Genomic DNA, 288,358 nt, shown 5'->3' with positions numbered 1-288,358 from the left:
ACCTCAGTCCGTGCGATTATTGGCTTTGGGGTTACCTGAAGTCGCAGGTGTATCGTGATCGGCCGACATCTCTAGGGATGCTGAAAGACAACACCCCACGCCAATGCCTCACCGTAACTCTGCTCATGCTTTACAGTGCTGCTCATAACATTATTCCTCGACTACAGCTATTGTTGAGCAATGATGGTGGACATATTGAGCATTTCCTGTAAATAACATCATATTTGCTTTGTCTTACTGTTTTATGCTAATTATTGGTATTCTGATCGGATGAAGCGCCATCTGTCAGGCATTTTTTGAACATTTGTATCTTTTTGGTTCTAATAAAACCTCATGTCATTACAAGCATGTGTGTCAATTTGTCCGGACTGCTACGGTCGCAGGTTCGAATCCTGCCTCGGGCATGCATGTGTGTGATGTCCTTAAGTTAGTTAGGTTTAAGTAGTTCCAAGTTCTAGGGGACTGATGACCTAAGATGTTAAGTTCCATAGTGCTCAGAGCCATTTGAACATTTTTTTGTGTCAATTCGTACCTCTCTATCTACATTATTCCGTGATTTATTCAGTTTTCAAATTTATACTGACTTTTTTATCACCCGGTAGTTACAGAACAAAACCGAAAAGAATCCAACAACTCCAATCTTCTTAAATTGAATCATTTGAGGAGGATTATTTTTAATTTGATATTAACTCTACGAATTACATTTTTTAAGGAGAGACATTTCACATGAATCTGATTGATGATAGGCTCGTTTCAATTGCAAATGTCCAGTTCATTTCTCAGTTCATTTTTCTCCAATGAAGCATCGTCTGCTCAGCTACAAGCGACTTTATAATTTGCGGGAAAAAAAAGCGATTTCTGGACCTGATCAGTGCCGTAACTAGCGTGGCTGTCGGTAGATTTGATTGTAAACAAGCGGTTCGCCCCTCAACCACTTTAAATAAAGCGCTGCCGCTCGCCCACCAGGTGGGAGAACCCTCCCCACTCCTCGGGCAGAAACTACTTGCTGGCGTCTCACGGCCCGTTTGACACTGCCTGTCTAGTAGAGAAGCGCCGTACTTCGGTTCTACTCGGATCTGTGGCGCCGAAGTGGAAACACTGTACGAGGGCGCCGCTGCTTCCCAGTGCTTAGTCTGCTTCATGAATCTATTAACAGCTCCGAAGTACCGACCCGATTATAATGTATTAATGTAAGAAGAATAGATGCTGAATGAATGAATGCAGCTTGCCGCTAACTTTGTGTAATGTCTTGTCTGTATAGACGTGTATCTGTTGCCTTTAAGATCCCTTCACTTTCACACATAAATCTATACAGTAAAGTAAGGGCCTCCTGTTTTGTCTTTAGGCTGATCCGTGATAAGACAGGCGAAAAATTAGACTAATGGAGGATTATTGGTATTTTCTCTAATTTTCATTCGCTCTCTCTCTCTCTCTCTCTCCTTTATCTACGTACAGTTTTTGATATAATATTTCATTACGTGAAATCAGCCAAATAGAATCTCTGGTGGAGCCCTTCGTCTTAGTATTCAGCGGCTGGCTTGCTGTAAGAGATCTTTACATTTAATTATTACTGCTAAGCGCTGCATTCAGTTGGGAAAATCAATCGTTTGAACAATTCGTTCCTTTCACGAAAGATTTCGCATTCCAGATGTGTACGAAGCCTTTTTGGACGATTTAACATAGACTCGTTGATTGCAGGCTCTCTTCGACAGAGCTGAAACTTCCCCACTAATTACAGGGCCAACGCGATCATCAATGATTCAGACAAAGAACTCATTCGTTCATCCACTCCAGAATAAAAGGGGTCACAAACCTTATTTATGAAGGAAATTGTATATTCAATCCATCTCCATTACATGTCCAGATTTCTGTTGGTTCCAAGTCTTATTTATTTTCCGTTTACAGTCTCTCTCTCTCTCTCTCTCTCCAAACAACCCGCTAGTGGCACAAATGTTAATAGCTCGCTTTAGCGAGAAGAAAAGCAAATATGTCTCTTTTAGAAACCCGTCAATCTTTCAACAGATACTTCCGAAGCTGTACTAGTTACCAGTCTCTAACAACCATGGAGAATACATATATGTATCTCTGTTATTCCAAAGAATAAACGTACTAGAAAATACTTTGGCGTCGACGAGCTGTCGGCGCATATATTACTAGAAAATCAGATCAGATACTTTTCCAAAGTAAATAAATGTGGATGGTTTGATTGACAATGATTAATTGTTGCGTGGTAGAGGGTATTTTTCTGTGGGGACATTACACGACGTTTCTCTGTAATTACTCTGTCACAGTACGCAGCTACTGACGTATTGACAGGCTCCCCAAAGCTGCATAATTATCATCTAAATCGCCTGGCAGAGGTTGCTTCCCACTGTACGTCGTTGTGAGGTTTACTCCAGTTCCATAGACGGATGAATGGAATGCTCGTTTATATACACTCAAGGCGTAACACCTATTTTATTTCCTGAACGGCGTTTTCACCAGTTGATAGTACGCGTGGGACACATAATTTTATTACTTAGCTAATATACCTAACCCGTGTTACATTCGAGATACTGGAACACGTATAGTTTTTGTAGCTTTGTAACTTTGACAAGCAATTGAAAAGACGAATACTGCGATGAAACGCTCGTTAATGTTCACGTTGAACCCTGTCGCGAAAGCATCTGAGTAGTCTCCTCAAATTACGAGGCAAGTATTAAAGTGAAAACACCGCTGAGCGGGTCTCTCATTCCATGCTGCGTCATCACCTATCCTCACAGAACTTCTCAATTAATGCAGTGCAATCAATCTGACAACATAAGGTAACGAAATGTAAACCGTTTGCTTAGAGAGCCACTCGTTTAAGCTGTCTCTCGATAGACCACCGCTTACTTTCAACACATATTCTTTGTAAGAGGCCGGTACGATTACTGCAGAGAAACAGAATTCAAGCGTGGGCTCCAATACCCAATTAAGCTCTAGGTCAAATGCGCGTATGAAAATATAAGTTCCAAGAAATGTTAATCTGTCAATTTTGACCACAGTTATTATCGTATTTCGTGATCACAGAAGCTACAATTTGGTGTTTCAATCGCGACTTTCACAACATCTCACATGTGGGTGCTATTACGTAAATGAAAATGTGCGTAATGTGGACATTCATCTCATCAAGATACCTTCAATGTGAAAATGAGGTTTTGTAACTCAGAATGGACAAAGTAATACAGTGCCTGTAATACTTCCATAGCATTTATCGTCAAATAAGTTTTATTTTAAGTAATAATATTAATTAATTATTGTTTCACTCTCACTGACAACTTCGATCATGAACTAACTGCCATGAAATTTATTAATTAGGTTTTGACACACGTACTAACATGTATTGCAGAACCAACTCCAAAAACTTTCATTTGCGTCAGTGGGTAAACATGAAATAAAATCATCATGTCTAATTAACATGTTTACACTTCTATATATTCGAGAGAGAGGGAGAGAGAGACAGAGGGAGAGAGAGTGATTAACAAGATTAAAGAATGTGAAATTTTCTGGGCCGTCCAATAGCATACTGTTTTTAAGTCATATATTCACTTTGTTTTTCATGTCACCCTCTTTCAAGTCAACACACTTTCACCAAGGTTTTTCCAGTTTGAAAATACCATCCTTGCATTGTGATTATGGAAGCTCTATAAAACATTCGTCCACAGCCACCATAATCTCTTCATAATTCGATTTAAAACTTTTTCAAGCAAAAAATTTCATTAAATTTAGGCATGGTTGGAAGTGAGAGGCTGCCAGATCCGGTAAACACTGCGGAAGCTCCAGCTTCGAATCGCCACTTTTTCAACGGGAAAAGTGTTTTTGTGGGGAGCTGCATTATCCTTACGTAGGAGGTCTCTTTTTTTATCTATGGATCCCCCCCCCCCTTTCTCAAGTTTTTTTTATTCTTTCTACTTGGTCGAGGAGGCTTGATAATATTCACCAGCTATTATTTTACCTTTCGAAAGAAAGTTAGAAAACTCTTTTACTTCTCAGGAAACGTTGTACATTTGGTTTCCGGCGATTGAAAGACTTCACCTTTATTGATTACAGTCACTGGTTTCCACCGACTACATGACTGCTGTTTCGTCTCTGGCGTGAACCGATGTGGACTTGTGTCTTACCTAAAGAAACTGGCGAAGAAAATCATTTGAATACTTTCGAAAGCATTTAGTACTTGCAGTACTGACTAATTCATTTTCACATTTGCGTTTGGTCGCATATAAAATGTGTGATACCCATCTTGCACAATGGTTTTAGGAAGTCTATCACTTTCATCACCCACAAGAAAAGTATGACCAAAATTGAATTTAGTTGGTCCATAACATACCTAATGGAGATTAAGGCGAAAATTCATTTTAAGCTTTCAACAACTTTGATTAATTTCCAGTGGTGATTGACCATTCAAAACAAAGAATTACAGTTTATCTATCTGAACCAAACATACACCATGCGACTACTTTGAAAACCATATGAACAAAACTGTTCCGTAGAGAAAGTTGACGCTTGACATACGTTATTGTGCAACACGTACCAACGAAACAATGTAAAACTTTTGTTTATTTAAATCGATCTCTGTGTCAGCGTGAGAGCTCGACTACAACCCCGAGAGCGTCCGACAGCAGAAACTGGTTCGATGACAAAAGTTTTCACTTTGATCTTAGAAATCTGTTATTTACAACTGTCCTCGTTTGTGCTTCTTCTAATTTTCGTTTCCTGGTAGATTGTAATTGTCTGAAGTAATATAAGATGCGGCAAAATATCCTGTCTGATTTAAAGTTCAAATAAAAACTGGCGGATCAAAATAAAGAAAATGTATTAAAATGAATGATATCGCTGGAGGGACGAGTTTTGCCTACTCGTTTTGCTTAGCAATAGATAAATAAAAACACGAAGGACTGAATAGGGCAATGAATACAAGCAACCGACATTAAATTGTTGAAAATTGTAATCTGTAACGAATTCCAAACATGTCGTGGACGGGTGAAGAACGTGCTTACGCTGATAAAACGGTTATTCCGTTGTCGCTGTGCAGCGTGCTTTCCGTAGACGCTTCCGTTTTCCTGCATGTGGAGCAGCTGCAGATTGGATATCAAAGTTAAGAGCAAGCGACGACATGGTTAAAAAAGGAGGAGAAAGAAACTCCTGAAAACATTACGACAGTGAGGCGTTCATTTCAACAGTCTCCAAAGAGATCCGCTATAAAATACGCAGGAGCTTTTCAGGTATCTGATCGGAGAGGAGTCGAAATTTGCAACACGACTTGCGATTTTATCCGTACATGATGGTCGTTATACAACAATTGTTTGAACGTGGTTGTGATAGCCCTGTGACGTCATGTGGAAACGTCATTGAAAATATCCCTGAAGATGTTTCAAGCCTTTTCAGTCGTGAAGCACATTTTCACTAATCAGAGTGCATTCATTGTCTTGAACTTCATGAGAAACCACTGCATAACGGCTGTGTTACTGTACGGTGCGCGGTTCTAGGTTCAAATGGCTCTGAGCACTATGGGACTTAACGTCTGAGGTCATCAGTCCCCTAGAACTTAGGACTACTTAAACCTAACTAACCTAAGGACATCACACACATCCACGCCCGAGGCAGGATTCGAACCTGCGACCGTAGCGCTCGCGCGGTTCTAGGAATCTGCGTAAATAGTCCTACTTGAAGAGGGACCTGTCGAAGAGCTCTCACGGGATCAACATTTCTTACACCAACACTGACTGCGCTGCAGACTGAGCTGGTATGGTTTCAGCAGCCACCGCTCCCAGAGGTCAGATTTCTGCCCAAGTGCCGAGACAGATGTCTCCTGGACGCTTGCTTTCGTCATGCGGCGACGTCCAGCGGCCAGCTCAATCACCCTGAGATTTTTGCCTGTGGCGGCATCTTAAGGCTGAGGTGTTTAAACATCGGCAGAAGCCTTGTCCAGCCCTAAGAAATGCAGTATAGGAAGAAATTGGTCTCATTCATCAAGAAATGGTCGATGCAATGATGCAGAATTTTCTAACTCACATCAACAAAGCACAGTTAGTAAAGGACACCACTTAAGAGACACATTGTTTAATAAATGAAAAAAAAATGCCTCTGCACAGTTATCATTCATGTTAATACAGTTTATTTATTTTGATCCATCTCTTTTTTATTTGAACTTTTAACTAGGGAGGATGGTTTACCGCACCCTGTGCACTTCCTAGTAGAGAAGTAGCGATTGAAAAGATCATCATTTTATAATGACTGAACTGAAGTGTACTCGTTCAAATTCTCTTTACACGTACACGTTCAATATCCTGTTTCTTATACAGTTAATTTATATTGTCGTAATTAGCTATAACAGATTTCCTTTTGAACTTTCATTACATGTACACACCAGTAGCAACTGTTTCTTCTGGAATCAAAGAATGTTCACTGAAGGTTATATTTGTCTGCATTGGCTACTTTCATCACTCATATCAACTTACGGATTTATGTGATAATACTGTGTTTATAATAATTCAAATAATATGAACCAAAGCGATCTCTTGTCGGAGTCATTCATTTCATTGGCTACTGGGAGGTTTGTATTTCTTACGATCACCTTGTAAATTAAGATTCAGCTTCTAATATCTTTGATACAACCTGATTTGAGGCAATACTTTAGCTGAAATAAGAAGTCCGGGTCTTTGCCATTATACTCAACACGTTAAACAGTTGGAAAGAGTGGTTTCGTATCTATTCATTAAATTGTTGAACTCTAGGACGACTCTAGTATTTCATTCACTCACTAATAACTCTTGTTGCAAAGACCAGAAGAGTAAAAGGACATGAATTTTTATTAATTCGTCTCTGGTAAGTAGACATTGGGTGAAAGCTTGCTACGTGGTATCTATGTTACAATCATAGGAGTCATTATGAAGTGTTTCTAAATTGCCCCTCAAATTTAAACAGGCAATCGATAACTGGAATTATGTATTAAAGAACAAGTTTAATTACAGCGTGAGTAACAAGACAGAAACGTGAGTGGTGTAATTATTCGAAAAGCTGCCAGATGGCAAAATGAGCCAGTCTACGGCAGAAGAATAGCCTAACATAAAAATTCACGGTTATTAGATTCGCAAGTGCTTCGGTACTCCCAGTGAGATATCTTTCTCCGTGTCATATTTGGCACTTACTAGGGATATGCAATATTCGCGAGAGCATATCAATACAGCGAAGGGTGATCATGGTATGCCAGATGTAGCAGTCTTGTTTAGTTCAAACAACGGCACAGTATTTAAATAGTACGTCAGATTGAGGCACGTGGATAAATGTCCGTGCGATTGCATGAACTTAGTAATTCGAAATTATCTACACTACCGTATCTTGTCACAGCTGTGATGCAGTCACGTATTTATAAGCGTGGTTGATGTCTGAGTCTGTCGATGTTTCTCCATTTCGGATAATATGCTCAGAAGCTCTAATTCAAAATATTTAACTTCCCCATGCATGTGTTCTGATGTTTTCGCCAAAGTAACAGCAGCCAGAAGCGACAACTCCACAACTGCAGGTGGCTGCTTTTACCAACTATTAGTGAATATAAAGAAACTGTAGCAGTGACTCGTAGACGTGAACGCCATTCTAAAATAATTTTGCCGAAGCTACAACCTACTTTGTAATGAAATACATGAACTTTTATTTTGTGCTTTTTGTATTGGTGCATTTCCGGCCAACTCGACTGCGACGTCTGCAGTGTTCCCAAAGATAATCAATTCCACTTCCTCAAAACAAAACGAGAGGTTTCTCATATATAGCATGAAAAGGAGTGGATCTAGTATATAATCGAGTTGTAGACCATTCATGATTTGGTCCAAAACAGAAAATGATACCTTGTCTTAACTGAGGGAACTGCGCGTAACGTAACTCTGCTTCCTCTCACTCAAGTATGAGTAAACCAGTTGGTATTTGTGTATCAAATTTAAATACTATATTTATTGTATCGCCCTACCAGATACAATTGATAGCGAAAACGCCTGCGAGCTACAGCGATCTTGGATCGATGCCTGTGGTACGAGGACAGTTCAATAAGTAATGCAACACATTTTTTTTTTCTGAAACAGGGGTTGTTTTACTTAGCATTGAAATACACCAGGTTATTCCCCAATCTTTTAGCTACACAACACTATTTTTCAATGTAATCTCCATTCAATGCTACGGCCTTACGCCACCTTGAAATGAGGGCCTGTATGCCTGCACGGTACCATTCCACTGGTCGATGTCGGAGCCAACGTCGTACTGCATCAATAACTTCTTCATCATCCGCGTAGTGCCTCCCACGGATTGCGTCCTTCATTGGGCCAAACACATGGAAATCCGACGGTGCGAGATCGGGGCTGTAGGGTGTATGAGGAAGAACAGTCCACTGAAGTTTTGTGAGCTCCTCTCGGGTGCGAAGACTTGTGTGAGGTCTTGCGTTGTCATGAAGAAGGAGAAGTTCGTTCAGATTTTTGTGAACAATTGTGACAGCACTACCAACAGAGATGTCAAGTTGAGCACTGAGTTGTTTGATGGTGATTCGTCGATCATCTCGAACGAGTGTGTTCGCACGCTCCGCCATTGCAGGAGTCGCAGCTGTGCACGGCCGGCGCGCACGCGGGAGATCAGACAGTCTTGCTTGACCTTGCGGCGATGATGACACACGCTTTGCCCAACGACTCACCGTGCTTTTGTCCACTGCCAGATCACCGTAGACATTCTGCAAGCGCCTATGAATATCTGAGATGCCCTGGTTTTCCGCCAAAAGAAACTCGATCACTGCCCGTTGTTTGCAACGCACATCCATTACAGAAGCCATTTTAACAGCTCCGTACAGCGCTGCCACCTGTCGGAAGTCAATGAAACTATGCGAGACGAAGCGGGAATGTTTGAAAATATTCCACAAGAAATTTCCGGGTTTTTCAACCAAAATTGGCCGAGAAAAAAAATGTGTTGCATTACTTATTGAACTGCCCTCGTACATGGAGGCGCAAGAAGGCTTTCAGTACCGATGCATTCTGCTGGAGACCAGGCTATACACACTGGTGCCCAAAATTAAAGCAGCGGCTATTTGGCCGACCCGCATCTAATTCACGATATAATCATACAGAATGTCAACAGATATCGTTACGATCGTGTTATGCACGGAAGATGGCATTCCGATCAACTGACAACCATGCCAGCAATGACGTCAGAGCACTTATCAAGCTGGGTGGTGATTGCAGGGTAGTCCTGTGTACACAGTCACAGACGGTGCAGAATGTCACGGAGAAGAGGCCTACAGACTCTCTGCTGTGGAGGGCCATAGGAAGAATGGAAGCAGGAGAATCGCGAACTGACGTGGTCCGGTGGCTTCATCTACATCTACATCTATACTCCGCGAGCCACCTTACGGTGTGTGGCGGAGGGTACTTATTGTACCACTATCTGATCCCCCCTTCCCTGTTCCATTCACGAATTGTGCGTGGGAAGAACGACTGCTTGTAAGTCTCCGTATTTGCTCTAATTTCTCGGATCTTTTCGTTGTGATCATTACGCGAGATATATGTGGGCGGTAGTAATATGTTGCCCATCTCTTCCCGGAATGTGCTCTCTCGTAATTTCGATAATAAACCTCTCCGTATTGCGTAACGCCTTTCTTGAAGTGTCCGCCACTGGAGCTTGTTCAGCATCTCCGTAATGCTCTCGCGCTGACTAAATGTCCCCATGACGAATCGCGCTGCTTTTCGCTGGATCATGTCTATCTCTTCTATTAATCCAACCTGGTAAGGGTCCCATACTGATGAGCAATACTCAAGAATCGGACGAACAAGCGTTTTGTAAGCTACTTCTTTCGTCGATGAGTCACATTTTCTTAGAATTCTTCCTATGAATCTCAACCTGGCGCCTGCTTTTCCCACTATTTGTTTTATGTGATCATTCCACTTCAGATCGCTCCGGATAGTAACTCCTAAGTATTTTACGGTCGTTACCGCTTCCAATGATTTACCACCTATGGCATAATCGTACTGGAATGGATTTCTGCCCCTATGTATGCGCATTATATTACATTTATCTACGTTTAGGGAAAGCTGCCAGCTGTCGCACCATGCATTAATCCTCTGCAGGTCTTCCTGGAGTACGTACGAGTCTTCTGATGTTGCTACTTTCTTGTAGACAACCGTGTCATCTGCAAATAGCCTCACGGAGCTACCGATGTTGTCAACTAAGTCATTTATGTATATTGTAAACAATAAAGGTCCTATCACGCTTCCCTGCGGTACTCCCGAAATTACCTCTACATCTGCAGATTTTGAACCGTTAAGAATGACATGTTGTGTTCTTTCTTCTAGGAAATCCTGAATCCAATCACAAACCTGATCCGATATTCCGTAAGCTCGTATTTTTTTCACTAAACGTAAGTGCGGAACCGTATCAAATGCCTTCCTGAAGTCCAGGAATACGGCATTAATCTGCTCGCGAGTGTCTACGGCACTGTGAATTTCTTGGGCAAATAGGGCGAGCTAAGTTTCACATGATCTCTGTTTGCGGAATCCATGTTGGTTATGATGAAGGAGATTTGTATTATCTAAGAACGTCATAATACGAGAACACAAAACATGTTCCATTATTCTACAACAGATTGACGTAAGCGAAATAGGCCTATAATTATTCGCATCTGATTTATGACCCTTCTTGAAAATGGGAACGACCTGCGCTTTCTTCCAGTCGCTAGGTACTTTACGTTCTTCCAGCGATCTACGATAAATTGCTGATAGAAAGGGGGCAAGTTCTTTAGCATAATCACTGTAGAATCTTAAGGGTATCTCGTCTGGTCCGGATGCTTTTCCGCTACTAAGTGATAGCAGTTGTTTTTCAATTCCGATATCGTTTATTTCAATATTTTCCATTTTGGCGTCCGTGCGACGGCTGAAGTCAGGGACCGTGTTACGATTTTCCGCAGTGAAACAGTTTCGGAACACTGAATTCAGTATTTCTGCCTTTCTTCGGTCGTCCTCTGTTTCGGTGCCATCGTGGTCAACGAGTGACTGAATAGGGGATTTAGATCCGCTTACCGATTTTACATATGACCAAAACTTTTTAGGGTTCTTGTTTAGATTGTTTGCCAATGTTTTATGTTCGAATTCGTTGAATGCTTCTCTCATTGCTCTCTTTACGCTCTTTTTCGCTTCGTTCAGCTTTTCCTTATCAGCTATGATTCGACTACTCTTAAACCTATGATGAAGCTTTCTTTGTTTCCGTAGTACCTTTCGTACATGATTGTTATACCACGGTGGATCTTTCCCCTCGCTTTGGACCTTAGTCGGTACGAACTTATCTAAGGCGTACTGGATTCATGTGAATCCTTCTGTCGTCTCTCGGACGAGGCGGCGGTTTATAGAGACTGAAACACCATCCCATAGACCAGCACAGGACTGACTATGTATGTGTGACGTCAGAAAGAATGGACCACTACTTGTCTGTAAGGGCACGACGCTACCGCCTTACTACTGCACTGCAACTGGTATCTGAGCTCGCAGCATCCACTGGACGTGATGTATCGAGGCAAACGGTTTACAGAAGGCTTCAGCAGTGGCCTTTATTGTTGGGGACCTGCTGTCTGTTTACCTCTGGCGTGTCTTCACGGAAGGGAACGTCTAGGGTGAATGGTCAACATGCCACCAGGACGGTCGAACAGTGGGACAACGTTCTTTACACAGATGAGTCCAGATTTGGTCTGGAGAGTGATTCCCGACAGCCGGCCGGAGTGGCCGTGCGGTTCTAGGCGCTACAGTCTGGAGCCGAGCGACCGCTACTGTCGCAGGTTCGAATCCTGCCTCGGGCATGGATGTGTGTGATGTCCTTAGGTTAGTTAGGTTTAAGTAGTTCTAAGTTCTAGGCGACTGATGACCTCAGAAGTTAAGTCGCATAGTGCTCAGAGCCGTTTGAACCATTTTGATTACCGACAGATTCAGATCTGCAGGGCACTTGAAACACGCTATCGGGACCCTAACATTGTGGAAAGAGACCGATATCGAGGAGCATCCCCAATGGCGTGGGCAGGGATTATGTTGACCATTCGAACGCATTTTCATGAAGTTGTACGTGCCAATCAGCAAGATTTAACTGTGTCAGGTATCGTGAGGAGATCTTCAGATCTCATGCGCGGTCGTTGCGAGGTGCTGTGGGCCCAGACTTGGTATTGATGGACGATTTATTTTTATTTATTTATTTATTGTTCCGTGGGACCACATTAAGGAGAAGTCTCCATGGTCATATAAGAAACATATTCAGGCGACACGTCATTAGTTTAAATAAAGAAAATCAAGAATATAACACTGGAATTTGCTTAATTTTTTAGCTCTTCCAGGAGCTCCTCGACAGAATAGAAGGAGTGAGCCATGAGGAAACTCTTCAGTTTAGACTTAAAAGCGTTTGGGCTACTGCTAAGATTTTTGAGTTCTTGTGGTAGCTTATTGAAAATGGATGCAGCAGAATACTGCACTTCTTTCTGCACAAGAGTCAAGGAAGTGCATTCCACATGCAGATTTGATTTCTGCCTAGTATTAACTGAGTGAAAGCTGCTAACTCTTGGGAATAAGCTAATATTGCTAACAGCAAACGACATTAAAGAAAATATATACTGTGAGGGCAATGTCAGAATTCCCAGAATATTGAATAGGGGTCGACAAGAGGTTCTAGAACTTACACCACACATAGCTCGAACAGCCCGTTTTTGAGCCAGAAATACCCTTTTTGAATCAGAAGAAGAAGAAGAAGAAGAAGATAGTGCTCGAGACCACAGAGCACGGGCGGTCGATGTTTTTTTTAGAAACTGAAGATACTGCATGCATGGCACGGCCTTCTCACTTTCCCTATTTGAATGCAATAGAGCATGTCTGGGATGCACTAAGGAGACGAGTTGCATCACGTCAACATACACCAACCATTCTCCAAGTCTTGTGAGCAGCTCTGCAGGAAGAATGGGCGTTATTGCCTCAACATGAGATTGATGACGTCATTCACAGCGTGTCCCGTCGTTGTCAGGCCCGTAGTAGTGCCAGAGGGTGTCACACCCCATACTGCACACATTCGCCAGTTGTCACAATCTGTGTGCAAATCCTTTAAGTTGGAAAAAAACAAAGAACGTTTCTGCATAACGTATGGAAGTTGCAGTTGATCGCGTTCTGTATTCTGTACATTGTTTCTACACTCATGCTCATATATTAAGGATAATGCTCATACATGGTGAAACAACGCTGTGTTGGGCGGTTTGCGGCTTAAATCACCTCGGGGTATGACCATGCGGTGCATTTGACCTGCGGTCGTCGCACGGTGGCGCTGGCAGCAGTCCACATACGCAGAGGTGTGTAGGTGCATGTCAGAGTACGGTGCAGCGAGTAGGTGTGCAGACGTTTTCAAACACGTTAATGGTGACTGTGTTTTGAAAATGGCTCAAAGAACGCAAATTGATGACGTTATGAGGGGTAGAATACCAGGGCGACTGGAGGCTGGTCAAACACAGCAGGTCGTAGTACGGCCCCTCCGTGTGCCACAAAGTGTGATCCCAAGATTATGGCAACGATTCCAGCAGACAGGAAACATGTCCAGGCGCTACACTACGGGACGTCCACAGCGTACAACACCGCAAGAAGACCGATATCTCCCCATCAGTGCCCGCAGACGACCACGGAGAACTGCAGGTAGCCTTGCTCTGGATCTAACAGCAGCCACTGGAACAATTGTCTCCAGACACACAGTCTACAGACGACTAAACAGGCATGGTTTATTCACCTGGAGATCTTCAAGGTGCGTTCCACTGACGCCTGGTCAGAGGAGAGCCCGTAAAGCCTGGTGTCAAGGACACAGTACATGGTCACTGGAACAGTGGTCCCAGATTATGTTCACGGACGAGTCCAAGTATAGTCTGAACAGTGATTCTCGCCTGGTTTTATCTGCCATGAACCAGGAACCAGATACCAACTCGTGAATGTCCTTGAAAGGGACATGTATGGAGATTGTGGTTTGATAGTGTGGGGTGGGATTATGATTGGTGCACGTATACCCTTCCATGTCTTTGACAGAGGAACTGTAACAGGTGAGGTGTATCGGGACTTCATTTTGCGCCAGTATGTCCGTCTCTTCAGGGGTGCAGTGGGTCCCGCCTTCCTCTTGATGGATAACAACGCCCCACCGAGCTACCATCGTGGAGCAGTACCTTGAAACAGAAGATATCAGGCGAATGGAGTGGCCTGCCTGTTCTCCAGACCTAAACTCCATCGAGCACGTCTGGGGTGCTCTCGGTGACAAACAATCTCAGTAATGTTTCCTTGTAGACACAATGCGAGTAGTGATACTAAGTCCTCCTTTCTTCTTTGTGCATTTGTAACAAAATGTATCATTTGCATTTCAAGGTATGTTGTACATTTCTTGCCAATTTGACGTGTGTTGTTTATACGCGTTGTTCATGCTGCATCGTTCCGAGAACGCTAAAGCCGTCGGCACACGGACCGTGCTGTCGAACGTTAACGTTGAGCGTGCCAAGTTCAACGTGCTGCTGAACGCTTAGGAACGATGCAACTTGTGCATACGGTACGTGGGCCGCAACGTGGTATACGCGACCGCAACGCACTCCAGCGGCAGTTGAGGGATGTTTCTAGTTCGTAAATCACACTGTTTACTCAACGGACGAGCGTAAAATTCCCACGTTAGCTCTGTTAAAACGCACATTTCTTCCATCGTCCACGAAAAGGAAAGTACCATGTCCAATCAATAAGGACACAGGCTTATAAAAGTTCCATTACAAACAATGCGTTACAAATATGGAGTACTTCTCCGCATAAGATAAACATTATTTCATCATTCCACATTTTAGTAAAGCCCCAAGGTCAGTCTTACTTGATCACTGTTCCTACCCAGTAGCAGAATCTTTGCAACATGTGAATTACGAAGCGTAAAAGAAGAAGGAGCAAAATATCTTTATATAAGTAGCGCAAGCTGTCCTTTAGTTTAAGCCAATCGAACAATCACCCCGCAAAAAAAGGTGAAATTGTATTTACATAACATCAAATATTATAGTCTATACTTATATTAAACTAATAATAAAGTATCAGAACCTAATAAAAACGCGAATGTTAGGAAAAAAAATTGGTTGTGTCAGGACGCGAACCACCGCCGCAACAATAGAACTCACAATGAGACAGGGACTCTATTCATTACGCTAAACCAAGATGACCCCTTTCGTATCTAATCATAGTATCTTACCGCTTTCTAAAAACCTTAATCGTAGATATGTTGCTAACTGAAATTTAACTATAAGAAATTGTACCAAGAACAGTGCGTTTTGGGTGGATCTTGAGTATGTAGCTCCCTTCAAATAGCCTACTCTCATCATACGCAAGTTACAATAATTCTTTTGCCACGAATATGACGTTCCTCATTATTTTATTGGAACGAATCACACAGTTAACAACGGGTTTAGCAGTGATTCTCAATTTTCTGGTGCTCGGAACCAGCAGCCGAGTCTCCTGGAGCGTCGGCCAGATTGCCGATAGACGCGCCGCCTGCGGGACCGCCGCTGCCCAGGAGGTGACGCTGTCGGTGTCGGCTTACCGCCCGGGGCAGCCGCTGACACGTCCCAGCCCCGCACACCGGATGCCTCGCGTGGCCGGATTCTCTACGAAAACAGGCTCGCAATAAGCCGGGGGGACTGCAACTCCTTCATTTCCCAGCCAGTAAGTCGCTCTCACGGGAAGGAAAGCGTCCCGGGACGAGATTCCTGTATAAAATATTCTTGTCATGCTAGCCGCGCTGTATCAGGTTAAGCATTCGAGATTTCGACGATAATCCTGTCGTATTCCTCACGCTGGACGGAGTGTAGACGTCTTAATTACTACAGTATGCAGACCTGTACTTTTTCTGGCGTGGACGTCTTGCTCTCCGACATTAAACAAATGAAACATGTGAACGAATGTTGGGATTGAGAGCCGGCCGCAGTGGCCGAGCGGTTAAAGGCGCTACAGTCTGGAACCGCACGACCGCTACGGTCGCAGGTTCGAATCCTGCCTCGGGCATGGCTGTGTGTGATGTCCTTAGGTTAGTTAGGTTTAAGTAGTTCTAAGTTCTAGGGGACTTATGACCACAGCAGTTGAGTCGCATAGTGCTCAGAGCCATTTTTTTTTTTTTTGGGATTGAGATATAGTTAGCATTCTTCAAGAAACAGAAAGGTTAGAAAGTTCAACAATCGCAAGGCGATCGGGTTATTGCGCTCCTTTCTCTCTGTCAGGCTACATGTAGCAAAGGAGGTACGGTCTTGGGCGGCGAAGGCATAATACCTACTTTCGGAATGCTCAAACCGATAACAAGAGATAATGCGTCCCGATAATGACTGTTTTGTTTGCAGAATGAGATTTTCACTCTGCAGCGGAGTGTGCGCTGATGTGAAACTTCCTGACAGATTAAAACTGTGTGCCGGACCGAGACTAGAACTCGGGACCTTTGCCTTTCGCGGGAAAGTGCTCTACCCAAGCAAGACTCACGCCCCGTCCTCACAGCTTTACTTCTGCCAGTACCTCGTCTCCTACGTTCCAAGCTTTACAGAAGGTCTCCTGCGAACCTTGCAGAACTAGCACTCCTGAAAGAAAGGATATGCGGAGACATGGCTTAGCCACAGCCTGGAGGATGTTTCCAGAATGAGATTTTCACTCCGCAGCGGAGTGTGCGCTGATATGAAACTTCCTTGCCCACGAAAGGCAAAGTTCCCGAGTTCGAGTCTCGGTACGACACACAGTTTTAATCTGCCAGGAAGTTTCGACTGTTTCGTTATCAGAACCCTTGGAATTTGCTACATTTCTCGTCAGTGAGGAAGCAGGTACATCGGCCAATAAATCTGAACTGTTTCTGAACGTTCTGAGCAGCACCAGCGGCACATTCAGAATTGTGATGTATAAAAATCGGTGACTGCTAAGAACAGCTTCACGATTAGCTATAAACTAGAATCTTGTCCCATTCATCAGAATACTGAGACTCCCCAATCAAGGAGGCTACCGAGTTAAAAATGTGTAACAATAACTTTTATCAATACAGCCGCCTCAGTCACAATACAGTTCAGTAGTAACTAGATAATTGATTTAGTTGACCGGAAAACATTTTCAGGTCATCTGAGGATAATTATTAGCCAAACGAAACAATTGGACTGTATTGCATTCATCACCATTAAAATTCGTAATGAAACTGAGAAATCAAAGGCAAACCGTTGTCATTCAAAAAGTTCCACGCGTCTATCAGCCAAGTTCAAGAAAAGATAATTTACCCGAGTCGTTATGATTTCCCTGTGTGATGAAAAGCAATCAACTGTGCTGCGCTGCTCACACGGTACTCCATGGAGGTAAACGTGTATATTACGAGGTGCATTCAAGTTCTAAGGCCTCCGATTTTTTTTCTCTGGACTGGAAAGAAATAGAAACATGCGCATTGTTTTAAAATGAGGCCGCGTTCATTGTCAATACGTCCCAGAGATGGCAGCACCGTATGGCAGATGGAATTTTACCGCCAGCGGCGACAATGAGAACTGTTTTAAATACTTGAAATGGCGACGTTTTCCTTACTTGAACAGTGTGCAATCATTCGTTTTCTGAATTTGCGTGGTGTGAAAGCAACTGAAATTCATCGACAGTTGAAGGAGACATGTAGTGATGGAATTATGAATGTGTCGAAAGTGCGTTCGTGGGTGCGACAGTTTAATGAAGGCAGAACATCGTGTGACAACAAACCGAAACAACCTCGGGCTCGCACAAGCCGGTCTGACGACATGATCGAGAAAGTGAAGAGAATTGTTTTGGGGGATCGCCGAATGACTGTTGAACAGATCGCCTCCAGAGTTGGCATTTCTGTGGGTTCTGTGCACACAATCCTGCATGACGACCTGAAAATGCGAAAAGTGTCATCCAGGTGGGTGCCACGAATGCTGACGGACGACCACATGGCTGCCTGTGTGGCATGTTGCCGAACAATGTTGACGCGCAACGAGAGCACGAATGGGACTTTCTTTTCGTCGGTTGTGACAATGGATGAGACGTGGATGCCATTTTTCAATCCAGAAACAAAGCGCCAGTCAGCTCAATGGAAGCACACAGATTCACCGCCACCAAAAAAATTTCAGGTAACCGCCAGTGCTGAAAAAATGATGGTGTCCATGTTCTGGGACAGTGAGGGCGTAATCCTTACCCATTGCGTTCCAAAGGGCACTACGGTAACAGGTGCATCCTACGAAAATGTTTTGAAGAACGAATTCCTTCCCGCACTGCAACAAAAACGTCCGGGAAGGGCTGCGCGTGTGCTGTTTCACCAAGACAACGCACCCGCACATCGAGCTAACGTTACGCAACAGTTTCTTCGTGATAACAACTTTGAAGTGATTCCTCATGCTCCCTACTCACCTGACCTGGCTCCTAGTGACTTTCGGCTTTTTCCAACAATGAAAGACACTCTCTGTAGCCGCACATTCACCAGCCGTGCTGCTATTGCCTCAGCGATTTTCCAGTGGTCAAAACAGACTCCTAAAGAAGCCTTCGCCGCTGCCGTGGAATCATGGCGTCAGCGTTGTGAAAAATGTGTACGTCTGCAGGGCGGTTACGTCGAGAAGTAACGCCAGTTTCATCGATTTCGGGTGAGTAGTTAATTAGAAAAAAAATCGGAGGCCTTAGAACTTGAATGCACCTCGTATTTCATTAGCGGCTCACCACATCAAAAAGACGTTGTCATCAGATTATATTACTCGAATGGATAATTTAGTATGATTAACATAGCATCTACTGGGATAGAGAAGGAAATATGTCAGTGTTTTGTGGAATTAGTTACTTTTCAGGGTTTCTTATCTCAGTCGATGAAAACGGAACCTTTTTAGGATCTCTTACTTGCCCGTTTGTTTGTTCGCCTATTAAGACACCTTTCGTAAACTATCAAGTTGAAATTTATATCAGTTCCTAAGGTCTACTGTCCCTTTGCGGTGTAAAATTTTAAGCTTCTAAGTCGGTGCAATCAAAAGTTATGACCATTTATGTCACATATTTTGATACAAACTCATCAAAACCTACGGAGTACAGATGAACTACTAACATACGGGTTGGTCAGAAACAGTCTGAAAAGCTTTTAAGGATGTTGCAGGGCAGATCGTGCTCAGAAATAATTGTGAAGAAAGCAATTCGATACGTTGCGCCTTTTCCGAGTTAATTAGCATTGAAGTCAGCCAATCAGGCCGTTGCAAGCGCACATTCAAGTGGCCCGACAGATACAGTTAGTGTCAGTTGTTCTCACAATGTAGACGACAGTGCACAAGACTTATGAACCTTGGGTTCCGATTCGATCCTTACTACCGTCTCATGTCCAACTTCTGTATCGCCCTCTTGTTCGGTTGTGTGAAACCAAACGAAGACACCGTCTGTTGAGGGCAGCGTGAATTAGACGCGCAACGGCCAGATTGGCTAACTTCAATGCTAGTCAACTCGTAAACGGTTCATCTTATAGAATTTTTTTCGGAACAATTATTTCTCAGCACAATCTACCGTCAAACAGCCTTACAGACTTTACAGACTGTTTGCTGGCGCCCTGTGTACACTTTTTTTTTTCACTAGCTGCTTATATTTTATGACCCACCGTCTAATTTCTTATGGTGGGTCGTATATTGCCACTTAGCCGCTGTGACTGGGTCCGGGGTCCGCAGTGACTGAAAGTAACACCATACCGGCTCCCGTCCCCACTCACACCGTTGCCCGTGTCCCGCCACGTGGAGGCGGGCTCTGTTTAGATCCATTTGATATCTTTTTTTTTTGTGCAGCATTAGAAAAACGTATAACTAATACAAAATCAAGTAAGATATTAATAAACAAAACGAAATTAAATATTTAGAAAGAAGGAAGGAAGAGAACTGAATAGAGAAGTTATAGGTATAATATTGCCCGTCACCTGGTTGTGGGCGGCGGCCCGGGTCTTGGAATGAACCTCAAGACACTGGCCATTGCTCACCATGCCTTTAACATCTACCATCCTAAAAACTACCTTAACTAGAAGAGATTAGGGTACGTTAAAGCTAGAAACTAAGACTAAGACCTCCATGTCCAGCCTACTAAACTATTTACGATATACAGTAGAGAGGTAACTGATTTTGTGCTTGGCTCAAAGTTGCTAATGAAAGGGTACTCGTAGTAAAAGTAATAAGGTAATGACGCTAACGGTTTGTGTTGAGCCTACAAGGCTCCTAGTAGAGTACATCAGGCGCAAGCACCTCCCGGCCCCGCCGACAACACGACCTGAACGGTGGTTTTCCCCGATCTACCATAGGTATCCGTCGGGTTGGGCTCAAAAGAGAGGAACCACAATTAAGATCCTTCCATCCAGGACGTGCGCCGCCTCTTACCAGGGGGGCGTGGGTCCCTTGAAGAGGTGCCCAACTTTAAGCTTCAGATGAGAAGTTCTTAGTATAGTGGAGGTTGAGGTACAGGCTGTGTAGGTTGGTTGTACAAACAGTTCACACTGAGCCAATGAGACTTACAATGATACGTGGTGTGGCAGTTAGCACCTTCCGGCCCCGCCAGTAACACAGCCTGAGCGGTGGTTTTCCCCGATCTACCATAGGTATCCGTCGGGTTGGGCTCAAAAGAGAGGGACCACAATTAAGATCCTTCCATACAGACTGTGCGCTGCCTCTTAACGGAAGGCGTAGGTCCCTTGAAGAGGTACCTAGCTTTAAGCTCTTATTGAACATGGAGATGCTGTTAACTGTTTATATATAAGGTGCAATCTGTTTTTAGGATTGTGTGTGACTTGTGCACCTCTTGTCGGTTGTTCCACTTTGTTCTTTGAATTTAACTTGGTTGACACTATGGATCATCCGCGCTGGACGCTTCAATATCTGTGTTGGTGTCCTGGTCTATATCTGTTTCTTCTTCATCACTCGTGGTGCTAATCATATCTGTATCCCCCTGGGCATCGTGACGTCTGTTTGGACCGACTTGCCTTCGGTAGGGTCTGTTGCGCAAGTATTCTATTTGTTGGATCTTCGAGATTTCGTCCGTTAGTTTGTTGAGTTCAGTCCACCTTTCCGGGTCGCGTATTATGGCATGTAGTTCGTTCTGTGTGTTCAGGCGATTTATGTGTACTGTGTATCTTATGTTCGTGCGTTGTCCGCAGAAGAAGACAGTATGTTCAGGGGAACCTTCTTCCCCGCATGTGCATCTATTAGTCTGCTGCAGACTCACGCGGTACAGGTGCGTGGGATAAGGGCCATGTCCTGTGATGAAATGTACCATACCGCGGCTGGGATCAATATGTTTTAGTTTTAGTCTTTCCCGGATGTCAGGGAAGAAGTTGTATACACGGCGGCCCTTATCGCTGTTGGCCCACTCGCTCTGCCAGGTATCCACTCGCCATGCTCTGAGTTGGCGTGTTGTCTCAATTGGTACACCAGTGATCTGCCGAACGTACAACCAGTGTAATATATACAGTCGCGACACTCACTGCTGTGAAAGTTGTTATCATTTGACAGTTCAAGTGACACTAGCGCCCCTAGCGGCCGGAAAGCTCGCCTTCCTCTGACGGCAGATGCGACGTAAAAATAATGTTTGTTTTTAATTCGTTTTGTACGTAATTTACAAAATAGTTAGTATATTTTTGCGTCACAAGTGTTAGGAGAACAGCGAGAGACATAAATGATCGTGAAATATAAGTAAACAGAGCACGAACTGTTGAATGAAGTGACATAAGCTGCAACATATTCTTGAAGAAATACTTAAGAAGTAGCATACAATCGCACTTATTCCACTGTAAGTAAGAGAATACACACTGTATATCCCACGTATGAAGTATATAGGTGCTCTTCCTTGTGTAAAAATGAAGCGACACGTCACTTTTCATTACGTTCTGCTTTACAGGAATCCTGCTTCCAAAATTACAATTTCCATCTTATTCTTTGTGCTATCAGGTTATCTCAATAAAAAGTATGACTGTTTTAAAACTTTATTATATCCCATTGATACATTTAACGAAAATAAAATTAAATGGATGAATCAGTCTTAACACTTCAACAACCCAAATGAGCCAGCTTCGTCACTTTTTTTATTTATTTTCTTGCTCCTACAGACTAAGTCTTGATTCCTGAATTTAATAATGTAAAAGACCCTCACTTTCACAGTCTTATTAACAGCAGCTTGGTTTCAGCACAGCACCCAAATGGAAAATCAACATGTTCACAAAGAAAGCACCACAATTACTTGTGTGAGCATATTCAGCAAAAGTCTCAAAATGAGTTAAAAATTCTTTGACATCTTCCGTACAAATAAATAGGCTTCCAAAGTTGCCTTCATAACTTTTAAAATGACAATAAACTTTGTCATTTGCATCTAAGTCTTGGCTGCCATCTACAAGTACTGTCCTACATTTATAACAGTCATGAACTGTAAGCAGTTTCTTTAATACAAAACCAAACACATATGCTGTTGCACTCCGAGGTCTGTTTGGACTTCCACATTTGGTAGTCTGATCACTGAACTCGTGTCACTGATGTCCAACAGTGGCAAAACAAGTAATTTTGACGCTGCTTTCAAAGCTACTATTGTCTGGCCCCAGTTGATCCCCTCACAATTGGAGGTAGCTACACTGTGTGAGTTCATTAATTTGCTTAAAGCACAATTATTAAATGCAGCACAAAACTGTCGTGGTGATGGGTTGCTACAAAAACCACCTTTATGCCTCATCACAGAGAAAACGTTTTCCAGTGGATCTTGATTAATTTTACGTGTTAATATATATAACTTGGTTCCATCCAAAACATCATCAACAAACATGTTCAAAGCGCTTTTGTTACCCAGAAGTCCTTTAACATGCTTAATCCTAGATGAAAAATCTTTCCCATCAACATCTACAAATTTCCATGACTGTATCCATGGCTTCAGTATCGAAAATATCGTTTACTTTTTGGCAAAAATCTACAGCAGCATTCGCAGATGATGATATGGTGCCACAAGTAACAAGTGTCTCAATGCCTGCTGATACTGCATGACTCAACACACGAACTGCAGAGCTTACCTTCATTTTTGAAAGTCTGGCAGTTGGACAGCTCTTTTAATGAGCTTGGGGGCCAACTTGTACTTCCTTTCACAATCATTTGAATACAACTGACAAATGTCCTTCCATGAAGCAGTGCCAATCCATCCTTCATCTGTTGTGTGGATAATGTTATACCTGAATAAATTATTATTTATGCTTTTTATCAAGTGTAGGGAGCCATAAAGAAAAGTAGATCTTATCCCTTCGTGTACTAAGCATGGATTAACTGGTGTGATACCCAGTCTCTGCCTCCTCTCCACAAAATTCGTGCCTTGGTCAGTCACGCATGTTTTTACAACCAAACCAATCTGTGTGAGTTTTTTGAAAACTTAAAAAAATATGTGCGTCAGATGGGTGACTCCTACTGGTCCTTTGGAGAAATAATATACTAATGGCTGCTTAAAATTTGAGAAGATGCCGTTAATCATTATAACTAATGCAGTATTGGCAACCACAGATGTACGTATGAAACCGATGTCTTCTAATCCAATAACACGATCCCTAGAGCTGTCATATATCAAATTTTCCATTAGTGACATCTCATCCATAGACAAATTAACAATTATATCAGTTTCTGGTAACTGCTGCACTTTCTGCTTTAAAAGATGAAATATGTTATTATTTATCCCACAGTTTAATTATATATCTTCCACATATCTTTGTAAGGTGCATACTGATGGAAGGCCAAAACAGTGTGATAAAAAACTGTGTGCCTGAGTACTATGATACAACAAATTATGTGCAAATAATTTAGTTTCATCTTCCCATCTCGCACCACGTTTTCCATTCAATAGTATACTGATTTGGCTTATCAAAAAATCGAGAGCATCTTTTTTCAAGTACCTCGAACCAATACTTTTTGAAATGAGCTTGTCCTTTTGTACTTGCGTCCTATGACGTTGTGGTTGCAGTTTTTCCTTACGATGGGCACTTTACTTGTCACGTAGTAATTTTATACGAAGTCTAATGATTTGCACGTTTTTACATTTCACACGATTTTCCAACACGCGAATAATTTCACGTAATCTAAGCATTTCATCTTCAAAAGATGTCTGTGTTGCAGATTCCGTCGTTAGTGATTTTATATATGTCTCTCGTGTAGGAACACTTGTGGTAGCAGCTTCTTGTGTCAGGAGACAGTTTTATTGTTTTTGCAGTAATACTTTCACGTTTGTATGGCATTTTTCTCTCCATCGTCACTAGTTGTGGCTTATTCGGCACGTCAAATAACGTACGACCTGCACTCCATACCAATCTCTTCTTTTCCGCGATCATGAACTGGTTTGACTCGAAATGTAACGCACAAAACTTCACATTATTGTGCAAATAAAGGACATCTTTTTGCAGCAGGTCCCGTCTTCTACCATTTATTAAACATTTCTTGCTCCTAAAAAAGAAAAACAAATTCAGTAATTCAATACAGTTTAGAAAAAAATCGTAAATAAAGAGCGCTCTAATGTGAAGTTTCATACCTCTCAGGGTCCTTAGGAAACCTGAAGAACGCCAAATGTGGTGTCTTCTTCCTATTATTACTGCAATTGATTGCGCTACATACGCTGCCTTTCGTAAAAACCATCTTAAAAATTAATATAAACGATACTGTTTACATTTACTGAATACCGTATTGAGCAGCGTGGCTTCTCCACCGCTTGGGGCGCTGTTGTCGCGGTGTATAACAAAAATCAGCGAGAGTGTCGCGACTGTATATACTAGACTGTGGTATAACTCCGTTTGTATGGAATCCTCAGAGCGCGAATACTGCTCGCACCTGTCAGGTTTTTTATTTATGTGAATCTGTCACACTCAAAGACATGCATATCCTAAACAATTATGTTACAGAATTTACCCTGTCTATTGTGGACCATCTCTGCAAAGTGTAAGTGACTCATAAAACGTTCTCACCCAATTTTGTAGCTTAAAATACTGGATAATGCCGTTCTCCTCCATTCCCACTCTATGTAAGTTTTACGGAATATTGTTACTGCTGCCTGCAAGAACAAGCCAACTTAATGCGTACAAATTGGCAAAGGACCTTCCTGCCAGATTAAAACTGTGTTCTGGAATGGGACTCGATTCTGGGATCTTTGCCTATCAGGTGAAAAGACCTTTCGGTAGTTCCAAAACCCATAAACCAATTTTGATATTCCTCGCATCTCTTTGGAATTTGGAGGTTAAAAGGAATAAAATTCAGGGAGCGAAAGGTTATCTACAACTTATACGAAAATCAGAATGCAGTTATAAAAATTGAAACGTTAGTTACTTTCATGTTCGATCAATTATTTCTACGATAAATTGTAATGGTGCGAATCGACTTATTTCACATACACATCACAAATTTGTAAATATGTTTACATGCTAAGCACAACATTTTTTAATATACAGATGTGAGTTGGTAATTCCTACACATTACTACAATAACATAAATTCTGCTACAGAATAGAAGGAGTTGTCAAGGAAAAGCTTGTTTTCAAATTTTTCTTTGCTGTCTTTAGACATTTTATATGACTGGGCAAGTTATCAAAAATTTAAGTTGCAGCATTCTACACTCGTTTTTGTGCTAAAGACAGATAATGTGGAGTAATGAACGCCATTTTTCCCTTCTGGTGTTGTAATATGTAAATCATTGTTCCTTTTGAACTGCAATGCATTACTTACAACTTCATGAGGGAATAAATAAAGCAGTAGTCAATATGCCCAACTCCTTAAACAGATATCTGCAACACGTTTTTGAGCAATGAAGACGTTCTTTTCTTAAAGACGAATTACTTCAGAAGAGAGGGGAGGTAGTAACCGAGGAAGTCAGAGAGGGCTGCAGCCAATCCCTCGCGTTATTCCATCTGTACATACGTAGAACAAGGAGTAAAGGAAGCCATGGAACTGAATACAAATTCCAAGAGATAAACAAAATTAAGTGTTGCCATGCTGGTTAGGTTACGGGACTGTCACTGCGAGGAATAATTAATTATTTATATTTTTCTGCTACCTGTCACATTAAAAAGAAATATAGGAATAAAAATTGTAAGTTTTGCAGATGACACTGTAATTCTGCCAGGAACGGCAAAGAAATTGCAAGGTAAGTTGAATGGAATTCTCAGTGTCTGGAAAAGCGGGTGTACAATGAAAATCAATAAAAATAGAACCCGAGGAAAGGGATGCGGTCGATTTAAACCAGGTGATGCTCGAAATTCCCTCACACCCTAAGCCCTTGAATTACAACGACGGTGTGATCGTAAGCCGAACAAATGGAAAATAAGAAAATTTGTTACAAAACACAAAAGAAACGTGATGGGGAAACGTACGTCTACTGTCTACTTCCCTCTTGTACTCAATTTTAACTGAAATATTGTGCGGCATTTTTGATAATGTAGCGTAAATCTAAAACAGCTGAAGTGCAGATCATTTGATAAAATCAAAAAGAAAATAGGAATAATTACTGCAAAATAACACGTTAGACAGTCCACTTGGCATAATTCAGTTGTGTAGCTACACTGAAGCGCCAAAGGATTTTCACTTTAAAGTTATTTATAATACCTTTCCTTCACTTAAAACTTTCTCGGCGTTAAAGTTAGGGCTGAAAAGAATAGAAGTACACTTCTTTTTCAGTTTACACATGAGAGTGAAACGCGTTTCTTTTTATTTACTTTCTTCAAATTAGATACAGGAAGCGTCGCTTGTAAGCAACTGCCCGTTGACCCATTAAAGAAAATTACAAAGAAATCTGCACTGGAAAAAAATGCCTGCTTTGCCACCGCCACTTTAGGCCTTGGCCTTAACAAATTGTGCAAAGCTATACCTCTTCAGGCGTTGGCGCTGCTCAAAAATCCCCCTTTCACTAACATCAAGTAGATGTGGGGCATTCTTCGCATTTTTTCCTAGTGTACGAATTGCCAATCTTGGTTGTAATGAATGGTTCCAGCAGGCATAACGTTACCCAAAACAGAAAATTAGGCGTCTTTGCAAACTGTAAACAGTTTGGTAGTGGTATTGTAAACTTTATTTCTGCAAAATTAGCCACGCTGTGGCCCGCATTCAATGGAACCAATAACGCATTCACAGCGTACTGCAAATCCACACCAATAAACAGCTACTGAGACAGTATCTTGCCCAATACAATTCTCCACAAACCAACATATAATGAGATAACCCCTTCCATAGCAGATCTTTACCCACACAGAAACACTAGTTAGTCAGCTGAAGCCTGCTGAACTATGCCGATCAAAAATCATGACCTCAATGCACTAACTCTTCGCACAATACTAGTCATCATACCCACTACCAGGAAACAACCCGAAACGATTTTCGCAATAAAATATTTTCTTACAGTAACCAAGATCTCCGCAGTATTCCACAGTTTATCGGGAATATCTCTTCATTCATTGCTCTTCTCCGGGGAACTTAAATTTATTCCTGCAATCGGAACATACTTCGAACAATTAAGCACCAATGCGTTAACGGCAAATTACCGTCCAATGATCACGATTTCAGGTTGGAAACTCCACAACAACTAGACGCGAACGCGACCCTAACCTGTTGAGAACAGGGCTATTAAGTGTACGTAGAACCCTTTGGAATCATTAAAACATGTAAACGAACGGCGACATCGTCACTTTTAACAATTTCGTTATTATTGTTTTCGGCGTTCGTTGACGCTTCTTGCGGCCAACTGTTCCGTGTTGGGTACTCTTTGTCGCTTCCGAAACTAGTTGTTGGACATAACTTCTTTGCCACTACCAACGCAGATTAGTTAGCAGCTATGCCGTCTCTCCGTTTAAACATATACAGGGTTGTTACAAATGAGTGAAGCGATTTCACAGCTTTACAATAACTTTATTATTTGAGATATTTTCACATTGCTTTGCACACACATACAAAAACTCAAAAAGTTTTTTTAGGCATTCACAAATGTTCGATATGTGCCCCTTTAGTGATTCGGCAGACATCAAGCCGATAATCAAGTTCCTCCCACACTCGGCGCAGCATGTCCCCATCAATGAGTTCGAAAGCATCGTTGATGCGAGCTCGCAGTTCTGGCACGTTTCTTGGTAGAGGAGGTTTAAACACTGAATCTTTCACATAACCCCACAGAAAGAAATCGCATGGGGTTAAGTCGGGAGAGCGTGGAGGCCATGACATGAATTGCTGATCGTGATCTCCACCACGACCGATCCATCGGTTTTCCAATCTCCTGTTTAAGAAATGCCGAACATCATGATGGAAGTGCGGTGGAGCACCATCCTGTTGAAAGATGAAGTCGGCGCTGTCGGTCTCCAGTTGTGGCATGAGCCAATTTTCCAGCATGTCCAGATACACGTGTCCTGTAACGTTTTTTTCGCAGAAGAAAAAGGGGCCGTAAACTTTAAACCGTGAGATTGCACAAAACACGTTAACTTTTGGTGAATTTCGAATTTGCTGCACGAATGCGTGAGGATTCTCTACCGCCCAGATTCGCACATTGTGTCTGTTCACTTCACCATTAAGAAAAATGTTGCTTCATCACTGAAAACAAGTTTCGCACTGAACGCATCCTCTTCCATGAGCTGTTGCAACCGCGCCGGAAATTCAAAGCGTTTGACTTTGTCATCGGGTGTCAGGGCTTGTAGCAATTGTAAACGGTAAGGCTTCTGCTTTAGCCTTTTCCGTAAGATTTCCCAAACCGTCGGCTGTGGTACGTTTAGCTCCCTGCTTGCTTTATTCGTCGACTTCCGCGGGCTACGCGTGAAACTTGCCCGCACGCGTTCAACCGTTTCTTCGCTCACTGCAGGCCGACCCGTTGATTTCCCCTTACAGAGGCATCCAGAAACTTTAAACTGCGCATACCATCGCCGAATGGAGTTAGCAGTTGGTGGATCTTTGTTGAATTTCCTCCTGAAGTGTCGTTGCACTGTTATGACTAACTGATGTTAGTGCATTTAAAGCACGACATACGCTTTTTCGGCTCCTGTCGCCATTTTGTCTCACTGCGCTCTCGAGCGCTCTGGCGGCAGAAACCTGAAGTGCGGCTTCAACCGAACAAAACTTTGAGTTTTTCTACGTATCTGTAGTGTGTCGCTACCATATGTCAATGAATGGAGCTACAGTGAATTTATCAAATCGCTTCAATCATTTGTAATAGCCCTGTACTTTTTCTATAAAGTGAGATGTCAAAACCTTTGTTTGTTAATGTCTATAAAAATTGTAATGAAGCGACCTCTGTCCTTTCATCTTTGCCTACAGTAATTCAGTTTATAGCGAGTGCCACTATTTGCAGGCTAAAGTCAGTTATACTGCATTTAGAATATTACATATTACACGTTTCACAGACATTAATTTGCAGTGGCCTGAGTAGAACTTATTTAGCATCTGTAGTAATACTGACTGTGAGAGGAATACTTTACTGTTACATTAGTTAATGCTTTGATTGAGTTTATACAGCAAAACTCTTTACTGTTCTCAAAAGTATTAAAAGTAGCCAGCCGCGCGGAGAGGCCGCGCGGTTTGAGGCGCCATGTCACGGATTGCGAGGCCACTCCCGCCGGCGTTTCGAGTCCTCCCTCGGGCTTGGATGTGTGTTTTGTTCTTAGCATAAGTTAGTTTAGGTAGTGTGTAAGTCCAGGGACCGATGACCTCAGCAGTTTGGTTCCTTAGGAATTCACACACATTTGAACATTTTTTTACAAGTACCGACGTTGGTCCAGGCTTTAAGTCAAATTCAGTAAGAAAATGTTTACAAATTGTGCTGCTGAGCTCCTCTGCTGTTCTGGAAATGAAACAACTTAATTTAAATCGTTACAGATCGTGTGCCATTTGCGCGGTTAGTTTCAATTAATATTTTCCGCGTAACAGCGGCGGCTGCAGCTCGTCAGCGATTATGCTCGAGCAGCTAAAAGTGCTGAATGCTGGAAAATATTAATGGAATTGACATGGAAGGGTACTTACAGTACTTAAATAATTCCAATAAATGTTCCATAATCGTATATCGAAATATTTAACAGATTTATACACACACACACACACACACACACACACACACACACACACACACACACACACCTGATTAGTCAAACGCATACAGTTCGATTATTAACATCGAAGGCAAACAGAAGAGAGAGCGAAATATGTAATGGCGCTAATTTGTTAATAACGAAAAATTAGCATGATCTCGGATATTATTATAACGTAACTGTAAGATACATCTTTTTAACACATAGTAATTCTTTCGTGATCACATTAATTACAGAAAATAATTTTTGATACATAAAATATATTACATTTTCAACACAGTGATTCATAGCATTTTGTGGGGCATTTTGTGTGTGTTTGTTAGAGAAAGGTTTACGTTATCTTTTATTATTCATCGTCCGTCAGGGCCTGTTATACGGTGGTCATTATGCCGAATGACAGTATCGCGCACACTACTTCTTACTTCTAGAACATTTAACAACAAAATATTAGGCACACATTAATAAAAAGTACACATCCCATTCATTACCGTGGAAAGATCAATTCGGGAATGAGCTGAGGCGACGTCTTGTCCTACTGATAATAACGGTAAATCCTTTTGACATGTTACACTACTCACAATGATAATTATGAAAATAACTTTTATATTGCATTATTAATACATGAAAAACGGCTGGTTTGCAAAAGAAGTCATGGATGTTTTCTTACACTACTCAACTTTTGTTTTCGTTTAACACCACAAACTAATTATTTATGTAACTGGAAAAGTTGGAACTTATTTAATATGAAAATTAGTGTTAATCGGAATTTACAGCCCTGGAGTCCAAACATTTTGATAAATTGTACATGGAGTTGCTAATAAGGTAGTTTTTTGCTCTGCTTTGGAATGCCTCGTGATTTCCAGTTTTTTCCCGATGTGCGATGGAACATCGCGCATGAACATGTAACTCCTTTCTAATTTTAGACAGGGATGAATGTATGGAAATCATTTTTACTTCTAGTGCTGATTTTACGAATTGCAAAATTCATCTTAAATTCACCGTTATTATTCACCACAAATACAGTTAAAGACTACGTATATCGGCAAAAAAGCGCAAGAATTCCTAGATCTCTGAAAAGGCTTGTGCTAATGTTTTGTTATCACCTTTATATGGTGTTCTTTGGACCTTCACTACTTTGCCGGAGAAGGTTATGCCATGCGACAGTGAGTGAAAAATGCAAAGTATGCGAACAATTACGCACCATCACTCGATGTAAAGCTTGTCTCCATATCTTGAACCGATTATGAAATATTAGAGGTACTGCTTTACGTGGTACAGCCACGCAGAGCATTTAAAATAGTGGTGCTAGAACGCACCCCTGGGGGACTCCAGACACTAGCTTTGTATCTGGTGAGTACACGCTCCTCAGGATGACATAACAGTAGTGACTCGTGCAGCTCTTCGGTAATATTAATTTTTGTTCTTTCACTAGTAGTCTTATCCGAATTTTTCTTTAACGGCTGCGCTACGGTAGAACATTGGCAGCGTACCTAGACAAAGCTATTCTGTAGACTGGCTCCATCCCTGTGGGCGTTGATGAGAATTTACAGCCAAGAATGCATTACCCGGCGCGGAAACTTTGCTCTCGCGTACAGTGCTTGTTTGTGTGTACGTGTGTGTGTGTGTGTGTGTGTGTGTGTGTGTGTGTGTGTTGGAGAGGAGGACGAGTTCCCCGAGTGCGGGGCCGTGTTTCCCCGTTACAAGCGTCCGCATTCCACCCGCCGAGTAAACAGAAAGCGGCCCCAGCACAATTCACTCTTAATTACACTCTCCGCGCTGGGACGCGTTTCTCTTTGCAAATGTTTTTCTCTACGAAAAAAGGACGAGAAACGACAATGTGCAGCCAAAGGCTAAAACCAAAATTATGTTAATAGGATTTTCCGCTGATACTCTCTAAAATGGAGCCACAGCAGAGCACGTAAAAAAATGTTATTTCGCAGCATGTTATCTGAAATTAAAAGCGACCACACAGTGGTGATCAAGAGATATTGATTTTAAATCGTGGTTATTCGCTGTATCCATTTGGTAGATTAAAAATGGAAGGACCGTATTAAACTAGCCGTAGCGAAGAATGAGATTCTTTGGAAGACTCCTAGGTAGAATAGTCCACCCAAGGAAATATCTAACAAAATTATCGCTCGACCGGTCTTGGACTACTGGTCGTCAGTATAGGAACTTAAGCAGATGCAGCTGATAGAGAAGAGCAGTACATTCCGTCATAAATTCCTTGCTGAGGTCGAAAGCATCACGGAGATAGTGCCAATGCCGGACCTTATAAGAGAGACACTGGGCATTACGGTGTGGTTTACTGTTAAAATTACAAGAGCTCACATTCTTAGAGTCTGCTAATATACTGCTTCTTCCTACAAGATATCTGTCTGTGGTGATTGGCTCTAAGTGATGAAACATGTGAGGTCATCATCCATACGTGTACCTAAAAGCACGCCATTAAATTTCGGTTACCCGATAAATCGCACAAATTTAAAGGTGTGAATGCAACTAAATACCTTGGGATTACAATTACGAACAACTTAAACTGGAACGATCACACAGAATAATGTCGCGTGGAAGGCGAACTAAAGAGTGCGTTATTATTACGAGAACCCTTATAAGACGTAACAGGTCTGTTAAAGAGACTGCCTAAACTATTCCTGTTCGAGCTCTTCTGAAGAACTGCTGCGCGGTGTGGGATCTTTACCGGACAGGATTGATGGAGGACATCGCAAAAGTTCACAGAAATGCAGCTGAGCCGGCCGGTGTGGCCGAGCTGTTCTAGGCGCTTCAGTCTGGAACCGCGCGACCGCTACGGTCGCAGGTTCGAATCCTGCCTCGGGCATGTATGTGTGTGATGCCCTAAGGTTAGTTAGGTTCAAGTAGTTCTAAGTTCTAGGGGACTGATGACCTCAGAAGTTAAGTCCCATTGTGTTCAGAGCCATTTGAAAGGCACCTGATTTTGTTCAAAAAATGGTTCAAATGGCTCTGAGCACTATGGGACTTAACATCTGTGGTCATCAGTCCCCTATAACTTAGAACTACTTAAACCTAACTAACCTAAGGACATCACACACATCCATGCCCAAGGCAGGATTCGAACCTGCGACCGTAGCGGTCACGCGGTTCCAGACTGAAGCACCTAGAACCGCACTGTCACAGCGGCCGGCTCTGATTTTGTACTATCGCGAAATAGGGGAGAGAGTGTGACAGATATGATAAACGAGTGGGGGTAGCAACCACTGAAGCAAAGACTTCTCCATTGCGGCGAGATATTTTCACAAAATTTAAATCATCTGCTTTCAATTCCGAGAGCGGAAATATTTTGTTGACAGTCACGGACAGAAGGCGAAATGATCATCTTGATAAAATAAGAGAAATCAGAGCACGCACGGAAAGATTTAATTGTTTGTTTTTCCTGTGCACTGTTCATAAGTGAAAAGGTAGAGAAAACAGTACGAAGATGGTTCGTATTCTCTGCGAGGCACTTAAGGAGGGTAGGACATCAAACGGGCCGCCTTGGAGCAGGAGAGTCACCACAGAACATTTTAATTTCTACTGTCTACACTTTCACAAATAAATTCATAAAACTTTGTCAGCATGTCCAGGAAGGATTCAAGATTCACATCCATAGAAGTGGAAGTTCAAAAACATAAAAAAATATATATATATTTTTTTACATTTGAAATTTCGTTTTTTCACTTACTATTGGCTGCATTTGTTGCCATAGGTACACTTTTCTTCATAAGTAAGAAACTCTTCCATGAATTTTGCACAGCTTACAAAACATACTTACAGGTGTATGAAGCTCTAGAACTTTTTTAATTTATGAAAAAATGAATAAGCTGTTACATTTTAAACTCCATCTTTAGAAAAAATATCAAATTTTATGGTTATTTATTTCAATTCTTACCACAGTTTTTAATAGATTTGGAAAATTCTAGAGTTTCATTCACTTGTAAGTATGGTTTGTATGCTGTGCAAAACTAATCGAAGAATCTCTCTTTCTTATGAAGGAAAGTGTATCTATACCAACAAATGCAGCCAATAGTAAATTAAAAAAATAATGAAATTTCAAATGTAAAAAAAATTATTTTGTGATGTTTTTGAACTTCCGCTGCTATGAGTGTGAATTCTGAATCCCTTCCTTGTCATTCTGACAAAGTTTTATGAATTTATTTGTAAAAGTTTAGACAGTGGAAATTAAAATGTCCCATGGTGCCTCTCCTGCTCCAAGTCGGCTCGTTTACCGTCTTAACCCCGTAAGTGCTAACTGCGCAGTAGATGTAGATGCATGTATAGATGCGTATATCTCTCGGACTCTCGGAAAGAGCGTTAAGGTAAAATTAGAGAGATTCGAGCTCATATGGAGGACTATCAACCATTTTTTTTTCGCGCACCGTTATCAGCTGGTACAACAAAGGGAGTGACAGTAGTACCCAAAGTACCTTCCGCCACAGAACAGTAAGATGACGTGCAGAATATAAGTCTAGATGTTGATGTAGATGAATCCAGCGACGTTCCGCACTTTCTAGCAGCTAAATAAGAGACGCCGCACCAGTCTGTAAACCGTCATGGCGGTGGAGACGCACAGCAGTATGGACGCTGTGAGCCACTGAAATCATTAGGTGGCCCAGCACTCACACAGATTCGCCGGAGCTCAGCCCAAAGCGCGCACATACCACTGAGCCGCGTGCGGCTCGCGGTCATGCCGTTTATTGCTCGTCATCTTGTTTTGTGGTTCTGTCGCCTCGTTTTTCTTTTAATTCGATTTACTGGTGTCACTAGGTTGCTGGTTTGCTTACCCGTGAGTGGCAGCAGCAGCGCCTATCGATAAGTGCACTATCTCTGGAGCGAACGTTAGTATTTCCGGGTTGTCGTCTATCGGTTAGAGTGGTATTACACTATCAAATTTCTTTGTCAAAGATTTGATCAAAGATGTGATCAAATATTCCGTCAAATATATTTGACAAAGATCTTTGACGTAGCGCTAGAAGGGGTATTTCACTGTCATCAAATTTTTCGTCAAAGTTCAAGATGGCTGACAACAACTTGTTATTAACCGCAGCAGTTGTACGTACCCCAATTGCATTGTCTGCACATGCGGAAAAGAAGTGGGGGAAAAATGGAACCATACATACGAGGTTGACAGTCTTAAAAGTCCTGGGATTACAACTTGATAATAAATTCAGTTGGGAGGAGCACATCCCAGAACTGCAGAAACGCCTTAACAAATCTGTTTGCAATTCGAGTGTTAGCAGACAGAGGCAACATAAAAATGAAAAAGCTTGCATACTTTCATTCCATAATGTCATATGGTATAATATTTTGGGGTAAATCTTCAAGTCAAACAAAAGTTTTCAGAGTCCAAAAGCGTGTAATACGTATTATTTGTGGAGTAAATTCACGGACGTCCTGTAGAAACCTCTTCAAAGAACTGGGTATACTAACTACTGCCTCTCAGTATATTTACTCCTTAATGAAATTTGTCGTAAATAATATATCTCTTTTTCCAACAAACAACTCAGTTCATATATACAATACCAGGAACAAAAATGATCTACACAAGGATTTAAAAGCACTTACTTTAGTTCAAAAAGAGGTCCACTACTCAGGAACACTCATCTTCAATAATTTGCCAGCAAACATAAATAATTTAGTTACAAATAAAGATCAATTTAAAAGGAGCCTGAAAGACTTACTAGTGGCCAACTCCTACTCCACTGACGAAATTTTTAATAGAAACAAATGATGTATTGTATTTATTCATACTATTAGTATTGTTATTTCAGCTTAAAAAAATTGACATGTTCCATATCCACGAGGATCTCCTCAGCACGGATCTATGGAACGAAAAACTAATCTAATCTGGGTGAATGCGTGGGTTTTACGACGACACGATAAAAGCATTTAACAAAACTTCTTACGTGAGCTTACAGTGGAAGACGTCAAGTGGTACATCAATTACTTAAGAATGGATGAGCATACATTCCTGTATGTGCTCAGTCAAGTGTATCCTCATATCACAAAGCACAATATTCACTTAAGAACTGCTACATCTTTAGAAGACAAGCTCACTGTAACACTCCGATTCCTTGCTACAGGAGAGGGTTATGTTAGGTTAGGTTAGGTCAGGTCTGGTATCGTCTCCAATCTTCTTATTTTATTTTTGTATTCAGGGTGCCTCACTTTGTAAAGCGCCTCATCAGCATCATACATCTCTATTAATTTTGTAGTTGTCGGCGCACACCAATTGTATTTACCGGCAATGTTTATAAAAACACTACAGACGACAGTACGCTGCAGCGATGCTAGCGCTCCATGTGGTAACATGTCACATTGCAGTGAACAGAAGACAAGCCATTTCTTTGATCAAATCTTCAGCGAGGCCCTAGATTTGATCAAATATTGGACGACATTTGACAAAGTTCCTATTACACCATCAAATATCTTTGACAAAGATTTTGGACAAAGATATTTGACAAAGAAATTTGATAGTGTAATACCGGCCTTACGGGAGTCGGGGACGGAGCGCCAGTGAGGCGCTGACAGCCAGTACCTGCCGACCGCTCGCCACACACATTAACTGTCCGACGGAAGGAGATTGGAGCGGGAACGAGCGCCGGTTGGTCGTCTCATTTGGCGACGTGTATTTGGTCCTTTGACCGTTTCTGGGCCTTGTCAGTTATCTCGCCGGACGTGGGTCGGTTCCTTCCTCGTGCAGAGATGTCGTCGCCGATGGCCAAGTGTTACGTACTTCTACACGGTTGGGTCCGAGCCAGTGTGCCCGGCCCGCCGTGTCTCCGAGTTCCGAACGGACACCTAGTTGAGTCGGGGTGGAGCTGCAGTGAGCTCCGGACAGCCAAGACTCGCCCGACCGTTGCCTACACTACCAACTTGAGTGGGGACGACCTCGGTTGGTCGTTCGGCCGGTCGTCTCATCGGACGACGTGTGTTGGGTCGCCGACCGCTTGTGGAAACACTCTGTTTCTCCTTGTTGTTCCATCGGCGTTTGCTAAAGTTATCGAGAAGGATGTATATACAAGGTTACTGCAGCATTTAAATTCACATAATTTGCTGTCAAATGTTCAGTTTGGTTTTAGAAATGGTTTAACAACTGAAAATGCTATATTCTCTTTTCTCTGTGAGGATTTGGACGGATTAAATAAAAGGTTGCGAACGCTAGGTGTTTTCTTTGATTTAACGAAGGCTTTTGACTGTGTTGACCACAAAAATATTACTGCAGAAGTTGGACCATTATGGAGTAAGGGGAGTAGCTTACAATTGGTTCGCCTCTTACTTTAAGAACAGAAATCAGAGGGTAATTCTCCGCAATATTGAGAGTGGTAGTGATGTTCAGTCCCAATGGGGCACTGTTAAGTGGGGCGTTCCCCAAGGGTCGGTGCTGGGGCCACTGCTGTTTCTTATTTATATAAATGATATGCCTTCTAGTATTACAGGTGATTCAAAAATATTTCTGTTTGCTGATGACACCAGCTTGATAGTGAAGGATCTTGTGTGTAATATTGAAACAGTAACAAATAATGTAGTTCATGAAATAAGTTCGTGGCTTGTGGAAAATAATTTGATGCTAAATCACAGTAAGACTCAGTTTTTACAGTTTCTAACTCACAATTCAACAAGAACCGATATTTTGATCAGACAGAATGGGCATATTATAAGCGAGACGGAACAGTTCAAATTCCTAGGCGTTCGGATAGATAGTAAGCTGTTGTGGAAAGCCCATGTCCAGGATCTTGTTCAGAAGCTAAATGCTGCTTTATTTACCATTAGAACAGTATCTGAAATAAGTGACACTTCAACACGAAAAGTAGTCTACTTCGCATATTTTCATACGCTTATGTCGTATGGTATTGTTTTTTGGGGTAATTCTTCTGATTCAAAAAGGGTATTTTTGGCTCAAAAACGGGCTGTTCGAGCTGTATGTGGTGTAAGTTCGAGAACCTCTTGTCGACCCCTATTCAAAAATCTGGGAGTTCTGACATTGCCCTCACAGTATATATTTTCTTTAATGTCGTTTGTTGTTAGCAATATTAGCCTATTCCCAAGAGTTAGCAGCTTTCACTCAGTTAATACTAGGCAGAAATCAAATCTGCATGTAGAATGCACTTCGTTGACTCTTGTGCAGAAAGGAGTGCAGTATTCTGCTGCATCCATTTTCAATAAGCTACCACAAGAACTCAAAAATCTTAGCAGTAGCCCAAACTCTTTTAAGTCTAAACTGAAGAGTTTCCTCATGGCTCACTCCTTCTATTCTGTCGAGGAGCTCCTGGAAGAGCAAAAAAATTAAGCAAATTCCAGTGTTACATTGTTGATTGTCTTCATTTAAACTTACGAATTGTCACCTGAATATGTTTTTTTTATATTTCATTTTATCTGTTTCTACAATCGTGTTATAATTTCATGTATTGACTCGTTCCATGACCATGGAGACTTCTCCTTAATTTGGTCCCACGGAACAATAAATAAATAAATAAAATAAAAATAAAAAGTGTTTACGTGGAACTGTGAGTAGCTTCTGAGACTTCCGCTGAGCAGATGAATGCTGTCTGCGTACTGGAGTAGCCAGTCGGTCGGTTGCGACAGAGCAGCGAGGAAGTCTCCGCGGCGTGACGTCAGGGAATTGATTAGATTGTTCGTTGGTTCGTCAGCCGTCCCTGGGTCGTGCTGCCACCCCAATATTTAGTGTTAGGCTTGGCTGCCTGTTTCATCTAAACTGTTGTTAGTTTTCTCCCCAGGCCGACCCTTGGAACACTTCTGAGCACCACTGTTCTGTTGATTGCAATTTTCTTTGGTCGCAAGTACTGTGCCAGGCCTTCAGCCATGTTTTAATTATGTCTGCTCTATGTTCAGAATATGGCCTTCAGGCGAACCTTATGTGAAGTATTTTAAGATTAGGCCTTCGGCCGTGTTTTATTTAAAATCTTGTTTGCTCTGTATTTAGGCCTTCAGCCACGTTTGTTTCAAAATCTGTCTGTTAAGGTTTCTGTTTAATTATCTTGACTTCTTAAAATGGCCTTGAGCCGTACTGTGTAAATGCTTATCTTACGGTTTGTCCTCAATTATTTTGAATAACTGTTTGGGCCTTCAGGCGTCAAGATAAATTTTGTTAAGATGGTTTTCTGTTGTACTGTGTACATGCTTGTCGTTAAAGGTCCTCTTTTATTATGTTGAAATATTATTGGGCTTTCAGCCGTTGATGATGATCATGATGATGATTTCAGCCGAATAATTTATTTAAATATTCCTTAATATGGCTTTTAGCCGAAATTTTTAAATGTTTGCCTTTAAAGAAATTCCTTTGCAGATCTTAAATATTATTTGGGCTTTCAGCAGAGAAGATATTTTAATTTTACTTAAGTAAGGCCTTCAGCCGTTTGTTTACACTCTTGTGCCTTAAGAAGAATTATTTAAGGGTATTTTAATTTTACTTAAGTAAAGCCTTCAGCCGTTCCTCTAAATCGTTGTGTATTAAAAGGAATTATTTAAACTTTATTATTGATAAGTTACTTGGGCCCTCAGCCTTGAATTGATCCTTGTTGTTTTAAAGAGAAAACTGTGCATTGGTTTTCGAGGAATAAAGTTCTGTGTGTTCTCGTATAAGTAACAGTAACTGATCTTGGCCCCTTTCCAACAACCTGATCCGCTCCGTCCTGCGAAAAAAATCCAGATTTCAGTCACTCGGCGCATTGTTAAGTTCTGCTGAACTTGCATGAGGTGACGCGCGAGACTAGAGAAGCACCCTCATGACGGTGGCACGCTCCTCAACTTGCTGCATCATTGTCGCACAGTTAGAGAACGATGGGTTCGTGCATTGTCGTGTTGAAAGTACAGGGCACATGCCGGGTGCTGCAGGCAAACAAACTGACTAGCAACATTGCATATTACGAGGCTCTATCACTCGCCGATTAGAAAAGGTGGCAGATGTCTCAACGGCTCCAACTCACCCCATGTAAACATACCCCACATGAGAAAACCTCCACCAGTACCGTGAATTGTGTCCGATTAACAGTGCTTCAGTATCCAGACACCGATTTACACGAAGCTGTACGACCTGAGCGTTTGGAATGCGTTGTGATGGCTCAGCCGCTCCCGTAGCTCATGGGAATTGGCCAGAGCTGGGACAAATCGGTAATCCGGAATGTCTCACTTGAAGTGTTTCTTAATCTATTTTGATGCAGCTTTGGACTAAAGGCGTGGTGCATTGCCTTGCAGAAGGTACAGGCCACGTATGGGGATTCTAGATCAGGGTCTAGCGTCCACCCAACAGTAGTACAGTTATCCGTGAAACCAACAGCGCAGAACACGGAATCAAAACCATGAATAACAATAGATCTTTAAAAACGCTTTAAGTCACTCACTTTGGTCCAGAAACACCTATTTTCAATTAACTTCCTGACAACCATAAAAAGTGTAGCTGCTATCGAAGTAGAGGTTAAGAAGTGGCAGCCGACTCCTCTACCCCACTGATGAACTGATTTCTGCTAGCCGTAACTATCACTGATTTTACGTGCTAGACGTATTCCTTACCCCTATGTGATTTAGACGGGACAGCGTAAAAAATGGCAACTGACTCAAATAAAATAGCTGAGCTCCTCCACATGAGTACAAGAAAGTTCCGCTAACTTTGAAGGTTGTAGATCCGATTAAATGCCTAGGTATTATGATTACGAACAACTTAAATTAAAACCAGCACATCGAAAAATTTTGGGAGATACCGAAACGACGACTTTGTTTTATTGGCAGAATACTTAGAAGATGCGTTAAATTTACTGTCTACATTACTCTTGTCCGTCCTCTTCTGGAGTGTTGTTGCGCGCTGTGCGGTGCTTAGTTGATAGTACTGTAGAATGACATCGAAAAAGTTCAAAGATCGGTATATTCGCAAAATGGCGGTGGGGGAGGGTTTTTTGGTTTGGTTTGTTTTGGGTGAGGAGAGCAGACAGCGAGGTCATCGGTCTCATAGGATTAGGGAAGGAAGTCGTCCGTGTCCTTTCGAAGGAACGATCACGGCATTTCCCTGGAGCGATTTAGGGGAATCGCGCAAAACCTAAATCAGGATGGTCGGACGCGGGATTGAACCGTCGTCCTCCCGAATGTGAGTCCAGTGTGCTAACCACTGCACCACCTCGCTCGGTGTGTCTGTGTGTGGGAGAGAGAGAGAGAGAGAGAGAGAGAGAGAGAGAGAGAGAGGGGGAGGGAGAGGGACAGGGAGAGGGAGTGTGTGTGTGTGTGTGTGTGTGTGTGTGTGTGTGTGTGTGTGTGTGTGTCACTAATACGGTATGTGAGTTGGAATGGCAATCATTAAAACAAAGACTTTTTCGTTGCGGCGAAATCTTTTTACGAAATATCATTTACCGATTTTCTCCCCTCTAATGTCAAAATGTTACGAGGTCCATTCAAGTTCTAAGGCCTCCGATTTTTTTTCTCAGGACTGGAAAGAGATAGAAACATGCGCATTGTTTTAAAATGAGGCCGCGTTCATTATCAATACGTCCAAGAGATGGCAGCACCGTACGGCAGATGGAATTTTACCGCCAGCGGCGAGAATGAGAACTCTTTTAAATACTTAAAATGGCGACGTTTTCCTTACTTGAACAGCGTGCAATCATTCGTTTTCTGAATTTGCGTAGTGTGAAACCAATTGAAATTCATCGACAGTTGAAGGAGACATGTGGTGATGGAGTTATGGATGTGTCGAAAGTGCGTTCGTGGGTGCGACAGTTTAATGAAGGCAGAACATCGTGTGACAAAAACTGAAACAACCTCGGGCTCGCACAAGCCGGTCTGACGACATGATCGAGAAAGTGGAGACAATTGTTTTGGGGGATCGCAGAATGACTGTTGAACAGATCTCCTCTAGAGTTGGCATTTCTGTGGATTCTGTGCACACAATCCCGCATGACGACTTGAAAATGCGAAAAGTGTCATCCAGGTGGGTGCCACGAATGCTGACGGACGACCACACGGCTGCCCGTGTGGCATGTTGCCAAGCAATGTTGACGTGCAACGACAGCATGAATGGGCCTTTCTTTTCGTCGGTTGTGACAATGGATGAGGCGTGGATGCCATTTTTCAATCCAGAAACAAGGCGCCAGTCAGCACAATGGAGGCACACAGATTCACCGCCACCAAAAAAATTTCGGGTAACCGCCAGTGCTGAAAAAATGATGGTGTCCATGTTCTGGGACAGCGAGGGCGTAATCCTTACCCATTGCGTTCCAAAGGGCACTACGGTAACAGGTGCAACCTACGAAAATGTTTTGAAGAACAAATTCCTTCCTGAACTGCAACGAAAACGTCTGGGAAGGGCTGCGCGTGTGCTGTTTCACCAAGACAACGCACCCGCACATCGAGCTAACGTTACTCAACAGTTTCTTCGTGATAACAACTTTGAAGTGATTCCTCATGCTCCCTACTCACCTGACCTGGCTCCAAGTGACTTTTGGCTTTTTCCAACAATGAAAGACACTCTCCGTGGCCGCACATTCACCAGCTGTGCTGCTATTGCCTCAGTGATTTTCCAGTGGTCAAAAGAGACTCCTAAAGAAGCCTTCGCCGCTGCGATGGAATCATGGCGTCAGCGTTGTGAAAAATGTGTACGTCTGCAGGGCGATTACGTCGAGAAGTAACGCCAGTTTCATTGATTTCGGGTGAGTAGTTAATTAGAAAAAAAATCGGAGGCCTTAGAACTTGACGCACTCGTATATTTGCGGCCACCAAGGTGATCGTCGTAATAAAGTAAGAGAAATCAGAGCTCTAGTGTAAAGAATTAGATGTTAATTTTTCCCGTGTGCTATTCGAGAGTGGGAGGGTCTCTGAAGCTGGTCAGCGTTTCGCCTGGCGCAGGCTCGTCGCACCGCCCTCTCTGTTGGCAGCCGCCTCAGCTTGCGCCTTGGGGTTAGGCAGCCCATCGCAACGAGTGGCGTTATTGCGTTCCAACACGAAGTCCATCCAGATACTGGCGCTAGTGGAAGCTTACTCTTAGAGTCAGTACTACGTTTTGAATGCGACGCGCTCGTGTCAGTCTAAATGTTGCGACTTTTGGGGACACCGTCTTACGAGAAATTTCGCAATTTGCGTTCAAATAAGGAAAAACATCCGAATTCAGTCACAAATCGTATTTTGTTTAATATGAAGTACGATGCAATTGGCGCTCTGGAGTCCAAACTCCAGGTTATTAGCATTATTACATCATCAGTTGTAAATAGCAGTTCCCTCAGAGCCTGAGAACCGGCGCACAGACCTGAAGTATGAGCAGTTTACTCTGTAAGACAAACACTTGGCTCATTACATTGGTTTTTCCTACCCATATAATCATTCGGAATACCAGTGTCGTTTACAGAAATATAAATTCTTCGTAATCCTTATAATTATAACATACACTGATATTCAAAATGCTGCATACAGAACAAATCAGTTTATTAGACTTGCATTGTGCAAAAACGAGCCGGCCGGAGTGGCCGTGCGGTTCTAGGCGCTACAGTCTGGACCCGGGCGACCGCTACGGTCGCAGGTTCGAATCCTGCCTCGGGCATGGATGTGTGTGATGTCCTTAGGTTAGTTAGGTTTAATTAGTTCTAAGTTCTAGGCGACTGATGACCTCAAAAGTTAAGTCGCATAGTGCTCAGAGCCATTTGAACCATTTTTTGCAAAAACGATTCACAATCCACTGGCAGACTTACCCCAGAACACGTCTGGCTACGTAGCTTTAGCTTCGGTCGAATGCAGAAGAGTGTTCCGTATACCAAACCGATACAATGAACCTTGTCGATCATGTCGGGAAGTCTTTAGCTTCTTCAGTGAAGCTCCGAAATACTCAGTGTGAACCAGACTCCACGGACAAAATTTCAGAGGCTGTTCAGGAATACTTTTTTATGTTGCTATATCTCATAGTCTCCGTTGGCTCGCCACATAGTAACAATGTGATTATGTTTTATTCTGTTTGTTACCCTAGTTATTTGTTTCTGTGAAAATACACTCCTGGAAATGGAAAAAAGAACACATTGACACCGGAGTGTCAGACCCACCATACTTGCTCCGGACACTGCGAGAGGGCTGTACAAGCAATGATCACACGCACGGCACAGCGGACACACCAGGAACCGCGGTGTTGGCCGTCGAATGGCGCTAGCTGCGCAGCATTTGTGCACCGCCGCCGTCAGTGTCAGCCAGTTTGCCGTGGCATACGGAGCTCCATCGCAGTCTTTAACACTGGTAGCATGCCGCGACAGCGTGGACGTGAACCGTATGTGCAATTGACGGACTTTGAGCGAGGGCGTATAGTGGGCATGCGGGAGGCCGGGTGGACGTACCGCCGAATTGCTCAACACGTGGGGCGTGAGGTCTCCACAGTACATCGATGTTGTCGCCAGTGGTCGGCGGAAGGTGCACGTGCCCGTCGACCTGGGACCGGACCGCAGCGACGCACGGATGCACGCCAAGACCGTAGGATCCTACGCAGTGCCGTAGGGGACCGCACCGCCACTTCCCAGCAAATTAGGGACACTGTTGCTCCTGGGGTATCGGCGAGGACCATTCGCAACCGTCTCCATGAAGCTGGGCTACGGTCCCGCACACCGTTAGGCCGTCTTCCGCTCACGCCCCAACATCGTGCAGCCCGCCTCCAGTGGTGTCGCGACAGCCGTGAATGGAGGGACGAATGGAGACGTGTCGTCTTCAGCGATGAGAGTCGCTTCTGCCTTGGTGCCAATGATGGTCGTATGCGTGTTTGGCGCCGTGCAGGTGAGCGCCACAATCAGGACTGCATACGACCGAGGCACACAGGGCCAACACCCGGCATCATGGTGTGGGGAGCGATCTCCTACACTGGCCGTACACCACTGGTGATCGTCGAGGGGACACTGAATAGTGCACAGTACATCTAAACCGTCATCGAACCCATCGTTCTACCATTCCTAGACCGGCAAGGGAACTTGCTGTTCCAACAGGACAATGCACGTCCGCATGTATCCCGTGCCACCCAACGTGCTCTAGAAGGTGTAAGTCAACTACCCTGGCCAGCAAGATCTCCGGATCTGTCCCCCATTGAGCATGTTTGGGACTGGATGAAGCGTCGTCTCACGCGGTCTGCACGTCCAGCACGAACGCTGGTCCAACTGAGGCGCCAGGTGGAAATGGCATGGCAAGCCGTTCCACAGGACTACATCCAGCATATCTACGATCGTCTCCATGGGAGAATAGCAGCCTGCATTGCTGCGAAAGGTGGATATGCACTGTACTAGTGCCGACATTGTGCATGCTCTGTTGCCTGTGTCTATGTGCCTGTGGTTCTGTCAGTGTGATCACGTGATGTATCTGACCCCAGGAATGTGTCAATAAAGTTTCCCCTTCCTGGGACAATGAATTCACGGTGTTCTTATTTCAATTTCCAGGAGTGTACCTTTACAACAGTGAAGAGGACTGTAATATGCAAACTGAGTGAGTTGGCGCAGTGATCAGCACTGTGGGGTTGCATTCAGGAGGACGACGGTGCAAATCCGAGTCCCGCCATTTTTCTTTTCTTTTCCGGTATTTCCCTGAATCGCTTAAGACAAATTCCATGATGGTATCTTTCAAAGGGCTCGGCCGATTTCCTTCCCCATTTTTCCGTAATCAGAGCTTGTGCTCTGTCTCTAGTGAGCTCGTTGTCGACGGGATGTCAAAGACTAATCTTACGTCAAAACGTGCAACACAAACACCGAGTAATGCAACAGCCCTCCGATGTACACTACTGGCCATTAAAATTGCTACACCAAGAAGAAATGCACATGATAAACGGGCATTCATTGGACAAATATATTATACTAGAACTGACATGTGATTACATTTTCACGCAATTTGGGTGCGTAGATTCTGAGAAATCAGTACCCAGAACAACCACCTCTGGCCGTAATAACGGCCTTGATACGCCTGGGCATTGAGTCAAACAGAGCTTGGATGGCGTGTACAGGTGCAGCTGCCCATGCAACTTCAACACGATACCACAGTTCATCACGATTAGTGACTGGTGTATTGTGACGAGCCAGTTGCTCGGTCACCAATGACCAGACGTTTTCAGTTGGTGTGACATCTGGAGAAAGTGCTGGCCACGGCAGCAGTCGAGCATTTTCTGTATCCATAAAGGCCCGTACAGGACCTGAAACATGCGGTCGTGCATTATCCTGCTGAAATGTAGGGTTTCGCAGGGATCGAATGAAGGGTAGAGCCAAGGGTCGTAACACATCTGAAATGTAACGTCCACTGTTCAAAGTGCCGTCAATGCGAACAAGAGGTGACCGAGACGTGTAACCAATGGCACCCCATACCATCACGCCAGGTAATACGGCAGTATGGCGATGACGAATACACGCTTCCAATGTGTGTTCACCGCGATGTCGCCAAACACAGATGCGACCATCATGATGTTGTAAACAGAACCTCGATTCATCCGAAAAAATGACGTTTTGCCATTCGAGAACCCAGGTTCGTCGTTGAGTACACCATCGCAAGCGATCGTGTCTGTGATGCAGCGCCAAGGGTAACCGCAGCCATGGTCCATGCTGCTGCAAACGTCGTCGAACTGTTCGTGCAGATGGTTGTCGTCTTGCAAACGTCCCTATCTGTTGACTCAGGGATCGAGACGTGGCTGCACGATCCGTTACAGCCATGCGGATAAGATGCCTGTCATCTCGACTGCTAGTGATGCGAGGCCTCTGGGATCCAGCACGGCGTTCCGTATTACTCTCCTGAATCCACCGATTCCATATTCTGTTAACAGTCATTGGATCTCGACCAACGCACCGAGCGAGGTGGCGCAGTGGTTAGCACACTGGACTCGCATTCGGGAGGACGACGGTTCAATCCCGTCTCCGGCCATCCTGATTTAGGTTTTCCGTGATTTCCCTAAATCGTTTCAGGCAAATACCGAGATGGTTCCTTTGAAAGGGCACGGCCGATTTCCTTCCCAATCCTTCCCTAACCCGAGCTTGCGCTCCGTCTCTCATGACCCCGTTGTCGACGGGACGTTAAACACTAACCACCACCACCACCATCGACCAACGCGAGCAGCAATGTCGTGATACGATAAACCGCAATCGCGTTGGGCTACAATCCGACCTTTATCAAAGTCTGAAACGTGATGGTACGCATTTCTCTTCCTTACACGAGGCATCACAACAACGTTTCACCAGGCAACGCCGGTCAATTGCTGCTTGTGTATGAGAAATCGGTTGGAAACTTTCCTCATGTCAGCACGTCGTAGGTCTCGCCACCGGCGCCAACCATGTGTGAATGCTCTGAAAAGCTAATCATTTGCATGTCACAGCATCTTCTTCCTGTCGGTTAAATTTCGCTTCTATAGCACGTCATCTCCATGATGTAGCAATTTTAATGGCTAGTAGTTTAGAATTACGGTGATATGCAGTGTCTGCAGCAACAGCTCAGCTCCCCCGTTGCCTTCAGTGAACGTATACACGAGATGCATATCGGCGAACTCTTCATCATTTAACCAATGTGTACTGCTGTGTCCTGAACGGATACGGGCAGCGCAGAATGCAAGCTTGAAGATGAAGTGCCTATTGCTGTTGTCAACAATGTGTACCATGCATTGTTTCAAACGAGATACACAACACATTCCGTTGACATTTGCACTGATCGAATATTTTCAGTGCAATACAGATACAAAGATAAGTGCAATACAGATACAAAGATAAATGAGTGTGAGAAAAAAATGTTAACAGGAAAACACAGGTCCCTTTTACCAAAACACTCCGAAAACAGCCCTGAAGAATCTCCAAAATTTTGTTTTTGGAGACAGAGTTTCCCCTGTGTCACCTCACTCTGTAATTGTCTTAATTGCTGTAATCTTTCTAATCCTTGACGTAGAAACTGCATTAATTCTACCAATAGTAATTATTATAGTTAAACACCCTCTTCCATATATTCTGTTCGGCAGTCCTGTACACACGTGTGTAAATGGGCACGAAATGCTTTATTGTCCCCTCAAGCTGGGACACGGCGATTCTCAATTACGGCCAGAAGCGTACGCCATCTTATGATGAGCTCCGATGCGTGAAACCAGTGATGACGTAAATAAATGTTGCTCAAAGTGACTCGTGCCCATACGTACACCTTTGGTCGTTTCAAGCAGAATGAAATACAAACGAGTTGGTGACATGTGAGATGTCGACGTGAGCGCTGGGATGCTTCTCTGCGAGCAGAGGAGTTGAGAAAGCAGACCAGACTAGTCGCTGTGACGGCAGCGGCTGCGGTAATCCGTGTAATGGCTGCGCTACGCGCTTAACTGCGTGATTTCCCCGGGGGCGGCGCCAGCGGCGGCGGTTGACGAAAATCTGAGCGAGCGCACGCGTGCGTGCGGTGCGGCGCGCACGACGCCATTCAGGCGCACGCGAGCCAGCCACAAGCGGCCGTCTTACGGCACACGACGGCCGGGCCGCCATTCTGCCGCCACTTCCCGCCTGCGGAACGTCTCCAATTACTTACCGTCTCTAGGTTTGCATCTGTACTCTGCGAGGTCCCTACCGGAGGATGCTCCTTATCTATTTGCGTCATTTTCTGGGTGAACCCGACCTTCACGACGAAATTTCGGAGGTTCTTCACAAATGTTTTACGAGTATTTTGGTAAAAAATAGACTTTGGTCGGTGCCGGCTCTCTGCAGAGGAAATCCATTTCATTTGATTCCTTGCCTCCGTGTATCAATGCAAATGCCGACGACATGCACCGTGTTGCTTGTTTGGCAATAAATTTGTTCCATCCACTCATGGTACAACTATAATACCCATTTTGGTCCTCGCTCAGGTTTGCATTTAGTAATGTTTGGTTCTGCCGTGGAGTTATTTTTCCAGGAGTAATAGGTATTCGTTAACAATTGCGAGGAGTCGATCGAGCTGTTTACTATACCCCTCATATGCTACAAGTCCAATCCCCAGTGGCCTACAGGGAAAACAAGCTCCCCATTCTTGTTCTTGTGGTCTTCAGTCCTGAGACTGGTTTGATGCAGCTCTCCATGCTACTCTATCCTGTGCAAGCTGCTTCATCTCCCAGTACCTACTGCAGCCTACATTCTTCTGAATCTCCTTAGTGTGTTCATCTCTTGGTCTCCCTCTACGATTTTTACCCTCCACGCTGCCCTCCAGTACTAAACTGGTGATCCATTGATGCCTCAGAACATATCCTACCAACCGATCCCTTCTTCTAGTCAAGTTGTGCCACAAACTACTCTTCTCCCAAATTCTATTCAATACCTCCTCATTAGTTATGTGATCTACCCATCTAATCTTCAGCATCCTTCTGTAGCACCACATTTCGAAAGCTTCTATTCTCTTCCTGTCTAAACTATTGATCGTCCATATTTCACTTCCATACATGGCTACACTCCATACAAATACTTTCAGAAGCGACTTTCTGACACTTAAATCTGTACTCGATGTTAACAAATTCCTCTTCTTCAGAAACGCTTTCCATGCGATTGCCAGTCTACATCCTCTCTACTTCGACAATCATCAGGTATTTTGCTCCCCAAATAGCAAAACTGCATTACTACTTTAAGTGTCTCATTTCCTAATCTAATTCCCTCAGCATCACCCGACTTAATTCGACTACATTCCATTATCCTTATTTTGCTTTTGTTGATGTTCATCTTATACCCTCCTTTCAAGACACTATCCACTCCGTTTAACTGCTCTTCCAAGTCCTTTGCTGTCTCTGGCAGAATTACAATGTCATCGGCGAACCTCAAAGTTTTTATTTCTTCTCCATGGATTTTAATACCTACTCCGAACTTTTCTTTTGTTTCCTTTACTGCTTGCTCGATATACAGATTGAATAGCATCGGGGAGAGGCTACAACCCTGTCTCACTCCCTTCCCAACCACTGCTTCTCTTTCATGTCCCTCGACTCTTGTAACTGTCATCTGGTTTCTGTACAAATTGTAAAAAGCCTTTCGCTCCCTGTATTTTACTCCTGCCATCTTCAGAATTTGAAAGAGAGTCTTCCAGTCAACATTGTCAAAAGATTTCTCTAAGTCTACAAATGCTAGAAACGTAGATTTGCCTTTCCTTAATCTTTCTTCTAAGATAAGTCGTAAAGTCAGTATTGCCTCACGTGTTCCAGTATTTCTACGGAATCCAAACTGATCTTCCCCGCGGTCGGCTTCTACCAGTTTTTCCATTCGTCTGTAAAGAATTCGTGTTAGTATTTTGCACCAGTGGCTTATTAAACTTATTGTTCGGTAATTTTCACATCTGTCAACACCTGCTTTCTTTGGGATTGGAATTATTATATTCGTCTTGAAGTCTGAGGGAATTTTGCCTGTCTCATATATCTTGCTCACCAGATGGTAGAGTTTTGTGAGGACTGGCTCTCCCAAGGCTTCAGTAGTTCTAATGGAACTTGTGTAGACGTAGGTCTTTCAGTGCTCTGTCAAACTCTTCACGCAGTATCATATCTCCCATTGTCCGCCCCAGTAGCTGAGTGGTCAGCGTGACGGATTGCCGTCCTCCGGGCCCGGGTTCGATTCCCGGCTGGGTCGGAGATTTTCTCCGCTCAGGGACTGGGTGTTGTGTTGTGTTCATCATCATTTCATCCCCATCCGGCGTGCAGGTCGCCCAATGTGGCGCCGAATGTAATAAGACCTGCGCCAAGGCGGCCGGACCTGCCCCGCGAGGGGCCTCCCGGCCAATGACGCCAAACGCTCATTTCCATTTTCCATCTCCCATTCATATTCATCTACATCCTCTTCCATTTCCATAATATTGTCCTCAAGAACATCGCCCCTGTATAGACCCTTAATATACTCCTTCCACCTTTCTGCTTTCCCTTCTTTGCTTAGAACTGGGTTTCCATCTGAGCTCTTGATATTCATGCAAGTGGTTCTCTTTTATCCAAAGGTCTCTTTAATTTTCCTGTAGGCAGTGTCTATCTTACTCCTCGTGAGATAAGCCTCTACATCCTTACATTTGTCCTCTAGCCATCCCTGTTTAGCCATTTTGCACTTCCTGTCGATCTCATTTTTGAGACGTTTGTATCCTTTCTGCCTCCTTCACTTAATGCATTTTTGTATTTTCTCCTTTCATCAATTAAATTCAGTATCTCTTCTGTTACCGAAGGATTTCTACTAGCCCTCGTCTTTTTACCTACTTGATCCTCTGCTGCCTTCACTATTTCATTCCTCAAAGCTACCCATTCTTCTTCTACTGTATTTCTTTCCCCCATTCCTGTCAATTGTTCCCTTATGCTCTCCCTGAAACTCTGTACAACCTCTGGTTCTTTCAGTTTATCCAGGTCCCATCTCCTTCAATTCCCATCTTTTTGCAGTTTCTTCAGTTTTAATCTGCAGTTCATAACGAATCGATTGTGGTCAGGGTCCACATCTGCCCCTGGAAATGTCTTACAATTTAAAATCTGGTTCCTAAATCTCTGTCTTACCATTATATAATCTATCTGGAACCTTCTAGTATCTCTAGGGTTCTTCCATGTATGCAACCTTCTTTCATGATTCTTGAACCAAGTGTTAGCTATGATTAAGTTATGCTCTGTGCAGAATTCTACCTGGTGACTTCCTCTTGCATTTTTTAGCCCCAATCCATATTCACCTACTACGTTTCCTTCTCTTCCTCTCCCTACTGTCGAATTCCAGTCACCCATGACAATTAAATTTTAGTCTCCCTTCACTACCTGAATAATTTTTTTTATCTCATCATACATTTCATCAATTTCTTCATCATCTTCAGAGCTAGTTGGCATATAAACTTGCACTACTGTAGTAGGCGTGGGCTTCGTGTCTATCTTGGCCACAATAAAGCGTTCAATATGCTGTTTGTAGTAGCTTATCCGCACTCCTATTTTTTTATTCATTATTAAACCTTCTCCTGCATTACCCTATTTGATTTTGTATTTATAACCCTGTATTCACCTGACCAAAAGTCTTATACCTCCTGCCACCGAACTTCACTAATTCCCACTATATCTAACTTTAACCTATCCATTTCCGTTTTTAAATTTTCTAACCTACCTGCCAGATTAAGGAATCTGACATTCCACGCTCCGATCCGTAGAGCGCCAGTTTTCTTTCTCCTGATAACGACGTCCTCTTGAGTAGTCCCCGCCCGGAGATCCGAATGGGGGACTATTTTATCTCCGGAATATTTTATGCAAGAGGACGCCATCATCATTTAACCATACAGTAAAGCTGCATGCTCTCGGGAAAAATTACGGCTGTAGTTTCCCCTTGCTTACATCCGTTCGCAGTACCAGCACAGCAAGCTCCCCAGAAGATCATGCAAATTTAAGAGAAACAATATTACGCAATTGATAATGTCTTTATGGGAAAATTAGTAGAGATGTCCCACTTAAGCAATAAAGTTCGGGAACCTATTACTATGGATGTATTAATGAAGGGACCAATCTAACTACAAGAGGTAACTAGCGGTCACTATAACAGTTTGGTTCATTGCCATAAGGCATCAAGTAAACTATTTACCCTCGAAATCAAGCATGTAAACGTTTAATAAATGAACGAAAGGTTGCAATTATGAACTAGTGCCTTGGCACATGTTAGTGAAAACACGAAAGCGTAATATGAAACTATTTACTGCGTAAATGGTTAGTGATTTGATGAAAGATCCCCGGAAAAGCAAAAAGGATACAAATAGATTCGGCAAAGCGCATGGTGGGTGCAACTAACCGGCTGAGAATTTTAAAAGTGCACAATTAAAGCCTGAGGTAATTTAACTAGTTTTGCATTAGCTTGCTTCGATGATTTGAATCGATGACTCATGCACGCCACTCCTGAACAGTGCGCGTGTGGAAGATGACTCTGGTAATGGCTGATGGAGATTCTGAGTACATCTCGATCTCTTGAACTTCACTCTAAGTCGGAGAGATCCCTGTCTGCAGCTGCCTAAAGCGAAGTGCGTTCTCGATGGCGCCCCTGACGCAAGAGTTCTCTGTGACGCCTCTATTGCAGGTGTGTTCTGACTTTACTCTCCGAAACCGTGCTGCTTCTGCCTGTGTAGGAATATCGCCGGCCCGTGGCAGCAGTCCTTGCAAGTTCCGACCAACAACAATTTTATAAACAAGTTTGACAAATTCCTTCTCTCATGGATTTTGTCATGGTCAACCAACAATCGTATGAAGTGGATATGAAGACAGATAATCTCTCCCACTATGACAGATTTCCAGCATAACCAATAAAAAGCCTTGCACAAAGACACATGTCGTAAAATTCATATTCTATCAAAATAATTACTGTGAACCAATGATACACTCTCTTACTCGAATTTAAACGAACGTTCCTGCGCAGCATAGTCGTGACCAACGGCCGGTCCCACGGTCTCGAGCTCCTCTCTTTTCACCTGTTTTTCAGATCTTATCGCACCAAAAAGGATTTCTTCCAATGTCTCGCACAGTGCAGTTTTTATGGAAAGCAGGCCGCCCTCCTACACGCCTGCTGTGCGGACACCAGACAAGCCGGCTGTTGTGGCCGAGCGGTTCTAGGCGCTTCAATCCGGAACAGCGCGACCGCTACGGTCGCAGGTTCGAATCCTGCCTCGGGCATGGATGTGTGTGATGTCCTTAGATATGTTTAAGTAGTCCTAAGTTCTAGGGGACTGATGACCTCAGAAGTTAAGTCCCATAGTGCTCAGAGCCATTTGAACCACTTGACACCAGACACTGCGACTTCCCCGTTCTATATCTCCTCGACGTTGGCTTGCAACGCCAGGCTTCTGACGCTACAGTCCTGAGTTTACCTCTCTGTCACGAGACAGCTAAAGACAGTACCGAAGGCTGAAGAAAATAATAAGTGACCTTCGCCGCAATAAAAGGAAAGGAGAAGAAGAAATACTGAGGTCTGAAGTCATTGGCAGTAGTGAACATTAAACTTCCTGACAGATTAAAACTGATAAATTAAAACTGTGGTTGAGCATTTGCCCGCGAAAGGCGAAGGTCCCGAGTTCGAGTCTCGGTCCGCACACGGTTTTAATCTGTCAGGAAAGTTTCAAATCAGCGCACACTCCGCTGCAGAGTGAAGAACTCATTCTAGTAATGAACATTGTTTGCAGTTTTCACGCGGCGTTAAAGAATCGAATATATTGGTTATTTGACTGTGCATATTACGTTGTAAAATGAGTTACGTGACAATTTGGGCATAAACTGCCACGTAGTAAAGTGATACACAGCAGTATCGAAAATTTTGCTAACGAACAGCTGGTCGATATGCACCTTGTGGGCGAGCTCACTGAATACAATGGAGGAGCGGAACTACAATCCTATGTTGAACTGTTTGCACAGGACGACAACCACACCACATTTGTTTACCCATGTATTATTTTAGTTTTCAGTGCAATTGATTTTTTCGGCCTACAACATCAAAGTCGCCCTTACTAAGGCGTAGGCCTACCTGTTGCTGCTGAAATTAGTCTGTGCTAGTGGAAAATGGTGTAATGTCATCCATAAAGCAAGATAATCCAGCTAAGTTCGATTAACGTGAATTTCTTCTTCTTTTCCCTAGTTTTGGCTAGGGTTCGTAAGAATATGTTTTGACGATGCAGATTCTCTTCAACTTACTCCTCTTTCCCACTACCTCGCAGAGCAGGCGTTTTTGGATGGGCAAACACAATCGACATTGTGAGGGGTGGGGGAAGGAAACTCCACCAGTGCACATTCTTGAATGGTACCCCCCTTCATATTATATGAATATTTCTGGTTCCAAGCTGTTGGAGCCCATGCTCGCTTGGTCCATCTCAATAGTGAATGCTTGCATTCGACTTTCGCTCAGAGGTGGATAGGAGGAGGAGGACCTGTTTCGTGCCAGGCCGCTCACTTGATTTCTTATTGTGGGGTTATCTCACAATTATCATGTTCCACACGCTCTTGGCGATTAAAGAGGATCTTCTGGTAAGAATCTTGATTCCTTAAAGTTTGTTCTATGTGCGACGATACCATATCTGCATAGAAACATCAGGCACAAGACGGAAAAACTATGGAGAATGTAGCACTTGCGTAAAATTTACAGGTAAATAGAATTATTACAAAATTGTGTCCACTTGTATTTTTATCATCAGCAGAGCAATAATTGGAACTTTTCACATTTTAGAATTTTCGACGTAGTCGTTACACACTAGGACGCAGCATGTCATTCTCAACGGAGAGAAGTCTTCCGAAGTAAGAGTGATTTCAGGTGTGCCGCAGGGGAGTGTCATAGGACCGTTGCTATTCACAATATACATAAATGACCTGGTGGATGACATCGGAAGTTCACTGAGGCTTTTTGCAGATGATGCTGTGTTGTATCGTGAGGTTGTAACAATGGAAAATTGTACTGAAATGCAGGAGGATCTGCAGCGAATTGACGCATGGTGCAGGGAATGGCAGTTGAATCTCAATGTAGACAAGTGTAATGTGCTGAGAATACACAGAAAGATAGATCCCTTATCATTTAGCTACAAAATAGCAGGTCAGCAACTGGAAGCAGTTAATACCATAAATTATCTGGGAGTACGCATTAGGAGTGATTTAAAATGGAATGATCATATAATGTTGATCGTCGGTAAAGCAGATGCCAGACTGAGATTCATTGGAAGAATCCTAAGGAAATGCAATCCGAAAACAAAGGAAGTAGGTTACAGTACGCTTGTTCGCCCACTGCTTGAATACTGCTCAGCAGTGTGGGATCCGTACCAGATAGGGTTGATAGAAGATATGGAGAAGGTCCAACGGAGAGCAGCGCGCTTCGTTACAGGATCATTTAGTAATCGCGAAAGCGTTACGGAGATGGTAGATAAACTCCAGTGGAAGACTCTGCAGGAGAGACGCTCAGTAGCTCGGTACGGGCTTTTGTCAAAGTTTCGAGAACATACCTTCACCGAAGAGTCAAGCAGTATATTGCTCCCTCCTACGTATATCTCGCGAAGAGACCATGAGGATAAAATCAGAGAGATTAGAGCCCACACAGAGGCATACCGACAATCCTTCTTTCCACGAACAATACGAGACTGGAATAGAAGGGAGAACCGATAGAGGTACTCAAGGTACCCTCCGCCACACACCGTGAGGTGGCTTGCGGAGTATGGATGTAGATGTAGATGTAGATAATTTACCTGAAATCGATACATTTGCTCTTCTCCATTAACCGTTAAAAGTTTGTAACATCAACGCGAAGATACGTGATAGGTGTAATTCATAGCTTTGTTCGTAATGTTGTATTCCACTTATTTAGCACATACACTATATCGCGAATGGTCTGTGGCCGCACCACTGAATGCGCTATCGATCTGAGTGTATTCAAACGAAGTCAAAATGCGTCACCAACATAGATTTGTCTTAACTTGGTAATGTTTCCTCGCGTTCTGTACACGCATGGAACGTGAGAAGAACGTCTGGTTGTACAGCTCGGTGCGAGTTATCATCTGCCTGATTTTATCTGCAGGAAAGACACGTAGCAGGCTGAAGAGCGTATCTTCAAATTTTCAAATGAGATACTCGGGAAACATGGGGTGTCTTCTTTCGAGTGTTTACCAGGTAAGAGTTTTCGACTTTTCTGTTTCACTGTCTCCCCACTGAATCAAGTTTAAGCCAATCGCACCACACTTCATTGTATAAGTTCTATGTCTCCTTGAGTACTGCCTGAAATGTGTGCCGTACATTGCAGCTGTATTCAAATATGGGGCACACAAACGTTTTCTGTACAACCTCTCGTACGTACAAGGTGTGTTATTTCTACGAATGCCTGAGACTAGTGTACTGAACAACATTACTTCACTATTTACTTCGTTTGCAGATTAATAATTGTAGCTGTTATGAGTAGTACGTTTTTAGGTTGGTTAGTACCTTGAACTACGAGTAGCACAAGCAAACCGTTAATGTTTATTTTTCTTGGGGCAGCGCATCAGCTATTGAAGAGTGGGACACGTGGAAGCGAAATAGATAATCTATAGGCGTAGTCCACTTCATGGCATATTTACGACCATGCAGAAAACATCAGGTATCAAGTAGTAAACTGAGTAGTTGTGGGAAGATTGGTAGACGCAGAGGAAAAACAACTAACACATTGAAGTGGGTACATATCAAGGTACCAATTATCGCACTATCTGTACCTACACCCCTACACAGTTTATTTGCTTTACCTGCAATTGAGCGTCGTCCCATTTCATATCTCTACCACTTATTAATGTTATCCCTCTCAGAGACCCAGGTAATGACTGCTAAGTCACCGTTATGCTTGTTTAGCATCCAACATACAATAACACTTCTTAACATACAGCTCTCATCGTCATACATACATACAATACATACATAATTCAGAACGAGTATAAATATTGTTTGAAAATTGCGCTTAACAAAAGCCAGAGCGTCGTTACTAAACATAGTGTGCAGTTTTTAGTGTCTTCATTTTTACGTGAAGCAAATGATCGTGACGAGAGCCCCAGAACAAATGGTCAGAATCCACAAAATATCTTTCCGCAAGAAATTACGACGAAAAATAATGATTTGTTAACTTTCTAACGACCTTCATAAACAAAAAATTTTCTAGCAGATGAGAAGATGTACAAACACGTGTTGAAGGGTCTAAAAAATCTAAATGATAAACAAGGTAGAAAAATCGGAGTGGACGGAATAAGTGTTTGGACTCAGTTTTCATTCGCAAATGCTGTGATGCAAGATCTTGTATTTTATGCCGTTTCCAATCAAATGAAAACCCAAAGTTAATGGAACAGATGTCCTGGAACATGTTTTGTTAAAACACGTGGAGCCCGCATTGTATTCACAACTAACAGAATCGTCTAAGAAAGGAAAATGTGGGAAATACAAATAGTTGAAGGGACAAGAGTTATGGCATCGGAAAATAACTTGAGTATACTGAAGGCAGCCACAGAAGGCCACAATTGCAGGGGAAAACAGAGATTGGAACGTATCCAGCAAATCGCTGAGGACTTTTCAAGTGAAGTGGTACTCCTAAGGTGAAGAGAAGCCGCAGGTGAGGAAATGGCATCGAGCTGCATCAAACCTTTCAGAAGACTGAGGACCTACAAGGGAGAAAAAAGAATCAAAATATGTGATATAAGTCGTCTTCCGTCTTCTCTTTACAGCTCCTATTCTGAAAAAAGCTGCACAAATATTGAATCAAATATTAATAAGTTTTCAAAGTGGTGTTAAGTCTGGCAACTACTATTTAAGGTTTAGAAATGTGAAATTGTGTATTTTACGAAATGGAAAAGACATACTATGCTGTGAATCAGTGACAGAATCACAATTGTACTCAGTCACTTCTGGCACACTTCCTGATAACGAAGGTTGTATAACATCTCGTCTAACTATAAAACGTTAAAGCCGAAATTCATCTGTGCACACAATTCCTTGGCCATAATCTGCTGATCATCATGGATAAGCTGATGGAGTCGCTATTCACTATTAGGGACGACATTATTTCGTTTTATTGTTGCTTACGGGTCCGTTAATTGATATCCGACACCAAGCCCGCCCACAAGTTACATAAGCTTGCATACAATAGAGGTCAGACTTCCGTAGGCAATCCAATGAAACTGGAATATGTAAAGAGAATAAAATTCTGGGTTCGCATTTACTTTTTGTTGGTGGGTTCACTTTTATGATACAAGACGCCTAAACAATTTATATATTATATGATTCCCTCATTCGTAGCTGCTATATCTATCTTCGATCTAAAGTATTGGAAATATTGACACTGTAATTAAATAAAGTCTTTGCTTTGCAAGCTATTATTAAATCAAATTATTTCAACTGTTTTATGGCTGGTGCTGTGGAAAAAGATATGAAATATTTTGTAATATTTGACATTGCAGCATAATGGCAGGCGAATCCTGCCTCGGACATGGATGTGTGTGATGTCCTTAGGTTAGTTAGGTTTAAGTAGTTCTAAGTCTAGGGGACTGATGAGCTGAGATGTTAAGTCCCTTGGTGCTTAGAGCCATTTGAACCATTTGAGCTTTGGGTCTGCGGAATGCACTGTGCAAGACATTTGGCTCGGAGCTGTCCTTGAAGTAACCGATTAGCAACAGTTCAGTGTGTCTCTGTGGTGCCAGCTGCTGCTCACGTTGCTACTGCAGATGCAGTGCGATGCTCCAGAACTCCACGCCGAACACGATGGTCGTTCCCGTCGGCAGTACGAGGTGCATTCAAGTTCTAAGGCCACCGATGTTTTTTTCCTCCGGACTGGAAAGAGATAGAAACATGCGCATTGTTTTAAAATGAGGCCGCGTTCATTGTCAATACGTCTCAGAGATGGCAGCACCGTACGGCAGATCGAATTTTACCGCCAGCGGCGAGAATGAGAACTGTTTTAAATACTTAAAATGGCGACGTCTTCCTTACTTGAACAGCATGCAATAATTCGTTTCCTGAATTTGCGTGGTGTGAAACCAATTGAAATTCATCGACAGTTGAAGGCGACATGTGGTGATGGAGTTATGGATGTGTCGAAAGTGCGTTCGTGGGTGCGAGAATTTAATGAAGGCAGAACACCGTGTGACAACAACCTCGGGCTCGCACAAGCCGGTCTGACGACATGATCGAGAAAGTGGAGAGAATTGTTTTGGGGGATCGCCGAATGACTGTTGAACAGATCGCCTCCAGAGTTGGCATTTCTGTGGGTTCTGTGCACACAATCCTGCATGACGACCTGAAAATGCGAAAAGTGTCATCCAGGTGGGTGCCACGAATGCTGACGGACGACCACATGGCTGCCCGTGTGGCATGTTGCCAACCAATGTTGACGTCCAACTACAGCACGAATGGGACTTTCTTTTCGTCGGTTGTGACAATGGATGAGACGTGGATGCCATTTTTCAATCCAGAAACAAAGCGCCAGTTAGCTCAATGGAAGCACACAGATTCACCGCCACCAAAAAAAATTCGGGTAACCGCCAGTGCTGAAAAAATGATTGTGTCCACGTTCTGGGACAGCGAGGGCGTAATCCTTACCCAATCCGTTCCAAAGGGCACTACAGTAACAGGTGTATCCTACGAAAATGTTTTGAAGAACAAATTCCTTCCTGCACTGCAACAAAAACGTCCGGGAAGGGCTGCGCGTGTGCTGTTTCACCAAGACAACGCACCCGCACATCGAGCTAACGTTACGCAACAGTTTCTTCGTGATAACAGCTTTGAAGTGATTCCTCATGCTCCTTACTCACCTGACCTGGCTCCTAGTGACTTTTGGCTTTTTCCAACAATGAAAGACACTCTCCATGGCCGCACATTCACCAGCCGTGCTGCTATTGCCTCAGCGATTTTCCAGTGGTCAAAACAGACTCCTAAAGAAGCCTTCGCCGCTGCCATGAAATGATGGTGTCAGCGTTGTGAAAAATGTGTACGTCTGCAGGGCGATTACATCGAGAAGTAACGCCAGTTTCATCGATTTCGGGCCTTAGAACTTGAATGCATCTCGTAACACGTGGCCGTCCGGAACCCGTCTTCGTCGACCGTACATTCCGTGACCACCACTGTCAGCAGCTACGCGTAGTGGCTACATTCCTGACAAGCCTTTCTGCAGTATCAGAGAAGAAACATCCACCTTCTCGTAGTCCTATTACACCACCTCGTTCAGACTCTGTGAGGCGTTTATAATGTCGCCTTTGTCGCGTTAAAGGCGGTCTTGACTAACATCAACGTCCAGTCTCAAAGTTAATTAACGCTGACGTCTTTTACAGGGTATATTTGAAACAAACGTGACTTGCAGCTTCATAGTGGCGCTGCTAGCGTCACTCTTATGCGACTGGTGCAGAATCTGAATAGAGATCATCTTGCAGATCGTAGAAACAACCTGTAAGCATGTATCGAGTAGCACTGATACCGATTATGATAACATCGCTATGGTCGCTTCTTTTGTTTTTTCGTGCCAGAACGAGCGAGGAGTCACGTGGAGGTGTTTAACCGTGAAGACGTTAAGTTGGTTGGTTGGTTTGTTTCGGGAAGGAGACCAGACATCGTGGTCATCGGTCTCATCGGATTAGGGAAGGATTGGGAAGGAAGTCGGCCGTGCCCTTTCAGAGGAACCATCCCGGCATGTGCGTGGAGTGATTTAGGGAAATCACGGAAAACCTAAATCAGGATGGCCGGACGCGGGATTGAACCGTCGTCCTCCCGAATGCGAGTCCAGTGTCTAACCACTGCGCCACCCCGCTCGGTGAAGACGTTAAGGAACCAGGCTAAGAGAACAAGTAAATTTTGTGACTATAAAGGTGTTTGATGCTGTGTAGTCATTCGTGTATCTCACGAGACGTAATCCGCGGTTCGCGAAGTCATAAACCACGAGATCAAGGTTAGATGCCCGCGAGCATCTCATCCGCGCCGGTAAATGAAACTTGGATTACCTATATTGCCACGAACGCCCCATCTGCATTGCAGTGTTTCATAATGTATTGTGGTGTACTGTTATTGTATGTATCAGTGTATCAACATATTTATTTTGTGAAGAGTGTAACAGTGCAGCTCTGTGTAGCGCAAGTGTTAAAGAATACATCAGTGGATTATACTAGGCTAAAACTCGAATTTTGGTGATGGACACGCCTTTGTTCCCCTTGTTAGTTATCGTTTATTACAGCAATGCTGCTCCTAGAGTGCAAGGGAAGAAGCGAAAGACGATTGGATTTACGAGGTGAATGGGTACAATTATCAAACTCAGACGGAACAATAACCCCACCCTCCCCCCATTCGCTTACAAACCCGACCATTTTCGTTTGTATCGCACAACTCCTCCTTGGTGTTGCTACTTCTTCCGTCATTGTATATGGGAAATTATTGGTATGACAAAAGACAGGAAATTCCAAGCAATTTTATGTTGTAGTCAGAAGCGTGTGGTTGTTCTATTAGAAACAACTACGAACATGAGAAAATTTAGGATAAAGAATTCAAGATCTTTCAGTTGAAAGCAACCGATGTATCCTCGAGCTTTGATATCGATCTTTGAATGAGCGGCGAATTAAAGAGAATTAAATCACACCAGCTTGGCGTCTCGACGAGTTGAACCACCGTCAGAGCACTGAAAGCGGACCCAGGCGTGGGCGCGTCCGCCTGCTCGTGTCGACTCCTGTCCTCGCCAGCGGGGGCGGCCGGCAGCTCGCGGCAAATCCCCCGGGGCTTATCTCCTCTCCTCTCCTCTCCTCGGCGCTGCCGCCACACCCTCTCCCCTGATCCCACTCACTGCTGCTCTGGAACCTTCTGCTTACGCCCATTGTTGCCTCATCTCAAGTTCCAGAAAGTGCTCTCTTCCACATTATCCAAAGGCTCTCTGGTGAAGGTAGTTTACGATCACCATCTATCGTGAATAATGGCTGCTCTGTTTAAAGTAGTTAGCATTACGTTTAGCTTAATTTATAAGTCGGTGATGGTGACGAAGATGTGTTTGTACGCGTACTAGGCAATTACAGTACTTAACGTTCGCATCTTTTAAGACAAATGTGGCTGAAAGCGGTGTGGCAGTAAAAAGTCAACAATAAATAAAACATAAACTCACACACCACATGCGCGCGCTCACCCACCCACCCACCCTCCCACACACACACACACACACACACACACACACACACACACACACACACACAGACTAAAATAAAAATAATCTTATTTGTAATCAGTTCTGCAGCTTACAAAGAAAAAAGATAAACTCAGCAATACATTAAAACCATGCGTGCATCAAAGGTTCCAGGCAACACACAAAATTTAAAAGGTTCCTCCACACTCCGTAACGCCAAGTGCTGGGACACGTGCGTGCGCACTCAAACAAAGATAAAAACACTAATTAATAACTAAGCTATCTGCTTACAGATTCAGTGTATCTTGATAGTGAACAACTCACCGGTGTATTCATTTCCTTGCCATCAGTTTTATTCCTAGTTCTTTTAATTTTCAATCTCAGCTTAATCCATTAACAAATATTGTAAGAGAATGGAGAGATGTAATTTTATAATCACTCTAAAGTACTCAAGAACTGATATCTGGGTACTGATTTCGCCTGTGGTCATTTTGAGAGAAGTTGCTAGTTTACTCAGTATCATAGCAACAGTTAAAAGCTCCTGAACTTTTGAACGTTCCTCTTCCTCCTGGAGGCGTAGGAGTGCAGTAAGGACCACCTCTCCGACATTTGGGACTAAATCGGAATGTGAAACCTCCGTCGGCAAAAGACGTGGTTGTCTCACAGCAAGTGGGCTTCGGCTGCCCTCCACCCCTAACCCTCTCTCTCGACCCCCACGTAGTTTGCAACGGCTCTACCTTTTGTGGCCATGAGCTCACTGGAGTATAGCACCTCCACAGCCGTAAAAAGGTGAGAGTGCCATCGCCTCCGCGCCATTTAGTTTTAGCTTCGATAGGGACCAACAAGAGCATTTGCAGCCTTGCAGTTAGTAACACTTTAAGAATACGCTACTTCGAACAGAATACAGTAGTGTCTCTTGTGTTTGCGTACCGCTTCGTTCACTCGGACCGACCGAGGTGGCACAGTAGCCAGTACACTGGAATCGCATACGGGAGGAGAACAGTTCAAATTCGCGTCCACTCATCTACATTTAGGTTTTCCGTGCTTTCCCCGGGTCTACAGACTACTGAGCAATTCACGCTTCACCGCTCGCTGTGACCGCCTGGTTTGAGGCGTCATGTCACGGACTGCGCAACCCCTCCCGCCGGAGGTTCGATTCCTCCCTCGGGCTTGGGTGTGTGTGTTGTTCTTAGCATAAGTTAGTTTTGAAACGTCCCCTTTGAACAATTATTCATGACTGCTTAAACTGACACACAATATTTTTAGCGCAACGCAATCTGACTTTCAAAAATCCCTACAAAAGAATGGCCCTGACTAACATTAACCTATACCTTTCACAAATCACTTACCTCACAAAAATCTTCGTTACTCGAACTACTGCAATACAGCGAGCGCCACTACTGCCAGCTAAATAAAAGATTCAAACTACAGAAGGCACTAACTACTGATAGGGATAGTTAGCAAATGAAAGATTTTAATAGAGAACAAACAATGTATTTACCTTAATAGTCATAATATATATAGCAGTTCATAACATCCAGTCTAACAAATTTCAAAACTCCGCCATCTCTCTCCCCACATCCACCACTGCTGGCGGCTCACCTCCAACTGCGCAACGCTACGCGCTGTTCACATCCAGCTGCCGCTGCCCAACACTACAATGGCAGACAACAATGCAAACTAGCCACAGACTGCACACAGCACAGCCAGTGATTTTCGTACAGAGCGCTACGTAACGTTGCCAATAAGAAAACATAAACAGCCTACTTACAGTTTAAGCAGTGTGTAAGTCTAGGGACCGATGACTTAAGCAGTTTGGTCCCTTAGGAATTCAGACACATTTGAACTATTCACACTGAAGTGCCTGGCAAAGAATTTATTGAGCCACCTTCGACTATTTTTCTACCGATCCACTCTCAGAGAGCGTTAAGAGCGAACACTTAACTCTTGCCGTGCGAGCTCTGATTTCTGTTATTTTATTATGATAATGATTCCTCCTTATGCAGGTTGGCAACAATAAAATATTTCCACATTCAGAGGAAAAAGTTGGTGATCGAAATTTCTTGAAAAGAACTCACCGCAATAAAAACGCCTTTGTTTTAATGATTACCATCCCAAATAGCGTTTCATCTCCGTTACACTCTCTCCCCTATTTCGCGATAACACAAAACAAGCTGCGCTTCTGTTAACATTTTCGATGTCCTCCGTCAATGGGTAAGGATTTCATACCTCACAGCAATACCCTAACAGAGGACGGACAAGTGTTGTTCAGACGTTTGCATTTCCTAAGTGATCTGCCTCCCCCACAATGTTATCTGTGTGATCGTTCCAATTAAGTTATTCCTAATTTATTTCCTTGGTGTTGAGCTCAATTGTCAGTCAAGAGATTTGTGTGGTTTGTCGTGTAACCGAAATTCAATGCCCTCATACTTCTCCTTTTTAGGGTCACTTGCCACTTTTCGCACCACACAAATGTCTAAAGGATTTTGCAATTGGTTATGACCTTCTGATGGTTCACTAGGCGGTAAATGACATAATCATTTGTAAATTTAAGAGAACTGCTTAGATTCTCTCCTGAATCATTTAATAAATTACAAATAGCAGAATGCCTGTAACACGTCCCTGGGGAGCGCCAGATATCGCTTGTCTTTTACTCGATGACTTTCCGTCAATTACTACGTACTGTGGTATTTCTGACAGAAAATCAAAAATCTAGTCGCAGAACTGAGCAGATACTCCAAATGCACGCTATTTTATTAAAAGCCTCTTGAAAATCTAGACATATGGAATCATTTTCAGATTCCCTGTCAATCGCACTCATTACTTTCTGAGAACAAAGACTTAGTTGTGTCTGACAATACAATATTTTCTCAATCCGTGGCGACTGTGTGTCAACAGATCTTTTCACCGACGTAATTAATAATGTTCGAACACAGTATATGTTCGAAAAATCATATTGCAAGTCAGTGATACAGGTCTGTAATTCATCGAATTAATCCTCCTTACTTTCCTGAGAATTGGTGTGACTTGAGCAATTTTCCAGTGTTTAGGCACACTCTGTCTCGAGTGAGCTGTTTATATGATTAAGTACGGAGCTGTTATATCAGGGTGGTTGTAATGAATCTAACTGCCATACAACGTGGACCGGAGGACTTGTCTTTTTTAAGTGATTGAGCTGCTTTGCTACACCGAGGGTATCTGCACTACTGGCCATTAAAATAGCTGCACAACGAAGATGACGTGCTACAGTCGCGAAATTTAACCGACAGGAAGAAGGTGCTGTGATATGTAAATGATTAGCTTTTCAGAGCATTCACACAACGTTGGCGCCGGTGGCGACACCTACAACGTGCTGACATGATGAAAGTTTCCTACCGATTTCTCATACACAAACAGCAGCTGACCGGCGTTGCCTGGTGAAACGTTGTTGTGATACCTCGTGTGAGGAGGAGAAATGCGTACCATCACGTTTCCGACTTTGATAAAGGTCGGATTGTAGCCTATCGCGATTGCGGTTTATCGTATCGCGACATTGCTGCTCGCGTTGGTCGAGAGCCAATGCCTCTTAGCAGAATATGGAATCGGTGGGTTCAGAAGGGTAATAGGGAACGCCGTGCTGGATCCCAACGGCCTCGTATCACTAGCAGTCGAGATGACAGGCATCTTAGTCAGAAAGGTGACGCCAGCATTGTGACCGGTTGGACCGCCGAGTTTTTAGGTGGCTGTTCAATGTTGCTAGTTTACCGGCGCCAGTATTGGGATATCATTTTGTGCGTGCCAGCTATGGGTGGTGATTTGCAGGTGTGTGTCCGTCGGCTTGGCAATGAGACGCAGAAGCTCAGGACTGGGTCACCAAGTAGGCTGTGGTAGTCTGAGGGCATGGGGCGTGAAGCTTCCATTTGAGGACCTCATTCTTGAGCCAGTTTGCGCTGTGGTGTCATGGTGCCTGTTGTTTAAACAAAGTTACTGGTGAAAACAATAAAATGATACATTCGTTGTAGATGTGCAAGTGACGCAATTGCCCGGCCTGTAGTCTAGATCGATAACGCAAATCTGTGGCGTGGCACTCAACTCCAGCATAAAGGGTTTGGGAATTTGTGCTTTAAAAAATAGCAGCGCTAGTACTAGGGCGTGCTGCAAAGTAACCCCCCCCCCCCCCGAACTTTTTATTGTGTTCTCATTATCGTTTGGGGTGTGACGTGTCGTTCATATTACTGGTTCAACTTTACTGCTTCGGTGACAAGTTGGAACCCTCTGCCTCTCGAGAGCTCCGAATTGTAGCCAGTAACGTGACGGTTTTAATGAAAAAATGGAATATTTATATTTATTATGTAAAAATGAATGAAAATGGAGTTGAATATTTCTGTTAATTACTCTTTCAGTACGAGTACGAACTTTGTTGTAGAACCCCTTATTTACGTGTGGTAATAAAAATTCATTTAGACAGAATCAAGCACATTTAAAATTACGTGAACCTTAGCAACCCTCTCATGCTGATAAATTCATACTAACTGATTAATAACATTTATTTGAAAATTGTATAAATTAAATTTTTTTACGCATTTCGGCCTTGGCACACATTTTCTAAATGCAGTGGTTTTTTAAATAGTTACTGAATTCTTTCCCGGCGTTAGCTATGGAACACAAGACTGTCTCTGTTAGCATAAAATGGTTAAATATTGCCAAGCCGACCTGAACGTTTAATTATCATTGACAAAACACACTTCACTATACGTTTAAGTTATTTGCTTTAGAAATTGAAAGAACCAACAGATTAACAACTTCAACGTTATTTATCCGCCTATGAATTCACAAATGTAAAACCAGTAATAAATTCCGTCAGCCTCAGGATCGCTGTAAAAGAAAAATATTTCGTAGTTCACTGCTAATTTTATCTGCTCCCGATTTACGGGTTTGGTTAATTTTTTAGCGGAACAATTTTTTAAATGTGCCGCCGCTGCAAATCGTTCGGTCGCGGCACAGCCCAGCAACACCAACGATAAACGCTAAAAATGCTGAAAATTCTTTAAAGGAATATTATAGATGACATGGGCAAGCTAATTTACATTAGTAATACACAATTTTGATAAATTATAATGTGTTTAGAGCACAACAACAATTAAACTTACACTACTTTGTAATTTCTCCTCTAATGGCGGCTAAAGATAGATATAGACAAAAGAAGTCTACTCATTCATAAAATGCTACGTCACAGGTTCCTCTCTCTCTCTCAGCTCTCGAGGAAGACGACAAAGAACTCAGACCATGCAGTGCTGTTTATATTATTGCTGACCATTAACATCTCTTTGTAATCCTACAACATTATTTTCCTCTGTGGCTGTATTTTACATTTTTTTATCGCAGATATTAACATATTTCGTAATTAGATTATGAGTATAGAAATATTACAATCATAAATACATCGAGAATATTATTACAGAAAATATTACAATAATAACGAATGTCCTTTATACAAAATTAAATAATATCTTTTTTGTTAAACAATTACAGTACATACGAATTGCTTCATAGCGGCGTATATAGCACAATTAAATGTCATTTCATTTTATTAATAGTGTGTGTGCTGCCAGGGACCGTTACACGGTGTGTAACATAACTGTGTCGGTGCGCGAGAGGCGGTCATGAAACAGGGAACACCATTTCGGAGAATTCGTCCTCACATGCCGCAGCCCCTCTTTCAGCACCTATTACACGTTCCATTTACCCCACCTTAACTGAGCCACAGGGAAAGCACATCCTTATAAGCGATCTGACTATTCAATTATCACATATCTGGATACAGATATTCCATATGTACTGGATTATTCACGCAATCTGACGGTATATATCCAAATTAAAGCTACGCCAACAGGTAACGCAATACGAATTCAATGAACCATTACAAGAAACGTATTAACTGTTATTGTGAATCAGGTTATACCATCATCTCAAGAGATTTAATCAGGCCCTGGTTCGACTGATATGAGCACGGCTTTCTTCCTAAATACTCACTCTTGGATTGTCACATTCAAATGGTCATAGAATGTTAATTACGCGTTGAGCAGAAGTTCTAATCACTGATTTAACTTGAAAGATTTAATCTCTCCAATCATTTTCGAACAAATTCATTTCTCTATTTCGTTAAAAATATCTCACTCATTCTAGGATCCTCTCCAGCAAGTTGTGCTAAACATCAAGAAAATTAATTACCAGATAATGAGGGAAACGAAACTAAATCGTGGATAAGTGGGGTCTCAAATAGCGTACTCCAGCCTCCTCAAAGTTAATTAATTTGCAAAACCGTTTATAGGAGGCAGAACATTAATGTATCGCAAAATGAATCGTGCTTATCGCAACATACCACAACAGGCGAACTGAAACGTGGTTTGCAGTATGCTGGAGCAATATTACGTAATTCAGCAACGATCTCCGCAAGCCAGATCTGGTCAGCCCGACTGCAGCGGCAGAAATGCCTCTGCACGCTACCGTCCCGCAAACCATCCGTTTATCGCAATTCTTCCTAACCGAACCCTGTACTGAGCACGAGCGTGCAATACCGACTCCCGAAATTTTCAGACAAAAAACTAGCTTGCTGAGGGTGGCGGCTAAAGGCACGGTTGTGTCGCTGGCCTCGGCCCACCAGCGCCAACTTGGGGGATATCGCAGTCTGGCGGGTAAACTAACGAGGCCTGTTCTGAAAGTAGGGTTCGGTCGGTCGCGAAATGGCAATCACTGTGAAAATAAAAAAATGTTTTATTTGCAACAATTAGCTACACATTCCAGCTAATTCTCTACATAGTCGCCACCTGACTGAGACATTCGTGGTAGCGTTGTACCAACTTTCCAATATCATTGTAGCCGCCTGTGGTTTCTTTGCTGGTCTACAACTCGTTGTCTGAGCCAAAATGTTCTCTTCATTGCCAGCGGTTCAAGTGAGCAGCGGTGAAAGTCGAGGGGAACCAGTTACCGACTGTATTGTGGGTAACCAAACACTTCCTATCGAAAACGCTGCCGGAGCATCTTTTTTGCCCCTGCAGAGTGCGGCCGAGTATTGGCATGAAGAAGGAAACGCATGACAGCTGTGTTATGTGGGATGCGTGACATCAGGTGAAATCTCTCGCCAGGCCCTCATACTCGAAGGGAGACATTATCCAGGCATCTTTACGTGCTCTCTGTGCGCTCAGAACTGATGCGATCTTCGGGCTTGCTACTGACAATGCCCAACGCATGATTAGGTTAGATTAGTACTTGTTCCATAGATCATGAATACGACACTTCATAATGATGTGGAATGTTTCAGGTTAATAAAAGGCGTCTATGCAAGATATTACATAACTCTTAATTCTTTTTTTTTTTTTTTTTTTGGCTGGGAGGTGGGGAAATTACCCACCTACTATATCCAAAAATTCATCTAATGAGTAGAAGGAGTTGCCATTCAGAAATTATTTTAATTTCCTTTTAAATGCTATATAGCTATCTGTCAGACTTTTGATGCTATTAGGTAAGTGACCAAAGACTTTCGTGGCAGCATAATTTACCCTCTTCTGAGCCAAAGTTAGATTTAACCTTGAGTAGTGAAGATCATCCTCTCTCCTAATGTTGTAGCAATGTACACTGCTGTTACTTTTAAATTCGTTCGGATTGTTAATAACAAATTTCACAAGTGAATATACATATTGTGAGGCTACAGTGAAGATCCCTAGCTGTTTAAATAGGTGCCTGCAGGATGATCTTGGATGAGCTCCAGCAATTATTCTGATTACACGCTTTTGTGCAATGAACACTCTTCTACTCAATGATGAGTTACCCCAGAATATGATGCCATACGAAACCAGAGAATGAAAATAGGCGTGGTAAGCTAATTTACTGAGATGTATATCGCCAAAATTTGCAAAGACCCTAATAGCATAAGTAGCTGAAATCAAACGTTTCAGCAGATCTTCAGTGTGTTTTTTTCCAGTTCAACCCCTCATCAATGTATACACCTAGAAATTTTGATTATTCTACATTAGCTACCTATTTCTGAACGAAGTCTCTATTCATTAATGGTGTCATTCCATTTACTGTGTGGAACTGTATATACTGTGTTTTGTCAAAGTTTAATGATAGCCCATTTGCAGAGAACCACTTAATGACTTTCTGAAAAACATCGTTTACAATTTCATCAGTTAATTCTTGTCTGTTGGGTGTGATAGCTATACTTGTATCATCGGCAAAAAGTACCAGCTTTGCATCTTCGTGAATATAGAATGGCTAGTCATTAATATATATTAAGAACAGCAGAGGACCCAAGACCGAACCTTGCGGCATCCCATTCTTGATTGTTCCCCAGTTTGAGAAATCGCCAGTTTTTTGCACAGCTTCATCTTAATCTTTCTGTGGTTTCCATTTGGCGCCCGATCCGACAATATTTTTCCGAATAGCCCTCTTATGATAGTGAACTGACAACGGCAAAAAAATTCTCAATATACTTCATTAAAAAAAGATGAGACGTCCCTTATGGGGGTGTCTCAGGGTTTAGTGCTTGATGTCCTGCAAGCTATAGTCGAGTGATACGCATAGACCCAGATAATACCATTTGCCAGAAATGAATTATATGACCTTTATAAGTGCAGCTGCAGGTTGCAACGGAACCTATTAAAGGCTTTACTTTACGGAAGTATGCGATACCCTCAAAATTCAACCAGTTTAACGAGTATTTATGATTATAGAAAAGTTATTGTGTATGCTAACAATGATTGCATAAAATTTCTCCATAAACAGTCAACCCATTAAATTATACTGAATAACTGACCCACACAAAAGTTAATATCACTTGATCACTGATACAGCAAATGTCATCATGTAAAAACACTAAGCTCATCTTAAATAATTAATATGACGTACGAAAAATAGTGACCAACTTACGTATTTTGGATATCCTTAAATAAAAATCACCCGGTGAAACCTATTTGTTCACTAGGACCGTTTTCACTCAGTATTCACGTAAACACTCCTATTTTAGACGAAAACCAATGTAATTCTTAATAATTCATGTCATTTACTTATTTATGCAAATTAGAAAAGTCAATTGACAAACTTCTAAAAAACGGCCTTTTTGTAACAAAGAATTATTCTGTCAAGTCAACAAATCTGTCTGTCATTTTAATAACCTGTTAAATTATGTCACTCGATATAAATTAATAACTTTTCTGCACAAATTACAATAAAAGATGTACATGTGACTTATAAACTATATCTCTTTTTAGTAGTTCTTTGACAAGGTTATAAATACAAGCAGCAAGAAGGATCGGGGGTGGAGTCTGAATGTCACTTTGGTAAAGTGTATGTGTGTTATTGTTCGAGGTGTATAAACATTGCAAAGAACATGTAAAAGAAGTGCTACTTTGTGTTGTGTCATTGTCTTTGGTGGACGGTGGAATTAAGATGGCCACAAGAGTAATAAATATTTGAAGTTTAAATATTTGTTGGTTTCGCTCATTATTTATCATCAAAAGCACATCAAAAACACGGGACCTCATCTTTTTACCCCTAGACAACCAGATTTAGAGCCAGCTTTAGCATCGAGACACAGCAGCGATCCAGCAAGCAGCAGCGATTACCACAATGCAATTTAATGGCGCCAACCTAACATCAAGAGCTAACAAGCTCCGTAAATGGGAGTTAAATAGTGCGATTATAGCAATATCTACGACTAGGCGACCATTATAAGGTCAAGTGTCGAATGCTCGACGAGTAACTTGTTAGTAGTGCTGGCTGGTGCCTGTTTCGTTTCGTAGGGTGGAATGTAGGTGAGCGGTTCACCGTAGTTCGCTGTATGGTGATATACAGAAAGACTTAGCTGATGGCGTTAGCAGATGAAATACGTGTGCGGAGGTGAGGTCCCGCTGCCACGGCTCGAGAGCGGCCGCGCGTGACGAGATGGGAGGTGAGGGGCTGTGAAAAGGCGGCCGCTGCTAACAAGGGGACTTCATTCAGCGGCGCCACCTGGACCGGGCGCCGCATTCAGCGCGCGCCTTTCAGGGGGCGCGTGGCGCGCGCGCGCCCAAAGGACCATTTGTCTAAACTCTGCCACCTGTCGCCAAAAGAAGGCCGTGAATGTGCTGCAGGTGGCTCTGGACTGCTCCTAATGGACACGCGTCCACTGCAGCCCGTCTGCAGAGGGGATCTTATTTAGTAAACTACGCACTCCGCAAGCGTGCCGTATCTGCCGGGGAGCCACGTTCTTGGGAGATGGGGCCCCTCCACGCCCGCACCAACGTGGTGACCAAACCAAAAGTTCTACTGTCACCTCCGTCAACGTGTTAGTTACCTAGTAAATGGAACACAGGAAGCTGGGCTGTGATGTTATCCGTGCGTCTGGGTAAGACTACGCATTAACACGGTCCATCAGATGATAAATAGTGGACGAAACGTGAGTGAGAATAGTGTAGTGTTGGCAGAAGAGCCAACACTGTGTTGCAAGAGGAGGCCGAAATGCACGCGTCAACTCACGCAGGTGGCGCTAGGTCTGAAACAGGATACGTAATGAATGCTATAAAGAAAAGTACGTTGCTGCTGGAATACTTAACTTTAATCCATCATTTGTATACAGCATTCTTGATGATACAAGTGAGACTCTCTCTAGAAATGGTGAATGGCGCCTTGCTAGTTCGTAGCCATGGACTTAGCTGAAGGCTATTCTAACTATCTCTCGGCAAATGAGAGAAAGGCTTCGTCAGTGTAGTCGCTAGCAAAGTCGTCCGTACAACTGGGGCGAGTCCTAGTACGTCTCTCTAGACCTGCCGTGTGGTGGCGCTCGGTCTGCAATTACTGACAGTGGCGACACGCGGGTCCGACATGTACTAATGGACCGCGGCCGATTTAAAGCTACCACCTAGCAAGTGTGGTGTCTGGCGGTGACACCACAAGTAGCGATTTCAAGAGCAGAGGGAAAAAAGTGCCAAGGCTCGTGCCGTGGGAAAAAAACCTCTGCGACAGTGGGATGGGTAGTAAGAGAAGTAGTGGCTTACTAGCTGCGATAGTTCATGCAAGGTTGGAATGTTAGTATGGGTATCACACATCATTACCGTGGCAAGCGATGGCGATGTATCCCAGTTGCTGCAGCCGCTACATTCCTGGAACAATCAAGATCGTTGTACAGTACTGGGAGATCGGCCATAGATCATCTCGCTGTGTGGGGGATGTGTGGAGCTAGTCTGCATGCAGTGTACGGTACGGCTTCCCTGCGTGGTGCCAGTTATTCGGCAGTGTATTCCAGCTGGATATCCAGTAATGGCGTCTGCTTAACAGGGGCTCACCTTTACCGTTGTGTTTGCGTGTGCTTGGCCATGGATGTTAGGTCATTACAAGTATGTCTTTTGTTCTTTTATGTTTCCATCTATGGTTGTGGTCGTAGTTCCCAAGATTCAGAATAAACGGGTTCCTAGTCTTGTGGTGAGTTTGTGGATTACCTCCTTGAGAGTCTCAAGTCGGTATTCCCGGTGAAGGTCCGCGACGCGTGTGTAACGAGGAGCATTGCTTATGATTTTGAGTACTTTGTTTTGTATGAGCTGCAGACGGCGCAGGCGTGTAGGCGCAGCATATCCCCAGACAGGAGCTGCGTACGTCATCAGGGGTCGAATAAGTGTCATGTACATGGACCTCGACACCGTTCTGTTCAGTGTGCCACGCCTGTTGAGCATAGGGTAGAGCTGTTCGGGAGGCGGAAATTCGTTGGGTATTGTCATGCCGATGCTCGTGTTCTTCAGGTCGACTGTGAATTGAGTGAGCCAGTAGATCGCGCCGCAGGTGGAGATAGGCGGAATCTGGAGTGAAACAGTAACATTGATCATTACTGAAGATTTGAGTGAAATAAATGCCTGCTATAGGTTAGACGTGAAAATATGTTGAGAAGGCGGTAACCGTGCGGTTCTAGGCGCTTCAGTCCGGAACCGCGAGACTGCTACGGTCACAGGTTCGAATCCTGCCTTCGGTGTGATGTCCTTAGGTTAGTTAGGTTTAAGTAGTTCTAAGTTCTAGGGGACTGATGACCTCAGATGTTAAGTCCCATAGTACTCAGAGCCATTTGATTTTTTTTTTTTTTTTAGAAGAAGAACATTAGTTAAAGAATTCAGAGGAAAATACGTGAATAAGAAATTAGAAACGAAGCTGCCTCCAGATTCAAGTGGCTGAAGTTATTTATTTATTTAATCGTATGGTGATTTTACACAATCTACCGTTGATAACGAGCTTTGTCCGGAAAATACGTGTAAAAGTTGAATAATAACTTTATTTTAGAATTATTCAGGTATTACAATATGGTCTCCTTCAAAGTACTCACCCTGAGACGCGATACACTTCTGCCAACGCCGTTTCCACTGTTGATAACATTGCTGAAAGACTTCAGTTGTGATGTTGTTCAGTTGCCGTGTCGTTTCCGCCATGATGGCTTCCACATCTCCCAAGCGCCTCCACCGAAGCACCATTTTGCATTTAGGGAATATGAAGAAGTCACACGGGGCTAAATCGGGTGACAAGGCCGCTCTGGCCGAGCGGTTCTAGGCGCTTCAGTCTGGAACCGCGCGACCTCTACGGTCGCAGGTTCGAATTCTGCCTCGGGCGTGGATGTGTGTGATGTCCTTAGGTTAGTTAGGTTTAAGTAGTTCTAAGTTTTAGGGGACTGATGACCTCAGATGTTAAGTCCCATAGTGCTCAGAGCCATTTGAACCATTTAAATCGGGTGAATAAGGCGGGTGGTTTGTCACGGTGATTGAGCTTCGGGCCAAAAACTCGCGCACAACGAGCGACGTGTGAGCGGGCGCATTGTCGTGATGAAGGATCCACCTGCCCCCTTTTGCCAACTCCGGTCGAAATCGGGCCACACGAGCTCTGAGACGTGTCAGAACTTCAACGTAAAAATTTCCGTTCACTCTCTGGCCGGGAGGAACAAATTCCTTGTGAACAATACCCCTAGAATCAAAGAAAACAATCAACATTGTCTTCACATTGGGCCTTGATTTTCGCGACTTTTTTGTTCTCGGTTCTCCTGCTAGTTCCCATTCCTTGCTTTGAGATTTGAGCTCCACATCGAATTCGTAAAACCAGGACTTGTCTCCAATGATGACTCGGTTGAGAAAGTCCCCTCGTTCCTCTGCTTCCAACCAATCTCACAGCACTCAACCCTCTTTGCTTTCTGTTCTGGCGTCAAGAGCTTCGGTTCGATTTTCGCACACAATTTCTTCACTTAAGTTTTTGTGTCAGGATTTCGTGAACGATTGTTTTGGGGATTGACAGCTCGTCAGCAATCATTCTGACTGTCAATCTACGGTCTTTAAGAACACAAGCCCGAATTCGTTCAACATTTGCATCGGAACTCGATGTCGACGGGCGTCCTGGGCGAGGGTCATCGTTCACTTCTTCTCGGTCATCCTGGAACCTTTTTAACCACTTGTTGACGGTTGGTTCCTTCAGAGAATTGTCTCCGTAAACCTGTTTCAAACAATCAAAAACCTCACGGCCATTCTTGCCCAGCATTGCAAGAAACTTGATGTTGACGCGCTGTTCCTCAATCAGAGAGAGCTACATGCCGACGGTAGGTGAAAAAGAGTAACTATCAACAAGCTGCCGCACACTCCCACCTTCAGAATGCTCTGAGCGTTGATGGTATTTATTACAGCAGTAGTCCCACCTGGCGGTGACTGCAACTTGTAACATAAAGACATTATTCAACTTTTATACGCGTACATATGATATTAGACAATTAGACAAGATTAAACCTTAAAGTCCGTGTTTTTCAACCAATTAATTAAGCTGGGTGTCAGAGTGAACAAGTCATCGGGAATTCCAGGGTATGGATGAAGTGGACAGCGTTGGACTAAATGTTCAATTGTCTGCTCTTCTTGATTACATTCACACATTGGTGAACTGATCCAGCCCCATTTGTACCTGAAGTAGCTACAACAGCCATGTCCAGTCCTTGACCAGTTGAGGCGGCACCAAAGGTTCCTCGGTAGGTCAAAACCTTTTGGCTTTTTTTGTGGGATCAAGGTGATGGGCTCTTGTTCCCAATGTTTTTGTTGACCATTCATGCTTCCAGCTTTCATTTAGATCAAAACCATCGGCGATGAGTTGTCCTGCAGTAGCACTTGCTGGTCTCCTTGATCGCAATCGTTGTTGTGGCGGATGACGGAATTCCTGGTGACGTGGTAGAGAGAGTGAGCTTATGCAGTATGTTGTTCCTTGCAGCAACTTTATGAGAAAGCTTGGTGATGCGCTCTTTGTAGCTCAGGGTTCTATCTAGAGTGATTCCGAGATATTTTGGGAAAGGATTGTACCTCAACGTTTGTTCATTGAGCAGAACTCTTGGTTTGTAGTTCGCAGCACGATTCGCTAGATGGAAACAAGAGACTTCAGTTTCTGATCTGTTTGGGATCAATCTCCAGGTCTTAAAGAAAGTTGACATCTTCTCCATATCCTCCGTAAGAATTCGTTCACCATCTACGAAAGTGTTGAAGGCTAACAATTGCGCTTGCGCGATAACAAACAGTGACTATGCTATACTATGTTTGGTTTAATCTTCAATAATTTTTGCGTTATAGAAACAGCCACAAAGTTGCGAGATTCAGTGTTGTTTGCAGGTCCATGTGTGCAGTGCTTGTATCCGTGTTCCACAGTACCGTAGCATGCCACTAGGTGAGCCGAAACGAAAAAGCGTAGCCCGTTGATAAATTGGATTATCGAGCAATAATCTGTTTTCTAAATTCAAAGGAGAGCAACGCTGCAACAGTCCGCGCTGAGACAGTAGAAGTGTGCGGCGCCAGTGTACCATTGTGTGGCCCAGTGGACAGCTACCGAAGACGTTTACAATGTCGTCGAACAAATCTGAATAACGAAGAGCCAAGTGGCAGACCATCTCTCTGCGAAGACCTAGGAATCGCAACAGAAGTATCGCTTGAAGTCCGGCTTAAGATTAGTCACAGATCAGGTATTACCATCTTGCACAACATTCTGGATATGACAAATGTGTTCAGAGACTGCTCAAACTCATTCGTAGCGGAAAATGTACCTGTGTCGGGCCCATTCAGTTGCATTATCCGATGCCTAATCATCATCGACAAATTCTGTGTGTATGTTTATACACTACTGGCCATTAACATTGCTATACCAAGACGAAATGCAGATGATAAACGGGTATTCATTGGACAAATATATTATACTAGAACTGACATGTGTGATTACATTTTCACGCTGTTTGGGTGCATAGATCCTGAGAAATCAGTACCCAGAACAACCACCTCTGGCTGTAATAACGGCCTTGATACGCCTGGGCATTGAATCAAACAGAGCTTAGATGGCGTGTACAAGTACAGCTACCCATGCAGCTTCAACGCGATACCACAGTTCATCAAGAGTAGTGACTAGCGTATTGTGACGAGCCAGTTGCTCGACCACCATTGATCAGACGTTTTCAATTGGTGAGAGATCTGGAGAATGTGCTGGCCAGGGCAGCAGTTTAACGTTTTCTGTATCCAGAAAGGCTCTACAGAACCTGCAAAACACGGTCGTGCATTATCCTGCTGAAATGTAGGGTTTAGCACGGATCGAATAAAGGGTAGGGCCACGGGTCGTAACACATCTGAAATGTAACGTCTACTGTTCAAAGTGCCATCAATGCGAACAAGAGGTGACCGAGACGTGTAGCCAATGGCACCCCATACCATCACGCCGGGTGATACGCCAGTATGGCGATGACGAATACACGCTTCCAATGTGCGTTCACCGCGATGTGGCCAAACACGGATGCGACCATCATGATGCTGTAAACAGAAGCTTGATTCATCCGCAAAAATGACGTTTTGCCATTCGTGCACCCAGGGACGTCGTTGAGTGCACCATCGCAGGCGCTCCTGTCTGTGATTCGGCGTCAAGGGTAACCGCAACCAAGGTCTCCGAGCTGATAGTCCATGCTGCTGCAAACGTCGTCGTACTGTTCGTGCAGGTGGTTGTTGTCTTGCAAACGTCCCCTTCTGTTTACTCAGGGATCGAGACGTGGCTGCACGATCCGTTACAGCCATGCGGATGAGATGCCTGTCATCTCGACTGCTAGTGATACGAGGCCGTTGGGATTCAACACGGCGTTCCGTATTACCCTCCTGAACCCACCGATTTCATATTCTGCTAACAGTCACTGGATCTCGACCAACGCGAGCAGCAATGTCGCGATACGATAAACCGCAATCACGATAGGCTACAATTCGACCTTTATCAAAGTCGGAAACGTGATGGTACGCATTTCTCCTTCTTACACGAGGCATCATAACAACGTTTCACCAGGCAACGCCGGTCAACTGCTGTTAGTGTATGAGAAATCGGTTGGAAACTTTCCTGATGTCAGCACGTTGTAGGTATCGCCACCGGTGCCACCCTTGTGTGAATGCTCTGAATAGCTAATCATTTGCATATCACAGCATCTTCTTCCTTTCGGTTAAATTTCGCGTCTGTAGCACGCCATCTTCGTGGTGTAGCAATTTTAATGGCCAGTAGTGTACTTGAACATTTCCAGTGCTAGGACGCTCCATTACGAAATGCTAAAATAACTCTGTTACCGACTTTATGAGCATCTTTGCAGGGGTCCTCTTCAGGGAGACTGAAAGAGCAGCCGGTGGTAGCGACCTAACACCGAAACTGCTTTTGCTCGAGTTTGCACTGACAGTGGAAATCTACAGACATTCCGCTGTCTCTACTGCTGCATTTCATACAACACGCAACACCTTGAGTAACGACTCCCTAGATTTTCAAATTCTCTCTCTCGCTACGTGTAAACTATTAGTCCTTCAGTAAAAACTCGGCAGGAACTCTTTGTAATAAATTAAAAGGAGTTTCACTATAATATTTAACTATATTAAATTTCCTACAAAACGTCCTGTTCATTTTTCTGTAGGACAAGTAATTTTTGTGTAGCGAGCGAGAGAATATGCTAATATTGTGTGCAGAATCTGAAGATGTTGTGGGTTCCATAAAACCCAGAGGTAGGGGCAGTTGAATCATCCTGTTTCACTTTAAAAAAACTGAAAACTGAAAACTGTAGTGGGATCGTGTGGGATTATGTTTTGTGTTCTTGAAAATAGTAACCTCTCGAAAGCGAACAACTGAATACAGTTTCTATGTTAAAGAAGCCGCCTTCAGAGCGCGAGCAGGAAGAGGGCAGAGGCGGCGGCTGTGTTGTGCCCCCGGTGGAGGTGAGGGCGCGCCGTTAGGTGCTCGGGCGCCGCCCCACTCCCCACTCCCCCTCCCTGGCACTCCCCCACACTTGTGGCTCGCGCCTTTGTCGGCGCCGCAGGGCGCCCGCTGTGGCCCGCAATTACTGCGCCGCCTCTCGCGGGTGTCGACCCACGACCCGCAACTGCAGCACGCGAACGTAGGCTGGCCTGCGTGCGGTGCGTGTCCCCACACTCGCCACGTAGTATTCATTCTGCGAGGTGTGATTTATACAGGCTGGTCCATTGATAGTGACCGGGCCAAATATCTCACGAAATAAGCGTCAAACGAAAAAACTAAAGAACTACACTCGTCTAACTTGAAGGGGAAACCTGATGGCGCTATGGTTGGCCCGCTAGATGGCGCTGCCATATATCAAACGGATATCAACCGCGTTTTTTAAATAGGAACCCCCATTTTTATTACATATTCTTGTACTACGTAAAGAAATATGAATGTTGTAGTTGGACCACTTTTTTCGCTTTGTGGTAGATGGCGCTGTAATAGTCGCAAACGTATAAATGCGTGGTATCACGTAAGATTCCGCCAGTGAGGACGGTATTTGCTTCGTGATACATTACCCGTGTTAAAATCGACCTTTTACCAATTGCGGAAAAGGTCGATATCGTGTTGATGTATGGCTATTGTGATCAAAATACCCAACGGGCGTGTGCTATGTATGCTGCTCGGTATCCTGGACATCATCCAAGTGTCCGGACCGTTCGCCAGATAGTTACGTTATTTAAGGAAACAGGAAGTGTTCAGCCACATGTGAACCGTCAACCACGACCTGCAACAAATGATGATGCCCAAGTAGGTCTTTTAGCTGCTGTCGCGGCTAATCCGCACATCCGTAGCAGACAAATTGCACGAGAATAGGGAATCTCAAAAACGTCGGTGTTGCGAATGCTACAACATCGATTGCACCCGTACCATATTTCTATGCACCAGGAATTGCATGGCGACGACTTTGAACGTCGTGTTCGGTTCTGCCACTGGGCACAAGAGAAATTACAAGACGATGACAGATTTTTTGCACGCGTTCTATTTAGCGACGAAGCGTCATTCACCAACAGCGGTAACGTAAACCGGCATAATATGCACTATTGGGCAACGGAAAATCCACGATGGTTGCGACAAGTGGAACATCAGCGACCTTGGCGGGTTAATGTATGGTGCGGCATTATGGGAGGAAGGATAATTGGCCCCCATTTTATCGATGGCAATCTAAATGGTGCAATGTATGCTGATTTGCTACGTAATGTTCTACCGATGTTACTACAAGATGTTTCACTGCATGACAGAATGGCGATGTACTTCCAACATGATGGATGTCCAGCACATAGCTCGCCTGTGGTTGAAGCGGTATTGAATGGCATATTTCATGACAGTTGAATTGGTCGTCGAAGCACCATACCACGGCCCGCACGTTCCACAGATCTGACATCCCCGGATTTCTTTCTGTGGGGAAAGTTGAAGGATATTTGCTATCGTGATCCACCGACAACGCCTGACAACATACGTGAGCGCATTCTCAATACATGTGCGAACATTACGGGAGGCGAACTACTCACTGTTGAAAGGAATTTCGTTACACGTATTGCCAAATGCATTGAGGTTTACGGACATCATTTTGAGCATTTATTGCATTAATGTGGTATTTACAGGGGATCACGCTGTAACAGCATGCGTTCTCAGAAATGAAAGTTCACGAAGGTACGTGTATCACATTGGAACAACCGAAATAAAATGTTCAAACGTACCTATGTTCTGTATTTTAATTTAAAAAACCTACCTGTTACCAACTGTTCGTCTAAAATTGTGAGCCATATGTTTGTGACTATAACAGCGCCATCTATGACAAACCGATAAAAGTGGTCCAACTAAAACATTCATATTTCTTTACGTAGTACAAGAATATGTAATAAAAATGGGGGTTCCTATTTTAAAAAACGCAGTTGATATCTGTTTGACCTATCGAGCGCCATCTAGCGGGTCAACGATAGTGCCATCTGGTTTCCCCCTTCAAGCTAGACGAGTTTCGTTCTTTGTAGTTTTTTCGTTTGACGCTTATTTCGTGAGATATTTGGCCCGGTCACAATTGAAAGTCGCGAGCCCTATCTTCATATCTCGTTTTTTCTACTGAAAATCCCGTGCTTGTACTCTTGTCAACTTTACTATTACAGAGATCGCCTGAACTTTATTATTTTTTTAATTGGTCCTGTGCGCAACAGGTAACTTACTTGGTCTTTCTGCAGCCACTGCTTGATCTGCTGCATTCCATCATTTAAAAGAAACATAAAATACCTGTTATTCATGCTGAGTGCAATGCATGCTCTGTATGGCGGCTCCTGCTGTTGCTGCGGCTGCTACTGCTTACTACAACTACATATAATTCAAGAGAAAGTGTTTGGTCAAATCTAAACTCGATAAATGATAACCCAAACAAGTAATTCCTTTTTTTCAAAAACTATATTCTGAAAGCGATTCTTTCTCATTCAATTAACAAAACGCTAGAAGCTCTTTGAATAATCGCTTCGTATGTAAATCTGCCTCTAGTGGCATTAAAGCAATATTACAATTTAATCAAACTCTTGAGACAGACTGAAATACTTCTCAATTAAATACATAGTGAAACAATTCCCTGACAATTACAAAAGAAATCAGTGAGAAAAATCAATACTTATCTATTCGCCTAACAATGGTTTCCCTTAAGAATTCAACTCCTAGCATTATCAAAATTACCGTCTGCTGCTACGCACATACACAAACCCTTTTCTTTAAATTAATAAGCGCGCTGCTAATTATAAAAAAATATGAACTCAATACCAAATCCTGTGTCGCTGCTGGCGGACACGGCAGTACGGCAGCTCGGCGACGACCCCTCGCCCAACACACGTGCGCACCGCAGCAGGCGGGCCCCTACTCTGGCTTCAAAACTGCCACAAATTAATCCATGTGCTGCGAAGCGCGACAACAATATCATAGATTCCAGAGATTATGTATGCACGCTGTAGCCAACCTCTAAATCCTAAGAGAGTATTGCCAAATCTCACGATCAATGGACCACCCTGCATAGTCACCACGCACATAAGCCGTACGCTGGTGTAAAGCAGTACTACGTCTGCGTACACTGATGAGGAAGACATTATGAGCACTGCCAACCGCGGGATTCAGTGCCACCTGCTGGCGGCGCGGCCACGTGGCGTGGTAAGGAAAGTATCTCAGCAGACCAGAGAGTAATGGGAAATGTTTGTAGCTACTATACGGCCTGCAAATGTGAAATCCACTATCTTAAGGGGGACTGTGGCTCAGTTGTTATGTCTCCTCGCCTGGGAACGAGGGTCTCAGTAACGTTGAAGCTTCCCACATGTTACTATCATGAGCATCTCTTGAAAGTGGTTGAAGAACTCTGATAGCACGAAGACAAGCTGTTGGACATCCTGGTCTCATCACAGGACGTGAAAGTGGGAGGCTTTCCAGATCTGTGAAACCTGTGGCAGATCTGACGACAGAATAATGTTGGTGAAGTCACAAGTGTTTCGGAGGACACTGTTCAGTGCAAATTTTCGAGCATGTAGTTCTGCAGCAGACGACCCGCCCCCCACGTGTTCACGGACTGACCCAGTGCGATCGTCAGTTAACATTGCGTCGCGTGCGGGACCACCGAGTTTCAGACGTGCATTATGGAAACATGCCGCAAGATTATTATTTCTTGTTTCACGAGATCGATGATCGTGTCCAGATGCGCCGTTATCCAATCGAACAGCTGTTCGAAGCATTGTAACGCCGGAAATGCATATCCTCCTATTTCCATCTATTGTACAATAAATTTGTTTTCCTTATTTTTGTTACCTGAATATATGACATTTCTGTGTCTTTGCATATTGTAATTGTTTTACTATTTGTATATATATATTTATGCATTTATGTCGATGTATAATTGGTTTGTTTCGTAAATATTATTTGTATTTTTACGCTGGGTCTTGCCTAGGGAAGACTGCTATCGAACGAATACGTCGATAGGTCGTGTGAAGAATCAAAGTGTGTAGGATCTTTGGTAGTGTTAACTCTGCCGCGTGGAGCGCGGGCTAGGCAGAGAGAGTCTGGCTGGAGTAGCGAATGGAGCAGGTGTGTTGTGTGAAGCTCCCGCGAGTTGCCGCGCTTTCGGGGTTTGGCAGCATGTAATTGCGCTCAACTCGCGATGATAGTTTCTGACATGGTGTCGCGGACGGGAAGCATTAGCTGGCGCACATCAAGAGCCCGTTTCGCCTGGTGACCGTGTCGAGAAGAAGGCGCGCCAACATCCAGCTTCTGCAACAGCGACGGCCGACAATGAGTGACTGTCGCCACCTCCTCGATCGACGGCTTCAAACCTTCAATCAACCAACAAGGAAGACTGGAAGCACGTGAAGTTTTAGAACTGTATGGCAGACCTCAGCTTTTCAAACTTTTAAAATTGTTGCATCACAAAATTACAGCTACTTAGCATGAACCTTTGTTGCTCATTGTCCCAATTGCATTACCAAGCAGGGTCCCTTCCTTTTCCGTAATGAACGCGAGTGTCGTTCAAATTCAGACGCCAGCATTAAAGTACAATCATTCCATTTCACTACTTTAATTTCAAAGTTCAGTTAAAGTATTCATAGCTGGCTACAATACTTAGATTACACAAGCACAAATTAAGAGTGCGAGTTTTGTTACCATATTTTAGCTTACCTGTGACTGCAGCTCAGCTTGGTACGTACTAAATTTTACTATTGTTAATTGTTCAGAATCATTTAATTCAAGTTCAAAGTTAAATCCCTTATTTCTGAATTGCGTAGATTCAAGTAGCTTTTGAAATGATTGTTGAGGTAGTCCAAGACTAACCGTATTTTACTGAATTTCGATGTGCTTCAGAAAGAAAGCTCACTATTAACTTCAGTCACTAAATTAACTTTCCATTTTCCTGTTTTATTAATTCTTTTGCTAAATGAAGTCAGAGTGTAGCGAATTTTTTTTCTTCTGACAAACTTTCAGTTTCCACACTGCACGTGTCAACCTTCAGTTGCCACGCTTCTAGTGCTAATTATATGTGTAATAACCTTTCTTTTTCAGTTACTATAGTAATTGTCCTTAGGACTGGCGACCGTAATTTCCCCCAAATCTCAAATATCTAATTACCGCTAGTTAATTGTTAACGTAACGGCCGCACATTTACTTTCTTTATTAACTTTACACCTTTTCAAAATTAATTTCCACCTGTTTCATTAGCATTTTTCCTTTCATTTAGATGTAACCCTTTCCTCCCTCTTTACCGACAAATTAACTTCGGTGACGATTGCTTTTCCCAAATTTCCTTTAGGTACATGCGGTTTAATTTTTCACTGTCATTAAGGTCGATAAGTGAGGGGAGGTTACAGCATGCACCGCGCTACGGTCGCAGGGCGGCGTGGCAAGGGCAGCATCACGGTACAGTGATGTCGTGGGCGTGATGGTAAATTCACTTTTGATGTCTCGGGTACCAAACTCCCCTGAACTGAACCCGACGGAGCACTTGTGGGACGCTATCGGGCGCCATCTCCGCGCACACAAGCCATCGGCGCGTAACTGACGGGAAATGCGTGACCTGTGGGTACACAGCAGGCGCCACATACCTCCAGCAACCTAATGTGAACTTGTCGAGTCCGTGATGCGCACTACTGCTGCTGTATTGCGTTCCAAAGATGGAGCAACGTGCTATTAAGCGGGTTCTTATAATATTTCGGCTCGTCAGTGGGACTCCTGACACCATAGCGATTGGAGTAACTCGTTGACCTTGCAGTGATCGTATGAATGACAGTTTTGATGAAATAATAATATATATATATTTATTATGTAAAAAAAATGAATGGATTTGAAAAATGGGGAAGAAATGGCTTTAAATATTTTTGTTATTTGCTCTTTCAGTACGAACTTTGTTGTAGAACCCCTTATTTACGTGTGGTAATAAAAATTCGTTTAGACAGAATTAAGCACATTTAAAATTACGTGAACCTTAGCAACCCTCTCATGCTGATAAATTCATACTAACTGATTAAGAACAATTAGTTGAAAATTATATAAATTAAATTTTTTACGTATTTCGGCCTTGGCACACATTTTCTAAATGCAGTGGTTTTTAAATATTTACTGAATTCTTTCCCGGCGTTAGCTATGGAACACAAGACTGTCTCTGTTAGCATAAAATGGTTAAATATTGCCAAACCGACCTGAACGTTTAATTATCATTCACAAAACACACTTCACTATACGTTTAAGTTATTTGCTTTAGAAATTGAAAGAACCAACAGATTAACAACTTCAACGTTATTTATCCGCCTATGAATGCACAAATGTAAAACCAGTAATAAATTCCGTCAGCCTCAGGATCGCTGTAAAAGAAAAATATTTTGTAGTTCACTGCTAATTTTACCTGCTCTCGATTTACGGGTCTGGTTAATTTTATAGCGGAACAATTTTTTAAATGTGCCGCCGCTGCAAATCGTTCGGTCGCGGCACAGCCCAGCAACATCAACGATAATCGCTAAAAATGCTGAAAATTCTTTAAAGGAATATTATAGATGACATGGGCAAGCTAATTTACATTAGTAATACACAATTTTGATAAATTATAATGTATTTAGACCACAACAATAATTAAACTTACATTACTTTGTAATTTCTGCTCTAATGGCGGCTAAAGCTAGATATAGACAAAAGAAGTCTACTCATTCATAAAATACTACGTCACAGGTTCCTCTCTCTCTCAGCTGTCGAGGAAGACGACAAAGAATGCACATTATGTATTCCTATTCATACTATTGCTGATTGTGAATGTCTCTTTGTAATCTTACAACATTATTTTCCTCTGTGGCTGTATTTTACATTTTTTTTCTCGCAGATATTAACATATTTCGTAATTACATTATGAGCATAGAAATATTACAATCACAAATACATCGAGAATATTATTACAGAAAATATTACAATAATAACGAATGTCCTTTAAACAAAATTAAATAATATCTTTTTTGTTAAACAATTACAGTACATACGAATTGCTTCATAGTGGCGTACATAGTACAATTAAGTCATTTCATTTTATTATTAGTGTGTGTGCTGCCAGGGAACGTTACACAGTGTGTACTCTGGAAAAATGGAATTCCGTTACCAAGTAGCTGATAACATTGGAGGGCCAGTATCTGTTCTTTTTATTAAAGGAATGGAGGTTGGCACTATCGCGGCCGATCACTGTCGTGTCGGAGATATAGCGGCATCAGGTGAACTCTTAGACACCTTATCTGAGGTAAGTGCGGCAAGAGAGAGGAAGCGAACGGAGGTGGACGTTCCGACTGGAACGACAGATTTGAGTTTACGATACGTTTAGACGGAAAGTGTGCCGATAAATGGCCGCTGACCCTCGGGGAATGACACATGGTTTCCGCACCGTCGAACACTACCCCGTGTAGCTGCGCTGTGGTAACGGGCTCCTTGTTAATATTTGCTGGTGTCGAGTGAAATTCGGGTGCTCCCTGGGTGGGAGGAATTATTTCCAGATACGTAATACGGCGTACGGCTGTATCTGCCTGTGCATGTGTCACCACAACGAAGTAACAACCTCAGCGGACAAGCAGTGCTGCACTGTGGGCGCTCACATATGAATTGGATGACGTGATGACGTGGCCCTGATTTGGAGATTGTCTTACGTTACGTTTTGGTCACGTATTAGTGACATTTACTGCGTATGCTTGCGCTTGTGCTTCTTATTGTTAGTCTGCAAGATTGATGCCGCTTCTACAACTGTAATCTGAGTTGTAGTTATTTCCTGTTGCTTTAAGATGCACGAGGATTGAAGTGGTTCGTCCGAATTTTATTTTAAAAGTATTGTAGTAACTGTCTGGTTCAAGATTACTGATTTTTAGTCTACCTGAGGCACCAACTAAAACTGTAGTCTATGAATTGTACTGTCGCAGTTGATGTAAGGCATGTCTACTAAACGTAAGGCTTGTGTTGAGTTTGAGGTTTCACTACAATTTCCTCAGGCGGTATTAGAAGTATTTTGCATGATTCGTTGGACATTATAAAGATTTATTGAGGCTACTGCGCCTCACCTTAAAGGACGAGATTTAAAATGCTACTGTCGCACAGCAAGCGCTATCGTCAGTCCCTTACTTGTGTATGATGTACCGTTAGCATGTGTCTAAAGTGTACGTGTGTTCAGGAAACGGGCTGCGTTATTTTCAGTGCTGTAGTGTGAATTTCTTTTATCTTGCTATGAGAGCGTAAATCAGTAGCCCTACTGGTCGTTAAGAGATGTTCAGCATATGTGGGATGTGTGACATAATGGTTGCTGTGATTTTGACAGAACAAGAACAAGAGCCGGTCGTTTTTCGTCAGCTTTATTATTGATCTACTGAATAGTCTTGAATTTTATTAACAGAATTGAACAGGTTTTACTTAATGTTTTTGCAGCTTTACGTATTGTTTTATGCTCCTTGTTCTAAAACTTGTGTTTGGATTCTACTGTAATTAACACTTCGGGAAATTGTTGTAAAAGCTCAGTCACTGTGGGAATTTATCTGCGTTTTGGCAAGATATTCGTTATTAGAGATATTGGCCGTTACTGTGAACTGCACTGTTGTATGTCCTGGCTCACTGATGTTGAGAACTTGTTGGCTTGATATTTTTTGAGTAACGATTTTCAATTCTGGAGGATATGTAGATGCGTGTTAATTCCTTTCTTTCGGAGGGGGAGTCCCTGTTTCTGGAGTGAATAACTTATCTTATATTCATGTTAAATAACATTCATACTGTAAGTATCAGATATATTTGGTTATATTCCTATACTAAAGGCCCAATCAACAGCGGCATATTGGATAGGGTGCTTAAATTAACTAACTACACAATATTTCAGTTGTGATGCCAGCTCGGCGGTACATTTTGTACTGACAGTGACGTTGCGTGGTGTTATGTGAAGTGGAGGGAATCGTTTAAAACTTCAGCAATATTTTGAGAGCCAAAGCAAACATCTCTTGCAAAGAATCTGGAAAAATATTAAGTGATACATATCAGAGACATGACTAACGGTCGTTCGACAGGATGAAATTGTTGACGCTGATGATATAAACTGCTAAAAAAGTGTTTTTATTCTGTAACAAATACCTATTTAATGTGAGGGGGTAGTGTGTTTTGAATCTAAATTTACCTTACTGGAGTGCCGCCATCGAGTATTTTAGTTAATTTTAGTGCGTATCATTCCAACCTTTACTCATTAGTGATTATGTACCCAGTTAGTTTGATACTGGCGTTTAGCGCTACCCACCAGAACTACTTTGTTCATTTCGGCCTCAATTTTTGCTGTTGCGCGCTCTAAAACTTCCCCAGCAATTTATCTGTTCATTGACGTAAAATGAACGGTTTCGTAACATCTTCAAAAACTGATTTTGGTTAAATAGAGATGTTACATACATCTCATAAGGATTTTGAAAAATTCACGAGGGAAACTTAGAAGAGAAATTGAATTTGGAAGAGGAACAGGAACGAAAATTTGACTTTCACGTCGCATATACTTTCCTTACATTTTTTGTTCAAAACGCATCAGCTATTTTATAATTTCACAGGAGACTGTAGTGATTTTAAGTCCCGGGTGCAACGGAATTTTCCTATGTCGTACACAGATATAAAAACAGGTCCGAAGTAGGTTTTGTATTCCATTTTATGTACGGAAGACGTGGTCTTTCTCGTACATGCAGGGTAGAGATTACAACAAACAGCGCAGTGCCTATAATTACATTTTCGATGAATATACAAAGGTCCAGCTGAACTGCGTGCAATCGCTCATCAATATGCAACGGGCAGAAAACAAAACCTGTGTACAACAAATTACAAAAATTCAAATCAACGTATCTCCATACGAGGCCAGCGCTCATGCCACGAAATATTTTTTCGTTGATGTAACATAAAAGCTGGAAATGGTTTACCACGCTGTCAGCATGACTTAGTAAGGCAGCTCTTGATTTGAGGCTTCAAGGGCGGGCGACAACACAGGCGCTCACACACAGTGGCCGAAACCGTCCAGCTGCAGGCAGCGTAGTGGAGCACAGGTTTCTCGTTCCCACTGTACACGATCTGCGGAGGGCCTCTTGATTTCTTACCTTATCAATCCATTTAATCTGTAGCATCCTTCTGCAACATCACAACACAAAAGCTTCCATTCTTTTACTTTCCGGTTTTAACAACCAGCTCCACTTCCATACTGTGATTTGCTCCAGACGTACATTTCTTCCTTAAATTAAGACCAGTGTTTGCTACTAGCGGACTTCTTGTAGAGACGTACCTCCTATTTGCCTATGCTAGTCTCCTCCTTATGTCCGCCTGTTTCTACATCTACATCTATATGATTACTCTGCAATTCACATTTAAGTGCTTGGCAGAGTGTTCATCGAACCACAATCATACTATCTCTCTGCCATTCCACTCCCGAACAGCGCGCGGGAAAAACGAACACCTAAACCTTTCTGTTCGAGCTCTGATTTCTCTTATTTTATTTTGATGATCATTCCTATCTATGTAGGTTGGGCTCAACAAAATATTTTCGCATTCGGAAGAGAAAGTTGGTGACTGAAATTTCGTAAATAGATCTCGCCGCGACGAAAAACGTCTTTTCTTTAATGACTTCCATCCCAACTCGCGTATCATATCTGCCACACTCTCTCCCCTATTACGTGATAATACAAAACGAGCTGCCCTTTTTTGCACCCTTTCGATGTCCTCCGTCAGTCCCACTTGGTAAGGATCCCACACTGCGCAGCAGTATTCTAACAGAGGACGAACGAGTGTAGTGTAAGCTGTCTCTTTAGTGGACTTGTTGCATCTTCTACGTGTCCTGCCAATGAAACGCAACCTTTGGCTCGCCTTCCCCACAATATTATCTATGTGGTCTTTCCAACTGAAGTTGTTCGTAATTTTAACACCCAGGTACTTAGTTGAATTGACAGCCTTGAGAATTGTAATATTTATCGAGCAATCGAACTACAACCGATTTCTTTTGGAACTCACACTTTTCGTTATTTCGCGTCAACTGCCACCTGCCACACCATACAGCAATCTTTTCTAAATCGATTTGCAACTGATACTGGTCTTCGGATGACCTTACTAGACGGTAAATTACAGCATCATCTGCGAACAACCTAAGAGAACTGCTCAGATTGTCACCCAGGTCATTTATATAAATCAGGAACAGCAGAGGTCCCAGGACGCTTCCCTGGGGAACACCTGATATCACTTCAGTTTTACTCGATCATTTGCCGTCTATTACTACGGACTGCGACCTTCCTGACAGGAAATCACGAATCCAGTCGCACAACTGAGACGATACCCCATAGGCCCGCAGCTTGATTAGAAGTCGCTTGTGAGGAACAGTGTCTAAAGCTTTCCGGAAGTCTAGAAATACGGAATCAACTTGAGATCCCCTGTCGATAGCGGCCATTACTTCGTGCGAATAAAGAGCTAGCTGCGTTGTACAAGAACGATGTTTTCTGAAACCATGCTGATTACGTATCAATAGATCGTTCCCTTCGAGGTGATTCATAATGTTTGAATACAGTATGTGCTCGAAAACCCTACTGCAAACCGACGTCAATGATATAGGTCTGTAGTTCGATGGATTACTCCTACTACTCTTCTTAAACACTGGTGCGACCTGCGCAATTTTCCAATCTGTAGGTACAGATCTATCGGTGAGCGAGCGGTTGTATATGATGGCTAAGTAGGGAGCTATTGTATCAGCGTAATCTGAAAAGAACCTAATCGGTATACAATCTGGACCTGAAGGCTTGCCCGTATCAAGCGATTGGAGTATGAGTGGGGTATTTATTTGTTACGAGACTCAAATTTTCTCTGAACTGTTCAGCAACTATATCACCGGAGTCTGGGGGTCGGTAGAAGGAGCCAATTATTAACTTAGTTCGGCTGTTAAGTATAACCTCCACCCATACCAATTCGCACGGAGTATCTACTTCGACTTCACTACAAGATAAACCACTACTGACAGACACAAACACTCCACCACCAATTCTGCCTAATCTATCTTTCCTGAACACCGTCTGAGACTTCGTAAAAATTTCTGCAGAACTTATATCAGGCTTTACCCAGCTTTCTGTACCTATAACGATTTCAGCTTCTGTGCTTTCTATTAGCGTTTCGTCCGTCTTGCGCTATTTTGCCTTGGAGGTAGGGCAGTTCCTTCACTTCGTCTACTCCAAAGTCCGTAATTTCGTTGTTCAGTTTGTTGCTAACCTCAGTCCGGCTGCTCATTATTTTCGCCTTTGTTTAGTTTATTCTCAATACGTAATCTATGGTCATTAAACTGTTAGTTCCGTCCAAGAGCTCCTGTAATTCTGTATCAGTCTCACGGAGTACAGTAATGACGTAATCTTTACTATCAGTTGGCCCTTAATTTTAATTCTACCCGTCAATCTTTCCTTCATTTCAATGACAGCTAGTACACTGAAGCGCCAAAGAAACTGAAAATTTGTGGTAAGTTCTATTGGAGCAAACCGCTGAGGTCATCGGTCCTTAGGCTTACACACTACTTAATCTAACTTAAACTAACTTACGCTAACGACAACACACACACCCATGCCCAAGGGAGGGCTCGAACCTCCTACGGGGGGAACCTCGCGAACCGTGGCAAGGCGCCTTTGACCCCACGGCTACCCCGCGCGGCCGAAGAAACTGGTATGGGCATGCGTATTCAATACAGAGATATGTAAACAGGCAGAATACGGTGCTGCGGTCGCAACGCCTACATAAGACAACTGTCTGTTGCACTCGTATTTAGTTTACTGTTGCTACAATGGCTGGTTATCCAGATTTAAGTGAGTTTGAAAGTGGTGTCCGTAGTCGGCGTACGAGCGATGGGACACAGCGTCTCCGAGATATCGATGAAGTGGGGATTTCATGAGTGTACCGTGAATATCGGGAATCCGGTAAAACATCAAACCTCCGACATCGCTGCGGCCGGAAAAAGATCCTGCAAGAACGGGACCATTGACTACTGAAGAGAATCGTTCAAAGTGACGGAAGTGCAAACCTTCCACAAATTCCTGCTTTACACCTCTTCTGGGCCCGTAAACACCGACATTGGGCTGTTGATGGCAGGAAACATGTTGCATGGTCGGACGAGTCTCGTTTCAAACTGTATCAGCGAATGGACGTGCACGGTTATGGAGACAACCTCATGAACCCATGAACCCTGCATGTTCAAGGTGGTATTGACTCTGTAACGGAGTGGGGCGTGTGTAGTTGAAGTGATATGGGATCCCTGATACGTCTAGACACGACAGTGACAGGTAACAGGTACATAAGCATCCCGTCTGATCACCTGCATCCATCCATGTCCATTGTGTATTCCGGTGAACTTGGGGAAACCAGCAGAACAATGCGTGCATGGGGGCTTAATAAAAAGAAAAGCAAATTCTTTTTAGTAGCTGTATGTCCGATTACGCAAGTCTCGTAAACGGATGGCCCTGACTAGTATTATTACGCTATCTGACTGCATAGAACAATAACAAAGAATGAAATGAAAATTTCTGTTAACACAATTAACTAATTAAGTCCCCAGCAACTATAAAATCTACGAAGCCAACATAGCACAAGTGTAGCTGTTCTGTGTGTGGTAGTGTGACTCAACGCACATCTGGCACGGTTCTTCTTCAACAAAACAAGAAATTTCAAATACCATTTATACTGACGTGATAAAGGAAAATTAGAAATACTATAACTGTGCAAGAAACCAAAATTACACTCTAATACAAGAACACAAGCCAGATGCTTTGTTGACTGAACCTGTAATGAAGCATTATTCAGGACACACAAATAATAAGAAAATAAGGAACAGTCGTTAGTTACCTTAATTTATATTGACGAAAAGCACTCAGATCATTACAATATCTCCATTGGAACAACATCTGCTATCTCTCCCATCAAATAACTGCATAAACATGGAACAACACTCTGCACTACCACATCTCACTATATCTTCAAATACAAGCAGTGTCCACCACAACTGCTCGGCAAGAACTCTCGGCAAGAACTGCCTGCCACTACCTCTCAATGAGCACTGCCAGTGGAGGCGGCGGAACAATACTCTCTCTGGCGCGATTTTTGGCGCTGTGGCTCAGTGTAGCCACCTTTCATATGCCCTTCCTCCACGGGCTAGAATTTGATGGTATTTTTGCCAGCATTGGTGGTGAAAATACCACCAAATTCGTCAAAAAAAATACAGACAAAAATAAAAGATCATATTAATACGTAAATATCATATAACTAGATAAAATTTTGGCTTTGCACTGACCTTTCAATAGCCTAATAAAATACACTAAGCAATACAAATTCTTCCATACATGTGACTTTACATAATAGTTTACAGAAATATCATGTGGTTAAACAATTCAATCGATAACGTCAGCAATGACGAATATGAGCAGGTAATAGTCTTATAACTTTCACAAACAGTAATACACAAAAAATCAGTTAATACAATATTCACAACAAGTAGTTCACAGTTCCAGCAGTAGCACCCAGCACTGTTGAATAGGTGCTGACAGCAACAAGTGACATCATCTCAGTAGAAGCAGTTCATCAGTGGCACCCAGCATTGTGGAACAGGTGCAAACAGCAACAGGTGACATCATCTCAGTAGAATCAGTCCATCAGTGGCACCCAGTAATGTTGAACAGGTGCTACAGCAACAAGTGACACCATTTCAGTAGAAGCAGTTCCATCAGTGGCACCCAGCAATGTTGAACAGGTGCTACAGCAACAAGTGACACCATTTCAGTAGAAGCAGTTCCATCAGTGGCACCCAGCAATGTTGAACAGGTGCTACAGCAACAAGTGACACCATTTCAGTAGAAGCAGTTCCATCAGTGGCACCCAGCAATATTGAATAGGTGCTGACAGCAACAAGTGACATTATGTCAGTAGAAGCAGTTCCATCAGTGGCACCCAGCATTGTGGAGTAGGTTCAGACTCCAACAGGTGACATTATTTCAATAGATGCAGTCCATCAGTGGCACCCAGCAATGTTGAACAGGTGCACACAGCAACAAGTGACACCATTTCAGTAGAAGCAGTCCATCAGTGGCACCCAGCATTGTGGAACAGGTGCAAACAGCAACAGGTGACACCATTCCAGTAGAAGCAGTCCATCAGTGGCACCCAGCAATATTGAATAGGTGCTGACAGCAACAAGTGACATTATGTCAGTAGAAGCAGTTCCATCAGTGGCACCCAGCATTGTGGAGTAGGTTCAGACTCCAACAGGTGACATTATTTCAATAGATGCAGTCCATCAGTGGCACCCAGCAATGTTGAACAGGTGCACACAGCAACAAGTGACACCATTTCAGTAGAAGCAGTCCATCAGTGGCACCCAGCATTGTGGAGTAGATGCAGACCCCAACAAATGACATTAAACAACTATCACTGATTACACTGTTCCTAAGCACAAATTAAACATGTCCTAGTGGCACCAATCATGTAGAAACAGTACAAGTAACAGTCCATAATTTCATCCCTACTCAGACAGTTCAAGCATGAACAATAGTTTGAATACACTTACAAATGCTTTTACAATGCTTTTACACTAAACATACAAATCATAACAAACACACAAATGATATCAGATAATTATTATATTACTATTACAAATACACAAACATCAGTTAATATTTTTGGGTGTCAGTGCAAGCCACTACAAACAAATAAAATAATATTTAGGAGATAGGTGGGTAGGATTAGGAAAGGAAAACACACAAAACACACTCACTCATCTTTCATCCACACAAGTACTGCTGTGTAATTGTATAGTGTTAACTGTCTGAATCCACTTCTGTCCAATTTCATGTTCATCATGTGTATCAAGTAGTAGTGACAGCAATGTATAACAGTCAATAATAGTTAAGTCAACGTCATAGTCATCATGTCAAGACCAATGTTTGCCAAGCCAGATCAAAATGTATGGTTGTTGAACAACTGTCAGTGTGCCAAGATATGCAATGCTTCCTCTCTCCAAAAAAAATACCTACTGCTTAGTGATTTAACAAAGTGTGTGTAGACAATCGTCCTTCATTTTAGTGTTCTAGTCTGCTATCTTCATATAATCTCAATACCTCAATAATACCTCTTCAATACGTCAATACATGTAAACCTTATTGCCAGTATCATTTCTTATACACCAAAACTCCAATCAACTTCATATAATCTCAATACCTCAATAATACTTCAATACGTCGATACATATAAACCTTAGCACCAATATCATTTCACTTCCATAACAACTCTTTCCTCAAGTCAGTCTCCTCGAATAAGTACAGATAAAATCCTAATGCAAACCTCCTCATCCCATACAATCCGAAGACACACTGTCAACACACAACCTCTGTGTAATCCATCTGACCAAAATCTTCTACTCATTATGAATTATAAACAAAGAATGCATACATGACCTCTAACAGACTTAGTTCGAATAACTCTCAGTAATTAAGTACGATTACGGAGTGTGAATGATCATAATATTTCACAGTGTGTACACCACTTCAAGAATTATGGCAAACAGAAGCAAACATGTGGAGTATTTCTTGTGTCAAGTGTCACTTCCTATTTCAATTGCTCACGAAAAATGCAGTGTAATAACTGTGTTGGTATGTCATGTCGTTAGCTTCCTTCCTATCGGCATACATTTATACAGCTTTCATAAAACCTCCAGCTCATGTGACTTCTATGATGTTTCTTGTACTAAAGTCGCTCGTCGAATTACTGCAGTTCATTTTCTTATCTTAAAAATATAAGGCACTGAGCGTAAGCAAGGCAAGCAATAGCGAGTAAATATACCAGTAGTGAACAGAATGTCAACAAGTGGATGCAGCACAATTCTTACAACGAGGCTCTGCCAAGCGAACAATCTGTAACTAGTACCATAGTGTAACCTAAACTCTATGTTTGTACACTGTACATCAGCATTGCTATATACCAAATTAAAGTATAGTTATGACAACAAGCAGAAATGTGTAAATGTGCAATCCATACGCATAGCAGTAAACATATATCTTACGTACTAAACAAGTCATTAGCATCGTATCTTAATAAGTAAACATGAAGGCGCAAGCAGATAAATCACAAAGTATAACTTACATACCTAACCACATCAGCACAATTAATCAGGTGACAATTATAATTTAAATAAATAGGCACAGCAGGCACATAATTAAAAAAATATAACATCAGTGAAAAAGCAGTGCAGCCAAGCGATGCATAGTATACACAAGTTACAATCCAGTACATTAATAAAAATTGTCAAAATCAGTTAACCTACGCAAGCACGTCGCTTCACAAGTAATCTCATAGAACATGTAATTAGCACAAAGTATGAATCACGTAATCGCGAGCAGCAAATTACGTCTAAAGTACGTACCTAAGTGGAAATATGTTACCTGAAAAATAAACTCAATTAATAGTTACCTTTTTAGTTTATTACTTTCTTCTTCGAAATGACATTTTTCCTGAAATTTTCTCGATAGCAAGTCGTCTTAACGTCGGACACGCACAGAATTTACCTGAAGTTCTTAAACACCTTATAGAACCGTATCCTGAAAAATACTGAATGTTAATAACAGAATTCATCAAGTCACTATAGCTTTATACTGAATTTAGTCGGAGAAATTAGACTGTATTTATTTACGGCTGTCAGTGCATTCGCACTGAGCGCTCGATCAGCTGTAGGCGCGTGACGTAGGAAGTGATTGTTTGCGGTCAACGACTGCCTTTAGCGGCGCGCAGACTTGACTGTTGCTTTGAGTATATGCCGCCGCCAAAACACAGCGCGGTGTCCTTGTACTCTCCGCATGTTTACATGTAGCTGTTAGTTCCTCAAAAGTATGTCATTCTACAAAAATTTTTCAAAAGTATATCATTCCACAAAAATTTTAACGTTAGATATATGATGTATTCCCTTAGAGCGTCGTGATTTAAGAGTTTCTACTTCAACAGTGTTATCATGTATAATTTTGCGAACTCTATATGGACCGTTATAAAGCAGAAAAAATTTGCGACACAAGCCCTTTCCTTTGTGAGACAGACGATGAGCCTTAATTAACACCTTCTGACCAACTGACAAGATTTTTGAACGACCAGGACGCTTAGCTGATTTCTCTCTTCTAGCAGCCGCAGATGCAATATTTTGTAGAGCCAGGTTGACAACTTCAGAATGCCGCAGTATCCGTGAAGGCGGAAAAGGAACGATTTCAGATATGCGATTTGTCGGTGCTTTGTTTTTTAATATCAGTATAGGAGGTAAAGAAGTTGAATCATTAGGGAGTTCATTCAGAATGTTTTGAAAAATATGAAGATACTGATCCCACGTTCTGTGATTCTGATGACAATAAAGACGACACAATTTATTGATTTCCTTCATCCATCTCTCTGAAGCGTTAGATTGAGGGTGAAAAAGTGAAATGAAGATTGGTTTAATTTTACGACGCCGTAGAGTACGAAGCCAAATTTTAGAACGAAACTGTGATCCATTATCTGATATAACCTTATCAACATGACCCACTTCTTTAAGAAAATGTTTGATGAAAACATTAGATACTGAACGAGCTGTTGCTTTGCGTAACGGTGTAAAACACACATATTTTGATGTCAACTCCACTGCTACGAAAATGTACGCAAAACCATTAGTAGATCGAACCACTGGACCGAACAAATCAACTGCAGTCATGTCCTTTAATTTTGCTGGAATGATAGGAAACAACGGTGCTCTGTGAGAAATAGTTGGCGGCTTTTGACATAATTTGCATAAACGAGGTGTGGCCAAATCGTCCAATTTAACAAAGCTTCGAAGAAAATTACAGACACCAAGAAAACTACGAACGTCACGTTTTGTAGTAGGAACAGCATAATTACGAATTGCGTCTAGTTTCTCTGGATCAGGAAGAATACCTTCTGTAGAAATAATGTCACCGAGAAATTTCACCTGAGAACGACCAAATTCAGATTTTTCCAAGTTCACTGTAATGCCAACTCTTGCAAAAATACGTAATAATGAATCCAAAATTTTGTTGTGCTCACTCCAAGAGCGTTTAGCAATAAGAATGTCGTCAAGATATGAAGTAATATTGTTACGAAGATGAATTGGTAAAATTTCATTTAAGCTACAAATGAATGCTGCTGAAGGTAAAGTCCAAACGGTAATTTACGAAATCACATTTAGGTAAATAGTCATATCCGGTTATTGTTTACTTACTCACTAGATAGATTGATAGTCGAAGAGTTGTTTTGATAGATGCAAAGAATAGTAAAAGAGTAGGCAGCGGTACAGAAAACTAAAAGGGAAATAGCACCACTACAGCTCGGGGCCCTATGCTCGCTACGGCACATATTCACTTAGAGTAGTGAATCCCCTGAGGACTTTAATAGCTGCACATTAATTTCCGTTTGTGACTTTGTGGCACATCTGGCGGAAGTGCGTATGTAAATTGATCTAACCATGAACATGGATGTATGTCATTCTTAGAATTGCGGAAGATCTTAAATTTCCGAACAGTTAAAAAGTGTTTATAGTCAAAGTTTTCGCCTCGTGACGACAAAGACCTACCGCGTCTGTCCCAGTCCCAATGCCGATTATTGTCAAGTTCGCGCGCCTGGCGCTCTCTTGTTGCATCCCGTAAATGAAACAAATTATTTTCTTCAAACCCCTCTGGTATCTGTGATTCTAAATTTCTTTTGCCGTCTTTTCCTACGATTTCGCCTTCAATTTGTTTGACTTGCTTTCGTAATGCCTCCACTTCCCTTTTAACGCGTTCATTAAATTTTCCCTGATTTTCAACATGTTTATTTATGCTCTGGTACTCTTCGGTTTCTGCAAATGGTAATGGAGTTGTATCATCTGAATCTCTGTCCCCATTTAAACTAAACGTGCATGGGGGCTTAATAAAAAGAAAAGCAAATTCTTTTTAGTAGCTGTATGTCCGATTACGCAAGTCTCGTAAACGGATGGCCCTGACTAGTATTATTACGCTATCTGACTGCATAGAACAATAACAAAGAATGAAATGAAAATTTCTGTTAACACAATTAACTAATTAAGTCCCCAGCAACTATAAAATCTACGAAGCCAACATAGCACAAGTGTAGCTGTTCTGTGTGTGGTAGTGTGACTCAACGCACATCTGGCACGGTTCTTCTTCAACAAAACAAGAAATTTCAAATACCATTTATACTGACGTGATAAAGGAAAATTAGAAATACTATAACTGTGCAAGAAACCAAAATTACACTCTAATACAAGAACACAAGCCAGATGCTTTGTTGACTGAACCTGTAATGAAGCATTATTCAGGACACACAAATAATAAGAAAATAAGGAACAGTCGTTAGTTACCTTAATTTATATTGACGAAAAGCACTCAGATCATTACAATATCTCCATTGGAACAACATCTGCTATCTCTCCCATCAAATAACTGCATAAACATGGAACAACACTCTGCACTACCACATCTCACTATATCTTCAAATACAAGCAGTGTCCACCACAACTGCTCGGCAAGAACTCTCGGCAAGAACTGCCTGCCACTACCTCTCAATGAGCACTGCCAGTGGAGGCGGCGGAACAATACTCTCTCTGGCGCGATTTTTGGCGCTGTGGCTCAGTGTAGCCACCTTTCATGCGACATCACATACGTCCAGAATTGCTACAGAATGGCACGAGGAACACTCTTCTGAGTTTAAACACTTCCGCTGGCCACCAAACTCCCCACTCTTGAACATTTCTGGGCATATCTGGGTTGTCTCGCAACGTGCTGCTCGGAAGAGATCTCCACCCCTTCGTACTCTTACGAATTCATGGACAGGATCCACGGTGTTAATTGTCTCCAGCACTACTTCAGACATTAGTCGAGTCCATACCAAGTCGTGTTGCGGCACTTCTGCGTGCTCGCGGAGGCCCTACGCGATATTAGACAGGCATACCAGTTTCATTGGCTCTTCAGTGTATGACGTACACGTTGAACACTGTAGGGGAAAACGCTGCATTCCTGTCTTACATGAAGTTCTGTTTATTCTTCTACTGTTATTGTTTCCTCTTGGTTCTTGTTGTTCTCGTGCTTCACCCGTCTTTTCCTTTAGTTTATACCTATTTTTCAGAGAATTTCTAGCATCCTGCACCATTTTACATTGAGTATGTCAATGAAGCCTATGAAATTTTCGGTGGCGAGGTTTTTTTGCCCTTCAGTTAAAGTAGGAAGCATTCTGCTTGGTGAGTTTTGCTTAAGCCTAGCCTTTTGTGTAGCGACGTATGATGTTTCTCACATCAGGCACTACACGTGTTATCAGGGTGTGCAGAGCTTTTTAACTCTATTATACTAGTAAAGCGTGTTAACTGTACCACATCTAGCTGTAACTACTAAATGAAGAAAAAAACGTTGCTTAAGCTACCTGTTCTGTATTGTGACTTTGACTACACACATTTGCTACCAAATACGTCCTAGTACACAGTTCCAGAGGTGAAAGTATGAAAACAAGCGTTCTTTGTACTGATCCTTTCACATTTACAAAAACATTATTTCTCTCTTACAGCCAGTTTATGATTTGAACTCACCCCAGTTACTGAAAAACCACCTCTTTTTATTAGTTAATAACGGGTTTGAAGAAATCCATGGCGTTTAATGGTTTTGAATGTTCGCTCAGATACTACGCAGGTCATCACTTTTAGACCTCTGAAAGGGTCACAGTTATGCACAGTACGCCACTCGTTATTTACTTGTTGTTGTTGTTGTTGTGGTGGACTTCAGTACTGAGACTGGTTTGATTCAGCTCTCCATGCTACTCTATCCTGTGCAAGCTTCTTCATCTCCCAGTACCTGCTGCAGCCTACATCCTTCTGAATCTGCTTAGTGTATTCATATCTTGGTCTCCCTCTACGATTTTTACCCTCCACGCTGCCCTCCAGTACTAAATCGGTGATCCCTTGACGCCTCAGAACGTGTCCTACCAACCGATCCCTTCTTTTGGTCAAGTCGTGCCACAAACTGCTCTTCTCCCCAATCCTATTCAATATTTCCTCATTAGTTATGTGATCTACCCATCTAATCTTCAGCATTCTTCTGTAGCACCACATTTCGAAAGCTTCTATTCCCTTCTTGTCTAAACTATTTATCGTCCACGTTTCACTTCCATACAAGGCTACACTCCATACAAATACTTTCAGAAACGACTTCCTGACATTTAAATCTATACTCGATGTTAACAAATTTTTCTTCTTCAGAAACGCTTTCCTTGCCATTGCCAGTCTACATTTTATATCCTCTCTACTTCGACCATCATCAGTTATTTTGCTCCCCAAATAGCAAAACTCCTTTACCACTTTTAGCGTCTCATTTCCTAATCTAATTCCCTCAGCATCACCCGACTTAATTCGACTACATTCCATTATCCTCGATTTGCTTTTGTTGATGTTCATCTTATATCCTCCTTTTATTTACTACTATTCGAAATAGTCTCGATTCACATTAAAAAGTTCTAAATTTCCGTAGGTGACGGTCATGATCGATAATGAACTTCCACTTGATTAATCAAATCCTTAAAAAAAACCACCATTACTCCGTCTTAAAAAAATATTCTTAGAACTGTGAAACACACAACCTCTCGTTACAAGAGCTACTCACGGACTCTTTTCGACAAGCGTGAATTCCTCTCCCAGAACCAAAGTATGCGAAAGTTCTCTTTTCTGGCCGGCCGAGTAGCGAAGTAGTCAGTCAGCTTCATATTTCGATTTCCAAAACCCGTACTCTCTCTCTCTCTATCTCTCTCTCTCTCTCTCTCTCTCTCTCTCTCTCTCTCTCTCCATATCTTTAATGGTCTGAAGGACTGAAGAAAGTTCTATATTTCTACAGTACCTAAAACCGGCTGATTTACAATTGTTTTCGCCATGTATATGACTCACATCAAGGCCGCACAATCTGATTCCCAAGCTCACTCAGACTTAGTTACTCACACTTTCAAGTACTCATACACAACAAATGTAAATAATATCACTGAGCAGATAAAATCATTGTAGCAGTCTGCAATTGAACTACTACATAAATTTTCTAGTTTACCCACCAAAATGTTGTTTGCTCCGTTATTTAATGATCAGGTATTTAATTAAAGTTATTGCTGGCTTCTACACAAACATATTAATATATCAGGAACGTATTTATTATAGAAAGTAATAAATTGTGTGTTTTAAGTAATTTTTCATACATCAAAAGTTGCTTTAGATGATAAGCTGAAATTCATACTATCTTTAACTATTATCATTACAAGAAGCCGTATAAAGTTTCATAACAGTTGACTTATTGGAACAGTCTTTAATAATTCATAGTAATGTATATAATACTTGCTCTGTGTTGTATAGACGTGGTTGGCTTTGATTTAAGAGCTGGCAGATTAACGCGAAGCGTTCGTTTCCTCCCAGCTTGCGAAATCGTTTTAGAGAGACATGACTGACTGCGTGCTGCAAAAAAGCCTCTGTAAAACTCCCTTCAGGCGATGTAAAAGTATATTGCAACGCCTCAGATTGTCTCTATTTTTCTTAAGTATTGCGTCCATTATCTAACGCAACAACATAACTGCCTGGTGCCTTTACCATTCCCATAGCAAACTGATCACCTAACAGATCCTCAATTTTCGTTTATATTCTTTTTCTTGTTATTTTCGTCAGCAATATGGATGTATGAGCTTTTAAACAGATTGTGGAATAGCTGTTGGATTTACCAGTCTTTCCTGTTTTTGGAAAGGTGTGGATTATTTTGACCCAAAAGTCCAACGGTATGTCTCCAATATCATCATGGTTTCCGAGAAAAAGCTATTAGACGGTAGCAAGTTAAATTTTAATAAATGCGCCTGAAGTAAATGTTTTGCACAGTGGTATGTTCTAAGTCTGACGAGTGAGGGCTAAAATTAGTCCTACTTTCTAGGTGAATTCCTCTAGTTGCACGAATTCGCAGCGCCGCTTTTATTTCTTTGTGTCAGACTATGTGAAAGACATTTTACAATCGAGCATGGGAGTTAATTGCTCGTCCACTGCAGCTGAGTGTTACAATGTTAACAGCACAGTCGCGCATTACAGTAAATGCTTCGTTTATTATGTGAACACGCCCGTTTTGTTTTTCAGATCTCGTGAATTTGTATATGATGTTGAATGGCTATGGTCCTTTTGCACGTCGAAGTGTTTCCAGTTGTCGCTAGCTATTGTCGATCATCTAAATGGCTTTGATGGACAGAAGAACAATCTGCACCGCACTATCCACCTCCTCTTCCAAAACATCGTACTGTATTTTCAGATCGTGGCCACACATGAAAGTGAAGTGGATGAAACACGGTAGTCATCTTCCACAGCTTCTGACTAGAAAATCGCTGTAAAGCTGCCTCTACTGACTCTCGAGTCACCTTGCCACACTCTTCTGTTACAGTAGCCCTGGGTGCGAAACTGCTGTTCACGATCACATACAGGTAGGAATAGATTCACTCTTGTGGCCGCAAACCGACTGAGAACTACTTAACGTGAAGATATCACCCGCTTCCGACGGATGACGTCATCAAAATGATAGCCATAAACATGTCGTAATCCAACATGCGTAAAAAAGCCTCGTAATAAGACTGTAGTTTGAGTACAGCTGCCGGCCGCTGTGACCGAGCGGTTCTAATCTCTTCAGTACGGAACCACGCGACTGCTACGGTCGCAGGTTCGAATCCTGCCTCGGGCATGGATGTGTGTGATGTCCTTAGGTTAGTTAGGTTTAAGTAGTTCTGAGTTCTAGGGGACTGATGACCTCAGATGTTAAGTCCCGTAGTGCTCAGAGCCATTTGAACCATTTGAGTACAGCCCTGTGGGCATTTTGAAACTAAAATTAACATTTTGCAGGGTTCTTCAAGGCGACTGAACTTATTATATTTATTATCGTGACATCACTCTTATTGACTTCAACATCTCACGACCAAACCGCCATCTTCCAACATAATCTAGATCTCTGGCTACGCTGCAGCATGTCACCACACCCAACATTCCTACAAGAATAATATAGAAACATAATAAACGTTGCTTGTGGCATGTTCTGTCTGTGTTCACTCTCATACGATGCCACTCGCGACAACTTCTATACCTCATGTTTTGGTATCGGTAGTTGGAACCCATCGACTACGAACGGCTGAGGCTAGTGTTGTATCACTGGCAGCATAAGCAGCAGGGGCACGGCCGCAGCCTGGAAATAAAGCCGTACAGCTGTGTTTCAGCGCTTCAGTCAGCTTTGCTAGACTATACCGTTGAATTCTAGCGTGACACTCAAAAGAATGGAGGTTTCTGTAAACCAACACTGCGAGAGTTCAAGGACACTCAACACTTCCCTTAATGAACAAGATATTAGTTGCTGTTGTTGTGCTTTTCAGTCCTCAGACTGATTTGATGCAGCTTTCCAGGCTACTTTGTTCTCTGCAAACCTCGTAATCTCTGCATAACAACTGAAACTTCCAGCCATTCGAATCTACTAATTGTACTAAAGCGTTGGTATTCCTCTACAATTTTTACCGCCCGCTATTCCCGTCATTATCCAATTGACTATTCCTTATTATTATTATTATTATTCAAATGGCGTACAAGATCACTTTACATTCTTATTTAACGACTGCAGATATAAGCGGTTAAAGATACATAAAAATAGGTAATATAAATAAATAAATACACACACAAAAGTTTGATAACTGAATACCTATGTCTCTTAAGCAGTCCATAAATGTCACCAAACGCAGATAACTGTGTTCAGAAGATAATTTCAGCAATAAACACTCTTCCGTCAGGTGTTTTGTAGTTTGTACACCAACTCTGCAGTCGCACGCCGTGGTATCTTTGAATCCCCTTTCATACAAAAAGGGACCACAACAAGGATGTCCTGTACGCAATCGACTGAGAGCCGTTCATATTTTCCTGAGCGGACCAAATTGATTCACACGTTTAGTGGGGTCAGTAATAGGGCGAGAATTTGTCTCAGGGTGTGTCATATCACCAATCACTTACTGTAGTTAAGCTGTACCACAGATTTCTCTTTTAAAATGTGATAAAATTTCCATAACAGTTTTTCGTGTTCACGAAACGAGACAGACGTAAATTAGGTCACTTTATTTTATTAGACTTTAACCCTCCCTGTTTAACGTCATCATCATGGTGGTAGTGAAAGACGCATAGGTTACTTTGTATATAGAAGAATACCATGAGTGGAAGGCCACAGCCACTGGGAGGTAGTTTACGCTTACGACCAGCTGGGTGAGGGGAGCCTAACATCTTGTAGAGCTCCATGAAAAGCTAAAAGTGACGTATTTTTCTTTTTTTATAGCAAAATCTCTTTACGGAGGCAGTAGAAAATTGTCCCAAGAACTACAGCACAGATCTCTCAACCCCACTTTTATCGGCTTTGTGGATCAACAAGCATCCAACGTCTGCAACGTGCGGTCAGTGTTCACTACATTGGACCTCGTGCTACGTGCCAAGATGGCCAAAGTCTTGTACAGCGAGACCAGGCACTCAAGTGACTAGTAAGAGCTTCAAAAGCAGATCGCGTAGTTTACCTTCTTGATTCACGCTGTCGGACGTATTGCATTCTTCAGCTGCAGGACAAAATGATATCGCATACATGCCGATGGCCGGTACATTCCACTGTCCTTCTCCATTCTCTCTCTCTCCCTCTCTCTCTCTCTGTATCTCGTCTTCTTCCGATTATTGCGCACAATACAGGGTGTTTGGCTCTGAGCACTATGGGATTTAACTTCTGAGGTCATCAGTCCCCTAGAACTTAGAACTACTTAAACCTAACTAACCTGAGGACATCACACACATCCGTGCCCAATGCAGGATTCGAACCTGCGACCGTAGCGGTAGAGCGGTTCCAGAATGAAGCGCCTAGAACCGCTCGGTCACACCGGCCGGCTCATTTTAGTAATCCACAGTAAAATCTGAAGATGTTAAACGGACTTCAGTCATTCTTACTTAGGATAAAACAAAGAATCTTCATCTTGAATATGAAAACACGTGTTCCATTTGAACACTTTCTTATGCTCTATAAACAACATTAACATACCTTGACACATTTCTTGAAACAAATGTAGTTATTTTGAAAGTGATGATCCTGCAACTGTAAGCACAAGTCCCATCGTCGGGACTTGTACTTGCATTTGCAGGATCATCACGTGGGAAACTCTGACCTTTCTATTGTTGAAGATCATGGCTTTCACTTGATACACCTAGGACTTGATAAATCACCGAATAAAAAAGTTCATTGGGGTCAGACTGGGCGAGCGGGTACCCGAAAGCGGGCAATCCATCTCTCAAGAAACGTGGCGTTTAGGTGGTCCTTCACACAGTCGATAAGCAGCAATAGCTGTTCTTTCTTCTGTGATGTACATTCTTTTATACTACCAGAAAAAAATTCAAAAATTTCATCGTTAAGAGAAAAATGGTAAGCGACTTTAAAAACACCCTATATTTGTTTGCTTAAGTATTTTTAAATTGCTGATGATGGTATATTTCAATTGTGGTGTCACATTTGAGCTCTTCTAGATGTTTCGAATGTGATGTAGCCCTTCGTTTTCGCCTAACCTTGAGTAATGAAAATAAGAATTAACGGCTTGATTCAGGTCTGTAAGTAGGTACAGTCAAGAGCGATTCTACCCGTGGCATACGAAACACTCTTTTTCGAGTTCTGCTTGTTAAACGAGTTGGTAGGTAGGGTAGATTTTGCACCACAGCCCGACGACGTAATGGTGGAGTGGATCTGGCTTCGTTAGTTGTAAGAGAGAAGTGCTCGGATTAGAAGGGGTGTCAGGCGGGAATTCAGTACTACTTCGTTGCTGTTCGGCCTGCATGTGAAAGAAATAATGAAGGAAGTAAAGGGAAGTTCAGAAATATGATTGAAGTTTAAGGCGAAAGAATATAAGTGAATCAATTTACTGGTGACGCTGAGGCAAAGAGAGTATTCTTTGCGGAAAGAAGTATATAGTATCGAACACAGGCTTAAATTTGAGGAAGAATTACCTGAGAAGGAAGGTGTCGCGCACAGTATTATATGGAAGTGAATGATGGAGCCTGGGAAAACTGAAAAGGAAGAGGCTTGATGCGACTGCGATGTAGTGTTAAAAGATAATGAAAATTAAGTGGCCAGATAAAGTAAGAAATGAAATCGTTCTATGCGGAATCGGCGGGGATATGATTTTACGCAAAACACTAACTAAAAGAAGGTGTGGGGAAGCCAATATGGCGTCCCATACCTTACTCTCTGGTATTTACAAAAAATGGTTCAAATGGCTCTGGGCACTATGGGACTCAACTGCTGTGGTCATAAGTCCCCTAGAACTTAGAACTACTTAAACCTAACTAACCTAAGGACATCACACACATCCATGCCCGAGGCAGGATTCGAACCTGCGACCGTAGCGGTTGTGCGGCTCCAGACTGTAGCGCCTTTAACCGCTCGGCCACTTCGGCCGGCGTATTTACAAATTGTTCGAAATAAAACTGACCCGGAAAATATTTCGTGCACCGTGAAATCTGCAACCCAAATTGCATCTCGACCACGTAAGGATGATATGATTTGGGATTCCCGTCTTCAGGTGCATGGAATATTTACTAGGCCATCTACACCACGTATAAGGCGCTCCGTATTCGGTCAGTGGCTATGAATAGTTTTCATTCCGACAGCACATGCTCCCTCTTGACGTTTGCGCTCAGCACGGTCGCATGACGTCACCATTATTGTGGAATGGTTCGACATTAATAACAATTCTTTTATGGTAGTAGTATGGTGATTTGGGGCTGATAGAAAGAGATAACTATTGGTTAAATTTCAAGAAGGTGGAAACAGTTTGTAATTTACCATACAAGATACTTTCAGTGGGTTTATTGTTCTCTGTACATAATATGAAATGCAGAAATGTAGCGGTACGCTGATTTGGACAAAATATTTGTGGATTAATTGAGTTTTCATTTGGACTTACAATATAGATATTTTAATATATTGAGAATCAATAAGTAGACGATTTAGTGAGGATTTTGACTAATGGAAGTTAAATATTTTAGCCACAATTTACATTTGAGCGTATCTTCCAGAGCACATTGGCACTCACGTCATGTCCTTATAAAAAATAAGTTTATTAGATGTATCGTGCCATATAGGACGATAGTTTTGCTGTGACTGAAACTGGAAAAGATCCCCTCCCAGAAAAAGTTATCAATAAGTGGAAAGTCCTAAATGCGAACGCAGGGTTAAAATATAACTACGAAAAGGATTGTGGGCTCTAGAGGCAACTGTGAGCACGAAAAATTCACAGCAGGCTGTTGTCAAAAACGTCCGCGCTGATGCACTAAATCTGCTTCTGTTGTCCGCCAGGGCACGAGTCGATAGTCTTCACGTCTCCAGGTGCCCTGCGTCGGATGTGTTAGAGCTTTAATAAATCTTTGATGTGCACGAGACTCAGATTATGGGGCCGTCGAGTAAGTCAGAGTATTATCTGTCTTCCTTGAGGCCATCCGTGTTAAATACAGCGTGGCAACTGGAGTGATTTGCGTGTGATGAACAGAATTAGACTAATGTAGTTGATTGATGAGATCCACTTAGAACGAGGCTTCGTAATGACTGAAATTTACCTATGGCAACATTTCCACATTAAAGAGGTCATGTTTCCGAGCTCTGAAAGACTAGTGATCTCTACATCTATCTACATCTACGTGATTACTCTGCTATTCACAATAAAGTGCCTAGCAGAGGGTTCAATGAACCACCTTCATGCTCTCTCTCTGCCGTTCCACTCTCGAACGGCACGCGGGAGAATGAGCAATTTTTTTTTTTTTGCGAGACCTGATTTCTCTTATTTTATCGTGATGATCATTTCTCCCTAAGTAGGTGGGTGCTAACGGAATGTTTTCGCAATCGGAGGAGAAAACTGGTGATTGAAATTTCATGAGAATATCCCGTCGCAATGAGAAACGCCTTTGTTTTAATGATTGCCTCTCCAATTCACGTATCATGTCTGTGACACTATCTCCCCTATTTCGCGATAGTACAAAACGAGCTGCCCTTCTTTGTACTTTTTCGATGTTATCCGTCAGTCCCACCTGATACGGATCACACCGCACTGCAATACTCCAGAATAGGGCGGACAAGCGTAGTGTAAGCAATCTCTTTGGTAGACCTGTTGCACCTTGTAAGTGTTCTGCCAATGAATCGCAGTCTTTGGTTTGCTCTACCCACAATATTATCTATGTGATCGTTCGAATTTAGGTAATTGTAATCCCTAAGTTTTTAGTTGAATTTACAGCCCTCAAATCTGTGTGACTTATCGCGTAATCGAAATTTAGTGGATTTCTTTTAGTACCCACGTGAATAACTTCACACTTTTCTTTATTCAGGGTCAATTGCCACTTTTCGTACCACACAGATATCTTATCTAAATCATTTTGCAAATAGTTTTGATCATCTGATGACTTTACAAGACGGTAAATGACAGCAGCATCTACAAACAGTCTAAGACAGCTACTCAGATTCTCTCCTATGTCGTTAATACAGATCAGGAACAATAGAGAGCCTATAACACTTCCATGGAGAGCGCCGGATATTACTTCTCTTTTCCTCGATGACTTTTCGTCATAGGAAGGAAACATCTTTATTATTCCACTTTTAAAAATATTAGAGAGTGTACAGGATAGTCGTAGTAAATGTAAAAGAATCGATTCTAGACTATAATCACAATGATTCAAAGAAGTGTGTTAAACCATTAGTAGCATGAACTTGTGTTACTGAGCAATTGCAACGGAGCAACTGCAGTTTCAGGCTGGCACGCAAGAAGTGGTCTAGGAACCCTTTTTCCCAGTATTTTTTAGGTTTCAGCTATAGCACAATGGTTCAGCTTTCCCTACCTATGGGTATTACGCAACACACAGTGCCCTGAAACACCAAGCACGAGGTCTTCATATTCACTCGGTCGCTACAGAAGTAATGAATAAGACCTTATATAGAAAATTCAGTGTAGTTAAATTCTGTACTGGCTGGATGCCATAATTTTTGAATTATTCAAGCATAAAAGTGACCTTCAAACGCATTTTTCTCGAATAACTCGAAAGCTGTGGCCTCTAGCGAAAACAAAACATAACTACATTACATTTCCTACAAAAATCTCCCGCTAATGTCTTCTGTAGCCAACAGTTCGCGCATAGCGAGCGATAGAATACGAAAAGTCTCACATGTGGTTTTTGAAGGCGTTGCAGGCTGCATAAAATCCATAGGTAGGGGCAGCTGAATCGACCTGTATGTATGTTGCCATAGTTGACTGGGAAGCAAGTGCAAATGTCGTAGATTGACGATTAAATAGCTGCGAGCAACGCTAGGCAGGTGAACTGTATAAAGAACTGGTTCTCTACTTCTGAAAAAAAAACCTTTTAAATAATAAAACATGACCTATACAAGGAATGTGACTACTCCTGTTTGTCATGGACGAAAAAGAAAGTTGGCATAGTCTTTGTCAGAACGTGCTGAATCTTATGTGGGGCCAATAAGACGTCAATTTTAATCTAAATATGGTATGCCAATGTTTACGTAATAAAAAAATAAATTAGGTAATTCAGTACAGTTATTATATAGATGCGATAAATCACTTTGACAGGGGCCAAATGAACAATTAAAGTCAATATAATTCCAGTAAACATGCAAAAGTAAAAAAAAAAAAATTATTGTAGGGGCCTACATAGACGTCGCGCATCCGCTAGATGCCCACGAAATACGTAATTTTGTTTTGAAGCTGACAGCCAATGAGATAATAGGTGCAAAAATACTATTGGTCAGTTTTCAAGCAGTAATGGCGGACAGCATCAGCTGGTAATATACTTATTTTATGGTAGCTAATTTTACTGCACAAAAATAAAATATGTACTCCCTCCAAAAGAAGTTACACACAAACATTAAAATAAAATTGTGGAATGTCTTCTGTATTAGAAATCTATAGGCGGCAAAAATTATAGCGATAGACAAGTATACATCCAAATAATAATCGAGGATTACTGTAAGAAGAGAGCTTTGCTCAGGAGAGTAGCGCGAAGTGGGAGACATCAGACCAGTCAGCAGACTGATGACCCCAAACAGTTGACGAAAAAGGACGCCCTCCAGAGAAACGGCGGTCAGCAAGGCAGGGTGTGGGAGGGACAAATGGAGAGCAGAGAGAGCGGTTATTGGCCAGCCGCCACGGGACGGCCAGTCCGGGCGCCGCAGCGCCGGCAGAGGCGCGCCTTTTGTGTCGTGGGCGGCTCATTCGGCCCGCTATTCACCGCCCTGACCCATTCACGGCAGCCGCAGCCGATGCAGAGAGGCTGTGCTCGCGGTCGGCTTTTCCGCCTGCTCGCACGCCCGCAGCTCTGCCACTGTGTGCTCGTTGCCACACAAATGCCACCGTTTACGCCCGCCTCCACCCGTTTCTCTTTACTGTTCGGTTCGTGGCGCCAACAGCACTGTTTTCTTTTTTTTTTTATTGTTCTCTGTTCGGCAACAGACAGCCAGGAAAGTACTCGCTGCCTAAAACTGCCCGGCTGTGGTACAACAACAGGAATTCCCGTAATAACGCACGTGGCGTCTTCGCCCGTACGCTCGACTGTTTACACTCCCAGCTACTGCCGTGGCGACGGTAGCCGTGCTCGGTTCGTACACAGGGAACAATGTCGCAATGCATAAACATTCCAAGTTATCATTAAGGTTCCTACACTTCAAGAGATGAATCAGAAAATACTGACATTCTGGCATTAATTCCAGGTGACGTGTTTGAGGTATAACCTAATTTAACAAGTAAGCTTATAAACTGTTTTTGTTTGTGTGGTGTCACCGCCAGACACCACACTTGCTAGGTGGTAGCCTTTAAATCGGCCGCGGTCCGTTAGTATACGTCGGACCCGCGTGTCGCCACTATCAGTGATTGCAGACCGAGCGCCGCCACACGGCAGGTCTAGAGAGACTTCCTAGCACTCGCCCCAGTTGTACAACCGACTTTGCTAGCGATGGTTCACTGACAAAATACGCTCTCATTTGCCGAGACGATAGTTAGCATAGCCTTCAGCTACGTCATTTGCTACGACCTAGCAAGGCGCCATTACCAGTTACTATTGATACTGTAATCATGTACCGTCAAGAGCGACGTTAACCATTAATGGATTAAAGTTAAGTATTCCACCAGCTACGTCCCTTTTTTCTAAATTATAATTTCCTTGTCCTGTTCCAGACCTCACGCCAGCCTGCGTGAGCTAAAACGCGTGCCTTTCGGCTTCCTCTAGTAACACGGTGTTGGCTCTCCTGCCAACCACAACAGTTCGACAGTGCTTTGCTACAGTAGTATTGGAATTATCTTTTACAGTTTCGTGCATATACGAGGTGCGACAATAAAGCAATGAGACTGATTTTCTTTGAAAGATGTGGCAACCCTGCAGGCTCGTGTAGGCACAATATCTTTGACCTTGGTCTCTAAGCTGCTTCTAGTCCAAGCGGCACATCGAAGCAACTACTCAGTCGTGAGTTATGCTGTAATAAGTTAACACGTGATTGTGTGTCTCTTCACGGAAATGGAACCGCATAATATTGCGCAATGGTATGTCATTTCTTTTTGCGCTAAATTGGATGAAAACGCGACGACAACTTACAGTAAGCTTCAGAAGGCTTTTGAGAGGAGTTTATGTCAAGAGCTCAAGCTTTTCGTTGGCATGAAATGTTTAGTGAAGGCAGAACGAATGTTGAAGATGATAACCTCAGTGGACGACCATCATGCTTGTGTGCTGCTTTGATTCCAAGGGAGCTGTTCATAAAGATTGGGTGCCTCCTGGACAAACAGTTAACCAATATTATTACAAAGAAATTTTAGAAAGACTTCGTAAAAGAGTTCTTCGTGTCTGTGTCAACATTGCTGATAATTGGATTCTGCATCACTATAATGCGTCATCCCATACTGCTCTGTCAGTACAGCAATTTTTAACCTCAAAGCAAATTTCAGTGCTGCCACAGCCACCTTATTCATCAGATATCGCTCCGTGCGACTTTTCTCCAAGAGTCAAAACGGCGGTCAAGGGACACCATTTTCAAACAACACAAGATGTCCAAAAAGCTGTAACGAGGTTCATGGAGGATATTACAGACGATGAGCCCCAGAAATGTTACCATAAATGGCAGAAGCGCTGGAAAAAGTGTGTGCAGTCAGAAGGGAACTACTTTGAAGGAGACAACACCAATCTTGACAAAAACGGTAAGCAACATTTTTTTTTCACATCAGTCTCATTACGTTATTGTCGCACCTTGTACATCGAAATGTTTTTGGTATACTTACCAATTAATGTGTAAATAGAACAGCTTATATTTTTTCATCTTGTGTCTGAAGCTCTCTTTTTGTCCGTGTTTGCTTTCAGATGAATAGCTCAGTCACAGAACCAATACCAGGAGTAACGTCAATCTTCACAAACATTAATAAGTCACTCACTCTGGTCCGGAGCACATTTTCAATAATTTCTAGGGTGAATCACCTAAAACGTGCACCGCAAATATTGCGGAAATGGAAAGTGTTATTGAAGTGGAGTTTTCACAGAATGGATTGGTAGTCGGGGGCTCGTGTTGTTAACCAATCAACAGATTGTAGTAATACTGAGAAAGTGTTTCTTTGTGCAAACATATACTTTTTTTAAAATGGAACAATGCCTATTGCACTAACAGACTAAAAGTAGGGTAAATTAGAATGTCGGTGATGTTTATTGCAAGATTCTATTGAGAGTCGTTTACGAGATACTGAAGTTTGAAAAGTTTCCACTCCAACGCTTATACGTGCCATTGAACTTTCGTAGTTGCTACATACGGTGTTGTTATGTTTGCTTACAGTGTGTGTGTGTGCGTGTGTGTGTGTGTGTGTGTGTGTGTGTGTGTGTGTGTGTGTGTGTTGTCCTTAGTGTAAGTTAGTTTAAGTTAGATTAAGTAGTGTGTAGGCTTAGGAACCGATGACTTCAGCAGTTTGGTCCCAAATTTCCTAATTTCCAGCTGCACCCATTCATGTCCATTGTGTTTTTCCGTTGGGCTTGGGCGATTTCAGCATGACACTGCGACATCCCACACGTCCAGAATTGCTAGAGTGTCTCTAGGATCACTCTTCTGAGTTTATACGCTTCCGCCGGCCACCAAACTCCCCAGACACGAACATTATTGAGCATATCTGGGATGCCTTACAACGTGCTGTTCAGAAGAGATCTCCAGTCCCTCGTACTCTTACCGATTTATGGACAGCCCTGCAGGATTCATGGTGACAGTTTCCTTCAGCAATTCTTCAGACATTAGTCGAGGCGTGCTGCGGCACTTCTGCACGCTCGCGTCTGCCCTGAACGATATTAGGCAGGTACCAGTTTCTTCGGCGTTTCAGTGTATATTGGAACTGGATATACGTTCTACTCTCCTTCTCCCTCCCTCTGTCCATCTCCTCTCTGCCCCCTCCCTCGCTCCTCTCTATGAAGTGATTCTTTTTTATTGTTATTCCAAACAAAACGTTACTGGAAATTGAAGTCGCTTAAAATGAGTGGGTAAATCTGTTGGGAACAGTGGTATACGGGGTATGAGAGAGATATTTCCAGCTGCTGCATCTGTGAGGTACCAGCCAACCGCTTGCTCGATTGCTTATTATCTCTTAGACAACTGCCTCTTTGAGGGACTGGGACGCTAGCTCGGAATCTGCATGAATCGTAAACATTTTCTCACCTAGCTCCGTTTTTGTTTTGTATTACTGCTGCTCATTTTGACGTATGACAGCACAACGTACCGCTATGTTATCTATAATGAAGGAATAAGAACCAGCTCGCCACTATAAACCAACAATAGAATGGTAGAAGAGAATGTCATTTATGGTGGGCGCACTTTATACAGCATGACAGTTATTGAACCGTATATAAAAAATACATAAATCAGATAGAAACTACGGCGTGCACACACTTTATTAAACATGTAAAAGTCATTAGAGATATGCGTATTTTAGTTATGACATGTTCGATATGCCTGCTATCATTGGCGGAGATGTGGCGTAGATGAATAGCGAAATTTTGCATGACCCGCTCAAGTACCGAAAAATCGATGCTGTCGATGACCTCTTCAGTGACTGTTTTCAGACCAGCAATGGTTTTGGGGTTATTGTTGTACACCTTGTCTTTACTACAGCCCCGCAAAAAATACTTGCTTGAGCTCAGATCCAGAGAATATCACGGATAATCGAGGCCCATACCAGTGGCCTCTGGGTACCTCAGAACCAGAATGCGGACCCTACAGTGTGCCTTCGGGACATCAGATACTCTCCTTCTTCGATGGGATCGAGCCCTGTCTTGCATGAACCACATCTTCTCGAAATTAGGGTAACTTTTGATATTGGGGATGAAATCATCTTCCAAAGCCAGAATGAGATTTTCACTCTGCAGCGGAGTGTGCGCTGATATGAAACTTCCTGGCAGATTAAAACTGTGTGCCCGACCGAGACTCGAACTCGGGACCTTTGCCTTTCGCGGGCAAGTGCTCTACCATCTGAGCTACCGAAGCACGACTCACGCCCGGTCTCACAGCTTTACTTCTGCCAATATCTCGTCTCCTACCTTCCAAACTTTACAGAAGCTCTCCTGCGAAACTTGCAGAACTAGCACTCCTGAAAGAAAGGATATTGCGGAGACATGGCTTAGCCACGGCCTGGGGGATGTTTCCAGAATGAGATTTTCACTCTGCGGCGGAGTGTGCGCTGATATGAAACTTCCTGGCAGATTAAAACTGTGTGCTCGACCGAGACTCGAACTCGGGACCTTTTCATATCAGCGCACACTCCGCTGCAGAGTGAAAATCTCATTCTGGAAACATCCCCCAGGCTGTGGCTAAGCCATGTCTCCGCAATATCCTTTCTTTCAGGAGTGCTAGTTCTGCAACTTTCGCAGGAGAGCTTCTGTAAAGTTTGAAAGGTAGGAGACGAGGTACTGGCAGAAGTAAAGCTGTGAGACCGGGCGTGAGTCGTGCTTCGGTAGCTCAGATGGTAGAGCACTTGCCCGCGAAAGGCAAAGGTCCCGAGTTCGAGTCTCGGTCGGGCACACAGTTTTAATCTGCCAGGAAGTTTCATCTTCCAAAGCCTTCGTGCACCGTGCCATCAAGGGATATCGCACCAATTACTCCGCGACTGGTCATTGCACACCACACACACCCGCTGAGGGTCAAGAGAATTCTCGATCACGAAATGTGGATTGTCAGTCGCCCAAAAGGGCCAGTTTTGCTTACTGACGAATCCATTCAAATGAAAGTGGCAGACAACAACAAGGTGCGTGCGCATGCACATACTAATTCCCATCATGCCCCAGGACCAACCTTGCAGTTTGAACGTCCCAACGCAAACCGTTGAGAAGTTATGACGATTTTATTTCATACAGTTCTATAATTGCCACCTTGTACATAGGCGCGCATCCTCGAGGCTTAAGGAGAAACAATATGTGTAGGGGAAACAAATTATCTAATGATTTAAATGCCCTGCTATCGTATAAAACTGACTGCAAGAAAGTAAATTAAACCACACATGTTCGCAACACGGAGAGCATTTTTTTTTCTCGTAGTGTGAGTGTGTGTGTGTAGAGGGGGGGGGGGGGCACGCGCCCACGTAATTATTTCTTTTTAGTTATTATTAGGGTATATTCTGTGTCTCTTTTTGTCATTGTTTTCGAAGTTGACGTGATAAGTTGTTTCTCATATTGATTTGGTTCAAAAATGGTTCAAATGGCTCTGAGCACTATGGGACTTAACATCTGTGGTCATCAGTCCCCTAGAACTTAGAACTACTTAAACCTAACTAACCTAAGGACATCACACACATCCATGCCCGAGGCAGGATTCGAACCTGCGACCGTAGCAGTCGCGCGGTTCCGGACTGACAGCCTAGAACCGCTAGACCACCGCGGCCGGCTATTGATTTGGTCATGGATTACTTTCTTCTTCATTGCCTGCCCTGTTCGTATGTGAAAGCTTTCTGTAATGTTAGGCGTTTTCTGTTGTTGTTCATCATAACAGTTTTCATGTTATGTTTCATGTGAAATAGTTAATGTCCATCTTTCATTAGGTATCCAGCAAAGGTAGAAAGGCTATTTTCATATTTCCAGATTTTTATATGTCCTTTATACCTAGTCTGCCATTTCCAGATACAGTGATTTTCATTCTTGACATTCTAACTAGTATACACCAGCTACTTGGTATTTGTCTCGTTTTCCTATTGGTGTTTGTAAATGTGACTGTAGCCTTTCTTGCTCTGAAAGCTTTGTGTATTCCTTGTTCCTCCTGCATATTTGTATTGTATGTGTTGATTTGTGTTTGTTTCTTTTTGTTAGGTATGTTATGGGTGTTCCTGTGCTGTGTGTTTGTTCATATTGTAGTGTCTGTATTGCTTGTTGAGTTTCATGATGCTTTTGCCTTCTGTTTATTTCATTTTTCTTTAGTTTTGGTTTGTCTCAGTGGTTTAGTATTTGTGTAATGAGGGTGTTACATCCATTGGTTTTGGCTAAGAACGGGATTGTTTGTAATTTTTTTCATACTTTTGTGCTGAGTGAGATTCTTTTCAGCCTGTGTTTGATTTCTTGGAAGGGTTCTAGTTTGTGATTCTGTGGATGGTTTGATGTGGCATGAATAATTGTCTCTCTTGCTTATGGCTTCCTTTAAATGTCAAATTTGAGCTTATAATCATTTCATGTATTGTTTTATCCAATTAGAGTATTTGTTTTTATATTTATTTTTCTATGGTGAACTGGATATTTTTGTGTATACTTTTCATGTCTGTATGAAGGTGATTTATTTTCTCTGTTGGTTCATCTAGCACACAGATTTTTATCATCCACAAATCTGTACCAGTAAATAATTTTGTATCCTTTCTTTGTATTTATTTTATTAAATATCATAATATTCCTTTCCAGTTTGGAAGTAATTTTGGGATGTGGTCACCTGAAGGGTTTCGATTACTTCTCTGATATTAATTGTAGGTATTTTGTTATATGTTATTAGGCTGTCTTCAATTAGTATTATTGTCAACAGTTAATATTGAGACGTACATGTTAACTACATAGAAAAGATGACACTGTTTAAGTTCATTTGTGTTTTCCACTGTTCTGTTGTTCATTTCATAGTGTTGTGTTATGATTTTGTTTACGTGTTTTGTCACATAGTATGATGATACATTCATGAACTTTATCACAGACCTCAAAGAAATATTACGTTCATGAATTATGGGCTGCCTTCAGAGTGCTGCTACTTTTCGATTCCTTTATGTGATTGTTTGCTTCTGTTTGTTTATGAATATGCATTTTGGGTCCTTGAGGTTGTTTTTTATGTGTGTCTAGAAACATGCTGTTGGATCAGATTTCAATTTTGTGACGCTGTTTTATAGGAGATGAAATCTTTCGTTTCTTCTGTATATTGTTCTCTATAGATCAGTTCATGGTGTTTCCTTTATCAGCTCTAGTGACTATGATATTATTGGAGGGTATTTTCTCTTTTAATTTTTTCGTGGTGTTTTCTAATTGAGGTTTCTTCTCTGGCATGGTGGCTATGTTGTTTTTGTTTCATTCTTCACTAGTTCTTGAATCAGTTCCACATCAACAGAGCTATTTTCATGCTTGTCTTTCTGTATCAGGATGCTTTGTTTCTACAATAAGATTTTTTATGTAGTAGTTTTCTATCCTGGTACTGATGATGTGTTTGAGCTCTTTATCTTTGTTTTATACTCCGTTAAATCTGTACATGTGATGCTTATTAATTTAAGGGTTGTTGTCTTTATACTGTAGGTTTTGTTTACTTGTGATCGTTTTAATTTTACATATCTGTTTCTTCTGTGTACATTTCAGTGCTCTTTCTGTGATGTGTTCAGTTTTCTGTATCATGTTAATCATTGGTTGTTAATAAAGATAGATAAGATACCAAGAAATATATGCTTATTAGAGTATCATATGATATAAATCTTGGGTTATTCATATATTTTAACAACCTATTACTGATTATACTGAAAAACTGAACGTATCATTTGATTCTCTGGAAAGAGATCCGATTTATTCGTTTCTACCTCCTTGCACCTGAGCCGATAGCTTGTGGACTAGTGGTTAGCGTTGCTGCTTCTGAATCGTGGGTTTCTGGGTTCGATTACCGGGCGGATGGGAGTGTTTCCCTCCCAGGGACTGGGTGTTTGTGTTGTCCTCAACATTTCACGATCAGTTGGGAACATAGCGAGACTGGACAGTGACAGGATAGGCAGTTTGTACGTGTGCTGATAACCACACCATTGAGCGCCCCACAAACCAAAATAATCATCCTACACATGAGCACGAGTTGCTATAGAATCACAAAGACCTTTTTCCATTCCCACTTTTAATTTTGTCTTGTTAAGTCACCTCACAGGATCATCTCCAGAATCCATTTGTTGATGTTAATTTTAATTTTTTAATTAAAATCCACACTTACGATCTATAGGTGACAATACTAGCCAGAAATGCTGTGAACATAATATAAATATTTGTCTTTTTACCAGTTAGCAATGTTAGGATTCACCTGATATGGCTTTTTCTGGTCCCTCTTTATAGAGCATATCTTTCTCATTCGTTTCCTGTGCAGTTAATGTGACACCTCGGTATCTGAAGTCCTTGTTTTTCAGAAAATCTTTGTTCTTTACAACATTTTTCCCGAGGCTCCTTACACCCATAAATTTAGTTTTTTGGACGTTTATTTTGAGGCTACACCTTTTATAATCTTCCACATGTTTTACCACTTAGTATCTTCCGGACCTTCAACAAGGATAACCTAGTTGTCAAGACTTCTTCCTAGACCAGTATTACAATGTCATCATTTAGCTGGATAGTTTCATGTTTTGCAGATCCTTTACACGATTTTTATCGAAATGGTGGGGAACGAATCAATTTACAGGCTATTTATAGATGAATTATTAGCGTGCAATCCCACATGATGGCAATTTATGACTTACTAATTACAAGCACTCTTTAATACTAATTAATTAAATCATCATTTATGGAATAGAAGTTGTCCAGAAGATATAATTTTGTGGTAGATTTAAAATTTGATTTCCTGTTTGTCAAACATTTTATGATATAAGCTAAATGATGAAAGACTTTTGTGGCTGTATATTGAACTACTTTTAGCGCCTCTGAAATGTTTATAAATGAGTAATAGAGGTAATTTTATGCTCTAGTGTTATGGCTGTGGGCATCAGAATTCCTCCAAAATCTATCTATCGCTTGAGCCTTGTCCCACAGTTACGCAGGGTCAGCCATTGTTAATCGGATTTGGCAAGGTTAATGGTTAAGGGGTGCTGTGGGATGCCCTTCCTGCCACCACCCCATACCCCCCAGGATGGAATTAGTGTACCCCAACTGTCTGCATCGAGTGTAACCCATGGAATAGTGCCAAAGTGCTGAGATATCTGCGAGCCGTGTAACTGAGGCGGAACATGGGGACCAGCCTGGCATTCACCTAGCGGTATGTGGAAAACCGCCTAAAAACCACATCCACGCTGGCCGTCACATCGGCCCTCGTCGTTAATCCGCCCGGCGGATTCGATCCGGGGCCGGCGCGCCTACCCGAGTCCAGAAAGCAGCTCGTTAGCGCTATCGGCTACCGCGGCGGTTCACAATTCCTCCAAAATATTGGTGGGTTTTTAGCGACGTATTTCATTGGTAAACACACATACTGAGAAAGAGTGGTTAAAATATGTAATCCTTGAAAAACAGAGTACAAGATGACAGTGAGTTAACATCACATATTATTCACATTGCTCGCTGTATTACTAATATATATATATTTAGTCATTTTGTTGAAAGACGATCACCTTTTTGAGGCTTCATACACAGGGAAGCGACTTGAAAACGCTGTGTTTGTATTTCCTTGTTGTTGGGCTGAATAGAGAGAGAGGAAAAAGGACACAAAAGACCCCCAGTTTTGGCATTGCAGCTCCTGCTCTACTGCTTGTGAGTGTGGGGCGCGCCGAGGACGGGAAATCCACCACAATGAGTAGGCAGAGCGCAGCACGGCAGAACCGCCGTCGGGGTTGTGGAGCGCGCGCTGCCCGGAGGCCGCACTGCAGACGGGGGTTCCCCGGCCCTGGCCGTGGCCGCCGCCTCGCCCGCGCATGCGCACGCCGGAGATCGGCGCCGCGCCCGACAATGGCCGCGAATTAGCCGTGTCGGGCGAGGAATACGGGCCGGCCGGCAGGCTGGCTGCGAGACAAAGGCGAGCGATGCGTGTCACGGCGCGTGCCACTCGTAATGACCTCTCGTGCGCGGCTTTGTGCGCGCGGAGCGGCGCGGGGGCGCTGCGACACGCAGGAAGCGAGCGAGAGCCGCCACACGGCTCCACAGGGACCTGCCGGCTCCAGCGCGCTGTTTCTGCCCCCAGGAATAGCACCACTGGCGGTGTCATACTTTCTACACTGTACGCTACTCACTTAAACAGTCAGTCGAAGGGAAGACTAACAATGGCTGGCTGCTAGTGGTCTTTGAAATAAATCAATGGGGGAAGCTGAAAGCTTGTGCCGGATTGGGACCCGAACACGGATTTACCGCTTGTCATGAGCGGTTGTCTGTATACACCGAACAAAAAATCAGTACACCTGGAAAGACGACGTCGATTTCGATCCGATGACGGCATATGCCACCAGGGGGATAGGAAATGTTGTTGCTGTGGTCTTCAATCCAGAGACTGGCTTGATGCAGCTCTCAATGCTACTCTATCCTGTGCAAGCTTCTTCATCTCCCAGTACCTATTGGAACCTACATAATTCTGAATCTGATTAGTGTATTCATCTCTTGGTCTCCCTCTACGATTTTTACCCTCCACGCTGCCCTCCAATACTAAATTGGTGATCCCTTGATGCCTCAGAATATGCCCTACCAACCGATCCCTTCTTCTAGTCAAGTTGTGCCACAAATTTCTCTTCTCTCTACTTCTATTCAATACCTCCTCATTAGTTGTGTGATCTACCCATCTAATCTTCACCATTCTTCTGTAGCACCATATTTCGAAAGCTTCTATTCTCTTCTTGTCTAAACTATTTATCGTCCACGTTTCACTTCCATACATGGCTACACTCCATACAAGTATTTTCACAATCGACTTCCTGACGCGTAAATCTATACTCGATGTTAACAAATTTCCCTTCTTCAGAAACGGTTTCCTTGCCATTGCCAGTCTATATTTTATATCCTCTCTACTTCGACCATCATCAGTTATTTTGCTCCCGAAATAGCAAAACTCCTTTACTACTTTAAGTGTCTTATTTCCTAATCTAATTCCCGCAGCATCACCCGATTTAATTCGATTACATTCCATTATCCTCGTTTTGCTTTTGTTGAAGTTCATCTTATATTCTCCTTTGAAGACACTGTCCATTCCGTTCAACTGCTCTTCCAAGTCCTTTGCTGTCTCTGACAGAATTACAATGTCATCGGCGAACCTCAAAGTTTTTATTTCTTCTTCCTGGATTTTAATACCTACTCCGAATTTTTCTTTTGTTTCCTTTACTGCTTGCTCAATATACAGATTGAATAACATCGGGGAGAGGCTACAACCCTGTCTCACTCCCTTCCCAACTACTGCTTCCCTTTCGTGCCCCTCGACTCTTATAATTGCCATCTGCTTTCTGTACAAATTGTAAATAGCCTTTCGCTCCCTGTATTTTACCCCTGCCACCTTTAGAATTTGAAAGAGAGTGTTCCAGTAAATATGGTCAAAAGCTTTCTATAAGTCTTCAAATGCTAGAAACGTAGGTTTGCCCTTCCTTAATCTATTTTCTAAGATAAGTCGTTGGGTCAGTATTGCCTCACGTGTTCCAACATTTCTACGGAATCCAAACTGATCTTCCCAGGTCTGCTTCTACCAGTTCTTCAATTCGTCTCATAACACTTCAAATGTCGTCGGCCAACAAATAGCGTAGTGGCATAGCTACAAGAGCGACATCTGAGTCTACCCTTTAATAGAGAATGACCACAGCCAGAAGGCTCAGTGTGGTGCAAACGTGTGAAGCAGGCAGACAGCCATGCCACAGAGACCCACTCGCGCTTTCTACAACCAAATGAGTGAGTTTGAAAGGGGTCAAATTTTGACCATCCCAGTGGCTGGATGGTCCTTTCGGAGAATTGCCACGCAAGTCGGAACTGTTCTGTCAGTTGTGCAACGATGCTGCTGTCAGTGGTCAATTGAACATCCATAGCCAAGGTTCTAGACGTCCACGCAGAACAGACGCCCACCGAGATCGTGGTATTCTAAGGACAGCAATGGCAGATCGTACAGCTACCACAGCACAGATAAGAGATCCTGTGAGCCCAAAGGACTGTTGCGAACCGGTTATTAGAAGTGTGACTATGGGGCTCGTGAGCCCAGACGTGTGAATACGAACTGTTGCGAACCACATATTAAAAGTGTGACTACTGCAAGCACACCACTAGCCCATCTTCCATCCCACCACAGCACTGACGCGCAAGCTCGACGAGTGCCGTCAGAGTATCACTTGGAAGATAGAATGGCGCGCCGTGGTCTTCAGTAATGAAAGCAGATTCTGATTGCATGCAAGTGAAGGTCGTTTGAACGTACAGCGTAGACCTGGTGAGCCCTGTCTCCTGAAGTGCATTCGCCCAAGACACAATGGTCCCACCCCAGGCCTTATGGTCTGAAGTGCGATAAGCTACAACCCTCGTTCACCTTTGGTGTTTCTGGAGGGCACGCCAAACCAGAGCTCGGTACGTGCAGAATGTTGTTAGACCCGTTCTTTTGCTGTTTTTGCAGTAGGAAGGTTATGTGATAATCCGTCAGGAGAATGATCGCTCGCACACTGCCTACGAAACTCAGCTGCAAGACGTGGAGCAGCTTGCCTGGCCGGCAACGTCTCCATACTTGTCTCCAGCTGAGCACGTCTGGGATACGATGCGACGAGACGCGACTCATGCGACTCTTCAGCCCACCACTCTTACAGAACTACGTGAACAGGTCGAGCAGGCGTGGCATGGCGTATCCCGGGACAGTGTTCGCCATCTGTAATCTCGACTGAATGCTAGACCCAACGCCTGGATTGCTGCCTGTGGAGGGGGCGCCACGTGCTAATACGGGTGTTTCAGCGTGGGTCCATACCTGGTATCTCAGACCCGCTTGTACTATTGATCTGTACACCTTGTAACCTCCCCACAAAAAATAATATAATAAATATTATGGATAGTGATTCTAATTTTAGTGTAACCTCAGAACAAAATTGGTTCCCATTTATAACCTCCCTACAGAAATTCATTCACATTTAACCTCCACACAAAATTTGTTTCCCATTTAATGTACCCACAAAATTCTTTTCTGATCTAATGTAAGCTCGAAACAGAAAAATTCCTAAACCTCGTAATAAAAAATAAATTCAGTAACCTGGTAAATTTTGGACGACAGCAGTGCTGCGTCATGGCCCTGTAAGATCATTCTGAATAAAAAAACAAAAATTCTTACCTCAATAAAGTCGCCAAATATCTGCTCTTACAATAAATTCTTCCGGCACAGCTCTGTGCAATGCTGGCCGATAGATTTGTCATTTATGAAAGGAAGCAACAGATTTTTCTTTTGCAACAATCGGAATGATCATGGATTGGAGAAATTAGTAAATTCTTTAAAATGAAATGAATGCTTGTAAAAAAATTACTTTATATGGCAAAGATTATTATTAGGACATTTTTAAAACATTTACATGGGAGTTGAGATGACATTACTATATATGCGCGAGGCTGCTTTTTACCTTATACAATAATGCTCAGGCTCCGGCATCGTGCACCGCGACCGGCCAGCCAACACGATACACCATACCAGACCAGAGCAGACTGCAGACTAGCAACAACTTACTGCTACAGCTACACAGTTCCTACTACAGTCAACACTGCTCTCTGGTCAGCGATTCTCTTATACCTTGCATATCGCAGGCAGCACATGAGCAATACATCGAAATTACATCTGCTCGGGCCTCTTACAACCTGATCATTTCATGCACTTCATATGAATTGTCGCAACAGTAAATCTTGAGCGTATTGGAAACCTCTGAAAGGGTGTACCAATTTTTTCCGGCAGTGTATTGCTGTTCCAGATAGCCTCAGAAATTTTCTATGGGGTCAAAATTGTGTAACTTATCGGCCCATAAGAGGTGCGTTTGGGTACTTGAGTGTTCGTCAAATGAGAAACGTGTGACTGTACCAAGGAAGAGCAATAGTTGGTCACAAAGAATCTCGAAAAATTCATTCTCTTTTGCGTTCACAGGAAACGAATGAGTGAACTCCAAAAAATAGCATCAACACCCCACCCCTTTTCCCGAAAGTTATGTGCTGCTGTGAGCAATGCACCTTCCCGAGCTATCTGGCTTCAAATGTCCGATGCACGCTGTTACCATCACGATGTTCGCACGGGAATTGGTTGAGACGATCCTACATTCACCGACTGCAGCGACTCCTGTCGTGTTAGAAACCAGTTGTCAATGGCGAGGCCTGACAGTCATCTCTGCCCCCTGTCGACTGGTTGCTTTTCATGACCGCTGCTCCTGTGCCGTGTCACGTGGCTGCGAGAGATATGCCATTTCTTGTAGGCAGTGCTAGATGATACGTGTATTTTTGGCTTGAAGTTAGTCTGACATAGTTTCGGCAGCAATTGAGAGATTTATACCAAATAAATTAACAAACGACGGAGCTGATCCTCCCTCGAACACAAAACGGGTTAGAACACTTGTAGAAACAACGAAACAAACGAGCCAAATTTAAACAGACGCAAAATCACTAAGATTGGCGATCTTTTACAGAAGCTCGAAATTTAGCGCGGACTTCAATGCGACTTTGTATCGAAACCTGACAGAAAACCCAAAGAGATTCTGGTCGTATGTTGAAAGGTGGCTACACTGAGCCACAGCGCCAAAGATCGCGCCAGAGAGTATTGTTCCGCCGCCTCCACTGGCAGTGCTTATTGAGACGTAGCGGCAGGCAGTTCTTGCCGAGAAGTTGTGGTGGACACTGCTTGTAGCTGAAGTTGGAGTGAGATGGGGTAGTAGTGAGTGTTTGTTCCATGTTTTATGCAGCTATTTGATGGGAGAGATAGCAGATGTTATTCTAATGGAGACATTGTAATGATCAGAGTGCATTTCGTCAATATAAATTAAGGTAACAAACTACTTTTATTTTTCTCTCTCATTATTTCAGTGACCTAAATAATGCGTCATTACAGGTTCAGTCAACAAAGCATCTGGCTTGTGTTCTTGTATTAGAGTGTAATTCTGGGTTTCTTGAGCAATTATAGTTTTTCTAATTTTTTTTCTACCACGTCAGTATAAATGGTATTTGAAATTTCTTGTCTTGTTGAAGAAGAACCGTGCCAGATGTGTACGTTGAGTCACACTCCCACACACAGAACAGTTATACTTGTGCTTTGGTTTCGTAGGTTTTATAGTTGCTGGGGACTTAATTAATTAATTGTGTTAACGAAAATTTTCATTTCATTCTTTGTTGTTGTTCTATGCAGTCAGATTGCGTAATAATACTAGTCAGGGCCAGCCGTTTACGAGACTTGCGTAATCGGACATACAGCTACTAAAAATATTTTCATTAATAGTTAATTAAGCCCCCATGCAATGTGAAGCACGTTAGCGGCAAGAAACAGTCAATGCCTTCTCTGCACGATAGCAGTGGAGATACTTTCGAAGACAGTGCTGCCAAAGCAGAGTTACTAAACACAGCCTTCCGAAATGCCTTTACAAAAGAAGACGAAGTAAGTATTGCCGAATTCGAATCGAGAACAGCTGCCAACATGTGTAACGTAGAAGTAAATATCCTCGGAGTAGTGAAGCAACTTAATTAAGTTAATAAATGCAAGTCTTCTGCTCCAGACCATATATCAATTAGGTTCCTTTCGGAGTATGCTGAGGCATTAGCACCATACTTAACAATCATATACAACCGTATGTTTGATGAAAGATCCGTACCCAAAGACTGGAAAGTTGCACAGGCCACACCAATATTCAAGTAAGGTAGTAGGAGTAATCCACTAAATTACAGGCTCATATCGTTACCGTCGATATGCAGCAGGATTTTAGAACATATATTGTCTTCGAACATTATGAATTACCTCAAAGAAAACTATCTATTGACACAGTCAACATGGGTTTAGAAAACGTCGTTCCTGTGAAACACAACTAGCTCTTTATTCACATGAAGTGTGATTTCCTGTCAGAGAGATCACAGTTCATAGTAATTGACAGAAAGTCATCAAATAAAACAGAAGTGATTTCTGGCGTTCCCCAACGTAGTGTTATAGGCCCTTTGCTGTTTCTTACCTATATAAACGATTTGGGAGAGAATCTCAGCAGCAATCTTAGATTGTTTGCAGATGACGCTGTCGTTTACAGACTAATAAAGTCATCAGAAGAGCAAAACAAATTGCAAAACGATTTAGAAAAGATATCTGAATGGTACGAAAATTGGCAGTTGACCCTAAATAACGAAAAGTGTGGAGTCATCCTCATGAGTGCTTAAAGGAATCCGTTAAACTTCCGTTACACGATAGATCAGTCTAATCTAAAAGCCGTAAATTCAACTAAATACCTAGGTATTATAATTACGAACAATTTAAATTGGAAGGAACACACAGAACATGTTGTGAGGGCGGCTAACCAAAGACTGCGTTTTATTGGCATGACACTTAGAAAATGTAACAGATCTACTAAGGAGACTTCCTTTATTACGCTTGTCCGTCCTCTTTTAGAATACTGATGCGCAGTGTGGGATCCTTGCCAGATAGGACTGACGGAGTACATCGAAAAAGTTCAAAGAAGGGCAGCACGTTTTTGTATTATCGCGAAATATGGGGGAGAATGTCACAGAAATGATACAGGATTTGTGGTGGACATCATGAAAAGAAAGGCGTTTTTCGTTGCGATGGAATCTTCTCTCGAAATTCTAATACCAACTTTCTCCTCCGAATGCGAAAATATTTTGTTGACACAGACCTACATAGGGAGAAACGATCACTACGATAAAATAAAGGAAACAAGAGCTCGTACGGAAAGATATAGGTGTTCGTTCTTCTCGCGCGCTGTACGGGATTGGAATAATAGAGAATTGTGAAGGTGGTTCGATGAACCCTCTGCCAGGCACTAGTGTGATCTGCGGAGTATCCATGTAGATGTAGATGTAGATGCAGACATCAATAAAATGGTAGCCCTTGCAAAGTAGTGAATGGGGAAATCTTTCGCTACGAATTTAACAACAAACACAATTAATTCAGTTTATGACATCAAAGTGTGCCTTAAATCATAGGAGAAATATTGTCGATATCAAACTGTTAACTTGGCGAATCTGGGTAAAGGATCGGGGGGGGGGGGGGGGGGTTGATTCTAATAACTGCGTGTCGGTATAAAATAATCCGCAAAGTCTTAAAGCGATTACTGAAATATTGGTATAAGAAAAATAGTGTTGCAGGATGGCATATGTTTGCACCTGTGGCCAGCTAGAATAGTTAGGCATACCGATCGTAAAATATCTGCAAGCAAGTTGCAATGATTTCACTGCCCCTACAGTCATCTCGTTGTTGCGGCTAGATTTCCCCATACTTATCTGCAGGTGGAGGCTGAAGTGGCTGCAAAATAAGTCATTTGTTTCTCACCAGTAACGTGCGTCTGCAGCTCCGTGCAGCTCAACTCGGAAATACGTCATCTGCCCAGAGACGCCGCTGGCTGCTCAGCTTGCGGGTTGCGGTGTAGTAGTCTGTCGTAGGCGTCTGGCGAAGGAGATGAAGTCTTGTGATGTGGTAAGTGATTTTGTGTTGTCTGCTTCCGAAAAGTAATACTCGGGTTTTCGCTTTTCGCTCTCTACATGATTTTCGTTTGGCTGAGCCACGGATATTTTGAGTGCTGAACAATAAAAAGAAACTGATCCCCTCTCTGATTCCAGGCTGTTAAACAGTAAAACGTTTCCTAACGTTTAGTGCTGAAAAACAGCGTCCTGCTCTCTCTCTCTCTCTCTCTTCTATGAGGTGCGTCCTCGACAGCACAGCTGTCTCTCTTTCTATCTCCTAATCCTGGCAGCTCTTACGATGTGTTAAACATTCGGTTTTCGCAGTGCCAGAGATCGGCATCGTCTACCGTCCACAAACTTGGCTGGGCTGTGGGTTCTCACTCCATGTGTCGGCCACCCGGGGGCTGTGTCTTTCGAATAAAGCCCAGTTTTCTACGTTTCGCCCACAAAAGCATCTCTCCGGCCCTTGCTAAAACCGGCATTGGTTCTCCTTCCACATTCGAGCTGTTTCTGTTGGTATCCCAAAAGGAGATGCTTCTTCAGCGGCTGGTGCTCTGCAGCATACCGTCAAAGGAAAGCTGGTCAACCATCTGGCATTGACCTGTACAGTACGCAACTGGTCCCTTCCAGGAACTCGACCGGCGATGGACCTCTGCTGCTAACCTACATCACCTAAACGAGCCTACTCGCTTGCAGGTCAACTTAACATGTTTCCAAAGTGGCCTCGTATTTAGAATGATCCATCCAATACAGTACAAGAATGGAACTACACTGCTTAGCTACTGGCAATCACAGGTACTGAGATACAAATGATTAGTCAGCGGGGATTAATTAGTGTGATATGATTAGTGTTATTAACTCTGACTTTATGTTAGTTACGACACAGTTTTGGGAAAACGGCTGCGTAACAACAGGTAAGACAGTCTGCATTATAAACCAATTAAAAGGGCACTTCCATTCACGGCGTGATCATAGGCACGTACAAAAACAATATCACTTTTCTGCCAGTCACATCCCAACATCGACCTATCTTACTGTGTCGATTTCATACAACGGAGTGGCAAAGATATATAACGTCACTGCCACAACTTGGGAAGCAGCAGAGCGTCACATGCCCAGCTGGTGCTAGATCCACGCCATACACAGTACACTGAAAAGCGACCAGTATCATATTTAGAAGAGTGACTAGTATTTGGCACGGTGAGCTTATAAATCTGTCAGAAAACTTCCACTCTTCCTTTTATTGCTCTCCATCCAGTCGTCGCCTTGTTGATACGGAATGCCTTGCCCAACCTTTCTTTCATTACTGAATTTCTGACAATCTTCTTGAAGTCTATTGAAAGCTGTAATATTAATATGTACCGAGTGATAAAAAAGTCAGTAAAATTTGAAAACTTAATAAACCACAAAATAATGTAGATAGGGATGTAAAAATTGACACACATGCTTGGAATGACATGGAGTTTTATCAGACCAAAAAAAAAGTATTGCTAGACGCGTGAAAGATCTCTTGCGCGCGTCGTTTGGTGATGATCGTGTGCTCAGCGCCACTTTCGTCATGCTTGGCCTCCCAGGTCCCCAGACCTCACTCCGTGCGATTATTGGCTTTGAGGTTACCTGAAGTCGCAAGTGTATCGTGATCGACCGACATCTCTAGGGATGCTGAAAGACAACATCCGACGCCAATGCCTCACCATAACTCCAGACATGCTTTACCGTTTTTTTTTTTTTTTTTTTTTGTTGTGGTTTTAGGGCGCAAAACTTCTATGGTCATTAGCGCCCAGCCCGTGACTTAAGACAGTAAAAAACCGAAATTTAAAACCAGCAGCAATGGGAACAAAGTCAGAAAATTGGAGAAACTAAAAATAGAAGACTGCTTAAAATCCACTACAGAAAGGGGGTGATTGTCCCCAAAAAAAGCTTCAAATGACTGACGTCATTTCACTGTCACTAATAAACTGTAGAACGCGGTCGGCGGAGCGCGTGTCATCTGCTAAAATCGACGATAGATCAGGCGATAGCTGTAGACGGGAGCGTAACGGATTAAAATAGGGGCATTCAATTAAAAGGTGTCTTACCGTCCACAGCTGAGAGCAGTGGGGACAGAGTGGGGGAGGATCGCCGCTTAAAAGATGTCGATGGCTAAAACGACAATGCCCTATCCGGAGTCTAGCTAAAATTACCTCCTCCCGACGACGCGTTCGGGAGGAAGAGGTCCAAGCGCAAGGAAGGGCTTTCACTTCCCGCAATTTATTACAGGGAAGTGCCGACCAATGGGCATGCCATAATTGAGCAACATGGCGACATAAATCGTTCCGAAGATCGGTGAAGGGAAGCGACTGAACAGCTGGCCGAGGAAGAGAGACTGCGGCCTTGGCCGCTATATCGGCCGCCTCATTCCCACAGATACCAGCGTGTCCCGGGAGCCAGAGGAACGCCACCGAGACGCCCCTCAGGTGAAGCAAGCGCAGACAGTCCTGAATCCGGTGGACCAGAGGGTGCACAGGGTAAAGAGCTTGGAGACTGAGGAGAGAGCTGAGAGAATCTGAGCAGATAACGTACTGTATCCGCTGATGGCGGCGGATGTAGTGGACAGCCTGGAGAACAGCGTAAAGCTCCGCAGTATAAACCGAACACTGGTCGGGAAGCCGAAAGCGATTTGGGGTGTCGCCAACAATATAGGCACTCCCTACACCTAACGATGTTTTCGAGCCGTCGGTGTAAATAAATGTGGCGTCCGTCATTTCTGCACATAGAGCAGCAAATGCCCGACGATAAACAAGTGTAGGGGTACCATCTTTGGGAAATTGACAAAGGTCACGGAGCAGGCAGATCCGGGGACGGAGCCAAGGCGGCGCTGTACCCCAAGTTGTCAGGAAGGTTTTAGGAAAGCGGAAGGAAAGAGAATGGAGCAGTTGACGGAAGCGGACTCCCGGGGGTAGTAGGGAGGAGGGGCGGCCTGCATACCCTACATCAAAGGAGGCGTCGAAAAAAAGGTCGTGGGCTGGATTAGCAGGCATGGAAGACAGACGGCTAGCATAACGACTCAGGAGGACTGCTCGCCGATTGGACAGCGGAGGTTCAGCAGTCTCAGCATAAAGGCTTTCCACAGGGCTAGTGTAAAAAGCTCCAGACACTAAACGTAATCCACGGTGGTGGATAGAGTCGAGACGCCGAAGAATAGACGGCCGAGCAGAGGAGTAGACTATGCTTCCATAATCCAATTTCGAGCGCACTAAGGCGCGATAGAGGCGGAGAAGGACCACTCGGTCCGCTCCCCAGGAGGTACCATTCAGGACACGGAGGGTGTTAAGTGATCGCAGACAGCGAGCCGAAAGATAGGAAACGTGGGAGGACCAGCATAGTTTTCTGTCAAACATAAGACCCAAGAATTTAGCGACGTCTGAAAACGGAAGGTTGACAGGACCTAGATGTAAGGAGGGCGGAAGAAACTCCGTACGTCGCCAAAAATTGACACAAACGGTCTTACTGGGTGAAAAACGGAAGCCAGTTTCGATGCTCCACGAGTGGAGGCGATCGAGACATCCTTGAAGACGTCGTTCAAGAAGGCTGGTCCGTTGAGAGCTGTAGTAGATCGCAAAATCGTCCACAAAGAGGGAGCCCGAGACATCAGGAGGGAGACAATCCATAATTGGATTTATGGCGATGGCAAACAGTACAACACTCAGCACGGATCCCTGGGGTACCCCGTTTTCTTGGGAGAAAGTACGGGAGAGAGTAGTGTTCACCCGCACCCGAAAAGTGCGCTCTGCCATAAATTCGCGAAGAAAAAGGGGCAGCCGGCCTCGAAAGCCCCAAGAGAACAGTGTGCGGAGGATGCCTGTCCTCCAACAGGTATCGTATGCTCGCTCCAGATCAAAAAATATTGCTACCGTTTGGCGTTGCCGGAGAAAATTGTTCATGATATAAGTGGAGAGAGCGACAAGATGGTCAACTGCAGAACGATGCTTCCGAAATCCGCATTGGGCTGGTGTTAAAAGGCTGCGGGATTCCAGCCACCAAGCTAAACGGTAATTCACCATACGCTCCAAAACCTTACAGACACTACTCGTGAGAGAAATGGGGCGATAGCTAGAGGGGAGATGTTTGTCCTTTCCAGGTTTCGGAACGGGAACGACAATAGCTTCCCGCCACCGTCTGGGAAAGGTGCTGCCGGTCCAAATTCGATTATAAAGGCGAAGGAGGTAACGCAGACTATGGGTGGATAAATGCAGCAACATTTGGACATGGATACCATCCGGTCCTGGGGCGGAGGAGCGAGAAGATGAGAGGGCATGTTGGAGTTCCCGCATGGAGAAAACAGTATTGTAGCGTTCGTGATTTTGGGAGGAGAAAGCAAGAGGTCGCACTTCCGCTGCACGTTTCTTCGGGAGAAACGCTGGCGGGTAATTTGAAGAGCTCGAAATCTCAGCAAAGTGCTGACCCAACGAGTTAGAAATTGCGACGGGGTCCACTAAGGTATCATGCGCGACAGTGAGTCCAGAAACCGGGGAGAAACTAGGCGCGCCTGAGAACCGTCGAAGCCGACTCCAAACTGCCGAGGAGGGAGTGAAGGTGTTAAATGAGCTAATAAAGAATTTCCAGCTTGCCTTCTTGCTATCGCGGATGACGCGACGGCATCGCGCACGGAGCTGATTATAGCGGATACAGTTGGCCAAAGTAGGATGGTGACGGAAAATGCGAAGAGCACGTCGCCGCTCACGTATTGCGTCACGGCATGCCTCGTTCCACCAAGGAACTGGGGGGCGCCGGGGCAATTCGGAGGTGCGTGGTATTGAACGTTCCGCAGCTGTAAGAATAACGTCGGTAATATGTGTGACCTCATTGTCGACGCTGGGAAAGCGACGGTCATCGAATGTCGCTAGAGACGAAAAAAGTGTCCAATCGGCTTGGGCAAACTTCCAGCGTCGCGGGCGCATATATTGCAGTTGAGGCTGCAGTCTGAGGACACATGGAAAGTGGTCACTCGAGTGTGTATCATCAAGGGCGAACCATTCGAAGCGCCGAGCTAGCGGAACAGTACCGACCGCAAGGTCCAAATGAGATAAGGTTGTCGTGGAGGCAGAGAAAAATGTGGGGACCCCAGTGTTGAGGCAAACTAGATCCGCTTGGTGGAAGACGTCTAGCAATACGGAGCCACGTGGACATGGGTGTGGAGATCCCCAAAGCGGGTGGTGGGCATTGAAGTCCCCAACCAGCAAATAGGGGGGTGGAAGCTGACCAAGAAGATGAAGGAGATCAGCTCGTGCCATTGGTGTGGACGATGGAATGTATACAGTACAAAGAGAGAACGTGTATCCGGAAAGTGAAAGACGGACGGCGACAGCTTGGAAGGAAGTGTTTAAGGGGATTGGGTGATAATGGAGAGTATCACGGAGAAGGATCATGAGTCCTCCATGGGCTGGAGAGCCTTCAACAGAGGGGAGATCATATCGGACAGACTGAAAATGAGGGAGAACAAAGCGGTCATGGGGACGCAGCTTTGTTTCCTGAAGACAGAAGATGACCGGCGAGTAGGAGCGTAAGAGGACCGACAATTCATCCCGATTGGCTCGAATGCCGCGGATATTCCAGTGGATAATGGACATGGGGTGAAAAGAGAATGGAGGAATGTGACCAAAGTTGCTGTCAACTCAAAGACTGCTCGGAGCTAGCAACCGACAGCATGGAATGGCATTCAGCCGAAGGCAGAAGATCCTGATCCATAAGTTGGTCAGGAGCAGTCCCTGCCACCAGCGATCGGCCGGTTGACCGGCCACCAGCAGTGCGCCTCGGCGACACAGAAGATGGCCGAGGGCGATTTCCGCCAGGTGGTGCTGTAGAGGGGGCACGCCTTGGCGGAGAAGGAGAGGAACTGGGTTTCTTTGTAGCCTTCTTGGAAGAATGTTGTTTAGAGGAAGGAGGAACCGATGGTTGTGAAGCTGCGGTCCGTAAAAACTCTTCACGAGTATGCTCTTTTTTTGAAGACTTGGCGTCCGACTTTTGGGCTCGAGATGTAGCAGAACCCGACGAAGGGTGAGCCATAGAGTGGGCAGGCGAAAGTGGTGAGGTTGAACGAGCGATCTTTGCGCTGGCCGATCTGACGACCGTGGTACTAAAGGTGAGGTCGCAAGTCTGCGTGGCCGCCTCCTTTGTTGGCCGAGGAGAAGCAAGGACAGTGCTGTATTTTCCTGTCTGGGGCACGGTGGGCTTGCGACTGGCGAATAATTTTCGAGCAGCAAAGGTCGACACCTTTTCCTTCACCCTTATTTCCTGGATGAGCTTCTCATCCTTAAAAACAGGGCAATCTCGAGAGGAAGCAGCGTGGTCACCCATACAGTTGATGCAGCGAGGGGATGGAGGTGGACAAGCACCCTCATGGGCATCCGTGCCACACGTAACACATTTGGCTGGATTGGAACAGGACTGGCTGGTGTGATTGAACCGCTGACATCGATAGCAACGCGTAGGGTTTGGGACGTAAGGGCGAACGGAAATTATCTCATAGCCTGCTTTGATTTTCGATGGGAGTTGAACTGTGTCAAATGTCAAGAAGACGGTGCGGGTTGGAATGATGTTCGTGTCAACCCGTTTCATTACTCTATGAACTGCCGTTACGCCCTGGTCAGACAGATAGTGCTGAATTTCTTCGTCAGCCAATCCATCGAGGGAGCGTGTATAAACGACTCCACGCGAGGAATTCAAGGTACGGTGCGGTTCCACCCGGACAGGGAAGGTGTGGAGCAGAGAAGTACGCAGCAATTTTTGTGACTGGAGGGCACTGTGTGTTTCTAACAACAGGGTGCCATTCCGTAATCTGGAACAAGACTTTACAGGACCTGCTATTGCGTCGACTCCTTTCTGAATAATGAAAGGGTTGACCGTGGAGAAGTCGTGACCTTCATCAGACCGAGAAACAACAAGGAACTGTGGCAACGATGGAAGAATCGTCTGTGGCTGAGACTCAGTATGCTTACGTTTGTGACTAGACTTAGTGGAAGGTGAGGAAACCATTGCGGAAGAATCCCCCATGATTACCGGCGTCTCCGATGGCGCGCTCCTCCCTTGTGGGGGCCCTCTCTGAGGGCACTCCCGCCTTAGGTGATTGTTCACACCTCAGGTCACACCTCCCGACAAACGGACGGAGGGACCAATCGGCATTTTCGGAAGGTATCAGCTCGGGTAATCACCCCTCCCTGGGCCTGGCCGTTACCAGGGGGTACGTACGTGTCCTACCTGTCTACCCGGGGCGGGGAATTACGCGTTACCCCGTCACCGGCTACGCACGAAGGGCGTGGGTCGGCCTTCAGACACGCACAGGGAGGAAGAAAGAGAAAGGAAAAGGAAGGAAGAGAGGTCTCAAACGCCGCAGCGGAGAAAAGAGAAAGAAGAGGTAAGGACAAAGGAAGGAAGAAGACAGAGAAGGACAAAGGAAGGAAGAAGACATAAAAGCAAGGAAGGCAAGGAATGCAGTACATTTACGAGCGTCCGTCTCCGGACGTAGGCACAAACCATTCTCCCAGATGGGGAGAAAGAGAAGGAAAGAGCCAGAGGTGAGGGGAGGAGGGGCGAAGATAGGGACGGGGAAGGATGCGGAATGGGAAGGTATGCAGCCCGGAAAGGAAGGAAGGCCACATTAGCTCGGGGTCCCGTGCTCGCTACGCACGTATCCACAAAAGAGTTGTGGACCCCCTGGGGGGATGCTTTACCGTGTTGTTCACAACATTATTCCTGGACTACAGCTATTGTTGAGGAACGATGGTGGACATATTGAGTATTTCCTGTAAAGAACATAATCTTTGCTTTGTTATGCTAATTATTGCTATTCTCATCAGATGAAGCGCCATCTGTCGGACATTTTTTGAACGTTTGTATTTTTTGGTTCTAATAAAACCCCATGTCATTCCAAGCATGTGTGTCAATTCGTACCTCTCTATCTACATTATTCCGTGATTTATTCAGTTTTCAAATTTATACTGACTTGTTGATCACCCAGTATATTCTCAAATAATACTGACACAGGTCAAGGATTGTTATCTTACTTTTCCTTGAAGTTGATTCAAAAGCGTTGTCACGTTTTTTGAAATCCAGAGTGATAATACACAAGCATTGCTCCATTCTGTACTTAAGTTCATGACTTCCATACAAGAAGAAGACCTCTGTGGTTGACACGTGGAGTACATAGTTATGTTCAGTTTGTTTGATACTTCAGTCCATCTCTTTGTTTTAACTGCATCAATGGTTCTATATCTGTTTACATAGTTTTGGAACTATATTATAAAATGCACAAGTGTATTGTTTCTTTATCATCAATATCGATTTTCGCCTACGGTCAAACCACCGTCGGGTTATCCGTCCCAGATAATACTTTCCATTTCCTCGGACATGAATAACTCACAGGTGGTTAGAGTTTAGATTGAACACGATCGTTATAATGAAGGATCAGTGCAACTGTGCATTACATAGCGCAGCTCCAAAAATTCTTGAAATATGTTCAACACCACCTATACAAAATATATAATTTTCCAACTTTGCCCCAATCACTACTTGATTTTTCTGGTAAAACAGAAAACATAAAATGATGTTTAGTGGTGTGGAATTTGAAAGTCTAAGTGAGATACATTATGTTCTAGTTTATGAGTGAAGTATCGGACGGTGTAATGTCTTCCGGACCCTTGCACATTGCGTAAAAATATCTACACAATGTACGGCTCTTTAGTTGTGCATCAGACGGAACCTATTCCAAATATATGTCTGTAAATAAAGAATTTATTCAGGTATTAACAGGGAATGAAGTGCCGTTCTCCCACAGTAGAGCAGGCAGCAACGTTACTTACACGCCGTACGGTCACATCCAATAGAAAACGTAAGTAATAGAACCACGGACAATGGGCACTAAACAAAAGAAATGTTAATTCCATCACCGTTGTCCAATATATGAAGAACGATGGACTTTTTGTGAGGAAGTACGTTTCAGAACGTATCAGCTCTAAAAGAAACGTTGTTTTTTTTACCATTAATTGTTGTCTTCCAAGAACATGTAATTCATATACTGTTCTTTTTTTTCACCTAAAGACAGTAAACTACATGCAATTTCTACGAGGGCAAAAACTCATTTAATGCATGTTAACTCATAGACATCACTGACTACTGGACCGATAGCTACATCGCAGTTCGTTGTTGGCAATCAACGTGTATAGTTAGTTTACTCCGCATAGCCTCTTGTCACTGGGGGTGACTAATATTTTGTAGAAACTCTGAACTCTGTTCAGGTAGAAAGCATATTTTTAGTTGAAAACTATGCAGTGGCGATTCACAGATCTCATTTCGGCGAATATGTAATCAACTAAGGATTTTAATATGACGTCACAGTAAAGCCAGTGTCACGAGAGGTTTTTCTCTTTTTGGTAACAAAAACTTAACCGACGCAACACGTGTTTTCCATATTCAAGATGAAGATTCTTTGTTTTATCCTAAGTAAGAATGACTGAACTCCGTTTAACATCTTCAGATTTTACTGTGGATTACTAAAATGAGCCGGCCGTTGTGACCAAGCGGTTCTAGGCGCTTCATTCTGGAGCCGCGCGACCGCTACGATCGCAGGTTCGAATCCTGTCTCGGGCATGGATGTGTGTGATGTCCTCAGGTTAGTTAAGTTTAAGTAGTTCTAAGTTCTAGGGGACTGATGACCTCAGATGTTAAGTCCCATAGTGCTCAGAGCCACTTGAATTTTTTTTTACTAAAATGGACGGAATTCAGGAGTCTGGCAGCCTGATTACGTTTTCCATGAATTTCTGATGCCGTTCCAGTGATTGTACTAGTAATAACTCGCAATGACCCTCACCTTCTCCATTCTTTCTCTTTATTTCTAATTGAAAGGCAACAAATTATACGCTATTTTAACTCAAAGCATTTATTTATTATTCATGTAAAGTACTGAAATAATACATAGGTCATTGGTATTATGGAACTGTGGAGTGGAAAATTAGAATAACTGACATGAGGATTTAAAATACGACGGGGATCGGGTACTGGTGCATCCCATCCCTTTCGCGAGTGACTTCTTGGCCACTGTTATGGATGTACTGGAAATTCTGCCCTCAGTGAGCAACTCTGAGTTCCCAAAGGTTGTTTGATGCCGAATGTTCCCTGAGATCAGCAGAATAGCCACCTGATAGCGGAGGTAGCGGCGACACGGAAGTCGCCAACGAGGAGGCAAATCAATAGTCGCGCCAGCCCGCGGGGCACACGACCCGAGCCCACTGCCGCCGAATTCTGGCTGGACTCGCCGGCAAACACACTGACGGTAAAAGATTGTAACCCCCCCCAAAAAAAAAAAAAATCTAGAGTAACTGGATTTCGGGGATACATTTGTCTAGATAATATACCGGGTGATCAAAAAGTTAGTATAAATTTGAAAACTTAATAAACCACGGAATAATGTAGATAGAGAGGTAAAAATTGACACACATGCTTGGAATGACATGGGGTTTTATTACAAGCAAAAAAAGTTCACAAAATGTCCGATAGATGGCGCTGGACAGCAAAACGTCAGTGACTGCGCATGACAATCGTGTATAAAAGGAGCTGTAATGAGAGAGAGAATCAGATGCGCCAGCAGTCGCAGCATGTTGACGTTACCTGAAAAGGCGCTTCTAGTGAAGCTGTATTATCAGAATGGGGAATGTGCTAGTTCAGCGTTACGATCCTGTCGCCATAGGAAGGGGATTCGAACGGGTAAAGGTCCGTTGACAAATGCAGCTGTGGCGAGAATGAGTTCGAAGTTTCAAGCCACGGGTTGTTTAGACGATAGACCCCGTAGTGGCCGACCGAGCACAAGGCGTAATGCTGCCGAGACAGTTCAGGAAGAAATGGAGACTGTAGCGGGTTCTTCTAAGGACGGGGAAGTCAGCGCTCGTGCAGTCGCACGTCGCACCGGCATTCCGTACACTACTGTTTGGTTGGCATTTAGGCGTACCCTCCGATGCTATCCGTTCAAAATCCATCAGCATCATAAACTGTTACCTGGCGATTTAGTGAAGCGGAGGGCATTTGCGGTGTGGGCGTTTCAAACGATGGCGGAAGATGACGATTGGTTGAGTAACGTGTTGTGGACCGACGAAGCTCATTTCACGCTCCGAGGGTCTGTCAACGCCCACAACTACAGAATTTGGGCTACCGAAAATCCTAGAACTGTCGTGGAAACTCCATTGCACGACGAGAAAGTCACGGTATGGGTTGGATTTAACACATCTACCGTTATCGGGCCTTTTTTCTTCGAGGAAATGCGTGATTCTAGTTTTGTAGCTGCTACTGTGACGGGTGAGAGGTACGCCGACATGTTACAGAATCTTATCATCTACAGCCTGTCTGATAAACACCTGCTGGAACGTACGATGTTTATGCAGGATGGCGCTCCACCCCATATTGCTAGACGCGTGAAAGATCTCTCGCGCGCGTCGTTTGGTGATGATCGTGTGCTCAGCCGCCACTTTCATCATTGTTGGCCTCCCAGCTCCCCAGACCTCAGTCCGTGCGATTATTGGCTTTGGGGTTACCTGAAGTCGCAAGAGTGTTGTGATCGACCGACATCTCTAGAGATGCTAAAAGACAACACCCGACACCAATGCCTCACCATAACTCCGGACATGCTTAACAGTGCTGTTCACAACATTGTTCCTCGACTACAGCTATTGTTGAGGAATGATGGTGGACATATTGAGCATTTCCTGTAAAGAACATCATCTTTGCTTTGTCTTACTTTGTTACGCTAATTATTGGTATTCTGATCAGATGAAGCGCCATCTGTCGGACATTTTTTGAACTTTTGTATTTTTTTGGTTCTAATAAAACCCCATGTCGTTCCAAGCATGTGTGTCAATTTTCACCTCTCTATCTACATTATTCCGTGATTTATTCAGTTTTCGAATTTATACTGACTTTTTGATCACCCGGTATTTTAGTGATCACCATTGTAACGTGTTACCTTAATGTGAGCGCGTGATAAGCGATTGTAAACGTGAAAATCTGGCACATTAATAACCAGCGTAACCACCAGAATGTTGAGTGCAAGCGTACAGAGGTGCATGAATTGTGCTGTGCAGATGCCGGATGTCCGTTTGTGGGATGGAGCTCATGGTGTTGCACTTGGTCGGCTAGTACAGGGATCAATACAGGGACGGTTAATGCTGTTTGTGGATGACGCTGAAGTTGCCTCCAGATGATGTCCCATTTGCGCTCTATTGGAGACTGATGTGGTGATGAAGCAGGCCGAGGCAACATGTCGACACTTTGTAGACCATATTGGTGTACAACGGCAGTATCTGGTGAATTGTGAATTGTGTTTTATTCATCTCATGACGTACATTTGCAATCCATTTGTTTTACATACAGGAGACATGTCAAAAATTTATAAAACAATTACAATGATTTTTACATTAATAAATAATAGCACTATAATAAATAACAACACTAAGGATAACACATTGTACCCAGCTCAAATTTCCAGTTTGTCCCGTATGACTTCATCCACTGATTGATAACACTTCAGTGTCAGTACCTCATATAGCTTTCTTTTAAGTGAACCTAGATTCACCTGCATCAACTTATTCCCTTTTAATTTATTACAAAATTTCATTCCCATATATTGAGGTCCCTGGGCATACAGTCTGAGGCGGTTGGTGGGGAACATAAAATTTTCTTTGTTCCTGGTATCATGTGAGATCGACAAAATGGTTTCCCTCAAATAATTCATGTCTGGTGTATAAAAATATAATAATCTCATATATGTATAAGGATGGAAGAGTTAATATTTTAAGTTTTATAAATAATGGTCGACACAGTTCTTTGTGATTTACAGTGCACACATTTCTTTTATTTTTTTCTGTATTTTTAGGACAAGAAGAGAATAGAAGCTTTCGAAATGTGGTGCTACAGAAGAATGCTGAAGATTAGATGGGTAGATCACATAACTAATGAGGAGGTATTGAATAGGATTGGGGAGAAGAGAAGTTTGTGGCACAACTTGACCAGAAGAAGGGATCGATTGGTAGGACATGATCTGAGGCATCAAGGGATCAACAATTTAGTATTGGAGGGCAGCGTGGAGGGTAAAAATGCTAGAGGGAGACCAAGAGATGAATACACTAACCAGATTCAGAGGGATGTAGGCTGCAGTAGGTACTGGGAGATGAAGAGGCTTGCACAGGATGGAGTAACATGGAGAGCTGCATCAAACCAGTCTCAGGACTGAAGACCACAACAACAACAGCAATATCCGCACTGTTTTTGTCGAGTTACCCCAAAAAACAATACCATACCTAATAATGGATTCGAAGTAGCTTGTGTATGCTACTTTTCGTGTGTCCATGTCAGTTGCAGTTGACAATATTTGCATTGCAAATGCAAAGCTGCTCAGTTTGTTTGCCAGGTATTCAATGTGTGCCTGCCAGCTCAAATTTTTATCTACATTTAAACCTAAAAATTTGACTGACTCAACTTTTTCTATACCTAGGTTGTTGTGTACAATCTTAATCTGCTCACATTTTGACTGTTTGGTTCTCAACTGCATCACGTGAGTCTTAGACATGTTTAGATTCAATCCATTTAGCTGAAACCAAGTTTCTAAGGTACTGAGGGTGCTGATCACAGATTTGGGAATTTTCTCCGTGTCCTGATCTTCATCTAAGACAGGAGGGGTATCATCTGTGAACAGAACTGACGGGGAGCGTTATCTCGTTCGAACCCCCCCCCCCCCCCCCCTGGAATGTGTTCTTGAATGGCAGCACAACAGGTCGAATCAGCAGATTGACGTACAAATTTGCAGTCAGCCGGCCGCTGTGACCGAGCGGTTCTAGACGCTTCAGTCCGGAACCGCGCGACTCCTACCGTCGCAGGTTCGAATCCTGCCTTGGGAATGCATGTGTGTGATGTCCTTAGGTTAGTTAGGTTTAAGAAGTTCTAAGTTCTAGGGGACTGATGACCTCAGATGTTAAGTCCCATAGTGCTCAGAGCCATTTGACCCATTCGCAGTCGGGGTGCATGGGATAGTAACGAGAGTGCTCCTGCTATCGTACGAGGTGGTACCCCTGACCATAGCTCCAAGTACTCGCGCAGTGTCTCTAGCACGTAGACAGTGTAACGTAACCCCACTGTGTCCTCAAACGAGCTCTAGCTTGGCAGCACTGAAATCGCACATTGCGGTGGTTTGGGGTCAGTGAATGCACGCTGCAGTGCTTTCGGCTCGATTCTATCCTTGAAGTAACGGGTTTGTAACAAGTCTTTGTGTCACTGTGGTGTCAGCAGCTGCTCAAACTGCTGCTGCAGATGCAGTACGATGCACTAGTGCCATAAACCAAAAATGGTGTCCCCTCCGATAGTGCCACCTGATCGTCCGGAACCCGATCTTCTTGCGACCGTACATTTTCGTGACCACCGCTGTCAGCAATCATACACAGTGGCTACATTCCTGCCAAGTCTTTCCGCAGCCGCGCGGGATTAGCCGAGCGGTCTGGGGCGCTGCAGTCATGGACTGTGCGGTTGGTCCCGGCGGAGGTTCGAGTCCTCCCTCGGGCATGGGTGTGTGTGTGTTTGTCCTTAGGATAATTTAGGTTACGTAGTGTGTAGGCTTAGGGACTTATGACCTTAGCAGTTAAATCCCATAAGATTTCACACACAAAAAAAGTCTTTCTGCAGTATCGCGGAAGGAACTTCCAGCTTTTCGTATCCTATTACACGACCTTCCTCAAGGTCAGGGATGTGTTGATGACGGCGTCTTTGTCATCTTAAAGTCATTCTTGAATAACATTAACTCACCATCTCCAATCTCAAAGGTAACTAACGTTCTCGACCGTTACATCATGTATTTAAAACAAACCTGCTTTACATCCTCATAGTGGCGCTACTAGTGCAACTCTTATGCAACTGGCGCGAAATTTCAGATGTCGAAACACGCCTGCCAACTTCCATTTATGTCGCACATCTTCTTGGTGTTGCGATTTTTTTTTCTGTCAGCGTACATCACTACTTTTGAGCAGACTATGAGGCGGAACTGCAGGTTCTTCACATAAAAGCCGATGGGGGAAGGCTGATACTTTGCATTGAACGGGAAGCCCCTGCGCTGCTCTCGGTATATGGCAACCAGAGCGTGCCTTTTTTTCCAAAGTCAACTTCCTATTGACACTGACCACAATGTACAGTAAAAAGAGATCTCATTTCGGACGAAAACAACAAAATGATACTCCTTTGCGCTCGTAAATGGAACTGTTTCGTCATCTGCACTCACTTTTCGGGAAATTCTCGAAATGACTCAATCTTATTCTAAAGAGGGGTATGAAGCAGGCTCTTTTGTATTATGAAATCAATGGTTAACCTGAGCTGCAGAAAACGAATATGGCGATATACGACAGATAAGCTTTAGAGGTAACTAGAACATGAGGGCCAAGGATTTTACACGAGAGAGGGGTCTGTGGCAGAATATGGATAAAGAGGCGATTCTGAGCACTCAATTTACAATAATCACTCGCGCGCGCGCGACCACGCACACGCACACACACACACACACACACACACACACACACACACACACAAACAAACAAATCGTGTGCGTGTATTTCCTGTATATCTGGACAAGTGCTTAGTCATGAATCTTCTCCCTTAGGATCCAGCACCATCTCATTGTGCCAACAATTTTTATCTCTGTGTGGATTCTACAACCCACTTTCTCGTCCATTTGTATCCACGGTGATAAATTTCATCCAGTCAGGAGGAGGGCAAGAGGGAGGAGATTAGTGTCGCGTCGACAACGTGTTCATTAGAGACTGAGCACAAGCTCGGATTAGGGAGGGGTGGGGTAGGAATCCGGCCGTGTTCTTTGTCGAAAGCGAATTAAGGAAATCACGGTAAATCTGAAACTGGAACATTGGAAGCTATTACTACACATTAACTGTTCAGGGCACGTAGAACCAAACTTCAGTCTGTACTACTTCTTTTCTTCAAAAAAACTTCGTCTCGATGTCGGTAGTCTGTCGCCGATTCTATTGCCATGCGTCTTTGAGTTCCAGATCCTTCCCTGTCACTTTCTCGGATTTGACAGAAGACAGTTTCCTGTCTGTATGTCATCCGCGTAGTCGCCATTATGTCAACAAAGACTTCTTAACGATCGTTTTGGCTCTCAATTAGACAAAATAGGCTTTTCGGCACTTTATCACATGGAAGACTTTCTTGGTTTGTAATAAAACGTCTATTCGGGCTGTTTATCCGTAAAGTTTCAGATGTCTTTTCCATGCAATTTAACTCATTTATTCCGTCACGGCATACAATCATTCTGGACTTTTTCCCATTCAAATACCGTCTTTGGTCTTATTTCCTGCAAAATTCGCCGTTTCTTTTCCTTGATAAATTAACAGTGACGATTAATGGTAATGGCTCAACTGTCTATAGTACTTCTGGGAGAACATCTGTGTGGTAATAACTGATTTTTGCTATGGTTCAAATGGCTCTGAGCACTTCTGAGGTCATCAGTCCCCTAGACTTTAGAACTACCGAAACCTAACTAAGCTAAGGACATCACACGCATCCATGTCCGAGGTAGGATTCGAACCTGCGACCGTAGCAGCAGCGCGCTTCCAGACTAAAGCGCCTAGAACTGATCGGCCACAGCGGCCGGCTTTTGGCTATGACTGAACTGGATTTCTTGTTATAAATATTGCGGGTGATAGTGTAGGCTTTTTCCAACTTTACTTTTCCGTTTCCATTGTTGGCAGTAATTCCACTGTGATACGTGAAGTGTCGAATGTGAGTTACTATGCGATATCCCGTCAGAGATTTGAAAGGAATTTTTGCCAGCAATCTCACGAAGTTTCTCGAGAGCATGTCTGGCTAGATTGGTAGTCCCGGTAGTTTTAGTCAGAGACAAGTTCTTTCAAATGCATATATTTATGTGTAAAAGGGGAGGAGCACACTCTAAATTAAAAGGGGATAGCCGTATGGTTTTCAGTATCCCATCGAAAAAATAAAGTGACGAAGTTAACGTTACGTTTGCTGACACGTACATGTCTGCAGCTTTGGAATACATTGAGATGCTCGCACCGGAATACTGTTGCATACCGCTCGAGGATTCAAAATAAAATGGCGGATCCCACTGATACAGTGGAGTGAGTAAGTACGCAATTAATGTTCAGTTTGTTTGGACGCACACGTCTGCATTACAGGTGCGCACTGAAATCCCCACCCCACAGAAACGCGGCACGTCGGTAGCGGAGCTGAAACACACTGGTAAAGAGGAGAGCGGCGAGCAAGTATGTTTAGGCTATGTGAGACCTCAACTTTTCCCGGCGAATTGAATGTTCAAATAATTTACGGGTTTGTTGCCGGGTGACGTCGTCGACCACCGCCGATGTGGAAGACCGGTGTATTGAACATAAGCGTCCCACACGCTTACAACAGCCGAGCAAATCCGCTATTACAGAAGATTGCCTTGACACTGGTCATCCTGTGGAATATAGCAACACGGAGATTCTGGCTTGCACGTCCAGCTGTTGGGTTCAAGTGGTTCAAATGGCTCTGAGCACTATGGGACTTAACGTCTGAGGTCATCAGTCCCCTAGAATTGGAACAACTTAAACCTAACTAACCTAAGGACATCACACACATCCATTCCCGATGCAGGATTCGAACCTGCGACCGTAGCGGTCCCGCGTTTCCAGACTGTAGCGCCTAGAACCGCTCGGCCACCCCGGCCGGCCCAGCTATTGGGATAGTGTCATTAAGGAAGCTGTTGAAATCAAACTACCAACCAACCTTATAAACAGAGATGGTGGATTTTGTCTAAATGCTGCTTTGAATCCGGCTCTGTCCATCAAAAAACAGAGGGACAGAATTAGGGCTACCTCACCTGTTCATTAATAGTCACTATCGATATTTATGATGTTGGCTATCTTTGGTTGTGTGTTGACTTTGAGGTTACGTGTTCTGTGCCCGGTATCTTCCTTGTTTCTCCTCTGTGAACCGAGGTATTAAATTCCCTTGCACATTGTTTCCTCCTTGCAGTTGTGCCTTGAGAATGGCAAGGTGTGCTCCTGCCGAAATATCGGCGGCAAACCCGTAAATTATTTGAACATGTTTAGGGTAGATTAGCGACGCGCTAATGTTTTGTGTACCAGAACTCCAGACACCTAGCCGCAAACAAACGAAACATTACTTCCGTAACTTTGTTTTCGCTATGGTTATTAAGACTTTGTCCACACATCTTACTCGCATTGTGGTCCTTGCTGACGGCCTGTTCACTTTTTAAGTTGGCACTTCTTACTAGAAACTTCGTAGCTTACTAGTGACCCACCGCCCCGCATACGTGGCACGGAAACGACGCGCTCGACGCACACTACTGTGGCGGAAGCTTCACGCCGGATCTGCAAGTCTAGCTCATCTCTCGCGTTCAGGAGAACCGTCGCGCCGCGGCGCTGCTGCTGCTGCTTTTGACAGCTGCCGGCACTGTCGGGGGAATCCCCCAGCGAGGTCCGGGCGGCGGCGGCGGCGGCGGCGGCCATCTCGTCGCATTAGCGGGGGCCGCGCGCTGCGCCGGCGGGGGCGGAGGGGGCGGCGCCAAGTGTTTGAAATAGCTATTTGCCGGCAGCGCGCAGATGAAAAAGCGCGCGCGCTACAAAGGGGGGCGGCCGGCTCGCCAGATAAGACTCGCGGCGCGGCTCAAAAGAATCCGCCGTTAATTATTGCGAGGTGCGGCCCGCGCGCCTCAAAGGCGGCGGCGGCGGCGGCGGCAACAACGGCGCATGCGCGCCCGCGTCTGCAGGGACTCCGCGGACGTCGCCTCTCTGCTTAATTACGGCCATTAAATCGGCGCATTCGCTTTTAATTAACACAACGATGCCAATCCGGGGACAGCGGCGACGTTTTTAATTTTCGATTCCGTCGGCCGGCCGGCCGTGGGTGCGTTCCTCCATTAACACTCTTTTTTCCGGTCGCTTTAATTTGAATTGCCAATACCACGCACGTAAGCGTTCCGCTTTCCGCACGAGCGAAAGGCGAGAGCGCGGGGCATCAGTTTTGCATCTGTTACTCGTGAAGCTGCACCAAAAACAGAAAACAAAAAATTACATTGCAACATCTGGCGAAAATTACGTTCTAATTTATCCTACGATACTCAGCAGTTATTACTCATCAGGTGTTTATAAAAATTAGAAAACTGGTTGTCACATTGAATCAGAAAGCAGATCAATTGAATTCATTCCACTCCCTTCAGATGAGAGGAACTAATGCGGATGAAATCACTCAAGATCCAAAGACTATTTATGATATCAGTGAGTAATGCTAACGAATTTTGATTTACGATGTAGTGCCTATATTTGTTTGGAAGTAATAGCAGAAAAACCAGTGGCAGTGATAATTGTCGCCAGGCCTGGAGAAGTAATCAGATTGTCTGATGGTTAAGGAAACAGTTTGCAAAAAATAGGAAAATCTGGGTCAGAGTCCCAATCTGGTACATATATTCACAAATGACGACCCATTCAAACAATATAACATCCACCCAACTATATTGGTCAAGAACCTAACTGATCCACATTACATTCGACTGTAGTGACAGAAGTCACGGGATCCCTCGTAATATCGAGTCGAACCTCCTTTTGCCTGGCTTACTGCACCAACTCGACATGGCAGGCACTCCGCAGGTCGGCTGAAGTCCCCTGCAAAAATATTGAGCCACGCTGCCTCCACAGCCGTCAGTAATTACGAAAGTGTGGCTGGTGTAGGATCTTGTACACAAACTTCTCAATTACGCTTCCAGAATGAGATTTTCACTCTGCAACGGAGTGTGCGCTGAAATGAAACTTCCTGGCAGATTAAAACTGTGTGCCGGACCGAGACTCGAACTCGGGACCTTTGCCTTTCGCGGGCAAGTGCTCTACCATCTTAGCTACTCAAGCGCGACTCACGCCCCATCCTCACAGCCTTACTTCTGCCAGTACCTTGTCTCCTACCTTCCAAACTTAAAAGAAGCTCTCCTGCGAACCTTGCAGAACTAGCACTCCTGAAAGAAAGAGACAAGGTACTGGCAGAAGTAAAGCTGTGAGGACGGGGCGTGAGTCGTGCTTGGGTAGCTCAGTTGGTAGAGCACTTGCCCGCGAAAGGCAAAGGTCCCGAGTTCGAGTCTCGCCCGCATCTCGTGGTCGTGCGGTAGCGTTCTCGCTTCCCACGCCCGGGTTCCCGGGTTCGATTCCCGGCGGGGTCAGGGATTTTCTCTGCCTCGTGATGGCTCGGTGTTGTGTGCTGTCCTTAGGTTAGTTAGGTTTAAGTAGTTCTAAGTTCTAGGGGACTGATGACCATAGATGTTAAGTCCCATAATGCTCAGAGCCATTTGAACCATTTGAAGTTCGAGTCTCGCTCCGGCACACAGTTTTAATCTGCCAGGAAGTTTCTCAATTAAGTCTCATAAATGATCGATGGGATTCATGTCAGACTATCAGGGTGGCCAAACCATTCACTCGAAGTGTCCTGAACTTTCTTCAATCCAGCCGCGAAGAATTGTGGCCCAGTGACAGCGCATTGTCGTCCATAAAAATTTCATCGTTGTTTGGGAACGTGGAGCCCATGAACGGCTGCAAATGATCTCTAAGTAGCAGGTCATAACCATTTCCAGTCACTGGTCGGTTCACTTGGACCAGAGGACCCAGTCCGTTCCATGTAAACACAGCACGCACCGTTATGGAGCCACTACCAACCTGCCCAGTGCCTTATTAACAGCTTGGGTCCATGGCTTCGTGGGGTCTGCGCCACACTCCAACCCTACCATCAGCTCTAACCAACTGAAATCGAGACTCATCTGACAAGGTTATGGTTTTCCAGTCGTCTAGGATCCAACCGATATGGTTACGAGCCCAGAAGAGGCGCTGCAGGCGGTGTTCTGCTGTCAACAAAGGGATTCGCCTCGATGGTCTGCTGCCACAGCCCGTTAACGCCATTTTTCGCTGTACCGTCCTAACAGATACGTACGCCGCACAAGCCACATTTATTTCTGCGGTTGTCCCAAGCATTGTTGCTTGTCCGTTGGCGCTGACAACTCTACGCAAACGCCGCTATACTTAGTCGTTCAGTGAAGGCCGTTGGCCACTCCGTTGTCCACGGTGAGAGGTAATACCTAAAATTTTGTATTCTTGGAATACTCTTGACACAGTGAATCTCAGAATATTTAATTCCCTAACGATTTCAGAAATGGAATGTCTCATTCATCTAGCCCCAACTATCATTCTGCGTCCAAAGTCTGTTAATTACCGTCGGTCGTGCATAACCACGTCGGAAATCTTATCACATGAATCACTTGAGTATAAATGATTGCTGCGCCAATGCACTGTCGATTTATATCTTGGGTACTCTATACTACCGCCATCTGTATATGTGCGTATCGTTATTCTACAACTTTCGCCACCTCAGTCTATACCGCTTGTTTCCCAAGATTATGATCTTCCAGCTTTCGGACTAACTACGAAGTCAGCTCTCAGAGGCCTCAAATATGCTGGGTGTTCCAAAATGAACGTACGTCTTTAAGGCTTTGTAGAAAATCGTATAACAGGTGTAGGATTCGTTATGAATAGGAAGGTAGGGCAGAGGGTGTGTTACTGTGTACAGTTCAGTGACCGGGTTGTTCTAATCAGAATCGACAGCAGACCAACACCGACAACGATAGTTCAGGTATACATGCCGACGTCGCAAGCTGAAGATGAACAGATAGAGAAAGTGTATGAGGATATTGAAAGGGTAATGCAGTATGTAAAGGGGGACGAAAATGTAATAGTCATGGGCGACTGGAATGCAGTTGTAGGGGAAGGATTAGAAGAAAAGGTTACTGGAGAATATGGGCTTGGGACAAGGAATGAAAGAGGAGAAAGACTAATTGAGTTCTGTAACAAGTTTCAGCTAGTAATAGCGAATACCCTGTTCAAGAATCACAAGAGGAGTAGGTATACTTGGAAAAAGCCGGGAGATACGGGAAGATTTCAATTAGATTACATTATGGTCAGACAGAGATTCCGAAATCAGATACTGGATTGTAAGGCGTACCCAGGAGCAGATATAGACTCAGATCACAGTATAGTAGTGATGAAGAGTAGGCTGAAGTTCAAGACATTAGTCAGGAAGAATCAATACGCAAAGAAGTGGGATACGGAAGTACTAAGGAATGACGAGATACGTTTGAAGTTCTCTAACGCTATAGATACAGCAATAAGGAACAGCGCAGTAGGCAGTACAGTTTAATAGGAATGGACATCTCTAAAAAGGGCCATCACAGAAGTTGGGAAGGAAAACATAAGTACAAAGAAGGTAGCTGCGAAGAAACCATGGGTAACAGAAGAAATACTTCATTTGATTGATGAAAGGAGGAAGTACAAACATGTTCCGGGAAAATCAGGAATACAGAAATACAAGTCGCTGAGGAATGAAATAAATAGGAAGTGCAGGGAAGCTAAGACGAAATGGCTGCAGGAAAAATGTGAAGACATCGAAAAAGGTATGATTGTCGGAAGGACAGACTCAGCATACAGGAAAGTCAAAACAACCTTTGGTGACATTAAAAGCAACGGTGGTAACATTAAGAGTGCAACGGGAATTCCACTGTTAAATGCAGAGGAGAGAGCAGATAGGTGGAAAGAATACATTGAAAGCCTCTATGAGGGTGAAGATTTGTCTGATGTGATAGAAGAAGAAACAGGAGTCGATTTAGAAGAGAGAGGGGATCCAGTACTAGAATCGGAATTTAAAAGAGCTGACAAGTGCGAGAATTATCGCACAATCAGCTTAACAGCACATGCATCGAAGCTGCTTACAAGAATAATATACAGAAGAATGGAAAAGAAAATTGAGAATGCGCTAGGTGACGATCAGTTTGGCTTTAGGAAAAGTAAAGGGACGAGAGAGGCAATTCTGACGTTACGGCTAATAATGGAAGCAAGGCTAAAGAAAAATCAAGACACTTTCATAGGATTTGTCGACCTGGAAAAAGCGTTCGACAATATAAAATGGTGCAAGCTGTTCGAGATTCTGAAAAAAGTAGGGGTAAGCTATAGGGAGAGGCGGGTCATATACAATATGTACAACAACCAAGAGGGAATAATAAGAGTGGACGATCAAGAACGAAGTGCTCGTATTAAGAAGGGTGTAAGACAAGGCTGTAGGCTTTCGCCCCTACTCTTCAATCTGTACATCGAGGAGGCAATAATGGAAATAAAAGATAGGTTCAGGAGTGGAATTAAAATACAAGTTGAAAGGATATCAATGATACGATTCGCTGATGACATTGCTATCCTGAGTGAAAGTGAAGAAGAATTAAATGATCTGCTGAACGGAATGAACAGTCTAATGAGTACACAGTATGGTTTGAGAGTAAATCGGAGAAAGACGAAGGTAATGAGAAGTAGTAGAAATGAGAACAGCGAGAAACTTAACATCACGATTGATGGTCACGAAGTCAACGAAGTTAAGGAATTCTGCTACCTAGGCAGTAAAATAACCAATGACGGACGGAGCAAGGAGGACATCAAAAGCAGACTCGCTATGGCAAAAAAGGCATTTCTGGCCAAGAGAAGTCCACTAATATCAAATACCGGCCTTAATTTGAGGAAGAAATTTCTGAGGATGTACGTCTGGAGTACAGCATTGTATGGTAGTGAAACATGGACCGTGGGAAAACCGGAACAGAAGAGAATCGAAGCATTTGAGATGTGGTGCTATAGACGAATGTTGAAAATTAGGTGGACTGATAAGGTAAGGAATGAGGAGGTTCTACGGAGAGTCGGAGAGGAAAGGAATATGTGGAAAACACTGATAAGGAGAAGGGACAGGATGATAGGACATCTGCTAAGACATGAAGGAATGACTTCCATGGTACTAGAGGGAGCTGTAGAGGGCAAAAACTGTAGAGGAAGACAGAGATTGGAATACATCAAGCAAATAATTGAGGACGTAAGTTGCAAGTGCTACTCTGAGATGAAGAGGTTAGCACAGGAAAGGAATTCGTGGCGGGCCGCATCAAACCAGTCAGTAGACTGATGACAAAAAAAAAGCATTTATTATATTCAACTTACATGTATAAATAATACATTAAATAAAAGAGCGGCTGAGTTTTCGAATGAAATTATATTGTTCCATAGACCTTTTCAAGTCTCAAACATCCTTGATGCGGACAAGCGACAAATGAAGTTTTGTACCAAAGCCGGGATTCGAGCACGTAGATTATTTCTGCATACTCACGTCATAGATGTTTGAGACTTGAAAAGGTCTTTGGGACCATGTAGTTTCATTTGGTTAAAGCACCTGCGCCCGTGTCTCAGGCTGGATCCCCCGTTTCGGTCGGTGTTATGGTGCTGTACCAATACAGATGGAGACCCTCTGCAATGCTGTTAGAGTACGTGTGGAACACCAAGTGGGCTGAGAAGCGAATGAGAGGAGGGAGGGAGGCGTACACCTGCGCGGAGCCACTGTGCCAGGTCGGCGTGATACCCAGTTTATAATCCTCGCCTTGGAACAAATTTTCATTCGTCGCTTCAGTTTGTTTATATACACTCATGCTCATAAATTAGGGATCATGCTGATATATGGTGAAACAACGTTCTGGTGGGCGGTTTGCGGGTTTATATCACCTCAGGGTATGACCATGCAGTGCATTTGACCTGCGATCGTCGCACGGTGGTGCTGGGAGCAGTCCACGGTGCATGTCAGACTACTGTGCAGCGAGTAAGTGTGCAGATGTTTTCAGATGTGCTAATGGTGACTGTGTGTTGAAAAGGGCTCAAAGAACACATATTGATGACGTTATGAGGGGGAGAATACTAGGACGACTGGAGGCTGGTCAAACACAGCAGATCGTAGCACGGGCCCTCCGTGTGCCACAAAGTGTAATCTCAAGATTCTGGCAACGATTCCAGCAGACGGGAAACGTGTCCAGGCGCTACAGTACGGGACGTCCACAGTGTACAACACCACAAGAAGACCGATATCTGACCATCAGCGCCCGCAGACGGCCACGGAGTACTGCAGGTAGCCTTGCTCGGGACCTTACCGCAGCCACTGGAACAGTTCTCTCCAGACCCACAGTCTGCAGACGACTGAACAGACATGGTTTATCCGCCTGGAAACCTGAAAGGTGCATTTCGCCGACCCCTGGTCACAGGAGAGCCCGTAAAGCCTGGTACATGGTCATTGGAACAGTGGTCCCAGGTTATGTTCACGGACGAGTCCAGGTATAGTCTGAACAGTGATTCTCGCCGGTTTTTCATCTGGCGTGAACCAGGATCCAGATACCAACCCCTTAATGACCTTGAAAGGGACCTGTATGGAGGTCGTGGCCTGATGGTGTGTGATGGGATTATGATTGGTGCACGTACACCCCTGCATGTCTTTGACACAGGAACTGTAACAGGTCAGGCGTATCGGGACGTCATTTTGCACCGCCTTTTCAGGGGTGAAGTGGGTCCCACTTTCCTCCTGATGGATGATAAACTCACAGCCCCACCAAGCTGCCATCGTAGAGGAGTACCTTGAAACAGAAGATATCAGGCGAATGGAGTGGCCTGCCTGTTCTCCAGACCTAAACCCCATCGAGCACGTCTCGGATGCTCTTGGTCGACGTATCGCTGCACGTTTTCAAACCCCTACAACACTTCAGGAGCTCCGACAGGCACTGGTGCAAGAATAGGAGGCTATATGCCAGCAGCTGCTCGACTAACTAATCCACAGTATGCCAACCCGTTGTGCGGCCTGTGTACGTGTGCATGGTGGTCATATCCCGTATTGATGTCGGGGTACATGCGCAGGAAACAGTGGTGTTTTGTAGCAGATGTGTTTCGGGTCGGTTTTCTCAACTTATCACCAATACCGTGGACTTACAGATCTGTTTGGTGTGTGTTTCCTATGTGCCTATGCTATTAGCGCCAGTTTTGTGTAGTGCCACGTCGTGTGGCACCACATTCTGCAATTATCCTTAATTTATGAGCGTGAGTGTCGATCAGTTTTTCTTAGAAGTGTACACTGTGAGCACCATTCGTCACACTTCGAGGTGATGGCGATTTCTTCTCCAATCTGGATCAGTGTGCCTGGAGCATTTGTTGCAACGATGCTGTTTCTAAAATCGGGTAGATCATCTGGTAGCGGAGGCACTTACACAAGATCCTTTATGTACCCCCAAAGGTAAAAAACCCTTGGCTTCAGATCGCGTGTGAAGATGGAGGTCAAGAAGAACAAGCGTTGTCATCCGGCTCCTTGCGGCCAATCCGGCTGTCTGGTACAACGTCGTTTAACCAATTGCATACGGAGTTACGCCAGTGAGGCGGTGTACCGTCTTTCTGCCAAATAAAGTTCTTTAGTTCAGCTTCGCCCAGTTGGGGTAACAGCCATACTTCTAGCGCGTCAAGATGATAAACACCAGTTGCAGTTGCTTCACCGAAAAACAAAGACCACTAATGTTTCCGCCAGGATGTGGCACAAAAATAATTTAAATTAGGGGAGATCTATGAGAGGGAAGATCTGCATGATGTGATAGAAGAGGAAAGAGGAGTCGATTTAGAAGAGATAGGGAATCCAGTATTAGAATCAGAATTTAAAAGAGCTTTTGAGGACTTAAGATCAAGTAAGTCAGCAGGGATAGACAACATTCCCTCATAAATTCTAAACTCATTGGGGGAAGTGGCAACAAAACGACTATTCACGTGTAGAATGTATGAATCGCCGGCCGGGGTGGCCGAGCGGTCCTAGGAGCTACAGTCTGGAACCGCGCAACCGCTACGGTCGCTGGTTCGAATCCTGCCTCGGGCATGGATGTGTGTGATGTCCTTAGGTTAGTTAGGTTTAAGTAGTTCTAAGTTCTAGGGGACTGATGACCTCAGCAGTTAAGTCCCATAGTGCTCAGAGCCATATGTATGAATCTGGCGACATACCATCTGACTTTCGGAAAAATATCATTCACACAATTCTGAAGACTGCAAGAGCTTATAAGTGCGAGAATTATCGCACAATCAGCTTCAGAGTTCATGCATCCAAGTTGCTGACAAGAATAATACACAGAAGAATGGAAAAGAAAATTGAGAATGTGCGCCGGTTCTAGACGCTTCATTCCGGAACCGCACTGCTGCTACGGTAACAGGTTCGAATCCTGCCTAGGGCATGGATGTGTGTGATGTCCGTAGGTTAGTTAGGTTTAAGTAGTTCTAAGTCTGGGGGACTGATGACCTCAGATGTTAAGTCCCATAGTGCTCAGAGCCATTTTAACCATTTTGAGAATGTGCTAGATGACGATCAGCTAGGCTTTAGAAAAGGTACAGGCACTAGAGAGGCAATTCTGACTGCAGTCGGTAATGGAAGCAAGACTAAAGAAAAATCAAGACACGTTCATAGCATTTGTCGACCTGATAAAAGCGTTCGACAATGTAAAATGTTGCACCATTTTCGGAATTCTGAGAAAAACAGGGGTAAGCTGTAGGGAGAGACGGGTAATATACAATGTGTACAAGAGCCAAGAGGGAATAATAAGAGTGGACGATAAAGAACGTAGTGATCGGATTAAAAAGGGAGTCAGTCATGGATGTAGTCTTTCCCCCCCAAATGTTCAATCTGTACGTCGAAGAAGCAATGATAGAAATAAAAGAAAGGTTGTGAAGTGGAATTAAAATTGAAGGTGAAGAGATATCAATGATACGATTCGCTGATGACTTTGCTATCCCGAGTGAAATTAAAGAAGAATTACATGATATGTTGATCGGAATGAACAATCTAATGAATATAGAATATGGACTGAGAGTAAATTGAAGACAGACGAAGGTAACTAAAAGTAGTAGAAATGAGAATAGCGAGAAACTTAACGTCAGGACTGATGGTCACAGAGTGGATGAAGTTAAGGAATTCAGTTACCTCGGCAGTAAAATAACCAATGATGGACGGAGCAAGGTAGACATCAAAAGCAGACTATCACTGGAAAAATGGGCATTCCTGGCCAAGAGAAGTCTACTAGTATCAAACATAGGCCTTAATTTGAGGGAGAAATTTCTGAGAATGTACGTCTGCAGAAAAGAATTGTATGTTAGCGAAACATGGACTGTGGGAAAACAGGAACAGAAGAGAATTGAAGCGTTTCAGATGTGGTGATAAAGACGAATGTTGAAAATTAGGTGGACTGATAAGGTAATGAATGAGGCGGTTCTGCGGAATATGTGGAACACACTGATAAAGATAAGGGACATGTCTTTGAAACGTCCCCTTTGAACAGTTATACATGATTGTGCATAAACTGACACACAATCTTTTAGTGCAAAGCAATCTGACTCAAAAATCCCTACAAAAGAATGGCCCTGACTAACATTAACCTATACGTTTCACAAATCACTTACCTCACAAAAATCTTCGTTACTCGAACTACTGCAATACAGCGAACGCCACTACTGCCAGCTAAATAAAAGATTCAAACTACTGAAGGCACTAAGTACTGATAGGCATAGTTAGCAAATGAAAGATTTTGATAGAGAACAAACATTGTATTTACTTTAATAGTGATCAAAAGTCATTATACAGGGTTATTACAAATGATTGAAGCGATTTCACAGCTCTACAATAACTTTCTTATTTGAGATATTTTCACAATGCTTTGCACACACATACAAAAACTCAAAAAGTTTTTTTAGGCATTCACAAATGTTCGATATATGCCCCTTTAGTGATTCGGCAGACATCAAGCCGATAATCAAGTTCCTCCCACACTCGGCGCAGCATGTCCCCATCAATGAGTTCGAAAGCATCGTTGATGCGAGCTCGCAGTTCTGGCACGTTTCTTGGTAGAGGAGGTTTAAACACTGAATCTTTCACATAACCTAGCAGAAAGAAATCGCATGGGGTTAAGTCGGGAGAGCGTGGAGGCCATGACATGAATTGCCGATCATGATCTCCACCACAACCGATCCATCGGTTTTCCAATCTCCTGTTTAAGAAATGCCGAACATCATGATGGAAGTGCGGTGGAGCACCATTCTGTTGAAAGATGAAGTCGGCGCTGTCGGTCTCCAGTTGTGGCATGAGCCAATTTTCCAGCATGGCCAGATACACGTGTCCTGTAACGTTTTTGTCGCAGAAGAAAAAGGGGCCGTAAACTTTAAACCGTGAGATTGCACAAAACACGTTAACTTTTGGTGAATTGCAATTTGCTGCACGAATGCGTGAGGATTCTCTACCGCCCAGATTCGCACATTGTGTCTGTTCACTTCACCATTAAGAAAAAATGTTGCTTCATCACTGAAAACAAGTTTCGCACTGAACGCATCCTCTTCCATGAGCTGTTGCAACCGCGCCGAAAATTCAAAGCGTTTGACTTTGTCATCGGGTGTCAGGGCTTGTAGCAATTGTAAACGGTAAGGCTTCTGCCTTAGCCTTTTCCGTAAGAATTTCCAAACCGTCAGCTGTGGTACGTTAAGCTCCCTGCTTGCTTTATTCGTCTACTTCCGCGGGCTACACGTGAAACTTGCCCGCACGCGTTCAACCGTTTCTTCGCTCACTGCAGGCCGACCCGTTGATTTCCCCTTACAGAGGCATCCAGAAGCTTTAAACTGCGCATACCATCGCCGAATGGAGTTAGCAGTTGGTGGATCTTTGTTGAACTTCGTCCTGAAGTGTCGTTGCACTGTTATGACTGACTGATGTGAGTGCATTTCAAGCACGACATACGCTTTCTCGGATCCTATCGCCATTTTGTCTCACTGAGCTCTGGAGCGCTCTGGCGGCAGAAACCTGAAGTGCGACTTCAGCCGAACAAAACTTTATGAGTTTTTCTACGTATCTGTAGTGTGTCGTGACCATATGTCAATGAATGGAGCTACAGTGAATTTATGAAATCGCTTCAATCATTTGTAATACCCCTGTATATATAGCAGTTCATGACATCTCTTCTTACAAATGTACTGTTTCTGATGGACACACGTCCAGATCATCCGCTCTCAAAAATCCGCCATCTCACTTCCCCACATCCACCATTGCTGGCGGCTCACCTACAACTGCGCAACGCTACGCGCTGTTAACAGCCAACTGCCCAACATTACAATAGCCAACAACAATGCAAACCAGCCACAGACTGCACACAGCACAGCCAGTGATTTTCATACAGAGCGCTACGTGGCGTTACCAATAAGAAAACCTAAACAGCCTACTTACAACTTCCAAGGTACTAGAGGGAACTGTAGAGGGCAAAAACTGTAGAGGAAGACAGAAATTAAAATACATCCAGCCGATAATTGAGGACGTAGGTTGCAAGTGCTACTCTGAGATGAAGAGGTTGGCACAGGTCAGGAATTCGTGGCGGGCCGCATCTAACCAGTCAGAAGATTGATGACGCACATTGCAGTGCTTCCGATATCGTGAAACAAAGTTATTCCTTTTTGTACTCGGCATCTGTGTATCGTATTCTGAAGTTGATATTTGCAGGTGCAAAGTGTGTCCATTCGCCCCAATTTACTCGGGACAGTACCTTTTTTCTCCAAAATGTCCGTGTGTCACAAATGATCTTTTTGGGGACGCTCAAATGTTCCGCTTTTTTGCGATTTCACTTTGCTTTAGTATTTTACGCAACTGGATGTTTGATTATCAATTTTCTGTGCATTGAACAAGTGCATATGCTAGGGCGCGACTTATGCAACTTCCTCTACAATTTTTGTTTATTTACTGTTAATGTTTTGCACTGTTGGTAGTACGGAGTCATGTTTACTGTGTAATCATGTCAAAACGAAACTGCTATTTTAACAGCAATATAAAAAGTGAATCTACTTTTACCACTTGCAGAGTAGAAACTATAGAATGCCCATTGTGCAAATCAAACTTTTCTATTGGACATTGTGGACTGTTTGCCATTGAAAATCACGTAAAGACTAAGAAACATCACTTGATTGTTCATACTAAAATGCAGTTCTTGATAAAAAACATTAAAGTTAAAAGTATGGTGACAATGTAGCAAAATAATTGAAAAAAATCATTTGGGATCATCTGAGTGCATATCCTTTAAATTTTGTCAACACGATTTGTGTCCCGTTTCTTCCTCAACTGTTCCAGGTTCTTTAAGCCTTTTAATAAATCCTCTTTTTTAATAGAAATTAAATGGATGCCCTAAGATACCACTGAGTGTAAGATACACTGATTGTTAGTAACTTCGTTTTTCGGAAGGAATATCGGTGTGTACAATATCCCCTTCTAGACTACGTACCTGTGTGACAGGCAATGCTGATGAAAAGAAAATTTGTTGTATTTGGATAATTTGAATCACAGTCTTTACTTGATCTATACAGGTCAACATCAAATTGCGACAAATGCATAATTTGGAACGAAATTTCTTGCTTTTAGAGTCCCAGTATTCCAGAATTTAGTTACTCGTTTTTAGACAATATATCACATTCTATATTTTGAGAAATATAGGCTGCAGCTGCTGTTGCTGCCGATTAAGTGCTCGAGCAGACTTGAAACCTAAGATCAGCAGTCTCTTATACAATGGAATCTGTGTGAACCATCTGTATGTGTCTAGAGTCAGTCCAACGTACAAGTGTGAGAAAGTTGTCTAAATGTTTGCGTAGCGTTAATTTGAGGTAGGACGTGGGCTGTGGAAAACCGCCTAAAAACCACGTCCAGGCTGGACGGCTCACCCGCCCTGCCCTCATCCTTAATCCGCAAAGTGAATTCGATCCGGGTCAGGGTCATTACCCTAGGCGCTGCAAGCGGCAGGTTACCGCATTCAGCTAACAGGGTGGGTAGCTACGTAGATCAGCTATGGTTTAATAAATATTTGTATTGTATTGTATTGGACCTAGAAACGACGGAGAGGCTTCGTCCCCGCCGTAGCCCTCAGTGGTTCACAACCCCACAGAAGGCTACAGCAGTCCACTCACCCCACCGCCGCCCCACACCAAATCCAGGGTTATTATAAATATTTAGTATTCTCATACTGAGTTACTCAGGTTCTTTGTACGTTACTCTTTTATTTTTAGAAGTTATTAGGATATTGGTGCCCGAACCCAATTTTCCTGTAGGTGTTCCTTAATTAAAAATTTATAATACGCAATAAACAGTAGACAAAATAAATACGTAACTGCTTTCTATGTTTAATGATTGGGATATTAGCGCCAAAAATCTATGTTTCGCTGAGTCTCGATTTTTTACAATATGCAGTATCCTCCACAGACTGACGTCAAACATGACATATCAATTTGTACGCAGACAGGTAGTCCCTATGTTGGTTACGTTATGGCTAGAGTTGCTTCTCTACCAAAAGAAATATTTGGTAGTTTTGGTTCAGTACACAAATGTCGCAATAAATGGTAGGATTAGCCGTAGTACGGGTAGCATTGGTAGACAAAGAAACATAAGTGAGTGAGTGAGACAGGAACTGGGAGCAGACGACACCACTTTGCGTCTTGTTTCTTTGTTTTGTACATAATTAGAATTGCGCATCGTTCAACGTTAGTCCAAATGTGCATTTCATATCTGTACAAAATATAAATTGCATTATGGAAGTAACAAAAATCAGCTACTGTCGTAATTTCTGCGTTTCCTTGTAACCAAAGCAATTTCTTTAGATGTAAGTACAATTTACATGCACAAACATAAAAAATCTATGTAATTATTGTTGTTATTTAGTATTCAATAGAACGTTCTTCGTTATGATCAAAGGGAAGAGTTTCGTTTTATTATTGATAAGTGCACAAGTTGTTTAGCAATTAGAAACTTGATTCGTACAAGCTCGACGAAGTATTGAAGCGATGTTTGATATTTTTTTCCTTTGCGTTTTTTAAATTTTACCTTTCTTGAGGAAATTGCGTTTTCTAGCACTGTATGATAAATCTGTAGTCCTATTTAATCTCTACATCAACATCCGTCTGTTTCATATTACAAATCAACAATTTTCGAATAAAACCTGAATTAAACATCGAAAATTTCGATTTCCCTATAAATGCTGTTTATTTTTAAGTATCAAAAAGAAGATAAGCATGTAGAAGAAAAATGTTCCGTAAGTTACGCGGCCCTTTATGTATCGTCACTCAGTTTCTAGACGGTTCACCGCTTCCGGTTTCTAGGAGAATCTAGTAAGACAGAGATCGCATACGGATACCAAGCGATTGAAATGAGGGAACGCCTGACAAATATGCGATACACCTAACATACAGGTAACGCGGCTACGCTCTTAACTGACCAAAGCCACTAGTAAAACTACCGTAGTCCACGTTTACTTAAGATAGTGTGCAGTAGCTTATTGTAGTTTTACTAGTATACCTGAGGCTCAAAGTCGAGGAATTCTATCGAAATCTGCAACTTATACGTTTCATGTAACGTATCCATTTTGCGACGAACTGCTGACGCACGCCTCCGTTCCATCAGATGTTTGCGTTATTTTGGTTCCATCTGCATGATCAGTCATAATCGCGGTAAAAGTTCTGGATTGTAATTTGGATGCGGGTAATTCAGCACGCCCTCTAACGCCGGCTGTACCCGGGAACGGGAGCTCAGTGACGTACGAGAGAGGAAATGGAACGACAGGAAAGAAGTACCGCCGGACGACAGAAAACAGCGCCACTCGGTAATTGCCGCCATGTAAGTGGCGTATTCAGTTTTAATTAACAGAACGGCTTCGGGACGTTTTTAATTTCCGATTTCCGTAGCGCAGCGCGGCTCGGTCGCCGCCGCCACCGCCGCCTCTGCCGCTAATGTTTGCCCATTGTCGTTTTTGCCGCAGTACCGCACGCTTTCCAGCGGCAGGCCGCTGTTACTCTGAAATGCATTCTGTCGCTCTGCGTGGCCACTCGTTTAGCTAATAGAACGGTGGGTGGAAATAGTAAAATTTCCCCTACATTTCTCAAAATCGTGTGCAAACGAGTTTAAACTTTCAAGCTGTTTGTTCGTCCTGTTGGTTATTACACAAATGCCGAAAGGCTTATTTAGAAGCGGTATGTACCAGGAGGTTTCATGTCCGTATACCGGGTGTAACACGTGCAAGAGCAGAGACTTTTATATGTGGTTTTTTAATATTTACAGTCCGCCCCGATAGCTGAGTGGTCAGCGCGGCGGTCTGTCACGCCAAGGGGCCCGGGTTCGATTCCCGGCTGGGTCGGAGATTTTCTCCGGTCATGGACTGGGTGTTGTGTTGTCCTCATTATTATTTCATCATCATCAGTAGAAGGTACGGAAAACCACCACTGGAATCACTTCCCTAGACGCTTACGTAGTGGACCTCTCTGACGACGCTTCCCCCATGACAAGACCTGCTGCAAGGCAGAACACAAAGGTTTTTTAATATTTACACGCACCAGTGTGATGGCTGTTTCTTTCTGTGCGTCGAACAGTCTCCCCGCAAACACACGACTTGATGTTTTCTGCACCACTAACGAGCAGAATACCGCAAGTGCCATAACCCGATTTCCCAGAAACTTCGCTCAGTGGAGGAGGGGTCGAAATAAGCGAAAACACGTGTCGTCTTATCCGTAGATACTAGACTGTTCACGACCAAACGACAGTCAAAGCTTTCGAGGTACTTTATGTGACTTTCAGGACGTAACCACATCAGTTGGAGCTTTGGCGCAGTGGGTAGCGTAGCGGCTTCACATTTTTGCACCCCATGTTCGAAACTCGATCATTCTTTTACTTTTCGTTTTTTCCATCTATTTACCAATGTCTGTAGAAGATTACTGCATATATGTGTAAAACAACCAATGGAATAGAAAAATGTGGAATTGTTTTCCGTCAAATTCCTGTTGTGTAGCTTGCCAGTAACATTGGTAGTATTGCATACTTGTTCCCGAGAAGTGGGTTTCGGTCTGCCATCAAGTATACCCGTTTATTCCTGCAGCCTGCAAGGACGGTCTTGTGTTAAATCGATTCTGACCTGGAACTGTTTAGGAAAACTCACCGTTCCCGAATTAGTTCTCAAAGTAAACAGACAGCACTGGACCATAGACACATATGAGGTGCAACAATAAAGTAATGAGACTGATGTGAAAAAAAATGTTGCTTACCGTTTTAGTCAAGTTTAGTGTTGTCTCCTTCAAAGTAGTTCCCTTCTGATTGTACACACTTTTTCCAGCGCTTCTGCCATTCATGTTAACATTTCTGGAACTCATCTTCCGTAATATCCTCGAAGACCCTCGTCACAGCTTTTTGGACATCTTGTGTTGTTATGAAAATGGTGTCCCTTGACCGCCGTTTTGGTTCTTGGAGATAGAAAGAAGTCGCACGGAGAGACATCTGGTGAATAAGGTGGCTGTGGTAGTACTGAAATTTATTTTGAGGTTAAACATTGCTGTACTGACAGAGCAGTATGGGATGGCGCATCTTTCTGATACCAAGATCTTCAGTTATTATTACACGAACCGTTTCTCGATTGATGTTCAGTTCTTCTGCAATCATTTTCACGGATAATCTTCGATCAGATGGTACGAGTTCACGCACCCTGGCCAACTTGACACACGTCCGTGTGGTTGATGGTCGTCCAATACGATCTTCATCTTCAACATTCGTTCTGCCTTCACTAAGTATTTTATGCCAACGAAATACTTGATATCTTGACATAACCTCCTCTCCAAAAGCCTTCTGAAGCTTACCGTAAGTTGTCGTCGCGTTTTCACCCAATTTAACGCAAAAAGAAATGGCATACCGTTGCGCAATATTATGCGGTTGCATTTCCATAACGAGAGACACAAACATGTGTTAACTTATTACAGCACAACTCACGACTGAGCAGTTGCATCGATGTGCTGCTTGGACTAGAATCAGCTTATAGACCAAGGTCGAATATATTGTGCCTATGCAAGCCTGCAGGGTTGCCACATCTTGTAAAGAAAATAAGTCTCATTACTTTATTGTCGCACCTCGAATATTTTGTCATAAATGTAAGACACTTACTCTAAAACCCAGTAGTAATATGACGCCCTTGATAGGAAATAAACGCGTAGTAACCTTCTACTGACATGGGTAGATAAATGAGAGAGAGAAAACTAAAATAAAAACAACTATCGAGATTCGATCATGGGGCTGAAGTGTGAATTCGTGACACTACCAACTGGGCCAACGCTTCCATTGAACTTACTGTCCTACAGAAGGTATCTAAATTGCACTCAAAAGAAACGAATGAGTCTCTACGGATAAGTCGAGACACGTATTTGCTTATTTTCACTCCCCTTCCACTGAGCGGAGTTTCTGGAAAATCAGGTTATGGCACTTGCCGTGTTCTCCCTGTAAGCGGACTACGCCTGCCAGTGTACTCTTACCGTTTTGCGTCCGCGCATCAACATATGACCTACTGGCCAGGAGAAAATAAAAATTAATGACTTTCTCTTGTCACACATACCTAGAGGTGCTACGCAACCTGAAAACATACTTCTTGTAATAGCTATAATTATTAGTCTGCAAACGATGTAAATACTGGTCTAATGTTGTTCAGTACGCCGTCCTCAGTCACCAATAGATACATCTGCACTCATACCCATTACGCTCCATATGTTTCTAACCTACCTATGACGTACGAGGACAGGAGAAACAAAAGAGCTCGACAGTTAAATTTTTGGGATTGAAATTTCATAGTGAATTCAGTTGCGAGGAGCATATAACAGAAGTGGTTAACGCAGAAACTAATCGTTGTTTTATGGCGTGCTTTCGGGTGTTCAGAGGAGTTGTGTAGTCCACGTCTGCGTGCAACATTTCGACGTCTGACCCGGGTACTGGTACTGGGAGATACGTTACCGCTGCCCGGTCTTCTACCAGACTGAGCTACTGCTGGTGCGGTGCCGCTGTTTATAACCGCATTCGTCTCCCTGCGCCCGCTACAGCCTGTCTTGTTCACTTTATTTTCAGAGCCAGCGCTGTTATTCCGAGAAACTCATTTTCTTTCAGCTTTACTCAATTCTGGTGGATTAGATGGCCGACGAGATCTTAATAAACGGAGGGCAAGGTCACAAACCGCGTTTAAATTGTAACCTCCGTCCCCGTTTATTAGGTTTTCAGACGTCTTTACTTATACTCCGTAACAACATTGTCCCAGAAAAATTGCGTTTGCACCACGATATTGGTCTCGTCGTACTTCATTTCCACGACAGATAATTTGCTTGTTTCAGTTAGGATGTAACTGATGTCCTTTGCAAGTCTCCTCGAGTGTCATAGTGGTCTGGCCACACACGACATGCCACATTCGCATGAAATATGGTAAACATCCGGCTTTGCAGACGCAGATCGTCTGGAATATCGTAAAGAAGACTAACTTTGTTAATGGGAATGAAATGCACACTAGATGCATATCGATCATTCCGGGGATTGGGCCAATTCGAGGCTCATTAGTGATTGATAGCAGTCTCAACATCTCTCTCAGCTGCTGTTGAATATGATTGCAAATCCCGCTCAATTTGTCGATCTGAGTTGCGATTCCTTCGGGACATTACACATCGATGCTTTAATTCTTTGGCGGGGCTTTCATTAACTGGCAGCGTTCGAGCTCTCTGCATCACTCTTTAGCAAGCTGTCCCTTTTTAAAGGATACTGATGTCTATAATTGTGGTGATAATGTATGTTACGCTGTGCCCTAGGAATCCCTCCGTTCATAACTAGGACACTGAGGAATGGTAGCTGGTTCTTTATCCAAGTATAAGGATGGGTAGAGTTTAAATGAATCCAAACAAACATTTAATTTATGGATGTCTATCTTATTGCACGGACGTGGGACTTTAGCTGATGATATATATGAGAAAAAATACTACCACAGCTGTATCTTGAGAATGTCTTTATTCTGTCACACGACTAGTTTAGGCGGCACATTACTGCCATCCTTAGGCCCCATCACTGCCAAAAGAGTACTTGATTTCTATGGCGCATTTAATGTGGGCTCCTTGTTGCTAACTTGAGGATGGCGGTAATGTGCTGCCGAAACTAGTCGTGTGATAGAATAAAGACATTCTCAAGATACAGCTATGGTAGTACTTTTTCTCATAACAAATTTTTATTTGCAACGTGACTGCTGACAGATAACGGCTTAAATATTTAGCTTACTTTCATTCCACAGTGTCTTACACTATCATACACTACTGGCCATTAAAATTGCTACACCGCGAAGGTGACGTGCTACAGACGCGAAATTTAACCGACAGGAAGAAGATGCTGTGATATGCAAATGATTAGCTTTTCAGAGCATTCAACAAGGTTGGCGCCGGTGGCGACACCTACAACGTGCTGACATGAAGAAAGTTTCCAGCCGATTTCTCACACACGAGTAGCAGTTGACTGGCGTTGCCTGGTGAAACGTTGTCGTGATGCCTCGTGTAAGGAGGAGAAATGCGTACCATCACGTTTCCGACTTTGATAAAGGTCGGATTGTAGCCTATCGCGACTGCGGTTTATCGTATCGTGACATTGCTGCTCGCGTTGGTCGAGATCCAATGACTGTTAGCAGAATATGGAATCGGTGGGTTCAGGAGGGTAATACGGAACGCCGTGCTGGATCCCAACGGCCTCGTATCACTAGCAGTCAAGATGACAGGCATCTTATCCGCATGGCTGTAACGGATCGTGCAGCCACGTCTCGATCCCTGAGTCAACAGATGGGGACATTTGCAAGACAATAACCATCTGCACGAACAGTTCGACGACGTTTTCAGCAGCATGGGCTATCAGCTCGGAGACCATGGCTGCGGTTACCCTTGACGCTGCATCACACAGGAGCGCCTGCGATGGTGTACTCAACGACGAACCTGGGTGCACGAATGGCAAAACGTCATTTTTTCGGATGAATCCAGGTCTGTTTACAGCATTGTAATGGTCGCATCCGTGTTTGGCGACATTGCGGTGAACGCACATTGGAAGCGTGCATTCGTCATCACCATACTGGCGTATCACCCGGCGTGATGGTATGGGGTGCCACTGATTACACGTCTCGGTCACCTCTTGTTCGCATTGACGGCACTTTGAACAGTGGACGTTAGATTTCAGATGTGTTACGACCCGTGGCTCTACTCTACGTTCGATCCCTGCGAAACCTTACATTTCAGCAGGATAATGCAAGACCGCATGTTGCAGGTCCTGTACGGGTCTTTCTAGATACAGAAAATGTTCGACTGCTGCCCTGGCCAACACATTCACCAGGTCTCTCACCAATTGAAAGCGTCTGGTCAATGGTGGCCGAGCAACTGGCTCGCCACAATAGTCCAGTCACTACTCTTGATGAACTGTGGTATCGTGTTGAAGCTGCATGGGCAGCTGTACATGACGGCCAGAGGTGGTTGTTCTGGGTACTGATTTCTCAGGATCTATGTACCCAAACTGCGTGAAAATGTAATCACATGTCAGTTCTAGTATAATATATTTGTCCAATGAAAATCCGTTTATCATCTGCATTTCTTCTTGGTGTAGCAGTTTTAATGGCCAGTAGTGTATTTTGAAGTAACTCGCCAGGTGAATCTAAAGTTAATCGCGTCCAGAAGCGTGTAACACGAGTTATTTACCGTTTAAATTCAAGAAGGGCTTACAGAAACCTGTTCATAGAACTGAGAACATAACCACTTTTCAACATTTTTATCCGTTAATGAAATTTGCTGTAAATACGGGGGTTGGAACTGTAATAGTGACAACTAGTTATTGACAGATCGTACAAAATAGATACTTGTTTCAAAGTTTTATTGACCTTCAAAGTAGTCACCAGTAACCCGTTGCCAGCGATGTGGAAGTCATAGGATACTATTAGCAGTTCCAGTTGTGTTGAGAGTTCGAGCGGCGCCGTCTATTGCCCGACGAATTTGTAACAGTTCTGAAGCGAATGCTGTGAAGTGTTTCCTTCAGTTTAGAAATCGAGTTGAACTTACGAGGGCTTAAGTCAGGGGAGTGCAGTAGGTGGTATAGCACTTAGCAGCCCCATCAGTCAAACAAATCAGTAAGGGCTTGCACTGTACATGCTTGACCATTGTCCTGAAAAATAATGGTCAGGTCCTGCAGAAAGTGTCATCACTTCTGTCTCTAAGCTGGTCGTAGGTTGTGTTCCAAAAATGTTTCGCGGCTTCACGCCACTGCGAAAGAGGAACGAAGCAGACCATATAATGTGTTAACGCCTCAGTACTTTCGATACAGAAGTAAATTTTTTATACATGTGTAAAAATTTTAACGGTTTTATATCATCAGGGCTCACTCCGATATTACACCAAATAGTTTTCAGTGCTGTGACCTGTAGTAATTTAAAAGGCAAATTACTCAGTCACTTATCTCGTAACCAAAAGAACAATAGTTTTATCAAAATAGCTCACTTCGAATGGATTACAGAACAGTAATTTGTCACAATTCACTCAGTGACGGCCACTGTTAGTGTGTGATCAGCTTCCTTTTGTTCGAACAAAGAGATAATCTGGCTGAGAATAAACCGTTATGAACTGCACCATATATAAGAAGTGATATATTTCAAGTACAATTACCTCGTATAAGACACCTGATTGGCTGAAGAATAAAACTTCAACCAGCCGCAATATAAATAAGTCATTCCTTCGAAAAGTGTAACTGGAGGTAGTTTTGTTCCTAATTGATATTTTGCAGCATTGGTTTTCACAGCTTTAGACACTAGAAAAATTTTACAGTTCCAAGGGTTAGTACATTGTACAAACCTGGAAATGTATATGTCATTTGACTGGGAAACAAGATAAATATACCTAATTTTATTATATGCATTCTTAAAAGCAAATAACTTACTGAATTACTTGTTCTCCTTAGACTATTCGTAAGTCTCAGCTCTAGCCATTCCTTCAGCGTTGCTACTTCTGCTTCAGTGGAATAATGAAAATCATGATCTCTCAGACTGGGAATGACACTGAGGGCTGACGTATATGTGGTACCTGTTGTGGTTTGGCAGGAGAGCCAACACCGTATTATTAGAGGAAGCCGAAAGGCACGCGTTTTAGCTCACGCAGGCGGGCGTGAGGTCTGGAACAGGACAAGGAAATTAGACTTTAGAAAAAAAGGACGTAGCTGGTGGAATACTTAACTTTAATCCATTAATGATGAGCGTCGCTCTTGACGGTACATGATTACAGTATCAATAGTAACTGGTAATGGCGCCTTGCTAGGTCGTAGCAAATGACGTAGCTGAAGGCTATGCTAACTATCGTGTCGGCAAATGAGAGCGTAATTTGTCAGTGAACCATCGCTAGCAAAGTCGGTTGTACAACTGGGGCGAGTGCTAGGAAGTCTCTCTAGACCTGCCGTGTGGCGGCGCTCGGTCTGCAATCACTGATAGTGGCGACACGCGGGTCCGACGTATACTAACGGACCGCGGCCGATTTAAAGGCTACCACCTAGCAAGTGTGGTGTCTGGCGGTGACACCACAGTACCATTCCAACATGTATGAAATTATGTGCTATATCTCTTGGATTTCAATTGAAATGGAAATACTTCGAAATTCCACCTTGAAAAATTATAGGTAGTTAAAAAGTAATTTCACTGATAACATGTGAATCTGACGACGTTTAATTTGGATATCATAAAATTGTAGTTATAAACTGTGATTCCTCAGCCGTCGTAGGACTGTGCTGTTACAACTTCTTTTCAATCAGAAGATATGAAGTCTGGCATGACTCTGGAAAAAGTGACAAAAGGACCCGGTGTTGACACATCACACTCTGCGGCCTGTGCTGTGGATTCTGCTGCACTTTGCTCAGCATTAGAGGAAACTGAGTACGTGGATTGCGTTTTAATGAGAGGTACTCAGGGGTCTTACCTGGCGGTGCAGTGTCTGTGCCTTGACGGCTGCTTATCGAATTCTAAAAGGTTTATTGATTTACATAATACGGAATCATTCATTTCACACATGTCGTCTGATTTGTAGTATTTCCAGTGTTACGTTTTCAGAGTCTGGTTCGTCAACTGATTATTATCGTTGGGCCTATCCAATGCACGTGGCATCTATCTGTTCGTTGACTGTGTCTAAAAATGTTTGGACAACATGTAAGAAATTTGACATAAGGGGATTTTTTGTGATTAATGGATCTGTATGTGCAAACCACATTCATTTGAAGAAATTTAAAATTAATGACATATAATATACAATGAGTGAGTGGTTCATTGAATACTTCACTGTTAGGAAACAAAATTGATGTCAGATAGCTCATGCAATTTTCATGATAAATCTTCTGAATCGGAATAGACTGCTGGTGGTTCTCAAAGGGATTCAAAATTTCCACCACTGGTTTTCTGTGTATAAACAAACATCCGTTTCACACCAATAAATCAGAAATAATAATCGTTACTGACGATGTAATCACCTTAGTCAGCTCAATATAAACGCAACAACAGAAACAATAAATGAAATGTTCATATCATAAAAGCACTGTGGAAAGGAAATATGTGAAATTAAATGTGCAATATTCCTGAGGTCGCATTTTGATCATAGCTTGAATTGGAATTCACATATTGTAGATTATTCTCAAATTATTGAGTCCAGTTGCGTATGTTCTTTGTGGAATTGCTGATTTTATGATGAAAACATCAGGGAAAGTTCGCCTACTTCCAGTACTGCACTGATAGTCAAAGACAAAGAAACCAAATTTTATTATACATATCATTAAAAGGAAAAAAAATCAGGCGTATGTGTTTCTGTTACTCTACTTTTTATTTTTACTCATGTTTAAGTCTGTACTGTATCTATTTTCCCATTGCTGTTAGTTCTGCAGTGCCTCAGGTAGGCCTCTGTGGACAGAAATGTGTTGTAAGGTTGTAGCTTGGTGCCAAACCTCAACATCTTACTTACTTTCTTTTTAGTTTCATTCCCCTTTCCCCTTAAATGACGATTTACTGACACCAGTGTTCTGGGCTGACATGTCGTCCAGAGAAATATACAGCAGCCATACGCATAGCCAGCAAAAGAAAAATTCTGTTCCACGTCACCACAATAATTCACATATTGCGCATTTTACCACTGTCATGGCCTCTTACAATCACAGCAGGTATGTGATTGTGCTTTCACAATACGTGCCTCCAACGAGTCGAATGATAAGTTACATGCACATTACTACCAACTGTGTTGTCGCATCTCATAAACAAAGCGATCACGATAATAGATTGTAATGCTTTAGTTTCTTTCTTAGTCATTGTTTCACTGTATCACTGTGCTCTCAAAAACTACGAATCACCTGTTTGTGGTGAGCAGTGAGGTTCATACCATGTATACGTGGGACACGCCCGCGGCAGATAATAGGGCTTTGTTCCCTACAGTAATATAAAAGTATCCGACCAGACGACAAACGTCCACCGTGGAGCACTCACGTTAGCACTGGATGGGCGGCCGTTCCCCCGCGCGGCTCCACTGCTGGGTCCGGCACGCCTTCCGGAAGCGTTTACGCGGTCGACCGCGCAGCGCATCGTATTCCAGGCGGCTGAAAGGCTGTCTCGGGTTGCGGCCGGGAGCGATCAAAAGCGCTGCACCGTCTCCCTTCAGCAACAGCTCGCGCTCAGGTCTGCAACATTTCTTCTTTTCACTGCTGCTACCTGGGATTCGACTCTCGACAAGCGAATACGGCAGACTACTTCCCTTGCCTAGAGCTCCTTGGACATACGTGGTGGAATACAAAATACAAACCAGTTTACTTACAAATTGCGCAACAGAATTAAAGACTCACTTCCTCGAAACCCTATAACTCGGGTGCCTCAAACATTTCTCTGTAACGGTGCAAAAGCATGACATCCTGCAACGTCACCCTCGGGATCGGAGACGCTCCAAACAGCAAGGTGTCACACATGCGAAAAAAAGGCCACAACTCAGAAGTTTATATGAGCTGTAAGGTACATTAATGGCATCACATTGGCTCCAAACTTTTCTACAATTCTGCCCAACTCTAGCATCGACGTTTCACAAGATAAGCAGGTCCTCACAGCTCCTCTCATCCAAGTGTCACTATTTCTTTTGATGCATCCCCGACGGAGATCAAAACCGCGACACCCAGAGTTGAAATCACCCTGTTTTCTTATGGGTCGTCGGGCAAACCGTTTCAGACACACAGCTGCTCAGAATCCACACGAAAAGGCCTCAGGGTGTGGCATAAAGGGAGTCAATGGAACCACCCATTTTCCTGGGGCGTTGATTCCCACGCGTTTCGTGGTTGAAAACGAAAGTTTGCTTGCGATGAGTAGCAGGAAGATATTCTTGACAACAGTACATTACATTACATTTACCGTTTTCCGTGGAGTCTATGGAGAGGAGTCTATGGGATGTGGAAAGAGCCAAAGCTTTTTTTTTTATGACTCAGATACATGGATATTGTACAATTCTAATGCAGACAGAGTAATGAGCTGTAATCCTTGTGAAGATATTCATCGGTGGAGTAGAAGGAGTTGGCATACAGGAAGTTCTTTAATTCACTCCGAAACCGATATTTATCACTTACAAGACCTTTGATATGCTCTGGTAAGTTATTGAATATATGAGTACCCATGTATTTGTCTCCTTTTTGTACTAAAGCTAAGCTTTTATAGTCCTTAAACAGATTGTTTTTGGTTCTGGTGTTATAATCATGTTTTGCACTATTTTGTGTAAAAAGAGACTTGAAAATGGCAAAGGACCTCAATGAGTATATGTACTGAGAAGTAGTACTTAGAATACTAAGTTTCTTAAAGAGGTTTCTGCATGATGATCTAAGACTGACACCAGATATAATTTTAATGACTCGTTTCTGAGCCGGCCGTGGTGGCCGAGCGGTTCTAGGCGCTTCAGTTTGGAACCGCGCGACTGCTACGGTCGCAGGTTCGAATCCTGCCTCGGGCATGGATGTGAGTGATGTCCTTAGGTTAGTTAGGTTTAAGTAGTTCTAAATTCTAGGGGACTGATGACCTCAGATGTTAAGTCCCATAGTGCTCAGAGCCATTTGAACTCGTTTTTGAATTTTGAAAATGTTCTCTTTGTGAGAGAAGTTTCCCCAAAAGATGATTCCATAACTCATTAGTGAATGGAAGTAGGCCGAATCAACTAACTTCTTCATTTTTAGATCACCTATTTCTGCTATCATGCGTACTGCAGATGTAGCTGAACTAAGGCGTTTCATTAAGTTAGAGTGTGAGTTTTCCAATTTAGGTTGTGATCAATTTGTAGCCCTAAAAATTTGACACTGTCTACAGCTTTAATTTCATTGTTTGAATATATTATACTTATAGGATCAGGTCTTCTTTGTGAGGTACTAAACTGTATGTACTGGATCTTGTCAAAATTCAGTGACAATCCATTTGCTGTGAACCACCCATTGATACTTACAAATATTTCATTAGCTGATTGCTCAGTGAGATCACAGGTACTGTTTTCTTTACCAATACTTGTATCATCTGCAAATAAGACAAAATTTCAATTTTGTGGCACTGCATATGGAAGATCGTTAATATATAATAGGAACAACAAGGAACCTAAAATAGAGCCCAGGGGGTCTTGTCTGATGGTTTCATATTTGGAATGACTATTGTTATGTGGTAAGCCTGATACAGATACACTGTATTTTTTTTTATTTTTTTATTTTATTCGGCGGTGTCAGGGATTTTCTCTGCCTCGTGATGGCTGGGTGTTGTGTGCTGTCCTTAGGTTAGTTAGGTTTAAGTAGTTCTAAGTTCTAGGGGACTGATGACCTTAGATGTTAAGTCCCATAGTGCTCAGAGCCATTTGAACCATTTTTTTTTATTAAAAAGATAGGCACTGTTTTCTATTAAAACCTTTGAAACTGCAGACACAGTCGGATGTTTCAACCCTTCTCTTAGACTGCAACCCTATTGAACATGATAGCACCCCTTCGGAGCGTACTGCGACAGTAACTATCGTTGTAGTGTACAAGTTGGCACTACTAGGGACCGTTCAAAACCATTCGACGAAACTTGAATGTGATCCGAAACAGCGAGGGGTATTTATGCTATTTCAGCCCCCCAGATTTCCGCCCTCCTGTGTCCTTGGATCATGCAGGGCAACATTAACACGTGCGTGAAAACAATGGCAAAGGATTCGTCTAAGACATCCCAGTTTGTCAACACTCTAGGTGCCACACATGCTGCTTTGCTCAGTACATTAGATACGTATTTCAAGGAATTTCAGCACCAAATCAGTCTGGCGGCTGCTCTATTACCTGAGAGTTAGGCAACCCTTCGAAAGCCCTTGGGTGGTGTTTGCCTATCTTCAGGCGCTAGAGCAGCCACCAGGCTGAATCGGTGTCAGAGTTTCTGACAGGTACATTTGCAACGTGCGTAACAAACTTGCGTGGGTGGCGCAGAGGGTGTTGCTGAACTTGGGGGGGAGGGCTCTTAGAGGCATCCTTTGCCGTTTTATTCAAGCATACGTCATTGTTGCACTTCCGCGTGATCACGATACAGGAGGTAGGAAAACAGGAGAGCTGAAAAAGCCTAAATACCTTTTGCTCCTACGGACCATTTTCAAATTTCGTCGAATGGTTTTGAACGGCCCCTAGTAGCTCCAGCCTGTACACGAAAGGAAAATTGCTGTTGCCCTACACTCCAAAGGGATGCGATAGTGTTATTTGCGGATGGAGCCCCGCAATGTCATCAGTCTGCGTGCAAGAGCTGGATAAAGTAAAATGATTATCGTGGTATACATAAAGTACTAAGCAATCCTGTTTTTTCACAATTTGCACTGTAGTGGCATTGTCTAAAATAACAGTTTCTTGAAATTTAGTAGTTGCTTTACCTTTTAGTCACAGAATCCACAGAAAATTTTCAGAACAACTGCCAGATCAGTACAAACCTTTCAGAATGGTTCACAGGGGAAACAATCGGTATCGCTTCTTCGTCTTAGTCTAAGAAATTTCCCTGGGTATTCCATTCCGCCAGTGCGTCTGTGGTCGTCGCCACAGTGCTTATTTTGCTATTGGCATTTTATGTACATACCACACAGGCGCATTACATTGATGTTACTTCTACATCCGTAGAAACACTCTGCAGAGCACTGTAGGTGCGTGGGGGAGGGTACACGCCGTTTTATCATTTTTAAGGTTTCTTTCCGTTCCACTCATGTATCGACCATGGGAAGAAACACTGCTTGGATGCGAGTGTGCTCGCTGTAACGAGCCTGATCTTGTCATCACGGTCCCTGTAGCAGCAATACGTAGTGGGCTGTGGTACAGTGCTAGACTCCTCACGTACTACTGGCTTCTGAAACTCTGGAGGTAGGCTTTCGCGGGAATGCTAACAACTAACTTCAAACTTCTGCCAGCTTAAGTTCTTCAGCACGTCCCTGACGCTCCCCCGTTGGTCAAACAAGCCTGTGCCTAATCATGTTACCCTTGTTTCTATACTTTCAATATCCACAATTAGCCCCATTTCATATGGACCACACATTTGAACTGTATTCTAAGATGAGTCGCACGAGTATTTTATAAGCAGTCCTTTGTAGACTGTTTGCAAACTCCCCCTACGCTATCAATGAATGGGAGACAGTCAGTTTCTTTACCTACAATTGAGCCTGTGTAAAGATTCAGTTTCATGCGGCGAAATTTGGCTCCTCTCCTGGGCTAGTGACTATATCGGTTGGACCCTAGACGACTAGAAAACCGAGGACTGGTCAGACGAATCTCGATTTCAGTTGGTAAGAGCTGCTGATAGGGTTCGAGTGTGGCGAAGACTCCACGAAGCCATGGACCGAAATTAAGGCACTGTGCAAGCTGGTGGTGGCGTTTACGTGGAAAGAATTGGGTCCTCTGGTCCAACTGAACCGATCATTGACTGAAAATGATTACGTTCGGCTATTTGGAACCCATCTGCGGGCACTCATGAATTTCATGTTTCCAAACATAGATGGAATTCTTATGGATGACAATGGGCCATGTCACTGGGTCACAGATTTTCGTGATTGGTTTGAAGAACATTCTGGACAATTCGGGCGAATTATCTGCCCCCCCCCCCCCCCCAGACCGCCCTACATAAATCCCTAAATCCCATCGAACATTTATGGGACATAATCGAAAGGTGAGTTAGTGCAACAAATCCTGCACGGCAACACTTTACCAATTACGGACCGTTGTAGAGGCAACATTGCTCCGTATTTCTGCAGCGCACTTCCAACGACTTGAGTCCATGCCGCGTCGAGCTGATGCACGGGGAGATACCATGACTTTTGTCACTCAGTGCACGTGCAGCTTGTTTGAATAACCATTTATTATAGAAAACCGCATCACTTGCAGAATATCCGTGGTTACCATGAATATTGTGTACCAGGTCATTAATGCACTAGAAGAACGAGCAGGGTGGTAACACATATCCGTTGGACACACTGGATGTTAACTGTACATCTGCCGATGACTCTCTATACAAGGTAACATGCTCGTCCTTCCCACTAGTAAATGTTCAGTCCGGTAACAAATTACGTATTATACCACATATGATCGTATTTTCCATGCTTCCCTAAAATGAATGAATGTCTTTGCAGGTTACTTATCACAAACGCTACCAGATGCAAAAGAATGCCGAGAGCTTCGATATTTTCTGTCGCTAAAAACACGATGTCAGAATAGATTTCACATCTGGTAAGATTATCAATTACAATGCTCATTTTGAAAGCTAGCAAACATACTGCTTGTGCAGCGCGATGTGTTTTTCGTACCCGTCCCCCTCTGTCCCCTTGTCCTTCAACACCACGTGCTGCACAGAAATAGAATTAATTCCTGGACAGTACTCGTAACCTCTTCTTGGGGCACACCTGTAGTTTACGAGTTCACATAGTGTCGTCGGGATGTTAAACCCTAATGTTCCTTTTTTGAGTTTACTAAACGTGCGGATGTAAGTATTATTATTGTTATACATCAAGCGCATTAAAGTACGAGAGAACAAAACGAGGCTGCTTCACCTTGTGCAACATGCAGTGAGGTGGCCCTTGGAACATAGTCGCAGATTCAGATCCGCTGGAGTTGTAAGTACAAATGAAATACATTTCCGGCAGCCATCCGGAATATGGCTTATCCGGCTCATTTTACTCTCTAGAGAAATACCGAATAGTAGGTCAATATCCAGCAGCACACAAATTTCAATAAATTATGAGAACTTAACAAAATTGACTTTTTAATTCACATTTTAGGTTAAACACAAATAAGACCACAATATCTTCCAATCGTAACATTGTGTATTATTCACTTCAACTACAAGAACAATAAAATTACTACTCGTACAGAAGTAGAGGCAAGTTATGGTGAACGAACAGCAATGCATTAAGAGATGCCGGCCGGTGTGGCCGAGCGGTTCTAGGCGCTTCAGTCTGCAACCGCGCGACCGCTACGATCGCAGGTTCGAATCCTGCCTCGGGCATGGATGTGTGTGATGTCCTTAGGTTAGTTAGGTTTAAGTAGTTCTAAGTTCTAGGGGACTGATGACCTGAGCAGTTAAGTCCCATAGTGCTCAGAGCCATTTGAACCATTAAGAGATAATACGATTTCACATGTCTTTATAAACAGTGTCACCTTCATAGAGAAGCCTTTCGCTACATACACTGCTCCAAGGAGGTGAAAGGTAAACTGCGAAATTTTGTCATATTCACGTGCTACACTGAAGCGCCAAAGAAACTAGTATCCAAATACAGATATATGTAAACAGGCAGAATACGACGCTGCGGTCGGCAACGCCTATATAAGACAACAAGTTTCTGGCGCAGTTATTAGGTCGGTTACTGCTGCTACAGTGACAGATAATCAAGATTTAAGTAAGTTTGAACGTGGTGTTATAGTCGGCGCGCGAGCGATGGGACACAGCGTCTCCGAGGTAGCGATGAAGTGTGGATTCAAATCTCCGACATCGATGCGACCGAAAAAAGTTTCTGCAAGAACGGGACCAACGACGACTGAAGAGAATCGTTCAATGTGACAGAAGTGCCACCCTTCAGCAAAATGCTGTAGATTTCAACGCTGGGCCATCAACAAGTGTCAGCATGCGAACCATTCGACGAAAAATCGTCGATATGGGCTGTCGGAGCCGAAGGCCCACTCGTGTATCCTTGATGATTGCACGACACAAAGCTTTACTCCTCTCCTGGGTCCGTCAACGCCGACATTGCACTGTTGATGACTGGAAACATGTTGCCTGGTCGAAAGAGTCTCTTTCAAATTGCATCGAACGGATGGATGTGTACGGGTATGGAGAGAACCTCGTGAATCCATGGACCCTGCATATCAGCAGGGGAATATTCAAGCTGGTGAAGGCTCTGTAATGGCATGGGGTGTGTGCAATTGAAGTGGTATGGGACCCCTGATACGTCTAGATACGATTCTGACAGGTGACATGTACGTAAGCATCCTGTCTGATCACCTCCATCCATTCATGTCCATTATGCATTCCGACAGATTTGGGCAAGCAGGACAGTACGACACCCCACGCGTCCAGAATTGCTACAGAGTGGCTCCAGGAGGACTGTTCTGCGTTTAAACACTTCCGCTGGCCACCAAACCCCCCAGACATGAACATTATTGAGCATATCTGGAATACCTTGCAATGTGCTGCTCAGGACAGGTCTCCACCCCTTCGTACTCTCAAGGATTTATGGACAGCCCTGCAGGATTCATGGTGTCAATTCCCTCCAACACTACTTCAGACAATAATCGAGTCGATGCCACGTTGTGTTGAGAAGAATTTTTTTCACCTTCGCGTTTTGTAAAAGGTTGTCGGAGTTTACTGTGAAATTAACAAACAGTTTCTGTAATATTTGATGTGTCATTGTATGTGCGCTTTCTGTCGGGAGTGAGTTTGTTCGATTTGGTGAACTTCTGTAAGCTTAAGAGTATGTACTTATGGTGTGAACAAGTACCTTTCATTCTGTCTTGCTACAAGTTCACGGCTATTGAAGTTTTTATTTTTGTACACCGCAGATGGAACAACATGACTAGCATATGGTGAAGACAGGAAATGTGTGTATTAGTAGCGCTAACGTAGGATTTCTACGTGCGTCCATTATCGTGGACAAACTGTACGTTTTTCGTTCCAAATAAAAACGACAACTGCCGCTCGAGACTGCTGAGAGTACAAAATCACGTTAACCAGCTCTTCCCGCGTGCCGGCGGAGCTGTTTCTCGCGACGTTGGATATCCCGTCTGCGTGTATGTCAACGTTATCTGCCTCGGCCCGTGTGCCGAAGGTTTTACGATATGCCCCGTGGCAATGTTCGGCTGGATAGCCGGCTAAGCGACTTATAGGATGACCGGACATTGTAAGGTGCCTCTTACGTGAGGAAGACATTTTTCCCAGTTTTAATAAATTATTGTCTCTTATTGATGTATTCACGATAGTTAGGAAGTGCTGTAGTCCGTAGCCAGCCATGAGTCGGAGAGCATTTCCCACGCTGGCTGGCTAGGTGACGAAGCGACCATATGTCGCGCGTAGTGCGGTGGGGCTCGTCGCTGGAACGTAGCAACAAGCGTCAGCCTGGGAAATATACGTGACGGGAAGTACCGCCATCTTGGCGCCAAAGTCACCGATTTTGTTTGTTTCTGTTTAATAATTAAAGACAACATGAATACTAGGAGGAGCCTCTGGATGTTTAAAATTATTTATCATAATTTTTCCTCGTTAAAATTCACACCCGTTCATTAACAAATGCATATCTTAGTAAGTACGAATTTGATCGGAAATCCACGAACTGTGACGAAGCTAGTAAGAGATACGGACTGCGCGCCTGTCGGCGTTAAGAGCTCTTCCTGTCTTGTTCGACGGTAGCCATGCTCTCGTTGACGAGTAGTTTGTGACACGAGTGTTTCATTATTGATGTAATATTAATAAAAGTGATATTACAGCATTCTGAATGTTAATTTCGAGTAAATAGATACCCCAAAGTTGATCGACAGCAATTTCAGATAATTAGCTTCCACCGACAGAGACATCCAATGCGCCAATGAAGAATCTGCACGGGACGACATGTACGAGAGCTGCACCGCGCACAGGTAAGAGGAAATCCGACGACACGACCCACCAAGGAGGACTTGTATATTCCGGGTGGAAATGCTGGCCAGTTATACTGTACGTCACATATACCACCCTCTACGGACTCGCGGCTAAGTTGAGTAATAACAGTAACAGTTTAGAAGCGAGGGGATCTGGCAACATCCGACATCCGATATCCAGTATCCGCCAAACAGCTGACCGTTTCGTCTATAACTGCAGGCGGTGTGTGAGTGCAACGCGCTGCCCAGGTCACAGTGGGAGACGGGCTCAGTGGCTGCGCGCTCCCCGGGCCCCTTTCGCGGCTGCTCGGCGCTCGCCCCCATCCCGGGGGAACCCCCGCAGCATTAGCCCCCACAGAGGCGGGAGCGCGCAATAACGCCGCCGCACAGCCCGGCCCGGCCCCGGGTTCCATTACTCGGCGCTCCTGCGGCAGGGGACAGGGGGAGCCATTAATCTTATTCTGCGCTCCAGCCGCCCCCGCCGCCGCCCCCCTCTGCCTCTGCCTCCTCCGGCACGGGACACCTCGGCCGCCGCTAACGCGCGGCTTCCCTGATTGACGACGCTCCGCCAGTCACGCCTCCCTACATCTCTGGGGGGTGATTTCTCGTGGCCTGCGCACTCGAACGCTTCTCATGTACGTCTGTGCAACGGACGAGTTCTCAACATAACACCACTACTCTCAATCTTTCAAAAACATGTGTTTATTTATTGCGTATTTATCCTGGTCATATTAGGACATTAATACCCTCTCTTACATCTGACCAGTAACAAAGTATACAAAAAATATTACAAAACAGTCACAATAATAATAATTCGCATTATTAATCAAATCTATAACTGGCAATAATAATAATAGTAATAATAATAATAATAATAACAGTAACACTAATAAACTATGCTCGAGGGTTGCTGTTCCTCCTAGACTTTACGGACTGCCGAAGGTGCACAAGGAATCGATTCCGTTACGTCCTATTGTCAGTAATATTGGTGCCCCAACGTACCTTCTCACCAAGCACCTCAAACAACTGCTTAGCCCTTACGTTGGCAGATGTACACACCATATCAGTAACTCCGTGGATTTCCTGGGACGCATCAACAACCTTGTGCTTAAGGAATCTGACATACTGGTGAGCTTCGACGTGGTATCTCTGTTCACTAAAGTTCCGTTACAAGAATCCTTGGAACTCATCAGCCAGAAATTTGACGAAGAGACCACCAACCTTTTCAGACATGTTCTGACATCAACTCACTTCTTATTTGACGGTGAATACTACGAGCAGACAGAAGGAGTAGCCATGGGGAGTCCACTCTCACCCGTTGTCGCAAATATGTACATGGAACATTTCGAGGAGGAAGCTCTTGAATCAGTACATCTCAAACCCATCTGTTTCTTTAGATACGTGGATGATACCTTCGTTATCTGGACACATGGAAGGGATCAACTGGCAGACTTCCTCACACATCTTAACTCCAGACACGAGAATATTAAGTTCACCATTGAGATCGAAACGGATGGGATCCTCCCTTTCGTAGATGTTTTGATTAGAAGACGAGCTGACGGCACTTTGGGCCACAGCGTGTATAGGAAGAAGACGCACACCGATTTGTACCTACATGCGGATAGCTGCCACTACCTGGCACAGAAGAATGGCGTGCTCAAAACTCTTGTACACAGAGCTCACACCATCTCGGACAGGGACAGTCTTCAACAAGAATTGGACCATCTGAAGACCGTGTTTCGGAGGAACGGTTACAAAGAAGGGGAAATTCGGAAGGCTCCACATCCCACACCTGCAGCACCGGTGGAAACTGAGGATGAACCTCAGGAGGAGGCGCCCTTCGCTATTATTCCGTTTTGTGGGGCCTTGTCCGGAAAAATTGGACGCATTTTACGTAAACACTAAGTGGAAACCATCTTCCGTCCTCCAAGCGAAACCAAGAGCCTTGTTGGTAGTGTCAAGAACAACCTTGGTCTACGTAAATCAGGGGTTTATCAGATACCTTGCCAATGCGGTAGTGTATACGTAGGTACCATTGAGGACCGATGCCGAGAACATCAACGGCACACTAGACTGCAACAGCCCAGTAAGTCAGCAATCGCTGAGCATTGTCTGTCGGAACTCCACAGCACGGATTATGACCAAACCAAAGTCCTGACATCCAAATACTGGGACTGTGTCGTCAAAGAAGCCATAGAGATCAGAGTAAGGGAGCCTCAACTAAATCGTGACAGCGGTTACATCCTTAGCAAGCCGTGGGAACCCGCGATCACCCGGATTAAGAAGAAAAAGGATATTTCCGAGAGTGTACCGACTGCGGGGGAGGAAGGAAGAATAACGAGAGCGGTGCCGGCAGACCCTCCTGAACGAGAAGACCTAGGAAGCAGCGCCCAGACGGCGGGAGAACAGACGCTGTACCTGGACCGCACCGACTCATAGGAACCGCCTGAGGGAGGAGCAGGAGGGGGATTGTCCTATATATACATGGCGCCGGCCCACCGCCGGTCAGTACATCAGCGCACCTGATGATGGCAACGTGGTCGATTGCCGAAATATTGTGTCCTATGCACACTCATACCAGGCTGTTCACCCGAGATTTATTTCGACACTAACAATAATAATAAAATAATGGAGACATTAAGAATGACATTAATTAGTTTAGCGTTTTTGAACCCTGTTTGGCATTAGAAGAAGTGGAAGGGCTAATGAAAGAAGAGAGGATTGAAATGAAAGTGACAATGGCTGCTAGGAAAGAAGAGAATTTCCGTAGAGAATTCTGCAGACAAATGGGGGAAAAATTGGTGGGGGAGGAAGGGTTGATGAGAGTGAACTGCAAGAAGAGAAAGCTGCTGTGATAGGTGGGCCATTAGCTGTCTGTTAAAGTTTCAAAGGATTTTAATTTTAAGGAAGATCGTTCCAAAGTTGGGTTCCTGGTACAGAAAATGGTTTAGAGAACATGGCAGTGTTCTGTAGTGGAACAGGAGGATTTTAGTTTGTTGAGAACGAATATATCTACTGTGTTGTTCAGACAGTAGTGTAAGGGCTTAAGACAAATTGGAAGGAGTGCAAAGATTGAGAAGACGATGCAGCACACACAGGTTAAGAAATCATTACGCTTATCGACACACAGCCGTGATAATTGTTCATGTGCAGGAGTAATATGGTCTAAGTAGCGCACGTCAGATATGTATCGCACACAAGCATTTATCGCCAGTTCCAACCGATGTGGGCTTTCCTAAGAAAGTCCTTCGAGAATATGATCGCCATAATCAGGGATGAGGAGTATTATTGAGGCTACGAGTTTCTTTTTAAGCTGGAGAGGAAATTTTTTTTATTTTTTATTTTTCTGTAACAAAGTGATGCTGACTCTTTTTTACAGGTTGCAATTGTCTGTTCAGTCCTGCCTAGGTGATGGTCCATAATTATCCCCAGATTCTTTACAGAAGAAGAAAAGGTGATTTCGGTGCTGTTGAGGATTAAGGTTGCAAGAGATTCTCTGAACTGAGGAGTAAGAAGCCTTTTGTGAGCGACTAACAGCGTTTTAACAGTTCCACAAAAATAAAAATCACTTACTGGTGCCATAAATAGAGATCAATGAGCATAAAATGCATGACATTCCCTAAGGGCGAGAGAGAGACTGGGATTTAACGCCCCGTCGTCGGCGAGGGGTAACTCATCACTTAGAAAGAAAGTACTGGTTGTACAAAAGTGAGCAGAAAGAATCATAAATGGTGTCGACCAACAGTCGTCATATAGGTTCTTCTTCAAGAAGTTAGGTATTGTAACTGCTACCCCCAACAGGTATATTTCCTAATGAAATTCATCATCACACGAGTAGTGACGTCCATACGTACAACCCCAGAGGAAAAAATGACCTTTATTACCCATCGTTAAAGCTTTCAGTGACTGAAAAAAAAGAGTTCAGTATGCACCAACAAAAATGTTTGATCAGTTGCCCAATACCATAAAATGCCTGACAGGCAGCGAAGCAAGCTTTGAATCTAATCAAAAATTGTGATAGCACGTATTGGTACTACCCCGTGGGCATCGCGAAGTTGGTAACAGAATTGCAAGTTTCCGTTAGACGCTGACAGCGGTGGTGCGGGATCTGGCAGACCCAATGGTGCTCACCTGCTGAGCCACGGCTGCAGCGGCTCCGTACCACGAACGTCGTCTGCCGCACCGATGTAGAATGGTCGGCGGAGGCCACTTAACCCCCTTGCACTTGGAGCCTCATCATTATGTCACCATTCTTCTTCTTCGTACACTTGGAGAAAGACAACTTAAGTAAATCCTCTGTTCTCGTTTGCTAACCATTCCTGCCCCTGTTCAACTTTCCTACGACGACAGTTGCCTCACCAGTCTGTAGCCCTCCTCTCTTTACAACTGTGTATGAAGTCGTAGACAACAAAAATCGTTCCTCCTGGACAACTCTTTCTGTTCCCTCGAAGGATTTATGTTTAAAAACGGATGGCCTGTAAAAAGTGTAGTTGCTTGATTGTTGCTGTTGTGGTCTTCAGTCCTGAGACTGGTTTGATGCAGCTCTCCATGCTACTCTATCCTGTGCGAGCTTCTTCATCTCCCAGTACCTACTGAAGCCTACATCCTTCTGAATCTGCTTAGTGTATTCATCTCTTGGTCTCCCTCTACGATTTGATTGGGACTAAAAAATTATATGTTCATTAATGTTAACACCTATATTTATACTCGTGCATATCCTGTAAAGTAGCTCGTTCCACACCATTTCGATAAAAGAATCTTTCAAATCATCTGTGAAACATGTAACTAACTAACTAACCAACGAACAAGCAGACCGGGCAACCACAGAGACCTTCAGGCAACAGAATATGGTATTCCCCTGCAGGCTGTCGTCTCACTGGTGAGTCAGAGAGCCATAGAACTGTCGTAGGTGGAGCGGCTGGCAGCGATGGACACGAAGTTGCGGCCAGCGAAGGCGGCTATTTGTCGTTGACCTACCTCATACTCTAGCAGTACGAAGTCTCCCTGGCCCGCTCCTGAATAGGACACTGTCCATTGCTTCGTGGTTTCATACTTTGGCGGAACACCCCCCCCCCCAACCTCACCTGTTTTCCATTCACAGTCTGTCATGCCTCTAGTGGACTAACCACTGTACGCCACATTTTAAGTGAGTGAATTTAATATTTTAACAAGCGGGGGGGGGGGGGGGCATTAAATATAAGTGCACTCTGTTTCAGCTAACGATGGGACCAGTCTGTTAAAATGTTTCATATTTTGTGTAACGTTTAAATTCCAGCCTTAGCTTTTAGACCGGAAGCTTATTGTGTTGCATAGTGACTGGCTCGTACATCTTTGGTCCAATGATCAGCACGCCACATTTATTCGTTGTTGACCTGTTGAATTTTCCTTTTTTTAAGTTTTAGTTTTGTTAAGCGCGATCGCAGATGTGTGTGTGTATGTGTGTGTGTGTGTGTGTGTGTGCGTGTGTGCGGGCAGGTGTGTGTGTGTGTGAGTGGGTGGGTGGGTGCGCACGCGTGTACATGCGTGTGTTGTGTGCGTTTTCTTCTTTTATCACTGTTAACAAACTCGTTCGTCTTCTAAGAGATTTTAGAGGAAACGCAAAGGAACTCGCTGTCGTATGCCCAAACCAACAAATCCATCATCGTAATCACTATTGCTTCGTGAAAGCGTCAACGAACACGTGCAATGTGCCCCTTGCTATCAGGAAAAAAGTGTACGAGACAAAAGGTGTGTGCCGGTGTCCCACATATCTCTAGCATTCCGCGTGCTGCTCCTTCAGAAATGCGTGTAGTCACGCAACAGGCGGGCCCCCGGGCCACGTGGAAACACGTTCTCTGCGCACCTTTATTCCTCCGTAGGTGGAGGGGGGACAGAATAGAGCAGAAAGCACAACGCATCATTTTCCCACAGAGTCCGCAATTTTGTAGGAAGTGCCGTGTAGCACGAACCTGTGGGATTAGAGGCGCGAGCTATGTGGGGAAACCCGTGCTATTTCACTGCACCACGTCGGTAGGATTTATAGAGCACAAATGGTGGGGGGGGGGGCTGTTGTTAACCTGTCATTTCTCTTGCACGGCCAAATGGTGAAAACAGAGGACAGTGACATACTGTACTAGAAATACACGTAACCTTGCAGGTGAATTTCCGATCAGCTACTTCACTGGATATCGCTGGAACACAAGACGTACCTTAGCGAGATTTACGACTAATTACACTCTGAATATTTCTTTTAACCTACGTCCCTGGTAATAATCAGTGATTAATTAATACTTGGTGTTCTTTATTCAACGATCTACACCTACATCCGTACTCCGCAAGCCACCTGACGGTGTGTGGCGCAGGCTACCTTGAGTACCTCTATCGGTTCTCCCTTCTATTCCAGTCTCGTATTGTTCGTGGAAAGAAAGATTGTCGGTATGCCTCTGTGTGGGCTCTAATCTCTCTGATTTTATCCTCATGGTCTCTTCGCGAGATATACGTAGGAGGGAGCAATATACTGCTTGACTCCTCGGTGAAGGTATGTCTCGAAACTTCAACAAAAGGCCGTACCGAGCTACTGAGCCTCTCTCTTGCAGGGTCTTCCACTAGAGTTTATCATCTCTGTAACGCTTTCGCCATTACTAAATGATCCTGTAACGAAACGCGCTGCTCTCCGTTGGATCTTCTCTCTCTCTTCTGTCAACCCTATCTGGTTCGGATCCCACACCGATGAGCAGTATTCAAGCAGTGGGCGAACAAGCGTACTGTAACCTACTTCCTTTGTTTTCGGACTCCATTTCCTTAGGATTCTTCCAATGAGTCTGTCTGGCATCTGCTTTACTGACAATTAATTTTATATGGTCATTCCATTTTTAATCACTCCTAATGCCTACTCCCAGATAATTTATGGAATTAACTGCTTCCAGTTGCTGACCTGCTATGTTGTAGCTTAATGATAAAGGATCGTTCTTTATGTGTGTTCGCAGCGCATTACACTTGTCTACATTGAGAGCCAGTTGCCATTCCCTGCACTATGAGTCAATTCGTTGCAGATCCTCCTGCATTTCAGTACAATTTTCCATTGTTACAACCTCTCGATATAGTACAGCATCATCCGAAAAAGCCTCAGTGAACTTCCGAAGTTATCCACAAGGTCATTTATATATGTTTTGAATAGCAACGGTCCTACGACACTCCCCTGCGGCACACCTGAAAGAACTCTTACTTCGGAAGACTTTTCTCCATTGAGAATGACATGCTGCGTTCTGTTATATAGGAACTCTCCAATCCAATCACACAATTGGTCTGATAGTCCTTAAGCTATTACTTTGTTCATTAACCTACTGTGGGGAACTGTACCAAACGCCTTGGGCGGAAGTCAAGAAACACGGCATCTACCTGGGAACCCGTGTCTATGGCCCTCTGAGTCTCGTGGACGAATGGCGCGAGCAGGGTTTCACACGATCGTCTATTTCGAAACCCATGCTGATTCCTACAGAATAGGTTTCTAGTCTCCAGAAAAGTCATTATACTCTAACATAATACGTATTCCAAAATTTTACAACTGATCGACGTTAGAGATATAGATCTATAGTTCTGCAAAACGATCTGTTGCAGTTCACTTTTAAAGAGACCAAATTCGATGGTTTGCAGGCGGAGTGGAAATTTATATTGCAGCTCACCATCGTCGTTTGACATTATCTATTTTATCACGTGAGCCTGATGTCCTCGTGATGAACACTTAACATCCTTGGAAATGATTCATGAGTCAATGGAAACCGGTTTGTGTGAATAAAACTACAACAAAATTCGTAACTGGAGTGCGCGATTTCAATAAACGTACAGTCAAAAGATGTGAAAGAAATCCCGTGCTCTGAGGAGTGGCAGCTCAAGCACTCTCTGATCAACAAGGCATCTGATTTTATACCCGTATTCAAACCTGTCTTCGGACTGAAGACCTCAGCAACAACATCAGCAATTTACTGTGAAGTGCATGGCAGCAGGTACTTCCCTTTGTGACTCGTATTGGTTTCTTACTGTTCATTTGCAATGGAGTCGGGGAAGAACGATTTCGATGCCTCTATGTGCGCAGGTGTTAGTCTAATCTCGTCTTCGCGAATCGTAGGTGGCTGTAATGTATTCCACTTTTTCTTTCTTAATACTAGCCCGTCAAAGTTTGTAAGTAGGCTTTGACGGAACAGTGTACGACTATCTTTAACCGTCTGCCAGTTGAGGATTTTGGGCATTTCCAAGACGCTAAGTCTTCCTTTGTATACGTCCAATTGTCTGGCTCCCACATACATGAGCAATATACTAACGAGTAATTTTTACGTAATCTCCATTGCTGAAGAATTGCATTTTCCCAGTATCCTATGAATTAACTGGAGTCTTTACATATAATTGAGCCTACGTGACAATTTTTTTTCATATACCCACAAAATTTTACCCGAAGAATACTACAAGGAGGAAAAAAAAGAACACGTTGACCCATCTCGGCTCGTGCAGCAGTTATTCGGTTTGGCATTAATTAATAAGAGTTGTTTGATGTCCTATTGAGGGCTATCGTGCCAAATTCTGTTCAATTGGCGCGTTAGTTCGGCAAAATCCCGAGCTGGTTGGAGGGTCCTGCCCACAATTTTCCGAACGTTCTCAACTGGGGTGAGACCCGGAGACCCAGCTGGACCAGGTAGGCTTTGGCAAGCTCGAAGACAAGCAATCGAAATTTTCGCCCTGTGCAGGCGGACATTATCTTGCTGAAATGTAAGCCAAGGGTGACTAGCCGGGAAGGGCAACAAAATGGGGCGTAGAATATCGTCGATGTACCGCTGTGCTATAAGGGTGCCGCAGTGACCAAAGGGGTCGTTTTATGAAAAGAAAGTCTACCCCTAACTGTCATTCCCGTTTGTCAGGTCGTATCTTGGGCGACAGTCAGGTTAGTATTCTCCCGCTGTTCTAGGTGACTCCAGGCACGTCTTCACTGGTCATCAGGACTAAATTCGGAACGGGACTCATCACAGAAGACAATTCTACTCCAGTTGGTGAGATTTCAGGCCGAAGACGTATCTGGAGACGTCCCAGACAGCATTGGGATGCCAACCTGACTGTCACCTGACATACGGCCCGACAACCAGTAGTTATGGCCTAGGGTGTCATTTCACTTCATAGCGGGACCCCTTTGGTTGTCATTCGCGACACCCTCACAGAACAGCGGGACGTAGGCGATATTCTATGCCCCGTTTGTTGCCCTTCATGGTAAGCCATCCTGAGCTTACATTTCAGCAAGATATTGCCTGCCCGCACAGGACGAGAGTTTCTACTGCTTGTCCAACAACGTCATCGGATCTCCGCCCAGTTCAGAACGTTAGGGGCATTATGGGCAGGCCCCTCCAACCAGCTCGCGACGTTGACGATCTGAGGCGCCAATTACACATAATTCGGCACGATATCCCCAGTAGGACATCTGTCAACTCTATCAATCAATGCCAAGCGAAAACAGCTTGCATAAGAGTCAGAGGTGGACCAACGCTTAAATGACTTGTTCTATTTGTGAAGCTCTTTCTCTTGAATAAATCCTACTTTTTTCTGAGATTTTAATCATTTGTTTGTCTCTATATGTACATTACATATACCGCTTTCCGTCTCATTCGGATAATTCCTTCGTGGTGCGTTCCTTTTTTTGTCTTAGAGTGTATTTACATGAGCTGTCCGATTACAATTCGAACTCATTGATATTGTTATCATATTACGAGTCCACCGGCGGTTTTATTGGCCAATATCAGTGCGGACAATGCGTGACCTAATCTGTGGCCTTGGCTCTTTCTAATCAGAGGGGTCGATCTTGCACGGTAGCTTTAGAGCACAGACATGTAATATAAAGTTGATCCTCACACAATTTTTAGTTCAAAATGGTTCAAATGGCAGTAAGCACTATGGGACTTAACATCTGAGTCATCCGTCCCCTAGACTTAGAACTACTTAAACCTAACTAACCTAAGGACATCACACACATCCATGCCCGAGGCAGGATTCTAACCTACCACCGTAGCAGCAGCGTGGTTCCGTACTGAAACGCCTAGAACCGCTCGGCCACAGCGGCCGGCACCATTTTTAGTAAGTAGCACCTAGTGCAAACTAGAAAGTTATCGACTCTCTTATGGCCACATGTTGACATATATCCTCTCGGCGTCTGTCTCGATTTCTTCGGCTCACATTGATTTGACAATTTTTTTGACGTTTTGCTAATGCGAGTGGCTGACAATATCAAAGTTGTATCCTGCATTGCTCCAGTCTGTGACCAGCAGTTTATAGAACTGACACATTTGTAAATCAGCTTTTAATAAACTCATCTGTAATTCTTTATATACATGCATGATTTGAAAAGTAGCCTTTTAAAGTGTTTGCTGACGTCATCAGCTTTCATGTCACACATCGTACGATGAGGTTGCTCCAATGGTTCAGCAGTTATTAATTTTATGAACTATTGTAACTAAGACAATTTCAGATTCCATAATTTTAAGCCCGTAATTAAGTTTGAACTTGGAATGAGATACTGTCATCGGTGCAGTTTTAGTGGCGTTATTGGTTTTAGGGTTCTGTGCTTCCATAAGTAAAACCGGAGCCCTTAGAGGATCGCTTTGTTGTCCGACTGTTAAGAACCCTTTTTCTCAGGAATGGGTGGACGTACCAAGATCAAATTTTTGTCAGATATTAAGGTCTATGGTCCTACGAAGGTATAAAAATTTTAAATTCTAAGCCACTTCAATCAAAATATACGGCCGTTTTTGTCATATATTTTGAACCCAAAAACCCGGTCATCAAAACCAACAGGGTGCTCCCCGTTGACGAAGAATGATAAAATTTGGCAAGAAGCAAGGTTTCACAGTACACGTAAAGGAAAAAATCGGACTATTGTTAATTTGTAATTGTATCACACGAAAAAGTATTTTTTGTCATTCTTTTATCCGTCTGTCTCTTGAATAGTTTGACGTATCAAGTTCAGGTTTGTCACACACTAAGGTCTATGGTCCCTTTGCGGGGTGAAAATAGTAAGCTTTTAAATCAATGCAATCAAAAGATACGGTCATTTACGTCACATACTTTGGTACTCGATAATCACTCCTCAAAACCTATAGACTACTTCTCGTTCACCTAAATCCACGAAATTTGTCAGGGAGCTGTTTCACAATACAAGTAATGGAAAAATCCAGAAATTGTTGATTTGTCATATCATACGAAAAAATAATTTTTTTTGTCATTTTTTTATCCGTCTGTCTGTTTGTTTGTCCGTCTGTTAAGACCCTTTTTCTCTGGAATGGTTTGGCGCATTAAGTTCAAATTTATGTCACATATTAAGGTCTATGGTCACTTGGCGGCATAAAAATTGTCAGGTTCTATGTCAGTGTAGTCAAAAGAATCTATCATTTACGTCATTTATTTTGATACTCGGAAATTCACTCATCAACTCCTATGAGATACTTCCCGTTGACCTAGAATCATGAATTTCGGCTAGAAACAAGGGTTCACAGTACAAGTACAGTAAAAAACTGAAACTTGTTAAAATACAATTACATGACATAAAAATATCTTTTGCTACTTGAACATACGAGTACATTGCACTCATCATCCGTGAAAAGCGTAACATCAAAACATAAAATGTAAGTTGTAGTCATTTTATTAGTAACTAAATAAAATGTTTTTATTAAATATTCTCTCTCTACATACAGTGTATAAACTGAATCCCTCTGCTCGCTTCTTTTTATACGTCTGGCCTTGTCTGATGAACTACTGTAGAGATTTTGATACGGTGTTGGGATTCCTCGGGCCAATATCTTGCCGGTATCGATATCGATATCAGGCAAAAATCATTGAGATTCTCGATTTTCAGGGTGGATGAACTGTGTATAAAGTTTGCACGGAACTCTCAGTGCGCGAGTCATAGTCGCACTTGGCCAGTTTTTTCTGTATTATTTCTACAGGGTCAGTGGTGTAGAGTAACATTCGTCTTTCATTTCAATCACCTTTGTCTCCATTTTCCATTTCAGTCATCTTTGTCCCCACTGAGTCGTCTCCGCCCTTTAGCCAAGCACACGTGCTCCAACCGAGAGGAAGACGTCCATCCAGCGCTCAGCGTAATGCGTTCCTCTCACGCCCGTCTCGACGAGCTGCCGCCACTCACTCACCACTGTCTCTCGTTTCCCGAGCCGGCCTCTTGTAATGTCAGAATAAGGTAATACGTTTTTGAGCTTTGTGAAGTGCACAGTTTAATATTTCTGACACATTAAAAACGAAAGTTGCCAAGTTTTGCACCATTTGAAACGTTATGAGGATCTGTCTGACTATTTGTGCAAGATTTTTCAGAGAGTAGTTCATTATAGATAAAAATACTGTTAATTATCGGATAATCGCGGAATTACAGGGCTATTACAAATGATTGAAGCGATTTCATAAATTCACTGTAGCTCCATTCATTGACATATGGACACGACACACTACAGATACGTAGAAAAACTCATAATGTTTTGTTCGGCTGTAGCCGCACTTCAGGTTTCTGCCGTCAGAGCGCTCGAGAGCGCAGTGAGACAAAATGGCGACAGGAGCAGAGAAAACGTATGTCGTGCTTGAAATGCACTCACATCAGTCGGTCATAACAGTGTAACGACACTTCAGGACGAAGTTCAACAAAGATCCACCAACTGCTAACTCCATTCGCCGATGGTATGCGCAGTTTAAAGCTTCTGGATGCCTCTGTAAGGAGAAATCAACGGGTCGACCTGCAGTGAGCGAAGAAACGGTTGAACGCGTGCGGGCAAGTTTCACGCGTAGCCCGCGGAAAATTGCCTCATGCCACAACTGGAGACCGACAGCACCGACTTCATCTTTTAACAGGATGGTGCCCCACCGCACTTCCATCATGATGTTCGGCATTTCTTAAACAGGAGATTGGAAAACCGATGGATCGGTCGTGGTGGAGATCATGATCAGCAATTCATGTCATGGTCTCCACGCTCTCCCGACTTAACCCCATGCGATTTCTTTCTGTGGGGTTATGTGAAAGGTTCAGTGTTTAAAACTCCTCTACCAAGAAACGTGCCAGAACTGCGAGCTCGCATCAACAATGCTTTCGAACTCATTGATGGGGACATGCTGCGCAGAGTGTGGGAGGAACTTGATTATCGGCTTGATGTCTGCCGAATCACTAAAGGGGCACATATCGAACATTTGTGAATGCCTAAAAAAACTTTTTGAGTTTTTGTATGTGTGTGCAAAGCATTGTGAAAATATCTCAAATAATAAAGTTATTGTAGAGCTGTGAAATCGCTTCAATCATTTGTAATAACCCTGTATAATGCAAACCTAAGGAATGTCAGTTTAGCATGTGCAGGATGAACGACAGCTGAGAACGTTACGGAAACAATTGCACTCGTTCACGGAAGTGACAGTTTTCAGTCGAAGTGGGGAGATGTAGAGAGGTCAGTTCGAGCAGTGGAAAGCTCCGTACTACCTGTATAGAAGTTAAGTCGTCGGAACAGGTTTTCCCGGCCTCAAAATTCAGCAGTAACCGCAAGTACAGAGCGGCCGTTGTGAAACGTGCGCTTTGTGTGTGTCGAGTGGACCGAAATGCGTGTGCGTGCAGGCTCGGAATACGCGAAACAGCCGCGTGGGTGGGGTGGGGACGCGGAGGGTCCTGCAAATTGGCCGCAGTCTCTCTGCGGAGTCGTGAAGGCGGCGACCTCAAAGGACGGAGCGGCGGGGGTGGAGCCGAGGCAGGCGCGCCCCGGCCCTGCCGCTGCCTCTGCCTCTGCCTTCCCGTGCGCCGGCAAATCTCTAAACGGCGTTCGCCGGCCGCCCCTGTGTCTACCGAGTGACCGTGCAAAACAGTGTGGCTGCACGGAGGGCGCGGGGCGCAACACGTAAGACTTGTGACCAGTGTCTGGAATAGATAAGCCGTTTGTGGTGACCCGATTTTTTTTTCTTTATTGTTATTTGCAAACCTGGGTACAGGCAGGCCAGCAGCAGCATGCTACGCCGCTCTTTGGCCTCAGAGATACACACAAGATATAAAGGAAGACATCGAGAGAAAAAACATGGTGGACATAGAAACGGAGACAATCACTATTTAAAACACATGGAGCCGTTCACGGGCGTAGAGTCCAAGATAAAATTTGATCACACACTTGGACAGAGACGAAGATTGTCACACGTGAACAGAGGTGCACAAAACGAATAATACAGAACCACTAAAGCACAAAACGACGATACACACAGAACACGAGGCGTAGATCTCCGGCGCGCGAATGTTCACTAACCGTGTACGAGTCCGGGGAGCTGCCAAGAAAGGAGGAGGGGGGGTGGGAGAGGGAGAGGGAGAGAGAGAGGGAGAGGGGAGAGCAGATGCCAAGGGCAGGGTAGACGGGTGGAAGGGAGGAAGGGGGAGGGGAAGCCCGGGGGAAGAGGGGAGGAGGGAGGAGACAGGGGAAAAGGAAAGAGAAGGGAAGGGAAGAGAAGGGAGGGAGGGTGCCGAAAGTAAGGGACACAGGAAGTGAGGGAGAGGATCAAAGTTGGTAGGAGGGGTAGATGGAGGGGAGGAGGACATCATCAGGGAGGGGGAGCTGGCGGAAACCACCTTGGGAGAGGGTAAAGAGGGTGGAGAGATGGAGATCGGGTGGAACGTGGGAATACAGGCGCGGCAGGGGGCGGGGGTGGGAGAGGATCGGGGAGACTAGCGGGTGAGGAGGATCAAGTTTACGGGAGGTGTACAGGATCCGTATCCTTTCAAGGAAAAGGAGGAGGTGGGGGAAGGGGGTGACCCGAGGCCTTTGCTTGTATTTGAGTGTTGGTAGGTCGGCACAGGGTAACGAATGCAGCGCCAGCTATTGACTGCTTAGGAAGCCATGTAAGTCGTATTTTGTTAGGGATAAGAAAGCCTTTTCTTTTACTACTTTTCTTCCATTCTTCTGTCTTTATTGTTTTATTTGTTATCGATTTAGAAGCAATTATGATTTCATCTTCAGCTCTATGATCGTTGTGACGCACCAGCTCAGGAACGCCCTGTTATTGTAGCTAGTATGGTCTAGTGCAGTAACTACAACATTCAAGTCTTACCACACTAGAGGACGCTGGGCAAACACCAAGGCGTATCATCTCGATCGCAGAGCTGAAGATCAAATGGTAACAGCTTCTAAACCGACAGCAAATAAATTAAAGCAATAAGGACAGCTTAGCGGAAGAATTGTAGTAAGACAGTAGCCTTTACTTTCCACAACAAAATATTCCGAGTGCAATTTAAGCAACAAGATAGAAGCTAAAGGAGAGAGCTTATATTGTAGCGGCTCCTAATTAGTACCACTAGTACAAAAGTTCTACCTCTCGTACTGTCCGCTATTCAGAGAAATCAGCGTGAGCTACATGCTTCTTGGAGCCACATTGTCAGCTACAGATTCTGCGTTTTGAGGAACAGATCGTCTGAAGACAGTGCTATTTTGTTATAGTTTTCACCAAACTTTTTGTGTACGTTGCAAAGAGAATTGCTGTTATATGGTAAATAGTAACATAATGTTTTATTTATGTGTGAATATTCATGGAATAACCTTAGTTTTCAGTCACGGGCAACGGCCTTGTCGCAGTGGGTACACCGGTTTCCGTCAGATCACCGAAGTTAAGCGCTGTTGGGCGTGGCCGGCACTTGCATGTGCGACAGTCGGGACGCCATGCGTTGTTGCCGTTTATCGGGGTGCACTCAGCCTCGTGATGCCAATTGAGGAGCTACTCGACCAAATAGTGGCGGCTCCGGTCAAAGAAAACCGTCATAACGACTGGGAGAGCGGTGTGCTGACCACACGCCCCTCCTATCCGCATCCTCAGTTGAGGATGGCACGGCGGTCGGTGGTCCCGCAGCGCCACTCGTGGCCTGAAGACGAAGTACTTCGAGTGCTTCACATAGTCACGGATCTGTAATATTTGTGATTAGTTCGTAGGAAATTAAGAAAAAGAAAATACTGACGTTGCTTATACGGTGCCGTCATAAGTTTACGATTTTGCAGAAACTTGCTCATATTCTGAGCTTTAAAAATGCGTTTCGCTTTATTAAAGCAGCATAACGTTAAGAAAGACTGCGGTGAAATTTCTAATGTGTTCTTTGTCCTAAGTTACTAATTAAAATTATTTTGTCTCGCAGTATGGCAGCAGAATATCGTAATGGAAAGTGTAGCACAGAGCATTTAGCTGTAATAGCATATCTAACTCGAGATCGTGAATTAAATGAATGTGCATGCATATAAAATTTTGTCTCAACCAATAATATAGAGGCAAGCCGAAAATCAAAATGGACAGAAAAATTTTTGCCTACAGAATAAGTGTTTTCCAACGAAATTGAAAATTAATTTGAAGAGCTTATTATTCTTACATCTGAAGAAACAGTATTCGCTTTATGCACATTGTACCTGAGAAAACTTACTCTCGACATTGCGGAAAGAAACAGATTACCCCATAATCTCAGTGCAGAAGAAACCGTGGCAGACAAAATATGAGCTAAAGGTGTTTATCGAAGAAATAGCACCGGATCCGAGGAAAATCATGAAAGTTCCAAGCAAAAACATGGCCAAGGAGTCTGTTTGCTGACGAGTAGCCTATGGAAGAAAAAGTTAACCTAAACGAAGGAGATTAAATTTAGAACTAGAGCTTCACCTGTGAAAGGTAATTGTTTTGGAGACTCTGAGGAGAAACCATTATAGAGTTTAATTTGTAAAACAGGGGACTGGTATTGCGAATTGTGGGAAGAAGATCGAATGGGAAAATAGATAAGATACATGAAATGCAAAATGTGGATTCATGGAAAGGGCATAGAGGTGGGAAAAGAAGTGAAAAAGTTAAATTGTGATGTAACAAATAAATTATGGAACATTCCCTTAGAATAACACATATCTTCAAACTAAGGGACATTGCTTGTAAGTGTGGTACTATTTCTACACCCACTGGCACAAGTTAGGAACTGATTCCCAGTTTCTACCAATTGCAGATGCTTAGAAAATTAAGTGTAGAGTGTTTATTTTTCTCAGAACTTCCATTCTTTAAATCAGGTTCTAAGAACAACTTCTTACAGCTGAGGATGGCCTTGTTTACAAAATTTTGTAACTTAACTGTTGAAGCTACCATCATCAGTCTTCTGAATGGTTTGATGCGGTCCGCCACGAATTCCTCTACTGAGCCAACCTCTCCATCTCGGAGCAGCACTTGCAACCTATGTCCGCAATTATTTGTTGGATGTATTCCAATCTCTGTCTGCCTCTATAGCTCCCTCTAATACCATGGAAGTAATTCCCCGATGTTTTAACTGATGTCCTATCATCCTGTCACTCCTCCTTCTCACACATTATTAATTACAAATCATATCTATACCTTAGAAAAGTCATATTCGTCTCGTCTGAGTCATACTCAGATATAGTACGTAGTGTCACACTGTATAGCTGCTTAAATTCCCCAGGCGTTTTGCTTATCTTAAAACCTATAGTAAAGACTGTAGGAAAAGTTAAAGAGTGGTGTCGAGACATCAAAAGTGGCCATACAAATGTCCACGATAAACAGCGGAGTGGCAGGTCTTTTGATAATTTCGTGTGGTTAATAGGCCAGTTGTTGAAAGGAAAGTGCGAGTATTAGTTGAGGACCAATTGGATGAAAATCAGTGTGGGTTTAGGCCTCTTAGAGGTTGTCAGGACCAGATCTTTAGCTTACGGCAAATAATGGAGAAGTGTTATGAGTGGAACAGGGAATTGTATCTATGCTTTATAGATCTAGAAAAGGCACATGACCGAGTTCCTAGGAGGAAGTTATTGTCTGTTCTGCGAGATTATAGAATAGGGGGCAAACTTTTGCAAGCAATTAAAGGTCTTTACATGGATAGTCAGGCAGCAGTTAGAGTTGACGGTAATTTGAGTTCATGGTTCAGAGTAGTTTCAGGGGTAAGACAAGGCTGCAACCTGTCTCCACTGTTGTTCATATTATTTATGGATCATATGTTGAAAACAATAGACTGGTTGGGTGAGATTAAGATATGTGAACACAAAATAAGCAGTCTTGCATATGCGGATGACTTAGTTGTGATGGCAGATTCGATTGAAAGTTTGCAAAGTAATATTTCAGAGCTAGATCAGAAATGTAAGGACTATGGTATGAAGATTAGCATCTCCAAAACGAAAGTAATGTCAGTGGGAAAGAAATATAAACAGATTGAGTGCCAAATAGGAGGAACAAAGTTAGAACAGGTGGACGGTTTCAAGTACTTAGGATACATATTCTCACAGGATGGCAACATAGTGAAAGAACTGGAAGCGAGGTGTAGCAAAGCTAATGCAGTGAGCGCTCAGCTACGATCTGCTCTCTTCTGCAAGAAGGAAGTCAGTACCAAGACTAAGTTATCTGTGCACCGTTCAATCTTTCGACCAACTTTGTTGTATGGGAGCGAAAGCTGGGTGGATTCAGGTTACCTTAACAACAAGATTGAGGTTACGGATATGAAAGTAGCTAGGATGATTGCAGGTACTAGTAGATGGGAACAATGGCAGGAGGGTGTCCACAATGAGGACATCAAAGAAAAACTGGGAATGAACTCTATAGATGTAGCAATCAGGGCGAACAGGCTTAGATGGTGGGGTCATGTTACACGCATGGGAGAAGCAAGGTTACCCAAGAGACTCATGGATTCAGCAGTAGAGGGTAGGAGGAGTCGGGGCAGACCGAGGAGAAGGTACCTGGATTCGGTTAAGAATGATTTTGAAGTAATAGGTTTAACATCAGAAGAGGCACCTATGTTAGCACTGAATAGGGGATCATGGAGGAACTGTATAAGGGGGGCTATGCTCCAGACTGAACGCTGAAAGGCGTAATCAGTCTTAAACGATGATGATGATGATGATGATGATGATGAATAGGCCAGTGCAAGTCTTTGAATTTGACGCCACTTTGGCGACTTGCGTGTCCCTAATCTACCCAAGTTACCCAACTGGGGAAAGGGGACATACAATTTAAAGTCCCTGGCGAATCTTCACATCGTTGAGGAATGAAGTGTGGAGTAAAGGTAGAGTGAACATTTCCATCGTCTGATTTTGATTTCCTGTGACTTTTTGGTTTCCAGGCACTTGCTTTACTGCCAGACCACATGGCCTGACTATGCACCCAGATGAATTCGTGCAACAAGTGAAACATAAAGTGCGGTTTAATCGACGATTAGTGCCCTGTCTGGTGTAATTCCGTATGTTGGACGCACCACTGTTTACACGACTGCCCCTTAAAATCTCGAATATCCCAAACTGTATGCAAGCTGGGTGCCGAAAATGCTTGCCACCCCACAAAATTACAATGAATGTAAAGTGAACAAACGTTTTCGGACCGCCGTCGACGAGATGGAAATGGCTTTTTCCCAACACTGTTGCGTGGAATGACACTTAGATAACTTACAGCAACGTAGAATCGAAACTTCAATACAGTATTCTATACTAAATTTATTTTATTGGCAAATTAAGATATTAATTAAAATAAGTGAAAACCCTGCCTCTCGATTTTTTGTGTATCCTCCAGACGAAAGCGAGATGAAAATTGCCAATCATTATTGCTTCTGTACAGGAGTAATTTTAATCCAGTTTCATTTGCAACCTCCCTACTATATTTGTTTCTCTATAACATTTAGCCCAAATTTACTTCCTACTCTATAAAAGACTACGTATTACCAGAACTATGCACCTACAAACTGTTATCCAACGTAAATTCGTATTCTAACTAACCTTTGACTAAACAGAACCTAATTTGAACTGAACTGTAACTAATCTGAATGCAGCTTGTCTTTATATTAAATGCGCAACTGAAGTAAAACAATTATCTGACCCTAATCAAAATTTCCACTTACCTCATGTCTTGACAACGTTGTTGAATATTTCGCGAAAGCAGAACAGCAGACAGCAAGCAGGCAGCGGCAAGCTAGATTCCTATTACTGAATAAAATTTCCGTCTGTTGCATATCACTTTTGGTAATGAGTAGTGATAAACAGTGAGGTGGGGAAAGTAACTGTTCCTATGAAATGATATTCCAAGACAACGATTTTAGAATGAAGTATACATTCAAAAAGACAGAATAAAACTTGGCGTGATCTTCACACATAACATAGGTCTGAACAACACTGCGCTTAACAAAGCGAGCAATGATTTAAAAAGGGTGCAATGTTGACACAGTATCTGTGTAAGAATGAAACATCTTAATCGATTAATTTGTTAATGCGTGACTCAGGGAAGTGGGATGGTCTTTCTCTCAGCTCTGAGCAACTGAGCAAAGTTAACTAGCTCCTAATAATCATTTTTTACAAATTAGCTGCGCAGTGCTGCAGTCTTATCTTAAACTCCCCCCCCCCCCCCCTTCAAAAAATACTAACATTATTCAAAATTTATATTCTCTACGCTTTCCACTATATACCTCTTATTCATCCTTGCTGTCCTTTACAATAAATGTTTCTTGATCTAACAGATAAAAACACAAGCCAACGCAGCACTATAGAATACGTCCATCACCTACCCAACTTCAGCTCAGAATGTATGACTGCGCAGAGGCAAAGAATGTGCCACCACAAGATCACAAATTGTTTAATAGCAACGTAACTTGCTCTTTTTCTCTCTGACGTGCACATCGATAACATACAAGAACCAAAATGACATGACCACCCAACAAATTTTAAGGTAACGCCTTTCTACATCTACATGTACATCCATACTCCGCAAGCCACCTGACAGTGTTCGAACAATGACTACTGGTTGTCAGCATTATGGCGCTGACCGTTCGTGAAGCTCTTTCGTTTAAAGGACGACGCCAGGATCGTAGGGATACATGACAGGGATGTAGGTTTCAGCGAGAACCAGCCTGGTAATGGCAACATAACATAACAGACCTGGAGAGGTCTCGCTGAAGACACACAGGTTTTAGTAGAAACGGTTGTGTGGGGTGGCTATGGACAATAGCGCCCACACTGACCGTCTGCTGTTTTATTGCTGGGACGGAGTTTTTAAACGAACTGAGCAGGATCGCTCAGTCTCACTTTCTGTCTTTTGTCGGTGTCCTGGAGCAGTCAACACGCAGCCACAGAGGACCGCGTGGACCATTGACAGCCACCGCCAGCACAACACGGCGGGCTGCTGCGCCTGCAGGATAGGCAACACTCCGTCACGCTTCACTGCTCCTCCCTGTCTCGCTCGTATCAAACTTCGCTGTTTGTCAAATTTCGTATTCTGAGCTTGAAGCTGTTGTGAGAGGAACACCTGAAAGCCAATAAAGTCGAGGGCCAAGGGGCTGGGCTCCTTGGCAGCTGCTCCGATGCGGTCCATCTCCCCTATGTGCTCAATTCATCTACATCTACGTTTATACTGCGCAAGCCACCCAACGGTGAGTGGCGGAGGGCACTTTACGTGCCACTGTCATTACTTCCCTTTCCTGTTCCAGTCGCGTATGGTTCGCGGGAAGAACGACTGCCGGAAAGCTTCCGTGCGCGCTCGAATCTCTCTAATTTTACATTCGTGATCTCCTCGGGAGGTATAAGTAGGGGGAAGCAATATATTCGATACCTGATCGAGAAACGCACCCTCTCGAAACCTGGACAGCAAGCTACACCGCGATGCAGAGCGCCTCTCTTGCAGAGTCTACCACTTGAGTTTGCTAAACATCTCTGTAACGCTATCACGCTTACCAAATAACCCTGTGACGAAACGCGCCGCTCTTCTTTGGATCTTCTCTATCTCCTCTGTCAACTCGACCTGGTACGGATCCCACACTGATAAGCAATACTCAAGTATAGGTCGAAAGAGTGTTTTGCAAGCCACCTCCTTTGTTGATGGACTACGTTTTCTAAGGACTCTCCCAATTAATCTCAACCTGGCATCCGCCTTACCAACAATTAATTTTATATGATCATATATATGATCCGTAACTGCCTCCACTTTGGCGCCTTAAAATACCTGTTCTAGTAATGGGTCGGCGTTATGCGCTTCTTTCACAATAATTCCTGCATTGTTTCCCCCAAAAGGTCGGCCTCTGCTCTGATCGCGCTGTCCAGATGACTAACGCCGGCCTGGTTTAACATTGCAACTGCACGACCTAGTGTTTCTTGTCAAAAAATAAATAAATAAATAAAATAAATTAACTTTCTGTATGGCTCACCCTGACTGACTGTTTCTCCTATGAGTGGTTAATCATTCGCATTGCCAATGTAACTTCCAGACAGAAATGATAAAGCTTTTGTATGTCCACCCTTTTACCTGGACGTCTCTGGGACGACGGCCGTTTCCTATCGTGATAAAAAATAAAAACACCTACAGCCGTCCTTACGATTTTATTCTATTTTGTCGCTAGCAGTTTCGTCGCTTCATTGCGTCATCTTCAGGCTGTTTTGATGCGGTACAGGTTGATACGATCCCCATGCATAACCCATCAGTTGACAGCATTACTGGAATCGCAGATAATACGTCAGCACTCCAACCATCAACTGTCAACTGACACGAGAACCATTCAAATACCTGTTTAGTTCTCGTGTCAGTTGACAGTTGATGGTTGGAGTGCTGACACATTATCTGCGATTCCAGTAATGCTGGCAACTGATGGGTTATGCATGGGGATCGTATCATTCTGCACCACATAAAACAGCCTGAAGATGACGCAATGAAGAATCGAACCTGGTAGCGACGAAATAAAATAAAATCGTAAGGACGGCTGCAGGTGTTTTTATTTTTTGTCACAAGATAAATGATAAAGTCCTAACATAAGAGTGACACCCAGGCTACTTATTGCCCCAAATAATTTTTCTACTCGCGTACACATACGACAGAAATAGTTACCTCCTCAAATTCACTAAGATAAACAAATCCTACTCATAATATAAATATATGCATCCCAGAAAGGTAAATACACATTTATTATACAAAAAGAGAAATAACGCCGTTGTGCAATGCTGTATGCTGAAATATGCGATAGAAGTACGTGGTCCGTCTGTGACTTTAACTGTTTTACCAAAAGACTGCAGCAGTCCATGATTAAGGCAGGCGTCGCCAATTAAAAACTATCTACTAGTTTTGATAAGTAACCCAGACAGGCACTGACGAATAAAACCTTATACTCCTTTCTCGGATTAAATCTCCTACGTTTCGGTTGTCTAATTTGGGCTTTCATTAGTAGACACACTTTTTGCCTTATAACCATGGATTTTCTATTCTCCCTGGAGTCGAAAGGGTGGAAGCTAGCAATTTCTTTCTTTCTTGCATACCTTGTTCATCTGTCATACATGCAATGTCATTCGTACGTGGTAGCACACATTATTTATTAAGCCCTGAATTTAGATTGTGAAGTAGAGAGATGCTATGATTCGGTATGGACACACGGAGACGAAATATACATAAAATAATCCGTTTTATTCCCACTGGGGAATATTTGATAATTCACTACGTTATCTGATGAAAAGCATAAATTATTGACTATTCAGGGAATTTCGCACCATATGGAAATGTGTGTGTTGGACCTGAATATCTATGAGTCAGTTGAAAACATCGGATAGAAACAATTCTAAGCGACTTTTGATGAGAAACAGTTATTGCACGTGAAAACTGTATGTGATGTGATTTATTCATATTAGTTGATAGTTCCACGATAAACCGAGAAATGACAGTTCTCTCTCTAATTTCAGTATCTCATTAATGGACATTTCGTCAGGACGTGTGCCTGTAAAAAGTGGTAAAAGCCAAAAAGACGGCTGCTACTAGTACTAACGTATGTGGCGTTTGCGCCAGGAAAATGCTTTACAGGAACGATTTGAAAAAATTCAAGGAATGATGAGGACAACTGCGATTCAGATAAAAATTCTGAATATAAATGCGTTGCAAAAGTTGTTGCTAGTCAGGTAAATTCGAATAATTTTTTAAACAAGCAAACAATGTTAAGTTTCATTCCTTACCACTGTTTATGTGAACTAACGTGACAGCTTGATGCCTGAAATGTTAAGGGACGTCCATAATATCATAGATTACTGTTTGGTGTCGTTATGTCGTTATACTTCGTTATTTCAAAACGAGGTAATTCAAGTCTTAATATCATAAATTTATACAATTCGGACATATTAAATTCGTATTTTTGAGATGTTGCACAATAATGTTTCTTTTTATCTCGCCCAGTAGGAAAACAGTGGTAAGTCAATGGTAACTCATGTTAAGCGCACTCAATTTGCAAGTAAGTAATGTCAATTACCCGTTGATGTATTTTCACAATAAAATTTTGGACATAATTTACGATTTTAGAAATATTTCATTACTCTAGAAATATTTGAAAACAAAGAATTATCTGATTAAAAAAATCATAGTGGATGTACTTGAACTCTCTTATTCGTTAGATGATATTGAATCCTTACTGAGAAATTTCTCAAAACAACCAACTTGTCCCATACCATTGTTCACAGCCAAAGTGTTCAGTTATAATCAAAATATAAATTCATCAGGGATTAACGAATAGATATTACAAGGAAAGTGGTGCCGTACCAGATGTAATGCTTACACACTCCCAGCGCTCAGTTCTAGTACTGGGATATGTGACTTGCGAAGATGACTTACGAAGGAGTGGATATGAAAACTGTGAAAACTTCATATGAGGGTAAATAATTGGCTCTCTTCATACACGTCAACCAACACTCGATAGCCGAAATTGGCTAATAGTGAAATATAAACAATAATTAATGTCGTAGGCCAAACGTCATTTCAGAAATTTTGTGCAGTTGTGGTATATGCCACAAGGAGGGTAACAGATTTTTTTTCATCCTCTGGTCGCACAATTCGGACTATATTATAACCAATTTCGACTCCTTACCCAAACAAATTACACAGAAAGATCACTGTGCATAACTAAAAAGGCCACGAGCTACTACTTGGCCCGTTTATTTGGACTGCGATTCTTCTCATTCTATGGCTGGAGCCCAGTTATTCAGATATCAGTGACCATGAACTAAAAGGTTTGTCAACACAACAGTGACAAATTGTTGCCCTCTCTTGTACGTCTTCATGATGAGCATGCTACAAACAGTCCCGAATTTCACGCATACGTTCCCGGATTGGCGAACACTGTCTCGCTATCGCACTTCGAGTGGTTCCCTAAATCACCCGATCTTAATCCCAAAGGAAATGTGTTGGACTATTTGGAACAGTGTGTGAAACGTAGTCATAGACTGTTGTGTACATAGTGTACATGTGTAGTCAGCGCGTACGTTAGTTTCCCACTAGAGCGCGCCCCGCTAAGCACAACAGCGCAGGCGAAACGCTCGTCTGTCTCCGCACTACGAGATGGCGCTGTCACAGAGACGGACCAAATTCTGCTTCTGCCGATCCGTGTATTAATATATAACGCAGCCAATGAGATTGCTGCTAATGTAGAACCTTTTTTCCTCACGGATCACACTCGCGCAGTGATACATGAACGCGCGAGGTATTATAATGAGTGTACAGACCTCCGATTAGTCAGTCAGCATTTGTCTGCAACAGTCTGTGCGAATTCTACATTTGTCTGTACCAGTCTACAGTCAAGTTTCAGTCTGCGCCTAATAAGATTATCATATTCCTGTACATAGCCATGAAGATTAATGTATAGACACTTTTGTCAAGTATCGGAGATATATGTGAATAAGATTAACGTACCAATACCAAAGGAATTTCAGATTGTCGATTGTAAATAGCGTCCAGAACCAAGCTAAGTAATTTTTATGCTTGTTATTATTTTAATAAATGTGTGTGAAAATTAATCAAGTTCTGTTTAAAGTTGGTCACCGTCAATCTGCTACTCTAAGCGTGCAAGTGGCATTTCTATCGTCTGACCTAATGGCAGAAGATAAACACGTCACGATAAGACCACGAGACATATTGCTGACACTCGCCTACTTCGTTAGAGCGACAAGTCAAATAATCTGATGGTGTGTGTACTGAAGGTCTTACAGTACGCACACCACATAGACATCATTGCAATTTGCTCGAATCACCGAGTGGCTTTAGATGGATACGGTGAAACGTCCCCTTAGAAAAATTATACATGACTGTGCTTAAACTGACACACAATATTTTTAGCGCAACGCAATCTGACTTTCAAAAATCCCTACAAAAGAATGGCCCTGACTAACATTAACCTATACCTTTCACAAATCACTTAACTCACCAAAAATCTTCGTTACTCGAACTACTGCAATACAGCGAGCGCCACTACTGCCAGCTAAATAAAAGATTCAAACTACGGAAGGCACTAACTACAGATAAGCGTAGTTAGCAAATGAAAGATTTTAATAGAGAACAAACAATGTATTTACCTCAATAGTGTTCAAAAGTCATAATGTATATAGCAGTTCATGATATCCAGTATTACAAATTTCAAAACTCCGCCATCTCTCTCCTCACATCCCCCACTGCCGGCGGCTCACCTCCAACTGCGCAACGCTACGCGCTGTTCACATCCAGCTGCCCAACACTACAATGGCAGACAACAATGCAAACTAGCCACAGACTGCACACAGCACAGCCAGTGATTTTCATACAGAGCGCTACGTAACGTTGCCAATAAGAAAACATAAACAGCCTACTTACAACGGAGTACCTGAATAAACGTTGGACTCTCTTTCTCACTGAACTGAGTCCGTTATCGAGGGTAGTGTGATGTCTCCTGGAGGCTTCACCGGTATGCTTATCACTAGCCTGGGTAAAATCAGAGGTATTACCGCTCATACGGGGACTCGAGCGAAACCTGTTCTTCCCGCACACAGTTCACCAATGAGGAGGGGAAGGGAACAGACGATGATGTATCCCCACCAGAAATCGAAATCCGTTCTTCCCACGCACAATTCACCAACGGGACGGGAAAGGGACCAACGGTGATGTATCCCCACCGGAAATCGAAATCCGTTCTTCCCACGCACAATTCACGAACGGAAAGGTGAAGGGACCAGACGATGACGTATTCCCACCAGAAACCGTGAGGAGGATTGCGAGGTATCATGTAGACAGCAGCTCGGGGAGTGGGAGAAAAAGGCAGGGAGGGTTTCCGCACGATGAAGAAGTGGCGTAGGCGGAGGGAGCCGTTAATGGACGAGTAAAACGCGTCATGGGCTGTGAGTGGCTGCCCGTGTCAGACTGGGAAGGGACAGTCGGCTGGTGTGGGCGCTCGGAAGTCCCGCGACGCGCCGCCGTCGCTCACGTGTCACCGTGCCGGCCTCTGTTTGTCGACGTCAGCGCCAGCCGTGGGGCTGTCTGTGTCGTGTGTGTGCTGAGTCAGCGACACGCGGGACGAGCAGCGAGCGGTCGGCTGCTCACACGGGGAGTGTCCGGGCTCTGGGCGCTCGCATCTACACCTCTAGTCTACAAGCTACATTACGGTGTGAGGACGAGGGTACTTCCGGTACCACTAGCGTTTCCCCTTGTTACTCTTCCATTCGCGAATTGTCTGCGGGAAGAACCACTTACTGTAAGCTCTAAGTCTCTGCATTTTATCTCTGTTTTTCTAGACGGAATAATTTAGTGAAACATATGTAGTACTGAGTAATATGTTTTCGGAATGTTCTTGCAAGCGTACGCTCTCAGAATTTCAACAGTGAACTATTCTGTGATCTACGCCCGTCTGGTAGCATCTGCCACTGGATTTTCATGAGAATCTCCACCACGCTCTCGCGAGTGCTAACCGCATCTACCACTAAACGCGCCACTCTTATTTCGATTGTATTTCCTCCATTAATCGTACCTGGTAGCTTTTCTAAACTGACGAACAGTATTCAAGAATCTCTCGAACGAGTGATTTATAAGACACTACTGTAATGGATGAATTACGTTTGATTGCGATTCTTCCAATGAATCCCAGCCTGGTAAATGCTTCGCCTACGACCAGTTAAATATGATAATTCCACTTCAGGTTCCTCTGTATGTATACTTCTAGATATTTTATTATAATTACTGTTTCCAATGACTTTCTCAAGTAGAATAATCAAGCACTAACCGATCTCGCCGCGTATTTATGAGCAAAACAGTTCATTTGTTTACGTTGAGGGTCGACCGCCAGTCCCACCACCAAGTGTCGATTCCCTGTACGTCGGCCTGCATCTGCCTACATTTTTCTGGTCTTGCGATTCCCCTACACGCATAGTTGTCTCCTACATACTAACCATCGTTATCCACGATATCACTTATAGGCGCAGGGCCAACCAGAGCTCCACCAACAAAATTTCTGAGGTACTATATGGATCAATGAAGGAAAAAATGCTTAGTTAACATGGGCTCTAAAATGCGTACTTTAAGTGCCATGAGCACTTGTTCGTTTAATGTTACAGTGAAACAAATTTCTTCTTCTGTACAAGCTCTTAATATATACGTATTACAGCGCATGTTTACTGGACATCTCTTTTTTTTTTCCTCCATGTCTCTGACAGTTTGTCTGTGGCGTTCTGGTTAACGCTGTATATCATGAACAATAACGGCATTTTAACAGTCGGTTTGTGGCGGCGCGGTTCCTTTCGTCCTTTTACCTGCACCTACCTGTGAATTCGTTGCAGCAGATCACCGGTAGGAAAGCCGAGCAGAAACCTACCGTACTGCAACTCGCATCAGGCTGCATACAATGTAACTATTCTAAGGATCCGAAAAAGGTTTAATTTTGAATGGAAGGTGGAAATACTAGCAAAACGTAGATACGTTTTTTATTCCAGTCTTTGATCACAATATCAGTTCTTTCGACTATGACCAGTTTCAGACCGTGATGACCATTCTCAGATCTTTTCTACACCATGTCCTAAAGTGATAAGGCCATAATGGCATCGTCGAAACATACAAATATAGTGAGCACAGCATCGTCACATAAATCTAAAATAAGGTGTAGAGTAGGCCACATCGACCACACAGTCATTATTGCTACTCAATTACTAAGTAGCAATAATGACTGTGTGGTCGATGTGGCCTACTCTACACCTTATTTTAGATTTATGTGACGATGCTGTGATCACTATATTTATACACTCCTGGAAATGGAAAAAAGAACACATTGACACCGGTGTGTCAGACCCACCATACTTGCTCCGGACACTGCGAGAGGGCTGTACAAGCAATGATCACACGCACGGCACAGCGGACACACCAGGAACCGCGGTGTTGGCCGTCGAATGGCGCTAGCTGCGCAGCATTTGTGCACCGCCGCCGTCAGTGTCAGCCAGTTTGCCGTGGCATACGGAGCTCCATCGCAGTCTTTAACACTGGTAGCATGCCGCGACAGCGTGGACGTGAACCGTATGTGCAGTTGACGGACTTTGAGCAAGGGCGTATAGTGGGCATGCGGGAGGCCGGGTGGACGTACCGCCGAATTGCTCAACACGTGGGGCGTGAGGTCTCCACAGTACATCGATGTTGTCGCCAGTGGTCGGCGGAAGGTGCACGTGCCCGTCGACCTGGGACCGGACCGCAGCGACGCACGGATGCACGCCAAGACCGTAGGATCCTACGCAGTGCCGTAGGGGACCGCACCGCCACTTCCCAGCAAATTAGGGACACTGTTGCTCCTGGGGTATCGGCGGGGACCATTCGCAACCGTCTCCATGAAGCTGGGCTACGGTCCCGCACACCGTTAGGCCGTCTTCCGCTCACGCCCCAACATCGTGCAGCCCGCCTCCAGTGGTGTCGCGACAGGCGTGAATGGAGGGACGAATGGAGACGTGTCGTCTTCAGCGATGAGAGTCGCTTCTGCCTTGGTGCCAATGATGGTCGTATGCGTGTTTGGCGCCGTGCAGGTGAGCGCCACAATCAGGACTGCATACGACCGAGGCACACAGGGCCAACACCCGGCATCATGGTGTGGGGAGCGATCTCCTACACTGGCCGTACACCACTGGTGATCGTCGAGGGGACACTGAATAGTGCACGGTACATCCAAACCATCATCGAACCCATCGTTCTACCATTCCTAGACCGGCAAGGGAACTTGCTGTTCCAACAGGACAATGCACGTCCGCATGTATCCCGTGCCACCCAACGTGCTCTAGAAGGTGTAGGTCAACTACCCTGGCCAGCAAGATCTCCGGATCTGTCCCCCATTGAGCATGTTTGGGACTGGATGAAGCGTCCGCCGCTCGTGGTCTCGCGGTAGCGTTCTCGCTTCCCGAGCACGGGGTCCCGGGTTCGATTCCCGGCGGGGTCAGGGATTTTCACCTGCCTCGAGATGACTGGGTGTTTGTGTAGTCCTCATCATTTCATCATCATCCAGGAAAGTGGCGAAATTGGACTGAGCAAAGATTGGGTAATTGTACGGGCGCTGATGACCACGCAGTTGAGCGCCCCACAAACCAAACATCATCATCATCACTGGATGAAGCGTCGTCTTACGCGGTCTGCACGTCCAGCACGAACACTGGTCCAACTGAGGCGCCAGGTGGAAATGGCATGGCAAGCCGTTCCACAGGACTACATCCAGCATCTCTACGATCGTCTCCATGGGAGAATAGCAGCCTGCATTGCTGCGAAAGGTGGATATACACTGTACTAGTGCCGACATTGTGCATGCTCTGTTGGCCGTGTCTATGTGCCTGTGGTTCTGTCAGTGTGATCATGTGATGTATCTGACCCCAGGAATGTGTCAATAAAGTTTCCCCTTCCTGGGACAATGAATTCACGGTGTTCTTATTTCAATTTCCAGGAGTGTATGTTTCGACGATGCCATTATGGCCTTATCACTTTAGGACACGGTGTAGAAAAGATCTGAGAATGGTCATCACGGACTGAAACCGGTCATAGTCGAAAGAATTGATACTGTGGTCAAAGACTGGAATAAAAAACATTTGACAGTATTGGATCACTGTTCGTATACGTGACTATGTCACAGCTGGTGAAACTTAGGTGTCTTCTGAAATCAAGAGGTACACATTCCCTGCCAAGCCCGTGTTAATCATAACTCAGTCATGCACAAACCCTTCCATTCACGTTAGCAAGTTTATGGTAAGGTATTTCCCGAAATCTGAGCAGCTACTAAGTACAGATTGTTCTTAAATGAAAATGCTCGCCACACTATTAAGTTTATCGGTGTCTATGCACTCATGTTTTAGTCACCGATCTGCTCTATATACCACGCGGAATTACTGTCTTTCCTCACACACAAAATTACTTAAAAAAACCGTACTTTCTAAAAAAAAGAAACACACCAGTATAAATATGCCTTCACTTTAAAGTGCTTTAGAGGAATGTAGCACAAGTAAAACCGGTAAACTCTAACTTCCTTCGGAGCTCATACTACACACAACCGTACCATTGAGAGGCTGGGCTCCGACAACTTAGACCGCTGTAAGCATTCTCTATCTCCAAGAGAAAAGACGCGCGAAGAACACTCTGTTCTGATTGGTCAGTTTTTCTTTAAAGGCCAATAGAGAAACATTATTCTCCCTCATTAGTCCGCGCTTTTCATGACTAACCAATCAATAAATAACACGCTTTCGATCTGTACTTTTACCCGAAATAAATATTTAACATTCTGATATTTTGTTTATACTTTACGTTATAAACTATTTTCATTTGCACTTGAATTAGCTTTCCTGTCCTGTCCTTGAAGTAACAGATTTGTGAACAGTTCGTTGTGTCCCTGTGGTGCCAACTGCTGCTCAGATTGTTGCTGCCGATACAGTACGATGCGCCAGAGCCGTAACCGGAACACTATCGTCTTCCCTCTCGTTAATGCCACGTGGCCCAGCCCAGTTCTCTCGCGACTGTGCATTCTCGTGACTACCGCCGCCAGCAGCCATGTACAGTGGCTACATTCGTGCAAAGTCTTCCTGCAGTATCGCAGAAGGAACATCCAACTTCTCGTAGTCCTATTACACGACTTCGCTCAAACTCTGTGAGGTGCTGATAATGGCGTCTTTGTCGCCTTAAATCCATTCCTGACTAACATCAACTCACCAAGTCCTATCTCAAAGGTAACTAACGTTTGCGACCTTTACAGTTCGTATTTGAAGTAAACTTGGTATAAATCTTCATATGGGGGGCTTCGAGACCCACTCTTATGCGACTGGTGCAAAATCTGAATAGACATTATCTTTCAGATTTAGAAACACGCCTACTAGTTTTCATTTATGTTGTACAACTCTTCTTCGTGCTGCGATTTTTTTTTTTCGCTGTCTGTGTAATTTTACCGTTCTGTAATAAAACATATTTCCAAAGTAAGCAGTTTCATCCTGTTAATTAAATTCTCATTTTAAATATATTCGGCTCTATTCCCTTCTGCCTCCCCAAATGTTTTAGATGTCACGTCTGAGCAACACGCAAACATTTAGTGCCTTTTTCACACTCTAATTTTAATCCTAGGAAATCAACAAATATTTAAGTAGATATCTATTTTTAATATCGGTATATCATTAGTCTCGAAAGATTATCCTCTAATTATTGTTGGAAGTACTGAAAAGTCTTGCATTACTTTTCAACAGTCTCCTACAGACCTGGCAGTTTATTTTGATGAACTTTCTGCTTTTTTTACTCTAATAGAAACTCTAATAGAAATTTTCGTCATAAAAGAAAGCATTTGAATGAACCCCCCAGGCAACAAGACCATTGGGCCGACCCCGTACAAGGTGGAAAGATGACATAGAGAAGGACATTGCAGCATTAGCAATTTCTGCAGGGTGGAGAGAGGCTGCGATAGATAGAAGGCGGTGGAAGCACATCATTGATGCAGCGCGTGGTCTCCGGGACCTGTGATCGCTGAGAACAGCAATGCAGTAACTATCGAAGTAGTCAAAATGTTCCAGACTGAAAAATAACAGGAAACTTTTCTTACGTGCACCATTTTTTTGTTTTCAACTTACCGCCCAGATGTACCAAGGGGCTACCAAAAGTGACTTCTCAACGACTATTCAGCGACCGTTACTGCACACGGGCCTCCACAGCAAATGGTTCAAATGGCTCTGAGCACTATGGGACTTAACATCTGAGGTCATCAGTCCCCTAGACTTAGAACTACTTAAACCTAACTAACCTAAGGACATCACACACATCCATGCCCGAGGCGGGATTCGAGCCTGCGACCGTAGCAGTCGCGCGGTTCCGGACTGTAGCGCCTAGAACCGCTCGGCCACCGTGGCCGGCCCTCCGCAGCAGACGCCTGTTCAATCACCCATGCTGATTGTTGTTTATCGGCGATGAAAGCTGAAATTTGCACGCCGATACCACAAATGAGCGTCCACTGAGCGGCGACAAGTGCTCTTTTCAGATGGCAGGTGGTCATTGTGTACTACGTGGAATGCCTGAAAGCATATATCCTGCAACAATCGTCAGGAGGGTTCAGGTCACAGGAGGAAGTGTCATGGCCTGTGGAATATTTCCGTGTCATTCTCTAAAGTCATCTCATAATTCTGGAAAGCACAGTGGGTCAACCCAAGTAAGCATTTATTCTTTGGGCCCATGTTCAGCCCTACAAGCAGTTTGTTTTCCGTCGGCACGATGGCATTTACCAGAAGGACAATGCAACGTGTCATACAGCTCACAGTGTACATGAGGTGTTTGCAGAGCACTAGAAAGAGTTTACCATACTCCCCTGACCACCAGACTTCCCATTTGTGGGTCCAACATGTCGGGTTGTCGCTCCATGGATCCTCAACCGAGAAACGTAGCGCAGCTAGCCCGGCAGTGGACCCGTCATAGCTTCACATCTCTGTCGGTACCTTCTTGTACCTCACTGATTCTCTTCCCGCATGTGTCACAGCGGTCCGAGGCTTTGACGCGATGGTCACATTAATGTGAGTAAAAAATTGTTCAAATGGTTCTGAGCACATCTATGGTCATCAGTCCCCTAGAACTTAGAACTACTTAAACCTAACTAACCTAAGGACATCACACAACACCCAGTCATCACGAGGCAGAGAAAATCCCTGACCCCGCCGGGAATCGAACCCGGGAACCCGGGCGTGGAAAGCGAGAACGCTACCGCACGACCACGAGCTGCGGACTTAATGTGAGTAGTCAGTGTATTTTATTCTGTTGCAATTTTTCACAAGTTGACGAATGATGCCAATTGTTAGCTCTATCTTCTTTGTCAGGAATTACACATTTGGGCAATGTATATACAACAGTTTGATGCAAGTGATGTTGGAGGCAGTAACTGGTTGTGAAGATGTCACAGTTTGGTATTGTAAACTAACTTACACTGAAGAGCAAAAGAAACTGGTACTCCTGCCTAATATCGTGTGAGGCCTCTGCGAACACACAAAAGTGTCGCAACACGACAAGGCATGAACTAGAATAGTATCTGAAATAGTACTGGAGGGAACTGACGCCATGAATTATGCAGGGCTATCCATAAATCCGTAAGTGGCGACCTCTTCTGAACAGAATGTTGCAAGGCATCCCAGATATGCTCAATAATGTTCATGTCTGGGGAGTTTGGTGGACAGCGGAAGTGTTGAGGCACATAAGGGTGTTTCTCGAGCCACTAAGTAGCAATTCTGGTCGTGTGGGGTGTCCTGCTGGAATTGCCCAAGTGCATCGGAATGCACAATGGACTTGAATGGATGCAGGTAGTCATACAGGATGCTTACGCACGTGTCACCTGTCAGTGTCGTATTTGGATGTATCAGGGGTCCCTTATCACTGCATACATCCCAACCATTAGAGAGCCTCCATCAGTTTGAACAGTCCCCTGCTGACATGTACGGTGCGTGGATTGATGAAGTTGTCTCCATACCCGTACACGTCCATTGTCTCGATGTAATCTGAAACCAGACTCGTCAGACTAGGCAATATGTTTCCGGTCATCAACAATCCGATGTCGGTGTTGACGGGCCCAGACGAGGCGTGAAGCTTTGTGTCGTGCAGTCATCAAGGGTACACGAGTGGACTTTCGGCTCCATATCGATGATGTTTCGTTGAATGGTTCGCACGCTGACACTTGCTGATGGCCCAGCATTGAAATCTACAGGAATTTGGGGAAGGGTTGCATTTCAGTCGTCGTTTGTCCCGTTCTTGCATGATCTTTTCCCGGAGGCAGCGATGTGCCAGATTTGGTTTTTTGCCGGATTCCTGATATTCACGGTACACTCTGGCAATGGTCGCACAACAAGATCCCCACTTGACCGCTACCTCTGAGATGCCGTGTCCCATCACTCGTGCGCTGACTATAACACCACGTCCAAACTCATTTTAATCTTGATAACGTGCCATTGTAGCAGCAGTGACCGCGAAACTTCTTTGTGTGAGTCAACTGAAATAACTGAGTAGGTGAAACACCTTGGTGTTTACTTAAACTGCTGACTGAAACTGATCCTACTGTCTCGTTACTTATTTTTTACCATTTCAACACTGACCGGAATTTTCCCTGACAATGACAACTCGACCTAATCATTTATTACCCACAATATACAAGCCCAACGCAATCTGACTGCTCTAGAATGACAACATGACTTCCAATAATTAACTCAAAAGAATGGCCCTGAATTGGAAAAAATCCTAACAATAACCCACACTTTTTCGTGAGTCACTTACCTCACAGAAAATCTTCATAACACGAACTACAGCAATTACAGCAAGCAACAGCTACAATCAGCTAAGTAAAAGGATTGTAACTACTATAGGCTCTAACTACTAGGAGGCATGTGGTTAGCAGAAGAAAGGTTTTGTTGAAGAACAAACAACGTATTTAGCAGATTTTACCTTATTCATGTAACATCCAGTTCCAGAAATTATATAGTCATCAATAATTCCTGTACACAAACATTACCAACTACATACCCTGCCAACACTGAGTCTCCACGAAGGACGCATGTCCAAGCCGTCTGCTCGCTGACTGCTAGTCCGCCCAACCACGGAGTCTCCTACCGAGGCCGCACAGTGGTGTCAGCGATATTAGTTACGGTCTATAGCGCTGCCAACATACAAACATATAAACAGGCTCCTTACAACCAATCTGACAACTGCGCCAGACCTTTGTCTTATATAGGCGTTGCCAACCGCAGCGCTGTATTCTGCCTGTTTACGTATCGCTGTATTTGAATACGCGTGGCTATAACTGTGGTGTCACCGCCAGACACCACACTTGCTAGGTGGTAGCCTTTAAATCGGCCGCGGTCCGTTAGTATACGTCGGACCCGCGTGTCGCCACTATCAGTGATTGCAGACCGAGCGCCACCACACGGCAGGTCTAGAGAGACTTCCTAGCACTCGCCCCAGTTGTACAACCGACTTTGCTAGCGATGGTTCACTGACAAATTACGCTCTCATTTGCAGAGACGATAGTTAGCATAGCCTTCAGCTACGTCATTTGCTACGACCTAGCAAGGCGCCATTACCAGTTACTATTGATGCTGTACAACATGTACCGTCAAGAGCGACGTTCACCATTTACGGATTAAAGTTAAGTATTCCAACAGCTACGTCCTTTTTTGCTAGTCTAATTTCCTTGACCTGTTCCAGACCTCACACCAGCCTGCGTGAGCTAAAACGCGTGCCTTTCGGCTATCTCTCATAACTGGTGTTGGCTCTCCTGCGAACCCACAACAATAACAGTCTCTTTGGCGCTTCACTGGATCTACTACGTTACCTGTTTTTCCATTTCTTATTTTCATTCTGCACTGTAACATATTCCAAGCCACTATTTTGGAAAATTTCCACTCATTTATTTTCTTATAGCTTAAAACCCCCCATGAACCATGGACCTTGCCGTTGGTGGGGAGGTTTGCGTGCCTCAGCGATACAGATGGCCGTACCGTAGGTGCAACCACAACGGAGGGGTATCTGTTGAGAGGCCAGACAAACATGTGGTTCCTGAAGAGGGGCAGCAGCCTTTTCAGTAGTTGCAGGGGCAACAGTCTGGATGATTGACTGATCTGGCCTTGTAACATTAACCAAAACGGCTTTGCTGTGCTGGTACTGCGAACGGCTGAAAGCAAGGGGAAACTACAGCCGTAATTTTTCCCGAGGACATGCAGCTCTACTGTACGATTAAATGATGATGGCGTCCTCTTGGGTAAAATATTCCGGAGGTAAAATAGTCCCCCATTCGGATCTCCGGGCGGGGACTACTCAGGAGGACGTCGTCATCAGGAGAAAGAAAACTGGCGTTCTACGGTTCGGAGCGTGGAATGTCAGATCCCTTAATCGGGCAGGTAGGTTAGAAAATTTAAAAAGGGAAATGGATAGGTTAAAGTTAGATATTGTGGGAATTAGTGAAGTTCGGTGGCAGGAGGAACAAGACTTTTCGTCAGGTGATTACAGGGTTATAAATACAAAATCAAATAGGGGTAATGCAGGAGTAGGTTTAATAATGAAAAAAAAAAAATAGGAGTGCGGGTTAGCTACTACAAACAGCATAGTGAACGCATTATTGTGGCCAAGATAGACACAAAGCCCATGCCTACTACAGTAGTACAAGTTTATATGCCAACTAGCTCTGCAGATGATGAAGAAATAGATGAAATGTATGACGAGATAAAAGAAATTATTCAGGTAGTGAAGGGAGACGAAAATTTAATAGTCATGGGTGACTGGAATTCGTCAGTAGGAAAAGGGAGAGAAGGAAACATAGTAGGTGAATATGGATTGGGGGGAAGGAATGAAAGAGGAAGCCGCCTTGTAGAATTTTGCACATAGCATAACTTAATCTTAGCCAACACTTGGTTCAAGAATCATAAAAGAAGGTTGTATACCTGGAAGAATCCTAGAGATACTAAAAGGTATCAGATAGATTATATAATGGTAAGACACAGATTTAGGAACCAGGTTTTAAATTGTAAGACATTTCCTGGGGCAGATGTGGATTCTGACCACAATCTATTGGTTATGAACTGCAGATTGAAACTGAAGAAACTGCAAAAAGGTGGGAATTTAAGGAGATGGGACCTGGATAAACTGAAAGAACCAGAGGTTGTAGAGAGTTTCAGGGAGAGCATAAGGGAACAATTGACAGGAATGGGGGAAAGAAATACAGTAGAAGAAGAATGGGTAGCTCTGAGGGATGAAGTAGTGAAGGCAGCAGAGGATCAAGTAGGTAAAAAGACGAGGGCTAATAGAAATCCTTAGGTAACAGAAGAAATATTGAATTTAATTGATGAAAGGAGAAAATATAAAAATGCAGTAAATGAAGCAGGCAAAAAGGAATACAAACGTCTCAAAAATGATATCGACAGGAAGTGCAAAATGGCTAAGCAGGGATGGCTAGAAGACAAATGTAAGGATGTAGAGGCTTATCTCACTAGGGGTAAGATAGATACTGCCTACAGGAAAATTAAAGAGACCTTGGAGAGAAGAGAACCACTTGTATGAATATCAAGAGCTCAGATGGCATCCCAGATGTAGATGAAGACGAAATGGGAGATAAGATACTGCGTGAAGAGTTTGACAGAGCACTGAAAGACCTGAGTCGAAACAAGGCCCCGGGAGTAGACAACATTCCATTTGAACTACTGATGGCCTCAGGAGAGCCAGTCATGACAAAACTCTACCATCTGGTGAGCACGATGTATGAGACAGGCGAAATACCCTCAGACTTCAAGAAGAATATAATAATTCCAATCCCAAAGAAAGCAGGTTTTGAAAGATGTGAAAATTACCGAACTATCAGTTTAATAAGTCACAGCTGCAAAATACTAACGCGAATTCTTTACAGACGAATGGAAAAACTGGCAGAAGCCGACCTCGGGGAAGATCAGTTTGGATTCCGTAGAAATGTTGGAACACGTGAGGCAATACTGACCTTACGACTTATCTTAGAAGAAAGATTAAGAAAAGGCAAACCTACGTTTCTAGCATTTGTAGACTTAGAGAAAGCTTTTGACAATGTTAACTGGAATACTCTCTTTCAAATTCTGAAGGTGGCGGGGGTAAAATACAGGGAGCGAAAGGCTATGTACAGTTTGTACAGAAACCAGATGGCAATTATAAGAGTCGAGGGGCATGAAAGGAAGCAGTGGTTGGGAAAGGAGTAAGACAGGGTTGTAGCCTCTCCCCGATGTTATTCAATCTGTATATTGAGCAAGCAGTAAAGGAAACAAAAGAAAAATTCGGAGTAGGTATTAAAATTCATGGAGAAGAAGTAAAAACTTTGAGGTTCGCCGATGACATTGTAATTCTGTCAGAGACAGCAAAGGACTTGGAAGAGCAGTTGAACGGAATGGACAGTGTCTTGAAAGGTGGATATCAGATGAACATCAACAAAAGCAAAACGAGGATAATGGAATGTAGTCAAATTAAGTCGGGTGATGCTGAGGGAATTAGATTAGGAAATGAGACACTTAAAGTAGTAAAGGAGTTTTGCTATTTAGGGAGTAAAATAACCGATGATGGTCGAAGTAGAGAGGATATAAAATGTAGACTGGCAATGGCAAGGAAAGCGTTTCTCAGGAAGAGGAATTTGTTAACATCGAGTATAGATTTAAGTGTCAGGAAGTCGTTTCTGAAAGTATTTGTATGGAGTGTAGCCATGTATGGAAGTGAAACATGGACAATAACTAGTTTGGACAAGAAGAGAATAGAAGCTTTCGAAATGTGGTGCTACAGAAGAATGCTGAAGATAAGGTGGGTAGATCACGTAACTAATGAGGAGGTATTGAATAGAATTGGGGAGAAGAGAAGTTTGTGGCACAACTTCACTAGAAGAAGGGATCGGTTGGTAGGACATGTTTTGAGGCATCAAGGGATCACAAATTTAGCATTGGAGGGCAGTGTGGAGGGTAAAAATCGTAGAGGGAGACCAAGAGATGAATACACTAAGCAGATTCAGAAGGATGTAGGTTGCAGTAGATACTGGGAGATGAAGAAGCTTGCACAGGATAGAGTAGCATGGAGAGCTGCATGAAACCAGTCTCAGGACTGAAGAGCACAACAATAACATAGCTTAAAAAGAAAGCGTTGGACTCATTCATATTGCGTTCAATTAGTTTCCGTTGGCTATTTGATCACTCACTTAATTATCATGTTTGATACACTCATTGTCAGTATTTTTTAAACTCGCTTGTCCCAAGGCGCTTCATTATACTAAAAATACAGTACTGGCCATTAAAATTGCTACACCACGAAGATGACGTGCTACAGACGTGAAATTTAGCCGACAGGAAGAAGATACTGTGATAAGCAAATGATTAGCTTTTCAGAGCATTCACACAAGGTTGGCGCCGGTGGTAACACCTACAACGTGCTGACATGAGCAAAGTTTCCAACCGACTTCTCATACACAAACAACAGCTGACCGGCGTTGCCTGGTGAAACGTTGTTGTGATGCCTTGTGTAAGGAGGGGAAATGCGCACCATCACGTTTCCGACTTTGATAAAGGTCGGATTGTAGCCTATCGCGATTGAGGTCACCATATCGCGGCATTGCTGCTCGCGTTGTTCGAGATTCAATGACTGTTAGCAGAATATGGAAACGGTGGGTTCAGGAGGGTAATAAGGAACGCCGTGCTGGATCCCAAGGGCCTCGTATCACTAGCAGTCGAGATGACAGGCATCTTATCCGCATGGCTATAACGGATCGCGCAGTCACGTCTCGATCCCTGAGTCAACAGATGGGGACGTTTGCAAGACAACAACCATCTGCACGAACAGTTCGACGACGTTTGCAGCAGGATGGACTATCAGCTGGGAGACCATGGCTGCGGTTACCCTTGACGCTGCATCACACAGGAGCGCCTGCGATGGTGTACTCAACGACGAACCTGGGTGCACGAATGGCAGAACGTCATTTTTATCGGATGAATCCAGTTTCTGTTTACAGCATCACGATGGTCGCATCCGTGTTTGTCGACATCGCGGTGAACGCACATTGGAAGCGTGTATTCGTCATCGCCATACTGGAGTATCACCCGCCGTGATAGTAAGGGGTGCCATTGGTTACACGTCTCGGTCACCTCTTGTTCGCACTGACGCCACTTTGAACAGTGGGCGTTACATTTCAGATGTGTTACGGCCCTTGGCTCTACCCGTATTCGATCCCTGCGAAACCCTACATTTCAGCAGGATAATGCACGACCGCATGTTGCAGGTCCTGTACGGGCCTTTATGGATACAGAAAATGTTCGACTGCTGCCCTGGCCAGCACATTCTCCAGATCTCTCACCAATTGAAAACGTCTGGTCAATGGTGGCCTGCAACTGGCCCGTCACAATACGCCAGTCACTACTCTTGATGAACTGTGCTATCGTGTTGAAGCTGCATGGACAGCTGTACCTGACGGCCATAGGTGGTTGTTCCGGGTACTGATTTCTCAGGATCTATGCACCCAAATTGCGTGAAAATGTAATCACATGTCAGTTCCAGTATAATATATTTGTCCTATGAATACCCGTTTATCATCTGGATTTCTTCTTGGTGTAGCAGTTTTAATGGCCAGTAGTGTATCAGTATGTATCAGAAATGCGAGTGTAGGGCTTCGTATTACGTGAACCCCCCGCCCCCCCCCCCCCACCCTCTAACTGCAGCTGGTGACTCAGCAGCAGCGCCCACGGCGGCGGTCCCTGGTGACTCGATATCGCCTGACGCCTCGCCGCGCAGCCGGCCGCCCCGTCCCGTCCCGTCGCGTCGCATCTATTTGTCTCCATTGCTGGCCGCCGCCCACACACGGCTAGATTGAGCAGCAGCTACGTCACGCTCCGAAAACTGCCCGTGGCAGCTCCAGGCTGATCGCCAGAAGCAAACAAACGCAATAGTACGCCTCTTTTGATGCGATGACCTTTTATGAAAAGTGTTCGCGCAATTCGTGGTCTAGACGATGATTAAAATTTTACATATTTATGATACCAGCCAAGTACACAGCGACTCAGAATAGTGTATAAACTAATTGAGCCAGAATATCTTCTTAATTGACGCTCGTACAGACACAATTTTGTGCTGTCGGTAAGCTTGGATCTTGAAATATTCTATGAACCACGTTCCGCCACAATGCAGCGCTAACTATGACCTATCACCCGTACTGTTTATGATGGAAGAGCATCACAAGTCATTTCATTTAGCTCTCTCACATCCTCCAGTGATCTTTATTCTGATTTTCTTTACAGTCTCCCAAAGTCAAGAGGGACAGCTCCGGATGTGGTTCTAGAGCCCGCATCTCGTGGTCGTGCGGTAGCGTTCTCACTTCACACGCCCGGGTTCCCGGGTTCGATTCCCGACGGGGTCAGGGATTTTCTCTGCCTCGTGATGGCTGGGTGTTGTGTGCTGTCCTTAGGTTAGTTAGGTTTAAGTAGTTCTAAGTTCTAGGGGACTGATGACCATAGATGTTAAGTCCCATAGTGCTCAGAGCCATTTGAGCCATTTTTTGTGGTTCTAGATTTTCCTCAGCGCTTTCCCTTCGTCCTATCCATCTCGCAAGAATCCGCATCCACTTGAAAGTTACGTAGTGTGCTATTTTGAAAGGGAAACAATTTTCAATGTTCAAAAGGTCATTAAAGCAAGAGTGACAATACAGGATGGTCCATTGATCGTGAACGGGCCAAAAATCTCACGAAATAAGCGTCAAACGAAAAAACTACAAAGAACGAAACTTGTCTAGCTTGAAGGGGGAAACCAGATGGTTAGCCCGCTACATGACGCTGCCATAGGTCAAACAGATATCAACTGCGTTTTTTAAAAATAGGAACCCCCATTTCTTATTACATATTCGTGTAGTACGTAAAGAAATATGAATGTTTTAGTTGGACCACTTTTCGCTTTGTGATAGATGGCTCCGTAACACTCACAAACATATGGCTCACAATTTTAGACGAACAGTTGGTAACAGGTAGGTTTTTTAAATTAAAATACAGAACGTAGGTACGTTAGAACATTTTATTTCGGTTGTTCCAATGTGATACATGTATCTTTGTGAACTTGTCATTTCTCAGAAGGCATGCTGTTACAGCATGATTACCTGTAGACACCACATTAATGCAATAAATGCTCAAAATGATGTCCGTCAACCCCAATGCATTTGGCAATACGTGTAACGACATTCCTCTCAACAGCGAGTAGTTCGCCTTCCGTAATGTTCGCACATGCATTGACAATGCGTTGACGCACGTTGTCAGGCGTTGTCGGTGGATCACGATACAAATATCCTTCAACTTTCCCCACAGAAAGGAATCCGGGGACGTCAGATCCGGTGAACGTGCGGGCCAAAGTATGGTGCTTCGACGACCAATCCATCTGTCATGAAATATGCCATTCAATACCGCTTCAACCGCACGCGAGCTATGTGCTGGACATCCATCATGTTGGAAGTACATCGCAATTCTGTCATGCAGTGAAACATCTTGTAGTAACATTCGTAGAACATTACATAGGAAATCAGCATACATTGCTCCATTTAGATTGCCATCGATGAAATGGGGGTCAGTTATCCTTCTCCCATAATGTGCACCACACATTAAGCCGCCAAGGTCGCTGATGTTCCACTTTTCGCAGCCATCGTAGATTTTCCGTTGCATATTATGCCGGTTTACGTTACCGCTGTTGATGAATGACACTTCGTCGCCAAATAGAACACGTGCAAAAAATCTGCCATCGTCCCGTAATTTGTCTTGTGCCCAGTGGCAGAACTGTACACTACGTTCAAAGTCGTCGCCATGCAATTCCTGTTGCATAGAAATATGGTACGGGTGCAAGCGATGTTGATGTATCATTCTCAGGACCGACGTTTTTGATGTTTCCGATTCTCGGGTAATTTGTCTGCTACTGATCTGCGGATTAGCCGCGTCCGCAGCTAAAACACCTACTCGGGCATCATCAGTTGTTGCAGGTCGTGGTTGACGTTTCACATGTGGCTTCGTTTCCTTAAATAACGTAACTGTCTGGCGAACGGTCTGGACACTTGGATGATGTCGTCCAGGATACCGAGCAGCATACATAGCACACGCCCGTAGGGCATTTTGATCACAATAGACATACATCAACAAGATATCGACCTTTTCCGCAATTGGTAAGCGGTCCATTTTAACACGAGAAATGTATCACGAAGCAAATACCGTCCGCATTGGCGGAATGTTACGCGATACCACGTACTTATACGTTTGTGACTGTTACAGCGCTATCTATCACAAAGCCAAAAAAGTGCTCCAACTAAAACATCCATATTTCTTTACGTACTACACGAATATGTAATAAAAATGGGGGTTCCTATTTTTAAAAAAAACGCGGTTGATATCCGTTTGACCTATGGCAGTGCCATCTAGCGGGCCAACCATAGCGCCATCTGGTTTCCCCCTTCAAGCTAGACGAGTTTCGTTCTTTGTAGATTTTTTCGTTTGATGCTTATTTCGTGAGATATTTGGCCCGGTCACTATCAATGGACCACCCTGTATACACCATTTATAGATACGAGGCACCTCTGACCGTATGTTCTGAAAGACAGATCACACCACACTGATACTCCCGGTAGATTAACATGTGTCTCTTCGGTATTGTGTTAGTTTTCATCAGTCCAGTAATCACATTTAATGACGATTTAATGTTTCGGTAATTTTACAGTTTGCGTCAGCCGACCAAAGAATTAAATCTTGAACTTCGTTCTTTTCTTCACACACGTTGAAGAAACACACACAAAACTGAGTTCGTCTATCGGTATCCTTGTCGTCTAGAGTATGAAGAAGCAGTTTCCACTCCTGAGTCCGCAAAATTCTTTCATCACTGCTTCTGTTGATCCCAGTGGAACGGGATCTTTGTCTCCTGTACTACCTTAGGCACTGTGTGACAACGTAGATCGCAACAGCAACACTTCTGTTGTCCGTTGAACTTCTCTTATTGCCGAAATGTTCCATCTCCACACCTTCCATCGACTTCAAACTTGTCCCGTATTCTTTGCTGGTCTTAGTGCTCCAAATTCAACTGTCCTATGTCACTGAACGTCACTAACTTCACTTGTCTCCCAACTACAACCTGCCACCTACTTTCGACATTTGGATGATAATTACGTCAGACATATTTTAAAATGAACATAAACAGAGACAGTTTATGTTCATTTTAAAGTCTAACGGTAACCGCAGTTCTCCACGAGAAATTTTCACAAAAGTTACATGTCCAACATATTTGTTACCAGTCCCACAACACTCTATTTGAGTGTATGCACTATTTTGCGCAGAAACTGTGTACCTATTTGCCTATTTAAGAGATGTTCTGTTACAGTTCCTGTGTATTTTGTTTCGAGACACGACATGTCGTAGCTTCCGTGCGTGGCATTCTTATTCGCTTCACCACCCACTGTCGGATGCTCTGTTCACACAAAAGCGTCAGTGTCCAAAAAGTTGCTCATATTCTTAATGTTGATGCAAATAGTTGTTCATTTTGTTAACAAAATGCTACACTTCCGCAATTCACGCTTACTCTCCCGCATATAGGAAGTGGCTGTTTCATTTCTTTTTTATGACTTCCCTTGTTTGCGTTATAATTCACACGTAAAGGCACCAAGTTAAACAGCATGATTTCTGAGGTCTGTTACAAGGCGATTCTGTTTGCTTTTGTTAACTGCTAAACGTTTGTTGACGTTCACAGTACCGTGTGCGCTTACGTATTGTTGATGGCCGGACGTGTGTGTGTGTGTGTGTGTGTGTGTGTGTGTGTGTGTATGTGTGTGTGTGTGTGTGTGTGTGTGTGTGTGTGTATGTATGTACGTGTGTGTGTTTCAGTGTTGTTAGAGAGAGAGAGAGAGAGAGAGAGAGAGAGACAGACAGAGAGAGAGACAGAGAGTAGCAGATTACGTCCGCTTTGTCTCTCAATTTTAGAATAATTTTCAGGTGATTCTGCGAAAAATTTTACGAGCTTTATAGCTCATTCTCTCATCTAATTCCCTCACCATGACATGATTTAATTTGGCTTTACTCCGTTACTCTTATTTTACTAATTTGGTATTTATCTTATAACTTTTCGATACATCATTCCTTCCGTTCGCCTCATCTTTCAAGTCCATTGCGTTATCCGGAATATTTTTACTTCTACTACCTGAACTTCAGTTCTCTTTCCCTATTAGTTACTCAACATACCAATTGAATATCATGGGAAATAGTTTACAACCATATCTTACATCATTCGATTCTCATAACTGCCGTTTGGTTTCTGTAGAAGTTGTAGATAACGTTTCGCTTCCTCTATTTTATCCTTGGGTATTTTCAGAACTCAACCTGTGAAGATAGTCAAAAACTCTCTGTAAATCTATAGATGCGTGAAATGCTGCATTTAAGACAATAGACCATAAAACAAAATTACACGACCCTCCCCATACTACAACTTACTAAACCCCTCGTTTCAATCTAGAACCAATCACAAACTAAATGTGGTGTTATATGATGATTAAATGTCACCGCGCTCTTACACCATCATTAGACTGAGTGACGTTTGATTTTCCATATTCATTACTACCACTTGGTTCGTATTTGTGTTTGTATTTTCCTGATTATTTGCTTCTTCTTGCTATTACAGAATAATACCTCAACATGGAGTCACAGAACTGCTAGAGAGAAACGAACAGTAGCGCGACAAGCTCGTGAATGAAACGACAATGAGAGACGAAGTCAATAATGTAGGTGACGCACATAATGCGATCGCTGGGTATCGATTACGCGTCGTACATCTCCAAGTATTGACAGCCTTGTAGGTGCGACACGTGAAGCGTTATCTGGTCTGGTGCAAACCTCACTCCACCACAGTCCTTTGCACTGACTGTTTCTGATGTGAGGAACACGTCGCATGTGAAAGTAACTTCGGGAGTACCCATCGGGAGTGTTATAAGGCCGTTATTGTTGACGACATGTACGAGGGGACTTCAAGAAGACGTATTGTCCCGCGCTAAGGCCATCACGTTAAATGAGTGGTTTATTGCCAGAGAAACAGCAAAAATGTCGGAACTTAAGGAGATGGGACCTGGATAAGCTGAAAGAACCAGAGGTTGTACAGAGTTTCAGGGAGAGCATAACGGAACAATTGACAGGAATGGGGGAAAGAAATACAGTAGAAGAAGAATGGGTAGCTCTGAGGGATGAAGTAGTGAAGGCAGCAGAGGATCAAGTAGGTAAAAAGACGAGGGCTAGTAGAACTCCTTGGGTAACAGAAGAAATATTGAACTTAACTGATGAAAGGAGAAAATATAAAAATGCAGTAAATGGAGCAGGCAAAAAGGAATACAGACCTCCCAAAAATGAGATCGACAGGAAGTGAAAATGGCTAAGCAGGGATGGCTAGAGGACAAATGTAAGGATGTAGAGGCTTATCTCACTAGGGGTAAGATAAATACGGCCTACAGGAAAATTAGAGAGACCTTTGGAGGAAAGAGAACCACTTGTATGAGTATCAAGAGCTCGGGTGGAAACCCAGTTCTAAGCAAAGAAGGGAAAGCAGAAAGGTGGAAGGAGTATATAGAGGGTCTATACAAGGGCGATGTACTTGAGGACAATATTATGGAAATGGAAGAGGATGTAGATGAGGACGAAATGGGAAATACGATACGGCGTGAAGAGTTTGACAGAGCACTGAAAGACCTGAGTCGAAACAAGGCCCCCGGAGTAGACAACATTGAATTAGAACTACTGATGGCCTTGGGAGAGCCAGTCCTGACAAAACTCTACCATCTGGTGAGCAAGATGTATCAGACAGGCGAAATACCCTCAGACTTCAAGAAGAATATAATCATTCCAATCCCAAAGAAAGCAGGTGTTGACAGATGTGAAAATTACCGAACTATCAGTTTAATAATTCACAGCTGCAAAATACTAACGCGAATTCTTTACAGACGAATGGAAAAACTTGTAGAAGCCGACCTCGGGGAAGATCAGTTTGTATTCCGTAGAAATGTTGGAACACGTGAGGCAATACTGACCGTACGACTTATCTTAGAAGAAAGATTAAGGAAAGGCAAACCTACGTTTCCAGCATTTGTAGACTTAGAGAAAGCTTTTGACAATGTTGACTCGAATACTCTCTTTCAAATTCTAAAGGTGGCAGGAATAAAATACAGGGAGCGAACGGATATTTACAATTTGTACAGAAACCATATGGCAGTTATAAGAGTCGAGGGGCATGAAAGGGAAGCAGTGGTTGGGAAGGGAGTGAGACAGTGTTGTAGCCTCTGCCCGATGTTATTCAATCTGTATATTGAGCAAGCAGTAAAGGAAACAAAAGAAAAATTCGGAGTAGGTATTAAAATCCATGGACAAGAAATAAAAACTTTGAGGTTCGCCGATGACATTGTAATTCTGTCAGAGACAGCAAAGGACTTGGAAGAGCAATTGAACGGAATGCACAGTGTCTTGAAAGGAGGATATAAGATGAACATCAACAAAAGCAAAACGAGGATAATGGAATGTGGTCGAATTAAGTCGGGTGATGCTGAGGGAATTAGATTAGGAAATGAGACACTTAAAGTAGTAAAGGAGTTTTGCTATTTGGGGAGCAAAATAACTGATGATGGTCGAAATAGAGAAGATATAAAATGTAGACTGGCAATGGCAAGGAAAGCGTTTCTGAAGAAGAGAAATTTGTTAACATCGAGTATAGATTTAAGTGTCAGGAAGTCGTTTCTGAAAGTATTTGTATGGAGTGTAGCCATGTATGGAAGTGAAACATGGACGATAAATAGTTTGGACAAGAAGAGAATAGAAGCTTTCGAAATGTGGTGCAACTGAAGAATGCTGAAGATTAGATGGGTAGGTCACATAACTAATGAGGAAGTATTGAATAGGATTTGGGAGAAGAGAAGTTTGTGGCACAACTTGACAAAAAGATGGGCCCAGTTAATAGGACATCACAACTTTAGCATTGGAGGGCAGCGTGGAGGGTAAAAATCGTAGAGGGAGGCCATGAGATGAATACACTAAGGAGATTCAGAAGTATGTGGGTTGCAGTAAGTACTGGGAGATGAAGAAGCTTGCACAGGATAGGGTAGCATGGAGAGCTGCATCAAACCAGTCCCAGGACTAAAGACCACAATAACAACAACATTGCCAGAGGAGAGTAAATGTTCTGGGTTTCTTGCAGATTCAGTTCTGCTGTGAGAAGGATAACAGGTCCATCACAGTGTGATAGTGAAATGACGCGGCAACTGGAAACGTGGTCCCAAGTTGAAGTATGCGGTACAGTATGTCTAAATCGCATACAGATTCACCTTCCTCTCTGCAGGAAGTGTCAGTCACAGGTTACTCTCGCAGATAGTCAATTGTTCACATCAAAAGCAGTTTGGTTGTGGACAAGGAAAAAATTGGTTTTAATTACCAGAATGATCCCTTCGACTACGGACTTTAATGTCATTTTCCAACCGCGCTGGGACTTGTTCTCTGGGACAAAATATTGGTCATATGTTTGGTAAGCGACTCATTTCACTCACTACTCGACTACCACAGCTATTCCGGGCATATTAGACTCCTAATCAAATCTGTTACAGCAAGTCTGGATCATGCGAAGAAGGTGCGGCAAATAATCATATGTTCAGCGGTTCCAAAAGTTTTTAATCATCTCTCTTGGTTTGCAATGACGAAGTATACAAGTTGGAATTCATTTAGGGCAGACAACGTTCTTGGAATGTTAATTAATGTTTTTTACTGGACCAAAAAGAGTATCGGATTTTCTCCGCTTGAGACTGTGTGTGTGTGTGTGTGTGTGTGTGTGTGTGTGTGTGTTTTGTCCTCATCATTTCATAATCATCGTTCGCCGAAGTGATGTCAAATGAAAAGACTTGCAGCAAGCGGCCGAATATCCCGAACGGGGTCTTCCGGCCCATGAAGCCATGCGTACATTACGTTTCATTTTACTGATACGAGAGCGCAGACGCGGGTGACAGAATACAATGCCTATTCAACGCTCAAAGTGTTTCATCCATACTTCCATACTAATATTAATAAATGCGAAAGTAACTCTGCCTGTTAAACCGCTGAAACGATTCCGACGTAATTTGGTATGGAGATAGCTTGAACCCCGAGGAAAAACTTAAACCTACTTTAAAAAGTAAAAAAGAATCGATCGCTAAGTGGGGTTAGAAAGGAATGGAACAGCTTTTTTTTTTACATGAGGGAACATAACCTGTATTAATAACGTATTATTACTGTACATAACACTATACATAACACAAACTATATTAATAATTTTGTTGCATAATGTACACGTTTTATATGCATAATGTAATGCTTCGAGAATTTCGGAGGAAATTCTAGAATCACTCCGCCTTCTGACGTTTCGAACACCCGATATTTTAGATATGATTAGGAGAAACGAATCAGCCGACTGAGCACAGTTTATTTGTATGTGTCAAAAAAGAACAGCCACGAACGGCTCCAGGTAAGTATTTGCTGTACGGTTCACAGAGTTTCGCGTACGTGAAAAGAAGAACAAGAAAAGTTTATGTAGTATTCTGTGTTCTTTAATGTCTGTGATAATTGTAAAAAGACTACTGGACAGTTGAAAGTAGTTTCCTAAGGTCACTCATGTGTTGGACTCGAATGAGAATAGAAACTTTTTCATGTCTCGGTTGTGATCGAAGCGAGACACATGTAAGCTACTTTGAAGAAGTGTAAATGAGTCTAATGTTCGAAGAATGAATTAGCTTGCCGAAGTTATTGTTTATGAACGTTGAAAATATATTGTGATTGAATTGAAAAGTATTCTACGAGTACACAAATTATTTCAAAAATAGGAAATTAGTTAGTAAATTCCCTTAACCAGCAACATATCTTCGGAGAAGAAGCTGTCGGGAGATCGACGTAGCGGATTAACCAGGGAAGACGATCTGCTACACATAACGGGCAAGTTAACTGAACTGGGAGACTGTGAGTCTTGCACCCCACACTGTGTCTTGATGTCGTCCAGAGAACTTTAGAACAGGTGACGATTCCCCTCCGCATTCACCGCTGGGCTATGTTATACTTACCCGATCAGGCAGATGCGTGAGGGCACCTGGCGTTACTGCACACAGAATAGGCTACTTAAGCCACGCACCATAACAAAACTACTGATATGGGAGCACAGCCGAGTGTAAGAGCTAGTATACAAGTAAATGCAGGCATATTAAAACGTTTTTGACATCGAAACAACATGAAAGTGGCGCTAAACATTCAAATATTCTTGTGCAGTGCTTGAGTTGACGACATGCTGCTGATTAATTCATTAAGAGGCTCCGGAAAGGCTCAAAATCATTAAAAGTTCAATTTTTACTTTTTTGCGTTTTCTGAATCTGCAAACTATTACCTTTTAATAGATATATAATTTATTCAATTCCGAAGACTATAACTATTGTTAAATTTTTTTTTAAATGTGTTCTACATGGGCGTGACCCACTGTGGCGCTGTTAAACTGCTGTCAAATGGTGTTATTATTAACGTCCGTGTTCATCAGCTGATGTGAGATAAAGTATGTGTTGTGGCTAATCTGTGATGGTTCAATATATATCACTGGTGTGATTGTCGATTGTTTCATGTTTATTTACTCTGTCGTTATCTCGAAAATATTCGTAATTAATTCTGTTTCTTGAGTCTCTGTTTTGTTGAAGTATAATAATGAGTAAAAGTAAAGTTGCTGTTGCGACTATCACTGATGGCAACATGGTAAGGTGCAAGGTATTTAGAAATATGGGAATGAAGATAGGTTCTAACATGGTACGAGCGATGCTTGCTTTAGACAAGGAACGCCTTCGGGCTGCAGACAGGGCTGTAAAGAGTCTAGAAATACAAGCAAGAGTAAACAGGAGGAGGAACAAGAGGAAGCTGGAGGAGGAGTTTGCAGAGGATGAAGATAATCCATCCTATGGACCTGGAATGCACTAAAAAGTTAATCCAATCTTTGTCGCTCGATTCTCAAAACTTTTATTTTCTCATACTAATTACATGTTTTCTAAGGATCTTCCAAAGATATTTGTTTCAAAATTTCAGTAAATGTTACACAGTACCATCTGCATAATTTAACACAGCCTTTTTCCAAAAAACTGTATATTTTTGAATATATAAATAAAAAATTGCAAAAAAATGTTGTGAATTTTCATTACAATTGAAAAAAAATCATCTTTAATAACTGAACTAAAATTTTGTAAAATCCCTGTGTTAAGTTGTAGCCCATATTCCAATAAATAATCTGCAAAAAGTTCAACTTCCTACCTCAAATACTTTTTGAGTAAAGATGTAATTTATAAGCGTTATTTTAACATTGCAAGTATAGGGCGTTCCGGAGCCCCTTAATGTTGTTGGAAACGTTAGCCATCAGAAGATGGGCGTGAATGCCCAAAACTAGTTAACGTCCTGAAACAAAAGCGTTTCAGAAGTATTTGTGGCTGGTTGCGTTATTCACCAGCAGAGTTTTTTTCTTATGGTGACGTCACTGGAGTTATTGGACCACAGCAGTTCTGGGACTGAGTGCTGGGTGTCCCCCGGCTGCTTCCCTTCCGCACTCGCTGATGCGCGGATCGCATGCCGCGCGCAGCGGCCGCTCGCGTGCCGTCAGGACGGAGCCGCGGCCGGTGTTCGCCGTGTTATTCCGCGTCGTCCTTCTGCGCCCCACCTGCACTCTGATCACACACTTGACTAGCGCCGCCTACGTCAGTCTAGGAAAATGCATTCTCCCGTGTTCGCCACGGTTAAGTGCAGGAAGCTGCCGCACACAACCTAGCAATCAGAAAAAGCTGAAATTCGGAGGCCGCACGCACCTTGGAGAGTGAGGAAACGTAATAGTCTCTCCCACATACCTCCTGCAAAACGACCACTACCAGCAAGTCACTGAAACTGGAGCTCAGGCGGAGGTTTACCGGCAGTCTTTCTTCCCACGTACAATTTGCGGATGGAAAAGCGAAAGGTGCGAAATGGTGGTGGGACCAGAAGTATTCTCAGTGGCTTGGGGAGGAAGATACAGATATTTCTCAGACGGGGGCGTCGCCTTTCCACCGTTAGTATGAGCTGCTACGTCGAGCTGATCGAGGAGAATACTCACCATAAATCAGAAAAAGTCTACGTGATTTATGCAAAAGGTGGCAGCTTCCATCATTTTAGAGCATCAGCCGACAGTCCGAAATGGCATGAGGAGGAAAATCGAATCGAACCAGCAGTGTATTCACTTTCTGAATTCCTTGTATTTATTGCTTTGTACTACATTAATGATGAAAGCTTTTTTTCATGTGCACTCGATCATTCTTCTTATGTCTTGAATTCTTATTAAGGAAAAAACTGAAATTCACATGAAACTTAGACACTTGCTGAACCATATTATAATTATCATATTAGAGTTCTGAGCAGATGACATGGTGTTTTAATTTACACCTGTGGCCGATTCCGGTTATCATTACACAATGAAAATAAAAATTAAAGTGCACATATAATTTAAATAAAAATTGTTGTTATTGTTGTGGTCTTCAGAGACTGGTTTGATGCAGTTCTCCATGCTACTCTATCCTGTGCAAGCTTCTTCATCTCCCAGTACCTACTGCAACCTACATCCTTCTGAATCTGCTTAGTGTATTCATCTCTTGGTCTCCCTCTACGATTTTTACCCTCCACGCTACCCAAATAGCAAAACTCCTTTACTATTTTAAGTGTCTCATTTCCTAATCTAATACCCTCAGGATCACCCGACTTAATTCGACTACATTCCATTATCCTCTTATAATTGCTACAAAAGAATGGCCCTGACTAACAATAACCTATACCTTTCATGAATCACTTACCTCACAAAAATCGTCGTTACTCGAACTACTGCAATACAGCGAGCGCCAATACTGCCAGCTAAATAAGAGATTCTAACTACTGCAGGCACTAACTACTGATAGGCATAGTTAGCAAATGAAAGATTTTGATAGAGAACAAACAATGTACTTACCTTAATAATGTTTAAAAGTTATATATATATATATATATATATATATATATATATATATATATATTATATCAGTTCATGATATCCAGTATTACAAATTTACTGTTTCTGGCGTCCAGATCGCAGATCTCTCTTCCCACATGCACCACTGCTGGCGGCTCACCTCCAACTGCGCAACGCTACGCGCTATTGGCATCCAACTGCCCAACACTCCAATAGCAAATATTCCAACAATGCAAACCAGCCACAGACTGCACACAGCACAGCCAGTGATTTTCACACAGAGCGCTACGTGGCATTACCAACATAAAAACCTAAACAGCCGACTGACAAAATTAACTTCGGTTGTGGCTTTAAATTAAAGTAGACTTTGAACGTTCTCCATTTCTCATTAACACAAAAAAAACAGAAGAAGAAGAAAAAACAATAAAAAGGCAAATAAAAAGATATATGAAAGACGATCTTAAAATGAAGCGCCGCACTTCCACCAACAGCAAAAAACGAATCGGCTCTCAAACAGCGACCACCACCTTGTGAGCCAATAAAACGCCGGACTGAACCGTGTGCGGGACACGAATCTCGGCCCACTCGGCCACTTCGCGGCTGCCCCATGGGGAGTTCGCAGACCGCAGTCCCTGGCAGGCGGCTCGCCGGCTATTTATAAATTTAATTTCGGCTTCTCATAACTTCCGACGCCGGCAGCGTCGGTAATGCTGCGTTTTAACGACTTCCGCCGACCGCCTGCGGTGGCGGGTGGGAGATGAGCCTAAAGAGGTCCGGACTGCAGCTGATGGGCCTTCCTCCAATACCGGGCGGCCGCTGCGCTGCTCGCCGACCCGTATTTCTGGAGCCTCGTTTGGCGGCGTCCCGCTCTTCCAGACAGCAGGCGCCTCCCGGTGGAGCGTACGAGGGCGAGTCAGCGTTTTGATTATCAACTCGAAAAAATCGAGCAGACGTTTTAATGATTTTTTATATATTCACGCTTCAGTGTGACACATTTTCCCCAGCGGTGGATGACTTGCGGAGATCTTGGTTGCAATGGCCGATATTTCGGCTCTTCCTCGAAATCCTATCATCGTCAATCTAGAAACGCCAGTCACGCGACCGTTTCTTCACTCGAGTAAAGAGGAATAAATCACTCAGTGCTATGTCAGGAGAATACTGTGTGAGGTGTAATACGACACCGCCGAGAGCATAATGTATGATTCTGTCTTGTGCAGAATTAGTTGGGGCGTTGTTGTGGAGCAAAAACACCCTCTTGGACAGTTTCCTGGACCCTTTGCCCTGCCACACTCCCGTAACCTGGCCAGGAGATTGCCGTAGTACGTTCCTTTGACAGTTTGCCCCTTACGACCATAGCTTGTTGGCAACAAGCCGTGGCAGATCCAAAAAATACGGTCAGCATCACCTTGCTCGATGATTGTTGCACCTTCGCCAATTTTTGGCTAAAATGAGGTGGAGCCCCTCCACGCCCACACCGGCATGATGGCCAAGTCAAAAGGTCCACTGCCATCTCTGCATAAGGGTTAGTTTTGACTAAAGTGAAGTGTCGCAGGGTGTGGGTACTGCGATGTTTGAGTACGTCTGGTTAAGGTTGAAACGTCCCCTTAGAAAAATTATACAGGACTCAGCTTAAACTGACACACAATATTTTTAGCGCAACGCAATCTGACTTTCAGAAATCCCTACAAAAGAATGGCCCTGACTAACATTAACCTATACGTTTCACAAATCGCTTACCTCACAAAAATCTTGGTTACTCGAACTACTGCAATACAGCGAGCGCCAATACTGCCAGCTGAATAAAAGATTCAAACTACGGAAGGCACTAACTACTAATGGGGATAGTTAGCAAATGAAAGATTTTAATAGAGAACAAACAATGTATTTACCTTAATATCATCAAAAGTCATAATATATGTAATTTCAAAACTCCGCCATTTCCTTCCACACTTCCACCACTGCTGGCGGCTCACCTCCAACTGCGCAACGCTACGCGCTGTTCACATCCAGCTGCCGCTGCCCAACACTACAATGGCAGACAACAATGCTAACCAGCCACAGACTGCACACAGCACAGCCAGCGATTTTCATCAGAGCGCTACGTGGCGGCGGCGTTACCAATATAAGAACCTAAACAGCCTACTTACATAGCCCCCATGCTCCCCACAAAAAATTTTACAAATTGTTTTGGGCAGTGGCCAATAATGATTTGATAAAATTTTTCATAATTACAATAACAAAGATATCCAATGCACACACTTATTGATAAAATGTTGGTCAAAAGCTAAAAGTTTCTCACAGTCCATAAAGACAGTCCAGATTGGTCATCACAGTAAAGTTGCAGTGTTTTTCCCGAAGTCTGAGCAGTAAAAGAAAATGCACACGGAAGTAGTCCAACGAAGGGTAGCGGTTTGAAGGGCAGAGAAAAAAAAAGTGCCAAGACAAGAACCAAGGAAAAAAAAACCTCTAAGATAGTTAGGTCGGGTGGTAAGAGCAGTAGCGGATGTCTTGCTGCCTGCGACAGGTCGTGCAAGGGTAGGCTTTGTTAGTAGTGGGTATCATGCATGTCGATACCTTTGACGTTTTGCGGTGCTGTGGCTCGGCGGCTGCCGCTGGGTGCCGAGTTGAGCTCTCGATCAGCGTCAGCAACCTGCAACCGTTAGGTTTATCATCGTGTTTGTGTCCGATAGGTCATATATCGGATGCACAGTGTAGGGTGCTGTTGGCGAATTGTTTGTGCGCCAGTGGGCGAGCTCGCCGGTTTCCCTGCTGTGGCCTGTTGGTTGGCTCTAATAGCAGCTGGTAATTACCAGTCAGTGCTGCTGATATGGAGGGGCTTGCCGACGTTTGTTGCTTGTCGGTGTATATTAGCTTGCCATAGGTGGCTATGCCCTATCTAGTAGCGGAGGTGGCACTATATATATCCACAGTTTCTCTTGCTCCTCTGTCTCGCCCGTGGTGATTAGGCGCCAGCCGGCCGGGGTGGTCGAGCGGTTCTAGTCGCTACAGTCTGTAACTGCGCGCCCGCTACGGTCGCAGGTTCGAATCCTGCCTCGGGCATGGATGTGTGTGATCTCCTTAGGTTAGTTAGGTTTAAGTAGTTCTAAGTTCTAGGGGACTGATGACCTCAGAAGTTAAGTCCCGTAGTGCTCAGAGCCGTTTGAACCATTTGATTAGGCGCCTGGAGAAGTCATGTGGACTGACGTCACACATCTCAAACATTTCCGCTTCAATTTTTGAAAGGGTATAAGTAGTCGCAGAACCCAGCGGCGCCGCCTTTTTCATGTTCAGAATGTCGCGCAAGATGCTGAAAACTGATCCATGACTGATTTACACATTTTCCACCGTCGCCTCGATTGTGATACACCGCTCTTCAAGCACCATCGCCTCCACTTCTCTTGTGATTCCCAGTTATTTGTATTCACAAGGAGATGGTCTGCCACTTGGTTCTTCGCCCTTTAGACTTGTTTGACCACAATGGAAGCGTCTGCGCCACGTAACCACTTTTTCACATGGCGCCCTGTTGCCGTACACTTCCATCGGATCAGCATGGACTGTTCCAGCGTCGTTCCTCTTCGAATGCAGAAAACGATTTACTGCACGGTAACTTACTTCACTTTATCAGTGGGCCGTGCCATTTGGCTGTGGTTCCTCTAGCGGCTTCCCATCGTCCAGAACCGCAAGAATTTTATTTTGTACCGGAACTCTTACCACAAACTTTACCTCTTTCCGAGGTAACAATTACAACTTTATGACTACCCTCTATATAGCTTTTGTTCTGGCAGAAGCGTTAAAGGAATTAGCACCAGCGCATCAAGGAACAGCGGAAAAAATATAAAGCACCTTCACTAGCTCATGCTCTTTTCATGGATAGATTATAGCATCACTGGAGGAGAAGATATGGGTACTAGACATCCAGCGCCGCCTCCTGTAATAGCTTCGTTACTCTACGTATACGCAAAAAGGCAACCACAACAAAGTCCTCGGATGTGCACACGCAGTAACATCGAATATATTATCGTCTTCTTCTGTCTCACAAGAGGCACTAGTCCGCAGTGAAAAAAGAATGTTGTTCCTTTGTGGTACGTGGACCGAAGGGTGATTTTGCAATTATGTACTTCACACACACTCATTGCAAGGGCGAGTTACAGAAACTGGCGCCCTGTTGGATATAACTGGGCTGGAAGTTCTTAGCATTTTTCCATAAGTTTAATAAACACAATAGGTACACGTGACATCAATAACATATTCTCCTTCACTATTTACAACAAGCTGCCAACCCGGGGGTACCTTTTCGATTTCGCTATTTTAAAAATCACGTGGTTTTGAGGCGGACTCTTCGAGCCTTGTTTGGAGCGCATTTTCGTTCGGATAGAAAGTTCCTTGTAGGGTGAGAGGGAGAGCGCAAAATGTGAAAATCTAAGGACACAAGATTAAGTGAATAAGATGGGTGCGGGATGACTTCACGAACCCAATTTCTGTATAGTGTTTTCTGTCAGTCTAGCAGAATGCGTGCGGGCGTTATCATCGAGTAACATCATTTGACGCAGTCATCCTGGTCGTTATTCTTGGATTGCGTCTGCAAGACGTCTCAGCTGTTGACAGTAAACGTCAGAAGTGATGGATACACCTCGGGGAAGCTGTTCCATCAGCGCGCAGGTCTGTTGCTGGTTAGTATGGGCTCAACCATTCCTTTCTTTCCTTATGTTAGCATAAAGACACCATGACTTGTCACCAGTAACCATACAGGACAGGAATGGTCGGTGCTGTTCAAGAGTCAATTGCTGAAGTGCAAGCAGAAATGGACGTATGGCCATCCACAGATTTTTGTGAGTTCGGCAAAAATCGGTACTCCCCCGATTTTTGAACCTTCCCCATTGCATGCAAATGTCGCATGATGTTGGAATGATCAGAGTTCATGACATTTTCCAGTTTTAGAATACACTAACGTGAATCATTATGACGTGGATCATAAAACCCTGCAGGTATTCCTGAACATGGAGAGTCACTAATGAGCAAACCATCCTTTTTAAAACGAGAAAACCATTTTCTTGCCGTGCACTGTCCAATGGTATTATCGTCATACACAGCGCAAATGTTTCTGGCTGCCTCCAATGGTATCACCTCTCTACTGAACTCAGAAGAATATGTCTGAAATGTTCCGATTTCTCCACTTGGCACTGCATTTTCGAGCGTCCACAGCGCTATTCACTATCTCCAAATGATAAAATGACAACTGGGTTACTTCGGAAATCAGCTGTATGCAAACACAACTAGTTTATTTTTATGTTTCCCCAGACATGTTTCGACACCAGTGTGTCATCTTCTGTGGATTAACTTTTATTTTCTGTAAAGTACAATATAACATATGTAATATTTTAACTACTGTAGGCCTAAGAAATACAATATTTGCAATTTGCTTCGTTTTGCTTGGACACTCACCTTAAAATTACATCGCTAATTGAACTGTATTATTAAACTGTTTGCAGATGACATAAAGACGAAAACGAGCACTAAAAGCGATGTTTCAATAATACAGTTCAATTAGCGATGTAATTTTAAGGTGAGTCATACGTGTAAATCTGATACGTGTAAATCTGTCATGCTTGTAAATCTGATTACTGCCCCAGTTATCACTAAGACACATTCTCAAGTCTGCGTTGATGTAGCAGTAATTCTTCAGCCTTCATCCGTTAGGCAACTAACTCTTCTCGAATATCAGGAGCGGGTTATGGGAAACATCGCACAAAATACTGCATCCCAAACATCGTGAAATTTAAGTTAAGCTTAACATTATAATCTAACATTGTTGAGGAACGCAACCAGCCACAAATACGAGGAGCGTTCAATAAATAATGCAACAAAATGGTTCAAATGGCTCTAAGCACTATGGGACTTAACATCTGAGGTCATCAGTTCCCTAGACTTAGAACTACTTAAACCTAACTAACCTAAGGTCATCACACACATCCATGTCCGAGGCAGGATTCGAACCTGCGACCGTAGCAGCAGCGCGGTTCCGGACTGTTGCGCCTAGAACCGCTCGGCCACACAGCCGGCTACCACGCTTTCGATCTACCATAGAATACTGCACAAGTGTGTGACCCACACCAAATAAAACTAACAGGAGGTACTGAATGTATACAGATAAAGGCATAACGAATGCTTACAGATTTGTTTGACTCATAGGGGAGCGTCACAGGAATGAAAAACCTGAAGTAGCAGGCGCTTCAAAATAGACGACAGCCATCTCCCGAAAGAGTATTTAAAGAATTTCAGGAATTAGTAGTAACTGATGAATCTAGGAACATCCTGCAACCACAGGAATCGAGAGGAAGCACTAGATTAATTACAACACACACTGAGGAGTTTAAGCAATTATTCATGCGTCCCATGCTCCATAAGCGGATGGAACGGGCAGAAGCCCAAATAATTACCCTCTGCCGTACACTTAGGATAGTACACTGGCCTCCAGAGGGTCCTGGTGCCTGCACACGCGGTTTTACAGATGATTGGTGGAAGACTCTGCAGGAGAGACGCTCAGTAGCTCGGTACGGGCTTTTGTCAAAGTTTCGAGAACATACCTTCACCGAAGAGTCAAGCAGTATATTGCTCCCTCCTACGTATATCTCGCGAAGAGACCATGAGGATAAAATCAGAGAGATTAGAGCCCACACAGAGGCATACCGACAATCCTTCTTTCCACGAACAATACGAGACTGGAATAGAAGGGAGAACCGATAGAGGTACTGAAGGTACCCTCCGCCACACACCGTCAGGTGGCTTGCGGAGTATGGATGTAGATGTAGATGTAGATAGCCATTCAGTTTGTATTCAGTCGGATATTTTATTTTACGCGCGTTTCCAGTCGATTGCGATGGAGCGAGGGTCTGTCGGCTGAAGACGCGGTTTTATAGGTGACTGCCAGTGATAGCTACTCAGTCGGATTTTTTATTTTACGCGCCTTTCCAGTCGGTTATAACCGTTAGAGTTAGCGTTCTTCCCTCGTCAAAACAGGATATTGAGTGGAGTTGATAGAGTGTACATTGTAATACGCTGTACAAGGGTATCCTGGACAGAAAGACAGGGATATGACGAGGACTTTGTGGAGCGATGATTCTGAAGTGGACAACAAACACTGTGGCAACTCCTGCTGGCCGCCTTAATGGACGGTCGGGGGCGGATTATTCGCGTGGCGTGCTACTCGCCGCCGCCGCGGCGACCATAAAGGGCACATTTTACGCGTCTCCAGAGGTGCTCGCGAAACGAATTATCCGCTTTATTGGCAGTAAAGTCTCCAGACGAAACAGGGAACGGGGGTCGTGACTGCACTGTGCCAGGCGGGGCACTTGTTGATCCTGCCGCGTGTTCTTCTGGGCATCGTCAGCAAACACACACACACACCACGACCTTTCACAGAACTCTTAGATCCTACTAGAGAGCCGGCCGCTGTGGCCGAGCGGTTCTAGGCGCTTCAATCTGGAACCGTGCTGCTGCTACGCTCGCAGGTTCGAATCCTGTCTCGGGCATGGATGTGTGTGACGTCCTTTGGTTAGTTAGGTTTAAGTAGTTCTAAGTCTAGGGGACTGATGACCACAGATGTTAAGTCCCATAGTACTTAGAGCCATTTGAACCAATAGAGAAATAGAAAACTTCGTCTTCTCATCTTCCATTTTCTAACAGAGCCTCCACGAATGTAGTCTTCGTCGACTTCCGTTTGCGTCTTACCGCTGCGATACCTTTATTGCTACATCTGCATCTATGTTCTGCAAGCCACTATGAAGTGAAGTGCATGGTAGAGGGTACTTCCAACTGTTCTACGTACGTGGGTTTCTTGCAGTTTCACTCACGTATGAGGCAGGGGATGAATGACTGGGAGCGTTATATCTAGCATAATTTTATCCTCGTGCCACCTATGGGAACGATACATGGTGGGCTGTAGCATATTCCTAGCTTTCTCACTTAACAGTTGTTCTTGAAACTTCGTAAGTAACCTTTCGTGGGATAGTTAACGTGTATGTCAAGCGTGTGTCGGTTCTTGTTTCTCAGCATTTCGTGAAGATCTCTCGTTGGTCATGCAGAATTGTGTCGAACAGTGTTATCTTTCTTTGTACACATATGTACATTCAGTATACCAATGAATCGTATTTAGTACGGTACAACGCAATAGAGCAATATTATAAGATAGGTCGCACAAGTGTTTGGTAAGTAATATTTGTAGACTCAACCCGACGGGAGGCCCTCGTCACACGACATTTCATTTCATTACTGCATTTTTCCAACACCTTACGGACCCAACGAAGTCTATTACCTACTTGCCTACGACTAAGTCAGTACAACCGTTCCAGTTCATAACGTCATGTGTTACACCTAGGTGTCTGAGTGAGCTGGCGAATTCCAACTGTGACTCGCTATTCATATTGTGGTCACAGAATACCACATTTTTACGTTTTTTGTACTCTAAGATTTTAAATTTCTAAACATTTAAAGCAAATTGCACTACTTTGAAATGTTATCAAGATCTGACGAATATTTGTGCATTTTTTTTCAGACTCGATAACTACATCGTCTGGAGAAGTCTGAGATTACTATTGATATTTTCTACCTGGTCATTAAAACACAGCATGAACAGCAAGGGTCCCAACATACGTCCCTGGGACACACCCGACGTTACTTTTATATCTGTTAATGACTCTCCATCCAAGATAGCGTGCTGCATCTGTGACGTACTCAAGTTTTTCCGCACACTGTCTGTGTTTGTCGCTATGTGTCATACGGGCTAACTAAGTGCATGGCCGATTTATAAATTTCGTTGGCCACGTATGTATCGCAGGACCCTGTTATTGTTATGTTAGCTTCCTGTAACTTGATTAAATTGCAGCCGGCCGCGGTGGCCGAACTCTTCTAGGCGCTTCAGTCCGGAACTGCGCGTCTGCTACGGTCGCAGGTTCGAATCCTGCCTCGGGCATGGATGTGTGTGATGTCCTTTGGTTAGTTAGGTTTAAGTAGTTCTAAGTTCTAGAGGACTGATGGCCTCAGATGTTAAGACCCATATTGCTCAGAGCCATTTTTGATACAAGTTCTAGAGGACTGATGGCCTCAGATGTTAAGAACCATATTGCTCAGAGCCATTTTTGATACGCTATAATTTCCTAAGTCTTCAAGCACGGCATTACAGTTCAAAATTAGTCACCCGGTCTATTCACAAATTTCACAACACTAACGCTGCTCCACTGTTCAGAGTTAAAGTCTAAAAACGCAACTGTCGAAAACTTCTCTACATGTCCAAACTCCCGCAGATGTTCTACACGTCCCTACATTTGTAACATGGAGAATTTTAAACTCTTTGGTCGCGACTGACATGCCACTCGTTAGCACACGCCCCTGCTCGTTGAGGCCTCAGAGTGAACCGCTCTAGGCAACATGGCTGCTGCTCCTATTCGGCTCCATATGCCGTTGCATTACCCCAGAATTACTCATACTGTTCACATTACTGTAGAAACTACACACATAAACACTTACGATTAAGCACAGATACCTTTGAGCTTTTAAAAATGAAATTTCACTGTCTTTTTATCAGAAAATCGAGCTTAATATCTCTCACTGGTAATCGAATAAAAATTAATGCCACCATTATACACGAAATTGGGCTAGAATTTCACCACCTTTTCCATGGTTGTCCTTGGTTTTTTAATTATTTACATCATATTCAGTGAAACAGTCTACAAAATGGCTCTGAGCACTATGGGACTCAACTTCTAAGGTAATCAGTTCCCTAGAACTTAGAACTACTTAAACCTAACTAACCTAAGGACATCACACACAACCAAGCCCGAGGCAGGATTCGAACCTGCGACCGTAGCGGTCGCGCGGTTCCAAACTGTAGCGCCTAGAAACAGTCTACAGTAGCATTATTTACTATTGTCTGTTTTAAATCAAATGAGAATCAGATGTCCAAAGATAGTTATTGTAGTCTGTTACATACCGCCATTGTACTTATTGGTGGGCAATTTATTTTCCATAAAATGCGTCCTTCTCATCATGAATTGTTCTATTATATACATGCCCATGTACTTTTTGGCAAACTATTCTTTTAAACTTGAGACAGACTTCCTCTATATGTTCCTGCCAAAAGTTCCTTTATACTTTGATAATCATTGTTGCTACAATTCTTCTATAGTCACTAATTTCGGTTTTAATATGGACTTCATCAAAGAGGTTGTTTTCATTACAACCAAAATACTGTAGTTACCTCGTGACTGAGCTTGCGTATTGTCTGTCCAATGTAACCTTCAGAGCTCTATAGGATCCATTTCTATAAAGCCCTGCTGCTGATTTTGTTCTCTTTAATAATTGGTCGATTTAATCTCGTGTGTTGTGGGACATTCATGTTCATCCTGCAGTATCTGACAACTCAAACATAGAAACAGAAGCAGATTTGATGTTAACGTGATTTATACTTGTGAAGGAAGTGTAATTATAAAAATCATGATGGATTGTACGTATAAGGACTAAGGTGATTTTTGTGTGCCAATGATGCACGTGTAGATGGAAACTAGCAGCAAGAGATTCACTTATCAACGGTCAGTTTTCAACGTGACTTTCACAAAATACACCACTTCCGTGGAGCAATGCCTATCGAAAATATTTTTCAAAAAATTGCTTTGAATCTTGATGTATAGATACACGAAGGACGTTTCAGGGTATGGAAAAATCCATCAACTTTGTGAGAGTTCAAAATATTAGAGAAATGGTCGACACATTAGGAGCTACCTCATATAACTGCCCTACTATATTGTCCGTAGACTGTACAGTCACCACCATAGAACTGTTGTGGCGGACAGCTACTGTATGGATATAGTGCTTAAATTATAGAAATCAATGTCTTGATCATATATTAGTTTATTAAAGTTACTTGTATTACCGGTACATATGTACCACTTCGATTCTAACTTCTAGTCCCTTGCAAATGTAGCGCTAATTGGCTGAAAACAGCTTCACGTGCATCTGGTTGACGATATGACTAGTAGGTCATCGTGAACAGTTTATTAGACGCAACTAAAAATATTTTCCTATTAAAATGAACAAATCGTACAAAATTTCTTGATTTCCCATACGGTCACTCCAGCTACATATACTCATATTACAAAAAATCGATTGTGGTTTGGTATAATTTCAAAGTCCTTATACTTTTTCTTACTTACCAACCGTATTAAACACACAAAATGAAACTGCAATAACAGATTCATCACAAGTGACACATGATATTTCCCGGGCGCTAAACATTACAGTTTTGGCTAGTTTTGTGCCTCCTTCGGCTCTATCGGATCAACAACATCCCAGCAGTTGTTGCATAAAACTTTTATTTTCACTTCATTAAAAATATAAACAGGAATTTTGTAAGGAGACCTATCTTTGGTGCTTATTTGTGCGTTTCGCCTGATGTCTCTGGTGGTGATCAATCTGCAGACTGGTTTGATTCAGCTCGCAAGGCAGTCAGATTTCTTTACTTCTCAATTCTATTCACTATGTCTTCATTAGTTATTCAATCTAACCATCTAACCTTCATCATTTTTCGTTGAGCTACATTTCAGAAGTTTCTCTTCTCTTCTTGTCTTGAGCTGATTATCGTCCACGTTTCACTTCCTTACAAGGATATGCCCCTGACAAATGCCTCCAAAAATGTGCTATTTAACACTTACATTAAATTCGGTGTTAACAAATTCTACTTTTTCAGAAACGCTTTTCGTATCACTGTCAGTCTGAATTTTGAATTCTACTACGATCATCGTCACTTATTTTTATACCTAAATAGCATAGCTCATCGATCGCTTTTAGTCTGCGATTTCTTAAAATAGAGAGCGTTTATAAATTAGCTATACAAAAGTAACCTCTAATTGCGAAAAGGGTAAATAACTTATAGAAATGTTCGGTACAGCTCTGAATGCAGTATTAAAGTTTTATTACCGCCTAATACTGTCTGTTCCTGATGGTACCTCTAGGTGGCATGTCGAATGAGTTATTCCAAAAATCATCATGGAGTCATGTAACTCTGCAGTGTGTGTTCAGTGTTGCTTATGGTTTCATGAATCCAAATCCGCTTCTACAATTCAGGGGTAATTCAGGACTAAATGTCGCAAACCACCACCTGAAAGACAAGCTGTTATTAATTGGTACTGGCTGTGTATCACACAACAGCCGGGTCAGGTTCGGTCAGCAGTTTCTAACGATTGTCTCTGAATTGCAGTAGCCGATTTGCTTCATCAAACCGTAAACAACACTGCACACGCTCTGCACAGTTATACGCCTCCACGATGACTATTGTAATAACCCATTTGCGCATGCCACCTAGCGAGAACGTCGTGAACTAACAGTGTTAGGGAGGAATAAAACACGTACTGCATTCAGTGTTATATCAAACATTTCTCTAAGTTACTTACACTTTTCACAGTTAAAGGTTGCCTCTGAATAACTAATTTATAAAAACCATCAACTGATTTAATTCGACGGCATTCCCTTATCCCAGTTTTATTTTTGTTGATATTACTCTTATATCTTACATTCAAGACATTATCCATCCAGTTCATCTGATTTTCCAAGCCCTTTGCCACGTCTGACACAATGACAAAGTTTTATCATTTTCCCCTAAATTTTAACCGCCTTTACAAATTTGTTCTTGGTTTCCTTTGCTGCTTTATTGAATAACATTGGACATAGTGTACAATACTGTCTGACTCCTTCTCAACCACTGCTTTTCTCTCATTTCCTTCGACTCTTATACTGCAGTCTTGTTTGTACACAAATTGTAGATAACTTTTCGCACTCTGTACTGTATCGTTTCTACCTTCAGAATTTTGTAGTGTACTGTAGTGAACATTGTTAAAAGCGTTCTCTGGATCTACAAATACCATAAACATATACATTCCCTCGTGTATTACTACTTCGTCTCCGAAACCCAAACTCATCTTCGCCGAGGTCAGCTTCTGCCATTTTTTTTCCATTGTTCTGTTTTGCGTACGCTGAGACCAAAAGCAGTGGCATTTGCGTAGAGTTGTCATTGCTGACAGACAAGCAACATTTCGTGAAATAATTGCAGAAATCAGTGTGGGACGCACGACGAACGTGAACGACGACAGTGCGGAGAAATTTGGCGTTAATGCCCTATGGTAGCAGACGACCGACGCGAGTGTCTTTGCTTACAGCACGACATGGTCTGTAGCGCCTCTCCTGAGCTCGTCATCATATCGTTTGGACCCCAGACGACTCGAAAACTATGGCCTGGTCAGATGAGTCCAGATTTCAGTTGATAAGAGCTGATGGTAGGGTTAGTATGGCGCAGACCCCACAGAGCCACGGATCCAAGATGTCAACAAGGCACTGTTCAAGATGGTGGTGGCTCCATAAGGGTGCGGGCAGTGATTACATGGAATGGACTGGGTCCTCTGATCCATCTGAAACGATTGAAACGTCCCCTTTGAAGAATTTATGAATTACTGTGCTGGTAAACCCCTTACGTTATTTGATTTTCAAACAGATGAGCAAAACTGAACGTACTCAGACATTTCTCTCTGTACTTACTCTAACTAAACTGACACACAATATTTTTAGCGCAACGCAATCTGCCTTTCAATAATCCCTACAAAAGAATGGCCCTGACTAATAATAACCTACACCTCTCATGAATCACTTATCTCACAAAAATCTTCGTTAATCGAACTACTGCAATACAGCGAGCGCCACTACTGCCAGCTAAATAAAAGATTATAACTACTGCAGGCACTAACTACTGATAGGAATAGTTAGCAAATGAAACATTTTGATAGAGAACAAACAATATATTTACCTTAATAATGTTCAAAAGTCATTATATATATATATATATATATATATATATATATATATATATATATATATATATATATATAGGGTGTTACAAAAAGGTACGGCCAAACTTTCAAGAAACATTCCTCACACACAAATAAAGAAAAGATGTTATGTGGACATGTGTCCGGAAACGCTTAATTTCTATGTTAGAGCTCATTTTAGTTTCGTCAGTATGTACTGTACTTCCTCGATTCACCGCCATGATTTCAGACGGGATACTCTACCTGTGCTGCTAGAACATGTGCCTTTACAAGTACGACACAACATGTGGTTCATGCACGATGGAGCTCCTGCACATTTCAGTCCAAGTGTTCGTACGCTTCTCAACAACAGATTCGGTGACCGATGGATTGGTAGAGGCGGAACAATTCCATGGCCTCCACGCTCTCCTGACCTCAACCCTCTTGACTTTCATTTATGGGGGCATTTGAAAGCTCTTGTCTACGCAAACCTGGTACCAAACGTTGAGACTCTTCGTGCTCGTATTGTAGACGGCTGTGATACAATACGCCATTCTCCAGGGCTGTATCAGCGTATCAGGGATTCCATGCGACGGAGGGTGGATGCATGTATCCTCGCTAACGGAGGACATTTTGAACATTTCCTGTAACAAAGTGTTTGAAGTCAGGCTAGTACGTTCTGTTGCTGTGTGTTTCCATTCCATGATTAATGTGATTGGAAGAGAAGTAATAAAATGAGCTCTAACACGGAAAGTAAGCGTTTCCGGACACATTCCACATAACATATTTTCTTTCTTTGTGTGTGAGGAATGTTTCCTGAAAGTTTGGCCGTACATTTTTCTAACACCCTGTACATATATCAGTTCATGATATCCAGTATTACAAATTTACTCTTTCTGCCGGACACACGTCCAGATCGTCGGCTCTTAAAATTCTGCCATCTCTCCCCCCACATCCACCACAGCCTGGTGCTCACCTCCAACTGCGCAACGCTACGCGCTGTTCACATTCCACTGCCCAGCACTACAATAGCAAATATTCCAACAATGCAAACCGGCCACAGACTGCACACAGCACTGTCAGTGATTTTCATACAGAGCGCTACGTGGCGTTATCAACATAAAAACCTAAACAGCCTACTTACACGATGGTTGAGTGGAAATTGTTATGTGCGACTATTTGATGACCTTCTGCAACCATTCACGATCTTCATGTTACCGACCAACGATTCTATTTTTATGGAATGCAATGTGCCGTGATCAGGACACAATTGTTCGTGATTGGTTTTAAGGTCACTGGGGACAATTGGAGGGAGTGATTTGGCCAGACAGATCGCCCGACACGAATCCCATCGAACATTTATGGCACAGAATCCTGCACCAGCAACACTTCCTCAAGTATGGTCGGTTATAGTGTCAGCACGGCTCGCTATTTCTGCAGGGGCTCCCAATCACTTGTTGGGTCCACGGCACGTCGAGCTGCTGCGCTAAGCCGGTCGAAAGGAGATCCGACTCGATATTAAAAGGTATCCCATGACTTTTCAGTGCATGTTGCAACAGATACCCCTGCACTTTACTATCTGTTGTAGTGGGTATTTGCTGCTTTTCAGCTGCAGCCCTGTTCGCGTCCTTTACTCCTGAAGATTTGTTAACTTTCACACACATTTCATCTTACACTCCTGGAAATGGAAAAAAGAACACATTGACACCGGTGTGTCAGACCCACCATACTTGCTCCGGACACTGCGAGAGGGCTGTACAAGCAATGATCACACGCACGGCACAGGGGACACACCAGTAACCGCGGTGTTGGCCGTCGAATGGCGCTAGCTGCACAGCATTTGTGCACCGCCGCCGTCAGTGTCAGCCAGTTTGCCGTGGCATACGGAGCTCCATCGCAGTCTTTAACACTGGTAGCATGCCGCGACAGCGTGGACGTGAACCGTATGTGCAGTTGACGGACTTTGAGCGAGGGCGTATAGTGGGCATGCGGGAGGCCGGGTGGACGTACCGCCGAATTGCTCAACACGTGGGGCGTGAGGTCTCCACAGTACATCGATGTTGTCGCCAGTGGTCGGCGGAAGGTGCACGTGCCCGTCGACCTGGGACCGGACCGCAACGACGCACGGATGCACGCCAAGACCGTAGGATCCTACGCAGTGCCGTAGGGGACCGCACCGCCACTTCCCAGCAAATTAGGGACACTGTTGCTCCTGGGGTATCGGCGAGGACCATTCGCAACCGTCTCCATGAAGCTGGGCTACGGTCCCGCACACCGTTAGGCCGTCTTCCGCTCACGCCCCAACATCGTGCAGCCCGCCTCCAGTGGTGTCGCGACAGGCGTGAATGGAGGGACGAATGGAGACGTGTCGTCTTCAGCGATGAGAGTCGCTTCTGTCTTGGTGCCAATGATGGTCGTATGCGTGTTTGGCGCCGTGCAGGTGAGCGCCACAATCAGGACTGCATACGACCGAGGCACACAGGGCCAACACCCGGCATCATGATGTGGGGAGCGATCTCCTACACTGGCCGTACACCACTGGTGATCGTCGAGGGGACACTGAATAGTGCACGGTACATCCAAACCGTCATCGAACCCATCGTTCTACCATTCCTAGACCGGCAATGGAACTTGCTGTTCCGACAGGACAATGCACGTCCGCATGTATCCCGTGCCACCCAACGTGCTCTAGAAGGTGTAAGTCAACTACCCTGGCCAGCAAGATCTCCGGATCTGTCCCCCATTGAGCATGTTTGGGACTGGATGAAGCGTCGGCTCACGCGGTCTGCACGTCCAGCACGAACGCTGGTCCAACTGAGGTGCAAAGGTGGAAATGGCATGGCAAGCCGTTCCACAGGACTACATCCGGCATCTCTACGATCGTCTCCATGGGAGAATAGCAGCCTGCATTGCTGCGAAAGATGGATATACACTGTACTAGTGCCGACATTGTGCATGCTCTGTTGTCTGTGTCTATGTGCCTGTGGTTCTGTCAGTGTGATCATGTGATGTATCTGACCCCAGGAATGTGTCAATAAAGTTTTCCCTTCCTGGGACAATGAATTCACGGTGTTCTTATTTCAATTTCCAGGAGTGTATTTGAAATTAAAGAATGAAAATGTATAAATGGGTGGAAGTTGTGACGACAATCGTTAAAACATCGACGGTACCTCCATCATAACAGCTCCATCATAACACGTACAAAGGATATTACTTGTGATGTAAAGAATGTTGTCGCATCGAATCGTTTGCCGGCAGAAAATGACTGTTTGATGACGTGTCTGGTAGTCAAAGACACTGTTAAGGAATAAGAGGCTCTGTTACGAAGGAAGCAACCTCCAGAGAGGCGCACCCCACACATGAACTGTGGAGATTTTCGGGGTATAGTGCGGTGCAGTGTAGTGTCGTGTGGTGTTTATAAAGAGGAAATTACTCGGTTGCTAGTGCACCTGCAACAGAGGGTGGCTGGTGTAATGATGAGTTATGGCTGGGGTGAGTGTCTGTGTGAGGGGCTGATGCGACGGGGAGGGAGCTGCAATGAGCTCTCGTAACGCACACCCGTCTGGGCCCCCGCTGACTGCTACAGTCTGCACCCTCCACAGCGCCATCACTCTGACAACTGGTGGCCAAGCTTACGTCTCCTCATTTTAAACTAATTTTATGGTTAGAGGCTATTTTTGCAAGCGTGACAGATTCACATTCGTAACGTACATCTCGCATTCAAATTCATGCTACACAGGTTACAAACAGTAGGGGCCTACTATTAAAAATAAAAGGTACGCACACAAGAAAAGACCAGTATAAAAATATTTGCAATAGACAATGAGTACTCAACAAACACAGTTGACAGATTGCGCAACATGGCACAGTGCAATACTAGTAATAAAAAAACTACGGAGAAGAGATCTGCACAGCAGTACCATATTACACCTGAATAGCGTCACAAAAATCTGCCTGAATTTCAGGATACTTACATAAAAGTCTTCTCTAAAAACAACAAATTTGGTCATCACTTATCTGTCACAGTAAAAACATCAAATCGAATCGAACAAACTTGACACCTTCAGTGGTCATGCAGACTTAGTTGTTTCCAGAAAGCCGCACTGCTTGCACACGTTACGTATGACAGGGGCGTATTTACTGTCTGGCCAGTAGCTCCCACACCATTCTTCGCATTTCACGAATGGACTGACGGATTCTTCTGCAACATTAATCAGTACCATCTTCGATTACCGGTCAGGAACTTAGACTTCGAACTAATGAGAGACGACTGCGTACTGATTTTTAAGGTAGTACCACCAACGTCAACGCGGCCGCCAGTTGTTTGTTACGGAACGTGACCAGTTTACAAACAGGTACCTTACATATATGTTAATTACTTAATATTTCGTAGCGTCTGAAACGTCTATTTTCGATGATTGGTTTCTTGTTTCAAAATATACTGCATTCTCTATGTGAGACTAAAGCTTTGGGCCGTCCTGTATACGTAATCGTAGATGCAAATATATGTTTACTGCCGGCCGCGGTGGCCGAGCGGTTCTAGGCGCTACAGTCTGGAACCGCGCGACCGCTACGGTCACAGGTTAGAATCCTGCCTCGGGCATGGATGTGTGTGATGTCCTTAGGTTAGTTAGGTTTAAGTAGTTCTAAGTTCTAGGGGACTGATGACCTCAGATGTTAAGTCCCATAGTGGTTCAAATGGTTCAAATGGCTCTGAGCACTATGGGACTTAACATCTATGGTCATCAGTCCCCTAGAACTTAGAACTACTTAAACCTAACTAACCTAAGGACATCACACAACACCCAGGCATCACGAGGCAGAGAAAATCCCTGACCCCGCCGGGAATTGAACCCGGGAACCCGGGCTTGGGAAGCGAGAACGCTACCGCACGACCACGAGATGCGGACAGTCCCATAGTGCCCAGAACCATTTGAAAAATATGTGTACATCTACTTCTATGCTCCACAAATCACTGTGTAGTGCATGGCAGAGGATACATCCCATTATATCAGTTATTAGCGCTTTTCACCACCCCTTTGACGTATGGATGTCGGTGAGAATGATTGCCCCTGCCCACGTTGTAATTAGTCTAACATTGTCTTCGCGATCCCTGTGTGAAAAGGGTTGCAGTGTATTCCTAGACCCAGCGCTCAAAGTAGGATATAGAAACTTTCTAAGTAGGCTTTCGCAGGACAGTTTGCGTCTGTCTTCGACCGAGTGCCAGTTCTTTCAGCATCTTAGTGACCTGCTCCCATGGCTCAAACAAACCTGTGACAAATCGTGCTGCCCTACTTTGTATCCGTTCAGTATTTACTGTTTTGTTTTATACGGATCCCACATACGTGTCCAGTCTTCTAGAATGGGTCGCATGAGTGTTTTGTATGTAACATCGTTAGTAGATTGATTGCATTTCCCTAGTATAACCTACTAACGATGAACCGCAGTCTGCTGTCTGCTTTGTGATCGCCCCACTTCGTCTCCCTACAAATTGTCATACAGAGATATTTCTATGTCGTGATCGATTCCAAGAACAACTCGCTGTATTGTAGTTACAGGATACTACGTTTATTTGAAGTGTACAATTTCACATTTCTAAGCAAGTTCGCAATCTTTGCATCAATCTGAAATCTTGTCAAGATATGAAAATATCGGTGCTGCTTTTCTCAAACAGTATTTTATTATAGATAACTGCATAATTTGCAAAAAGTCCGAGGTTATTGTTAATATTGTCTGGGAGGTCATTAACTTACAACATAAACTGCTAGAATCCCAATACAGTTTCCAGGAACACATCTGAATCTACATCTACATCGGTTGATGACTCTCGATTCAAGACAATATGCTGTGTCCTCCGCATCCTCAATCCAGTCATAAGTCTCGCCTGGCAACCAGCATGAAAGTACTTTATGTAATATACGTACGTGTGGTACTGAGTCAAATGTCTTTTTGAAGTCAAGGAACACTGCATCCACACTGAAGAGCCAAAGAAACTGGTAAAGGCAGAGATATGTGAAAAGGCAGAATACGGCGCTGCGGTCGGCAATGCCTATGTAAAAAAAGTGTCTGGCGCAGTTGTTAGATCCGTTACTGCTGCTACAACGGCAAGTCATCAAGATTTAAGTGAGTTTGAACGTAGTTTTATAGTCGGCGCACGAGCGATGGGACACAGCATCTCCGAGGTAGCGATGAAGTGGGGATTTTCCCGTACGATCATTTCACGAGTCTACCGTGGTATCAGGAATCCGGTAAAACGTCAGTTCCCCGACACAGATGCGGCCGGCAACATTTCCTGCAAGAACGGGACCAACGACGACTGAAAAGAATCGTTCAGCGTGACAGAAGTTCACGCTTGCGCAAACTGCTGAAAATTTCAATGCTAGGCCATCAACAAGTGTCAGCGTCCGAACCATTCAACGAAACATCATCGATATGGGCTTTCGGAGCCGAAGCCCACCCGTGTACCCTTGATGACTGCAGGACAGAGCTTTACGCCTCGCCTGGGCACGTCAACACCGACATTGGATTGTTGACTGGAAACATGTTGCCTAGTCGGATGAGTCTCTTTTCAAATTGTATCGAGCAGATGGACATGTACGGGCTTGGCATGAATCCGTGGATCCTGCATGTCAGCAGGTGACTGTTCAAGCCAGTGGAGGCTCTGTAAAGCTGTGGGGCGTGTGCACTTGTAGTGATACGGGACCCCTGATACGGCTAGATACGACTCTGACAGGTGACATGTACGTAAGCATCCTGTCTTGGTCACCTGCATCCATTCCTGTCGATTGTGGTTTCCGACGGACTAGGGCCATTTCAGTAGGGCAAAGCGACATCCCATACGTCCAGAACTGCTACAAAGTGGCTTCAGGACACTGTTCTGAATTTAAACACTTCCGCTGGCCACCAAACTCTCCATGCATGAACATTATTGAGCGTATCTGGGATGCCGTGCACCATGCTGTTCAGAAGAGATCTCCACCCCCTCGTACTCTTACGGATTTATGGACAGCCATGTAGGGTTCACGGTGTCAGTTCCCTCCAGCACTACGTCTGACATTAGTCGAGCCCATGCCACGTCGTGTTGCGACACTTTTGCGTGCCCGCGTGGGTCCCTACATGATATTAAGCAGGTGTGCCAATTTATTTAGCTCTTCAGAGTATATGGCTGCCTTGGTCCATGGCTTTCAGGACAAAAGCATGAATTGAGTTTCACAAGGTTGATGTTTTCCCAAATATGTGGTGGCTGGAAAGGAGGAGGTCATTCTGTTCGAGTTATGCATTATACAGGGTGATTCAAAAAGAATACCGCAACTTTAAAAATGTGTATTTAATGAAAGAAACATAATATAACCTTCTGTTATACATAATTACAAAGAGTATTTAAAAAGGTTTTTTTTCACTCAAAAACAAGTTCAGAGATGTTCAATATGGCCCCCTCCAGACACTCGAGCAATATCAATCCGATACTCCAACTCGTTCCACACTCTCTGTAGCATATCAGGCGTAACAGTTTGGATAGCTGCTGTTATTTCTCGTTTCAAATCATCAATGGTGGCTGGGAGAGGTGGCCGAAACACCATATCCTTAACATACCCTGGGCTGCGAACAAATGCTTGCTGGATGCGTGCTACATTTTCATCACTCGTTCTCGGCCGTCCAGAACTTTTCCCTTTGCACAAACACCCATTCTCTGTAAACTGCTTATACCAACGTTTAATACACCACCTATCAGGAGGTTTAACACCATACTTCGTTCGAAATGCACGCTGAACAACTGTCGTCGATTCACTTCTGCTGTACTCAATAACACAAAAAGCTTTCTGTTGAGCGGTCGCCATCTTAGCATCAACTGACGCTGACGCCTAGTCAACAGCGCCTCAAGCGAACAAATGTACAACTAAATGAAACTTTATAGCTCCCTTAATTCGCCGACAGATAGTGCTTAGCTCTGCCTTTTGTCGTTGCAGAGTTTTCAATTCCTAAAGTTGTGGTATTCTTTTTGAATCACCCTGTATTGAATCTCAGAATACGTTATAAGGTTCTACAAAAAATGGATGTTAAGAATGTTAGACGGTTGTTTCGTGGATCACTTCTGCTTCTCTTTTCGGTGGATGTGACCTTTGTGTTCTCCCAAATCTGGGCGCAGTCTTTTATTTGAGGGATCTACGTTATATTGTGGTTAAAAGAGGTGCAAACTCAAATTCCGTATAAAATATGACAGGGATTCCGTCGGGCAATGGAGCTTTGTTCCGTTTTAACGGCACCAGCTGTTTCTCAAAGCCAAAATCACTTACATCTATTTCACTAATCTTCGTAGTGTTACGGGAATTAAAATGGGGCATTACTCCTGGTTTTCATCTGTGAAGGAACATTTGAAAACTTAGCTAAACATTCTGCCTCTTTTTTTTCCATCAAAATCAGTTCCTCTCTCGTCCATGAGTGTCTGGGCATTAACTTTGACTAATAGCCTTCATATTCACCCAGAATTTATTCGGGTTTTGTGAAACATCTTTCGATAATAATTTGCTGCAATAGCCGTTGAAGGCTTCACACATTGCCCTCCTGACATCTAAACGCATTTCATTCAGTATCTTCAGTCTATAGCGCGACATATTGCTTGTTCAGTTTCAAGTGCTTGGCATCACGTGGCTCTTGGGAACATAATCTGAAATGGTTTTGTACTCAGAATCTCGTCACACGTAGACAGAAATTTTCAAATTAGTATCTAGATAGTCAGAAGAATGTTCAGCAATTTATCATCTTCATAAAATCACGATCCAGCGGAGTTTGAAGTGTGACTTGGCGAGAACAGACTATGGTCTTATTGAAAAACTTGTACATCTACATATATTCCTATTCCATATGCGTGCACTATATGTCTTTGTATCCACCATAATTAGCCTCTCTCACTTTATTTTCTTTCTTCTTAAGTGAGATATAAGTCGCTGGCAGCAGAACTGTGTAGTCTTCGTTGAATACATGTTATCTACACTGAAATGAAATGATGCCCAGGATTCTTCATCTGGAGAAGTTCGGCTGTCGAGCTGGAAGTCTTTTCAACTGACGCCACATTGGACGACTGTCGTACACCTTCAAGAGAACGACGTCGCTTTTCCATTTAAATTTCAGAAAACCTTTGTCACTTTTACTTATACCGACCTGTCTGGAATTTTACATGTCTGTCTTCCATTTGTTTTCCAATTACTGGCTTTAGATGTTCTTTCCATTTCATATCACTCCATAGTACTACCCATAAACATATAAATAGTGTAAAACCTTTAAGACGTTCACCAAAACCTCGTAATCAGATATTATCTAGTTCTTTGTCTTTGTTATGGGCAGTATGTAACATTCATAGAATTTAAACAGAGATGTCACTCGCTACACCAAGTAGAATTGTTTTCTATGTCTGCTTTATTTCCTCACGATAGTCCAACGGCGATAATTCCCTGTAGACTTCAGCATCACTGCCGAACAATCAGACAGTGCTGCTCAACCTGCCTGACAAGTCATTTATGTGTATTGTGAACACTCACTTGTTCATTGAAGCGTACCTGATTCTATTAGTCAAATCGCACATCTGTGGAGATTCTCCATACATCTTTGGTAAGACAGTGTCGAATCGCCTTTCGGGAATCTGGGAAGACGGAACCTATATATTCATCTGCGTCTACTATTTGAAAGATATAGTGCTCCACATGTGGTTCTTACTAAATTAGCGCTATTTATTTGAAGAAAGCTTCGTTTTCTTCAGAATCGTCAATATTTTTCGAGTTTAGAATGTGCCCGTTGGTCCTGCAACATATGGACATTAGCGACATTATCTGTACATTCGTTCTTTTATCCTTTTAATACACAGAATGAACTGCCATGTTTTTCCAGTCAAGCGTCATTCGACAGCAGGAGCCCTTGTCTCACAAGCTTCCTAATTAGTGAGAACACCAGTGCCTGCAGATTAGCATGAACCCTCATCGAAAGGATGTGACAGAATGCGCGGTCAGAGCTCTGCTCGGAGACTGTTGGCCGCAGTGTGTGTGTGTGTGTGTGTGCGTGTGTGTGTGTGTGTAAGAAACGAAACGGAAGTAAGCGTGGTTCTGTGTGAGAGCTACTCGAGCCGGTAGGAGAGTGGCTGCCGCTGATGAGGATAAAACTCGTGGGCTGCGAAATCGCGCCGCGCGGCCGCCAGCGGGGTGGCGGGCCTGAATAGCGTGACGTCACGGCTCAGGCCGGGTAATCCCCGACAAGTGCTGCCGGCGCGACGCCTGTTGGGTTTTCACACGTCCCGCATTGTTACCAGCGCCCCTCGCCGGCGCTTCCGCTCCGCAGTTTGTAAAGCGCACTCCCCTCTCCGTGCCTCTCGTATCATAGCCTGTAACTGTGAAATATCTGCCTTTTTGTGTTCTTAATCCTCCTCCGTCTATCACGATGCTTTATGGCAACTTACTTGTATCCTTCGGATGTCACGCTCTTTTGTGTGTCAGCATCACATTTTCTTTGTCCTGGCTCTTTGCTGTCCTAGATGGTGTGCTGCCTACATATATTCTTTCACCGCTTTTGTTCGTGTTTCTTTGTTTTTATTCACCTACCTTCTGGCATGCTCCAAGTGAGCGTCATAGAACCACTAATGCTCTCAATATGCAAAGCGATATATTTGATAGCTTTCAGCGCCACTATAAGATTGTTTGCTGAGGATGTTGGGAATGTGTCGTACTTGGACAATCATATAGAAATGCAGAAACACATTGCCAAAAATTTCAGAAGTACAATGGATGGTACATCTATTTAAAAATTGATTAACGTAAAATATTCCCACAGCAAAGACATAGAAGTCAACAATTAAAAAATTTGCAGTAAACATTTGGAGTACTCTACACCATGTAAATATTTGGGGGAAACCAATATGAATTGTGATGGACACGTAATATCAGTAGTAATGAAGGCAAATAGAAGAATTATTTTTGTTGAAAGTGTTCTCAGTGTGTGCAGAGCATCTGTAAAGAAAATCGCACGCAAGACTCTATTGTGCGGCCAGCGTTTGAAGCTCTTATCAGTTAGGATTGACTCCAGAAAACTAACTGCCAGGATCGTAAGAGGCCAGCATAACCTGCTCGAAACTGTGGAAGAGGTGCTCAATAAATCTTTGGTAGAATAACGATGTTGTCAGCGCGAATTGCCACATCCGTAAATTTAGAGCACCGATATTCCAAGAAGAGTGTGCAACACTTCTCGACCGACCCTATATCACCATGTATGTTTCAGCGGCTTGCAGACTGTATATGTACCTGATGATTCCACGAACGTCGTCTTCAGAGCACCTGTTTTCACACAGAATATCAAACAAGATTGTGTTCTTAAATATTTTTGAGCAGAGATCAGAATGGCACAATATTGCACTCACGAGCAGTTAAACTGCATGTTGTACGTTTATCCTTGTGTAGCCTTGCCTATCGAGTGGGTGGAGTTCCCTTAATTGGGTACTTTAATTGTGAATTAGTTTGGCCCTATAATATATGATACAAGTAAATCATCAGTCATCAAATTAATGACTGAAGAAAGCACATGACTGCTAACTCAAACAATGATCTCAGTGAACTCAGTTTACTTTTGGTAAGTAATCAAATTTCAAAAGAAACGAATTTAACAATAACTGAAATCAATAAACTAATTCCTTGGCAAACTTGGATAAGAATCTTGAATAGTAGTTCAAAGTTAATGCGCATCTGAACAAAAAATTTACATCTAAAGAGGTCCCACCGTGATTTCAAACAAGTTTTTGGAATGAAGACTGGAAGCATTGAACATAATTTAAAAAAATTTCGTCTTTCACTACAGGTCGTTTCGCTGTTGTGGCTACACCTCACCATATTTAGAATCTGCAAGTGGCGGTTGAAGTGGCCGCAAAACCAGTTATTGGCTCGGATATAAAAACTCGTCTCTGCTTGCGTCCTAAGTTCAAGTCAGCCTGGTATGAGTGTCTTGTCCAAGACGAGCAGCAGTTTCGAGGACGCCTGGATGTGAAAATCTGCAAGCACAAAAGTGGGGAGATGATGTGATTATCTGCGGAGTACTTCAGACAAGGAAAACTTTGAGCTCTGTGTTTCTCAGCATTGCGTAATTTTGATCGGCTGAATATTAATTATTGCGGGTGCCAACCAGTAAGATGGTGTCTTACACGACATTCGCCTCCCTTCTGTACCCGATTTTCAGATGGTTAATCACTTAACAACTTGTGTATTGTGTACGATTCTCTCTCTCTCTCTCTCTCTCTCTCTCTCTCTCTCTCTCTCCCCTCCCTCCCACTCCGTGCGCTGGCCAATACGATATTATCTCTGTAAGCGCAGTCGCATGCTCTACTCCCACTCTTAAATTATGTATATGAATCAGTAAGGTCAGTCCTTAAGTTTATTTAAATGATCAATTTGGCGTCTCCTGGCAAGATTTTGGCGTCTCACGTACTACGTAGAAGTCTCAACTTGCAGTTCCCGTTCTACTTTCTAAGGTGTTATCTTAACAGCTCGTGTTTTTTTTTGGCAAAGGTTGACTTCCCACTGTTTCCCTTGACAGTAGCTGTTCTTCAAGGCCTCCGGCCGTTGTGCGGCGTGCACCCCATGGACAGGGTTTATCAGAAACAAATACAGGGTTATTACAAACGACTGAAGCGATTTCACAGCTCTACAATAACTTTATTATTTGAGATATTTTCAAAATGCTTTGCACACACATACAAAAACTCAAAAAGTCTTTTTAGGCATTCACAAATGTTCGATATGTGCCCCTTTAGTGATTCGGCAGACATCAAGCCGATAATGAAGTTCCTCCCACACTCGGCGCAGCATGTCCCCATCAATGAGTTCGAAAGCATCGTTGATGCGAGCTCGCAGTTCTGGCACGTTTCTTGGTAGAGGAGGTTTAAACACTGAATCTTTCACATAACCCCACAGAAAGAAAGCGCATTGGGTTAAGTCGGGAGAGCGTGGAGGCCATGACATGAATTGCTGATCATGATCTCCACCACGACCGATCCATCGGTTTTCCAATCTCCTGTTTAAGAAATGCCGAACATCATGATGGAAGTGCGGTGGAGCACCATCCTGTTGAAAGATGAAGTCGGCGCTGTCGGTCTCCAGTTGTGGCATGAGCCAATTTTCCGCGGGCTACGCGTGAAACTTGCCCGAACGCGTTCAACCGTTTCTTCGCTCACTGCAGGCCGACCCGTTGATTTCCCCTTACAGAGGCATCCAGAAGCTTTAAACTGCGCATACCATCGCCGAATGGAGTTAGCAGTTGGTGGATCTTTGTTTAACGTCGTCGTTGCACTGTTATGACTGACTGATGTGAGTGCATTTCAAGCACGACATACGCTTTCTCGGCTCCTGTCGCCATTTTGTCTCACTGCGCTCTCGAGCGCTCTGACGGCAGAAACCTGAAGTGCGGCTTCAGCCGAGCAAAACTTAATGAGTTTTTCTATGTATCTGTAGTGTGTCGTGACCATATGTCAATGAATGGAGCTACAGTGAATTTATGAAATCGCTTCAATCATTTGTAATAGCCCTGTACTTTTGGTCCTTCCCGGTGACATATTCTGTATTACCTGACTCCAGATGCTCGGCGCCAGTGCAGCTTTCCTTTCTTATTGCTGCCCAGTAAAACACAGCTCTGGTCAGTTTCACCTGCCTCTCATTTCCCATAAAAAAGGGAGGTGAGCGGCGATTCTGCGAATAACAAAATGTTCAAATATGTGTGAAATGCCGGCCGCAGTGGCCGAGCGGTTCTAGGCACTACAGTCTAGCCCGCAATGAAAAAAAATGTTTTTCCTTTGTGGTACGTGGACTGAAGGGTGATTTTGCAATTATGTATTTCACACACACTCATTGCAAGCGCGAATTACAGAAACTGGTGACTGTTGGATATGACTGTGCTGGAAGAAAAAAAATGGTTCAAATGGCTATGAGCACTATGGAACTCAACTGCTGAGGTCATTAGTCCGCTAGAACTTAGAACTAGTTAAACCTAACTAACCTAAGGACATCACAAACATCCATGCCCGAGGCAGGATTCGAACCTGCGACCGTAGCGGTCTTGCAGTTCCAGACTGCAGCGCCTTTAACCGCACGGCCACTTCGGCCGGCAAACACAGTAGATACTCGTAACATCAATAACATATTCTCCTTCACTATTTACAACAGTCTGCCAACCCTCAGATACCTTTTTGATTTCGCTGTTGTAAAAATCACGTGGTTTTGAGGCGGTCTCGTCGAGCCATGCTCGGAGCGCGTTTTCATCAGGAAAGAAAGTTCATTGAAGGGTGAGAGGGAGAGCGGGAAGTGTGGAAGTCTGAGGGCGCAAGAGCAGGTGATTACGATGGGTGCGGGATGCCTTACGAACCCGACTCCTGTATAGTGCTTGTTGTCAGTCTTGCAGAATGCGTGAGTAACATCACTTGACGCACCCTTCCTGGTCATTGTTCTTGGACTGCGTTTGCAAGACGTCTCACCTGTTAACAATAAATGTCAGAAGTGATGGTTGCACCTCGGGGAAGCTGCTCCACCAGACCGATAACACTATCTTTCGTGGATGCGCGCAGGTCTTTGCACAGGGAGTTGCTGCTTAGTATGGGCTCAACCATTCCTTTCTTTTCCGTATGTTAGCATAAAGATGTCATTTCTTATCACCAGTAACCATATAGGACATGAATGGTCGGTGCTGTCCAAGAGTCAATTGCTGAAGCTCGAGCAGAGATGCACATATGGCCATCCACTGATTTTTGTGATTTCCATCATGTGACATTTGCATGCAATGGGAAAGGTTCAAAAATCGGGTATATGATTACCGATTTTTGAACCTTCCCCATTGCATGCAAATGTCACACGATGGAATGATCACAGTTCATCACATTTGCCAGTTTTCGGATTCACAGACTTTATTCATTGTGACGTGGATCATTGTGAATTAATGGGTTTAAACGATCTGTGTAAACCCTGCAGGTATTCCTGTACATGGAGAGTCACTTTTTAAAACGAGAAAACCATTTTCTTGCGGTGCACTGTCCAGTCGTATTATCGTCATTCATAGCGCCAATGTTTCTGGCTGTCTCCAATGCTATCGCCGGCCGGTGTTGGTTCAAATGGCTCTGAGCACTATGGGACTTAACTGCTGAGGTCATCAGTCCCCTAGACTTAGAACTACTTAAACGTAACTAACCTAAGGACACCACACACATCCATGACCGAGGCAGGATTCAAAGCTGCGACTATGGCGGTCGCGCGGTTCCAGACTGTAGCGCCTAGAACCACTCGGCTATCGGGCGGTGTAGCCGAGCGGTTCTAGGCGCTACAGTCTGGAACCGCGCGACCGCCATAGTCGCAGGTTCGAATCCTGCCTCGGTCATGGATGTGTGTGGTGTCCTTAGGTTAGTTACGTTTAAGTAGTTCTACGTTCTAGGGGATTGGTGACCTCAGCAGTTAAGTCCCATAGTGCTCAGAGCCATTTGAACCTTTTTTTGTGTGTGAAATCGTATGGGACTTAACTGCTAAGGTCATCAGTCCCTAAGCTTACACACTACTTAACCTAAATTATCCTAAGGACAAACACACACATCCATGCCCGAGGGAGGACTCGAACCTCCGCCGGGATCAGCCTCACAATCCATGACCGCAGCGCGATAGACCGCTCGATCTGCAAATAGCACTGGGGATGGTCACCCTGGAGTTTTATGGTCCGCAGCGTCCGTCGTCCTCAGTAGCGTTCAGCCTGCTTCCACAGCGGCATCTTATTGAGTCTCGCTGTTTAGCATAGGAAATTAAAATCTGCGATTTGTTGGCAATCACTAGTAATAATTCATAACTGAGGTGACAAGAGTCATTGGATAGCGATGTGCACATTTCTAGATGGCGGTAGTATGGCGTACAGAAGGTATAAAAAGGAAGTACGGAAGCGGAGCTGTCATTTGTACCTAGGTGATTCATTCCGACGCGATTATGGCCGCATGACGGAATTAACAGACTCTGAACGCGCAATCTTAGTTTAGCTTGCATGGGAAATACCATATTGGAAATCTATAGGGAATGCAATATTGCCGAGAACAGCAAATTTCAGACATTACTTCTCACCACGGACAACGCATTGTCCGACGGCCTTCACTTAACCACCGAAAAAATTGGAAATTTGTGGTACGTTCCTATGATACCAAACTGCTGAGGTCATCGGTACCTAGACCTACACACTACTTCATATAACTTAAACTAACTTACTCTAAGGACAACACACACACCCATGCCTGACGCAGGACTCGAACCGTGGCTAGGCGCCCTTAGAGCGCGCGGTTACCCCGCGCGGCTTAACGATCGAGAACAATGGCTTTGGTGTAGAGTTGTCAGTGCTAACAGACAAGCAACATTGTGTGAAAAACCGCAGAAACCAATGTTGGATGTAAGACGAACGAATTCGTTTGCACAGTGCGGCGAAATTGGGTGTGAACGGTCTGACAGCAGACGACCGAAGTCAGTGCCTTTGAAACGTCCCCTTTGAACATTTATACATGACTGTGCTTAAACTGACACACAATATTTTTAGCGCAACGCAATCTGACTTTCAAAAATCCCTACAAAAGAATGGCACTGACTAACATTAACCTATACCTTTCACAAATCACTTACCTCACAAAAATCTTCATTACTCGAACTACTGCAATACAGCGAGCGCCACTACTGCCAGCTAAATAAAAGATTCAAACTACGGAAGGCACTAACTACTGATGGGCATAGTTAGCAAATGAAAGATATTAATAGAGAACAAACAATGTATTTACCTTAATATCATCAAAAGTCATAATATATGTAATTTCAAAACTCCGCCATTTCCTTCCACACATCCACCACTGCTGGCGGCTCACCTCTAACTGCGCAACGCTACGCGCTGTTAACATCCAGCTGCACAACACTACAATGGCAGACAACAATGCAAACTAGCCACAGACTGCACACAGCACAGCCAATGATTTTCATACAGAGCGCTACGTAACGTTGCCAATAAGAAAATATAAACAGCCTACTTACATAGCCCCCATGCTCCCCACAAAAAAATTTACAAATTGTTTTGGGCAGTGGCCAATAATGATATGAAAAAATTTTTCATAATTACAATAACAAAGAAATCAAATGCACACACTTATTGATACAATGTTGGTCAAAAGCTAAAATTTTCTCAGTCCATAAAGACAGTCCTGATCATTCATCATAATAGTAATTACAGTTTTTTTTCACAAAGTCTCATTAGTAAAAGAAATTGCACACAGAAGTAGTGGATTTCCATGCAGTCTTGAAGAAGTAGTGTTGTCCTTCCAACGGAAAGACAGTGCTGACTCTTGACGTGCTGACAGGTAATGGGCCACAACAGAGCAAACCCATCGCAGAGTCATTCGATGTTTTGAAGAATATTGGTAGGTAGGTCATCACAGAGTAGACCCACTGTAGTCCTGGTAGAGATTACGGTATTGGTGGGCCACCAGAGGTGCAGACCCACTGCAGTCCTTGTAGAAATAATGGTACTGGTGAGTCAGCAAAGGTGTAGACCCACTGTAGTCCTTGTAGAAATAATGGTATTGGTGGGTCATCAAAGATGCAGACCCACTGTAGTCCATGTAGAGATTACGGTATTGGTGGGCCACCAAAGGTGCAGACCCACTGCAGTCCTTGTAGAAATAATGGTATTGTTGGGTCATCAAAGATTCAGACCAACTGTAGTCCTTGTAGAGATGGCCAGCAGCCATCTGTTGTGACTGTGCAGGTGCACAATCACCATTGAAGAGTCTTGCGGATAATATAGCAAGTTCATAACCACCACTTGTGCACTCACAAACTTTTTTGAATTGTCCTTAGAACCAGCAATGCTGTTATCCAGTCCCTTGCTGAATTATTAACACACGTGCAAACACTAACAGTCCCAACTTCTCACATATTGTCCATATACTATGACCAACAGAAACGTGTGCAGTGAAATGGAACTTACAAGTTAGTGTTAACATCCAGCTGCCCAACAATACAATGGCAGACAACAATGCAAACTAGCCACAGACTGCACACAGCACAGCCAGTGATTTTCATACAGAGCGCTACGTAACGTTGCCAATAAGAAAATATAAACAGCCTACTTACACCTTTGCTAACAGCACGACATCGCCTGCACCGCCTCTCCTGGGCTCGTGACCAGATCGATTGGACTCCAGACGGCTGGAAAAACGTGAATTGATCAGACTAGTCCCTATTTCAGTTAGGGTTCGGGTGTGGCGCAGACCCCACAAAGCCGTGGACCCAAATTGTCAACAAGGCACTGTGCAAGCCGGTGGTGGTTCCGTAACTGTGTGGGCTGTGTTTACACGAAATGGACTGGATCCTCTGGTCCAACTGAACCGACCATTGACTGGAAATGGTTACGTTCGGCTTCACGGAGACCATTTGCAGTCAAAAAAGGATGGAATTTTTATGGATACAATGTGACATGTCGCCGGGCCACAGTTGCTTGCGACTGATTTGATGAACATTCTGTACAATTCGAGGGTATGATTTGGCCACTCAGATCGCCTGACATGAATCCCATCGAATATTTATGGGACATAATCGAGAGGTCAGATTGTGTACCGGCAACACTTTCGCACTGATAGATGGCTATAGAGGCAGCACGGCTCAATGTTTCCAAGAAAGGCTTCTAATGACTTGTTGAGTCCATACCACGTCAGCTGCTGCACTACGCCGGGCAAAAAGTGGTCTTACACGATATTTCTAAGAGGTATTTCTAAGAGGTATCGCGAAAGAACTTGCCACCCTTCTAACAGCCGTGCACCCCAAGTCTCTAGAGGAACGGAAGGTTCCAAATGATTGGAAAAGAGCACAGGTAGCTCCAGTTTTCAAGAAGGGTCGTCGAGTAGATGCGCAAAACTATAGGCCTATATCTCTGACTTCGATCTGTTGTAGAATTTTAGAACATGTTTTTTGCTCGCGTATTATGTCATTTCTGGAAACCCAGAATCTACTCTGTAGGAATCAACATGGATTCCGGAAACAGCGATCGTGTGAGACCCAACCCGGTTTATTTGTTCATGAGACCCAGAAAATATTAGATACAGGCTCCCAGGTAGATGCCATTTTCCTTGACTTCCGGAAAGCGTTCGATACAGTTACGCACTGTCGCCTGATAAACAAAGTAAGAGCCTACGGAATATCAGACCAGCTGTGTGGCTGGATTGAAGAGTTTTTAGTAAATAGAACACAGCATGTTCTCAATGGAGAGATATCTACAGACGTTAAAGTAACTTCTGGCGTGCCACAGGGGAGTGTTATGGGACCATTGCTTTTCACAATATATATAAATGACCTAGTAGATAGTGTCGGAAGTGCCATGCGGCTTTTCGCGGATGATGCTGTAGTATACAGAGAAGTTGCAGCATTAGAAAATTGCACCGAAATGCAGGAAGATCTGCAGCGGATAGGCACTTGGTACAGGGAGTGGCAACTGAACCTTAACATAGACAAGTGTAATGTATTGCGAATACATAGAAAGAAGGATCCATTATTGTATGATTATGTGATAGCGGAACAAACACTAGTAGCAGTTTCTTCTGTAAAATATCTGTGAGTATACGTGCGGAACGATTTGAAGTGGAATGATCATATAAAATTAATTGTTAGTAAGGCGGGCACCAGATTGAGATTCATTGGGAGAGTCCTTAGAAAATATAGTCCATCAACAAAGGAGGTGGCTTACAAAACACTCGTTCGACCAATACTTGAGTATTGCTCATCAGTGTGGAATCCGTACCAGGTCGGGTTGACGGAGGAGATAGAGAAGATCCAAAGAAGAGCGACGCGTTTCGTCACAGAGTTATTTGGTAAGCGTGATAGCGTTACGGAGATGTTTAGCAAACTCAAGTGGCAGACTCTGCAAGAGAGGCGCTCTGCATCGCGGTGTAGCTTGCTCGCCAGGTTTCGAAAGGGTGCTTTCTGGATGAGGTATCGAATATATTGCTTCCCCCAACTTATACCTCCCGAGGAGATCACGAATGTAAAATTAGAGAGATTCGAGCGCGCACGGAGGCTTTCCGGCAGTCGTTCTTCCCGCGAACCATACGCGACTGGGACAGAAAAGGGAGGTAATGACGGTGGCACGTAAATTGCCCTCCGCCACACACCGTTGGGTGGCTTGCGGAGTATAAATGTAGATGTAGACTTTTGTCACCTGACTGTATTTCGTTATCCGGTGTTGATTAATTTAAGCTGATTTAATGTGACCGTCACTTACTGGTTTTACATAAGTTACCGGAAATTTTGGTTAACACGGTCGCGCAACAATATCTACATCTACGCCTATAGTCCGAGAGTCACCTTACGTGTGTAGCGGGTGGTACTTACAGCACTACTATTTCGTCCTAACGTTACTATTCCATTCGCGAATGGTGCACGGTAAGAATGATTGTTAATAAGGCTCTTTGTGATTTCGAATCTCTGTAATTTTACCTTAACGGTCATTGTGCAAGACATTTGTAGGGGGAAGCAATGTATTAGCTGACTTCTAAAAACGTACGCTTTTGGATTTTTAATAGTACATCTCACCGTGACGCACAGTGCTCCGATTATGGGGTCTGCAACCCCAGCATATCCGTGTCGCTTTCGGGGTTACTAAACGAATTCGTGATGAAAAGCGCAGATCTTCTTTGTATCTTGCCTGTTTCCTCTATCAGTTCTAATTCGTACAGGCCCAAGACTAATAAGTGGTATTCAAATGTCGGTCGAACGAGGGTTTTATAACCAGCCTCATTCTTTGCTGGCCTGCTCTTCCTGTGGATTCTAGTAAGAGGTGGTAGCCTACAGACAAACTCAAATACAACATTCCGCATAACGTACATCCAATTTTATCGTTTCCTGAGATACATATGTTTACGGAGATAAGTTTTCAAAAATGTGTGAAATCTTATGGGACGTAACTGCTAAGGTCATCAGTCCCTAAGCTTACACACTACTTAATCTAAATTATCCTAAGGACAAACACACACACGCATGCCCGATGGAGGACTCGAACCTCCGCCGGGACCAGCCGTACAGTCCAGGACTGCAGCGCCTAAGACCGCTCGGCTAATCCCGCGCGGCGATAAGTTTTCAATCCGTTTGTTGGTACCCCTGTTGCTTTGGGTTTATTTATCATCATTTTTGGCTTTAAATTGAAGTTGTGCTTGAGTTTGTATTATTGAATTTTGCAACTGTGACTGTGATTTGTTGGGTAAATCTACTGTATTGTTTGAGCGTTCCGCATTACAAATGCCGAGTATACCGGTATGATATTTATGTGCGTTTTTATCATAGATATTGCTATTTCTTGTAGAGAATACGGTAGACGGTTTTCTAACCGCAGAGTACTATGAGTAAGAGTGTCTGCTCGTGTTATCACCAAACTCTGTGGAACTGGTGCAGCTCCCGACAGCCATCTGAGCGTGCAAATCGACAGTGTGGATGAAGTAGAAGACATTCAGCTGGTGAAACGTAGTCCTTCAACAAGCACACGCAGAATTTCAACACTTAGCTGTGTTCCACATACAAAAATGTGTCGCTCACTGTTCTTATCATTTACAGAGAATTAAACGGCTTCAAGAGAGAGATGAAAGTAGGCAATTGGAATTTTGTTGTTGAATAGCTGCAAATTGCCGAGCAATGCCGTTTACTGATGAGCACCCGCGCCATCGTGAAACGCCTCATCACTGTCAGGTATACGAGGTGCGGCAATAAAGTAATGAGACTGATGTGAAAAGAAAATGTTGCTTACCGTTTTAGTCAAGTTTAGTGTTGTCTCCTTCAAAGTAGTTCCCTTCTGCACACACATTTTCCAGCGCTTTTGCCATTGATGATACCATTTCTGGAACTCATCTTTCGTAATATCCTCAAAGACCTTCGTCACAGCTTTTTGGATGTCTTGTGTTGTTTGAAAATGGTGTCCCTTGACCGCCGTTTTGACTCTTGGAAATAGAAAAAAGTCGCACAGAGCGATATCTGGTGAATAAGGTGGCTGTGCTAGTACTGAAATTTGTTTTGTGGTTAAAATTGCTTTACTGACATAGCAGTATGGGATGGCGCATTATCGTGATGTAGAATCCAATCATCAGCAATGTTGGCACGGACACAAAGAACTTTTTTACGAAGTCTTTCTAAAATTTCTTTGTAGTATTATTGGCTAACTGTTTGTCCAGGAGGCACCCACTCTTTATCAACAATTCCCTTGGAATCAAAGAAGCACACAAGCATGCATTTCACTTATGACTTTGACATGCGAGCTCTTTTTGCTCTGGGTGATCCCTTTGAGCACCATTGCAAACTTTGGAATTTTGTCTCTGGATCGTACTGAAAAAAAAAAAAAAAAAAAAAAAAACAACTTTCATCACCAGTGATAACACGGCTCAACAATTCTAGATTGATTACCGTTTGCTCTGTCAGATCGGTTGACACATTTTTCCGTGTTTCTCGCTGTTGTGGTTTGAGATTTCTGCGGGCCATTTTTGCACAAATCTTTCTCATACCAAGATCTTCAATTATTATTAGACGAACCATTTCTAGATTGATGTTCAGTTCTTCTGCAATCATTTTCACGGATAATCTTCGATCAGATCGTACGAGTTCACGCACACTGGCCAAGTTGACACCCGTCTGTGAGGTTGATGGTTGTCCAATACGATCTTCATCTTCAACATTCGTTCTGCCTTCACTTATCATTTTATGCCAACGAAATACTTGAGCTCTTGACATAACGTCCTCTCCAAAAGCCTTCTGAAGCTTACCGTAAGTTGTTGTAGCGTTTTCACCCAATTTACCGGAAAAAGAAATGGCATACCATTGCGCAATATTATGTGGTTCCATTTCCGTGACGAGAGACACAAACAAATTGTTAACTTATTACAGCACAACTCACGACTGAGCTGTTGCATCAATGTGCCGCATGGACTAGAAGCAGCTTGTAGACCAATAGCAAAGATATTGTGCCTACGCAAGCCTGCAGGATTGCCACATCTTTCAAAGAAAATCAGTCTCATTACTTTATTGTCGCAGCTCGTAAAAGTATCAATGACACTGTTGCCACACATCGGTTTTCCGGCAGAAACTCACATGGCTTTTTGAAAACATGTTTTGGAGAATGATTCTCTGCAAATCTGTAGAGTGATATGACGGACAATCAGTTGCTTGGGCCGGTTGTATTGCCCCTTGGTCTTACAGACTCCGTTACCAAGACTTTTTGGAAAAGGAACATTGAGCTTTATTGGAAGAGGTTCCTTTTGCTACAGGAATAGGTACTACTTCAATAATTAATACAACACGTTTGTTTTCGGGCAGTTTCGGTTGAAAAACTGCTAAAGTCGTTCTGGGACGGCGTGGAATATTCTCGCTCCAGCCTCTGTAGTTTCATGAAATGGAGTGGTGACAAGTTGGAGAGTATACACTCTTGATGTTACAATCCACGACAGCTAGTATTATATAGGTTCTACGATACATGGGTCAGAGAATTGAAGTATTCTTTTGATCTATACTGGACTTGAAGATGGTGTAAGTTTTGCGTCGAAACTAGTCGTTCGAAATAAATTTATCTCGTGATGCAGCTGTAGTAGTCCGTTTTCTTTACGTACATCATCAGCCGCTGCCCCACGTCCGCGACAACGATTAACATTCGCAAGTAAAATTCTCATTCGAGCTGACCGACGGATCACAACGAAGCAGCTCACTGCACAACTGGACGACACTGTCCGTGGTGTTGAAACAGTCGCCCACCAGTTGGTACACTCACAGGCGTCTGCCCGTTGGGTTGCTCGCCGCCTAACAGGAGACCATTAAGAGCAACGAAGTACCATTTGTTGTAATTGTTTGCACGCAGAATTTTTTGTCGAATATCGGAGTGTTCTGGTGCATTAGCTCCATACTTAACAACCATATAAAACCGTTCGCTCGACGAAAGATCCGTACCCAAAGACTGGAAAGTTGCACAGGTCACACCAATATTCAAGAAAGGTAGTAGGGGTAATTCACTAAATTACAGGCCCATATCGTTAACATCGAGATGCAGCAGGATTTTGGAACATATATTGTGTTCTAACAGTATGAATTACCTCGAAGAAAACGGTCTATTGACACACAGTCAAAATGGGTTTAGAAAACATCGTTCTTCTGAAACACAATTAGCTCTTTATTGGCATGAAGTGTTGAGTGCTATTGACAAGGGATTTCAGATCGATTCCGTATTTCTGGATTTCCGGAAGGCTTTTAGCATTGTATAACACAAGCGGCTCGTAGTGAAATTGCGTGCTTATGGAATATCGTCTCAGTTATGTGACTGGATTTGTGACTTCCTGTCAGAGAGGTCACAGTTCGTAGTAATTGACGGAAACTCATCGAGTAAAACAGAAGTGATTTCTGGCGTTCCGTAAGGTAGTGTTATAGGCCCTTTGCTGTTCCTTATCTATATAAACTATTTGGGAGACAATCTGAGCAGCCGTTTTCGGTTGTTTGCAAATGACACTGTCGTTTATCGACAAATAAAGTCATCAGAAGATCAAAACAAACTGCAAAACGATTTAGAAATGATATCGAAATGGTGCTAAAAGTGGCAATTGACCCTAAATAACGAAAAGTGTGAGGTCATCCACATGAGTGCTTAAGGAACGCGTTAAACCTCGGTAACACGATAAATCAGTCTAATCTAAAAGCCGTAAATTCAACTGAATACCTAGGTATTACAATTACGAACAACTTAAATTGGAAAGAAAACATAGAAAATGTTGTGGGGAAGGCTAAGCAAAGGCTGTGTTTCATTGGCAGGACACTTACAAAATGTAACAGACCTACTAAGGAGACTGCCTACACTACACTTGTCCGTCCTCTTTTAGAATACTGCTGCGCGGTGTGGGATCCTTAGCAGATAGGACTGACGGAGTACATCGAAAAAGTTCAAAGAAAGGCATCTCGTTTTCTATTATTGCGAAATATGGGAGAGAGTGTCACAGAAATGATATAGGATTTGGGCTGGACATCATTAAAAGAAAGGCGTTTTTCGTTGTGACGGAATGTTCTCACGAAATTCCAATCACCAACTTTCTCCTGCGAACGCGAAAATATTTTGTTGACACCGACCTACATAGGGAGGAACGATCACCATGATGAAATAAGGGAAATCAGAGCTCGTACAGGAAGATATAGGTGTTCAGTCTTTCCTCGCGCTGTACGGGATTGGAATAATAGAGAATTGTGAAGGTGGTTCGATGAACCGTCTGCCAGGCACTTAAATGTGACTTGCAGAGTATCCATGTAGATGTAGATCGTCGCAGGTGATGAAACATGGGCTCATGTTTTCTAACCGGGAAAAAAACAGCAATTCATGGAGCGGTTCCACTCCCACCCCTCCTTCGAATCGTATGCTCAACAGTAGAGTCATGGCGGTGGTCTTCTCAGACTCTGAAGCGGTTACTCTGTTTCATGTCCTCCCTCACGGTGCAACGAACAACTCTTAAAGTGCATTGTGCTACCTTCAGGAAGTGGAAGAAACGACTTGAACGCGTTCGTCGCCAAAAATCCAAACTAACTACTTTCCCATGACAACGCAAGGCTTCACACAAGTCTGCGCATCCGAGAAGAGCTCACAAAAGTTCGTTGGACTGTTCCTCCTCATCCACCCTACAGTCCGTATCGCGCACTTCAGACTTCCATCTGTTTGGTCCAATGAATATGGGAAGCAGCACGTGGTTGGTGGTGAGGTTATTGATGAAGCAAGACGCTGGCTCTGATGACGTCGACCAGTACAGCGGTTCCATGTGGGCATACAGGTCCTCCGAGTAATGTGGTGTAAGGCTGTCACACAGAACGGAGATTGTGTTGAAAAAATACGGTTTTGCTGGTAAAAGAATGGGTAATAACCCAAGACGACCTCACAAGAGCTACGAGTTGTGTTGTCAAGTGAACTCGAAAGTTTATCAAAGTCTGAAGTGGGATTTATGGAAACCAACTTTGAAATTTATCATTTACATTTATTTAACATCTTCTGTGAGTGTTTGGATTATTTTCCAACAAAAGTAGTGCAGTAAAAGTCGTGCACATTTTATTTGGAGTGTTTTATTCGAATTAGTCCATACCACCACCTCGTAACATACGAGGGCTATCCACAAAGTACATTACGTTTTGGAATTAAAAATAAATAAAGAATTGGAAATTTTTTTATTATATACAGATGAAAGCCACACTTCAATACTACTTTTCTACATAGTTGCCATTTAAATTAAGGCACTTATCGTAGCGATGGACGAGCTTGGAAATTCATTCGTCGTAAAATTCGGCCGCCTGCGCCTTCAACCACGTGGTTAATCAGTAACCCGGTAGAAATACGATTTTTGTGGATTTCCTGGAAAGAGGCACTACAATAAACTCTCAAAGGTATTGCCAAACTCTGCACGACCTCAGAAGAGCAATACAAAACAAGCGCAGGGGAAAGTTGGGCTCAAAGATCTTGCTGATTCACGACAACGCCCGGGCCCACACGGCAAATGCCACTCGTGAAGTTCTCGAATCTTTTAAGTGGGAATTGTTTCCTCATCCGCCGTACAGTCCCGATCTGGCACCGAGCGACTTCCACTTATTCCCAGCAATGAAAAAGTGGTTGACTATGCAGCGTTTTGATGACGACGCACAGCTTCAAGAAGAGGTAACCACGTGGTTGAAGGCGCAGGCGGCCGAATTTTACGACGAAGGAATTTCCAAGCTCGTCCATCGCTATGATAAGTGCCTTAATTTAAATGGCAACTATGTAGAAAAGTAGTATTGAAGTGTGGCTTTCATCTGTATATAATAAAAAAAATTTCCAATACTTTATTTATTTTTAATTCCAAAACGTAATGTACTTTGTGGATAGCCCTCGTATTTATTATTCCTTCTGAAACACTGAATGTGTTGTGAAAAATAACGTCCCATAACGCTTCCTTGGCGGTACGACCGAAGTTATTTTTACGTCTGAAGATTTCTCTTAAGGACGGCTTGCTCTGTTATGTTTGCTTGGCGCTTTTCAGTCCAATCACAACGCTGGTCTGGTACTCTGTATGCTCTTATTCTGTTCATTAACGAGTGTGCGGATCTGTATGCAACGCACTTCGGGAGTCGAGGAACACTGCACCCGCCAGGGCGCCGGAATCTACTGCATACTGGGTTTCGCGGAGTGACAGCATCTGAGTTCGGAGAAGAATGCTACTATCGAGATAGAAGATGGAGTAGTTCTGCTTGTTAATGACTGGTATCACGTCACACTTCGTACTGCTCGTTGGCGTAATAGTTGAGCGAATGGTGGTTAAGACACGCGATGTGTGGTCATTTGATCACAACCACACTGCGCGTGCCATGTCCGAAATCGAGAATCCAGTGAACATTGCAAGAGTCACCGCGTGAACCCCGATTCGGTGTAAACAGCAGCCGCCGCAGTCAAATGCAATAGCATGCTCATGACAGAGGTCGCTGTCGGATCACTCGAGTTGCAACTTCGCGTCGACTCCCAAGCACTTGCGTGACGTGACTCACTAGATGTGACTCATTAATACTGAACTGCATTCTATTACTAAAATATCGGAAATATCTGTAATTTTGGTAGAAATTCCTTCGTTTCCATCATCTGTGAAACTGCAACGTAATATTTGCAGGAATATTTCATTATGGTGTCGAAGTTGACTTCTGTTTTCTCTAATATTACAAATTTGTCATTAGTTAATCTATATCTGTGAACTTAAATTATTACAACATCATGTATTTTATTTTTCAGGCCCTGAAATCATCCTATCTGAGCGAGAAGTGTAAGTACATTTATAACGTTATACGCATGTGCGCACTAGAGTTTTGATTCGCTTCAAATATAGAAGCACTTATAAAAATTTTCCCCTTACCATTGTGCAACATTTACTAGAGGAGTCATAGCAGCTGTATGACAATGTGATCACGACTACTTAAGCGGATTCGTGCACGTTGTCAAAATTATTGTCCTCAGTGGGCCGTTTGTAGCGCAAAGTCCACTAAGTGCTCTGAATAATAGTAGGTGGATAACGCAACCATCCACAAATACTTTTTAAATGTTTTATTTTAGTGCCATAACCGGTTTCGGGTTACCATGCCCATCTTCAGATGGCTAATATTTTTCGTTACATAGATGTTTTGACCAACAGCATGTCGTCTGCTCCACAATACGTTACAGTGGATGGCGACCTGTTTTTTCTGTGGTCCATCTGGTCTTCTAGCTCGATATATATGTCACTGAATTCCATCATAGCACACATACAGTAAATAAATCACTCTGACGCACTTTATTATATTCTTAAAATGCATGTTGAGCATCGCACGTATGTATTATACACTTGATGTATTTCTTTACAATGTCATGAAGTTCACAAGTTCCAAAATGGATAAAATACAGTTGAAATTGCCAAGCCAGGCATTCCGAACTGTTTATACATTGTAAACTACGACTGAATTTTTGAAAATAGGACAAGCTATAAAGTTTAACAAGACCTGTCTAGCTTTTAATGTAATTCCTAACTACATTAAGGTTAATATCAAGAGCCAGAGTAAAGCTGCACAAATTGCCAAATCTAAGTGTGGATCGATGTGGTTAAAAACTCCTCAACGAAAAGATGGACCAAACAGGCAAATATATAAACTACACCTTGAACTCAGTAGAGAGGTGCATCCTACAAACTAACATAATATCAATAGACATATGCAAAGAACAGCAAAGCATTGTGAAGAAAACCATTCAGGTGTATAACGCATGTGCGATGCTCAACAAGCCTTTTAAGAATATTATGAAGTGTGTCGGAGTGATTTATTCACAATGAGTGTGCTATGGTGGAATTCAATAACATATACATCGAACTAGAAAACACATGAAACACACACACACACACACACACACACACACACACACACACACACACAAAACAGACCGTCATCTACCGGAACGTATTGTGGAGCAGACTACATGCTGTTGATCAAAACATTCTACGTAACGGAAAATATTAGGCACCTGAACATGGTTACCGTTTACGGCTCTAAATTAAAACATTTAAAAAGTATATGTGGCTGGTAACGTTACTCACCAGCTATCATTAACAGCCGCCGAGTTTGCAAGACCCAACATGGATAAACTGAATATGTTGTTCACACAGGGTCATCAACGTTGGGAAGTGAAGTGTGCAATTATTGTATTACAACTGCAACTGTTACGTGACTGCGAAATTAAACTGCAAGTTATCTACCACAGATCTCAAACATGTCTCCATGTACTGCTCTACTCTCAAAAAATGGGCGGGAACATCGATTAGGAAGAAGCACAGGGTTTGAAAAGATTGTTCTGTTTCATAAAAATAACTGTATGCTTACAGTGAAATATTTGCAAAACACTAAAATACAGACCAGGCGCGGAAGCATAGCGCTCAAGACACTGAGCTCGTATTCTGGAGGACAGCGGTTCAAATCTCCATTGTATTCTCCATTTTCGGTATTTGTGTGGTTTCATTGAATCGCCTGAGGGAAACGCTGCGGTATATCCTCGGAGAAGGCCACGACTACTTCCTTCCCCAATCCGAACTTGTGCTCCATCGCTAATGACCTTGTCGTCGACGGGACATTAAATGCTAATCTTCCTGAAATGCAGATACAGCACTGATGGAAATTTTGACCCGAACCTCCTAGTCGTTGAAAATTGTAGTGTAGGTAATGTGCCTAAATTAGAATATGTGAAGTGTCCCCGTGCGTATTAAGCACAGCCCTAGCGTTTTCTTCCTGTGGTGTTACCCACTGGGACATCTCGTTGGGTGCCAGAATGTCAACCCTTGAGACATGCCGTGTTTTCTATGTTTTGAAATATGACTTGTCCTGACCATGTTTTGATTTCTGCAAAACTGAGCTTTCACTGGGTTCGTCCATTGTCTGCAAAACACAGATTTCTCTGTGTCTTCACCCAGACAGCATATTGCGCATTTGTGCCATCATCATGCACGTAAAACTTGTACATGGCAAAAAAAGAGGCTATGAAAACACCCTTAGGACAATCTTGAGAAAGAGCAGCCGATCAGTGAGGAATGCCGAAAATGAAGCACTTGATATTGAAGCAAAATTAGAGGGAAGGAAAGTGGATTGGTCATGACATGAGATTACAAGGAGATATACATATTAAGATTATGGTAGAAGAATTCCAGGAAGGAGATGACCTCAAGTCATGGCCGAGAATGAGATTTTTGGATGGAGTAGAAAAAGATTTAAAACTTATGAAAATTATTAAATAGAGCGACCTTTATAAAAGCAGATTAGTTTGCACAATATATTAAGTCAGCAGAAAGAAGCTTTCATAGCTAGTAAGTACTTTGAAATAATAATAATAATAATAATAATAATAATAATAATAATAATAATAATAATAATCCAAAAGAGCATTGCCAACAAAAGCCAAGTTGACGGGTTCCAGTACCATCTGACACATGGGCTTAATCTTCCAGGAAGTTTGGAGTTTTAAAAATAATAATAATAATAATAATAAAAGAAGAAAAAGAAGAAGTATTCAGACCATTAATGAAACAAACAATTACAATAAACAGGGTGTAAATTTTAAGTTCACAAACCAGAATAAGTCGAAAAATAAGCTTCACACAAAAAAAGTGTAGAATCCAAAGTTGATTATTTTCGAGGGGGGCATCTGCTGGTGCTAAAATTAGCCCGCCACCCCAGCCCCCTGGGGGTGGGACGAGAGACAACTTTAAAATTTCGAATGCGAACCCCCATTTTTTATTGCAGAATCAGATTCTAAATAAGAAAACTACGTACATTTCGTCTTAAGCATTTTTCATTCTTGGTAGTTGGCGCTATAATTCAAGAAAATCCATGTTCTCATTTTTGCCTAGAAAATGGTTAAGGATACATAAAAAATACTTATTTACTTCGTAAATTTTGATTCGCTGAAACTAAAACTCTCCTTCTCCCCCCATAGGGTGGGGTTTGAGAGAGAGGAATTACAGTTTTACATATATGGACCCAAATATTAATTTTCTCCGCAGATTCGGATAAGTTTTGTCTGTTTCGTGGTCATGAGGTCACACAACTTTTAATTATCAAACAAATAATCTGACTAGCTAACTAACTAACGAAACAACCTACTTACTAACGAGTGAACTCATCAACTCACAGATTAAACAAAATAAATGACTAACTGAGGAAAAGACTTGCCCCTCGCTAACTAAAGATGAACGTATTCCCGTTAAAAATTTGGTGGTCCTGAAAAGGAACGATTGGTTATGTTTCACTCTTGGTTGTTTGTAAGTAAATGAGTTTCGAGGTGCTTGTTTCCAGCGAGTCCCCTCGCCTCTCAATTCAATTTCAGCCTATTTTAGCACTAGCAGATGCCTCCCTCGAAAATAATCAACTTTGGGTTCTACACTTCTTTTCGTCTGAAGCTTATTTTTGAGTTATACTGGTTTGTCAAATTAAAATTTACACCCTGTATATTGAAGGCCGTAAATAAAAGAACTATGTACACCAACGAAAAAAATATATTAGCACACTTGGAAAGACGACGTCGAATTTGATGCGATGACGGCTTATGCCACCTGGGGGATGGTAGATGTACTGATAATGGGTCCAACAGACGGCGCACTGGCACAGCTACCAGAGTGCCACCTGTGTCTACCCTGTAATAGAGAGTGACCACAGCTAGAAAGCCCAGTGTGGTGCAAACGTGTGAAGCAAGCAGGCGACCATGGCGCAGAGCCTCAATAGTGCTTCCTATTGCCAAACGAGCGAGTTTGAAACGGTTAAAATTCTGGCCTTCAGAGTGGCAGGATAGTCCTTCCAGATAATTGCCACACAAGTTGGACGTGCTCCCTCAGTTGTGCGACGATGCTGGTGTCTGTGGTCGTGTGAACATCCTCTCACCCGTAGCCGAGGTTCTCGACGTTCTCGCGTAACTTCGGCCGTGATTATTTAATATATTATTATGGTTATTATTATTATTATTTGATTGTTGCCGACTTACGTGGTGGGCCTTAATAAAAATGATATTCCATTTAATTTTGATTTTACAGTTAAATGCTTTCCTGAAGTTCTCCTTTTTAACAATATTAATCTCAAATTATTTCTTACGTTAATGAATGTTAGACTTGCTGCATCTTACAAACATGAGCATACAAGCTGAACAATGTAATAAACTTTTCATATTAATTTCCTCGGCTAGTCAATTCACTTTAAAGCAAAAGATCTTTAGTTATTAATTACAATTGCGGCCCACACACGCGCGAGAGTATTTTTCTTACCTCCGTTAACCATTGTATTGTAGTCGGAGTCCTGGCTCTGGGTCTCGGCTATGGTACTGAAAATAAGAATCTTAAAGCTAAGTATTTTCTGCAACGTCGGGCGGCTGTGGAGAAAAATTAATATTATGTTAACAGCGGGCGGGTATTTCGCTTCCGCTAATTTTCATAAGTTAATATCGCCACGTAATGGCGTCGTTGGCTGCATCGGCCACTGCGATTGTTGAACTGTAAATTACTGCAATGCAGGTTAATTCAAGGAGGGCGGACATGAAATCGGGATCACCTCTTACAAATTAAAAGTGCACAATAATATTCAATTAATATATTATCTGCTTAACTCATACAAATATGCTTACATTTGTCAGCACTCGAAAGATGTCCGTCTTTATACACTCAAGACAAAAGAAGAAGTGAAGACGACTAAAAAATTAACAAAAGAGCGTATCTTGTCGTCTCTTTAGATCATTTTCTCATAAATTATTTCTTTCCAATCTAAACCTACACAGAGAGATTATTATTTTACGGCTACATGATAAAAATATATACTGTTTTGAAGTCTTTTCGTAATATGGCACTGGGGACGCTATAACGTGCACGCAGCACAGACGCCCACCGGGACCGTCGTAAAGTAAGGGTGGCGTAGACAGCTGTCACAGCACAGATAAGGAAGCTTGTGAGCCCAGACGTGTCAACACGAACTGTAGCGAAACTGTTGTCAGCAGCGTGACTGCTGGAAAGCATATGTCTAGCCCGTCTTCCACTCCCGCCACACCTCGACTGGTAACGTCAGAGGATCACGTGGAAGATGGAGATGAAAGCAGATTCTGTCCACTCGCAAGTCATGGCCGTTTGCGCGTGTGACGCACATCGGGTGAGCACTGTTTCGTAGAGCTCATTCGTCCTAGACACACTGGACCACAGCCCAGGTCTTATGGTCTGTGGCGCGAAAGCTATAACTCTCGTTCACCATTGGTGTTTCTGGAGGGGACACTAACCAGCGTTCGGTACGTGCTAGGCTTATTTTTTTCCCGATAGGAAACACTCTTGATCCTCCCATGTGTATTACCTGGCAGCCCGCTGTACGCGGTCCCTCAGTCTCCTACATGTCCTCACTGGTACTTCCTGGGGTGCCGATCGAACCACCTTCCTCCGTTTGTACCCGTCCCTTGTCCGCTCGAAACTCGACTATGGGTGCTTTGTTTATGCGTCTGCACGCCCATCACTCTTACGCCGTCTCAACACTACATACCATCGTGGCATCCGTTTGGCCACGGGCGCCTTTAAACTGCCCCGGTTGAGAGTCTGTATGCTGAAGCTGCCGAACTACCACTGTCCTACCGCCGCGACTTTCTCCTGAGCTGGTATCCATTCCGTTTGTGTGCCATCCATGGCCACCCGATGCGCCTCCTTCTTTAATGATTCCTTTGATCGTCAGTATGGTGCTCTTCCCTCTTCTCTGTTATGTCCTGAAGTCCGCTTTCGCCACTTACTACGGCAGCTTAACTTCACACTACCTGCAACTTTCCCAGTGGGTGTGACCCCTTCACCACCTCGTGAAGCGGCCTATGTTAACCTTGGCCTTCATTCGCTTCCTAAGGACACTGCTCCAGCCTCTGTCTACCGCCTCCAGTTTCACGACCTCCGCATTGAACTTCGCGATAGTATCTTTGTATACACTGATGGCTCTCGAACTGACAATGGGGTCGGGTGTGCCTTCGTCATTGGCACCCGTGTCTTTCGATATCGGCTTCTGGCACAGCCAAGCTCTTCGCTTTGTATCAAGCCACGAAGTGCATCCGGTGACACAGCCTTTCCAATGGTGTCCTCTGCTCACACTCACTGAGTGCACTTCAAAGTCTATTTGCACTGTACAATGCTCATCCCATAGTCCGGCGGGTCCAGGAAAACTGTCACTTGCTCACTACTGGTGGAGCCAGTGTGATGTTTCTGTGGGTCCCTGGTCATGTCGGTCTGCCAGGAAACGAGGCTGCTGACGGTGTTGCCAAGGTTGCAGTCCTCTAACCTCAGGCCGCGAGTACCTACATTCCCTCCGATGGTCTCTGCTTTGCCGTCTGTCGGGAGGTGGTGTCCCTTTGGCATCGGCAGTGATCCTCCCTTCACGGGAATAAGCTTAGCCTTATTAAGCCTGTCCCAGCACCTTGGACGACTTCCTCTCGGCCCTCCCGCCGGAAGAAGATTATTTTAACTTGGCTGCGTGTTGGACACTGCCTTTTTAGCCATCGTCATTTCTTTGTCCACATTGCGCACAAATTATAACTGTCCGCCATTTCCTGCTGGAATGCCCTTTTTTTAATCATTTACGTTCCAGCTTGGGTTTGCCGTCTGATTTATCAGCCGTTTTAGCGAATGACGCGCGGGCTGACCACCGCGTTTTACTTTTTATCTGCCAGAGAAATATGGCGAAGGCCATTTAATTTTTAGTTTTGGATCTCCATTACTGTATGGTTTTTTTAGCCCTTTTCCCACGTGCCTGTCTCCAAATGGTTCAAATGGCTCTGAGCACTATGGGACTCAACATCTTAGGTCATAAGTCCCCTAGAACTTAGAACTACTTAAACTTAACTAACCTAAGGACAGCACACACACCCATGCCCGAGGCAGGATTCGAACCTGCGACAGTAGCAGTCCCGCGGTTCCGGACTGCAGCGCCAGAACCGCTACCTGTCTCCTTTTCTGTCCATTGGGACTGAAGCATAGTCATTTAACTCCACTCTGTGTACGTGTTCTCTAGTTTTGACTTGGGCGCGTACGACCCCTTCTGTTTTTTGCGCCCTAAAGCAAAACAAAACAAACGATCTACGGACTTGTCTCTAGTCGTGTGGGATACGATATGACGAGAAGCGACTCGCGAACCAACAACTCTTACAGAACTACGTGGACTGGTCGAACAGGCGTGGCATAACGTATCTCAGGACAGTATTCGCCGTCTGTGCGATCTACTGGATATCAGCGTCAGCGCCTGCATTGCACCTGGCGGGTCTATGCCACGTATTAATATGGGTGTTTCAGCATGGCCCGATACCTGGTACCTGGCACAAGAAGGGTTGGACATTGTGAAAAGATGGTGCATTAAACAGGATCTAAGAGTTAATCCTAAGAACACTGTTGTGGTGCCATTTACGAAGAGACATATTCAGCACGCAAGTTGGAATCTAAAGCTCTTCGATGAAACGCTACCTGTGAAGGGGATAGTGAAATATGTAGGGGAACCTTGGATGAGAAACTAACTTGGACCCTTCACATTAAGAGCATCTGCTCCAAGGCAAAAAGTACTCTAGTGAGTACTAGGAGGGATATGCACTGGATATACACCACAGTGGTTAGACCTATGGGGCTGTAGTGTGGTGAAAGAAGGTAGAACAGCGGGTTGCTGCTATGGAGATTGCTAAGGTGCAGAGATTGGCCTGCTTAACCATAACGGACGGAATTAGCAGCACACCAACCGCTGGAATGGAAGCCATGCTGGATATGCCTCCTCTTCACCTTTGGGTCAAGATGGAGGCAGCAGCTGGGGCACACAAACTTAAAACTGGCAAAAACTGGGTCTCATTCGGATATCCAGAATCACAAACTAACATAGTGAGTGAGGTAAATATAGGAATGGCTGGGGAGATGCCTGCCGACTACATAACAACTCCCAACTGCTTCGACAAGCCTTACAACATAGTTGGAAGTAGGGAGCAGTGGGAAAAAACAGTTCAACACCGTAAGGGGGACATCGTTTGGTTCACCGATGGGTCGAAAACAGACCAAGGCGTTGGGGCAGGGTTGTACAGAGTTCAGCCAAGACTGGAGAGCATCATCTCTCTAGGGAAAGTGGCCTCCGTATTCCATGCTGAAATTAGTGCAATCTGGGCATGTGTGGAGGAGAATAGGAGTAGGTGCTACAATGACCGTAGCATCTACATCTATTCAGACAGCTAGGCAGCCCTAAAATCATTGGCAGCTTCTGCAACAAGATCTAAGATTGTTACAGATTGCCACAGGGCTCTGGTGGAGATAGGGGGAAGCAATAGGGTGAACCTAGTGTGGGTCCCTGGCCACTTAAGGATACAAAGGAACAAGCCGATAGATTGGCTAGGATGGGGGCAACAACTCCATTTATTGGATCTGAACGTGTCCTGATAATCACCAACGCTATGATCAAATTAGAACTACGGAACTGGCTCATGAAACAGCACGTAGGATACTGGACCAAGGTCCATAAACAAAAACATGGTACGGTAATGATGCCTAATCCATGTTTTAAAAGAAGCTCTGTAATACTGGGATTGAACAGGAAAGAGAACAAGCTCATGACTGGACTGATGACTGGCCATGGGAATTTCAAAAAACACCTACACACAATGGGTATAACGGAAGAGGACCCTAAATGTAGGATCTATGATGAGGGTGAAGAAACTGCATACACCTAATCTTCGAACGCATGGAATTGGAGAGTAAAAGATACAGAATCTTCGGTTCAACTAGGCCTGAAGAAATTGTGTCTGACAGAGAACTGGTAGAGGGACTCCTTACACTATTTAAGGGCACTGGTTGGCTTTACTAGATATACAGGGAGCGATACCGCACAATAAACCTAATTTCGGTGCGGGCAGTGGCGGGTCAGACTTAAGCTGTTTTAGCTCCCGTGTTAAAATCAATCAATGGGAGTTTCAGCATGGCTCCGTACCTGGTACCTCAGAATCGTTTGCGCTGTTGATCTGTAAATGTTATCATTTCATGTATTCCATATGCACTGTTGCAATAATAAATCCTTAGCGAATTGGAAACCTCTAAAAGGGTGTACCAATTTTGTTCCGGCAGTGTACTTTTCCAAACGGCAGCCCTCTCCAGAGCTGAAGTTAACTTTATGGTGTCATTGTCATCTAGCTACAGAAACGATTGTCAGATCTACAATGTGGAAAAACTCATCACTCACTGGCAGTATAACGAAAGGTGAATAGACTTCGAAAAGCACACAGTTACCAATCGAAAATCGGTGAAACCTCCCCACATAAAATACTTCGTTTCTTGTTCTTGTCTGAATACGAAGTATAGTCAATTGAAATGTGATGAACTGATATCGATAGACTACAACCCTGCCTGTTAGAAATTCCGCTCGCAGTGTGTCATCGCCGGCCAGTATGGCCCACCGGTTCTAGGCGCTACAGTCTGGAACCGTGCGACCGCTACGGTCGGAGGTTCGAATCCTGCCTCGGGCATGGATGTGTGTGATGTCTTTAGGTTAGTTAAGTAGGAGGATATTAGTGTTTAACGTCCCATCGACAACGAGGTCATTAGAGACGGAGCACAAGCTCGGGTGAGGGAAGGATGGGGAAGGAAATCGGCCGTGCCCTTTCAAAGGAACCATCCCGGCATTTGCCTGAAGCGATTTAGGGAAATCACGGAAAACCTAAATCAGGATGGCCGGAGACGGGATTGAACCGTCGTCCTCCCGAATGCGAGTCCAGTGTGCTAACCACTGCGCCACCTCGCTCGGTGGTTAGTTAAGTTTAAGTAGTTCTAAGTTATAGGGGACTGATGACCTCAGAAGTTAAGTCCCATAGTGCTCAGAGCCATTTTTTTTTTAAAGTGTGTCATCAGGTTGTACCCTATCCGTAGTTGAGTGAGAATGACTTCATCTCGCCTCAGCCGCACCACGGCCGAGTAGTTGATTTTTCCTGTCGCAATATACTGTCCATCACTTCAAGTCACTCCTCTTCCCACCAACACGTGACGCTGTATTTCAACAGCAAGAATATCTCAACTAAAGGGGCACCACATTCAGTCACGCTATTTTAGGTACATGCCTCCTAAGTTGAATATCTGGTATTCCGTATCCCTAAATTTCTACAAGCCCTTGTACTCATAACCGTGGCAGCTCGTCCCTCAGCATTTCTAGGAAGAGAAGAGGGTCCTGGATGGTCTCTACTGGGCAGAGATTCAGGGCAACAACTTAGTCAGAAGTTTAGAATTTCTCAGCCCGAATACATCCCAGCTGCACCACTGCTCTCAAGATTGCATGTAAGTCGCGTCAAATATAGGAATTTAGTTTGGTAAATGAATCTTGAGAACGCACTCAGGAAAAATGTCTGAGCAGCCGTAAGTGGCCTCCTCCTTCGATGCACCGGAGAATACTGCCACATAACTGTTGTGCTCACTTAAAATGTAAAATAGACTGATTAGCCAGAACATTATGACCACCGACCTTCTTTCGATACAAACCAGTCCAGGCGATAGCAGCATCACCTGGCGAGGAGTGACTGCTGGTTGGACACATGTACGGCGCATGTAGTATCAGTGAGCGAGCTGTCCTTGTGTACAATGGAGAAGACACACAATCTGAGTTTGACCGAGGGCAGATTGTGATGGTGCCGAGGCTCGGCACGAGCATTTCGAAAACTGCACAATTTGTCAGGTGTTTGAGGAATGCTGTGATGCGTGTATTCAACCATGGTGAAGTCACGACCAGACGTCGTGGGGTGGAAGGGGCACCCCTCATTATAGGTGTTGAGTGGTACTTAAGTAAATAAATTAGTGAAATCAAAGTGAAGTAGAAATTAGAATATAAATGAAAAACTTGGTTCAGTTTGGAGAATTACATACTGCCAAACAGCGGGCAGAACAGCAGAGCAGAAGAGACAATGATCGTGAAGTCAGCAAGTTCCACATAAGCGGACGCTGTCGATTCAGCCGTCAGGGCATCGCCCGACCGGCTCACGTGTTTCTCAGTT

Source organism: Schistocerca cancellata, chromosome 3, assembly GCF_023864275.1.
Source record: "Schistocerca cancellata isolate TAMUIC-IGC-003103 chromosome 3, iqSchCanc2.1, whole genome shotgun sequence".
Classification (NCBI taxonomy): domain Eukaryota; kingdom Metazoa; phylum Arthropoda; class Insecta; order Orthoptera; family Acrididae; genus Schistocerca; species Schistocerca cancellata.
The sequence above is the reverse complement of the archived record's forward strand: the minus strand, read 5'-3'. Positions refer to the sequence as shown.